Source organism: Nicotiana tomentosiformis, chromosome 9, assembly GCF_000390325.3.
Source record: "Nicotiana tomentosiformis chromosome 9, ASM39032v3, whole genome shotgun sequence".
In the NCBI taxonomy this organism is placed as follows: domain Eukaryota; kingdom Viridiplantae; phylum Streptophyta; class Magnoliopsida; order Solanales; family Solanaceae; genus Nicotiana; species Nicotiana tomentosiformis.
In genome coordinates, this window is record NC_090820.1 from 3,749,826 (window position 1) to 4,038,183 (window position 288,358).

At 38.9% G+C, this 288,358-nt stretch overlaps 3 protein-coding genes, 3 long non-coding RNA genes and 2 pseudogenes across 17 annotated transcripts; 4 read left to right on the plus strand and 4 right to left on the minus strand.

Annotated features, from left to right (window-relative positions):
- Positions 1-10,760: 10,760 nt before the first annotated feature.
- Positions 10,761-210,901, plus strand: LOC104085624 (probable pre-mRNA-splicing factor ATP-dependent RNA helicase DEAH9). Of its 6 annotated transcripts, none has more exons than XM_070186211.1 (24): positions 10,761-10,821; positions 182,053-182,265; positions 187,849-187,993; positions 189,127-189,201; positions 189,756-189,845; positions 190,326-190,405; positions 200,291-200,360; positions 200,475-200,560; positions 201,185-201,245; positions 201,465-201,560; positions 201,897-201,996; positions 202,148-202,194; positions 202,277-202,360; positions 202,461-202,514; positions 203,080-203,180; positions 203,539-203,629; positions 204,792-204,956; positions 207,331-207,420; positions 207,510-207,581; positions 208,369-208,467; positions 208,640-208,726; positions 209,292-209,345; positions 209,484-209,563; positions 210,536-210,901. In XM_070186211.1, the coding sequence occupies exons 2-24, from the start codon at positions 182,165-182,167 to the stop codon at positions 210,681-210,683; spliced, it is 2,076 nt and encodes a 691-aa protein (XP_070042312.1). In that variant the 5' UTR covers positions 10,761-10,821; positions 182,053-182,164; the 3' UTR covers positions 210,684-210,901. The 6 variants fall into 6 exon arrangements, with proteins under 6 accessions (XP_070042312.1, XP_070042313.1, XP_070042311.1 ...); XM_070186212.1 differs by lacking the exon at positions 10,761-10,821 and adding an exon at positions 181,599-181,813 and having other exon boundaries at positions 182,111-182,265; XM_070186210.1 differs by lacking the exon at positions 10,761-10,821 and adding an exon at positions 181,600-181,817.
- On the minus strand, positions 28,579-30,461 carry LOC104086663 (uncharacterized; annotated as a pseudogene).
- On the plus strand, positions 82,615-83,631 carry LOC104086667 (uncharacterized). Its single transcript, XM_018767542.2, has one exon. The coding sequence runs from the start codon at positions 82,615-82,617 to the stop codon at positions 83,629-83,631; it is 1,017 nt and encodes a 338-aa protein (XP_018623058.2).
- LOC104085626 (uncharacterized) lies at positions 172,999-174,332 on the minus strand (annotated as a pseudogene).
- LOC104085625 (pentatricopeptide repeat-containing protein At5g18390, mitochondrial) lies at positions 176,371-180,664 on the plus strand. 7 transcript variants are annotated; one of them, XM_009589716.4, is made up of 5 exons: positions 176,372-176,567; positions 177,239-177,365; positions 177,785-177,849; positions 178,263-179,874; positions 180,207-180,664. In XM_009589716.4, the coding sequence occupies exon 4, from the start codon at positions 178,380-178,382 to the stop codon at positions 179,796-179,798; it is 1,419 nt and encodes a 472-aa protein (XP_009588011.1). In that variant the 5' UTR covers positions 176,372-176,567; positions 177,239-177,365; positions 177,785-177,849; positions 178,263-178,379; the 3' UTR covers positions 179,799-179,874; positions 180,207-180,664. The 7 variants fall into 7 exon arrangements, with proteins under 7 accessions (XP_033509149.1, XP_009588008.1, XP_009588011.1 ...); XM_033653259.2 differs by having other exon boundaries at positions 176,375-176,567; positions 178,400-179,874; XM_033653258.2 differs by lacking the exon at positions 177,785-177,849 and having other exon boundaries at positions 176,371-176,567; positions 178,378-179,874.
- A 1,273-nt stretch (positions 210,902-212,174) lies between the features above and the next one.
- On the minus strand, positions 212,175-213,546 carry LOC138899601 (uncharacterized). Its single transcript, XR_011411335.1, has 2 exons — positions 212,896-213,546; positions 212,175-212,229 (listed from the first exon to the last, which is right to left on the minus strand). It is a non-coding gene; the product is annotated as an uncharacterized lncRNA (long non-coding RNA).
- Positions 213,547-239,410: 25,864 nt separating this feature from the next.
- LOC138899602 (uncharacterized) lies at positions 239,411-241,149 on the plus strand. The gene is made up of 3 exons (XR_011411336.1): positions 239,411-239,561; positions 239,700-239,779; positions 240,787-241,149. It is a non-coding gene; the product is annotated as an uncharacterized lncRNA (long non-coding RNA).
- A 13,688-nt stretch (positions 241,150-254,837) lies between these two features.
- LOC104116686 (uncharacterized) lies at positions 254,838-259,266 on the minus strand. Its single transcript, XR_690899.3, has 2 exons — positions 259,082-259,266; positions 254,838-258,826 (listed from the first exon to the last, which is right to left on the minus strand). It is a non-coding gene; the product is annotated as an uncharacterized lncRNA (long non-coding RNA).
- Positions 259,267-288,358: the final 29,092 nt, after the last annotated feature.

Sequence of the window (288,358 nt, forward strand, 5' to 3'; positions counted from 1 at the left end):
GTAGAACTTCACCGATATCGTTTGGTCACTTGTTATATTTTCTTTACCTCTTTTCATCTACATTCTTCTTTATGATGCAGCTTTCCCCTGGTTTCCTGGTGCGTTCCCGGACCTTGCAGGTTGGGTTCGGCAACTGGTTTTGACCTCTTCGTATACTGAGCGATCATGGCGTGATTTGGCCAAGGGTCGATGGGAGGCCAAAAATCATGGTAAGTTCCCTTGTCCGAGTTTGATGCTTTCCTGTGAAATACTTTCTTTTAACTTGATTTCTTCTCATACAGGTCTTATTGATAGTGTCGTTATGAGGCCGCCTCCCCTTGGGGAAGATGAGGTCCCGAAGCCGACCAAAGATAAGAAAAGGAGAAGGGCCTCGCCGCCAGATACCTCAAGGCATAAGAAAAGCAGGGCTCGAAAGTTGAAGACTGATCTCGCCGTTCTGCCTGCCGATGTAGTCCAAAAGCTATGAGATGAAGATGAGGAGGGAGAAGATATCGACTGCCTGCTGGTGGCTCGGAAGAGGGGAGTCATTGAAGCTTCAAAATCTGCTTAGCCAGTGACGGTCGAGGAGGTTCAGCCGCAGACCGAGGTGATCTTAAAGGAAGGTCCGAGCAGAGTACCCGAGTCATCGGGTGTTGAGGATGCCTTCTGCTGTGATGAGCAACCGGTCGGTGTGCTCGAAGGGTCTAGTTCCGAGGCCCTTCAAAAAGAAGAGAATGCCCCAAGTGACTTGCTTGGGGCAATTAACATTGATGATTCGCCGCCCGGCCCCACGTTATCTGAGGGGCAGTTTCGGGATGCCCGGTTTATGGGGACCCCCGATATGGGGACGGCCCCCGAAGGGGATGACATATTTCGTGGCTGTTTCGCGGGGGTCGATGATGTTTCCGACCTTGACGCATCACTCATTTTTGATGAGGCTCAGCGTCTTCTGAACCAAGTGAGTTTTAGCCCATGCTACCATGCTTGCGTTTGTTCTTATTTCTCTAAGTCTGATTTCTTTTCTTTCTATACAGGCTACGACGCTCCACCGAGAAGCGTCCTCCAAATACCGAGTTGAGCTGGACCGATGTGAGGTTGATCTCAAAAAGCGTACGGAGAAGAGAGACGCCCTCAAATTCCTCTATGTGCAAAAGGAAGAGGAGATCATGAGCATTCGAGCCGAGCTGACAAGAGCTCATCAAGATCAAACCGAGCTCATCGAATGGGTAATGTAAATTTTTGGGAGCTTGTTATGTATCAATTTGGTATTGGCGATTAACGCTTTGATCCTGCAGGTTCAGGAGAAGGCCGAATTGGTCGAGCAGCCTCGTGAGGAGGCCAAGATGAAAGAGGCAGAAACTTTGGGATTGAAGCATAGCATGGACCGTCTCGCCTCAGAGAAAGATGCGGTTTGGGCCCAACTGTCTTCTGTTGAGTGTCAACTCCAAAGTGTGAAGGGGGAGAGTTTGGCCCGAGCCTAGAAGGTTGAAGAGATCGAGACTCGGTTGACCGCTGAGCTTGCAAGGGCTACATCCGAGGCAGAGGCGCTCGTGGCCTCCTACCAAGTCGACGCTGAAGCCGCTAACACTCGGGCAAAGGAAATTTTTGATGCTGCTGAGGTCAGATTGTCCCGTGTTGCCGAGCATACTAGGCTTCAGTCTCGAAGAGAGACTCTTGAGGAGGTACATGCTCATGGATTCGACCTCAAGGCTGATATCGAGAGTGCAAAAATTTTGGAGGATGAGGCTGGAGCTTTACTTTCCAATGATGAAGACTCTAAGAGTAAATCCGAGAGCGGAGGAGATGAAGATGATGCCCCCGAAGATGCGGCTCCCGAGGCGAACTAGGAACTTAGGATTTTTTCTTCTTTTGTTTTTTGTGTAAGACCCTGTGTGGTCTTTGTAAATATTTTGCATATATGAAAGATTCATTTTCTTTCCATTCCAATTTTATGATAAATTATGTTTTGCCTTTGCCTTGTGAAGACTTTGTTGCAATTGGGTTGTTTTAGCCTCTATAATCGAGTGAGCGATAACTCGAACTCAGAGTAGAACAAACCCTTGTTTTTTTTAGTTAAGCGAGGGCGAGTCCCCGAGCTCAACAATATGTTCGGGGTTTTGATTTCAGACGGCTTGATCAGAGCTGTAATTGTTCTGTTTAAAAAGGCCGAGTTCGAGTAAGTTTCGAACTCATAGTAACAGTCCCCGTAAGGTTTTATATCAAATAATGATGAATTCTCGAGCTATATTGAAGTCAATTTTATTTGAGCTCGGAATAGTGGAACCCTTAGGTCCGAATTGAGTGAGAACAAAATCTCGAACTCTAAGTGTATTGGCCCTTAGACTCTTTAGATTGGGCCGATGTGGCCTCTAAAAGATGGCTATGTTTTTCTATTTTTGGCTTAGAAGACTTAGTAAAAAAATTCTTTATGCCTTAACATGTATTATTCACCCATTGGGTTTTTTGAGGGTTCGATGTCGATTGAAACCCCTTTGCTTTTTGTGCCTTAGCTCGTTTGTGTTAAGATAATTTGATATATCTTAAAGTTTTTTGAGAGCTGATTTTATCGAAACCTTTTTGATTACTTGCCGAGGGTAGCCCTTTTTTAACCGGTTTTTCAAAGAATTTGAAGGCCTATTTTTATTGCGGGATTCGGACGTCTCCGAGCCGCCTTAATTTGTCCGTAGCCTTTGGGTATGCCTCTTGGGCTTATTCCCAGTAACTCTTCGAACTTGTTTGAAGTGTTAGTCCCCGAGAATGATGGCCTTGGCCTATAGATCGAGGGGTGCCTCTTTGAGGTCTTATGAATTCGAGTTTAAATTACTTGAATTTGTTGATCGTCTATGGAAGACCCCGAGTGTACGAGGTATATTTGCACTTGGCCCTTGAGCCATTTCTCACAAAATTATAAGTATGGAGCTTGTATAGTAGAAAATTTTCTTCGAGACACAAGTTGTTTAAATTAAAAAGAATGCTTCTTTGTATAATTTATACATGCGTACATGTTTCGCCATCGGGGCTCGACTAATCTATATGGACACGGTTCATTTGACCGTTTGGCCCATTACAAAGTTTCTCTATCGAGACCCTTTGACACGAAGTGTTTTCCTCGAAAGTGTAACATCCTAGGGTGATGCCTCCCAGTATTCGAGGTTGATTGTAAAGAAGCCTTGGATACTGTTGAATTGTCCTCAGGTAGCACATAATTGTTGCCTCGTTAAAAAGCTCGCAGGAAAAACCCATTTGGGACAAAAACCAATCTAAGGGAAAAAGAGTGCAACACGTGCTTTAGAGGTCTCGATATCTTTGATCGATCATCTGCAGTGAGTTAGTGTCGAATATATAAATGAAAGAAAAGGAATAAAGTCATACCTTAGCAATAATACCGTTTGAGAAGCGATATGTTCCAATTATTTGACAGTTGTTCGTCGTCCATCATGCCGAGCTTATAAGATCCATTCCCGACGATGCCGAGGACTTGGTAGGGTCCTTCCCAATTTGGGCCGAGCTTCCCTTCATTAGGATCTCGAATGTTGATGGTGACTTTCCTTAGGAATAAGTCCCCGACTATGAAATGGTGAAGGTTGGTTCTCCTATTATAATATCTTTTGATTCGTTGCTTTTGTGCAGCCATTCGAACGAGTGTGGCTTCTCATTTTTCATCTAATAATTCGAGACTAGTATTCATAGCCTCGTGATTTGACTCTTCTGTTGTATGTCGAAACTTGGCGCTGGGTTCCCCGACTTCGACCGGAATCAATGCTTCGGAGCCATATACTAAGGATAACGGGGTTTCCCCCGTACTGGACTTTGATGTTGTTCGATATGCCCAGAGAACTTCGGGTAGAATTTCTCTCCATTTTCCCTTAGCGTCGTTCAACCTTTTCTTTAGGTTTTGAATGATAGTCTTGTTCGTCGATTCGGCTTATCCGTTCCCACTAGGGTGATATGGTGTTGATAACATCCTTTTTATTTTGTGGTCTTCGAGGAATTTCGTCACTTTGTTGCCGATAAATTATTTTCCATTGTCACACACTATTTCGGCGGGTATCCCAAATTGACGTATGATATGATCCAAGATGAAGTCTATGACCTCTTTCTCTCTCACTTTCTGGAACGCATGTACTTCAACCTATTTAGAGAAATAGTCAGTCATAAATAAAAAGAACTTCGCTTTACCTGGGGCGGATGGCAGAGGGCCGGCGATATCCATTTCTCATTTCATGAACGGCCATGGGGATAGGACTGAGTGAAGTTGTTCTCCGGGCTGATGGATCATCGGTGCAAACCTTTGACATTTATCACATTTTCGAACAAACTCCTTAGTGTCTTTTTCCATGCTATCCCAGTAGTATCCTGCTCTAATGATTTTGTGAATCAGTGATTCAGCGTCGGAGTGGTTCCCACAAGTGCCTTCATGGACTTCTCGTAGAACATAATCGGTGTCCCATGGTCCTAAGCACACTGCCAATGGTCCATCAAATGTCATTCTGTATAATGTTCCATCTTCAGCCAATGTGAATCGAGCAGCTTTGGTTCGTAGGGCCCTCGACTCTTTAGGGTCGATGGGAGCTTTCCGTTCTTCAAGTATTCAATATATTTATTCCTCTAATCCCAAGTTAAGCTTGTAGAGTTTATCTCGGCATGACCTTCCTCGATCACGGATCTTGAGAGTTGAACGACGGTCCCCGAGCTAATCTCATCTTCCTCGACCGATGACCCTAGATTTGCAAGTGCATCGGCCTCACTGTTTTGTTCTCGAGGTACATGCTGTAAAGTCCATTCATTGAAACAGTGCAAGGTTACCTGCAACTTTTTCAAATACCTTTGCATTCTATCCTCTCGAACTTCAAAGGTTTTGTTTACTTGGTTCACTACTAGTAAAGAGTCACACTTGGCTTCAATGACTTCTGCTCCCAAGCTTTTAGCTAGCTCAAAACCTGCAATTATGTCCTCGTACTCGGCCTCATTGTTAGTAAACTTAGAAATTTTGATAGATTTCCTAATAGTGCTACCTGTGGGCGGCTTCAAAACGATGCATAGCCCGGACCCCTTCATATTCGAAGCACCGTTTGTGAAAAGGGTCCATACCCCCGATGATGTACCCAATTTTAACAAGAGTTCCTTTTCGACTTCGGGTACGAGGGTTGGCGTGAAGTTGGCCACGAAGTTCGCTAAAATTTGAGACTTGATGGTCGTCCGGGGTTGATATTCGATATCGTACCCACTGAGTTCGACGGTCCATTTGGCCAATCGGCCCGATAGTTTGGGCTTGTACAAAATATTACGAAGTGGGTAAGTGGTTAATACGCATATGGGGTGACATTGAAAGTATGGTCTTAACTTTCTAGAGGCACTTATCAGTGCAAATGCCAATTTCTCTAAGTGTGGATATCTAGTTTATGCTTCTCCTAAGGTTCGACTTATATAATAAACGGGAAATTGCGTACCTTGCTCTTCTCGAACTAGGACACCACTTAACGCGATTTTCGATACTACTAAGTACAAGTAAAATTTCTCATCTGCCTTTGGAGGGTGAAGCAGTGGTGGGCTCGATAGGTATCGCTTTAATTCCTCTAATGCCTGTTGACATCCCGGGGCCCATGCGAAATCGTTCTTCTTTTTGAGCAGAGAGAAAAATCTATGGCTTCGATCCGACGACCTCGAAATGAATCGGCCTAAGGCAGCTATTCGTCTAGTTAGCCTCTGCATAACTTTTACACTGTCCACGATGGTGATGTTTTCGATGGCCTTGATTTTATCGGGGTTGATCTCGATCTCCCGATTCGATACCATGAAACCAAGAAACTTGCCCGAACTAACCCCGAAGGCACATTTCTCGGGGTTGAGCTTCATGTTGTATTTCCTTAAAATCTCCAGCGTTTCCTGCAAATGAGCCAAATGGTCCTCTGCGCGCAGGGACTTAACTAACATGTCATCAATATAAACTTCCATTGATTTACCTATTTGTTCTTCCAACATCTTATTTACTAGGCGTTGGTAAGTAGCTCCTGCATTTTTTTAGCCCAAAGGGCATTACATTATAACAATATGTTCCATACTTGGTGATAAATAAAGTTTTTCCTCGGTCCTCCGGGTTCATTTGGATTTGATTGTACCCGAAATAGGCATCGAGAAAAGTAAGGATCTCGTGGCCGGCTGTGGCGTCAATCATGCGATTGATGTTAGGCAGTGGAAAAGAATCTTTGGGGCACGCCTTGTTTAAATCCTTATAATCTACACACATTCTAAGTTTGTTCCCCTTTTTAGGGACTACAACTATATTGGCTAACCATTCAGGATATTTCACTTCCCGAATGGACCCTATTTTGAGAAGTTTGGTTACCTCGTCCTTTATGAATGTGTGCTTTATCTCAGACTGGGGTTTTCTCTTTTGCTTCACCGGTTTGAACCTAGGGTCCAGACTTAGCCGATGCTTCGTTATCTCTGGTGGGATCCCTGTCATGTCTAAATGGGACCAAGCAAAACAATATATATTATCAATAAGAAATTGAATAAGCTTTTTCCTGAGTTCGGGGGTTAACCCTGTTCACAGGTATACCTTTCGCTCGGGCAGGTACTCGATCAATATAACCCGTTCCAGCTCTTCGACCGTTGATTTGGTGGCGTCAGAATCTTCGGGAACAATAAAAGTTCGAGGGGTCAGAAAATCCTCCTCTTCTTCTTCTATCTCCTACTTCCCTGATTCGGTCGAGGCTGGTGGCTGTGATTGCTATTTGACTTCCTGTTTACCTTTGATGCTCGACTTTTTCGAGGTTAATAGTGTCGATATCGGCGTAACCTCATCGACCGCAAACATTTCCTTTGCAGCATGCTGCTCCCCGTATACTATTTTTACACCGGCCGACGTCGGGAATTTCATTATTTGGTGAAGAGTCGAAGGGACTGCCCTCATATTGTGGATCCAAGGCCTTCCGAGTAGGGCATTGTATCTCATGCCTCCCTCAATTACGTGGAACTTGGTATCTTGAATGGTTCCAGCCACGTTTACCGGTAGAATAATCTTCCCTTTAGTTGTTTCACTGACCATATTGAAGTCGTTTAAGACCCGAGCTGCGAGCACAATTTGATTTAGTAGTCCTAGCTACTCCACAACGCTCGATCGGATGATATTCGCCGAGCTACCTGAATCCAGTAAAACATGCTTAACTTGAACTTTATTTAATAAGATAGAAATTAGCAGAGCGTCGTTGTGGGGCTGAGAAATGCCTTCTGCTTCTTCGTCGTTGAATGATAAAGTGCCTTCGGGCACATAATCTCCGGTTTGTTTTTCCCTAGTGATTGATACCTTAGTGCGTTTGAATATGGGCCCCTGTGGATGTCGACCCCACCGATAATCATATGAATGACATGTTGGGGTTCTTTCTGTTTATTTTTCCTATTGGTGTCCCTTTCTCTAAAATGATTCTTGGCTCGATCGCTGAGGAATTCTCAAAGGTGGCCCTCATTGAATAGACGGGCTACCTCCTCCCTTAATTGCCTGCAATCCTCAGTGTTGTGACCATGCGTGCCATGATACTTGCACACAAAATTTGGGTTTCTTTGGGAAGGATCAGTTTGTATGGGTCTGGGCCACCTAGTATCTTTGATCCTTCCGATTGCCGATACAATGCCCGATGGATCAATGCTAAAGTTATATTCCGATAACCGAGGTGCCTCTGTGGGATCGGCATACTTGTCAAAAACACTCTTGCTCATAAGTCCGCGAGAATTCTGTCTTAGATCACTTTTTCGATCGTTCCGGGCGGAATTGCATCCTGAACCATTGTTCCTTTGATCTGCGGTATATGGTTGATATCGGTTTCTGTTCGATCTTGGCTCCATGTCAACGTCCCTTTGGTTTTTAACTGTGGACCTGTTTGGATGTACTAAACCGGAAGGGGCTTCTAATTGGTCGTCCTCGACCCTGATCTTCGATTGATATCGATTGTGCACATTTGCCCAAGTTACAGATGGATACTCGATCAAATTTTGTTTCAAATGACGTGATGCTATCGAACTCCGCTCGTTCAAACCTTGGGTGAAAGCTTGAACGGCCCAATCATCTGTGACCGATGGCAACTCCATGCGTTCCATTTGAAATCGGGACACGAACTCCCTCAGCATTTCATTATCCCTTTGTCTTATCTTGAAAAGGTTCGATTTCCTTGTTGCGACCTTTATGGCTTCGGCGTGTGCCTTTATAAAGAAATTTGCTAACATGGGAAATGAGTCAATAAAATTTGGTGGCAGGTTGTGATACCAAATCATTACTCCATTCGGAAGGGTTTTTCCGAATTTTTTCAACATCACAGATTCGATTTCATCATCTTCTAAATCTTTAGCCTTGATGGCGCATGCATATGAAGTAATATGCTCGTTGGGATCGGTGGTCCCATTATATTTGGGTATGTCTGGCATACGAAACTTCTTTAGAATAGGCTTCGGAGCCACACTTAGAGGGAACGGCTTTTGTACAAACTTCTTCGAATCCATCCCTTTCAAGATTGGCGGTGCCCCCGGTATCTGATCAACTCGAGAGTTGTATGTCTCCATTTTTTTATCGTTGGCTTCGATTCTCTTTTCCCGTGATTCAACTCTTTTGATGAGCTCCTCAAACATTTTCATTACCGCAGGACCAGTCCCCGTTTCGTTACCATTCGACTTTTTCGGTACTGGCTCGGTACGGCGAGTAATTTCTGGCTCGACCCTATTTGGAGCCCTATGTTAATTTTGTAACTGAGCAATAGCGGCTTGCTGAGCCTGAAGCATCTCGAATATCACTTGGAGACTGACTCCTTCGTCTACTCTTCCCTGTATTCCTTGGTCACTAGTTTAGCCTTCTCTGCGTACGCTTCCATCGAGACCTGCGCCTAAGTCCGCGTTTAGCACAACGTGCGCATTGACATCGACTGGGTTGGCAGCCGGTGCTTTCCCAAGATTAACCTGTGGCACCTCGACTCCTGGAGCAATCATATTTTCGTTTTCACCATAGAATCCGAGGCCATTGTCACCGTGTGTGGATGCGTTTTGTGAGTTTGATATGTTTTAATCTGAAAGCGAAGATACTTGACAAGAACAAGCATAAAATAATGTGTTTTACCAGAACTAGTACTGAACAATCACTATTATCCTTAGCCCCACAGTGGGCGCCAAACTATTTACCCTAAAAATTTAGTAACAATTAAACTTGTATCGTGATTTTAAGGATATGTGATTTAGACCAGCACCAATTGATAAACAATGAATTAAATAGATAACTTGGACAATAAAATAAAACAAACCAGTTTGCAAACGATGCCTCGACCTTGATTCGAGATAGTCTCGAGGTTAGTTATTACGAACAATATAAGATAGAACAAGCAGTGATGAACAGTAAGTAAGACAAAGAAAATAACGTATATGTGTATTCTTCTCAGTGAATAATAATGCCTTACAAATGATTGGAACTCTTCTTTATATAGTAGAGGAAACCTAATTATGGTACAACTCTAATAACAGAAATAGACCCCACGATTGGCATTAATAACCGCTTTAATTTGATCTGTTCCGGGATTTTCGCCTTGACTTTCGACCGGTCACTGATATCTCGCCATTCCGTTATTACGCCTCACTCGAAGTCAATCATGCTCGATCTCGATTACTGCTGGCCTCGATCTCAATGGACACTTCGATCTCCAGGCGTGATGCTCTATCTTCGAGCTCGAGCCCGATCTATTATAAGGTTACCCTCGAGGCAGCTCCCCTGTCAACGAAATCGGGTATACCCGATTTTGACCATATACAATTTTATATTATGAGGTCTTATTTATTCCTTTTGGTAGGTAATTTGTCTTATTTTAATTATTATAAATCCCACATTTTAAGAAGACTTATTTGTATATATCTTTTAGGTAACCTAATAGTATAAAAATTATTTATAATAACAGTGTATATTACTTAAACTTTATATTAAGTTTTAAGCATTTAAAATCATGCTAAATGTGTCAATGTTAATAAATGAGGTAGACTTTGAGCAAAATTTTCATCAATTAGGAAGGCTAAGGCAAATTTAGAATTTGAAATTTACGAATTCTAACAATCTTTTGCCTGTTATAAAATCAATAACCTAATTATGTTATTGGTAAAAGCTATCGAGTTTTGTTGACCCCGTAATATTTATTGTGCCTCCGCCACTTAGGCTAGAAATTTTTGGGAACTTCATTTGACATGAATTTTCACGATTTATAAAGGCAGCAAACCTCCAACTCTTATGTCTCTAAAATATTTCTTTGTTAGGTTTTCTTTTAAGTATTTGATACTAACTTGTATATTCTGTTCTACAGTTAAGAAATTAGAGTAATACTATTATATTTGCCTAGATAGTAATGAACTAGTTTCTACCTTTATGGCTTTTCAATATAATATCTTTAATCTTCAAAAAACGTTTATCGATCTACTTTAAAGTAAAGTTAAGAGTGTGAAAAATAATAGTAAAAAATAAATGCAAGTAAAACAAACTCGGTGAATGCGATCTATACAATATAAACCACTTAATGCAATTTATAAAACCCATTACTGAAATTCGATTTATAGAATGATTGTCGAAACACGATTTATACAACGCGTTAACCCAATGCGATTTGTGTTGAACTAGAGACACAAATCGCAAATACAAACACAATTTCCCCTTTGTTTCGGCTAACAGTTTCCCCCTCCACGATGAGAATACAAACTCCGCCATTTTTTACGGCGAATGGAGATTGGAGATTACTCAGCTCAAAGATAACCTACGTTCAACCTCCAATTCCTTCACAGTTTCAAAGCCCCAGTCCCATTCCCCTCAAAATCTTCTGATTTTAAGTAATTTTATAAACAATCCACTGATACTATGTCGTTATGAGCACGAACGTTTCCATTCTTTTAAAATATATATTTCTATTATAAAATAAAAAATAAAATAAAAACTAAGTTCATGAAAATAATACTACTGCATTAAATGAAAAACCACACTCAATAAAACTCTTCCAACAACAGTAATAAAGTTAATCCTATCATGTGTTAGTATCATTATTTATAGTTGGTATTTTTCTAGCTTTTTATCTTCCTTTCTACACAAATGGTAGTAAAATCTTTGTTTAAAATAAAGACTTCAAATAACTATTTGTTTATCCAAAAAACGGATAACAATTGAATTTATATGCGACTCTAAGGATACGTGATATAACTTGGCACAAATTGAAGAAATATATTTATTAATATTGAAATCAACTGTAAAAGAAATAAATGCAAACCAAGTGAATTAATTAGCCTTGGCCCTCAGGTTCGATCACCCTCGAACCAAGTGAAGATTCCGCTAGTATATGAACAGACTAACAAAATATTGAAAGCCGAATGAAGATAGTATATAGCTTTGTATTGCGTGGATGTTCCCCCTCTACAAATGTTAAGACCCCCTTTATATAGTAGGAAAGTCCTACTCTCAATATAATTCTAAATACAATAAGGAATTCCATGATAGATTAATTAATTGGCATCTCCTTGATATGCGCCGAGATTTTCGCCGAGATTCTCGCCCAATTGCGGATATTTCGACTTTCTATTTTTTGGCTCGATAAGCTTTCCTCGATTTTGACCGATCTCGATCTTGATCAATCTTTATTTTGCTCGATCTCGATCTTGGCCGATCTCGATCGGTCTCTGGGTCACGAGCCGGACAATCTAACTTCGCATCATGGCTCGATATCACACGAGGTTGAACCTTGGTCTATCATGTTTCAGTCTCGATTAGTCATACGAAGGGCAAGCTCGGTTTTGACCGTATACAGATAGTCCCCTCGTTTCTCGGAAAGAAAATGGCGAGAAACGATATGAATTTCTGAACTCCGACTCGATGGGGAATGGCGTCAGCGACGAGCCCGATTATGACGTATGCGACGAAACGTCCCATCGGTCCAGTTACCAAGGGATTAAATGCATATCAGTTTCTGGTCGGCCATTATCGATTCCGAACCGTCACCAGCAACCTATAAGAATCCTAGATTTCTTCATTCAAACTTTACACTCACAGCTCTTTCTACTCTTGCTTCTTTTTCAGAAAATCCCTTTGTTTCATAATTTTCACGCCCAAATTTCTAGAACTCTAATCAAATCGTATACCATCCTAATTCTCTTTTCCCTTGTTCATTAATGGCGAAAACCTCCAAAATCGTGCCGCAAAAAGAGGCCACTTCTTCATCACGACCAGCCGGTGGTGAGGCTGCGGCGGAACCCCACCCTAAGAAATTCGTTCCGGTAGGGTGCCCAACTGTTATTGACTTTAAGGTAGAGAAGGCCTCCTCGGTATCGGGCCGATGTGAGCCGGTCTCGAGGTACATATGCTCAATCACCGAGAAAATCCTCGACAAAGTGAAAGAGGAATGCAACTGAGGAAAAAAGCATGTGGTAGTCCCATCGCTTGAGGAATCGATTACTACCCACATGGAGGGGTTCCTAAGTGTTTATACTTACCCTTTCACGTTGGGCCCCTTAGACCATGTCATCGTCGCCTTCTATAAAAGATACGACGTAACTCTCGGCCATATCCATCATTCCCTTTGGAGAATAGTGATTCTCCTCCGATTCTTCACAAGCAAAATCGAGGGGTGTCTTTTCACCCTCGATCACCTTATGTGCCTTTACAGGCCCGATTCTATCGAGGAGGGCTAATCAAGCTTGCTCGCCGAGCCAACAAAGCCCTGTTCTCGAGCATAGATGAAACTCGTGACCGAGGTTGGATGGGCCGATTTGTCCGAATAAGGACTTCGAACCTGATCCCAGCTGAAGACATGCCGTTTCCTGAGAAATGGAACATGAATCGTGAGTGGTATTTCCCTTTGAACGTTCAATTTTGTTGTTTTACTTCATATCTTCTCTCCTCATCTATATGTTTGGGGTTGCAGCTGTGGCCTGATGTCGGAACCGATTTCGAAACTCAAGCAATGGGTTGAGGGCCTGGTGTCGCAAAAAACATACTCCGAGCGTGCTTGGGCCGAGTTATCGAAGAGTCGATGGGAGGCCCTCAATCATGGTGAGTTCCTCTCTTGGAACAGTTATCGTTCGAGCTTCGTCTCTTGCTTACTTTCTTTTTTTCCTTTGTAGGCCTCGGGAAGGATGTTGCGATGAGGCCCCCATCTGCTGATGAAGAAGTCATTCCATCTGCTCCAAAGCAGGCCAAATAAAAGAAGAGAAAAAGGGGCTCCTTGTTCCCCGGTCTCTAGAAAGAAAAAATCGACGAGGAAGTCTCGCAAGCCCAAGGGGGACACTGGTGCTATGCCTTTGGACTTAATCCGTTGATTAATGGATGAGTACGAAGATGAAGATATTTCCAAACTAGTGGCCCGTGTGCGGGTTGGTGTTTCGATACAAAAGTTTTCCGAATCGGCGGAGGTTGGTGAGGGAGCTTTGGCCATAGTTCCTGAACTAGTAAGAGTTGAAGCCACTCCATCCCAAGCTAAGATGGTTGAGAGAGAGACCAGGCTCGAGGTTTCCCGGGCAGCGAAAGAAATCCCGAGGGACGAGCTCGGACTGATCGATATTTTTGAATCCCCTCAGATTTCGGACACTATGATCCGCGAGGCCAATACGTTGGAAGGTCGCTCTTACGAAGGTATTCAAGGGGCGACCGATATCCATGGCTTCTTGGATGGATTTGAGTTCGCTGCTTCGGAGGATGCCACCGGTTTTGGTGGTTTACCGGTACCGAAAAGAGTACCGTCATCGGGCGCTACCGGTTCTTCATCGAGCCCAAAATTGGTGGACCGATGCCCGACCCAAGTGTTAACCCCGACCGCAGGCGGAATATAGTGCTTTCTATCCCGGAGGATGCCCGGATTTTCTCTCCCCCTGTGTGGATTGCTAGCTACCTCAGATCCTTGGTGACCGAGGAAGATCAAGCCATGATGAACGGGGTGGGGGCCGCTTGACTTTTTAGTGAGGCCAACATGCTATGAATTGGGTATCTTCGAGGGTCTCTCCATTATTCATTTTAAACTCGGAGTTGTAGATAATTCTCACATCTTCTTCCTTATTTGCAGGCTTCGGTGTTGCATCATGAGGCTTTCCTCTGAATTCGGGAGGAGCACAAGGCTGAGGTTCGGGACCTCACTGAGAAAAATAATACTTACAAGCTTCTTAGTGAGAAGCTTGAGGCTGATTTAGTGACGGCTCAGGATGAACATGCCGAGATGGCGAGCATGTATTCTGAGTTCTTCATGATAGTGAATATGAATTGGATATAACTACTAATGATCCGATTCTGTAGGTTCGATAGAGGCTCGAACAAATCGGACGGCTCCAGACGCAGGTAGATGTGATATAGGCCGAGGCAGAATAATTCAAAAAGAACATGGACATCCTAGCCTCGAAAAAGGAAACCATCCAAGCGCAATTAGAGTTGGCCGAGACCCAGCTTCAAGTTGCAAAGGAAAAAGCCTCGGTGCATGTCACGACCCAAGCCGATGGGCCGCGACGGGCACCCGGTATCTTACTCAACTGAGTACCAACATAACGTATCTTTCTTATTACATCATCATATATACGTGACATACGGGCCTAATAGGCCAACATCATTATTTATAAACTCAAAATATAGGCCGACAAGGCCGTACAATATTTTACGTACACGACATATGTCTACAAGCCTCTAAGAGTACATAAATATCATAAAGGTCGGGACAGGGCCCCGCCATACTAATCAGATCACAAAGAAACTAGTATTTTACCCATAATCAATAGCACAATGTAACCTCAACCTTGAATAAATATTCAAAAGTTACCAAATTCTAGTGAAACCAGATATAAGTCACCCAACATTTCAAATAGCCCGCTAAGCATGGATAGTAGAATTTAAGGCTACAAAATAGACAAGAATAGAATTTCACTCGCATGCTATGACTCGACAACAACACATAGATGCTCGTCACCTCACCTATACATCATATTTAACAACCAAACACGTAACAAATAAACACATAATACCTATTCCCTCAAGCCAAAGTTAGACACGACACTTACCTCGATTCGCAGGCCACTCACTGCTCAAGTACCGCTTTTCCTTTAGAATTCACCTCCAATTCACTCGTATCTAGTCACAAATAGCTTAATACTATCAATTATCGCTAAAGGAATCAACTTTAATGAATAATTACAGATTTCCCAAATTTTCCCAAAAAGTCAAAACCCGACCCCGGGCCCGCTTGGTCCAAACTCGAGGTTCGGACCAAAATTCGTTTACCCATTCACCCCGAGCGCGAGTATGTAATTAGTTCCGGAATCCGACCTCAAATCGAGGTCTAAATCCCCAAATTTGTAAAATTTCCAATTCTCCCAAAATCCCTAATTTCTACCCTTGAAGAACAAGATTAAAGACTAGGAATTCAATAAATGATGATGGAAATTGAAGAAAGAAAGTTAGAAAGTGCAAACCTATGATTGGGTGTCGAAATCCTTCTTCAAAAATCGCCCTAGGTCGAGTTCTATGGAAGAAAATATGAAATTTTGAACAAATCCCGTTTTGAAGTCTGCTTTAAAACAATGGACAGGCCTTCATCGCGTTCGTGAGACGCCTGTCGCGGTCGCGATGCACACCGTCCTAAGGCCTTAGTGTTCGCGAGTCTTTCTACGCCTTCACGTAAGGCAACTCCCCCCAAGCCTTCGCGTTCGCGACCCAGTGGACGCGTTCGCATAGAAGAACATGACCCCCTCCCCCAAGTCCCTTAAACTATCGCGTTCGCGGGAGACTGATCGCATTCGCGAAGGGTACCACCCCCAATGCTTCACGTTCGCGAAGAAGAAAATTCCCCTGCCCCCATTTTACCTTTCGCGTTCGCGACACTACCTACGCGAACGCAAAGAAGGGCACACCAGAACAGCTGTTGCAGCAAAAATCTCAGATTTTCTAAGTGCAAATTACCCCGCAGCCTATCCGAAACTCACCCGAGTCCTCGGGGCTCCAAACAAAACATGCGCACAAGTCTAACAACATCATACGGACTTGCTCGTGCGATCAAATTACCAAAATAACACCTAAAACTACGGATTTAGCATCAAAATCAATGAAATTCTCAAGAACACTTAAAGTTACTATTTTCTCAACCGAAGGTCCGAATCACGTCATTTAAACTCTGTTTCTCACCAAATTTCACAGACATAGTTCAGGTATTATAAAAGACTTGTACCGGGCTCCGGAACCAAAATACGGGCCCGATCAAAATCAAGCATTAAGCATATACTTTAAAACTATTAATTTTCTGAAATTCAATTTTAGTCAAAAATTTATTTCTCGGGCTATGGACTTACGCCCAAGTCCCATAATTCGATACGGATCCACAGGGACCGTCAAAATACGGATCCGGACCCGTTTACCAAAAATATTGATCGAAGCCAAATAAAATTAATTTTTTAAGGCATAAATTCTTGTTTTCATCAATTTTCAATATCAAGCTTTCCGGAAACATGCCCGGACTGTGCACGCAAATCGAGAAGGATAAATATAAGATTTTTAAGGCTTAAGAGGGCATATTCGAGGTCTAAAATATAAGATGACCTCTTGGGCCATCACAAGAGTGCACCATCGAGGTGTCTCACAAGGAGATGCATTACCATGTTTGCTCTATCCTTCGGAAACGTTAACTAACTCTACCAATCCATCCACTATTTTGGGTTACTCTATCCCCAGCCGGATCCTGATAAATCGTCCTTCTCTTAAACTATGTCTGCTAGCTCCCATAGGGCATAACTAAGATCGATGTGGCCGATTGTACATACATCTGTCACTGTTGAAGGTAACTCAAAATGCTTATATCTCCTTTCCTGAATGGTAAATAATTATAATCTTTATTACCTGGATACTCGTACCCTTTTTCATCTTGCTTCGTTTACTTTTTGAAACTTGTATTTATCTTCTGAATCTCTCATTGTCTTTCACCATAAAGGTGGATAAATATTCTTGCCTTAAGGTTCCTTATCAAGAGGCTTACACGTCTTAGTGTACACATGATCTGCTGAATACCTCATATTTATACATCATAAGCATGATGCAAAAATTGCGTTCCTCTGACTCAACTCTTCCACAGCTATATCTCTTACCAACCGTCTTTCTAGATGTAGGCATTATTGTATTACGAATAAAATAGAGTTTAGAAAATTGAGTTCTTACAACTGAGCTCTACCACACGATCTAGAGTAAGAAAAAATAATGACAATCCTAAATGCCCTGTAGCCTCCTGCTTATAAGTGTGGAGCACGACACACCCATAAACAAGACTCTACTAGACACGACTTGTAGACTTCCTAGGACAGAACTGCTCTGATACCACTTTTGTCATGACCCAAGCCGATGGGCCGCGATGGGCACCTGGTACCTTACTCAACCAAGTACCAACGTAACATATCTTTCTTATTACATCATCATATACACGTGACATACGGGCCTAATAGGCCAACATCATCATTTATAAACTCAAAACATAGGCCGACAAGGCCGTACAATCTTTCACGTACTCGACATATGTCTACAAGCCTCTAAGAGTACATAAATATCATAAAGGTCGGGACAGGGCCCTGCCATACTAATCAGTACATGTCCTAATTATACTGACCATATAAGAAACTCCGGAACAAATGGAGTGCACTAATATCTTCCGCTGAGCTGATCACCTACTTGGAGGACTCTCGACTTGTCTATCGAGACCTGCGGGCATGAAACGCAGTATCTCAGGCAAAAGGGACGTTGGTAAAAATAATGTACCGAGTATGTAAGGAATGAAAACCAGTAAATAATAGACATGAGAGAAACATGGAGTAAAAGACTCGACATGTACGTCTGCATAGCTCTATGAATTATTTTATTTTTATAATGTCATGCATATGCGTATAAATGCCATACCATGCATTGGTATATGCGTTCATAACATCATCAAGCCTCTGAGGGCATCCCACCATATCATTTCGGCCACTGTGGGAAAATTATCAACGTATACCAGCTGATCAGGTGGTGGTGCGTATATAACACCATAACATTTTTCCATATTCCATATACATATAATATATGCATATATAACGCCATCTGGTCATAGGTCAATGTACATGTATAAATGCATGAAATACATAAGAATTACGTTCATAAGTTTTCTTAGATTGTCATAAAATCAATATATCTTTCGGATAAATTTTATCAAATATGTATTTTTCTGAGACCCATGAACAGAAGATATAATAATAATTCACATGAGGAATCAATAACATAGACATCCCTAATACTTTTATGAATAGAGTCATTTATAAAAATTGTGCGTTTACTCTTTTCGTTTGTATCATATGGATCATGCCAAAAAGAAAGAAGGGATAACCTTAACATACCTAGAGTAGGAAAAAATTCGTATGATGTTCTTGGAAAAGGTTGCACCGTACTCCTTCAGAACCCCAAAATTTTTGCGTTGCTAATTGTGCTAAGAAACTTCGTTGGATTTTGGTTGAATAAATCAAGTTGTCAATGTAATGTTTAGAATCTGATTGAAGTGGTTTGAGAATGAAATTTGTTGAAATCTTATAAGAATTGCTAATTTCTCAATTTTGATTGTTGTGTGGATAAGGAATTGTAGGAATTTTGGTTGAATATTTATTAAAGTAAAGATTTGCTGCCTCCCAAACATATGCACTTCCATTTCCATTTTATGATTGAAGGGAGGTTATTGCTTTGTCAAATATAGTTGGCCCCACTTTGATGACTAATGTCACATAATCTTACTAAATATTTGCCACCTTTCAAGTATTATAAAAGAGTCACAATGTTTAGATTAACGGGCTGCCACATTTTTGTAGTCCAAACTTTATCCAAAATCACTATTAATTAACTACTAATCTTATGATTAATTTAATAATCTCTCACTATCCAATAATTAACCAATTACCCACATAATTAAGAATTACCTCAAATTACTTAAAATACTATTCACTTTTAACATACCTTATACATCTTACTATCATGGTCATGTAGTACCTTGTATGTCACTAATCCATAAATATCGGGTATTATAGCTCGGACTATATTTTTTTTTCTAAATCGACATTCTTCAATGAAACTCATTATCTTTGATTCGTTCACCCTTTAACCTTCACGACACTTTACTTATTGCGAGTTATAAGTAGCATAAATGCTTATAACCTCAAAAATAATCTCATCCCCGAGTCTACGTCGATTAAATTACGACGAAGCTTTTACGTACGAAAATGCGAGATGTAATATCTCATTTTCGAGCTTTCATCAATTTACTTATGACATATTTTTACGTACGAAAATATGGGGTGTAACAGTGTAGGTCGAGAAGATCAAAGAGCTTCAGTCTCGGTTGGATTTGGCCGTTTCTGATAAGGCAAGTTTGCCCAACGAACTTGAAGTGGCCAGGTCTGAGGTGGCCATGGCCAAATCTGAGGTGACCGTGGCCAACACAAAAGCTGATGCCAAAGTGGCCCAGTTTAGGGTCGATGTCGAGGCCATCCATGCCAAGGACAAGGGCATGGTAGATCATGCAAAATGGCAAGCTCGAAGGGAAACCCTCGAGGGAGTTCATGCCCAGGGTTTCGATAATACGACTGAGATCGAAAATGCCAAATCAGAGGAAGCCAGGGCCCGGAGGCTAGCCTTCCCTGAGGAAGACTCTGAGAGCTCAAGTGAATTCGAAGATGGTGAAAATCCCGAGGATGGAGATGCAACCTCCGATGAAGACTAAGCCACTTAGGATTTTTTGTTTATCTTTTGAATTTTTTCTGAGGCCGTTTTTGGCCATTGTAAATTTTTGTATTAGGCCAATTTGGCCTTTGTAAAAAACTATTGTATATAAATTTAAGGCTTTTCTTTCCCTTTCGGCTCTCATATTTTTCCTTTGCTTTGTCATTTATATTTACAAAGGTTGAAAATGCCTTAGCATGAAATAAGGTTGTGTTCGAGGGTTCGAACAAACCTTGCCTTTACTGCCTTTCTGGGTTAAAGTGTTATTGGGGTTCGATGTTACCAAAGTATTTTTCCCGAAAACATCTTAAGTTTGAGATTTTGCCAAGGGTAGCCTTTAGAACCGGTTTGGGAAAGATTTCTCTTTTTTGAAGGCCTATTTTTGTTACGGATTTCGGACGTCTTCGAGCCATGTTAAATTGGCCGTAGCCTTTTAGTTTGGGAGCTATCAATTAGGTTTGTTTTCCCGTTTTATCTGGGCTTGCCTGAGATAATAGTTCCCGAGTAGGGTGGCCGTGCCCTTTAGAAATCGGGGTGTTGCCTATTAGGTCTTTTGCTCCTGAGGCCCGATGACTTGGGCTGTTTGAGTCGGATGGCAGTCCCCGAGTGAGGGAGAGATCGTTCGTATTCTGGTTAAGTATTGCCCTTGGGCTTGTTATTTTCGGAAGTACGGAGCTCTTTAAGAGATGTAAAGAGAGAAGATAAAATATTTTTAGATCGTTCGTATTCCGTTTAGGAATTTCCCTTGGGCTCGTTATTTTTGGAAATACGAAGCTCTTTAAGAGATATAAAGAGAGAAGATAAAAAATTTTTAAAGCATAAGATGTTTTTAAGGAAGATACTTCTCTTTATTCTCGATCGAAACAGAGCTTGATCAATCTACGTGGGCACAGTTCGTTTTGACTGTTTGACCCTTATAATAAATCCTATCTATCGAGACCCTCCCTTTATAAAGTAGTTTCCTCGCTAGAGTTGATATTCGAAGATAACCCATATTCGAGGGTAGCCCCTAGTATTCGAGGTTGATTGCAAAGGAGCCTCGGATATTGTTGAATGGATCTTCGATGTCGATTCGTAATCGGGCTTGATTCTAAGTTAGCACGATTCATTGTTGCCTCATCAAAAACCTCGTCGAAAAAACCCATTTGTGACAAAATCGGTCTGAGGGAAAAAGAGTTCAACACGTACTTTCAGACCTAAAGACTTCATGCCGTTTGCTGAAAAATCCATCGTCATTTCTTGTCGACCACCTCCAAGTGTTAATCTGAAATAGAAAAGGAATGGGAAAGGGGCGTACCTTAGCAGTAGTACCGTTTTAGGTGAGATATGTTCCAATTGCTCGGTAGTTGTTCCCCATTCATCGTTTTGAGCTTGTAGGACCCTTTTTCGGTGACCTCGAGAATTTGGTATGGTCTTTCCCAATTCGAACTCAATTTTCCTTCATTGGGATTTTGGGTGTTGAGGGTGACATTTCTTAGCACTAAGTCCCCGGCGTTAAAATATCGAAGATTGGCTCTTCGATTGTAGTATCTCTCGATCCGTTGCTTTTGGGCGGCCAGTCGAATGAGGGCTGTTTCATGCCTTTCATCCAATAGTTCTAGGCTCGTATTCATGGCCTCGTCATTTGACTCCTTTGTTGCATATCGATACCGGATACTCGGCTCTCTGACCTCGACCTGTATTAGAGCTTTGGCGCCATAAACAAATGAGAATTGGGTAGCCCCGGTACTAGACTCCGAGGTTGTGCGGTATGCCTAGAGAACTTCGGGTAGAATTTCCTTCCACTTTCCTTTGGCGTCGGTTAGCCTCTTCTTAAGATTTTGGATGATGGTTTTGTTGGTCGATTCGTCTTGCCCGTTCCTGCTGGGATGATAAGGTATTGATAGTATTCTTTTGATCTTGTGATCCTCGAGAAATTTGGTTACTATGCTGCCGATGAAATATTTTCCATTATCAAACACAATTTCGAATGGCATCCCGAATCGACATATGATGTAATCCCAAATGAAGTCGATGACTTCCTTCTCCCTAACTTTTTCGAAGGCTTGTGCTTCAACCCACTTAGAAAAATAATTAGTCATAAATAAAATAAATTGAGCTTTACCTGGTGCCCATGGAATAGGGCCAACGACGTCCATTTCCCACTTCATGAATGGCCATGGTGACAAAACTGAATGGAGCAGTTCCCTAGGTTGGTGAATCATTGGTGCATGCCTTTGACATTTGTCACATTTTCGAACAAACGCTTTTGCGTCTTTTTCCATGCCGATCCAGTAATAACCAGCTCTAATTACCTTTTAAATCAATGATTCGTCACCGGAGTGATTTTCGCAAGTGCCCTCGTGAACTTCCCTCAGAACATACTCGGTGTATTCTAGTCCCAGACATATTGCTAATGGACCATCGAACATTCTTCTAAACAAGGTTCCATCTTCTGACAAGGTGAATCGTGCTGCCTTTGTGCGCAAGGCCCTCGATTCTTTCGGATATGAGGGAAGCTTTCTAGTTTTCAAATACTCTATGTATTTATTTCTCCAATCCCAGGTCAAGCTTGTGGAATTTATCTCGGCGTGGCCTTCTTCGACTACTGACCTCATGAGTTGCACGACGGCCCCCGAATCGAGCTCGTTGTCCTCGACCGATGATCCTAAGTTTGCGAGGGCATCGACCTCACTATTTTGATCTCGAGGCATATGTTGCAAAGTCCATTCCTTAAATCGGTGCAAAGTTACTTGTAACTTATCTAGGTATCTTTGCATTCGTTCTTTCCTAACTTCGAAGGTTCCGTTAACCTGATTCACCACGAGGAGGGAGTCGCATTTGGCTTCGATCACCTCCGCTCCCAAGCCTTTCGCTAGTTCGAGACCTGCAATTATAGCCTCATATTCGACCTCGTTGTTAGTCAATTTCACAGTTCTAATAGATTGTCTAACCACGTTGCCTGTGGGTGGTTTTAGTACGATGCCGAGTCCGGATCTTTTCGCGTTCGAGGCACCGTCCATGAAGAGGGTCCAGATTCCCGAGGACGTATCCGAGTTTATCAGTAGTTCCTTTTAGACCTCGGGTACTAGGGCCGGTGTGAAGTCAGTAATGAAGTCTGCCAAAATTTGTGACATAATTGCTGTTCGGGGTCGATATTCAATATCATACCCGCTGATTTCTACGGCCCATTTGGCCAACCGTCCCGAAAGCTCGGATTTATGCAAAATATTTCAAAGTGGATAAGTTGTTACAACACATATGGGGTAACATTGAAAGTATGGTTTTAGTTTCCTAGTGGCGTTTATCAAAGCGAGCGCCAATTGTTTTTGGTGGGGATATCGAGTTTCGGCCTCACCTAAGGTCCGGCTAACATAATAAATAGGAAATTACGTACTTCGTTCTTCTCGGACTAGGACTCCACTCACCGCTACCTTCGATACCGCCAAATACAAGTAAAGCTGTTTGTTTGTCCTTGGCGTGTAAAGCAGCGGTGGGCTCGATAAGTATCGCTTAAGCTCTTCCAAGGCCTGCTGGCATTCCGGGGTCCATGTGAAGTTATTTTTCTTTCTTAGCAACGAGAAAAATTGGTGGCCCTTATCGGAGGACCTCGAGATGAATCGCCCCAGGGTGGCCATGCGCCCGGTTAACCTCTGCACGGCCTTTATGCTATCAACTACTGTGATGTCATCGATAGCTTCGATCTTGTCGGGATTAATCTCGATTCCTCGGTTGGATACCATAAATCCGAGAAACTTGCCCGACCCGACCCCGAATGCGCATTTTTTCGGGTTCAGCTTCATGTTGTACTTTCTCAATATACTGAGAGTTTCCTGCAAGTGCTTCAAATGGTCCTCTGCTCGCAGAGACTTAACTAGCATGTTATCAATGTAAACTTCCATAGATTTCCCTATTTTTTCTTCGAACATCCGATTTACTAGGAGTTGATAAGTGGCACCGGCATTTTTTAAATCCAAATGGCATTACATTATAGCAATAGGTACCATACTTAGTGATAAACGAGGTCTTTTCCTGATCATCCTTGTTCATTTGTATTTGGTTATACCCAGAATAGGCATCGAGAAAACTGAGGATCTCGTGGCCGGCTGTGGCATCGATCATGCAATCGATATTAGTCAAAGGAAAAGAATCCTTGGGGCATGCTTTATTTAGATCTTTGTAATCTACACACATTCTAAGTTTGTTTCCTTTTTTAGGGACTACCACTACATTTGCTAACCATTCAGGGTATTTTACTTCACGGATGGACCTTATTTTAAGAAGCTTGGTTACCTCGTCTTTGATGAAAGCATGTTTGACCTCGGACTGGGGTATTCTTTTTTGCTTCACCGGATGAAACTTCGGGTCCAAGCTTAGTTTATGGGTGGTGATTTCTGGTGGGATCCCTGTCATGTCGAGATGGGATCAAGCGAAATAATCCATGTTAGCTATAAGAAATTGAATAAGCCTTTTTCTGAGCTCGGGATTTAACCCTATGCCCAGGTATACCTTTCGTTCGGGTAGATGTTCGATTAGTATTACTTGCTCCAGCTCTTCGACCGTTGATTTGGTAGCGTCGGAGTCATCGGGGACTATGAAGGATCGAGGGAATCTATAATCCTCATCTTCGTCAGTCCCCTGTTTCTCTAGTTGGGTCGAGGCCGACGTTTGTGATTGCTATTTGGCCTCCTATTTTCCCTTCGAATTTGACCCCTTCGTCGATGAGAGTGTAGATATCAGAATTATTTCGTCAATAATAAACATTTTCTTTGCGGCGGGTTGCTCCCCGTAGACTGTTTCGATTCCCTCTAGTGTTGGGAATTTTAGAACCCGGTGAAGGGTCGATGGCACTTCTCTCATGTTGTGGATCCATGGTCTCCCGAACATGGCGTTATACCTCATGTCGCCCTCGATCACATGGAACTTCGTCTCTTGGATGGTCCCGAACACGTTTACCGGCAAAGTTATCTCGCCCTTAGTGGTTTCACATGCCATGTTGAATCCGTTTAGTAATCGGGCCGCGGGCACGACTTGGTCTTGTAGATCGAGTTGTTCTATGACCCTCGATCGAATGATGTTGGCCGAACTACCTGGATCAATTAACACACGTTTAACTTGAGTCCTATTCATGAGTACAAATATTACCAGTGCATCGTTATGGGGTTGTATGATTCCTTCTGCGTCTTCGTCGTTGAACGACAGGTTCCTTTTGGTATGTAATCCTGAGCCCGAGATCGCTTTTCCCTTGTGATTGACACCTTAGTGCATTTTAACACTGGCCCTTGGGGAACATCGATCCCTCCAACAATCATGTGAATAACGTGTTGCGGTCCTTTTTGCTCATTTTGTCTGTTAAACTCTCTGTTTTTGAAATGATTCTTGGCCCGATCGCTTAGAAACTCCCAAAGGTGCCCTTCATTGAATAACCGGGCTACTTCTTCTCTCAATTGTTTGCAATCTTCCATTCAGTGTCCATGGGTGCCATGATACTTACATACTTGATTGGGATTCCTCTGGGCTGGATCGGTCTGCAGAGGTCGGGGCCATTTAGTATCCTTGATGCGTTCGATAGCCGATACAATGGCAGATGCATCAATATTGAAGTTATAATTCTGATAATTGCGGTGCTTCCTTAGGTCCGGTATGCCTGTCGAAACCATCTTTGCTCATGAGCCCTCGAGAGCTCTGACCCCGATCATTTCTCCTTACACCTCGTACGGAGTTGTGCCCTGGTCTGTTGCCCCTACGATCTCTAGTATATGGCTAATATCGATTCCTGTTCGACCTTGGTTCTCGATCAACATCCCTTTTGGTAACAAACCCGGAAGGAGCCCCCAGCTGGTCGTCTTCGACTCTAATCTTCTATTGATATCGATTATGTACATCGACCCAGGTAACAGCCGGGTACTCAATCAAGTTCTACTTTTAACTGTTGTGAAGCCACTGAGCTTCGTTCATTTAGTCCTTGAGTGAAAGCTTGAACGGCCTAATCATCGGCGACCGGTGGTAGATCCATTCGTTCCATTTAGAACCGAGACACAAACTCTCTAAGCATCTCGTTATCTTTCTTCTTTACCTTGAAAAGGTCTGACTTCCTAGTCTCGACCTTTATGGCTCCGACGTGTGCTTTTACAAAAGAATCTGCAAGCATGGCAAAAGAATCGATAGAGTTAGGTGATAAATTATGGTACCATATCATTGCTTCCTTTGACAGGGTTTTTTCGAATTTCTTTAGTAACACAGATTCGATCTCGTCGTCCTCTAGGTCATTCCTTTAAATCGGACACGTGTAAAAGGTGACATTCTCATTGGGGTCGGTCGTTCTATTATACTTACAAATCTCGGGCATGCGGAACTTCTTGGGGATCAGTTTGGGAGCCACGCTCGGGGGGAAAGGTTTTTGTACGAACTTTTTGGAATCCAAACCCTTCAATATTGGTGGTGCCCCCGGGATCTGTTCAACCCTGGAGTTATAAGTTTCCACCTTCTTGTTGTTTGCTTCGATCTTCTTTTCTCCTGACTCTATCCGCTTTGTCAGCTCCTCGAGCATTTTTATAATTTCGGAATTAGTCCTTGATTCTTGTTCATTTGACCTTACCGTGGCAGGCCCCATTCTGTGGGTGACTTCTTGGGGTGGACCGGGCTCAGCCCTACTCCGGTGCCTGGGTTTGGCTTTGCAACTGAGCTATTACCACCTGTTGAGCTTACAACATTTCGAAGATCATGCGTAGGCTGATCCCGTCTTCTCCGATATTTTGAGTATTTCAAGTTGCAGTTCGGGTTCCACCATGGACGCTATTTTTTAGACCAGTATGCTGATTTGCGTCGATGGCCACATGTGAATTAACGTCAAGCGGATCCACGGCCCGAGTCCCAACGGGGTCAGCAGGTGGCCTTACATCACTGGGCGTCACGTTGTTATTCTCACCTTGATGGCCAGATCCATTATCGATATGCATGGGCAGTAATTGAGAGTTCGTCATCTTTAGCCTGAAATCAAAGGCACTTCAAAGAGCAAGTGTAAAATTGTGTGTTTTATAGAGATTTATATCAAATAACCACTATTATCCTTAGCTCCACGGTGGGCGCCAAACTATTTACCCGAAAAATGGATAACAATTGAATTTATACGCGGCTCTAAGGATACGTGATATAACTTGACACAAATTAAAAAAATATATTTATTAATATTGAAATCAACTGTAAAAGAAATAAATGCAAACCAAGTGAATCAATTAGCCTTGGCCCTCAGGTTCGATCACCCTCGAACCAAGTAAAGATTCTGCTAGTATATGAATAGAGTAACAAAATATTGAAAGCCGAAAGAAGATAGTATATAACTTTGTATTGCGTGGATGTTCCCCCTCTACAAATGATAAGACCCCCTTTGTATAGTAGGGACGTCCTACTCTCAATATAATTCTAAATACAATAAGGAATTTCATGATAGATTAATTAATTGGCCTCTCCTTGATATGCGCCGAGATTTCCGCCAAGATTCTCGCCCAATTGCGGATATTCCGGCTTTCTGTTTTTTGGCTCGATAAACTTTCCTCGATCTTGGCGGATCTCGATCTTGATCTGTCTTTATTTTGCTCGATCTCGATCTTGGCCGATCTCGATCTTGATCGATCTCTGGATCACGAGCCCGACAATCTAACTTCACATCATGGCTCGATATCACACGAGGTTGAACCTTGGTCTATCATGTTCCAATCTCGATTAGTCATACGAAGGGCAAGCTCGGTTTTGACCATATGCACTACTATTTCTAAACCTAATAACAAACACTATTTGTAGAAAACAAAATAATAGAAATACTTGCTTAATCAAAATTAAGAATAGCCAAATAATATAAATTATCAATCAAATTTCTAAAGAAACAATTACCAAATTATACGCCCATAGCTATGCTCTATAGTCATAATCTTGTTATTCAGTTGGATAATTTGAATTCTTTCATTGTATCTAAAGTTTGAAGATCCTATTTCTTAAAGCCATAATCATCCCCTTTTTTAACCATGGCCAAAGCTGGAGAGGATTTCCTCAGCTCAAATCTCATTGTCGAAGTGAATTAAATTTAAGAATGAGTAATTGTTAATCTTTTATTGCAAAATACCCAGAAGGAATTTAAAGGACACAATATTAACTTTAAGAATGAGTAATTGTTAATGTTTTGCCGCAAACACCCACAATTAAAACAATTATTTTTAAAGGGAACAATATTAGAAGTATTATGATCAGAATAATAAATTAATAAGTTAATCTTCATAGATACTCTAAAGGAAATTTAAAACAATTATTAAAAGGTACACGATATATATAAGGACTTGGAAGAAGAAGATATTGTGAATCACAATTCACAAACTTTTAGGAATCCATTCCAATGTAATAGCTTTCCTAAAAATTTTATATCCCCGAATTGTGACTCTCAATTAATTCTACATATAATCACAAATAAGTTAAGTAAATAAAAAGATGCTTGTATATATTAGTAATGGCATTAAACCAATGATTACTATTGAAGCAGACATGCATCCCCAACGGAAAATCAACAAACATATTAAAGAAAGTTCACAAGAAAACCAATACACCCGCAGAAAAAGTTAACCTTATAAGTTCGGGATTATAATCCTTTTATGTTATTTGAGTTTTAAATTAATAATTTGTGCATATTTATTAGATTTTTTAATATATATACAGGATTTGAACAAAAGCTACTGGATTCCATCAACCAACTCTGTGACTCCAAATATTTTTTACGTAATTAACTTCACTATTTCCATGGAAAAACTCAGAAGTCATACATGAAATTAATCGCGAAAGAAACTATTATACGAACAAATTAACACTGCTAAATCGCATTATATAAATTGTGAAAAACGAATGGAAAAACCATTCCGATGTTTCCTTTATTTAAACTCGTAGTTTACATTATATTTAATATACTAAGGAGGAATATGATCCTTCAGTTTATCAGGAATACAACAATTGCACTCTATGCAATAAGAAGCAGATATTCTACTATCGGTAACACGACATACAACCATTGGGGCTTAATTGGTTCATTCAACGGTCCACTTGTACTCTGAGCTTCATTTGCTGCACCCAAATTCAAGTATTAATAGTGTTCTCTAAGATAATATAATGGAGATTAATTAAAATGAAAAATGCATGTTCCATAAATAAAAATAGCAAATAGAGAGCTTTTTCTTCTTCTCTTTATGTCACGACCCAATTTAGGATCATGACCGGCGCTTAGGGGCAAGTGCCTCTAAGTAAGCGCCATCGATATTTTTACAGAAAATTCGACAGAGTTTTTCCTAATTTAGGACTATCCACAGATTTTTCGTTGTTTCATTTATTACTGGGGTCGGGGGGAAGCGGTTTAGATTTACTTTTTTACTATATGAAATATCTTAATTTTATTTCTTATTTTTTAAACATTTTGAGGTTATTCATATCTTTTTCATTAGCAAAATTATCTCATGAACAAACACTAAATCGCATTATTATATCTTATATTATTGTTTAGAAATTGTTTTAGGAAGTACAAAGGCATGTATGAACTTGCCTCCTCGTACAATACATTATATGTAGACAAAAGAGTTGAGTAAACCCTGCAACTTTTGCTACTATTATTTTCTTAATTATTATTTTAACAACTAGTACTATCTATATATTATGAGAAGAGTGGAAAGTGATGGTCCATTATCTAATCTCATGTTATATAATATATTAGTATACTAAGGAGGAATATGATCTCGTTCAGTTCGAAGGCAAACAACAATAGCACTCTGCGCAAGCAGATGAAATATATATATATATATATATATATATATATATATATATATAAAATATTGTATATAATTATATATAATATTGTATGTAATCTATGTTTACTGACTAGAAAAAATAAATAATAAATTTACCTGGCTATTTGGGTAAAGATCCTACTGAAAGATGCATGCAAATAGAAGGCCTTTTTTCTTTTGTTTCGTTTTTTTTAGCGGGAAAAAGGTCCAAATTTACTCATTTACATATTATGGGAATGTCTTAACTTTATCATATGTAATACTTTGAGGTCATTTATATCTTGTCGTTAGTAAATTATCTCATATTTGCTATTCACTTCAGGAGGCTCTAGTATTGACCTTGTGGATTTCACATGTCAATTTACTTTAGGAAAAGATTGAACCATACCCGTTTTTTATTTATTTATTATGATTCAAAATTATCATTTGGAGCTAGGTGATTTGCTTATAGCAAGGGTATGAATGACCTCATAGTATAACACATGATAAAGATATTTCATACAGTACGTAACAACTACTACTTTTTACCCTTATCGCCCTAAAAAAGTTGAAGAATTAAACCAAATAGCCGCTCACCCAATCGCTTAAGCCAAAACTAGTCGGCGGAGGTATAATCTATGCATAATTTATGTATTACATATGTATAATTATATATAATTAATGTATAAACTATGTATATGACTAGAAAAAGTAAACAATAATTATGACCGGCTATTTGTGTAAAGATCCCAAAAAAATTACCAAGATGGAAAACTTACATTTGAGTAATGGGTGTGAAGGCAGAGCAGGCATATCCCTAGCAGAAACCTCTGAGAAAATCATCAGAAGCAAAAGCAAAGAAAGTTTGATAAACAAAAGATTTGTCTTGAAAACCATTTTTGATGAATTAATGAACTCTAAAATGTGTGTTGATATTGATGTCGATAATTGTGGATGATTAAAATTCCTGCATTCTTTCTCTTATTTATAGAAACTTTAGAACGAAAGATTTGGTGACCAGACCTATATCACCTATGTGCTCGTTTAGGCAACTTTAAGATAACCTTTTTCGGGAAAAATAAATATAATGGGATGCTTGTTATTTTTAAGAAGTTCAGTCGATATACTCAAATTTCTCTATAATATCCTCGTTTATCGCAATCTTTTTTCGATGCTATAATAAAGTGTTGTTCTAGAAAATATATATTGTACAATAACATAATAAATTGGTTTCAACGAAAACTTAGTTATTATATGTAACGACCCGACTTGTCGTTTTAAAAATTAACGCCCCGTTTTGTGACTTAAGGTCTCGAGCAGCTTCGTAATATGTATTATGACCCGCGGGTGTGGTCGAGTTTGATTTTCGGAAGATTCGAAAATAAATTGAAAGAACAATTTTTATCTAGAAGCTTAAATGGAAAGAGTTGACCAGAGAGTTGACTTTTGAGTAAACGACCCTGGAATGGAATTTTGATGATATCAATAACTTCGTATGGTGATTTCGGACTGAGGCGTATGTCCGGATTTGGATTTGAAAGTCCATAGGACAATTCGACGCATTTTGGCGAAAGTTGGAAAATAGACGATTTTCGAAAAATTCGATCGAAGGTTAAATTTTTGATAACGAGGTCGGAATCTGATTCTGGAAATTGGAATAGGTCCGTTATATCATTTATGATTTGTGTGAAAAATTTGAGGTCAATCGGACTTGATTCGATAGGTTTCGGCATCGAATGTAGAAGTTGGAAATTTCATAATAGACTAAAGTTTCAAGTGAGTTTGCACAAAACTTAACTTCAAATGAGCATAACTCTCATGATATGAAGTGTTATATGGTGTATTATCTATCAAATAAAAGATCATTGAGTCTAATTTCTAACGCTTCAAACCGTTCATCATTTGGACATTCCTACAAGAATTTATGATCAAATTACCAAAGGCTGGAAAAAAACGATTATGCGACCAACTCTGCGATCGCAGAATAGTTATGCGATCGTGAAACTGCTTCTGTGACCGCAAACTGGTCACAGAATGGACGAGAACAGCCCAGTTCTGGGCATCAAATTTTGCGACCATTTTGCGGCCCGCATACCCATTCTGCAATCCATTATGCAACCGCAAACCTGCTTTCGGAGGGTTGATTTTTCTATTTTCATAACGTGACCCCATTTTAATAAATAGCTTTTGGGGCTTATTTTGGGGTATTTTTTTGAGGGGTTTAGAGAGAGGTAAGAGCATTTTAGAGAGAGAAGGAGGGAATCTAACATTCTAATCATCCAATCTTCAAGAATCAAGGAAGCTAATCACAAGATCTTCATCTAAGAGGTAAGATTCAACCCCTTGTCTTCAAATTTTGAGTTTGGGGTAAAAGATTGGTGATTGGGAGTATGATTCTTGGGTGTAAGAGTATTATGTATATATGCTTGTACCAATAAGGTTTGTGGAAAGATTGTTGATATCAAATAAGTAAAGATTGAGTTGTGAAATGAAGGAAATCTTGTAGAAGAACCTTGTAACCAAATTTGCACACCTAGTGTTTGATAAAATGCTCAAATGAGCTGAAACCATGAAAATCTTCTTAATTATGGTTCACTTTTGTTATGTTTCTAAATAGATTGAAGTTGCTAGGATTTTCGGAACCTCATAGTAATGTAAGAAAAGCTCAAGAAAGATTGGAGCCGTCCGGAGGTCAATTCACGTGAGGAAGCTATTTTGGAATATCGACCTAAGTTTAAAAAGGTAAGTATCTTGCCTAACCTTGAGTGGAGGAATTACCCCTTAGGCATCGAGTCTTATGTGCCATTTATGAAATGTGAAAAGCCGTGTATGCGAGGTGACGAGTACGTATTCGGGTTTATATGTGAAAAATTTACTGAGTTAAAGTCTTGGTCATATTGTGTAGTAAATTGAATAATTGTTGGCATTTATTTAATCATCTATTTGCCATACCTCAATTCGCATTTATTGAATTTGTTTTCATATGACGATTTGATGTGAATGTTACTTGTATATTTATGTGAATTCCGTGAGTTTGAAGGTTTGATATTTCTTGGAATTTAATTTCATTATGGATTTTTCCTCTGCAAATAATAAATTAAATGAGCTTAAGAAGAGGTGTTTATATAATTATTGAGAATTTGGATTAATGAAGGCGTTGCCCTATATTGAGTAATTTCTATCTCCGTTGATTGTTTTTGAGGTCTTATACACATTGTGTGGAGCCTTCGACTATTTGTTGTGAAATTAATTATTTTGTTATATCTTTGGAATTGGTTGTGGCCATTGGGCAAATTGTGTTATGAATTAATTTTTGTTTTGTTGCCGTGACAATATTCTGTGTAAATTGTTGAGTTATTATTTTGAGGATATAAGGGTGACATTTCACTGTTGATATCATGTGGGTATAAGGGTGGCATTTCACTGTTGTTATGTGTGTTGGAATATTGTATGGGCAGAGAGATAAGGGTAAAGGAGATATAAGGGTGGCTATAGGAGCGATAAGGGTGGCTATTGATATTGTCAAGGCGGAGGGATAAGGGAGGCTATTAGAGGAGTGATAAGGGTGGCTATAGGAGAGATAAGGGTGGCTATTATAAGGGATGATATATGATGATGTGGAGTGGTTGCATTGGTGATTTTATGTGATGTTGTGATTTTTCTTGTGTTTATTTTTATATCTTGTACAATTTTTCTTGTTGTTGGTAAATTAATAATAGTCTGATTTATGTTGAAATTGGGAGTCTGTGCTATTGGCAGGCGGATTATGAAAAGAAATGTGGGCACGAGGTGCTGTGAGTAAATAATAATGATATTGACACGTGAATTATCCGTGCACTTGAGATATAAAACGTGGCACGAAGTGCCGTGGGAAAATATGATGGTTTTATTATTGGCACGTGAACTGTCCGTACAGATGTGATATGAAAAATGGGCACGGGGTGTCAGAAAAATATGATGATTTAATTATGGGCACGAAGTGCCGTGAAAATATGAAAAGGGTCGAGACCCGTATTTTTATAATTATGAAATGAGGTGTCACATGGTGACTTTTAATTGAAAGAATTATATTCAAAATATTTATTTGAAAGGATTTTTATTCAAAAAGTAGTATTTGAAGGAATTGTATGTGAAAGATATTTATTTGAGGAAATTATATTTGAAAGAGAGTTATTTTGAAGATTATATGTGAAAGATATTTATTTGAAGAACTTGATTTAATTGGGTGTACTTGTATTTATTATTTATTGAGCAATATTAATAGTGTTCTTGTTGCCATGCCGGGCATATCACTGGTTGATTTGTGTTGCCCTTATTGTTATTTATTTCCTATTATTTTGTATACTATATTGCACAGGTTATTAGACTAGTGAGTGTCTTGACTGTACCTCGTCTCTACTCCACTGAGGTTAGTCTTGATACTTACTGGGTACCGACTGTGCTATACTCATACTACACTTCTTCACATTTTTGTGCAGAGCCAGGTATTGGAGATATCAGACTTGAACAGAGTTAGAGTGGGATCGCAAGGATTCAAGGTAGAGCTGCCTGGTCGTCGCAGTTCCTTGGAGTCTTTCCATTTTATTGTAATGTTATTTATTATTCAAACAGTATTGAGTATTCGATCCTTGAGATCATTTCATGTATTCAGTTAGAGTTCGTAACTCAGTATTACTAATCTTGGAAGGTTGTTATATTTGTAATTATTTCCGTTGTTGGTAAAAAAAGGATTGAATTGTTATAAAATCGGCTTATCTAGTCTTAGAGACTAAGTGCCATCATGACGCTTGTGGCGGGATTTTTGGTCGTGACAAGTTGGTATCAGAACTCTAGGTTCATAGGTTCTATGAGTCACGAACGAGTCTAATAGAGTCTTGCGGATCGGTACAGAGACGTCTGTACTTATCTTCGAGAGGCTACAGAACTGTTACGAAATTTCCACTTCTTTCATTCCTGTTGTGCGGAATTTGTTAAATTTGGAATTTGAGCCTTTGTATATCTATTATCTTGCATATGGTGAGGACACGTGCTACCGAGTTAGCTGAGCAGGCATCCACACATACTGCTAGGGCTGCAAGAGGCCGTGGCCAAGGTAGAGGCCGAGGTAGAGGTCGAGGAAGGGCACGTGCCTCGACTGGAGAACCTGTCAGAGCAACTGTTGAGGAGCCGCCAGTAGCTCCAGCTGGGGGACAGGTACCCGAAGCACCTGTTGTTATCCCCGGGCTTCAGGATACTTTAGCACAGTTCCTGAGTATGTTTGGTACATTAACTCAGGCGGGATTGATCTCTGTTGCACCAAATATTTCGCAGATTGGGGGAGTAGCTCAAACTCCTACCACAACTCCTGAGCAGCAGTTCACGTTGGTCAGGTTCCAGGTGTAGTACCGGTACAACCTGTTATTTTGCTTCGGCCTGAGGTCAGGCCAGAGGCATCGGAAGAAGAACAAAAGAGACTTGAGAGGTTTAAGAGGTATAGTCCACCTACTTTCAGTGGCACAACTACAGAGGATGCCCAAGAATTTCTAGAAAATTGACACCGTATTCTCCGCACCATGGGTTTTGTGGAAGTGAGCAGAGTTTCCTTTACTACATTTCAATTGTCAGGCGCAGCATATCAGTGGTGGCAAATCTATGAAGAAGGTAGACCAGCCGATGCAACACCACCAAGTTGGGCTCAATTTTCGGAAATGTTCTTGAAAGAGTTTGTTCCCCAGACTCTCCGAGATGCGTGGTGCACATAGTTTGAACGGTTGCGTCAGGTGATCGGGTCCAAACCTACACCACTATTGAGTAGCGAGGATGGTCGATGCAGTTTTACCCAACAAGGTCGGGATCGATTTCCACAGGGAGTTAATTGATTTGGAATTAGGTTTATATCTAAGTCTAGATGCGTTTGTTGTTCCTAATTGCACTTCCAAACATGATGGTGTTGATTCTACTTCTATTTCTATTTCTATTGTATGCTAAAATTAAAGCTAAGTACAATATTTTTGATGTTGGTTTTCAAGTGTTTAAACGGACTAGGGTAGTGACTTTCGCCTAGGTGGACATCTAACGGGTAGTAGGAATCTAGGGCAAGCTTGATTAATTTGGGATCATAATATAGCCATCACACCCAAGTACTCACTCTATATCTCTTGATAGTTTGAGTGATTTTGTCCAATTTGGCTTTCTCAAGTACAACTGGGTATTCATGCAAGTCATGTGATATTAGCTCAAGTCGGGTATTACTATTTCTAGGTTTAACCCTTTAATTGGGGCTATCAATTTCTTGAGTTCATCCCAATTCCTTGTTAGCCTAGTTTTTCCAGACTTAATCCCTCTTTCTCAAGAAGAGACCAAATCATAAAGGTATGAATCAGTGTTTGCAACCACTAATTCTATAATTCTAGCAAGAACTAGGCTAAATATCACTAACCCATAAACATTCAAGCCCTAAAATTCAAGACCCATTAAATGCCCATACTAGGGTTGAGTCACAACCCTAGCTATGAGTCTAGCTACTCATAATAATAGTAGAAATCAAAGATAAGGAGAAGATATAATCCATAATACTAAATTAAAAGATGAAAATCTAATGTTATATAGTAAATCTTGTACAAAATTGCCCAAAAAGGAAAACCTAGCTGTCTCACGTACTCATCAAAAACATAACATAACCTAAAATTGACAAAAAGATCTATTTATACTAAGCTAAAATTTCCGGACAAAATCACCCATGCGGAAGTTTTCACAACCCCGTAATTCTGACCGCGGCCGCATAATTCTAACCGCGGCCACACACTTGCTTTCCCGGCCGCGTAATTCTGATCGTTGTCTGCGTTTCTTCACATCTGGACCTGGGTTGAACCTTGTTTCGCGGACCACGTAATTTCCACCGGATCCGCGTGAGAGACTTCCACGGCCGCATAACTTCGATGCGGACCGCCCCTTTTCATTTTTGCTTGAATTAAGCACTCTCTGAACCTTAGTAACCGCGGTCCGCGGAATTCCCATCGCGGCCGTGCTGGTACTTTCGCGGCCGCATCTTCTTGTCGCGGTCCGTGTTTATGTTTCATCTCTCTGATTCTTCATATCGTGGACCTCAAAATAATGGGTGCGTCCATGTTAATACTTTCGCGGCCGCACTTATTTGTCGCGGTCCGCGTTCCACACCTCTTGGCCTGGTTTTTGTTTTTGTTCAAGCTTTGACTCATTTATGAGTTGATTATGGCTCCTTTGTCTCATTTTGAACAATCCCTGCAAGCAAGCATATTAAGTTAGTTTCTGGGAATACCTTCACGCATTTTTGGCCCAAAACACAAGTAAAAGAGAGCAATTAATAGGCTAAAATCCCTACTTATCAACTCCCCCAAACTTAAACTTTTGCTTGTCCTCAAGCAAATAAGATAATTCCCACCTCCACAAGAAAACGAAAAGGATATTTCAGCTGGCCTAAGGTGACTTCATCAAGCATCAATTGGGACTAACAATTACCCTCAACACAAATGAATTATCAACAACATCATGTTATGACCTTTTGAGTTACATAGTTCTAATGTGACACTAGAGTGTCAAGAGTTGACTCAATTCATCAAGGAATCTTGCTCTCTCACATAGGTCATTGTGGATCCCAAACTCCTCCTCCTCTACTCTCCATGAGCAAATCTCGCTTTTTAAAATGTAACACTCAAAACAAGGATTGTGAAGAAGTGCGCTCATCACTTTCAAAAGAATGCCACAAGTCAGGCTCTAAGTACCATAAGCTTGCCCCTTATGTAAATCACCACTAATGTAATCTCACTCAACTTGAAATCATATAGGGCTTTAGCAGGGATGTAATGAAGGCTTTTGGATCAAGGTAGGACATAACAAACAATGATGGTTTCATCTTTCCTTAAGCACTCCATTTTCTCATTTCGGCTCATACTTTCTTGACTCTTTGAGTCATTTTTCTTCTTCCTTAGGGGAACTAGAGATACAAACCGTCACTCTTTCTTACTCATGACAATCATTTTTTCTCCTTTTCTCATCATTCCTTGCCTTTCATTATTATGTTCTTTGAATCCCTTCAACCATCTCTTTCTTTTTGACGTATTTCTTTTTGGTTTTTCTTCCTTTTATTTGCCTTTCCTTTTCAACAATTCTTTTTCTTCTTTGAACCTTTTATCACTTTCAAATTACTCTTCTCTCCCGCAAACTTATGCTTCTACCAATTGTTCATCATGAATGCCAAGGAAAGATTGAGTGCCAAGAGAGGGTCATTATAGAACGGATAACGGCTTGTAATGTGGCTATTGAATGAAAAAGGCTTAGGCTCAAAGGAGTTGACTAGGGATATCATATTGGTAGGCTACTGAAGCTTTCAAAGTTCAACTTGGACCAAGGAGAGCCTACAATCATTTCTCAAGTCGAGCTACACTTAGAATTTTGCCTAGACAAACATCCACGGCAAGTTCTAGACTTATTGGCACGAGACTTGGACTTGAAATTCAATACCTCACCTCTCAAGCCGCTGGATTGTTAAAGAGAACAGAGTCGAGGGCCCACAACAACCCTAGCTAAGATTGAAAATCACAAATGGCTCAAGGAAACCACTCGATGATTGTTTTAGGCAACGCAAGAGTCTAAAGGTCACAACTAGAGCTAATCTTTGCCAATCAACTTGTATCTAACCATGAGGTCGAAGGTAAATGTGTTAGTACCAAGTGAAGCCTACTTGAGACACTTTTATTCATTGCTACTACTATATACACCAAAACAAAAAGAAAACGGACTCGAACCCTTAAGAAGGTTGTCACGCCATCCATCGTTGGGAAGAGCCACCCGGTTCACACAACATCTACCTTTGGAAAGAACCGTGGCATTAAGAAAACCAAAGGCTTATTGATCATGCAGAATGTAAAAATAAGCTAAAAACTCGCAGAATGTAAAAAGAAGCTAAAAACTCAAAAATAAGCTACTAAAGGAAATAAGAAGCTAAGCTATTAAGGAAAAATACGAAAGAAGTTATGAAGTAAACTACGGAAAGTAAAATGAATATGTACAATAATAGAGTGAAACAGATATATAAAAAATGGAAATGAATATATACATCGAATGGTAAAGTTATATACATACCAAAAGTGAAAAATAACGAAAGTGAAAATAACGATAAATAAAGGTAAAGAAAAATAGTATCATAGTTATTACATACCAATGTCACAAAATCAAAATGGACCACCCCCAAATAAAAGATAACATTGTCCTCAATGCTAATATCAAAATAAGATCAGTGAAGGGTTAGAGAGTAAAGAAAACTCCCTATGTGGTCTCTGTCTGCATGGGGTCAGGCACATGAGTAGGGTCCTCGGACTGCATAGGATCATCAGCTCCCTCCGGGTCCTCTAACTGGATCTTCAAATCCTCTGACTGGGGGACCACAAATCCTCTAACTGGAGCTCTGTCTGCCTCATGCTCTGCTACCTGTGTTGTTGGGGCAGTCTCCTCTATAAGCAAGTCAAGTGGGATATCTCCAGCAGAAGTGAACTTCTCTACCTCCTTCTTCAGCTTCTCCACTGACTCTTTTGAGGCCTGAGTCTTTCTCATCTTTTTTACCTGCTTGCCCAAATCCTTGATCACCTTGCCATGAGTATCTAAAGTCTCCAGGATCTTCTTTTGGTTGTCCAGAAGCTTCTTCTGGTTATCCAGAAGCTCCTTCAATGAATCCTCCATTGATGGAGGTACCTGAAGCTGTGCTGGGGCTGACTGTGCTGCTAATGCACTGGATAAAATAGACAACCTTGATGTAGCTGCCTGCATCCAGTTGTTGATGCTGGATAAGGTCTGAGAAACCCGCAGTGCAGTCTGGGGGTAAGTCGAAGATGAGGACACATATAGTGGCACAGTGATGGATGGCCCGAATAAAGGAGGAGGCATGGCAGCTAAAGTTCCCGCTACTGTGGAAGACTCTGACCCGGTGGCCACTACCCTTGGCTCTTCAGATTGGCTAGTGGAGGTAGTGGCTTTACCCTTTGCTTTAGGGTTGTCCGGTGCTTGGAGGCTATACCAGGAGAAAGGTTTCTTCGGCTTCACCTTCGTGTCATAGTGCCTCCCCTCTACCCTTTGGTCCTCGAGATACATAGTGATGAAGTTGGTGTAGGGGTTGGAACTTTCTCCTTTTCCGGTTGCTTTGGAGATGTGGCGTGACATGAGGTTCCTCACATTGATTGGATACCCCTCTATGATGGAAGCTATTAGGATCGCCCGGGAGAGTGGGATGACACTATCATGGTGGCTAGGATCTAGCCGATTGCATACAAATGTGCACCACCCTTTGGCTTTAAAGCTGAGGATGTTTCTGGCGATTGGGACTCCAGCTACGAGCCAAGTCGGTGTTGTTCCTGCGATGGCTATTACTTCCGCTAGCCAAGGCCGGGCTGCTTCATCTAGGGCCATCTTCTCCAAATACTGTACAACTTCCACATCCTCAAAACTGGCATATTTGTTCAAGGTGTCGTCATCAAACCGTATCTTCAAGTTCCGTACCTTTGTCACAGTGGTGCCCTTTTTGATGTGGGCAACATTTGCGTAGAACTCCTTGACAAGGTACATATTGGCATCCGGAACCTTGCTGGTGAAGTACTTCCACCCTTTTCGCTACTCAAACTGTCTCTTGACATTTGGATTGTAAGGAAGGAGATATTTTTCTATAAACTGTCGCTCAAGGGTGAGCGACCTTTGGGGTCACCATTCTCGGAATTTGAGGTATGCTTTCTCGCTCACGAATTTATCCTCCCACACCTCGGGCTTCCTTGATCTAGCAAGACCACCCACATTGGTATTACCCCCTCTCCCATCACGGGACCTCGTCATCCTCATCTACATTGATAGGAGCAGTTGTTGAGGCCGGAGTTGCAGCAGGTGGGGGAGATGGCTCCGATGCCTCACTACCTCCCTCTGAGCCATTAGACGACCAATAAGAGGAGGTAGCTTCATCTATTAGGTGAAAGGGTTATGATTGGGCCTCTGGTCGAGGTTGTGTAGATTCCCCCTCAGAAATCTCCCGGGATGGGAGATATTCACTTGTATCTGATGAATCGGCATGAGGTATAGTGAGGGTTTTCTTTTTGCTTATGATTCTTTGAGCTGCTAAGGGCAAAGCCTGCTTTCCTTTGCCCCAGCCCCGGGAGGATTCTACCCTCCCTTTTGATTTGTCTGCTCCTCTACGAGATCGCACCATTTTCTGCAACACACAATTAGTGAAAGATAATTAGAATTGGGGTTCAATCATGCCTTAAAGCAGTACAGATGAAATGAACAATAGGGCTTCTCAAAACAGGGAATCGTGGACCGCGAAAACATGGACGCGGACCGCGAAAACGTGGACGCGGCCGCAGAATGCCCATTGCACACCGCTAAAAAGTTAACGCGGCTGCGAAGAGGTCAGGTTCACACTACTGGCTCTCTAATCTTGGACACATGCGAACCGCAAAAATTTAAACGCGTCCGCGAAAGCAATTAACAGACTTTTTGAAGTTCACAAGCGCGGACCGCGAAAACTTGAACGCAGCCACGGAGGACCAGTCGCGGACCGCATAAAGGTGACCGCGGCTGCAAACCACGTAAAAGTGACCGCGGCCGCGAACTCTTACAAATCCCTCAGTAACTAAAAGTTGGGGTAGCGCGGACTGCAAAAAAATAAAAGCGGACGCCTACCCTATCGCGGACCGTGTGAAATGGATCGCGGCCGCGAAATTCAAATTGGATCGGCATTAAGAATACTGATAACTAGGGTTTTCACTAAGTGTGCAATAATTAGTTCAATTAACCATGCAAAGTTACTAACCCCAGCCCCCATTAGGCATATAAACACTACCCATATGCATTTAAGTATCAATTAAGAATTAATTTGAGATCATGGCATGCATCTAACCCTAACTAAAAGGAAAAAAAATTAAAACAAAGAGAAAAGAAAAGAAAAAGATAAAATCACATTATGGAATTGAACATACCAGTTGTAAAATTGTAGTAGGAAATGAACTCTTAATGTGTATAAGATGAAAATTGAGAGCAGGATGAGTTGAACAGTGCTTTTTGTGCAGTGAAACGTTAGGGTTCGAAAAGTGTAAAATGTTTAAGAAACCCTTATTTATACTAATCAACTATGGAACCCACCGCCTTACCTGAGCGCGGCCGCGTAATTCTATCATGGTCCGCACTATGTTACCTTATGTAGACGAGCTTCAAGAACATGGGCGCGGTCCGCGGAATATTGGCCGCACACGGGAAATTCAACGCGGTCCGCGAATATTGGAACGCGGCCGCGATCTCTGAAGGATTTTTGACAGTTCAACTTCAGAGAGTTGGCATTTTGCTTTTTTCAAGTATGCGTCCGCGGGCAAAAATGTGCTGCCGTGAAATGCTCACGCATACCACGAAATTTTGGGCGTGGTCCGCGAACTTCTAACACTTAGCCAAATTTTTCCCTATCAAAATCCCGCACTGCACAACCAGTTCCTACATACACTTTACAACCAGTTAATCCAAAACAATGCCTAATCTAAGAAGAAAATCAAAAGAAAGAAAAACACATGGGTTGCCTCCCAAGAAGTGCCTGATTTAACATCACGGAACGACGCATGTTACCCTCATCATTTGAAATGGATCAATGCCACAATGTGGCTATCATCAATCTTGCCAAGGTAGTGCTTCACTCGGTGCCCATTAACTCTAAATATCTCACCATTCTTGTTTTTCAAATCTAGAGCACCAAACGGAGTTACATGCACCACTTCAAAAGGGTCACTCCACTTTGACTTGAGCTTTCCCGGAAACATCCGTAACCGAGAGTTGAATAGAAGAACCAAGTCACCCTCCTTGAATTCTTTGTTCCGGATATATTTGTCATGGAAGTACTTCATCTTGTCCTTATATAAGGACGAGCTGGAATAAGCATGGAACCGGAACTCATCAAGTTTATTTAGTTGCTCTACCTGGAGATTTGCAGCTACATCCCATTCAAGGTTCAACTTCTTCAGCGCCCACATGGCCTTGTGCTCTAATTCAATTGAAAGATGGCATGCTTTTCCAAATACCAACCGGTACGGTGACATACCAATTAGAGTCTTGGAAGTTGTACGATAGGCCCATAAAGCATCTTCAAGTTTCCTTGACCAATCAGTCCGGTTTGCATTGATAGTCTTAGATATTATGCTCTTGATCTCCCTGTTGGAGACCTCAACTTGTCCACTAGCCTGTGGGTGATAAGGGGTTGACACCTTATGATTGACACCATACTTAGATAGTAATGTGTTTCAGGCTTTGTTGCAAAAATGAGAACCCCCATCACTAATGATAGCCCTTGGGGTGCCGAACCTTGTGAAGATATTTTTCTTTAAGAAAGCCACCACACTCCGTGCCTCATTGTTGGGCACAACTACAGCTTCAACCCATTTGGAAACATAATCAACATCAACCAGAATAGAAGTGTTCCCACATGAGCTCACAAATGGCCCCATAAAGTCGATGCCCCACACGTCAAAAATATCAATCTCAAGGATGGTGGTGAGAGGCATTTTATTCTTCTTGGAAATTCCACCGGCTCTTTGGCATTCATCACAACGCCTAACGAGCTCGCTAGCATCTTTGTACAAGGTAGGCCAGTAGAATCCACATCTTAGGACTTTTGTAGCAGTTCTCGCCCCACCATGGTGACCACCATAGGGCGAGGAATGGCAAGCTTCAAGAATACTCAATTTCTCTTCTTTCGAAACACATCTCCGGATAACACCATCGTTGCAAATTTTGAAAAGATATGACTCGTCCCAGTAATAATCCAAGCAGTCCCGTTTGAGCTTCTTCCTTTGGTTTGAAGAGAGCTCATTAGGGACAATGCGGTCACAAGAAAGTTAGCCACATCGGCGAACCAAGGTGTCCCAGTCACAGACACGGAGATGAGTTGTTCATCCGGAAATGAATCATTAATCTCGAGGCCATCATGGGTCCTTTCCTCCTCTTCCAAGCGGGACAAGTGGTCCGCCACTTGATTCTCACTCCCTTTTCGGTCTATTATTTCAAGGTCAAATTCTTGTAGAAGAAGAACACATCTCATCAACCTAGCCTTAGAGTCCTTTTTACTCATCAAATAACGAAGTGCCGCATGATCGGTGCGCATAATCACTTTGGCACCCATGAGGTACGGCCTGAACTTTTCCATGGAGAAGACAATGGCTAATAACTCTTTCTCAGTCACCGTATAGTTTACTTGGGCATCGTTCATTATTTTGCTTGCATAATAAACTGGATGAAATATCTTGTTGATCCTTTGCCCCAAAACCGCTCCTACTGCAACGTCGCTAGCATCGCACACGAGCTCAAATGGTAAGCTCCAATTGGGTGCGGTAATGATAGGAGTGGTAGTCAATCTATACTTGAGAATCTCAAAAGCTTTCATGCAATCATCATTGAACACAAACTTTGCATCTTTTTCCAACAACTTGCACACGGGGTTCACCACTTTTGAGAAATCCTTGATGAATCTTCGGTAAAACCCTGCGTGACCAAGAAAGCTCCTCACTCCCTTGACGGAAGTAGGAGGCGAGAGTTTTGAAATTACTTCAATTTTTGCTTTGTCCACTTCAATACCGTTCTTTGAGATCTTATGGCCGAGGACAATGCCCTCCTCGACCATAAAGTGGCACTTTTCCCAATTAAGCACTAAGTTGGTCTCTTCACATCCGGCCAACACTTTGTCAAGATTATCCAAGCATTCTTCAAATGAATCCCCCACAACACTAAAATCATCCATGAATACTTCGAGGAAGTCCTCCACCATATCCGTAAATATTACCATCATACACCGCTGAAAGGTAGCCAGTGCATTACACAAACCAAACGACATCCGTGAGAATGCAAATGTGCCATACGAATAGGTGAATGTGGTTTTCTCTTGGTCTTCAGGTGCAATGAGAATATGGTTGTATCTGGAGTACCCATCCAAAAAGCAATAATAAGCACGCCCGACAAGTCTATCCAACATTTGGTCAAGAAATGGTAATGGAAAATGGTCTTTGCGGGTCACTTTGTTCAGCTTTATATAATCCATGCGTACCCTCTAACCAGTAATAGTTCTAGTGGGGATCAACTCATTTTTCTCATTTGTGATCACAGTCATACACCCCTTTTTTGGGACACATTGTACCGGCGAAGTCCATGAACTATCCGAAATGGGGTACATAACCCCTGCATGTATCCATTTGATTATCTCTTTCTTGACGAGGTCTTGCATGGCCTCATTCAACCTCCGTTGATGTTCCACGGATGGTTTGGCATCTTCCTCGAGTATGATTTTGTGCATGCAAAAGGCGGGGCTTATACCCCGAATGTCAGCCAAAGTCCATCCTATTGCCTTCTTCCTTCTTTGAAGCACCGCAATAGTGGAATCTACCTGCACGTTAGTTAAGCACGAAGAAAGAATAACAGGTAATGTGGAACAAGGGCCTAAGAATTCATACCTGAGGTGTGAAGGTAAGGGTTTCAACTCCATTGTTGGTGGCTCCTCGATTGAGGGCTTTGTTGGCGGAGACTTCCGGTTTCCAAGGTCCAAGGAAATTTTACAGGGTCCATATGTGTAGGATCCCATTCCTTGCAAAGCATTTGCACATTCTGTCAAGCCTGCCTTCGCATCATCCTTATGATTCAACAATAAAGCTTCTAGAGGGTCTTCCATATTTATCATAGCACTCGTGTCATCAACAATCACCTCCGTCACAAGATCCACAAAAGAGCATACTTCGTTGCTATTAGGCTGCCTCATTGACTTGCATACGTGGAACACAACTTTTTCATCGTCCACTCGGAAGGTGAGCTCCCCAACTTTCACATCAACCAATGCCTTCCCTGTTTCTAAGAAAGGTCTCCCCAATATGATTGGCACCTCATAGTCAACTTCGCAGTCGAGAATCACAAAATCTGCGGGAAGAATGAACGTGTCGACCCGAACTAGAACATCATCAATAATCCCCAGCGGCTTCTTCATTGTCCGGTCTGCCATTTGCAACCTCATGGAAGTAGGTCTTGGTTTCCCAATACTCAATGTCTTGAACACAGAATATGGCATTAAATTAATACTCGCTCCCAAATCACATAAGGCTTTGGCGAAATCGGCACTACCAATAGTGCATGGAATTGTAAAGGTACCGGGAACTTCTAGCTTTGGAGCCATGGAATGCACAATGGCACTCACTTGATGTGTCATTTTGATCATCTCACAATTCATTGACCTCTTCTTTGTTACCAAGTCCTTCATGAACTTGGCATATCCCGGCATTTGTTCTAGAGCTTTAACCAAAGGCACATTGATGGACAAACTCTTCATCATATCAATGAATTTCTTGAATTGGTTTTCATTGTTTTTCTTTGCAAGCCTTTGAGGATATGGTGGAGGAGGCCTTGGCAAAGGAGCCTTGGCTTTGGGCACTACCATTTTCGGTATGTCTATCACGTGTTCCCTAGACGGGTTGACATCATTTTGTGTCTCTTCCACATTATCATCAATGTCTATCCTCACTTCATCATTCACATTCTCATCATTGGCTTGGATCTCATCATTTTCTTGCACAACCAAATCATCATTCACAATCTTTCTTGGATTGGAGGTACTTGCATCTCCACCTCTACCGCTTCTTGTGGTCACCGCCATAGCATGGCCTGTATTGTTCCCACCCTTCGGGTTTACTACCGTATCACTTGGCAGTGCCCCCTTAGGGCGAGTATTCAAGGCTTGAGAAATTTGACCCATTTGGACTTCCAAGTTGCCGATAGAAGTGTTGAGGCTATTTGGGCATCAGAGTCGGAGTTTCTTTCCATAATTTGCTTGAACATACTTTCTATCTGTACCATCTCATTGTTGGAATAACTTTTCCCTTGTGACGGATATGGAGGCGGGTTGTTGGGTTGTTGATACATTGGGGTACTTTGAGGGCCCGACCCCGGTTCCCTTGATTACTGTTATTCCAACCCCCTTAGTTTCCATTGCCTCCCCAATTGTTATTATTGTTGCCACTCCAATTACTATTATTGTTTCCTCCCCAATTGCCTTGTTGATTACCCCAATTTTGGTTGTTGTTCCCCCAATTGTTCAGATTGTTGTTGTTGCCACTATTCCAATTCCCTTGGCCTTGGTTGCCCCAATTTTGATTGTTTCCTTGTGATATCCATTGTTGATTTGGAGCATTGCTCTGTTGGCCTTGGTAATTATTGGCATATAAAACTTCCTCACTTTGATCATCATAAGAATAGTCTTGATTGTAGCCACTACCACTCTGCTCAAATTGCTCTTGATTGCTTTGCACTTGTTGACCACGATGTCTTCTCTTGTTGACTATTACATTCACTCCTTCCATGGCATTTACTTGCTTTGGCCCCTGAACCTGCTGAAGCTGAGCCTTTGCTAACTAATTCATAGTAGTTATCAATTCTGTTATGGCTTGTCAGTGATCATGAAGTTCCTTGTGAAGTTGGATGACATTAGGGTTACTCTGAGGAACATTTGCCCGACTTTGCCAAGCTGAGGAGGTGTCTGCCATCTCATCTAGAATTTCACATGCTTCTGAATATGGCATGTTCATGAAGTTACCCCCTGCCAACTGATTCACCACACACTGGTTGGTTGTGTTGATACCCCTATAAAACGTTTGCTGGATCATTGCTTCAGTCATATCATTGTTGGGGCATTCTTTTACCATTGTCCGGTACCGCTCCCAGATTTCATGTAAAGGTTCATTTGGCTCTTGTTTAAAGGCTAAGATCTCATCCCTCAATGTTGCCATATGACTCGGAGAGAAATACTTTGCTATGAACTTCAAAACTTTGCTATGAACTTCTCAGCCAACTCATCCCACGTGGTGATGGAATGGTTGGGAAGCCTCTCAAGCCAATCCAAAGCCTTCCCTCTAAGTGAGAAAGGGAAAAACGTCAACCTTAAAGAGTCTTCAGATACATTCGTCTGCTTTCTCCCCCAACATGTGTCTACAAAACCTTTGAGATGCTTATATGCGTTTTGATGTGGAGCTCCGGTGAAGAAACCCCTTTGTTCCAATAGAGTAAGCATGACATTGGTTATTTGAAAATTGCTCGCCCGAATCCGAGGCGGGACAATTGCACTTGTGTAGCCTTCATTGGGCAACACCCGGTGTGCTGCCCTTGGAGGAGGTGGGGGAGGGTTTGGAACATTTTCATGAGGCTGGCGGCCTCTTATTTGTACTTGAGGTTCAAGATAAACCTCATCCACTTCATTTTTATCTACCTCCTCCCCCCTGAGGAATATGTCCGAGGACCTCGTTAAGAGCCATTTGGTACTTAAAAGCAATTGACACACAAAAATTAGAAAAACGGAAGGAAAGAAAAATAAAACACACAAATAGTTAGATATATATAGCTAAGACCGTCTAACTCCCCAGCAATGGCACCAAAAATTGATCGGGTCTAAACCTACACCACTATTGAGTAGCGAGGATGGTCGATGCAGTTTTACCCAACAAGGTTGGGATCGATTTCCACAAGGAGTTAATTGATTTGGAATTAGGTTTATATCTAAGTCTAGATGCGTGTGTTGTTCCTAATTGCACTTCCAAACATGATGGTGTTGATTCCACTTTTGTTTCTATTTCTATTGTATGCTAAGATTAAAGCTAAGTACAATATTTTTGATGTTGGTTTTTAAGTGTTTAAACGGACTAGGGTAGTGACTTTCACCTAGGTGGACATCTAACAGGTAGTAAGAATCTAGGGCAAGCTTGATTAATTTGGGATCGTAATATAGCCATCACACCCAAGTACTCACTCTATATCTCTCGATAGTTTGAGTGATTTTGCCCAATTTGGCTTTCTCAAGTCCAACTAGGTATTCTTGCAAGTCATGTGATATTATCTCAAGTCAGGTATTACTATCTCTAGGTTTAACCCTTTAATTGGGGCTATCAATTTCTTGAGTTCACCCCAATTCCTTATTAGCCTAGTTTTCCCAGACTTAATCCCTCTTTCTCAAGAAGAGACCAAATCATAAAGGCATGAATCAGTGTTTGCAACCACTAATTCTATAATTCTTGCAAGAACTAGGTTAAATATCACTAACCCATAAACATTCAAGCCCTAAAATTCAAGACCCATTAAATACCCACATTAGGGTTAAGTCACAACCCTAGCTATGAGTCTAGATACTCATAATAATAGCAGACATCAAAGATAAGGAGAAGATATAATCCATAATACTAAATTAAAAGATGAAAATCTAATGTTATAAAGTAAATCTTATACAAAATTGCCCAAAAAGGAAAACCTAACCGTCTCACTTACTCAGCAAAAACATAACATAACCTAAAATTGACAAAAAGATCTATTTATACTAAGCTAAAATTTATGGACAAAAATACCCCTGCGGAAGTTTTCGCGGCCGCACACTTCCTTTCGTGGCCGCGTAATTCTGATCGCGGCCCGCATTTCTTCATATCTGGACCTGGGTTGAATCTTGTTTCGCGGACCGTGTAATTTTCACCACATCCATGTGAGAGACTTCCACGGCCGAGTAACTTTGACGCGGACCGTCCCTTTTCATTTTTGCTTGAATTAAGCACTCTCTGAATCTTAGCAACCGCGGTTCGCAGAATTCCCATCGTGGCCGTGCTGGTACTTTCGCGGCCGCATCTTCTTGTCGCGCTCCGCGTTCATGTATCATCTCTCTCATTCTTCATATCGCGGACCTCAAAATAATGGCTGCGTCCGTGTTGATACTTTTGCGGCCGCACTTATTTGTCGCGGTCCGCGTTCCACACCTCTTGGCCCAATTTTTGTTTTTGTTCAAGTTTTGACTCCTTTATGAGTTGATTATGGCTCCTTTGTCTCATTTTGAACAATCCCTGCAAGCAAGCATATTAAGTTAGTTTTCGGGAATACCTTCACGCAGTTTTGTCCCAAAACACAAGTAAAAGAGAGCAATTAATAGGCTAAAATCCCTACTTATTATCAGGGCACTATGACAGTGTCAGAATATGCTATCAGGTTTAGTAAGTTAGCCCGTCATGCACCTATCTTGGTTCCTACAGTCAGAGAGCGGGTCTGCAGATTCATTGAGAGGCTCGATTATGATATTAAAATATGCATGGCTCGAGAGTTGCACACTGATAATCCATTTCAATAAGTAGTGGAGATTGCGAGGAAGATTGAGGGTGTTCTAGGTGAGGAAAGGGAGTCTAAGGAGGCCAAAAGGTCTCGAAGCTCTGGAGCGTTCAATGGATTTTACTCTTCAGCTAGGACCTATTATAGCGGTGGCTCGAGTAGTCGTCCAGCTCAGTCCATACATCAGATTACTCGGAGTGCTGCAATAAGTTTTTACAATGCACCACCGTCACGAGATTCCTATAATGGTTATTCCAGTTATCCGGTACAGACTCAGTATGAGCAACCTCGACCTCAAAGGGGATGTTATGAGTGTGGTGATACTAGGCACATTATTAAAGATTGTCCGAGACTTGGGAGGGGTGGATTTTATCAGAACACTCAGACTATGGGCCCCAGTGCAGCTACTACCCCACGTGCACATCCAGTTAGGGGTGGAGGACAGACGGGTAGAGGGCACCTAAGAGGTGGAGGCCCGACCCGTTGATATAATCGCTATGATTTGGCTGAGCCCGATACACCAGATGGTGTCGTTATAGGTACAATCCCGATTTGTTATAAAAGAATATTTTCCCTTAATTTGATTCGGATTTGAATATTGAGGTGAGTCCTACTATTATGCTCCGCTTATGGGTGAGCTTCGTAATTTTGTGATTCACTTATATGTTTATCCCTGTTGGGAGATCTGAAGATGTGAGCCCGTGTCTGTCATTTCTATTTTTGGGCACCATTGAGGGCTATAAGTCCAAAAGTAATTTTTATTATTCATTACAATGGGTTGATGTGTTTCGGAATAATTGATTCCAATTATGATAATTTAGTGTTTGTAATGCTGAGATTAGTGTTATTGATATATACATTGTGGTGCTTTGTGGGGTTGTGGATGTGTTGTTAGGAGTTGTTTTGGTATTACTCTAGCAAGTGGATGGGCCCAATTATAGGGAAGACTCTACCAAAATTTCTGATAAGTTGATGTGTGCGTAGGCACGAGTTGCTATAGCTAGTTGAGACTAATACTGTGCGTTGATGTGAAAATCGGATTTTTTGAAAATATTTGGAGTGTAAGAAAATTGGTTTTAAAGTTTATAAGTATGGATAAAAGAAATAATCTCAACTGAGATGGTGTTGTCGGACCCATGTTAAATTGCGGAACGTAGAATCACCCACGAGTATGTGTGTAAGAATACACTCAGTAATTTAATGTCTTCAGAAGGATTCTTGGCACGTTCGAGGACGAACGTATGTTTAAGAGGTGGAGAATGTAACGATCCGACTTGTCGTTTTAAGAATTAACAAACCATTCTGTGACTTAAGATCTCGAGCAACTTCGTAATATGTATTATGACCTACGGGTGTGGTCGAGTTTGATTTTCGGAAGATTCAGAAATAAATTGAAAGAACAATTCTTATCTAGAAGCTTAAATAGAAAGAGTTGATCGAAGAGTTGACTTTTGAGCAAATGATCCCGGAATGGAATTTTGATGAAGTCAATAACTTCGTATGGTGATTTCGGACTAAGGAGTATGTCCGAATTTAGATTTAGAAGTTCGTAAGACAATTCGACGCATTTTGGCAAAAGTTGGAAAATAGACGATTTTCGGAAAATTCGATCGAAGGTGAATTTTTGATAACGAGGTCGGAATCTGATTCTGGAAATTGTAATATGTGCGTTATGTCATTTATGACTTGTGTGCAAAATTTGAGGTCAATCGGATATGATTCGATAGGTTTCGGCATCGAATGTAGAAGTTGAAAATTTCATAATAGACTAAAGTTTCAAGTGAGTTCGCACAAGACCTAACTTCAAATGATCATAACTCTCATGATACGAAATGTTATATGGTGTATTACCTATTAAATGCAATATCTTTGAGTCTAGTTTCTAACTCTTTAAACCGTTCATAATTTGGACATTCCTACAAGAAGTTATGACCAAATTACCAAAGGCTGGAAACATGCGATTCTGCGATCGCAGAATCGTTATGCAATTGCGAAACTGCTTCTGCGACCGCAAACTGGTCGCAGAATGGACCAGAACAGCTCAGTTTTGGGCACCAAATTTTGCGACCATTGTGCGGCCCGCATACCCATTCCGCGGTCCATTATGCGACTGCGGACCTGCTTTTGGAGGGTTAATTTTTCTATTTTCATAACCCGACCCCATTTTAATAAATAGCCTTTGAGGCATATTTTTGGGTGTTTTTCTGAGGATTTTTGTAACGACTCAACCGGTCGTTTTGATTTTAGAACCCCATTCCCCTAAATAAAACTTATCGTATGTGCTTTAATGATTTATGACTTACGGGGTTGGTTGGTTCGGGATTTAGAAGTGTTTGGGTTGAAATCGGAACACTTGGTTCCTTAAGTTGGCTTTAAAAGGCCAAGTTTGACTTTGGTCAACATTTTGAACAAACAGACTCGGATCGGTGTTTTGACAGTTTCGGTAGGTCTGTATTGTGATTTGGGACTTGGGCGTATGCCCGGAATCAAATTCCGAGGTCCCTTACCCGAGATATGGAATTTTGATGAAAAATTAAAAATTTAAGTTCAAATAGTGACCGAATGTCGAATTATGTGCAAACGACCCCAGAATAGAATTCTAATGATTCCAACAGCTCCGTATGATAATTTTGGACTTAGGAGCGTGTTCGTAATTTTATTTGGAAGTCCGTAGTTAAATTAGGCTTGAAATGACTAAAAATAAGAATTTAAGTTTGGAAGTTTGATCGGGAGTTGGCTTTTTGATACCGGAGTCGGAATTCAATTCTGAAAATTTTTACAGCTCCGTTATGTCATTTATGATTGTGTGCAAAATTTGAGGTCAATCGGACTTGATTTGATAGGTTTCGACATCGAATGTAGAAGTTGGAAATTCTTGAGTTTCATTAAGCTTGAATTGGGGTGTGATTTGTGATTTTAGTGTTGTTTGACTTGATTTGAGGTTTCAAATAATTTATATGATATTTTAGGACTTGTTGGTGTATTGGGATGAGGTCTCGAGGGCCTCGGGTGAGTTTCGGATGGTTAACAAATCAAAAGTGGGACTTAGTTGCTGCAATATTTTTGCTGGAAATGCTGTCAAAATCGGGCTGCCTTTCAAAATCGGGCTCCCTGTCAAAAATCGGGCTGCCTGTCAAAAATCGGGCTCCCTGACAAATCGAGCTCCCTGACAAATCAGGCTCCCTAACAAATAGAGCTCCCTGACAAATCGGGCTCCCTAACAAATCGAGCTCCCTGAAAAATCGGGCTCCTTGACAATCGAGCTCCGTGACAAATCGGGCTCCCTAGCAAATCGGGTTCCCTAACAGATCTGTAAGTTATAAAAATAGGGCTTCGTCCCATTTGTCATTTTTAACGAATTGGAGCTTGAGGAGAAGCGATTTTGATATATTTTCAAGGAAAAATATTGGGTAAGTGATTCTAACTCGGATTTTGTCAATATCACAAATATATAATTATTTTCACCATTTAATTAGTGTTTTGAGATTTAAATTTAGGAAAATTTTAGAAATCTCATAGAGATGAATTTTTGAGATTTCGGTGTCGATCCGGAGTCGGATTTGAGTGAAACTTGTATGGTTGGACTCGTAATTGAATGAGTTTTCGAATTTCATAACTTTCTTCAAATTCCGAGATGTGGGCCCCACAGACGAAATTTTAATTAATTTCGGGATTTGAATGAAAATGTAGTATTTTCTTAGAGAAGTGATTCCTATAAATTTTAGTGATTGTATCGAATTATTGTTGGTGAGATTCGAGCCAATCAAAGTTGGATAATCGAGGAAAGGGCCTTCTAGTGGATTAAATTGGAGAAAATTGAGGTAAGTCACTTGTGCAATCTTGTGAGGGGGAAATTTACCCCATATGTGATTAAATTAAATAATTATTGCTAATTGCGGGGGTTACGTACGCACGAGGTGACGAGAGTCCGTGCGTAGCTACTGTTAATGCTAAAGTCTGGGTAGTTTAGGACTCAAAGCATGAATTACTTGTGTAAATTGTATTCTTTATTAATTAAAATATTTGATGTATATATTGTGAATTGTTATGAAAGGTAGCAAAAGATGAAATTTTCATATGCTTAATTTTTGTTTAGATTAATTAATTGTTGAAATAAATTGTTATCCTCTCTAATAGATTTTACAATAAATACTCTCATTCCGGAGGTACATAAGAAAATGTCCTCCTTTCTTGTGGAGCACGCCGAATGCCTCGGCAGGATAGTTGCATCTATGGATCGTGCCACACGTCCCTCGGCAGTGTACACGTGTCACGACCCAAAACTAACCCATGTCGTGATGGCGCCTAACGTGGAACTAGGCAAGCTGACTCATTTTCAAAACAAACCGATATTTTCATTTTAAAGATAATTTCAAGGTTATTTAACATAAAACCTCCATTTTAAGAGTTCAAATCAAAGAAAAATAGAAGTGCGGAAAAATAAAGCCCGACATCGGGGTGTCACTAGTCATGAGCATCTGCTACAATCTGTCTAACAATATCAAGGCTAACTCAACCTAAAAAATAGCTAAATACAACTAGAGGAAGATAAGAGGGAGAAGAGCATGGGCTGCGATTGCCAAACAGCTACCTTGCTATCTCCAAGAAAATCTACAACCAGAACACTCAATAACCGCTACCATATCTAGATACACCTGAATCTGCACACAAGGTGCAAGGAGTAACGTGAGTATGCCAACTCAGTAAGTAACAACAATAAATAAAGACTAAGCAGTAGTAACGAGCAATAAAGCATATAACGATCATATCAGAAAATCTCAGTAAAATACCACATGCTTATAAAAATCAGGATTTGAATCAAATTATCTAGTTTAAACCCAGTTCCAGTAAAAATCATTTAAAGACATTTTTTTTCCAACAGTTTTTCAAACAAAGTCTCAATGTAAAGATGAGCAAAAATGATGAAATCATAAACAGCCCCTCGGGCAAAACATCACTCATATACAGCCCCTCGGGCAAACCTCACAGTTACTCGTGCCACTCGGGCATACCTCACAATCACTCTTGCCACTCGGGCATACCTCACAATCACTCATGCCTCCTATTCACTCAGCACTTGGCACTCGCACTCAGTAGGTACCTGCGCTCACTAGGGGTGTGTACAGACTCCGGAGGGGCTCCTTCAGCCCAAGTGCTATAATCTGCACGGACAACTCACGTGCCAAAATAATAAAGTATGCTGCAGGCGGGTAGCCTCGATCCACACTCATCCTTACAAATCAGGCCCTCAGCCTGACTCAGTCATAAACCTCTCAAGCCACTCGGGTATTTCAGTAAAACAGGGCATTCGGCCCAAAACATTTATATGCATCAAAATAGAGTCATACAACTGAGTTATGTGGTAAACAAGTATAAACATGACTGAGTATAGATTTTCAATCAAAAACAGTGAGAGGATGGTAAGAAACAGCCCCTAAGGGTCCAAACAACTTTGGCGCAAGGCCCAAACATGGCATTCAACCCAATTTACAGAAATGTTTTCTAAAACATATAACTATCATATGGTTTCAACAAAGTATGCAACTTTACAGTTGCTACGGGGCGGACCAAGTCACAAAACCCCAATAGTGCACGCCCACACGCCCGTCACCTAGCATGTGTGTCACTTTAAAAATACTAGAATGATACGAAATCTGGGGTTTCATACCCTCAGGACTAGATTTACAATCGTTACTTACCTCAAACCGGTCAAATCTCTATCCTGCAATGATCTTGCTTCTGGACTCGGCCTCCAAATGCTCCGAATCTATTCACAATTAGTACAATACCATCAATACGCGCTAATGGAATGAATTCCACAAGAAAAAAAAATACAAAATTAGACCAAAACCCGAAATTGGCTCAAAAATCTCCTGTGGGGCCCACTTCTCGGAACTCGACAAAAGTTACAAAATTTAAAATCCCATTCAACCACGAGTCTACACATACCAATTTTACCAAAATCCGACCTCAACTCCACTCTCAAATCTACAAATCTTATTTCCAAATTTCTAAGTTCCAATCTCCGATTTACACCTCAAAATCATGTAATCTAGTTGGATTATTCGATGATAATTCAATATTATGGAGTAGAAATGATCACAAGGGACTTACCTCAAGTTTTCCTTGAAAATATATCAAAAATCGCCTCTCCTCAAGCTCCAATTTGTCAAAAATGGCAAATGGGACGAAGTCCCTGTTTTTATAATTCTGCCCAGACAACCTTGGTTCTGCCTCGATCTTGGCCTTCGATCGAGTTCCTCGATCCTGGGCCTTCGATCATGGTTCTCCATCCTAGGCCTTCGATCGTGGCCCTGGACTCTGGGCTCGATCATGGCCCTCGACCCTGGGCTTGATCATGGCTTTGATCGTGGCCCTCGACCCTGGGCTCGATCATGGCTTTGATCGTGGCCCTCGACCCTGGGCTCGATCTGGGCTCAATTCTGAGAGATTTCTGGGCTCGAATCTGGCAGAAGAAATTTCCAACAGAAGGAAATTGCAGCAGCTATTGTAGTTCAATTTGTGATCCGTTAACCATCTGAAACTCATTCAAGGCCCTCAGGACCTCAACCAAATATACCAACAAGTCCTAAAACATCATACGGACTTAGTGGAATCCTCAAATCACCTCAAACAACACTAAAACCATGAATTACACCCCAATTCAAGCTTAATGAACTTTGAAATTTCTAATTTCTACAAACAACTCCGGAACCTATCAAATCACGTCCGATTGACCTCAAATTTTACACATAAGTCCTAAATGACATAACAGAGATATTCCAATTTTCAGAATCGGATTCCGACCCCCATATCAAAAAGTTAACCCCCCGGTCAAACTTCTCAAAAATAAAACTTTCGGCATTTCAAGCCTAATTCCTCTACGGACTTCCAAATAATATTCTGGACATGCTCCTAAGCCCAAAATCACCATACGGAGCTATTGGAATCATCAAAATTCAAATCCGAGGTCGTTTACACATAGGTCCATATCCGGTCCACTTTTCTAACTTAAAATTTTTAATTATGAGACTAAATGTCTCATTTCACTCCGAGTTCTTTCTGGACTCGAACCAACCAACCCGATATAACATAATATACCTGAATAACACAAAAAGAAGTAGGAATGGGGAAAACGGGGTTATAACTCTCGAAACGACCGACCGAGTCGTTACAACACGAAACTCTGGATCGAGCCGTACGACCTCGGCAGGAATCGTGCTTAATAATAATAATAATTACACGATACTTGGACAGTTTATTACAGCTTGTAAAGCTATTTGACAAATTAAAAATTTATTGAAATTGAATTGCAGCTTGTAAAGCTATTTGATAAATTGGAATTTTTATTGAAATTGAAGGATTTAATTAATAGATTAAAAATTATTTGAATTAAAGGAATTTAATTAATATATTGAGAATTATTGGAATTGAAGGAATTTAATTACATCTGCTGGTTCAATAAAATTATTGTTAACTCTGTGAATCACGTTGATAAAAGTATTTCTATTTTCATGATTATTTAATATTATTGACCCATAGTGAGTGTCATAGTCGGCCATCTCGTCTCTACCTATTCGAGATTAGGCTTGATACTTACTGGGTACACGTTATTTTCGTACTCATGCTGCACTTGCAGCATATTTTATTGTGTAGGTACATATATGTCTAGCGGCCTTGTAGGCGCAGAGGTGTGGTTAATAGTTGTGGGGATATAGGTGAGCTGCATTCTGTATTACGATCCGCAGCCAACAGAGTCTCCTTCAGAGATATTATAATTTCCTGTCTAATTTATATTCTGGACAGATGCTATATTTTAAATTTTAATTCCCTAGTAAATGCTCATGCACTTGTGACATCGGGTTTTGGGATGATTATAGGTTGCACTATATTGGAAATTTTTAAAGATATTATTACGTATTTTGTAAACTTTATCTTCTGCTATTTAATTGAGGGGAACAACTATGACTTCAAAAATATTAAAATGAGAATTTATTTATTATTTATTGTTCGCTTGTCTGACAGTGGTGCCCGGCGCCATCACGACCTTTATGGATTTTGGGTCGTGACAGTTTTAGAGAGAGGTAAGGGCATTTTAGAGAGATAAGGAGGGAACCTAACATTCTAATCATCCAATCTTCAGGAATCAAGGAAGATAATCACAAGATCTTCATCTAAGAGGTAAGATTCAACCCCTAGTCTTCAAATTTCGAGTTTGGGGCAAAAGATTGGTGATTGGGAGTATGATTCTTGGGTGTAAGAGTATTATGTATATATGATTGTACCAATAAGGTTTGTGAAAATATTGTTGAGATCAAATAAGTAAAGATTGGGTTGTGAAATGAAGGAAATCTTGTAACCAAATTTGCACACCTAGTGTTTGATAAAATGCTCAAATGAGCTGAAACCATGAAAATCTTCCTAATTATTGTTCACTTTTGTTATGTTTCTAAATAGATTGAAGTTGCTAGGATTTCCGGAACCTCGTAGTAATGTAAGGAAGACTCAAGAAAGATTGGAGCCATCCGAAGGTCAATTCACATGAGAAAGCTATTTTGGAATATCGACCTAAGTACAAAAAGGTAAGTATCTTACCTAACCTTGAGTCTGGGAATTACCCCTTAGGCATCGAGTCTTATGTGCCATTTTTGAAGTGTGAAAAGCCGTGTACGCAAGGTGACGAGTATATACTCAGGCTTATATGTGAAAGATTTACTGAGTTAAAGTCTTGGGAATATTGTGTAGTAAATTGGATAATTGTTGGCATTTATTTAATCATCTATTTACCATACCTCAATTTATTTTTATTTGATGATTTGATGTGAATGTTACTTGTATATTTATATGAATTCCGTGAGTTTGATGGTTTGATATTTCTTGGAATTTAATTGCATTATGGATTTTTCCTTTGCAAATAATAAATTAAATGAGCTTAAGAAGATGTGTTTATATAATTATTGAGAATTTGGATTAATGAAGGCGTTGACCTATGCTGAGTAATTTCTATCTCTGTTGATTGTTTTTGAGGTCTTATACACATTGTGTGGAGCCTTCGGCTATTTGTTGTGAAATTAATTAATTTGTTATATCTTTGGAATTGGTTGTGGCCATTAGGCAAATTGTGTTTTGAATTGATTTTTGTTATGTTGTCGTGATAATATTCTGTGTAAATTGTTGAGTTATTATTTTGAGGATATAAGGGTGGCATTTTACTGTTGATATTATGTGGGTATAAGGGTGACATTTCACTGTTGTTATGTGTGTTAGGATATTGTCTGGGCGGAGCGATAAGGGTGGCTATAGGAGAGATAAGGGTGTCTATAGGAGAGATAAGGGTGGCTATAGGAGAGATAAGTGTGTCTATAGGAGTGATAAGGGTGGCTATTGATATTGTCAGGGCGGAGGGATAAGGAAAGCTATTTAGGAGTGATAAGGGTGGCTATAGGAGATATAAGGGTAGCTATTGTCAGGGATGATATGTGATGATGTGGAGTGGTTGCATTGGTGATTTTATGTGATGTTGTGATTTCCCTTGTGTTTACTTTTATACCTTGTGCAATTTGTCTTGTTGTTGGTAAATTGATAATAGTTTGATTTATGTTGAAATTTGGGAGCCTGTGGCTATTACCAGGCGGATTACGAAAAGAAATGTGGGCACGAGGTGCCGTGAGTAAATAATGATGATATTGGCACGTGAATTATCCGTGCAGTTGAGAAATGAAACGTGGGCACGAAGTATCAGGGTAAAATATGATGGTTTTATTATTGGCACGTGAACTGTCCGTGCAGAGGTGATATGGAAAATGGGCACGAGGTGCCGGGAAAATATGATGATATAATTATGGGCACGAAGTGCCGTGAAAATATAAAAAGGGCCGAGACCCGTATTTTTATGATTATGAAATGAGGTGTTACATGGTGACTTTTAATTGAAAGATTTATATTCAAAATATTTATTTGAAAGGATTTTTATTCAAAAAGTAGTATTTGAAGGAATTGTATGTGAAAGATATTTATTTGAGGAAATTATATATGAAAAAGAGTTATTGAAATAATTATATTTGAAAGATATTTATTTGAGGATATTATATTTGAAAGAGAGTTATTTGGAATAATTATATGTGAAAGATATTTATTTGAAGAACTTGATTTAATTGGGTGTACTTGTATTTATTATTTGTTGAGCAATATTAATAGTGTTCTTGTTGCCATGCCGAACATATCACTGGTTAATTTGTATTGCCCTTATTATTATTTGTTTCCTATTATTTTGTATACTATATTGCACAGGTTATTAGACTAGTGAGTGTTTTGAATGTACCTCGTCTCTACTCCATTGAGGTTAGTCTTGATACTTACTGGGTACCGATTGTGGTGTACTCATACTACACTTCTGCACATTTTTGTGAAGAGCCAGGTATTGGAGATATCGGACTTGAACAAAGTTAGAGTGGGATCGCAAGGATTCAAGGTAGAGCTGCTTGATCATCGCAGTTCCTTGGAGTCTTTCCATTTTATTGTACTGTTATTTATTATTTAAATAGTATTGAGTATTCGATCCTTGAGATCATTTCATGTATTCAGTTAGAATTCGTGACTCAGTATTACCAATCTTGGGAGGTTGTTATATTTGTAATTATTTTCGATGTTGGTAAAAAAAATGGCTTGAATTGTTATAAAATCGGCTTACCTAGACTTAGAGACTAAGTGCTATCACGACGCCTGTGGCGGGATTTTGGGTTGTGACAAGTTGGTATCAGAGCTCTAGGTTCATAGGTTCTACGAGTCACGAACGAGTCTAGTAGAGTCTTGCGGATCAGTACGGAGACGTCTGTACTTATCTTCGAGAGGCTACAGAACTGTTAGGAAATTTCCACTTCTTTCATTCCTGTCGTGCGAAATTTGTTGAGTTTGGAATTTGAGTTTTTGTATCTCTATTCTCTCACAGATGGTGAGCACACATGCTACCGAGTTTGCTGAGCAGGCATCCACACATATTGCTAGGGCTGCAAGAGGTCGTGGCCGAGGTAGAGATCGAGGAAGGGCATGTGCCGCGACTGGAGCACCTGTCAGAGCAGCAGTTGAGGAGCCGCCTGTAGCTCCAGCTGGGGGACAGGTACCCGAAGTACCTGTTGTTACCCCCGGGCTTCAGGAGACTTTAGCACAGTTCCTCAGTATGTTTGGTACATTAACTCAGGCGGGATCTTTGTTGCACCTAATATTTCGCAGATTGGAGACTTTAGCACAGTTCCTGGTTTAACGATTGAGTTTAGGAATAAGCCAATCATACCTTTGTATATAAGAGCCCATTTGGATTGAAAAGTATTTTTTAAGTGTTGAAACTAATTTTTTAATTAAGCATTTACGTGTTTGGATAGAGGTGCTGAAACTGATAATAAGCAGTTGATGTGTTTGGTAGAAAAGTTCTGAAAAGCTGTTCTTTTATTAAAATGACTAAAAACCCTTAAATTGTTTATAAAAGATTATAAATGAAAAAAATTTGTTTGTAAATAAAAGTATGAACAACGAATATGGAATGAAGAGAAAGTTAGAAAAATTATTTTGGGGGTGACCAACTTATGACTTATGACTCATTTTAGCTTATAAGCACTTGACTTATAATCAATTTGGGTGTTTACCAAAAGTTTAGATAAGTCAAAAGGTGCTTATATGCCAGTTTGATCAGCTTATAAGTTTAGCCAAACACCCTCTAAATTATTTCATTATATATAGGGGTAGGGGAAAGGAAAATGAGGGAGAGAATACAAGGTGGGGAATCAAACTCTCAGTAAATGAAAGTTCATGTAGCCAATTTATTTTTATATTGGCCTTAATTAAATTGGATAAATAATTCAAGTAAAATTGCTAGTAACTGTTAAATTCTAGTGATTAGCCAAAGGATCAAATATTACTCCGAATAGCTAAATACGAAGTGAGAAGAATAAGAAAGTGTTTCTTTTTTTTTTTGAGAAGAGAATAGAGAAATTAAATACCCTAAAAGCCCTTAATCCCAAGAATCCTAGCCTTTCCAGTCATTAGCGCGGCGCAATAGTTAAGTTTCTTTATTTCAATAGCTTAGAATTAGTTCATACTTCATAGTAATACATAACTAATATAGTTTGACTTACAAAAGTTAACAATAGTTATATTTAGCTTCACTCCTCAATTTGGAGAGCCACATATAAATCTTATCAAAAAAGAAAAGAAGAAAGCAGCAACAGATAAATTCTTTAGAAAAGCAAATAATAATAATGATAATAATTGTAATGACCCAACCGGTCATTTGACTTTTAGAATCCCGTTCCCCTAAATAAAACTCTCCGTATGTACTTTTATTAATTAATGACTTGCGGGGATGGTTGGTTCAGAATTTGGAAGTGATCGGGTTGAAATCGGAACAATTGGTTCCTTAGTTTGGCTTTAAAAGGCCAAGTTTGACTTCGGTAAACATTTTGAGAAAACGACCCCAGAATCGGAATTTGACGGTTCCAATAGGTTCGTATGATGATTTTGAACTTGGGCGTATGTTCGAACCGGATTTTGGATAACCCGTGAGCGTTTTAGCGCTTAATAGTGAAAATCAACTATTGGAAGGTTTAAAGTTCTTTAAATTTGTTTTGGAGTAGGTTTTGGAGTAATCGAGGTCCGTTTGAAATTCCGAGTTTGGGAATAGTTCTGTATGGTGATTTAAGATTTGCACATAAAATTTAGTGTCATTCCGAGTAATATAAGTATGTTTCGGCGCGTTTGGAGTAAGTTTGAAGAATTTAAAATTTCTAAGTTGAATCAATTTGGTTTGAGGTATGATTCTTAGTTTTGATGTTGTTATACACGTTTTGAGTGTTCGAGCAAGTCCGTTTTATGATTTCAAACTTGTTGGTATGTTCGGGCGGCCCCCCGGGGGCCCCGAGGGTTAACCGGACGAGGCTCAGACCAATTTTGGAAATTTGGAGGAAGAACTGAAGCTTTCTGCTTCTGGTACGATCGTGCCTGCGCTTGGACAGCCGCAGGTGCGACCCTCGCAGATGTGAGTTTTGTTCGCAAAAGCGAAAAAAGGAAGGGGAGGCCATTGCCGAAGATGCGAAATTTTGGCGCACCTGCGAACGCGCAGGTGCAAAGCAGTGAGCACAAATGCGACCTTGGTCCAGGCGAGTGAAACTCGCACCTGCGAGGAATTTTTGCAGGTGCGGTCAATCCCTTCGCAGGTGCGAAAAACCTGCTTGGACAGAACCTTAAAAACTGACGAGGCTCAGTTCATTTTAGTCCGTTTTTCTTCTATGTTTAGGATATTTCAGAGCTTTTTGAGAGGGGATTTCAACTAGCAATTGGAAGGTAAGTTAATTCTACACACCTTGAGTTAAATACATAGATTATGGGTATATTAGAACAGGTAAATCTTAAAAATAAAGGGTTTAGATGAAAAACCTAGATTTGTATTAAAAAAAAAAGAAAAAGAGATTTTAACCACGAAAATGGCTATGGAATTGGATAGAAATTATATATTTGAGTTCTTGAGATTATGGGTAACATTTTCCTCCGAAATATTCCGGAATCCGGGCACGTGGGCCTGGAGTGAATTTTAGAAATTTTACCATTTTGGATAGGGTAATTTATTTAATAGATGAATTTCGAATTATTGAACATGTATTAATTATTTTATATAACTTTTGGTTAGTTTCGGATTTTTCGGCATCGAATTGAGGTTTTACGCGACATTTGATTGGAAAAGTGGACTTTGAGACAAGGTAAGTCTCTTGTCTAACCTTGTAAGGGGAAAATTACTCCATAGGTAATTTAAATTAATAATTGTTACTAAATGTGGGGGCTACGTGCGTACGAGGTGACGAGAGTCCGTACGTAGCTACTGTTTATGCTAAAGTCCGGTTAGTTTAGAACTCAAAATTATGAATTACGTGTGTAAATTATATTCTTTATTTAATTAAATTATTTATAATATATTATGAATTGTTAGGGAAAGATAGTAAAAGATGGAAACCTCATATACTTAATTTTCTGTTTAAATTAATTAATTATTAAAAGAAATTGTTCATCCTCTCGAATTAATCTTATAATAAATACACTCTCATTCCGGAGGTACATAAGAAAATGTCCTCCTTTCTTGTGGAGCGGGCCGAATGCCTCGGCAGTATAGATGCATCGGCAGTGTACACGACACTCTGGATCGGATCGTATGACCTCGACAAAAATCGTGCCTAATAATAATAATTACACGCTACTTTGATATTTTATTGTAGCTTGTGAAGCTAATTGATAAATTAAAAATTATTGGAATTGAAAGAATTAATTATCTCTGCTTGTTAATGAAATTATTGTCATTCCTATAAATCATGTCGATTAAAAATATTCTATTATAATATTATTGACCCTAAGTGTGTGTCAAAGTCGATCTCTTGTCACTACTTCTTCGAGATTAGACTTGATACTTACTGGATACACGTTATTTTTGTACTCATGCTACACTTGCTGCACATTTTTATTCTGCAGGTATAGATATGTCTAGCGACCTTGTGGGCGCACAGGTGTGGTTAAAACACGAGGAATTAGGTGAGCTGCATTCTAAATTACGATCTGCAGCCAACAGAGTCTCCTTCCGAGTTATTTATATTTTTTCTGTCTAATTTGTATTTTGGACAGATGCTGTATTTTATTTTAACTCCCTAGTAAATGCTCATTCACTTGTGACACCGAGTTTTGGGAGTGGTTATGGGTTGTTTAGAAATTTAGTTGCTAAAATATTTATCACTTACTCTATGGGTTCCATCTTTACTATTTAATTGAAGAAATTTTGATTTTAAAAATAACTAAAATGGGTAATTAAGTTAATTAATTGTGGTTGGGTTGCCTGACAGCGGTGTTAGGTACAATCATGACATATAATGGATTTTGGGTCGTGACAACATGGTATCAGAGCACTAGGTTCACTTACGTCTCATGAGTCATGAGCGAGTCTAGTAGAGTCTTGCGGATCGGTACGGAGACGTCTGTGCTTATCTTCGAGAGGCTACATTATTGTTAGGAGCATTTCCCTTCTTGATTCCTCATCGTGCGATTCGATTCCTTTGAGGCTTATGCCTTCATTTCCTTTCTATTCAATCTTATGCGACGTGAAGCGCTTGTTATAAATTGGGGATCGAGGAAATTTTTAATAGTACTATGGATGTGGTGCAGGATGTTTCTCCTTGCGTAATTGATTGGGCCATTGTCGTCGCCTTGCGGAAGGTCGTTCTGTCATTTCAGCTCAGTATCAGTATTACCTAAGGTTTTGAGATTTGGCATTGATTGTTATGACGATTCATGCGTTGCCATCGCATAGTGTTCGTGTAATGATAGGATTCTTGTCTATGCGTCGAGGCAGTGAATGACTTGGAAGTAGGTTTTACTCAGTGCATGATTCAAAGATTTAGTATTTTATTTCCAGCGGAGGAAAGACAATCGGACTAAGAATGTTCAGGTTTGGGTTGATGGAGTAATGAGGCTTGATATTTTCGAGCGTGGTAGAGTTCTCAATTGTGATGTGGTATCATCGCCTTGTTAAATACATTAAGGTTCACCGGTGTTATAGTTTTCTTCAACTCTCCTTTACGGCGGGGTGTTAGGAATTGGTGTCGGGGAAGCAGTTGTCAGAAATCACGGTGTGCAGTGGTTCAGGATCGAATCGGTGTTCCTAATGTGACAACTCGAGTAAGATGACCTTCCGGGAGGCTTAATGCTGGTAGCAATATATTGGTCCAGGTGCTACAGAGGTAGATTTTGATTTGATGCAATGTTTAGGCAGCGAAGTATGAGGGAGAACATGGCGGGAAGTGTTTCGTGGTAATTGAAGTACTAGCGGGTCAAGTATAAAAAGCAGAGATTGAGTAGTTGCTTAAAGGAGGGTTTGACCAAAGTGGGAGAGTGGCATACGGGTTCTGTGGTAGGATAGCCACACGCCTTGGGGGAAATTAGAGTGATTTGGGATTCATGGTGAACATTGACTAGGTCTACGGGCTTAATTTGGAATATTGACTGCTATATTGAGGAAGATTGGGTATGACAGGAGGAAGTTGCATAAAATGAAGCAGGATACAACATCACTTTGGATTGGAATGTATTGTCGCACCTTTAGTTGATGTCCATGAGGAGTGAACGGACTTGTACAACTGGTGGACGAGCATAGGCTCAGGAGGTTTACTGAATGCGTGGTAGTTGTACCCAGTGCAACGTCGTTGGAAGATGTCGGCATGGAAGTTTACAGGTGGGTTACCTCCTGTGAGCAGGATAACGGTAGCGTGATGAAGATGAAGCTTCTATGAAGAATTTTACCTGCTACCCGGTAAGAGGCCGAATAGGTGATTGTGGCTGATGGTTCAGAATGTTCGAGGAAAGATTAACAAAATAAAATAAAATTAATTGGCGGTTAATGGTAAATGAGGAGGAGCAATAGTTGTGGGCTCTATATTGTGTGATGCTATCCTAAAGCTAAGTGGAAGAGCCCCACCGTCTACGATTGGATCGTGTGGTCGTCGGTAGGTTATCGGCACATTGGTGAATTATTTGTGACTAATTCGAGCAGAGAAATTGATAAATGTGTGCTATATTTTGTCTTATCGATTCAGGTGCAGGTTTTGGGAAGACTTATAATTATACTTCTTGTGGAGGTAATGTGCAAGGACTTAGCCGGTTGCTTCTTTGTGAGAGTATTCATGTACTAGTAGGGCAATGGAGTCTGGTTATATTCGAGACCAGGTCAGAGTGGGTGACTCTTAGCAACGGTTCAGTGAGTTCAAGAATTTAAGTCCAATACTTAAAGATTTTGGGTCCGTTGTATGGTTAAGGATCGAGTTCTGCAGTGGATTGCGAACGAGACTTAGAGTGTTCTATGTTATTATCGGGTTAGCGGTGCAGTGTTGGAGGAAAGGAAGAAATGGCTTCGGATTTGTAGGATGTTCTGCATAATGTGTATACCAGTTGGAGATGCTGTCGTGCGTTAGAGAAAGGTATAAGGTGATTCATGGGTATTGAGATGATGTAGTCTAGCGATTCGGGTCACTCGGGATGAGTGCGGATTGAGTTTGATATGTTGTAAATGGAGCTAAAGTTATTTCTAAGGCAAGTAGAGAATAAATTGGAAGAAGCGGGGTCAGTTAGTAATGGTTGAAGCAGCATGGTTGTGGCAGTGATCGGTTTCTTTATCGTGAAGTTATACATGTAGTTTGTGGTTATACACTTGGGCTTGAGCGCCACCACCACTTGATTGATTTGGGAGGTATCTGATTCGAGTGGCTTTATTGTGTAAATGGATCCCGGAAGAGTTATGGCGGCTTAGATCATGACTTGAAGTTTGTATTTTCTACGGTTTGAGAATTCAGTTATGTGTTGCAATAGTTCTACCGAAACGAGTAAAGTGAAAGATTTATATATGATAAAGTTGTGTATCCTATTAGTGGTTCAGGAGTTATGATAAAATTCTTGGGTTTTCGCGTGTAGGTAAGGTGGGTGCGGTGAGCGGCACAAAATTTGAAAATTTAGGATCAAGGTTGCAGTTCGGTGTTGACATAGATGTCATGAGCTCGGACGAGCAGGGAAGGATTCAAATGTTTAGAGTAAGCTGGTATTGTTTTTAGTGTCACCTGAGATCGGTGTCCTGTGTGAGAGGCTTTGTGTATTGATTTGCGGATTTTTGATTTTGCTCTATAGCATTTGTGTGGTCGGCAGTATGGATGTGCAGACTTGTTGCCTGGTATAGAAGGTCGTGGGAGCACATTCCATGGGGAAATTTGTATGAGTGTGATATGTTGGTCACTTGAGTACTAAAGATTTAAAAACCAAGTATGGAGATTTTTGGGTACAATCGTTGATGTGAGAGTTTGTTCCGGATTGGGACAACTGCTCGTGTGTGTCGTAAATAGGGCCATTGTGAATCCTTGAAAGGTTATTAGCCCAGTATGGTATTATCATAATCGGTTTGAGGTCCGTTGGTGGGACTAATGTGAATGTGTGCTTTGCGTAAGTTCGGATATATTCATTCGTCATAATATTCCTTACTAAGGAGTCGCCGGGCATTGGATGTTATTTTTGCCGTCAGTTATTCCGTGTAGTCTCTATTCTGCCTTGCGGGTTGTGAGGCGGTTTGATTATTCGCACTCGTATTGAGATCTCGTATAGTTTACGGTGTTATATGAGCAGGATGGCTCTCGAGATGTAGGTCATTTATTGCACCTTAGTCGTGCTTGAGTTTTGTAGCGTATGGCGCTATCTGATGGCATTGTGCACTTGGTGCACTTGCGGTTGACATTCGAGTATTTCGTAGGTATAAGTGTTTTTGGCATGATGGGTACTTCCCTATTTATTGTCATGTGTGGATCGGGTGGCACGCCGTCATGGGTATGTTATTTGGATCGGGTTGCACGCCGCAACAGTATCATGAGTGGATTGGGGTGCATGCCAAAATAGTATGATGTTGAGTAGGTTCCCTATATCTATTCTTGCGTGTCTTGTTTCTCATTTTCTGAGGAAGGTTCATAACATCTTTTCGGTTATTTAAATAGTTACGTGGGTTGAGTAGTTCTTTCCAGAGTTTGTTCCCTTATGTATCACATTCGAGTTTGTAGCTTGTTGGCATATTGTGGCATTATATGAGACTTTTGGCAGTGTCTGAGGTGGCTTATTGCCTGAGCAGCTTGTACTGGGTGAGACGCGATTATTGGACCTGAGATTACTACGATCGGACTTATGTGAGGCATATTTGAGAGAAAATATCGTTATTTGGTTCATAATGAGGTAATGGTTCTTGTCAGAAGGAGAAACTCACTGATTTATTGACTCGGCAGTTGGTTATGAATTTCTACACATTTCTTCCATCGTGGAAGTATTGCAAGAGTTGGAACAGGACTTATATCTGTCATGAGGTGTGTTGTGGGCATCAGATTCATGGAATTTAGGCTATTGTTATCGGAGGATGTTATTATGGTCATGTGAATTATGCGGTGCATGGCCTAAATTAAACAAAGGTATGCAGTCCTGTTTTGGTGCATCGTGTAGTGATTGATACGGTGTTCGTATGTTTGAAACAGGCCTGGTGGAGAATTCTGGATGTTAGAATTGGGTTCTAAGGCCTATTTGCCTAAATAAAGGGGAGTATCTTTAGATTGGCTCGAGCTAATGTACTCAACTGAGTAGTGGTAGCACGGGCAGGTGCATGAGGTGTTAAACAGTGATTTCAGACAACTCCAGGTACAATTCTAAACCCGTTTGAGGACGAACGTTTGTTTAAGGGGTGGAGAATGTAATGACCCAACCGGTCATTTTAACTTTTAGAACCCCGTTCCCCTAAATAAAACTCCCCGTATGTGCTTTTATTAATTTATGACTTGCGAGGATGGTTGGTTTAGAATTTGAAAGTGATCGGGTTGAAATCGAAACAATTGGTTCCTTAGTTTGGCTTTAAAAGACCAAGTTTGACTTCGTTCAACATTTTAAGAAAACTTCCCCGGAATCGGGATTTGACGATTCTAATAGGTTCGTATGATGATTTCGGACTTGGGCATATGTTCGAACCGAGTTTTGGATAATCCGAGAGCGTTTTAGCGCTTAATAGTGAAAATCAACTATTGGAAGGTTTAAAGTTCTTTAAATTTTTTGGAGTAGCTTTTGGAGTAATCGAGGTTCGTTTGAAATTTCGAGTTTGGGAATAGTTCTGTATGGTGATTTAAGACTTGCATGCAAAATTTAATGTCATTCCGAGTAGTATAAGTATGTTTCGGCGCGTTCGGAGTAAGTTTGAAGAATTTGAAATTTCTAAGCTGAATCAATTTGGTTTGAGGTATGATTCTTAGTTTTGATGTTGTTTATATATTCTGAGTGTTCGAGCAAGTTCGTTTTATGATTTCAAACTTGTTGGTATGTTCGGGCAGGGCCCCGGGGGCCCCGAGTGTTAACCGGATGAGGCTCAGACCAATTTTGGAAATTTGGAGGAAGAACTGAAGCTTTCTGCTTCTGGTACGATCGCACCTGCGCTTGGACAGCTGCATGTGCGACCCTCGCAGATGCGAGTTTTGTTCGCAGAAGCGGAAAAAGGAAGGGGAGGCCATTGCCGCAGATGCGGAATTTTGGCGCACCTGCGAACGCGCAGGTGCGAAGCAGTGTGCGCAGAAGCGACCTTGGTCCAGGCGAGTGAAACTCGCACCTGCGAGGAATTTTCGCAGGTGCAAAGCCGCATGTGCGTCAATCCCTTCGCAAGTGCGAAAAACCTGCTTGGACAGAACCTTAAAAACGGATGAGGCTCAGTTCATTTTAGTCCGTTTTTCTTCCATGTTTGGGCGATTTCAAAGCTTTTTGAGAGGGGATTTCAACTAGCAATTGGAAGATAAGTTAATTCTACACACGTTGAGTTAAATACATAGATTATGGGTAGATTATAACCGATAAATCTTAGAAATCAAGGGTTTAGATAAAAAAACCTATATTTGTATAAAATTTGAGATTTTAACCACTAAAATGATTATGGAATTGGATAGAAATTATATATTTGAGTTCTTGAGATTATGGGTAACGTTTTCCTCCGAAAATTTCCGGAATCCGGGCACGTGGGCCCGGAATGATTTTAGAAATTTTACCATTTTGGATAGGGTAATTTATTTAATAGATGAATTTTGAATTATTGAACATGTATTAATTATTTTATATAACTTTTGTATAGTTTAGGATTGTTCGGCATCGAATTGAGGTTTTACGCGACATTTGATCGGAAAAGTGGACTTTGAGACAAGGTAATTCTCTTGTCTAACCTTGTAAGGGGAAATTACCCCATAGGTGATTTAAATTAATAATTGTTGCTAAATGTGGGGGCTACGTACGCACGAGCTAACGAAAGTCCGTACGTAACTACTATTTATGCTAAAGTCCGGGTAGTTTAGGACTCAAAATTATGAATTACATGTGTTAATTATATTCTTTATTTAATTAAATTATTTGTAATATATTGTGAATTGTTAGAAAAAGATAGTAAAAGATGAAAACCTCATATACTTAATTTTCTGTTTAAATTAATTAATTATTAAAAAAAAATTATTCATCCTCTCGAATTAATCTTATAATAAATACACTCTCATTCCGGAGGTACATAAGAAAATATCCTCCTTTCTTGTGGAGCGGGCTGAACGCCTCGGCAGTATAGATGCATCTATGGATCGTGCTGCACGCCCCTCAGTAGTGTAAACGACACTCTGGATCGGGCCGTACGACCTCGGCAGATATCGTGCCTAATAATAATAATAATTACACGATACTTTGATATTTTATTGTAGCTTGTGAAACTAATTGATAAATTAAAAATTATTAAAATTGAAAGAATTAATTATCTCTGCTTGTTAAGAAAATTATTGTCATTCCTATAAATCACGTCGATTAAAAATATTCTATTATAATATTATTGACCCCCAGTGAGTGTCAGAATCGACCTCTCGTCACTACTTCTTCAAGATTAGGCTTGATACTTACTAGGTATACGTTTTTGTACTCAAGCTACACTTGCTGCACATTTTTATTGTGGAGGTATAGATATGTCTAACGGCCTTGTGGGCGCACAGGTATGGTTAAAATGCGGGGACTTAAGTGAGCTGCATTCTAAATTACGATCCACAGCCAACAGAGTCTCCTTCCGAGTTATTTACATTTTTCCTGTCTAATTTGTATTCTGGACAGATGTTGTATTTTATTTTAACTCCCTAATAAATGCTCAAGCACTTGTGACACCGGATTTTGGGAGTGGTTATGGATTGTTTAGAAATTTAGTTGCTAAAATCTTTATCACTTACTCTATGAGTTCTATCTTTACTATTTAATTGAAGAAATTTTAATTTTAAAAATAGTAAAATGGGTAATTATGTTAATTAATTATGGTTGGCTTGCCTGACAGCGATGTTAGGCGCCGTCATGATATGTAATGGATTTTGGGTCGTGACAATAATAATAATTTATCACCGTTGTGTAAGAATTTTTAAATGTGTTTATTATGTTCTTGTTACTCCGCCATTAAAATAAAGGTTTAGGTTGAACGCATGAAGGCATAACAGCATGGCTGATTTACTTTAATTTAAAATTGTGTGAGGGTAAAAGTTGGGCAGCATTTATGCGGTTAGGTCTTAGCACAAAATTGATAAAACAACTATAGTTCTCTTTTGAAATAAAAACAATGTGGTTTTGTCGAATGTATTTAAGCTATATACATTATTCGTATAAAGAATTTTATACTGTCATGTTATATTTATTTTTTGTGATAGGTAATTTGTTTGGCGCAACTTCAACTCAGTGAGGACATGAACCTTAATAGGAGGGTGTGGAGGTCGGTGTTGAGGGTAGAATGCTAGTAGGTAGTGAGAGAAAGGACTAGTAACACGCTTGTACTTTCCTATTTCTCAGATTTATATTGCATCATATTGTTTAGTTTGTTTCAGCTATCGATTTCTCTATTGTTACTATTTTGGTGCTACTTATTTTCCCCTCTCTCCCTCCCTCTCTTTCTTTATTTCTTTGTTTCTTCTTCTTCTTCTCCCTACCTTTATGAGATGTGGGTCTATTGGAAACAGTATCTCTACCTTCACTAAGTAGGGGTAAGGTTTGCGTACTGCCCAAACCCCACATTTGAGAATATACGGGGTATGTTGTTGTTGTTGTTCTTGTTATCGTTGTTCTGATAGATAATTTATTTTAATTTTTTTATTACAAATTTCACATTTTAAAAATGTTTGCTTGTATATAGCCTTTGGGTGACTTGATAGTGATTTATTTATAATAGCAGTGTATATTACTTAAACTCGGCTCTATATGTTAAGTTTTAAACGTTTAAAATCATGCTAGATGTCGTCAATGTCAATGAATTACAGAGATGCTTACCATGTTGCTACGCACCGTGAGAAAAAAGATAATCTCACTAAAACAAGTATATCTCCGTTTAACGTAGAGTTGAGCTTAGAATTTTCATCAATTCGAAAAGTTAAGGCGGGTTTAAAATTTAAAATTTATGAGTTCTAGTGATCTCTTGCTCGTTACGGAATCAATAACTTATTTATGTTATTGACAAAAGATACTGGCGAATTCTGTCGAACACATAACATGTACTGTGCCTCCGTAACTTAGGACAGAAATTTTTGGGACCTTCATTCGAAACACTTGTTGACTTGAACTTACACAAGCTTTTGATAATTTGATAAAGGAACACATACATGAACCAGGTTCATAGATGCAGTACGCAAGACACAATTGGAAATAAGCAAAAGGCATACACGTAAAAGGGATGAGTATAAATGGTCATTTATGATAAACCTAGAACGAGAAGATTGCATATGTGATAAGGAACATGACTCCTTACTTGAAGAGAACTTAATCCAAGATAAGGAAAGAGTTAGAGGTTGAAGCTAAGTTAACTAGAACTCTACCACCAAGAAAGAGTAAAACACTAGATTTCTAGTTACTCTTTGTCTACTAACTCCATAAATATCCGTGTTGTTCTCTTTTATAGGTGACATATGCATACTAAAGCAAAACAAGAATTGAGAGCAAAATAGCAAGGCATTTTGTGATCAATTCCTATGAGATTCAAGAGTTCGAACCTCAAGCTACACAAACCAGATTGAAGAACAAGTTCCATGAAGAGTTTTATGTGTCTATCTTTATTTCTAATTTAAGTGTAGGAGGACCGCTTATGAATTGTACCTTTCGGCTTTCTTTAGAAGCAATTTTAATATGTACTTGAGTTGTTATATTCAAATTATAGTTAACTTGAGGTAGTCGCATGTGATGACCCGAAATGTCATCTTTAAATTTAATATTCATTTCTATATTCTGAGACCTCAAATAGTACTATTTAGAATTCTTCGACTTGCGTGTACAGTCCGTATATATTTCCGAAAAATTTTTATGTGAAAAATTAATAAGAATGAGAAATAATGCTTTAAAACTCAATTGAGTTGATTTCGGTCAATATTTTTAGCAAACGAATCCGGATCGATATTTTGACGGTTTCGGTGGCTCGGTATTGTGATTTGGGACTTGGGTGTATTCCCGGAATCAAATTCGGAAGTCTCTAGCTTGAATTATCGCCATTTGACGAAAACTAGAAGTTTAAAGGCTTAAAAATTTCAAACTTTGACCACAAACTGACTTTTATTGATATCGAGCTCGGACTTCAATTTCGAAAGTTGAAATAGCTCCGTTATATCGTTTGGGAGTTACATGCAATAATTTAGGCCATTCCGGACTGTTTTGACGTGTTCCGGCGCGAGTTTTAGAATTTATATTTCGTAAATTCATTAAGTTCGAATCGAGGTGCGAATTGTAGTTTTGATGTTGCTCGACGTGATTTAAGACCCCGAGTAGGTCCGTATAATATTTTAAGACTTGTTGGTTTATTTGGTAGAGGTCCCGAGGGCCTCGGGTGGATTCCGAATGGTTAACTGATCAAAATTTGGACTTAAGAAAAATCTGAAATTTTGGCCTTCTGTGTGCAATCGCACTTGCGGATATTTGACCACAAGTGCGAGCTCGCAGAAGCGAGCCTGGCATCGTAGGTGCGGGTGGTCCGCAGAAGCGGATGAAACATCGCAGAAGCGTGACCGCAGAAGCGACAAAATGGTCGCAGATGCGTCCTGGGCTAAGGGGGCATTAGATCGCAGAAGCGGACGCTTCTTCGCAGAAGCGAGTCCGCAAATGCGGACTATTATCTGCATAAGCAGAATTGGCGCAGAAGCGGATGGATGACCGCATGAGTGGGTGCGCAGAAGCGAGTAAGTGTCCGTAGGTGCGAAACCTCTGGACAGATTACAAAACAGATGAGTTCTGATATTTTTGTCATTTTGGACATTTTCAACACGGGTTGAGGCGATCTTTGAGCGAGAATTCATGGGAATACTTGAGGTAAGTCAGTTGCTATCATTGTTAGTCAATAATATTAAACTAACATTGATTATTCTGACTAGATTACGTATTTTTTAGGTGAAATTCAAGGATTTGGGCCTAGGGATTTGAAAATAAGATTTGGGGATTTGAAGGTTGAGTTGATGTCGGAATTTGATAAAATTTATATGGTTGGACTCATGGTTGAATGAGCGTTCAAATTTTATAACCTTTGTCGGATTTCGAGACGTGAGCCCTACTTTTGATTTTTTAAATTGAATTTCAGATTTTAATTGAAAATTTTAGTATTTTCATAGAGAATTGGTTTCTACAATTCGTGTTGAGTATATTGACTAGATTCGAGGCATTCAGACACCGATTAGCGAGGCAAAGGTTATAGAATCTTGAGTTGGTTGCAAAGCGAGGTAAGTGTCGTGGTTAACCTTGACTTGAGGGATTAGGACTTGTTTGTCTATTTGCTACTTGATTTAATGTGCGGGTACAACGTATATGTGAGGTGATCAGTACTTATGCGTTGTGGTTGAGTCAAAGCATGCGGGTGAAATTTGTTCATTGTGAATAATTGCCTATTTAATTAAGATATTCATGTTCAAGTTTATTATTATTTATTTGATCAATTTTCATGAAATTATTGCTAATTTAATTATTGTTGAATATTTTGAAAGGTGAGGTCGGTATTGTGGTATTGAATTGATTGATAAGTATAGATACCCGCATTTAAAATACTTATCCGACTTTATATTATTATTTTTCATGGTAAGGAAGAGTGTAAAGGAACAAAGGGTGATGTCATGCCATTTTTATATTATTAATTATTGATTTATAAAATGAGAAAGCGCGTAAAAGCACGAAGGGTGATGCCGTGCCATTTAAATCTTTTATTCATCATACTGTGGCAAGAAAGAGAGTTAAAGCACGAAGGGTGATGACATGTCATTCGTATTATTTATTCATTATTTTATGGTAAGAATGAGAGTAAAAGCACGAAGGGTGGTGCCGTGCCATTTTCATATTATCAGCTACTTATTTTATTGTTAATGAATTAATTGGCTGCTGCATGACACTTCTCTAGCTGAAATTTTTATATCATTCCCCTTCGCAAGTTCCCTCCCAAACTTGTAAATTGTTAATTGTTGTGTTCATTGTTGCTTCGTACTTATATATACTTGTACAGATTGTTTACGTATGTATCTTGTCATAGTCTCGTCAATACTTCGTCGAGATTAGCCTCGACACTTACGGAGTACATGGGGTCGGTTGTACTCATACTACACTCTGCACTTCTTGTGCAGATTTTTGAATTGGTCCCAACGGCGTACCATAGACTTGCTCGGATTCAGCTACCCATAGGAGACTTGAGGTATAATTGCACAGCGTCCGCAGTCCTTAAGTCCTCTTCTACTTTATCTTAGATGTGTATTATCTTTCAAACAGTTTGAATTTTATTCAGACCTTTATTTATATTATTTTAGTAGCTCGTGCACTTGTGACACCAGATTCGGGGATGTAGTTAGATGATTCAGATGTTATGGTCTTCCGTACTTTATTTCAGTAATTGACTTCCGTTTAATTTGATTTGTTTAAAAATATTTAAGATTAATATAATGTTGGCTTGCCTAGCAAGTGAAATGTTAGGCGTCATCACAGTCCCGAAGGTGAGAATTTTAGATCGTGACATCGCAATAGCCTGCAGTGTGTTGCTATATGGATTATAGTTTAATCCTTAGGTTTACAAGAGATTTGTAAACTTTATTTTGGCTAAGAGTTTTAGTGAAGTGTCTGGAAAGAACCCTACTGGATAGTAGGTCGTAGATTTTACACCTCTTTTTGAGCTGATTGTTTTTCACGTAAAAATTCGTATGTTCTTTACTTTCTATATTTTTTAATCCGCAACTATAATATAAGAAACGCATCGAAGAACTAAATCATTCTATAATCAATACACATAAAAATTGGATATCACACAAATCAATTTCTCTCATATGATATTGAAGTATAAAACAACTAACACTGTTTTACATCTAAATTCATGGAAGGGGTATTGAACAAATAAAACTTATTCTACATGAAGAAAAAACTGAAAACGACAACGTAAATGTAATTGTCGACTTTATTTATTAAGAAAAAATGAAATTGTCGACTTAGGAAAGTTGATATGTTGATGTCGCATTTGGCAGGGGCACGCATGTGGTGTTTGGAATTTGTTTTAGTTTAGCTTTTGTAAAACTAGGTTTAGAACAATGCTTTAAAGATATTTTGGAGAGAGAATTACCGAAGTTATATGTGGTTATCTTTACTTTGGAAAATAAACCTTTTGGCAAACATGTAATTTAGTGTAATTTATCCCGAAGCTTTCTTGAATTTTATAACTCACACGCACATTCGTGAGTAGGGCAGTGACCCGTCAAGTTTCACACTCTTATGGGATCGGGTGATTCGCCTTAGCGGAGCACATATTCTTATGGGATCGAGATATTCGCCTCGACGGTATTATGCAATACACTCTTGTGGGATCGGGTCGGTCGCCTCGGCGGTATTATGTAATATACTCTTATGAGATCGGGTTGTTCTCCTCAGCGCTATCATGTAACACACTCATATGGGATCGGTTTGTTCGCCTCGGCAGAGCACATATTCTTATGTGATTGGGTCATTCGCCTCGGCAGTATCATGTAACACACTCCTATAGGATCGGGCCTGTCACGACCCCAAATTCCCTCCGTAGAATGTCGTGATGGCACCTAGTCTCTAAGATTAGGTTACCCTATTAATGTGAAATAACTGAATATAAAATAAAATTTAATCCTTAACAATTGATTAAATAAGAACTTCAAATTTAACAATTTCAACTCCCAATACCCGGTAGGAATAAGTCACAAGCTTCTAAGAATTTATCCTCAATGTCTCTATACATGAGAGTCTAAAGAAAATAAGGAAAATAATATAATAAGGATAGAAGGGGACTCCGGAGTCTGCAGACGCTGGCAGATATACCTCGAAGTCTCCGCGTGCAGCTAATTCACTGATGCCTGGTCTGATAGGAAGTACTTGGATCTACACAAAAAGATGTGCTGAAGCGTAGTATGAGTATACCACAGTGGTACCCAGTAAGTGCCAAGCCTAATCTCGGTAGAGTAGTGACGAGGTCAAGTCAGGCCCTACTGGAATAATAAAAGACAGGGTGAAAAGTTTAACAATATAATAATAACAAAATGACAATGGGAATGAGTCAAGTAAGTAGTATGTCACTATTTAACTTTATAGAATAAGGACAAATAATACTTCGCGGAAAGAAAACAGAAATTTACAATTTTAAAGAAATCATCAAAATAACCAAAGTCAAATGTAGCCATAAAGAAATATCAACAAGGGCACTCCCGAGGTACCACTTCGTAAACCCAAATGATCAATAAATTCACAATATCTTATTTTCTTATATCATCGCGAGAGCCTTCACATTTAATTTAAAAAAAATTATTTTTTCCGAAATAGCATCCCGCGTTTTAGCCATCCTTATCACACCGCATGACTTCTAGTAGTTCCCCTACTAGCCACGCGTATCAAGACACCCTTATCTCACCGTATGCGTTTCAACACCCAGACCTTATACCTCAACGACAATATTTTCCACAGTAAGGAGCTCACGGCTAAATCACAATGTGTGATGACCCGATATGTCATTTTTAATTTTAACCTTCATTTATGTATTCCGAAACCTCAAATAGCTCCATTCATCCTTCTTTGATTTACATGCACAATCCGTATCTTTTTGCGAAAACTTTTATGTGAAAAACCAAAGAAAATGTGAAATTTTGCCTTTAAAACTCATTTGAGTTGACTTCGACTAATGTTTTGAGCAAACGGATCCGGATCAATATTTTAACAATTTCGGTGGGTCCGTATCGTGATTTGGGACTTGGGTGTATGCCCGAAATAAAATTTGGAAGTCCCTAACTTGAATTATCGCCATTTGACGGAAACTAGAAATTTAAAGGTTTAAAGAATTCTTAAATTTGGCCATAATTGGATTTTTGTTGATACCGGATCCCGATTTGGATTCCGATAGTTCGATCAGTTTCGTAACAATATTTATGACTTATGTACAAAATTTAAAGTTATTCCGAGGTACGTAGGCACGTTTTCCGTTAATTTTTGAAAATAAAATAAAATAAAATAAAAAGTTTGATTTTATAAAGCTTGAATTTCTAAAGTTTGACCGAATTTTGACTTTTGAGCAAACAACTTTGGAATGAAATTTTGATAATGTCAATAGGTTCGTATGGTGATTTTGGACTTAGGAGTGTGTCCGGATATTTATTTGGAAGTCCGTAATTGATTTGGCTTGAAATGCCGAAAGTTGGAAAATAAAAGATTTTAGAAAGTTTGACCGGGAGTTGACTTTATTGATATCGGGGTCAAAATTCAATTCTGAAAATTTAAAAAGCTCCATTATGTCATTTATGACTTGCATGCAAAATTTGAAGTCATTCCGGATTGATTTGATACGTTTCGGCACAAAATATAGAATTTAAAAAATTTCATAAACTCATATGTTCGATTCGAGGTGCAATTCGTTGTTTCAGTATTGTTTGATGTTATTGGAAGCCTCTACTAAGTCCATAATATGTTTTGAGACTTGTTGGTATGTTTGGACGGGGTCCCGAGTGTCTCAGGTGAGTTTCAGAGTGGTTTCGGACCATTTCTAGGCCTTTTTAACTACTGGTTTTTTGCTACAGCAGTGTGCATCGCAGAAATTTCTGAGGGCTGACTTTGGAAGCTTATATCTTGTAATCTATAAGGAAATAGAGATGATCCAAAAATAAAAGTTGTAGACCTTTATATGTTGTTTTCATAAATTTAAACCGTTTCGCAGTTGGAGTTGGGTACAAAAGGTTATGCGTGATACACTACAGGCTATCTGGGAAGAGTTTTTGGAAGAGTTTGGTGTTTTGAGCATAAGCATGTAATGATCCAAAGATCCATTTTTCATTATAGAGATCGAAATTCGATTTTGAGACTTTCGAGAGTTTGATAATGAATTATAGGAATGATCTTGAATATTTGATCTAATTTCATCAAGTCGCGATTGGGTTTTTAGCGCGAAATATGAGTTAATTGTTTAACGAGCGAAATTGGTATCGCATTGAGCAAATGAGCTCCGAATTGAGTTTTTATTGAACGATTGGGTTCATATTATTATTTGTGACTCATAGGAACAAGAATCGTTGAATTCCGAGTTCGTATGATGGAGTTAGAGCCTTTTAGTACAATAATAAATTGCTGGTGCAAGCAGGTTCTGGTGCAGGCCTTTATTAACGGAAAATGGACTTTTAGTAACAAAAATAAACTTTTATGACGAAAAATGAGTTTTTATTGAGCAGTTTTATTTTTAGCCCATTTCAACATTTTTGGAGCTAGGGAACTCGGATTTGGGCGATGTTTGAGAGGATTTTCACCAAATGGATTGGGGTAAGTGTTTCCTACTCGGTTTTCATTATATTTCATGATTCCATGATTATTTTCATCTTTTATTAGTGAATCAATTGGAATAAAATGAGATTTTTGAAAAATCTTTCAAAAACAAAAAGTTAAGATTTGGAGGTTGATTTGTTATCGAAATTTGGTAAATTTGGTATAGTTGAATTCGTATCGGAATGGGTGTTCGAATTTCGTAAAAATTCTGTCGGGTTCCGAGAGGCGGGCCCCGTATTGACTTTTTAATGCGAAATTTTAAGTTGACATTTTATTATACGGAATTGTTTCCGATGAATTTTAGTGAAGTTATACATTCAATTTGGATAGATTTGAGTTGTCCGGAGGTCAATTCAAGCAAGAAGGATATTTTGGAATATCAGCATAACTTCAAAAAGGTAAATATCTTGCCTAACCTTGAGTGGGGGAAATTACCCCTTAGACATTGAGTCTTATGTGGAAATTGTGTAATTGAAAACCATGTACACGAGGTGATGAGTACGTACTTGGTTTATATGTGCAAATTATATCGGTTAAAATTCGTAGATACCTTTATGAATTAAATTAAAAATTATTGGCACTTACTAAATCTTTTATTTGTCATCCCTCATTTCTTGTTTGCCGATGTTGTTTTTATATGATAATTTGGTGTGATTGTCACTTTGAGTTTTATGTGAAATACCGTGATTAGTTGGGTTGATATTTCTTGAAATTAATTTCATTATAGATTTTTCATCTGCAAATAATTAATTAAATAAGCTTAAAAAGAGGCGTTAATATATTTATCAAAAATTTGAATTAAGGAAGAATAGGTAAAGACCCCCCTAAACTTGATACTTTTTAATGAGCGTACACCTTAACTATACGTGATTTTAATTAACCCCCTACGCTTACTTTTTCGGATGTTATTATCCCCCTAACCTAGTAAACCTTTCTATCGTAAATACACGCACTGTATACATATAAATGCTTGATGATGTGGCTGTACACGTTGGAATAATTCGGGTATCCAATTAGAATACCCGACCCGCTTTTAAAATTAATCCCTCAAATTTAACCCATTCTTTTTACCATCAGTTCATTTGGTCGATAACATAGAAAAACTAGGGTTTCTCACCACTTCACTCCCATCAATGACAGAGACGATTGTGAGTGCTTGAGCTTGATTTTGTGAGTCGATACGGTTCTTCGTTGAGGTGCTGCTAAAAACTACTGTGGAGGAGCTAAAAGCTACTGGGTTTCTTTGATTCACGCCAAACTTTCTACTGTTTTCACTCCGCATTTGAAGTTATGTGTGCCTCTTTCTGTTAGGGTTAAATCAGGGCTTTTATGTTGATTGTGATTTTTGCATGCATGCCGATTAGGGTTAAATTAGGTCTTTTATGTTGCTTGTTAATTTTTTACTGTTTATTTGTAATCTTCTGTATATGTATGTCTTGAGAGTTATTTTTTACTTTTTTTTATTACTGTGTAGGGTCCCATGGATACTAAGTATTTGAATTTAAGATGGAAAATTGGTGGGATATTGGTGAGTGAGGTAGGACCTCTATATGTTGGGGGTAGGGTTGAACATGTGACTAATGTCGACTCTGACCACTTGTCAATACCAGAGTTATCTGATTATGCTAAGGATTTTTGGATTACAAAGTTAGAAAAAACTTATATTATGAGTGCTAAGGGTGACGATTTGGTTGAATTAACAAAAGATAGGGATTTAATGGACCTTGCTATGTTATTAAACAATGGGGACACAATAAGCATTTTTGTCTCTTCTGACTCACAATTTGAGGAAGTGGGTGCTATAGAGGGTAGCCAAATAAGCCACGCGGTTGAGCCTTTTAATGTATCTTCCAGCACACAACAAGACAATAGGGAATCTTTTGTTCCCTATGGTCCTCCTTTAAATACTACTGCAAAAAATCCATATCTAGGGTTACCTACACCTTTGAATACCACTCAAGAAGAGGATTAACCCATAGATTGGACTTCCTCTTCAGAGGAAGAAGAATTTGTTGTTGCTGATGATGTAGAGGACACTGCTACTGATTCTCAACAGGTAGAACCTGCTGGAGAAGAAGAAGAAATAGCATCTGGTGATGAATCTGAGAGGTCATTTGATTATGGAAGTGATGTCCATGAAGAGATGAGGGTTGTTAAAGAAGATCTAAAGAAATATAGACAAGACAATAGGGAATCTTTTGTTCCCTGTGGTCCTTCTTTAAATACTATGGCTGCAAATCCAGATCTAGGGTTACCTACTCCTTTGAATTCCACTCAAGAAGAGGATTCACCCATATATTGAACTTCCTCTTCAGAGGAAGAAGAATCTACTGTTGTTGATGATGTAGAGGACACTGCTGCTGATTCTCAATACGTAGAACTTGCTGGAGAAGAAGAAGAAATAGCATATGTTGATGAATCTGAGAGGTCATTTGATTATGGAAGTGATGTCCATGAAGAACTGAGGGTTGTTAAAGAAGATCTGAAGAAATATAGACAAAAGAATAGGAGAAAACTTAGGAAGGAAAAACCTGATGGACTTTTAGGTGAAGTTGGAGTTGATGAAGGTTATGAGAACATAGATCAACCCAAAAATATATGAGAGACAAATTAGGAGGTGATGATGAGCCTTACTATGATAGTTCAGATCCAGATAGCTTTGAATCTGAATCAGATCTGGAAGGGGAGGGTGATCCTGTATCTGATGATGATGTAGATGGGGAAGATAATATGGGACAGTTAAGGGGAAGGAAAAAAACAAATAGAGTGGTGTATGATCCTTCTACCAAAATTGTTACTTGGCAACTGGGGATGGTATTTGAGAATGTGAAGGAATTTAGAGAAGCAGTTACCAAGTATGCTATAAAGAAAGGTATCCAGCTAGTTAAGGATCCCAATGAGCCATATAGGGTCAGAGTTAAATTCAAAACTGGTTGTCCTTGGTTGTTGTTTGCTAGCAAGGAAGGTAGGAGTACAAACTTCACAATCAAGACTTATAATCCAAGACACAAATGTCATAAAACCACTTACAACTATCTGTGTAATTCAAAATATGTGGCAAAGCAGTTCAAAGATAGAATTACCTCACAACCTAGAATTAAAGGTTGGAAAATTCAGGATATGGTGAGAAAAAAGCTTGGTTTATATGTTGGTAAGACTGTTTGTTTGAAGGCCAAAAAACTTGTGTTGAAAGAAATTATGGGGGATCATGTTGCTGAGTTTGGTAGGATTCTAGACTATAGGGATATGCTACTCAAAACAAATCATGGTAGCACATGTGCAGTAAAATTGACAGACACAGATGATGGGCAGAAGCAGCTTTCCAGTTTCTACATTTGTTTTGCAGCTATGAAGCAGGGGTTTATGGAGGGTTGTAGGAGATGTATAGGGTTAGATGGATATTTTTTAAAGGGCATTTGTAAAGGGCAACTGTTGGCAGTAGTAGCAAAGGATGAGAATAACCAAATGTTCCCAATAGCTTGGGCTGTTGTAGGCACTGAAAAAAAGCAAACATGGAGTTGGTTCCTCAGGTTATTGCAAACTGATTTGAACTTGGGAGATGGCAGGGAACTCACCATGATAAGTGACATGAAAAAGGTATATACTGTTGTTTAAATACTACTGTTTTTCTGGTTTAAAATACTACTGTTTCTTTGTTTGTATGCAAGGTCTATGTTCAGCTGTTGAAGAGATTTTACCTGAGCGTGAGCACAGAATGTGTTCTAGACACATTCTGGCAAACTGGGCAATAAAATGGAGAGGGATTGAAAGAAGAAAAAGATTCTGGAGTGTTGTTAGATCAATATTTGAGTCTGAAATGAAAATAAAGCTAGATGATCTTGATAAATTGGGTCATAACATTTATGAAGACCTAGTTAAATACAACAAAGAAAGATGGTGCAAAGCATTCTTCCAAACATTCTCCAAATGTGACAGTGTTGACAATAACATATGTGAAAGCTTCAATGCTTGGATATTGGGCCCTAGACACAAGACAATCATATCAATGCTAGAGGAAATAAGGGTCAAAGTTATGAGTAGGATAGCAAAGATGAGAGATTTTGCCGAAACTTGGCAGGATGGTGTATCTCCAATGACCATGATGGTGTTTAATACTAATGTTGAGAGGTCAATGAGGGTTGACTTCATGTTTAATGGAGATACAGGCTTTGAACTCAAAGATGGTCCATGCAAGTTCATTATAGATTTAAGAACAGGCTACTGCAGTTGCATGTCTTGGGAAATGAAAGGCACTCTATGTCCACATGCTATAACAACAATGCACTTCAAGAGACTTGATCCTTCAGAGAATATTATACATTGGTACATGAAAGAGACCTACATGAAGGCATATTCACACTTCATACAACCAGTTCCCAACATGAAAATGTCTCCAGAAAGTAGTAACCCCAAGGTATTACCTCCTCCAGTTCAAAATATGCCTAGAAGGCCAAGAAAAAATAGAAGAAAGGAAGTTGGAGAAATAAAAAGGGCTGAAAAATTATCAAAGAAGGGAATAACTATGACATGCTCCATTTTGCGAAGCAAGTACTCATAATATGAGGAGTTGTCCAACAAGACCAATAACTAATCAAGAGGTACCTTCCTACCTTCTTCCTTTATTACTATCTTCTTAGTTATGTAAGAACTAATTCCTCATTTTCTCATATAATAGACTACTAATTACTCACAATAATCAATAACAAAAACTTCACAAAAGAGAGGCAGAAAGGAATCTGACAATGCATCTAAAAGTAAGGCATCTACAAGTACTGGAGGAAAATTTGGGGGGGGGGGGGGGAGCAAGAAGCCACTACAAGAGGCCTAGGCTTCAAGGACATGGTGTATTTGTTGCACAGTCTGGTTTTACAAGTATTAATGTAAGTGTATTTATTTTTTTGGTCCTTAGATTTTATTGTCTAACATACTATATGATGTTGTTGTCTAACTTTGAAATGTATCTTTTGGTTTGAATGTTATCAGCATAGTTTGCCTACAGCCAGAAAGGTTTATACTGGCCCTTTAATTGATTCTACCCATGTTACTGGTGATATTGGATATAAGCCTTCTAAAGGTTTGAAATGGAAAGGGAAGGAAGCTGTGACTCAAAGACAACTTCAAGTCTAAGCTACAATGGCTAGAATCAAGACAAGGTCCCAATCCGCTGGAATATAAACAAGATCTAAGGTTATGGGGAAATCTCCCTCCAAGAAGACCACATGAATTTTTTTACTATTTGGATGTAGTATTTGATATACTAGACTTCTTTTTTGTTGAATTCGTGGGGTGACTGTTTTAGTTGAATTCATGGGGTGTCTATTTTTTGTGGATACGGATGGTGGTACGCAACTTTATTTTGTGCACTTATTTGTCATGTGTATGTCTAGCTATATATGGATAGCATAATTTAACTCTATTTTTTGATGTTAAATTCTGACTTTCTTTGTCAAATTACCAGCTATGTTGACAAAATGTTGTGATTGTGATTGGTTATTTTTGTGGATACTGATGGTTGTTTTTATATAAATTGTGATTGGCATCAATTCCATATGTTGACAAAATGTTGACATAGTAGTGTCGAACAATATATCATATTGCTTCACTTCTATTACATACTACCAGATAACCATTATATGTACATGAGCAAAATCAGATTCTAAAGTAAACTGAAAAATAATAGACTCTTTAGCATTCTTTCCCTCTTCTATAGTTTGATAGTCTTCTTCAACAACCCAGAAATAACAATGTTTGCTTGCTCCGAAAATGGAGGTTCATACCACTGAAAAAATAGACAAGAATTTGTCTTCGAATAAAGACTACATCCAAAGAATTATCGTCCAGGATTTGCAGTAGTCCATGAAAATTTTAAAGGAGCTGGCTTGCCATATCTACAAAAATCATTCATCTTCTTTCTTCCAAGTAAAAAAATGGTTGTTATTTGGGCAAAAAATAAGAGCCAAAATCTGGAGGGGGGGGGAATGGAATTTGGATGGACAAAGAATGTGAGAACAAAAAAAATGCTGAAGAATTAGAAAGAAGATAATAAATAAGGGAGAGAATGGGGTTGTTACCGTTGGGATCTTCATTTTTGGGGGAAAATACACTTATTACCATTAGGGATGGTTCTAGGATTGGGAAAGGGAAATATTCAACTAATGTGGCAAAACATATACTCCCCCAAGCGCTCTAAGCCATTTGAACCAATTTTTTACTGCCATGTGGTAGGTTAGGTGGGGGTAATAACATCCGAAAAAGTAAGCATGGGGGGGATTAAAATCATGTATAGTTAAGGTGTACGCTCATTAAAAAGTGTCAAGTTCAGGGGGGTCTTTACCTATTCTGCCTTGAATTAAAGAAGGTGTTGTCCTATGCTGAGTTACTTTTCTATCTCTGTTGTTGTTTTTAAGGTTTTATATACGTTGTGTGGAGCCTTGGGCTATTTGCTTTGAAATTAATTGATTTTTGTTGTATCTTTGGAGTTGTTTGTGGCAGGTGGGCAAATTGTGATATGAATTGTTGTATTGTGTTGTCGTTTAAACACTTTTCTTGATATTATTTATGCTTCCTACCTTGCTTGTTAATAATATACACGTGCTTGGTAAGGAAGAGTGTAAATCATGAAGGGTGATGACGTGCCATTTGAGAGTGTAAAGCACGAAGGGTAATGATGTTCCATTTGAGAGTGTAAAGCACGAAGGGTGATGCCGTGCCATTTCAGTTATATTATCATGTGAGGAAAAGTATAAAGCCCGAAGGGCGATGTCGTTCCATTCTTAATATGCACGATATATAATGCTGTGCCATTTCATTTATATTATCATGTGAGGATGATAGTAAAAGCACGAAGGGTGATGCCGTGCCATTATTTTTACATTATCATATGTTCATGGCACGAAGGGTGTTTCTATAACGACCCGATCGGTCGTTTTGAGCATTTGCACTTTGCTTGGTAGTTTAAAGGCATGAGTAGCTCCGTATGATGTATTTTGACTTGTGTGAATCGTTGATTTTGATTTTTAGGTTATTCGGGACTGGTTTGGAAGAATGATTCTCAACTAGGGAGCTTTAAATTTGAAAGAGTTGACCAAGTTTGACTTTTTAGCATTTGACCTTGGATTGGAATTTTGATAGTTCCGTTAGCTTTGTTTGGTGATTTTGGACTTAGGAGCGCGTCTGGATTGCGATTTGGAGGTCCGTGGTTGATTTTGGCTTGAAATGGCAAAAGTTGGAATTTTGGAAAGTTTGATCGAGATTGGATTTTTTGATATCGGGGTCGTATTCCGATTCTGAAAGTTGGAGCAGGTCCGTAATGTCGAATGTGACTTGTGTGCAAATTTTGAGGTCAATCGGACGTAATTTGATAGGTTTCGGCATCGGTTGTGGAAGTTAAAGTTTCAAAGTTCATTGAATTCGAATTGAGTTGTGATTCATCGTTCTGATGTTGTTATGTATGTTTTGAGACTTCAAGTAGGTTCATGTTATATTACGGGACTTGTTGGTATATTTGGACAAGGTCCCGAGGGGCTCGGGCGTGTTTCAGATTGATTTCGGATCATTTTTCTTCATTTTGGTACTGCTGTGTTCTGTTGTTTTTCTGGTGTCTTAGTTCTCCATCGCATTCGTATGGCAAGTGTCACGAACACGTAGTGTATTTTGATGGCAGCAGCAAATTGTTCTTTACGATCACGAAGTATGTTCCGCATTCACGTAGAGTTGGGGAAAGTCCTCTTCGCGTTTGCATATGGAGGATCGCGTTCGCGAAGTGTTGAGGTTGGTATCCGGGAATTTGAGCATTCTTCTCTGCGATCGCGTAAGGTTAGTCGCGTTCACGAAGCTTTGGCATCAGTATTCATCACGTTCGCATGGGGTGAATCGCGAACGCGTAGAGTCTTTTGTGGCTGTGAGAGTTTTATTCATCGCGAACGCGATGGTTTTCCTGCGTTCGCGAAAGAGGACGTCTGGGTAGTGTATATAGTACTCTATTTCGAAGGTTTCAGACATTTTTACATTTTGGGAGCTATGAAGCTCGGTTAAGGTGATTCTTGAAGCAATTTTCATCATATGAATTGGGGTAAGTGTTCTCTACTCGGTTTTGGTAATATTTCATGAATCTATCTTCGTTTTTGGTAATGGGATTGTGAATTTTAAAGAGGAAATTGGGGGTTTTGGCCTAAAGTTTTATAATATGAATTTTTGAGTTTTGAATATCAAATTGGGGTCAGATTTGAGTGAAAATTGTATGGTTGGACTCGTAATTGAATGGGTTGTTGAATTTTGTAAATTTTATCAAGTTCCGACGTGCGGGCCCGGGTTGGGATTTTGGCCGATTTTGGGCTTTTGATTCAAGATTTGATCTTTTTCGATCGGGATTGGTTCCTTTAGCATTGTTTGATGTATTTGAGTTATTTTTGGTTAGTTTCGAGCTGTTTGGAGGTCAGAACGCGCGTGATGGCATCTTTGGAGCATCGCTTGGCTTGCTCGGCATTGGTATTGGCTTGTTCAAGATAAGTAACTCTTGTAATATTAGTGCTGAGGGTATGAAACCCCAAAACACGTGTTATGTGATCGGTATTGAGGTGACGCCCATGCTACGTGACTGGCGTGTGGGCGTGCACCATGTGAATTGAGACTCTGTTATTTCTATGTCACTGTATAGTGGCCCTACTTTATTTATATCCGTGTTTTCACCATGTGATAAAGTAGTTAAGCTGTCAATCATGCTAGATATCCTGTTTGGGCATTATGCCGATATTGTTTGGACCCATAGTGGTCGTTTCTTACTATCATCTCACTGATTTCACTGATATTTCGTACTCAGTCATATTCATGCATTCATATCATATCTTAGTCTCAGTTATTTATTGATACACCATATCATTATTGTCGGGCTAGTTTCATGACATTGTGAGCCCGTGAGAGAGACTGGAGAGATTGATGACTGTTGAGGCCAAGGGCCTGAGTGAGAGTGATATTTTGGGATCGGGCTGCACGCCATAACATGTTATATTTATTACTTTTTATGGGATCGGGCTGCAGGCCGCAATGATATATTGATTACTTTCTGTGGATCAGATTGCACGCCACAATGAGCTTTATGGCTACTTATATGATTGGGTCATGCTGTACGCTGCAGCGATATAGCGCTTGGGCTGAAAGGAGCCATTCCGGAGTCTGCACACCCCCAGTGAGCGTAGTCGACTATAAACAAGGATCGGGCTGTACGCCGCAGTAGGTATTGTACATTGCTAAGTGATTGAGTGTGCTGCGCATAGTGAGAGAGAATGCGAGGCAGTGAGATTGAGCACTCTGAGAGCGTGAGTACATGAGATCATCATCTGGATGCATTGCATTTGACATGTGTACTTGAGATACATGCATAGAGGTGAATTTCCTTCTGCCACCCAGTTTGGGGACATTTATGATTTTACTTGTATCTTGACATGTAGGCATAGAGAAGTACCTTCCTCATGCTATCTGAAAATGAAATATCTTACTATTTGTTGAAAGGAGTTTTTGGGAAAAATCACAGTTTTCAAACTTACTCGTATATTGGCTTTTCGGTAAAAGATTTGGATTTTCACTGAGATACTTGAAAAGAAATGCCTTTTTTTTTCTGGAACTGTGAATGAACTCAGCCTTTTATTTCTGAGATTCTTCTTTGTTATCATACTATGCTGTTATGAACTGTTGTGGAATATTGGTGTTGGACCCGACCTTTCTGTTAGCTCATCACTACTTTCAACCTAAGGTTAGGTTTGTTACTTATTGAGTACATGGGGTCGGTTGTACTCATACTACACTTCTGCACCTTGCGTGCAGATGTTGGCTGCTGATGTTGCTGTGTTCGATAGGAGCTGGATTGAAGATGTACATGCGTCCCGGCTGTAGCTGCCTCTTATTCGTGGTAACTTTAGATCTGTAAAACTCTATTTATGTACTATTCAAACAGACTATGTATTTATTTTATTTTTGCATTGTAAACTCTATTCTTATATGCTCATGATTTGTACTACCAGTTCTTGGGGAATGTATAAGATTCAAATAATTTCTTTACTTAAATTTCTTTAATAATTGTTATTGGAATTAGATATCTGATAATTGTCTAACTTAGCGGGTTGGGTTAGGTGCCATCACGACTAGTCGAATTTTGGGTTGTGACAGGTGGTATCAGAGCTGTAGGTTCATAGGTTCTACAAGTCATGAGCACGTGTCTAGTAGAGTCTTGCGGATCAGTATGATGAAGTCCATACCTATTTTCGAGTGGCTACAAGACATTTAGGATATACTTCCCATCTTTCTTTCCTTATCGCGTGGCATTGATTCAGCTTGTAGCGTAACTCTTTGAATTACTTCCACATGAGCGCTCAGTATCAGTTGTGCATCGCCGGCTTATAATTCTATGAACGAGGTTCGAGATGTGTATTATGTGTTTTGGTGATAGGCCAGTTTGGAGGACTTGAGGCCATGGTTAGACCGCAGCTTGAGCTCGGTAGCTTCAGTGGTAACTTGTACATTTGGACTCATATGTCTGGTAATGTCCCTACGAGAGGAATTTATGGCTCGATGAGCGGTGAAATAACTATGTGGTGACTATGATGTGACTGCGAGATGTGTTCGGATCGTTCGAATGTGACGAGAAGAGTTTACTTGAGAGGTAGCAAGGACTATGGGGTATTTGATTTCTGTCTTGATTTGGCATATGGTTTCGAGTTATGGTTATGTTGAGGGATCTCTCATGTTGTTTAGTTGTGGAATGAATTGATTCTCCTGTCTTGTTGATGAGTTCAGAATCAAGAAGATTAAGTGATTTCGTAGTAGTCGTGACTGTGGAAGGGTATAGAGAGATGCCAGTTTAAGGCAGAGCAGGTAGGTTATCTCCTACGAAGTGTCCTGAGGTTGTGTGGTTCTTATGATGTTTGGTAGAGAGTTCTCTTTTACCAGTGAATGATATATGTTGTAATTTAAGTTTGGATCTCCTGTGGAAGTTGGCTTAACCATCACGAGGATGAACGCGAGATATGCAGATGATTTGAAGTATTAGATGGTTTGTGTTGCAGGAACGGATGAAGGATTTAATGGAATATCACTGTGGTATCATGGTAGTAATGGGGTATGGTTATTGTAAGTATTCAGATGTTTTATTCCATAGCTTTGAGCCAAGTGGTGGAGTCTGCTATCGACAAGTTGATTGCACGATTATATGTTGTATTATTTTTGGTTTGAGGTATACTGGTGAATCAGTTATGACTTGCAGAAGTCGAGGTCGAGGATGACTCGGGTAAGGGAATTTTTGGATAAGGGTTGTATTACACTCTATGGGTATATGGGCATTATGGAATAATTGAGTGGTTATTCGCAAAGGATGTAGTGTACATAGAGTAGGAATTTGGTTGGTTGCTTAGGAGTGTGGGTTACTCTTTACTCCCTTGGGTGTTGGTGTGCTAATGGGGCACAGGTCGTTCGGTCTGTTTGGTCGGTTTAATTGAGATTTGAGTAGAGTGGATGACTCTCGAGAATGGTTCTAATGGATTCAAGATTTATAAGTAGCAATTTAGAATTCTCAAGATGTGTATATGGCTAGAAACTGAGAGTTACATTGGATGGTGTCGAGACTTGCGGTAATTCTATATGACTATGGATTCTACATTTTAATATAAGAAAAAGGGAAAAGGAACAATTTAAAATTCACATAAGGTCTTTCGGAGTGGATGTCTCGGTTATGGTGCTTTAGAGTGCTTAAGAGAGAAGTCAACAGCTTATGGGCCTTAGGGCATTGTGGTTCTATACTAGGGTCTCTTGTGTGGTGAATTTTGTTTAAGGGTCGTGGTGTTCCAGCAAGGAGAAATATCAGTTTGAAGGTAATTTGGAAAGGACTGGGAGAAATAGGATAGCGTGGTAGTAGTTTGGATCAGCACAGTAACAGATATAATAGGGTCTTTGGGTACTTATGATGTGGCTAGTCTCCATAAGTGTTTCGTGGCATGCTCTTGGGTTTTGACGACCTGCGTGGCTGGGTTGAGTTAGAGAGATTCGGTTCTGATAGCGTGGTTGTGTGCAAATGGGTTTCGAAGAGTTCTCAATGGTTTTTACCATGGCTCGAGGGGTATATTCCTTACCGGTATGAGGAATATGTGCGTATTGGAATTTTCTCTGGGATGAGATCAAATGTAAGGTTTCCGACTGACCGGGTATGTATTCTACTTGTGACTCAGAGTTAATTATGAGATTCTTGTACTCTTCACAAGATGGAATGGTATACACGGTGTGTTGTGTGGGATTGAGATTTGCATGTGCAAGGTCATAGTTCAGTTTTGAAGGGAAGGACATAAATTCATAGGCAACATGGACGGTTTCAGATGACTGGGTAAATGATATTACTAATCGGTATGGCCTGATGAGAGTATACATTTCAGAAGTGGCAATGTGTTTTGATTTATGGAAACTTCATTGGTATTGCGGCACTCTCCTAATTGATCGACTGCTGATATTCAAATTTTGCTAGGTGGCACGGAAGAATTTTAGAAGTATTCCTTGTGGGATGATCGTGTATGAGAGATGTGTTAGACATTCTGGTGGTGGAGTTGGGATCAGACATGGTGATTCGTGTGTTCTATGGATTTGTAGACTAAGAGTTCTCAAGAGCAGGTTGTTTCATGGTTGTGGACTGTGAAGTCATGGCCGAAGCTAGCTAGACGATAGTATGTGTTACGATTCAGTCATTGTGGGCTTTCGGAGGGTTATTTATCTACGTGTGGGTGTCCGGAGTTGATTTGGGGGTCCATTGGTAGGCCCAATTAGGGTGTGTATTCTACACTGAGCCGGATTGGTTGGCTCCATACTGCTATTGTTGAGGGATATGCCATTCGGTTGTTTTTGAGCTTATTCGTGTTCTGGAATTTTCTGTGAGTTACTCTTCTATGCTACGAGGAGTTGTGATTCATTGGTTTAAGGCACACATGGTGCGGTTCTGTTGTGGTCTTATAGCATAATTTGAGCGAGATGAGTAGTTGGGTATTGCATGATTGATTGCGCATTGGTTATGTTCCTTCGGGTTTGTATGGCATTATGTCATTTTCTTCTACATGGTTATGGTAATGCACTCTTGGTACTCAATTTCGGATTGCGCGTGGTTATTGATTTTGAGCATGGTGGCCGAGGTATTTCATATGGCTCAGTGTTTGGATGGGGTCGCGCATGGAGGCAGAGTTATGTTGAGATATGATCCTTTGTGTTAGATTGGTGTGCTATGGTTCTATAGTATGATGGGTTCTTAGCATTGCGTTGGGGTGGCACCCGTCAAACTTGCGGGACGGTTCTCTTGTTTGAGTCATGTTCGTGATTGAGTACATTTGGAATGTTGCTATTTGGTGCATGGATTCCACAGGTTGTGGCTGTAGATTGTATTGATGTGTCATGTCACTAGAGTGGTTGTGTTGGATGAGATGAGGTCATTGGACCTAGGTGGATACTATCGGATTTGATTACAATATATTTTGAAGGATAATATCGAAAGTCGGCTTAGAATTGGCTATAGTTCTTGTCGAATGAGAGAGAGTTCCATGACTGGTTGATCTGATGAATGGTTATGAGTTCTGCATGTTTCTTTCATCATCGGCAGTGTATGAAGGTTTTAGAGTGAGGCTTTGTTTGATATGAGGTCTATTACCGGTATTGGGTTGTTTTGAGCAGCTACTGTGATTTGAAATTTTTGCTTTGAGTATTTGAGTTATGTGGTACATCATGTGATTACATCTTGGGTTATAGATTTGGCTTGATACAGCTTGTTCAAACTTATACAGTGTGTAGATGCGAGATTCTGATCTTATAGAAATTGTGGATATTGGAAATTGGATTCTAAGGTTTATGGGCTGGGTGGAATTAAGAACTACAGTTATGTTGTGCTATCGGGCCTATATGGGATAGGGTGACATCAGATCACCCCCGGGTATGTGCATGGTAAGGTTATACGGCGGTTTGATGGCTTTGAGAACAATTCTAGACACGTTCGAGGACGAACGTATGTTTAAGTGGGGGAGGATGTAATGACCCGACCGGTCATTTTGAGCATTTGCACTTCGCTCGGTATTTTATGGACGTGAGTAGCTCCGTATGATTCATTTTGACTTGTGTGAATCGTCGGTTTTGGTTTTCAGATTATTCGGCACTGATTTGGAAGAATGATTCTCAACTTGGGAGCTTTAAATTCGAAAGAGTTGACCAAGTTTGACCATTTAGCATTTGACCTCGGATTGGAATTTTGATGGTTCCGTTAGCTCCGTTGGGTGATTTTGGACTTAGAAGCGCATCCGGATTGCGATTTGGAGGTCAGTGGTTGATTTTGGCTTGAAATGGCGAAAGTTGGAATTTTGAAAAGTTTGACCGAGATTGAACTTTTTGATATCGGGGTCGGATTCCGATTCTGAAAGTTGGAGCATGTCCGTAATGTCGAATGTGACTTATGTGCAAAATTTGAGATCAATCGGACGTAATTGATAGGTTTCGGCATCGATTGTGGAAGTTAAAGTTTCAAAGTTCATTGAATTCGAATTGAGGTGTGATTCGTCGTTCCAATATTGTTATGTGTGTTTTGAGGCCTCGAGTAGATCCGTGTTATGTTATGGGACTTGTTGGTATGTTTGGACGGGGTCCTGAGGGGCTCGGGCGTGTTTCGGATTGATTTTGGATCATTTTTCTTCATTTTGTTACTGTTGTGTTCTGTTGTTTTTCTGGTGTCTCAGTTCTTCATCGCGTTCGCGTGGCAAGTGTCGCGAACGCGTATTGTATTTTGATGGCAGCAGCAAATTGTTCTTTGCGATCGCAAAGTATGTTCCGCGTTCGCGTAGAGTTGGGGAAAGTCCTCTTCGCGTTTGCGTATGGAGGATCGCGTTCGCGAAGAGTTGAGGTTAGCATCCGGGAATTTGAGTGTTCTTCTCTGCGTTCGCGTAAGGTTAGTCGCATTCGTGAAGCTTTGGCAGCAGTGTTCATTGCGTTCGTGTGGGGTGAATCGCGAACGCATAGAGTCTTTTGTGGCTGTGTGAGTTTTATTCATCACGAACACGATGGTTTTCCCGTGTTCGCGAAAGAGAACGTCTGGGCAGCATATATAGTACTCTATTTCGAAGGTTTTAGACATATTTACATTTTGGGAGCTATGGAGCTCGGATTGAGGAGATTCTTGAAGTAATTTTCACCATATGAATTAGGGTAAGTGTTCTGTACTCGATTTTGGTTATATTTCATGAATCTATCTTCGATTTTGGTAATGGGATTGTGAATTTTAAGAGGAAATTGGGGGTTTTGGCCTAAAGTTTCATAATATGAATATTTGGGTTTTGAACATCGAATTGGGGTCGGATTTGAGTGAAACTCATATGGTTGGACTCATAATTGAATGAGTTGTTGAATTTTGTAAATTTTATTGGGTTCTGAGGTACGGGTCTGGGTTGGGCTTATGGCCGATTTTGGACTTTTGATTCAAGATTTTATCTTTTTCGATCGGGATTGGTTTCTTTAGCATTGTTTGATATATTTAAGTTGTGTTTGGTTAGTTTCGAGCCGTTTAGAGGTCGGAACGCGCGTGATGGAATCTTTAGAGCATCGCTTGGCTTGCTTGGCATTGGTATTGGCTTGTTCGAGGTCAGTAACTCTTCTAATTTTAGTGCTAAGGGTATGAAATCCTGAATTACGTGTTATGTGATCGATATTGAGGTGATGCCCATGCTAGGTGACAGGCGTATGGGCGTGCACCATGTGAATTGGGACTCTGTTGTTTCCATGTCACTGTATAGTGGCCCTACTTTGTTGATATCCGTGTTTTCACCATGTGATAAAGTAGTTAAGTTGTCAATCATGCTAGATATCATATTTGGGCATTATGTCGATATTGTTTGGACCCATAGTGATCGTTTTTACTGTCATCTCACTGATTTCACTGATATTTCGTACTCAGTCATATTCATGCATTCATATCATATCTCAGTCTTAGTTATTTATTGATACATCATATCATTATTGTTGGGCTAGTTTCATGACATTGTGAGCCTGTGAGAGAGACTGGAGAGATTGATGACTGAGTGAGGTCGAGGGCCTGAGTGAGAGTGATATTTTGGGATCGGGCTGCACGCTGCAATATGTTATATTGATTACATTTTATGGGATCGGGCTGCATGCCGTAGTGATATATTGATTATATTCTGTGGATCGGGTTGCACGCCGCAACGAGCTTTATGGCTACTTATATGATTGGGTCGGGCTGCACGCCGCAGCGATATAGCGCTTGGGCTGAAAGGAGCCCCTCCGGAGTCTGCACACCCCTAGTGAGTGCAGTCGACTATAAACAGGGATCGGACTGCACGCCGCAGTGGGTATTGTACAACGCTGAGTGATTGAGTTTACCGAGCATAGTGAGAGAGAATGCGAGGTAGTGAGATCGATCACTCTGAGAGGGTGAGTACATGAGCTCATCATCGGGATGCATTGCATTTGACATGCGTACTTGAGATACATGCATAGAAGTGTATTTCTTTTTGCTACCCAGTTTGGGGACATTTATGATTTTACCTGTATCTTGACTTGTAGGCATAGAGAAGTACTTTCCTCATGCTATCTGAAAATGAAACATCTTACTATTTGTTGAAAGGAGTTTTTGGGAAAAAATCACAATTTTTAAACTTACTCGTATATTGGCTTTTCGGTAAAAGATTTGAATTTTCACTGAGATACTTGACAAGAAATGCCTATTTTTTTTCTGGAACTGTGAACGAACTGAGCCTTTTATTTCTGAGATTCTTCTTTGTTATCGTACTATGTTGTTATGAACTGTTGTGGAATATTGGTGTTGGACCCGACCTTTCTGTTAGCTCGTCACTACTTTCCACCTAAGGTTAGGTTTGTTACTTATTGAGTACATGGGGTCGGTTGTACTCATACTACACTTCTGCACCTTGCGTGCAGATGTTGGCTGCTGATGTTGCTGTGTTCGATGGGAGCTGGATTGAAGATGTACATGTGTCCCGGCTGTAGCTGCCTCTTGTTCGTGGTAGCTTTAGATCTGTAAAACTCTGTTTATGTACAATTCAAACAGACTACGTATTTATTTCATTTACGCATTGTAAACTCTATTCTTAGAAGCTCATGATTTGTACTACTAGTTCTAGGGGAATGTATAAGATTCAGATAATTTCTTTACTTAAATTACTTTAATAATTGTTATTGGATATTTGATAATTGACTTACCTAGCGGGTTGAGTTAGGTGCCATCACGACTAGTCGAATTTTGGGTCGTAACAGTTTCCGTGCAGGCGAGGACAAGAGACATACATTATATTGTGATATCGTTTCGTTGTGTATACATTCATGCCTTTATCTTGAGCTGTTATTGTGCACCTATGTTGTCTATGTGTCTTGTAGTCGTTGTTGATTCCTGTGTGCCTCCCACTATATTTCTTTTATTGTTATTGGCATTTCTCCCACCTAGTTGGTACTGTTATATATATACACGGTGAGAAAGAGATAAATGCACGAAGGGTGTTGCCGTGCCAATTGATTTGATCTATATATATATATATATATATATATATATATCAGGTGAGAATGAGACAAGTGCATGAAGGTACTACCGTGCCATTTGATGTGATATGTTTAATATATTTCTCACACTAGGAAAGTTAAATGAGGTGTCACATGGTGACTTTTACTTGAAAGAATTATATTCGAAAGGTATTTACTTGAAAGAATTATATTCGAAAAATATTTACTTGAAAGAATTATATTTGAAAGATATTTATTTAAAGAATTATATTGGTAAGTTATTTATTTGAAGGAAGTATATCCGGGATATACTTAATTGTATGGATTACATTCTAAATATTTTTATTTGAAAAACTTATAGATAAAAGATGTATATTTTGAAGGACTTGATTAATTGGATGTACTTGTGTTTATTATTCGTTTGAGCAATATTTATGGTGTTCATGTTGCCTTTTTGTTTATGTCACAAGTTGATTATTGTTGTCATCACTGCTATTTGTTTTCTATTATTTTTGCATGCTATATTGTACAAGTTATTTGACTAGTGAGTGTCTTGACTGTACCTCATCACTACTCCACCGAGGTTAGTCTTGATACTTACTGGGTACCGACTGTGGTGTACTCATACTATACTTCTGCACATTTTTGTACAGAGCCAAGTATTGGAGATATCGGATTCGTAAAGAGATTAGAGTGTGATCGCAAGGATTCAAGGTAGGACTGCTTGGTCGTCGCAGTCCCTTGGAGTCTTTCCATTATATTGTACTGTCAACTATTATTCGAACAATATTGTATATTCGATCCTTGAGATCATTGCATGTATTCAGTTAGAGTTCGTGACTCTATATTACTAGTCTTGGGATGTTGTTATAATTATATGTTTTAAAAAAAATGGATCGAAATGAAATTGTAATCGGCTTACCTAGTCTTAGAGACTAAGTGCCATCACGACGCCTATGGTGGGATTTTGGATCGTGACACATTGGTATCAGAGCTCTAGGTTCATAGGTTCTACGAGTCACGAACGAGTCTAGTAGTGTCTTGCGGATCGGTATGGAGACGTCTGTACTTATCTTCGAGAGGCTACAGAACTATTAGGAAATTTCCACTTCTTTCATTCATGTCGTGTGGAATTTGTTGATTTTGGAGTTTGAGGCTTTGTATCTCTATTCTCTCATGGATGGTGAGTAGACGCACTACCGGGTCGGCTGAACAGATACCCACACATTCTGCTATGGCCGCAAGAGGGGGGGGCGAAGTAAAGGCCGAGGTAGAGGCCGAGGAAGGGCACGTGCCGCAGTTAGAGAACTTACCAGAGTAGCAGTTGAGGAGCCGCCAGTGGCTCCGGTTGGGGGACAAGTACCTGAGACACTTCTTGTTACCCCCGGGATGCCGGCCATGCCCTGAAAGAGGCACCTGATGTAATAGATATTTCAGGGTCGCCTTCTTATACCGAGTCCATGCTCGAAAGTCTCGAACGGTGAAGGAGCGATCCAACGAAAGGGCTCATGGTGCGGACGATCCCCTTAATTTTTTCGAGGGTATAGACTTGACTGCTTTGGAAGATTTCACCGGGTTGGGCGACTTGGAGGTGCCAAGGAAGCAGCCGTCTTCAGAAACTGGCGGGCTGAATTCGAGCCCAAAGTTGATCAACCAGTTCCCTGCCCTGAGCATGGATCCGGGCTTTAAGATGTCAATAATCATCACCATCCTGGAGGATGCTCGGGTTCTTTCTGCCCCCGTTGGAGTGGAAATATACCTCTGGTGCCTGGTAACCGAAGAAGTCCAGGCGAAAATGAGTGAGGTGGATGTGATGTGCTTGTTCAACGAAGCGCAGCAGGCGCTGAATCGGGTAAGGTATCGTCACGTTCTTCCATCTTCTGACTTAGTTTTTGATATTTCTCATGTCTTCTCTCTTTTATCTTTTTGCATGCGTCGGTACTCCATCATGAAAGTTTCCTCCGGTACCGGTCTGAGGTTAACCAGCTCGAGGCTGAGGCCAGGGAGCTTGCCGAGAAGAGTGACACGTATAAGCTTCTCAGCGAGCAACACGAGGGTGTCGTCAAGCATTTTCGGGCTGAGTTGGATGTGGCTCAGAAGGAGCATGCGGACTTGGTGGAACATGTAAAGATTTTTGAAGTTAGCAACAACGACTTAGCCATGGCGACTAATGACCAAACCTCACAGGTCCATCAGAAGATTGATCGGATCGATTAGCTCCGGGCTCAAATAAACGATATTCAGGCCTTAGCCGATGTATGGAAGGGGAAAATGGACCGACTGTCTTCGAAGAAGGAGACCTCCCGGGAGAATCCGGCATCAGTAGAGGTCTACTCCGAGTGGCAAAAGAGAAGGTCGATACACGGTCTTGGCAAATCGAGGACCTCCAAGCTCAACTGGGCTCGACCATTGCTGAACGGGATGCTCTTGGCAAGGAGCTAGAAATAACGAGGTCCGAGTCAAAAATATATAGGGTTGATGCTGAAGAGATGGTGGCCCAGTACAGGGCTAATGTTGAGGCGGCCGAGGCCCGCCTGAAAGTTACCGTCGAGTACGTGAAGCGGATGTCTTGAAGAGAGTCCCTCGAGGAGATTCATGCCCGAGGTTTCGACCTGTCGGCCGAGATCGAAGAGGCTCGAGGCTCGAGGTAGAGTCAAAGAAGCTGGCTGAGCCTGAGGGTGAAGAAGGCTCCGAGGCTCCGGTGAACCCGAAGATGGAGAATACCCCGACGGTTCTGATGACAAGGCAGGTTCCGGTGCTATCAGGCATAGGTGCCTTAGGAATCTTTGCCTTTGTTTTGCATTTTGTATTTTTATTTTGTTGAGGCCATTTTCGTTAGCCTTTGTAAAGACATTTTAGAACGTGTATATAAAATGTTCTTTTTCCTCTTGGCAATTTTCAAGTCTATTATCTTCAACATTCTTTTTACAATTGCAAAGATTTCAAATGCCTTACATGGGATAAAATGCAGTAATAAGTTGTTGTTCGGAGGTCCGAACAAGACTTGTTTTTAGACTATAATTTCGCTGTTGGTAACCTTTGAATCAATTTGGAATTTTGAAGGCCTTATGTTTTGATTACGGGCTTTGGACGTCTCCGAGCCATTTCTAGAGTGGTTGTAGCCTTTTAAGTTTAGGTACTACCTAATAGGCTTTGTAACTCCAGGCTTCTATAACCCGAGCCATCCGAGCTTGCCTCGGACGACAGTTCCCGAGTGGGGGTGGTCGTAGCCTTTTAAGTTTAGGCACTGCCTAATAGGCTTTTGTGCCTCCGGGCTTTGATAGCCCGAACCTTCCAAGATTGCCTTGGACGGCAGTCCCCAAGTGGGGGTGATGTATTGGACCTGGATAGAGGCTGCCCTTGGGCTCGATATCCTTAAGGAACAAAATATAATAGTCTTAAGGGACAAAATATGTATCTGCAAGGTAGAAACTTTCTTTCATTCATGTGCATAATATACAAGATTGTAAGTGTGTACAAGCTTCGTGTTATGGCTTAGGTGATCTACGCGGGCATGGTTGATTTAACCGTTTGGACCTTACAATAAATCCTACTCACCGAGCCCAGACTGTTCAAGTACAAAGTTTCCTTCCTTGCTAAAAACCATTACCCGATGGTGTGGCCCCCCCAGTATTCAAGGTCGATCGTTGAGAGAGCGGCTCGAATACTATGATGTGACCATCAATTACGGTTCATAACCGGCCTTTCATTCTGGGTTAGCACTACCAACTGTTGCCTCGTTAAAAACCTTGACGGAAAACCCATTTGTGACTGGTTCAAGGAAAAAAGAGTGCAACACGTGCTTTCAGGCCTAACAACTACACCTTCATTTGGCTGTTGCCTGCAAGTGTTAGTCCAATTCGCAATTTATGTAATAATAAAAACAAAGAATGAATGGGGTCGTACCTTAGTAGTAGTGCCATTTTAGGTGGGTTATGTTCCAGTTGTTCGGTAGCTGCTCATCGTTCCCCACTTAGAGTTTGTATAAACCTTTACCGGTAATCTCGATAATTCGAATGGACCTTCCCAATTCGGTCCCAGTTTCTCTTCATTCGGGTTCCGGGTGTTCAGTGTCACCTTTCTTAACACCAAGTCCACGATATTGAAGTGTCGGATATTGGCTCTGCGGTTGTAATACCTTTTGATCCGTTGTTTCTGGGCGGCCAACCAGACGAGGGCGACCTCGCGATTTTCATCCAATAGTTCCAGGCTCATGCTCATGGCCTCACTGTTTGACTCTTCAATCGCATATCGGAACCTGTAACTCAGTTCTCCTACGTTATTAGCGCTTCGGCACCGTAGACCAGCAAAAACGGGGTGGCCTCGGTATTAGACTTTGAAGTCGTACGGTATGCCCATAGGACTTAGGGCAAAATTTCCTTCCATTTTCCTTTGGCGTCGGTCAATCTCTTCTTAAGGTTTTGGAGTATAGTATTGTTTGTAGACTCCGCATGCCCGTTCCCACTAGGGTGATAGGGTGTTGAGAATATCCTTTTCATCTTATGGCCCTCAAAAAATTTGCTTACCCTACTACCGATGAACTACTTCCCGTTGTCACATACGATCTCAGCCGGTATTCCGAACTGACATATTATGTGGTCCAAAATAAAATCAATGACTTCTTTTTCTCTGACTTTCTTGAATGCCTGAGCTTCAACCCATTTAGAAAAATAGTCAGTCATAAATAATATAAATTGAGCCTTACCGGGTGCCCATGGCAGGGGACCAATGATGTCCATTCCCCATTTCATGAATGGCCAGGGTGACAAGACCGAATGCAGTAGCTCCCCGATCTGATGGGTCATCGGTGCGTGCCTCTGACATCCGTCGCATTTCTGTATGAACTCCTTCACATCTTTCTCCATGTTGATCCAGTAATAGCCGGCTCTGATTATCTTACGAACCAACGATTCGGCGCCCGAGTAGTTCCCGCGGGTGCCTTCGTGAACTTCCCTCAAAACGTATTTGGTGTCTCCCGATCCCAGACATATGGCGAGTGGGCCATCTAACGTTCTTCTGAACAAGGTGTTATCCTTGGACAGGTTGAACCTCAAATTATCGGTCTTCAGGTAATCTATATACTTGATTCTCCAGTCCCAAATTTAGCTTGTGGAGTTTATCTTAGCGTGGCCTTCTTTCACTACCGATTTCAAGAGTTGTACGACCGTTCCCGAGCTGAATTCATCGTCATCAACCGATGACGCCAAGTTAGCTAAAGCATCGGCTTCGTTGTTTTGATATCGGGGTATATGTTGCAGGGTCCACTCCTTGAATCGATGTAGTGTTACCTATATCTTATCCGTGTATCTTCGCATTTGTTCCTCTTTCACTTTGAATGTCCCATTGACTTAATTCACCATAAGGAGGGAATCTCATTTGGATTCGATCACCTCGGCCCCTAGGATTTTAGCCAGTTCGAGACCTGCAATCATGACCTCATACCCGTGGGCGGCTTCAACACGATGCCAAGTATGGACTCTTTTGCATTCAAAGCACCATCCGTAAAGAGGGTTCAGATCCCCGAGGAGGTCCTCGATGTTAACAACAATTCCTTTTCGACTTCGGTATTAAGGTCGGCGTGAAATCGGCCATGAAGTCTGCCAAAATATGAGATTTGATTGCAGTTCAGGGTCGGTATTCAATATCGTACCCACTAATTTCCATGGCCCATTTGGCCAATCGTCTCGAGAGATCAGGTTTGTGCATTATGTTTCTTAATGGGTAAGTAGTCACGGCACATATTGTAATGACCCAACCGATAATTTTAACTTTTAGAACCCCGTTCCCTAAAATAAAACTTCCTGTAGGTGCTTGTAATGATTTATGACTTGCGGGGATGGTTGGTTCGGGATTTGGAAGTGTTTGGGGTGAAACCGGAACATTTGGTTTCTTAAGTTGGCCTTAAAGTGCTAAGTTTGACTTCGGTCAACATTTTTAGAAAACGACCCCGGAATAGAATTTTGATGATTCCAACAGCTCCGTATGGTGATTTTGGACTTAGGAGCGTGATCGGAATTTTATTTGGAAGTCCGTAGTCAAATTAGGCTTGAAATGACTAAAATAGGAATTTAAAGTTTGGAAGTTTGACCGATGAGCAGACTTTTTGATACCGGAGTCGGAATCCAGTTCCGAAACTTTTCATAGCTCCGTTATGTAATTTATGACTTGTTTGTAAAATTTGAGGTCAATCGGAGTTGATTTGATAGGTTCCGACATTGAATGTAGAAATTGAAAACTCTTAGTTTCATTAAGCTTGAATTGGGGTATAATTCATGGTTGTAGCGTTGTTTGATGTGATTTAGAGGTTCGACTAAGTTCGTATGATGTTTTAGGACTTGTTGGTATATTTGGTTGAGGTCCCGAGGGCCTCGGGTGAGTTTCGGATGGTTAACGGGTCAAAAATTTGAGTTAAAAAGCTGCTGCAATTTTTCCTCTTCTGTTAGATAGTCTGGGCTGTGATCGAGCCCAGATATCGAGCTAGATATCGAGCCCAAATATCGAGCCAGATATCGAGCCCAGGTATTGAGCCCATGGTTGACGAGGTACGGGCTCGAGCTAGTGTATCGAAGCCATGATCGAAGGTCCAACTCGAGGGCCATGATCTAAGGTCCAGCTCGAGGGCCATGATCGAAGGCAAGGATCGAGGGCCAGGATCGAGACCCAAGATCGAGGGTCACAATCGAAGGCTCAAGCTCGATGCCATGATTGAGGCTATGATCGAAGGCCCAACCTCGATGCCCTGATCGAGGCCATGACCGAGGTCCAGGCTCGAGCCTGTGTTCGAAGTCTCGATCGAGGCCCTGTTCGAGGACCAGTTCCGAAGGCTGCTAGGCAGTTTTATAAAAAGAGGGCATTCATCCCATTTGCCATTTTTGACGAACTTAAGCTTGAGCAGAGACGACTTTTGGCAGATTTTCAAGGGAAAAACATTGGGGTAAGTGATGCTAACTCGGATTTGGTCTACATATACAAGTATATCATTGTTTTCACCATAAATTAGTGTTTTGAGATTTAAATTTAGAAAAATCTAGAAATCTGATAAAAACGAAATTTTGAGATTTCGGTATCGATTCGGAGTCGGATTTGAGTGAAACTGGTATGGTTGGACTCGTAATTGAATGGGTTGTCAGATTTTATAACTTTTGCCGGATTCTGAGATGTGGGCCCCGCAGGCGAAATTTTAATTAATTTCGGGATTTTATTTAAAATGTAGTATTTCCTTATAGAATTTATTTCCTATAATTTTTAGTGATTGTATCGAATTATTTTGGCTAGATTCGAGCCAGACAGAGTTGGATAATCGTGGAAAAGACATAATTGTGGATTAAATTGGAGCAAGACGAGGTAAGTCACTTGTCTAATCTTGTGAGGGGGAAATTACCTCATAGGTGATTAAGTTTAAATAATTGTTGCTAATTGTGGGGGCTACGTACGCACGAGGTGACGAGAGTCCGTGCGTAGCTACTATTAATGCTAAAGTTCGGGTAGTTTAGGACTCAAAACATGTATTACTTGTGTAAATTGTATTCTTTGATTAATTAATATTAATTGATATATATGAATATATTGTGAATTGTTTGATAAAGATATTAAAGGATGGAAATCTCATAGGCTTGATTTTCTATTTAAATCAATTAATTGTCAAAAGAAATTGTTCTCCTCCCAAATTTATCTTATAATAAACATACTGTCCTTCCGGAGGCACATAAGAAAATGTCCTCCTTTCTTGTGGAGCGGGCCGAATGCCTCGGCAGGATAGATGCATCTATGGATCGCGCCGCACGTCCCTCGGCAGTGTACACGATACTCTGGATCGGGCCGTACGTCCTCGGCAGAAATCGTGCTTAATAATAATAATAATTACACGATACTTTAATAATTTATTTCAGCTTGTGAAGCTAATTGGTAAATTGGTAAATCTTTGGAATTTAATGAATTATTATTTTTGCTTGTTAAGGAATTAATTGTTACTCCTGTAAATGAGATTTAATTGATAAATTGGAATTTATTTGAATTGAAGGAATTTAATTAATATATTGAGAATTGATACATTTGAAGGAATTTGATTATTTCCGCTGATTAAATAAATTATTGTAAATTCTGTAAATCATGCTGAGTTAAATATCCTAGTTTTATTTTAATTATTATTGACCTATAGTGAGTATCAAGATCGGCCATCTCGTCTCTACCACTTCGAGATTAGGCTTGATACTTACTGGGTACACATTGTTTACGTACTCATACTACACTTGCTGCACTTTTTATGCAGGATCTGAGATAGGTACTGGTGGAGAACCTATCATCACATACCCACGTCATCCCGAGGCATAGTGGTGAGCTGCCTTTCTGCGCCGTTCTGCAGCTACTAGTGTCTCTTCTGATATTTATATTCTGTCTATTTCATTTCAGATAGTATTTGGAGTTTTGTATAATCTACTAGATGCTCATGCACTTATGACACTGGGTCTTGGCACACACATTGGTAGAAATTGGTATTTTATTATCTTCTTGGAATAAAAGTTTAACCAATGTATGTTTGACTTATTAGTTGGCTTGCCTAGCTGTAGTGTTGGGCGCCATCACGACCTATAGGTGAAATTGGGTCGTGACAACATGGTATCAGAGCACTTGGTTCACGTAGGTCTCACAAGTTATGAGCAGACCTAAAAGAGTCTTGCGGATCGGTACGGAGACGTCTGTACTTATCTTTGAGAGGCTATATGGTGTTAGGAAACTTCCTTTCTTCATATTCCATCGTGCAATTGATGTAGTACTAAATATCCTTCTCTCATTCTCTCACAGATGGTGAGAACACGCTCTAATGAGATTCCAAACCAGGGAAGAGCTACTTCCCCAGTTGCTAGAGCCGAGGCAAAGGCCGAGGGAGGGCTCCAGCCCGTGATAGAGGGCGAGGACGTCCCAGGACTATTCTGGTTATGCTGCTAGTGGATCCAGCAGAGAATCCCATTATTGAGGAGCAGGGTGAGGTGCCTGTGGCAGAGCCAGCTCCGATGGACTTCACATCTGCACCGGGATTTCAGGATGTTATGGGTCGTATGCTGCGATTCATGGATAATATGACTCAGGCCGGTTTATTTCCGGCAGACCCAACCATATCTCAGGCAGGCGGGGGAGCACAGACCCCTACCGCGCAGGCTCATGGACAAGCAGCTGCTGTATATCAGACCCAGGGTGCACTACCCGTGGGTGGAGTCCAGCCAGTGGCAGCAGCTACACCTGAGCCCAGGCCAGTTGTAGCTGCCAATCCTCAGAAACTATTGGACAGATGGACTAGACTACATCCTCCTGTCTTCGGGGGTAAGCTACATGAGGATCCACAGGATTTCATTGATCGTTGCAAGGATAGACTGTACAACATGAGGATATTGGAATCCCATGGGGTTGATTTCGCTACTTTTTAGCTAGAGGGTAGAGCCCGTAGATGGTGGCAGTCTTATGCTCTTGGCAGACCAGCAGATTCTCCTCCCATGACTTGGGACAGGTTCACCCATATCTTCTTGGACAGGTATATTCCACCCTCCCAGAGGGAAGAGTTGCGGTTTCAGTTTGAGCAGCTCCAGCAGGGTCAGATTTCAGTGACTGATTATGAGGTGAGGTTTATGAATTATCTCGCCATGCACTAATGATACTCCCTAATGAGGCGGAGAGAGTGCGAAGGTTTGTAGTCGGTTTACATACTGGTATTCAGGCCACTATGGCTCGAGAGGTTGAGATGGGTACTTCTTATGAGCGAGTTGTGGAGATAGCCCGGAGGATTGAGGGTGTACGTCAGCGGAGCCAAGAGCAGATTATGAGAGATAAGTGGTTCAGGTACTCTGGAGAGTTCAGAGGTGATTCGTCCGGGGGCAGAGGTCAGTTTGTGAGGGGACAGTCCAGCAGACCCCCATATCCAGAACCACCACCTCCTCGAGGTGCTCCAGTGCGACCTTATCTCAATGCTATCCTAGAGAGTTCTTACCGCCCACCAGCTATTCAGGGTCCTCCCAGTGGGTATTCAGGTCCCCAGGGCCAGACACTTAGTCAGCAGCCCATTGCACCGAAGAGTTATTACGAGTGCGGGGATTCCAGTCACATGCGGAGGTTTTGCCCCAGGCTTCGAGGTAGACCAGTACAGCAGGGTCAGCAGCCTTTGCTTACCGGACCAGTTGCTCCACCAGTAGTCCGACCACCTAGAGGCGGAGGACAGGTGGGTAGGGGCCGTCCTAGAGGTGGAGGTCAGCCAGGCAGAGGCCAGACAGTTGGCGCTCCAGCTCGGTTCTATGCTTTTTCGGCTAGACCAGATGCAGAGGCCTCAGATGCCGTGATTACAGGTATTATTTCTGATTGTGGCAAAGATGCCTCAGTACTATTTGATCTAGGATCTACGTATTCATATGTGTCATCTCTATTTGCTCCATTCCTGGGTGTTTCTCGTGAGTCCTTGAGTACTCCTATTTATGTGTCCACTCCTGTGGGCGATTCTGTTGTCGTGAACCGGATCTACCGGTCCTGTATTATTACATTCTATGGTTATGAAACTAGAGCAGATCTCCTATTGCTTGAGATGACTGATTTTGAAATTATTCTGGGTATGGACTGGTTATCTCCATATCATGCTATTCTAGATTGTCATGCCAAGACTGTTACCTTGGCTATTTTAGCATTGCCTAAGCTGGAGTGGAAGGGTTCGCCTGTTAGTTCACTTAATCGAGTTATTTCTTTTATAAAGGCTCAACACATGGTTGAGAAGGGTTGTTTAGCTTATCTAGCCTATGTTTGGGATACTACTGCAGAGACTCCTGCTATTGATTCAGTGCTTGTAGTTCGGGAGTTTCCCGATGTATTTCCGTCAGATCTTCCAGGTATGCCACCTGATCGTGATATTGATTTCTGTATTGACTTGGCTTCAGATACCCATCCTATATCTATCCCACCGTATCGCATGGCTCCGAAAGAATAGAAAGAATTGAAAGAATAGCTTGAAGAGTTACTAGCCAAAGGGTTTGTCAGACCGAGTGTATCGCCTTGGGGTGCACCAGTATTATTTGTGAAAAAGAAGGATGGAACAATGCGGATGTGTATTGATTATCGCCAATTGAACAAAGTCACTATTAAGAACAAGTACCCGTTGCCGCGTATTGATGATCTATTTGACCAGTTGCAGGGTGCTAGGGTATTCTCTACGATCAACTTAAGGTCGGGGTACCATCAGTTGAAGATTCGGGATTCGGATGTTCCGAAGACTGCTTTCCGTACTAGATATGGTCATTATGAGTTTCTGGTAATGTCTTTTGGTTTAACTAATACCCCGGCAGCATTTATGGATCTGATGAACAGGGTATTCAGGCCATATATTGACTCATTTGTCATTGTCTTCATTGATGACATTTTGATCTACTCACGTAGTAAGGAGGAGCATGCGCAGCATATGAGAGTAGTGCTTCAGACATTGCGGGAACAAAAGCTATATGCTAAGTTCTCTAAATGTGAGTTTTGGCTAGAGTCTGTAGCATTTTTGGGACATATCGTATCAGGCAAAGTTATTAAAGTTGATCCCAAAAAGATTGAGGCAGTTCAGAATTGGGATCGTCCCACTTCGGCGACGGAGATCAGGAGTTTTCTGGGTTTGGCTGGTTATTATCGTCGGTTCGTGGAAGGTTTTTCATCTATTGCAGCACTTTTGACCAAATTAACCCAGAAGGGTGCTCCATTCCGATGGTCCGATGATTGTGAGGTGAGCTTTCAGAAGCTCAAGACATCATTGACTACAGCACCAGTGTTAGTGTTGCCTTCCGGTTTGGGGATGTATACAGTGTATTGTGACGCTTCGCGCGTTGGCTTGGGTTGTGTATTGATGCGGGAAGGGCAAGTTATTGCATATGCTTCACGTCAGCTGAAGCCCCATGAAAAGAATTATCCGGTACATGATTTGGAGTTAGCTGCGATTGTTCACGCTCTTAAGATTTGGAGGCATTATCTTTATGGGGTGTCTTGTGAAGTTTACACTGATCATCGCAGTTTGCAGCATTTGTTCAAGTAGAGGGATCTAAATTTGAGACAGCGCAGATGGCTGGAGTTACTAAAAGATTATGATATTACTATTCTGTATCATCCGGGCAAAGCAAATGTGGTTGCAGATGCCTTGAGCAGAAAGGCGGAGAGTATGGGTAGTTTGGCTTTCATTTCAGCAAAAGAAAGAACATTAGCCTCAGATATTCAGTTTTTGGCTAACAGACTTGTGAGGCTGGATATTTCAGAGCCCAGCTGAGTATTTGCATGTGTTGTGGCCCGGTCTTCACTATTTGAACAGATCAAGGCTCGCCAGTATGATGACCCACACCTGGTGGTTCTTCGTGAAACGGTACTACGAGGTGGTGCCAAGGAAGTCACTATTGGTGTAGATGGTGTTCTACGACTCCAGGATCGTCTGTGTGTTCCTAATGTGGATGAACTGAGGAAAAAGATCCTGGAGGAGGCACACAGTTCTCGATATTCTATTCATCCAGGTGCTACGAAGATGTATCGTGACTTGAGGCAGCATTATTGGTGGAGACGAATGAAAAAGGACATAGTTGAGTATGTAGCTCGGTGTCTAAATTGCCAGCAAGTTAAATATGAGCACCAGAGGCCAGGTGGCCTACTTCAGCAGATGACCATACCAGAGTGGAAATGGGAACGAATTACTATGGATTTTGTAGTTGGGTTGCCGCGGACCTTGAGGAAATTTGATGCAGTTTGGGTGATTGTTGATAGGTTGACTAAGTCGGCACATTTTATTCCTGTTGTGACTACGTATACTTCAGAGAGGTTGGCTCAGATTTATATTCAGGAGATAGCTCGGTTGCACGGTGTGCCAATTTACATCATATCAGATAGAGGTCCTCAGTTTACTTCACATTTCTGGAGAGCAGTACAGAGTGAGTTGGGGACCCGTGTAGAGCTCAGCACAACCTTACATCCGCAGACCGATGGACAGTCAGAGAGGACAATTCATATTTTGAAGGATATTCTCAGGCATGTGTGATTGACTTTGGAGGTCAGTGGGATCGTTTCCTGCCTTTGGCCGAGTTTGCTTATAATAACAGTTACCAATCCAGCATTGAGATGGCTCCATTTGAGGCTTTTATATGGTCGGCGATGTCGTTCACCTATCGGGTGGTTTTAGCCAGGTGAGGCTAAGTTATATGGTACTGATTTGGTAAGGGATGCCTTGGAAAAGGTAAAGTTGATTCAGGAGCGACTTCGTACAGCACAGTCCAGACAAAAGAGTTACGCAGATCAGAAAGCGCGTGATATATCATTTATGGTAGGTGAAAAAGTTCTCTTGAAGGTTTCGCCGATGAAGGGAATTTTGAGATTCGGGAAGAAGGGCAAGTTGAGCCCAAGGTTTATAGGCCCATTTGAGGTGTTGAAACGAGTTGGGGAGGTTTCTTATAAGCTTGCATTGCCTCCCAGCCTATCGGGAGTTCATCCGATTTTTCATGTATCTATGCTCCGGAAGTATCATGCCGAACTATCACATGTGTTAGACTTCAGCACAGTTCAGCTAGATAATAGCTTGGTTATGAAGAGGAGCCAATTACCGTTGTTGATAAACAGGTTTGCCAGTTGAGGTCCAAGAGGATTTCTGTAGTAAAAGTCCAGTGGAGGGGCCAACCAGTCGAGGAAGCGACTTGGGAGACCGAGAAAGACATGCGGAGCAGATATCCACACTTATTCAGCACTCCAGGTATAATTCTAAACCCGTTCGAGGACAAACGTTTGTTTAAGAGGTGGAGAATGTAATGACCCAACCGATCATTTTAACTTTTAGAACCCCATTCCCTAAAATAAAACTTCCTGTAGGTGCTTATAATGATTTATGACTTGCGGGGATGGTTGGTTCGGGATTTGGAAGTGTTTGGGGAGAAACTGGAACATTTGGTTTCTTAAGTTGGCCTTAAAGTGCTAAGTTTGACTTCGGTCAACATTTTTAGAAAATGACCCCAGAATAGAATTTTGATGATTCCAACAGCTCCGTATGGTGATTTTGGACTTAGGAGCGTGATCGGAATTTTATTTGGAAGTCCGTAGTGAAATTAGGCTTGAAATGACTAAAATAGGAATTTAAAGTTTGGAAGTTTGACCGATGAGCAGACTTTTTGATACCGGAGTCGGAATCCAGTTCCGAAAATTTTCATAGCTCCGTTATGTAATTTATGACTTGTGCGTAAAAATTGAGGTCAATCGGAGTTGATTTGATAGGTTCCGATATTGAATGTAGAAGTTGAAAACTCTTAGTTTCATTAAACTTGAATTGGGGTATAATTCATGGTTTTAGCGTTCTTTGATGTGATTTAGAGGTTCGACTAAGTTCGTATGATGTTTTAGGACTTGTTGGTATATTTGGTTGAGGTCCCGAGGGCCTCGGGTGAGTTTCGGATGGTTAACGGATCAAAAATTTGAGTTAAAAAGCTGCTGCAATTTTTCCTCTTCTGTTGGTTAGTCTGGGCTGTGATCGAGCCCAGATATCGAGCCCAGATATCGAGTCAGATATCGAGCCCAGGTATCGAGCCCATGGTTGACGAGGTACGGGCTCGAGCTAGTGTATCGAAGCCATGATCGAAGGTCCAACTCGAGGGCCATGATCGAAGGTCCAGCTCGAGGGCCAGGATCGAGACCCAAGATCGAGGGTCACAATCGAAGGCTCAAGCTCGATGCCATGATTGAGGCTATGATCGAATGCCCAACCTCGATGCCCTGATCGAGGCCATGACCGAGGTCCAGGCTCGAGCCTGTGATCGAAGCCCCGATCGAGGCCCAGTTCGAGGACCAGTTCCGAAGGCTGCTGGGCAGTTTTATAAAAAGAGGGCATTCGTCCCATTTGCCATTTTTGACGAACTTAAGCTTGAGCAGAGACGACTTTTGGCAGATTTTCAAGGGAAAAAAATTGGGGGTAAGTGATCCTAACTCGGATTTGGTCTACATATACAAGTATATCATTGTTTTCACCATAAATTAGTGTTTTGAGATTGAAATTTGGAAAATTCTAGAAATCTCATAGAAACGAAATTTTGAGATTTCGGTATCGATTCGGAGTCGGATTTGAGTGAAACTGGTATGGTTGGACTCGTAATTGAATGGGTTGTCAGATTTCATAACTTTTGTCGGATTCCGAGATGTGGGCCCCGCAGGCGAAATTTTAATTAATTTCGGGATTTTTATTAAAAATGTAGTATTTCCTTATAGAATTTATTTCCTATAATTTTTAGTGATTGTATCGAATTATTTTGGCTAGATTCGAGCCAGACAGAGTTGGATATTCGTGGAAAAGGCATAATTGTGGATTAAATTGGAGCAAGATGAGGTAAGTCTCTTGTCTAATCTTGTGAGGGGGAAATTACCTCATAGGTGATTAAGTTTAAATAATTGTTGCTAATTGTGGGGGCTACGTACGCACGAGGTGACGAGAGTCCGTGCGTAGCTACTATTAATGTTAAAGTTCGGGTAGTTTAGGACTCAAAACATGTATTACTTGTGTAAATTGTATTCTTTGATTAATTAATATTAATTGATATATATGAATATATTGTGAATTGTTTGATAAAGATATTAAAGGATGGAAATCTCATAGGCTTGATTTTCTATTTAAATCAATTAATTGTCAAAAGAAATTATTCTCCTCCCAAATTTATCTTATAATAAACATACTGTCCTTCCGGAGGCACATAAGAAAATGTCCTCCTTTCTTGTGGAGCGGGCCAAATGCCTCGGCAGGATAGATGCATCTATGGATCGCGCCGCACGTCCCTCGGCAGTGTACACGACACTCTGGATCGGGCCGTTCGTCCTCGGCAGAAATCGTGCTTAATAATAATAATAATTACACGATGCTTTAATAATTTATTTCAGCTTGTGAAGCTAATTAGTAAATTGGAAAAATTTTGGAATTTAATGAATTATTTTTCTTGCCTGTTAAGGAATTAATTGTTACTCCTGTAAATGAGTTTTAATTGATAAATTAGAATTTATTTGAATTGAAGGAATTTAATTAATATATTGAGAATTGATACATTTGAAGGAATTTGATTATTTCCGCTGATTAAATAAATTATTGTAAATTCTGTAAATCATGCTGATTTAAATATTCTAGTTTTATTTTAATTATTATTGACCTATAGTGAGTGTCAAGGTCGGCCATCTCGTCTCTACCACTTCGAGATTAGGCTTGATACTTACTGGGTACACGTTGTTTACGTACTCGTACTACACTTGCTGCACTTTTTGTGCAAGATCTGAGACGGGTACTGGTGGAGGACCTATCATCACATACCCACATCATCCCAAGGCATAGTGGTGAGCTGCCTTTCTGCACCGTTCTGCAGCTACCAGTGTCTCTTCTGATATTTATATTCTGTCTATTTCATTTCAGACAGTATTTGGAGTTTTGTATAATCTACTAGATGCTCATGCACTTGTGACATCGGGTCTTGGCACACACATTGGTAGAAATTGATATTTTATTATCTTCTTGGAATAAAAGTTTAACCAATGTATGTTTGACTTATTAGTTGGCTTGCCTAGCTGTAGTGTTGGGCGTCATCACGACCTATAGGTGAAATTGGGTCGTGACACATATGGGATGGCATTGAAAATATAGATTTAACTTCCTGGAGTTGCTTAGCAAAGCGAGCGCCAATTTCTCGAGGTGAGGATACCTCGTTTGGGCCTCACCTAGAGTCCTGCTAACATAATATATAGGAAATTGCGTACCTTCTTCTTCCCGGACTAAGACTATACTCACCGCTATTTCAGATATCGCTAAGTATAGGTACAACTACTCGTTTGCCTTCGGAGTATGAAGTAAAGGCAGACTTGAAAGGTACCATTTGAGTTCTTCCAAAGCTTGCTGGCACTCCGGAGTCCACGAGAAGTTATTCTTCTTCTTCTTCAATAACGAGAAGAACCGATGGCTTTTATCGGAGGACCTTGCAATGAATCGACCAAAGGCAGCTATGCGCCCGGTTAATCTTTGAACGGCCTTGACATTATCCACCACAGTGATGTATTCCATGGCCTTGATTTTGTCGGGATTGATCTCGATTCCCCGGTAGACACCATGAATCCGAGGAACTTCCCGGACCCAACTCTGAATGCGCATTTCTTCGGAATCAGCTTTATATTTCTTCAGTATGTTGAAGTTTTCCTGCAAATGTTTCAAATGGTCCTATGATCGCAGGAACTTAACTAACATGTCGTCAATGTAAACCTCCATTGATTTTCCTATTTGCTCTTCAAACATCCGATTTACTATGTGTTGGTAAGTGGCACCATCGTTTTTAGTCTGAATGGCATTACATTGTAAAAATAGGTACCGTATTTAGTAATGAAGGAAATCTTTTCCTGGTCGCCCGGATCCATCTGGATCTGGTTTTACTCGGAATAGGCGTCGAGAAAGCTGAGTATCTCATGGCCGGCCGTCGCATCGATCATGCAATCGATATTAGGAAAAGGAAAAGAGTCCTTTGGTCATTCCTTGTTCAAGTCTTTGTAGTCAACACATATTCTTAATTTATTTTTCTTTTTAGGCACTACCACTACGTTTGCTAACGAGTCCGGGTACTTAACTTCCCGAATGGAACCTCGTCTTTGATAAATGCGTGCTTGACTTCAGACTGGAGCCTCCTCTTTTGTTTAACCGGGTGAAACCTCGGATCTAAGCTCAACTTGTGAGTAGTTCTTTTCGGTGGGATCTCTGCTATGTTAAGATGGGACCAAGCGAAACAATCCACGTTAGCTGTAAGAAATTCAATGAGTTTTTTTCTGAGATCGGGAGTAATCCCCGTGCCCAGGTATACCTTCCAATCGGACAGGTGCTTGATCAATATGAGTTGCTCCCGCTCCTCAACTGTCGACTTGGTGGCATCGGAATCGTCAGGGGCTATGAAAGACCTGGGGACTCCGTAATCATCCTCCTCGCCCGTCCCCTGCTTTTCTGGTTCGATCGAGGCCGGTATCGGTGATTGCTATTTGATTTCATTCTTGGCGACCGAGCTCGGGTTCTTCGATGTTGAGAGTGTAGATATCGGGACTACCTCATCGACCGCGAACATCTCTTTTGCAGCCAGTTGCTCTCCGTAAACCGTTTTGATCCCTCCCAGTGTGGGGAATTTCAACACCTGATGTAGTGTCGAGGGTAATGCCCTCATGTTGTGAATCCAAGGCCTCCTGAATAGTGCATTGTATCTCATATCTCATTCGATCACGTAGAACTTTATTTTCTGGACGGTTCCTGCAGTGTTTACCGGCAGGGTTATCTCCCATTCAGAGGCTAACGATTAACAACGATTATTCACATTTAATTAAGAGATTTATTAATTTGGTTTAACGATTGAGTTTAGCAATAAAGACAATCATACCTTTTTATATAAATTATTTTTGTTATATATCAGGATTAAGGGGCAGGGGAAGGGGAAGGAGAAGGAAAAATGAGGGAGGGAATTACAAGATGAGGAATTAAATCCTCACGAGTCACAAAATGAAAGTTCACGTAGCCAATTAATTTGATATTGGCTTTTATTAGATTGAAAAACATAACTAAAATAGAACTGCTAGTAATTTTTAAATTCTAGCGATTAGCCAAAGGACCCAATATTACTCCGAAGAGCAAAATGCGAGGTGCGATTGAATAAGAACGTGTTAATTTGTCATTAGGAGAATAAGAAAAATCAATACCCTAGGCCTTAAAAATCTTCTCAAAAAAGTAAAGAAGAACAGAGCAACAGATAAAAAAGCAACAACAAAAAAGAAATTAATTAATCACCGTTTGTGTAAGAATTTCTTAATGAGTTTATAATGTTCTCGTTACTCCGCAATTAATTTAAAGGTTTAGGATGAAGGCATATATAGCAGCATGGTTGATTTACTTTAACTTAAAGTTATGTGAGGGTAAAAGTTGGGCAGCATTTATGTGGTTAGGTCTAAGCACAAAATTGATAAAACAACTATGGTTCTCTTTTGAAATAAAACCAAGGTGGTTTTTTCGAATGAGCTTAACTTATATATATCGTTAGCGTTAGTGGCGAAGCCAGAAATTTCTTCAAGGATGTTCAAATTTAAAATAAGTGAAAAAACTTTCTCCGACAAATAATATTAAATATATGTTATATACCTCGAAAACCTAATATTTTACTTATGTATACAGTATAATTTTTCAACGTTGGGTGGTCAATTGATCACCCTTATAACTATATAGCTTCGCCCCTGGTCAGTGTAAAGAATTCTATATTCTCAGGTCCTATTTATTTGTTGTAATAGGTAATTTGTCTTATTTTTAACATTACAAATTTTAAGAAGGCTTGCTTGTATATATGTTTTGAATGACTTGACAGTGTAAAATTTATTTACAATGACGATGTATATTACTTAAATTGACTTGATAGACATATATAACCTCCAACTCTTATGTCTAAAATATTTTACTTCATCTTAAAAAAAATATAAATTCGGTGCCCGTACATGAATGATTTTTTATAACATAAGTTGGCATTACACCTTGCATTACCTGTTGTGTAGGCTCCAAACTATATTTCGTTGTTAGGTTTTCCTTTAAGTATTTGATACTAACTTGCATATTTTGTTCTACAATTAAGAATTTAGAGTAATATTACATATGCCTAGATAGTAATGAAATTTTCTACCTTTATGGCTTTTAAACATTGTATAGTTTTCAATATAATATCTTTAATCTTCACAAAAGTTTATCTACTTTCAATTTATTTTATTTTAATTGAAAATATTAAATAAAAATTTATTTAATACGTAGTTTTACATCTAAATTCGTAGAAGGGATATCGAACAAATAAAATTTATTCAACATGAAGAAATTAAATCTCTGAAAGATCTCTACAATTCTTTATTTCCTCCACTCTTTTTTCACACATAAAATAAGCTACTAATATCCTTATTTATAATAGTATGAAACCTATTTTACCTAGAAACAGAAAAACCTATTCCTATATTAATTTTGTGTACAAATCCTATTTAGACATGAATTAAATAAACTAAATTCTAAACAATTAATGTTTCCTACTATAACTTTGAATTAGTTTCCAATATTCTCCCGTAATTCAAAGTTGTATACGTCTGACTTTTCGTAGTGTGTTGGAGCACTTCGCTCCAACTTCTACTTTTGTTGAAGCACATGTTTCTAGCCCTCGTTGATGTTCTACCAACAACTAATTTTGTTGTAGCACTTGTCTTCAACTCCCGTTGATGCACTTTGTCACCAATAACTAATTTTGTTGAATCACGTGTAATCAACTTCCAACTTCTTTTTTTAACCTCTCCAACTTTTAGAGAAGAGTTTCTTCCTCTTGTGTAAAATTGCTTGCACCCCTTTAAACTTGCAATATTGTAATTTTATTTTTAATCCACATCTCTCAAACTTTTAGAGAAGACCTTTGTTCCTCTTGTGCCATATTTGCTAGCGTCTCCTTGAACAATTTTATTTTTCTCATGCATATATCATTGGCATGACGCTTTTCAATATATTCAATAGCCAGACGGGCGGCACACATTGGCTAGCGCCGCCCGACGGCAGCGGAAGTTACTTGATTCTCTCCCAAGATAGTAGAAGCTTTGATACCAATATGAAGGAAAATATTTTATTATTAATCTCTGAAAGATCTCTACAATTCTTTATTTCCTCCACTCTACATAAAATAAGCTGCTAATATCCCTAATTATAATAGTAAGTGTTGGCCCAAGTAAAGTTTGTTTTGATGATTGACAAATAAACTCAAGCATGAACCAGATCTATACACAGTGTACACAGACACGAGCAGAATTCGGGCACAAGGCATGCACGTGAAGGAGATAATCTTAAGTGGTTATCTCTTGAATGAAAATATTGCATAATTGATAAGGAGAAGGACTCCTTACTCGAGAGAACTCTATCCTAGATAAGGGAGGAGTTAGAAGTTGAAGATAACTAGAACTCTTCCACCAAGGAAGAGTATATCATTAGAACTCCAGTTATTTCCTATTTCACTAACTCTATAAATTGCAGGATGTTCTCATTTTACAGGTACGCACAAACACTGAAGTTAAATGTGAGTTGAGAGCAAATAGCAAGGCATTTTGCAAGTAATTCTTGTGTGATTCAAGTGTGAGAACCTGAAACTACATTAACCAAATAGAAGAACCAGTTCCAAGTGTCTGTCTTTTACTCTAGCTTCATTGTAGTAGGTGTTTCAAATTGTACTTTTCAGCTTTATCTAGAAGCAATTGTACTAGGTACTCTGAGTGTTGTATTCAAGTTAGAGTTAATTTGAAGTTGTCGCAACAGCTAGAGGCTAGTTGCCACAAAGGATTAGAGGTAATCCGTAGGTTTACAAAGAGTTTTGTAAATCCTATTTTTGGCTTAGTGATTTAGTGAAGTGTTGGAAAAAATCCTAATGGGTAGTAGGTCGTGGTGTTTTTACCTTTTGAGCCAGGTATTTTTTACGTAAAATACTTGTGTTCTTTACTTTCGTATTTATTATTCCGCAACAGTAATATAAGGAACACATAGAAGAACCAGGTCCTTCTATAATCTGTGCACGCGAAATATTGGACACCACACAAATCATTCCCCCTCTTGTGTGGAATTGAAGTATAAAATATCAATTGGTATCAGAGCGGGTTATCCTTGAAGAGGCTTACACTTTAGGAGAAGATCAATATGAGTGCACTACCTGAAAATTGGGAAGGGCAATCCACTGCTAGGCCACCACACTTTAATGGCCAGTACTACTTGTGTTAGAAAAACATGATGAGAGATCACATTATAGGAGTGGACTATGAGCTCTGAGACATTGTCACCGATGGTCCACTGCCTACCTTGATGAAAAATGCTGAAGGAGTAGATGTGCCAAAGGCAAGAACGGATTGCACTGCTGAGGACTTGAAGAAGTGGGAGAAGAATGCTAAAGCCAAGAAATGACTTGTTTGAGGATTTGGTCCAGATGAGTACAGCAGAATCCAAAGTTGTGCCACTGCTAAGCGAATTTGGGACACACTGCAAGTGGCTCACGAAGGAACACCTCAGGTGAATTGATCCAGAGGAACTCTACTGTACTCTCAGTATGAGAACTTTTCTATGAAGGAAGGATAAACCATTCAAGAAATGTACACAAGTTTCACTAACGTGACAAATGAGCTAAAATATCTTGGAATGATTATTCTTGAAGAAGATAGAGTCAAGAAGATACTAACTAGGGTTTTGCTTATCACTTGGGAGAGCAAAATCACTGCCATCCAGGAATCAAAGAATATTTCCACTCTCCCATTGGATGAATTAATTGTAAATCTTTCTGCCCATGAACTTAGGAGACAAACCATAAAGATGGATGTACCTAAGAAGGAAAAGAGTTTGGCACTCAGAATCATTGAAGGTTCTGATCTGGAAGATGATGAAATGTCTATGATCACCATTGACTCGAAGAAGTACTTGAGGAGAGTGAAAATATTGTGTTGAAGAACCAGGTTCATGTACTTGACTCAACTGTCCTAAAGCTTAGATCGGAAAATCTAAAATTGAAACTAGGAACAAGCAAAAATACAGCTGATCACACACAACTCACTTTAGAAATAAATGTAGGAAAAATGAAGGATGATTTGTACGAGAGAGATGAACATGTAAGAATTCTAAAGGAGGATCTAAGGAAGGTCAAGCATGAGCTAGACAGAACCTGTAAATGGAACAGGTCCTCCGATTCACTTTCATGGCTACAAAAACACCATAGTAGCAACAGAAGAGGACTTGGCTTTGGGAACCCGGCACCTAAGTGGGATCCCAAAAGCAAGTACCTCAAACTTTCTGAGAACAAGATTTGCACACACTGTGGTAAAATAGGTCACTATAAAAGTGAATGCACTGCAAAAGAAAAGGCAAGTCCAAAGAATAAAGAATTTGTTCAAGGGAAGAATAGGCTACCAAGTTGGGCTAAAAAGAATCTGATTCATCCTTTTGCCTATAGAAAGGGACCCAAACTAGTTTGGGTTCCTAAGACTAACCCTTAATTTGTTTTGTAGGTCTAAGTGAAGGGGAGCATCCAAATATGGTACATGGATAGTGGTTTCTCAAAGCACATGACAGGAAGCAAGAACCGATTTCTTTCACTTGAGGACCTTAAAAGAGGTAATGTCTCCTTTGAAAATGGAAAGAAAGGTGAGATCATTGGGGTTGGAAATGTAGGGTAAGACTGATTCTCACTCTATTGAGAATGTCTACTTGATAGATAGACTGAAGTACAGTCTAATAAGTGCATATCACAATTGTGTGATAGAGGTAACATGGTAGCATTTACCTCTACAAAATGCTTTGTGATTAATCTTTCCACTGACAAAATAGTTTTACAGGAAAAACAAGTGCACAACATATATGTTGTGGATCTGTCCACATTTTCAGATAATGAACTCACTTGCTTAAGTGTGTTGGATAATGATCCCCTCCTTTGGCACAAAAGACTTGGACATGCCAGTCTAAGTCAACTCAACAAACTAGTCTCCAAGGACTTGGTGATAGGGCTGCCTAACATTAAGTTCAAGGAAGATAAAGTTTGTGAGGCTTGTGCAAGGGGGAAGCAGGTAAGATCCTCTTTCAAAAGCAAGAAAGTGGTAAGCACCACCAGGACGATGGAACTGATCCATATGGATCTTTGTGGACTAATGAGAATATTGAGCAGATGTGGTAAGAGATATATTATGGTGCTTGTTGATGATTACTCTAGATTTACTTGGATATTGTTTTTAACATCTAAAGATGAAGAATTTGACATGTTCACTTCTTTTGTTAGAAAAACTCAGAAACAACTAGGTAATCAACTTGCATCAATTAGGTCTGATCATGGTACTGAATTTGAGAATGCTAAATTTGCTGAATTTTGTGATGAGCATGGCATAAATCATAATTTTTCTACTCCTAGGACTCCACAACAAAATGGAGTAGTTGAAAGAAAGAATAGCACATTGGAAGAAATGGATAGGACTATGCTTCTTTCTAGTAAACTGCCTAAAGTTTCTGGGCAGAAGCTGTGAACATTGCATGCTACCTCATAAATAGGTGCATGACTAGACCTCTTATTGAGAAAACTCCCTATGAGTTAATTAAAAGGAGAAAGCCAAATATATCCCATCATAGGGGATTTAGATGCAAGTGCTTTGTGCACAATAATGGTAAAGACTCCCTAGGTAAGTTTGATCCCAGAAGTGATGAAGAAGTTTTCTTGGGATATTCTTCACATAGTAAAGTTTATAAGATTTAAAACAAAAGAACTATGTGTGTAGAAGAAAATGTACATGTGGTTTTGACGAAACTAACATTCTTTCTGAGAGGCAGGAACATGTTGATGAAGCAATTAGGCTGGTAAGAAACTCAAATGAAACCACAACCCAGACTGAAGCTGCACCAGAGGAAGGAACAAGTGATGGAACAAGTCCTTTCACCCAGGGCAACTTGATAGGGGGAACTGAACAAAGAGGAACTGGTCCTCAAACCTCGAGGGAACCTGTCCATGAACCTATTCCTCAGCAACAAAACATTGAAGGAACATCTAAGGGAAACCAGCTGGTTGTGAAACCTTACAAGTATCAAAGTTCTCATCCCATTGAGAACATAATTATTGATCCAACCTCTGGAATCAAAACCAGATCTTCCTTGAAGAATCTTTATGCTTTTGATACTTTTTTATCTCTTATTGAACCTAAAAATGTTGATGAGGCTTTATAGGATGCAGACTGGGTGAATGCAATGCAAGATGAACTCAACCAATTTAAAAGAAGTCAAGTTTGGAATCTGATACCAAGACCCAAGGACATATTAGTAATTGGCACAAAATGGGTCTTCAAAAACAAACTTGACAAAGATGGAACAATTACAGGAAAGGCAAGATTGGTGATTTAAGGATATAGTCAAGAGGAGGGCATAGACTATGATGAGACTTTTACTCCAGTTGCAAAATTGGAAGCAATTAGACTCCTTATAGACTTTGCTACTTACATGGAATTCACTCTCCATCAGATGGATGTCAAGAGTGCCTTCCTCAATGGCTATCTAAAAGAGGAAGTGTTTGTCAAGCAACCTCCGGGATTTGAAAGCAAGGAATGTCCTGATCATGTGTACAAGCTTGACAAGGCACTTTATGGGCTCAACCAGGCTCCAAGAGCATGGTGTGAAAGATTATCAAAATTCTTGCTTGAGCATGGCTACAAGAGAGTTAAAATTGACAATACTTTATTCTTGAAAGAAAAAGATAAATATCTCTTGGTAGTTCAGATATATGTTGATGATATAATCTTTGGAGCAACTACTGATAAGTTAAGTAAAGAATTTGCTAAACAAATGGGGAGTGAATTTGAAATGAGTATGATGTGTGAGCTTAATTTCTTTTTAGGCTTACAAATTAAACAAAATTAAAATGGAACTATGATCCATCAGCAGAAGTATGTAAAAGAGTTTCTTAAAAGGTTTTAAATGGAAGATTTCAAAGAAATTGACACTCTTATAGCAACAACCACAAAATTAGATGTAGATGAACCAGGTTCATCTGTTGATTAGAAGTTGTATAGGGGAATGATTGGCTCGTTGTTATATCTCACTGCTAGGAGACCTGGCATTGTTTACAGTGTAGGCCTTTGTGCTAGATTTCAGGCAAATCCAAAGGAAACGCACTTGACTGTTGTCAAGAGGATCTTGAGATACCTAAAAGGCACCACTGACCTTTGTTTATGGTATCCAAAAGCTAGTAATTTCAACTTAGTGGGATATGTTGATGGTGATTATGCAGGGTTTCTTGTGGATAGAAAGAGCACCTCAGGTATGGCATACTTTCTTGGCTCATATCTTGTGTCTTGGGCCACCAAAAAGCAAAATTATGTGGCCTCATCTACTGCTGAAGCTGAGTATGTTATTGATGCCTCATGTTGTTCTCAATTGTTGTGGATCAAACAGTAATTAATGGACTTTCGAATTGATGTAGGTTGTGTCCCTATCTTTTGTAATAACACTAGTGTAATTAGTATGACCAAGAACCCGGTTCATCACAAAAGAACTAAGCACATAGATGTTAGGCATCACTTTTTGAGGGACAACTATGAAAATGGTTTGATCACTGTGGAATTTTGTGCTACTGACAAGCAAATAGCTGACATCTTCACAAAAGCTCTAAGTATAAATCACCTTGAAAGGAACATGTTAGAATTAGGGATGATTAAGATCACCTAAAAGGAACCAGTTCTAACTCAAAAGTTGGTTAAGAAATCTGTAAATTTTGTACATAATTAGATTAGATTTTGCTCAGTCTCATACTCTCATCAGCATACTCTTGTTCCATGTGCTAAAATGTCTCATTAATCTCTAATGATGTTATCTTTATTTTCTTAGAAAATTCAGACTTACACAAGAGATTTCATAGTGAAGAACTTGGTTTATCAAGATTACATGATACGTACTCTCCACTATGCATATTTTGAAATAATTATATTTAGATCATGATCAAAAGGAGAGTCCCATTTAATCCTAACCTCCTTGAGCTTATCCGTTATGAAATGAACCAGTTTCACCCAAAGAGAGTCCCAAAACGCAATAAGTGCCTAGATTCTAGGGAGAGTCCTCAACGTCTTTTCAAACTGACTCCCAGTTTGATTAGACTCTTGAGTTTCTGAAAAAGTTGTCGTTACCCAATCAAATTATCCCTCTTTAAATTGATTTGGCCTTAGTCATTTCTTCACTTCTAATTTATAACCGCCAAACAATTCTCTCTATCTTCTCTCATCTTCTAAACACACATAATCATATTCTCTCATCTTCTGACCATCAAAGGCTAACACCTCTGAAAATCCCTCATCACTACCCAAAGAATCCACACCCACTCATTCAAACACACCCTCAACCACACCTATCTCTAAGAAAGGAAGATTCAAGATGCTTGCTCGCAAAGTAGTCTCTGGAGGGGAACAAATCAAGAAAATCAATGAGCAACTGAAGGCAAGTCAGGCAGCTAATCCCCAAAATTCTGAAGATTCTTTCAAGTCTACAACTGAGGGAGAAGAAACTGTTTCATCTGAAACGGAGCAGGTAACATCTGGTCCAAAAGTTACATCTGAGACTATCTCTGAGGTTGCTGAAAATCTGGAAAATAGGTTTGTTTTGGTAGGAACTATGGCTGGGGTTGAAACAGCTGAGTCTAGAAAATTGGGTGGTAAAAATAAAAAGAAAAAAGAAAAAATAAAAAGAGAGTGAGGGTGCTCAAGGCGATGTGAGGGGAATGAAAAAAGGAGTGGCTGAATCTTCACCCACTCTTATTGGTTTGACTGAAGAAACATGAGCTATGGTAGTATGGAGTGAGGAATTTGCTGGAGAAGAAGAAAGTTTGTGTTACGTCTCACGTTTTCATACGTTAAAGTTTCGTCTTAAGTTAATCGACGTAAGTTCGGGAATGAGGTTATTTTGGGATTATAAGTATTATGTTATTTCAAACACGTGATGAGTAAATTCGTGAATGAGAGAGGATAAGCAAATAGAAGGAAATGAGTTTCGTGGAAGTTTGGCAATTTAGGATAAAATACGGTCTAAGCTATAATATCCTGTATTTATAGACTAGTATCATACAAGGTACCATATGACCATGATAGTATGATGTATAAAGTATATTAAAAATGAGTAGTATTTTAAGTAATTTGAGATAATTATTAGTTATGTAGGTAATTGGTTAATTATTGGTTTAATGGGAGATTAACCATGTAATTAAGGATTTGTGGATAATTGTAGGTAGGGACAAAGCCCCCCTTCACGTGGCAGCAAGTGGAGAAATATTGGATAAGTGACTCTTGACTTTAGACCATTGAATTAAGAGGACACATGGATAATATCCTAATCCACTCCTTGCAAGCACGTAGAAAGAGAAGTCACAATACTCATCCCTACACTTATCTTGAATTAATACCAAACTTCATTTGGTAAGGAAGTTATACATAATGCAAAGCCAAGAACAATACTCATCCCTACACTTATCTTGAATTAATACCAAACTTCATTTGGTAAGGGAGTTATACAGAATGCAAAGCCAAGAACGAATCATCCCTACACTTATCTTGAATTAATATCAAACTCCATTTGGTAAGGGAGTTATACAGAAAGGCAAAGCGAAGAACAAAGGTGAGGGGATTTGTAAATTCATACGAGACTCCATATTATAATAGCAACGGGATTTTTCGATTCTAAGGGAGTGCGGTGTAATCCTTCTCAAGAATATCATACGGATTTTTTCCTACTCCAGGTATGTTAAGGCTAAGCCCTTCCTTCATTTTGGCATGATCTCGTAATTACATGTGTTTGATAATGAGGCATAAAGAGAAGTTCATACTCCCGAATTTATATACATTATCCTAGTCTCATAAATTACAGTATTTTCCTTATCGGGACTTCATATTTAATTGAGTATTGTCTTCTTCCAGTCAAGAGAGTAGAGAACCTATATATATAGTATTACAGTATTTTTATTACCATCGAGTTATAATCGATGGCCACGCCCCTATTGGGCAACCTCTGATTAGATGGTAAGTTATATACCGAGCCTACTTTTGCCTAGCGCCTATGAGAGAGCCTAGAATGGCCGAGATACAGAGCCTAGTATGGCCGAGCGCCTATGAGCGAGCCTACTACGGCGGAGCAATTACACGTTCCGAGCCTTATAGGGTCGGACACTTATTTTACTTACTATATTGAGAGAGTTGAGTCAGTATTATCAGGTAAGTATATCTCTAGATCATCTTTGACTCCCAGTTACTTTCAGTTATTATATTATCAGTTCAGTTTCAGTTTTCAGTTATTTTATTGCCTTGCATACTCGGTACATTATTTAATACTGACATCCCTTTTTCTGGGGATGTTGCATTTCATGCGTGCAAGTTCAGACAGACAGGCGGGTAGACCTCCTCAGTAGGTGTTGCCTGAGTTCAGCTTTATCGGTAAGCTCCACGTCCTTCAGAGTTGCCGGTTTTAGAAGTTTTATGTACATTTTGTGTATATATCTATATAGGTTATGGGTAGGTCGGGACCCTATTCCGATCACGGTACATCCATCAGTAGAGGCTTGTAGACATAACCTGTTAGTTAGTGCAGTATGTTGGGCTTGTAGGCCTTGTATGTATATTTTGTTGGTTTGTCAGCTGTAGTAGTTATGACAGTCTTGCCGGCCTAGCTTTATATTGTTGTTTAGTCAGCGTTGGTTTCCATTCAGTTTTATATTTTACTTCGCAAATTGTCTTGCAATGTGGCCCTTGGCCAAAGTATGACATTATATGTTCAGAGCCCCTTAGTCGCAAGTGGGAACGCAAGGATAGATGAGGCACTGAGTGCCGTTCTCCCCCCCCCCAAAAAACCCCCCAGGCTCGGGGCATGAAAAAAGTGGTATCAGAGCAGTTCTGTCCTAGGGAGTCTACAAGCAGTGTCTAGTAGGGTCTTGTTTATAGATGTGTGGTGCATCACATTATATAAGCATGGGACTACACGACATTTAGGAGTTGGTTACCCTTCTTTCAAATCTAAATCGTGCTATAGAACTGAGTTATAGGAAATTTGAGTTAAACTTATGTGTTACATTTGCATGCACAGATGACGGTGACTAGGAAGACTACGGCTAGTCAGAGGAGAGATACAGCAGTAGGTGAGGGGACCAGTAGGGTACCCCCAGTAGATGGGGCTTAATCGGAGGCCCGGGGAGAGACCCGTACCCAGCCATTACCGGCTCCTCCACCACCTGAGGATATTCCTAGGGAGACCGCACATCCAATTCCCCCTCCGCTTCCATCGGATCAGGACTTGAGGAGTGCGGTGCATTTGTTGACACAATTGGTAGCTACCCAGCAACAGGCTAGGGCATTCGCTAGTGCAGGATCTTCTAAGGGGTCTGGGAGTTCAAAGGTCCGAGAGTTTATTACTTTGAGTCCCCCAGAGTTCACGGGGACAGATCAGAGGGAGGACCTGCAGTATTTCATAGATTAGCTTCACAGGATCTTTTGGGTTATGCATTCCACGGAGAAAGAGGCAGTTGAGCTAGTAGCTTTTCGACTCCGAGATATAGCCATCTTTTGGTACGAGGGATGGAAGAGGTCCAGGGGACGTGATGCACCTCCAGCTATTTGGGAGAATTTTTCAGACACCTTCCTTGACCAGTACTTACCGCGGGAGATCCGACAGGCTTGAATCAATCAGTTTCTAGCCCTCAAGCAGGGCAATTTGACTGTTCGAGAGTATAGTCTCTGTTTTGACTCATTGGCCAGATATACACCATCCATAGTTGCTACTATGCTGGACAGGATCCACACGTTTATAGTAGGATTGGCCCCAGAGTTGACCGAGGCATGTGCCACCGCTGCATTGCAGGATAGTATGGATATCTCCCAAATTCAGGCATTCGCCCAAAATATAGAAAGGGGTACAGAGAGGACTGAGTCAGGGCAACGTAAGAGGATAAGATTTCCCAGGTCTTAGGAGCAGTCTCAGGGCAGTTATAGGCCCCAATACTTCGAACGGCCACCTACGCCTGCGCCACCTTAGTTACAGGGTTATAGGTATGATCGTTATACTCAGTCAGGAGTAGGTGAGAGCTCACGCGCGTCGAGTTTGTAGCGACAGCAAGGTTCAGGGTAGACATGGTCATTTCTGCCGCTGTGTGACATCCGTGGTAGAGGATATTTGAGCCAATGCTGAGCCGGTTCTGATGCTTGTTATACATGTGGATGTCCGGGGCATATGATGTGAGATTGCCCAAATAGAGATTCTGGGGGTATAGCACAACCAGCTAATTCAGCAACAGGATCATCTATGTTTGTGCATCCTTCAGGGTGCGAGTCTCAGTCTTCGGCTGGTAGAGGTCGAGGCAGAGGTAGAGGTTCCAGTTCAGGTGGTAACCAGAATCGTAGTTATCCTTTAGCGGGTCGACAGGACCATGAGTCTTCACCAGACGTTGTGACAGGTATGTTGACCATTTGCTCTCACGATGCTTATGCCTTGATAGACCCAGGATCTACTTTATCGTGTATTACCCCATTTGTCGTGGGGAAGTTTAGTATAGTGCTTGAAATACTAAGCAATCCTTTTGCGGTATCTACACCGGTTGGAGAATCGATTATTGCTAGACGGGTTTACCGAGGTTGTACGGTGTCAGTTTGTGGTCTTCAGACCTCAGCCGACCTAGTTGAGCTAGAGATGTTGGATTTTGATGCTATCATGGGCATGGACTGGTTGGCAGCTTGCTATGCCACAGTTGATTGTCGAGCAAAGACAGCTAGAATTCATTTTCCGGGTGAGCCAATCCTTGAATAAGCAGGTAATATAGCGACACCCAGAGGTAGGTTTATTTCCTATCTGAAGGCGAGGAAAATGATCGCCAAAGGGTGCATTTATCATATTGTGCGAGTTAGAGATGAAGATGTTGAGATACCTACATTTTCGTCTATTCTAGTAGTCAAAGAATACGCAGATGTATTTCTATATGAACTTCCAGGTATTCCTCCAGAGTGAGAGATTGGTTTTGGCATCGATTTGCTTCCGGGAACTCAACCAATATCCACCCCTCCGTATAGAATGGCACCTGCCGAATTGAAGGAGTTGAAGGAGCAGTTAAAAGATTGGCTGGAGAAAGGTTTCATCAAGCCCAGTACCTCACCTTGGGGTGCACCGGTACTGTTTGTATGGAAGAAAGACGGCTCGCTGAGGATATGTATCGATTATAGGCAGCTGAACAAGGTAACTAATAAGAATAAGTAATCCCCTTCCAAGGATAGATGACTTGTTTGATTAGTTGCAGGGAGCTAGATGCTTTTCAAAGATAGATTTGAGGTCGGGGTACCACCAGGTCAGAGTTCGGGAGAAAGATATTCCCAAGACAGCCTTCAGGACCCAATATGGCCACTTCGAGTTCCTTGTCATGTCCTTCGGGTTGACGAATGCACCTGCCATATTCATGGACTTGATGAATAGCCTATTCCAGCCATTTTTAGATCTATTCGTGATAGTATTTATTGATGATATTTTGGTTTATTCACGTTCAGAGGATGAGCATGCGGACCACCTGCAAGCGGTACTCCAAACCCTCCGTGATAGTAAATTATATGATAAGTTCTCTAAATGTGAGTTTTGGTTGAAGTCTGTAGCATTCTTGGGGCACATTGTATCTGATGGAGGTATAAAGGTAGACACTCAAAAGATTGAGGCTGTGAAATCTTGGCCTAGACCTACCATACCGACACAGGTTCGTATCTTACTAGGCTTAGCAGGATACTATCGGAGGTTCGTAGAGGGTTTTTCTTCCCTTTCGGCACTATTGACGAAGCTGACGCAGAAAGAAACTAAGTTTCAATGGGTAGAGGCTTGCGAGTAGAGTTTCCAAGAACTTAAGAACAAGTTGGCCTCAGCGCCAGTTTTAACACTTCCAGAGGGTCCAGATGGTTATGCCATGTATTGTGATGCCTCAGGTGTCGGGGTAGGATGTGTCCTGATGCAACATGTGAAGGTAATTGTGTATGTTTCAAGGCAGTTAAGGAAGCACGAACGGAATCATCCAACCCACGACCTCGAGTTAGCTGCGGTTGTCCATGCACTTAAGATATTGCTGCATTATTTATATGGTGTTCATGTTGATGTATTCACAGATCATAAAAGCCTGCATTATATCTTCAAGCAAAAAGAGTTGGATTTACGATAGAGGCGATAGCTTGAGTTATTGAAAGATTATGATGTTAACATTCTCTACCATCCAGGGAAAGCTAATATTGTAGCAGATGCCTTAAGTCGTCGATCTATGGGTAGCTTAGCACATGTAGAGGCCGAGAAAAGACAATTAACTAGAGAGATTCATCAATTGGCTTGTTTGGGGGTTCGGTTAGTAGACTCTGGTGATGGTGGAGTTATATACCAAAATACTGCAAAATCATCTCTGATAGCTGAAGTAAAGGAGAGGCAGTACGAGGACCCAGAGTTTCTCAAGTTGAGAGAGCGAGTTCCGCAGCAGAAGAAACCATTATTAGAGATCAAGGGAGATGGTGTTCTCAGATATAGGGATCGTTTGTGTGTTCCAGATGTAGCAGGGCTACGAGACAGGATTATGTCAGAGGCACATTATTCGTGGTACTCCATTTATCCTGGGTTGACGAAGATGTATCATAACATTAAGGATGTGTATTGGTGGAACGATATGAAGAAGAACATTGTTGAGTTTGTCGCTCAGTGTCCTAGTTGCCAGCAGGTGAAGGTAGAGCACCAGAAGCCCGGAGGGCTAATGCAGACTATAGAGATCCCGACGTGGAAATGGGAGGCGATAAACATAGACTTTATCATGGGTTTACCTCGTTCTCATCGTAAGTTTGATTCCATATGGGTGATAATCGATAGGCTCACAAAATAAGCTAATTTCCTACCGGTCAGATCTACATATATAGTAGAAGACTATGCAAAGTTATATATTAAGGAGATAGTGTGGCTACACGGAGTACCAGTATCTATTATATCTGACCGTGGGGCATAGTTTACAGCACATTTTTGGAGATCATTTCAAAAAGGTCTAAGGAGTCAGGTGAATCTCAGCATAGCTTTTCATCCACAGACTGATGGACAAGCCGAGTGCACAATTCAGACGCTTGAGGATATGTTACGAGCATGTGTGTTATATTTAAAAGAAGTTGGGATAAACATTTACCTCTTATCGAGTTTGCATATAATAACAGTAACCACTCCAGTATCCAGATGGCTCCGTATGAGGCTTTGTATGGGCATAAGTGCAGATCTCTTATAGGGTGGTTTGATGTTGGAGAATCAGGGTTACATGGGCCAGACCTGGTTCAGCAAGCCATAGAGAAAGTAAATCTTACTCGGGAGCGATAGTTGACAGCCTAGAGTCGTCAGAAGTCATATTCTGATGTGTGGCAACGAGACTTAGAGTTCGGGGTTAATGACTGGGTATTCTTAAAGGTGTCACCTATGAAGGGTGTGATGAGGTTTGGCAAGAAAGGCAAGCTTAGCCCACGGTATATTAGGACTAATAGGATCACTCGGAGAGTGGGCCAAGTAGCTTATGAGTTAGAATTTCCCTCAAAATTGGAGTCTATCCATCCGATTTTTTACGTATCGATGTTACGGAAGTGCATTGGCGATCCTACCCGAGTGGTGCCCACAGATGATGTACAGATTATGGAGGACTTGTCATAAGAGGAAATTCTGGTTGCCATCCTAGATCGACAAATCCGCAAGCTACAGAATAAGGAGGTAGCCTCCGTGAAAGTCTTATGGAGAAGCAAGAATGTGGAAGAGGTGATGTGGGAAGCGAAGGAAGAAATGAAGTCTAAATACCCCTACCTATTTCAAACTGATGATATGGCTCGAGGTGGGATACCTCAGTGCAGCTCTATTTAGGCTAGTAGGTCATTAGGTAAGCTCTTATTTTTGACTTTCAGAATTTATAATGGACAGTTGTGTGAGACCAAGTGTTGCTATTTGTATACATTGGCCAAATGTGGCATGTATAGTATGTTTTCTAGCTACGTACATGTTGGTTTTAATCTAGTGTATGGAGGAGACTCTGGCAAAACTTTCCCATAATCTCTAAGAATAAACATTCGAGGACGAATATTTCTAAGGGGGGAAGGATGTTACGTCTCGCATTTTTATACGTTAAAGTTTCGTCGTAAATTAATCGACGTAAGTTCGGGAATGATGTTATTTTGAGATTATAAGCATTATGCTATTTCAAACACGTGATGAATAACTTCGTGAAGGAGAGAGGGTAAGCAAATAGAAGGAAATGAGTTTCATCGAAGTTGGCAATTTGAGATAAAATACGGTCCAAGCTATAATACCCCGTTTTTATGGACTAGTGTCATACAAGGTACCATATGACCATGATAGTATGATGTATAAAGTGTATTAAAAATGAGTTGTATTTTAAGTAATTTGAGATAATTCTTAATTATATCGGTAATTGGTTAATTATTAATTTAATGGGATATTAACCATGTAATTAAGGATTTGTGGATAATTGTAGGTAGGGACAAAGCCCCCCCTCACGTGGCAGCAAGTGGAGGAATATTGGATAAGTGACTCTTGACTTTAGACCATTGAATTAAGAGGACACATGGATAATATCCTAATCCACTCCTTGCAAACGCGTAGAAAGAAAAGTCACAATACTCATCCCTACACTTATCTTGAATTAATACCAAACTTCATTTGGTAAGGAAGTTATACAGAATGCAAAGCCAAGAATAATACTCATCCCTACACTTATCTTGAATTAATACCAAACTTCATTTGGTAAGGGATTTATACAGAATTCAAAGCCAAGAACGATAATCATCCCTACACTTATCTTGAATTAATACCAAACTCCATTTGGTAAGGGAGTTACAGAGAAAGGCAAAGCAAAGAACGAAGGTGATGGAATTTGGAAATTCATATGAGACTCCATATTATAACAGCAATGGTATTTTTCGATTCTAAGGGAGTATGGTGTAATCCTTCTCAAGAATATCATATGGATATTTTCCTACTCCAGGTATGTTAAGGCTAAACCCTTCCTTCATTTTGGCATGATCTCGTAATTACATGTATTTGATAACGAGGCAAAAGAGAAGTTCATACTCCCGAATTTATATACATTATCCTAGTCTCATAAATTATAGTATTCTCCTTATCGGGACTTCATATTTAACTGATTATTGTCTTCTTCCAGTCAAGAGAGCAGAGAGCCTATATATATAGTATTAGAGTATTTGCATTACCATAGAGCTATAATCGATGGGCAGGCCCCTATTGGGCAACCTCTAATCAGATGGTAAGTTATATACCGAGCCTACTGTGGTCGAGCGCCTATGAGCGAGCCCAGAATGGCCGAGATACAAAGCCTAGTATGGCCGAGTGCCTATGAGCGAGCCTACTACGACAGAGCAGTTACACGTTCCGAGCCTTATAGGACTGGCCACTTATTTTACTTACTATATTGAGAGAGTTGAGTCAGTATCAGCGGGTAAGTATATCTCCATATCATCTTTGACTCACAGTTACTTTCAGTTATTATATTATCAGTTCAGTTTCAGCTTTTAGTTATTTTATTGCCTTGCATACTCGGTACATTATTTTGTACTGACGTCCCTTTTTCTGGGGACGTTGCATTTCATGCGTGCAGGTTCAGACAGACGGGCGGGTAGACCTCCTCAGTAGGTGTTGCTCGAGTTCATCTTTATCGGTAAGCTCCGCGTCCTTCGTAGTTGCCGGTTCTAGAAGTTATATGTACATCTTGTGTATATATGTATATAGGGTATGGGTAGGTCGGGGCCCTGTTCCGATCATGGTACATCCATCAGTAGAGGATTGTAGACATAACATGTCAGTTAGTGCAGTATGTTGGGCTTGTAGGCTTTGTATGTATATTTTGTTGGTTTGTCAGCTGTAGTAGTTGTGATGGTCTTGCCGGCCCAGCTTTATATTGATGTTTAGTCAGCATTGGTTTCCATTCAGTTTTATATTTTGCTTTGCAAATTGTCTTGCAGTGTGGCCCATGGCCAAAGTATGACATTATATGTTCATAGCCCCTTAGTCGCAAGTTGGTACGCAAGGATAGATGAGGCACTGGGTGCCGGTCTCGCCCCTCCCCCCAGGCTCGGGGAATGAAAGTTTGAGAGAAAAAGGGGAAGTGGGTCTAGAGAATCTACTGAGGGGTTGGTTATATTGGGGAAGAATGTTCAAGAACTTCTTCCATCAGTACAGGAACCCCTCGAAGATAAGCTTAAACGTGTGTCTCACAGTTATAATAAAAAAGGTAAGAAGAGTTCAGGAGTTAAAATCCCTGGAATTACTAGGGCAAACAAGAAGAGAAAGGTTGCCTCTTCTATCCATATAGAGATTCCTCCTACAAGAGGAAGAGCTACAAGGAGTCAAAAGAAGCAGAGTGAGGCAGAACTGGAAAAAGCCCTAGAAGAGAGTAAAAGAAAAGCTGCTGCAAAGGGAAAGAAGAAAGTGGTTGAGCTTGTTGAGGCAGTTGAAATTGAGTAGATGGAATTGGTTCTTCATGATGAAGACAAGGCAGAGGAGGAAGAGGTTGAAAATCCAAAGACAAGGAAAAGAAATACTTCCAAAAAGAAGTCCCCTTTGAAGAAAAAGTCTGCAGAACCTTCTACCTTATCGAAAAGAGCCAGGTCTGCCATGAAATCTAGAAAAGTGAAAGTAATGGAGGAATAAGAGAGTGAAGAAGAAGAAGAAACCGCTGAAGAACAGGACAAGAAGGAGAAATTTGGAAAAAGAACCATCTTGAGGGGTAGACTCCCCAGGGACTTGGAGGAGGAAGGCATGGTCATGCTGCTACAAAAACTCCAACTGTAGGGTTGGAAGGACGTGGTACTTCAGATTGATGGAAGGCTTACCAGGGCTGAGATTGTAAAGTTCATGGCAAATTGTGAGATAAAAAATGGCAGAGTCACCAGTGTGGTGAAGGGAGCGACTGTGATCTTCAATGACATAGAACTGGGAGAGATTCTCGGTATACCTGCTGAAGGGTACAATGATTACAAAAAGCTCAAATGGCCAAGCCTAAAAAACCTCCCTACCTCCCTTGCCATTACAAGGAAGTTTGCTGACAATGAGCTAGAGCTAGAGGCCAAGGATGTATACAAAAGTGAGATGAAGCCACCCCAAAAAGTGTTGTTTGAATTTGTTAACAAGGATGTGCAGCCCAGGCAGGAAAGAAGGCCTATTGCCATATTCATGGACCTGTCCTTATGGAATGTCTAGACAGTGGGAGGCAAATCTCATGTCATACCATATGGTTTTATTCTCACGGCTGTACTAGCTCACTTTAAGGTACCCCTCAAGAAATGGGAAGTTGGTAATAGCAAGGATCACTTTGGGGGAAACACTTTGATGGCATGTGACTATGAATTCCACACTACTCCCAAAGAACCTAGTTCATCCAAGAAAGTACCTATGAACAGCAAAGTGCGAGCTTTGGTGCAGGAGAGTGGGGCTAAGGATGCTGAGATTGGGAGGCTAAAGAAGAGGCTGACTGAAGTAGAAACTGAGAGGGATGCTTTAAGGGTTGAGCTTGCAAAGGAGAAGGAGAAGAATGAAGGCATTCTTCATGATATGTTAAAGCTACTTCAGGCCAGAAACCAAGAACCTGGTCCTTCCCAGCCTTGAAACCTTCCTAGGCTAGTTAGACAAACTAAAGACCCGGATGGGATTTCTTTTTGTTTCTTTTTGCTCATGATCTAGTATCTTTATTTTTCTTTATGATTTGTGGATGACTAGTATCAATGTTGATCAACTGTTTTTGTACTCTAACTGTTTGTTAATGCTTCCTAGATAGATAATATCATTAAATTGATATATGATGCTTGACTCCATAATTGCATTTGAAGTAGCCCCAGTGGCCATGAGTAATATCAATTAAAGTCTGGTTATCTAGCATAATTATGCAACTTTTCGATTGTCACGACCCGAAATTTCCACCTTAGGGACCGTGATGCGCCTAATATTTCACTTGCTAGGCAAGCCAATGTTAGAATAATCTTAGCCATTTCTAAACAAATTAAATTAAACAGAAGTCCATTACTGAAATAAAGTGCGGAAGACCATAACAAACGAATTATCCAAATACATCCTCGAATCTGGTGTCACAAGTGCACGAGCTACTAGAATAATACAAATAAAGGTCTGAATAAAAATGAAGTTGTCTAAGAGAAATATACAACTATGATAAAGTGGAAGGGGACTTCAGAACTATGAACGCCATGCAGTTATACCTCAAGTCTCCTATGAATAGCTGAATCCGAGCAAATCTACTGTACGCCGCTGGGACCAACTCCGGTATCTGCATAAGAAGTGTAGAGTGTAGTACGAGTACAACCGACCCCATGTACCCAGTAAGTGCCGAGCCTAACCTCGACGAAGTAGTGACGAGGCTAAGGCAGGTCGCTTACATTAACCTGTACGCAATAATAATAATAATAATAATAATAATAATAATAATAATAATAATAATAATAATAATAATAATAATAATAATAATAATAATAATAATAATAATAATAATAATAATAATAATAATAATAATAATAATAATAATAACAGGAATAGAAGTAAGACCAGTAAATAATATCAATAATTGAATTCAATTCAGCAGTCATAATTCCTCAATTTATTTCTGTTGCGGCTTGCAACCCGCTCCAACAATATAAACTTAGAATAAAATCCGTTGCGACGTGCAACCCGATCCAACAATATAACCTTTCAGTTCAATTCCTTTGTCGCGTGCAACCCACTCCAACAATATAAACTTTAAATAAATCTGTTGCGACGTGCAACCCAATCCCCCAATAATTTCATTTTTATTTTCGTTGCGGCATGCAACCCGTTCCATCTATATAATTTAACAACTCTTAATTGTAAAAAAAATACACCAATAAATACCACGTTCAATGAGAAATTATTAAGCAACAAGGCATACAATAATTATAATTTATTTATGAAACAAATAATGACAAGTAGCAATTAATTATGAAAATCGGGGAGAAAATAGGCAATTTAATATTTAATATGCTAAATATCAAGTAGCAATTGAGACACGTAAGTAAAATAAGTATGTAGAAATTATATCATGAATTCAAGACATAAAATTGGACAAGGAATATGAGAGAAATAATTAATATAATAATTAATTCATGATTTAAATTAATTTATGATTTTTCTGATAAATAGGCAAATAATTAATTTGACAACGTATAGGCACTCGTCACCTCGCCTATACGTCGTTACACATGAAATTCACGTATCAAATAATTCAAGGGTTCTATTCCCTCAAGTCAAGGTTAACCACGACACTTACCTTACTTTGCAACCAAATTCAAGATTTCAATAAACCTTTGCCTCATGAATTCGTGTCCGAAATCTTCAAATCTAGTTACAAACAATTCAATATACTTAACACGAATCGTAGGAATTAATTTCATATGAAATTACTAATTTTCTGAATTAAAAATCCAAAATTCATTTTTAAAAATCGATAGTGGGACCCACATCTCGAATACCAAAAACCTTACAAAATCTGAACACCCGTTTCGATACGAGTTCAACCATACAAAAATTATCGAATTCCGATGTCAAATGGACCTTCAAATCTTAGATTTCGTTTTTTTTGGGAGATTTTATAAAAATTCTGATATTTCTTCCATAAATTCACGGATTCATGATGTAAATAAGTGTGAAATCATGAATTATAATCAATATAGGATAAGGAACACTTACCCCCAATGTTTTCCTTAAAAATCTTCGGAAAATCGCCTCACCTGAGCTCTTAAAATCCAAAAATGGGTAAAAATTGTCAACCCCCGAATTTATATGTTATGTCCAGGCCACAACCCATGTCCGGTCGCTTCTGCGACCTCGGACCATCTGCTCGCTTCTTCTACCTCGGCCTCAACTCATGCTTGGTCGCGACTTCGTCCTCAACTACTCGCTTCTTTGACCTCGGCCTCAACTACTCGCTTCTTCGACCTCGGCCTCAACTGCTCACTTCTGCAACCTTGGCCTCAACCCATGTCTGGTCGCTTCTACGACCTCGGCCTCAACTGATCGCTTCTTCAACCTCGGCCTCAACTGCTCACTTCTTCGACCACGGCATCAACTGCTTGCTTCTTTGACCTCGGCATCAACTGCTCGCGTCTTCGACCTCGGCCTCAACTGCTCGCTTCTTCGACCTAGGCCTCAACTCATGCCTGCGAGCTAAATTTTGCAGGTGCAATTGCACTAGAAGGCTAAAATTTCCAGCAGCTGTTTAAGTCCAAATTTCGATCCGTTAGCATTCTGAAACTCACCTGAGGCCCCCGGGACCTCAACCAAATACACCAACCAGTTCTAAAACATCATACGAACTTAGTCAAAACATCAACTCGCATCAAACAACACTAAAACCGCGAATCATAACCCAATTCAAGCCTAATGAAACTAAGAACTTTCAATTTCTACATTTTAACGCCGAAACTTATCATATCAAGTCTGATTGACCTCAAACTTTGCACACAAGTCATAAATGATATAACAGACCTATTCAAATTTTCAAAAACAAATTTCGACCACGATATCAATAAAGTCAACTTTGTGGTCAAACTTTGGAATTTCTTTTATCCTTTAGATTTCTAGTTTTCGTTAAATGGTGATAATTTGAGCTAGGGACCTCCGAATTCAATTCCGGGCATACGACCAAGTCCCAAATCATGATACGGACCTATCGGAGCTGTCAAAACACTGATCCAAGTCCGTTTGCAAAAAAATACATTGACCAAAGTCAACTCATTTGAGTTTTAACGTTATATTTCACATTTTAATCCATTTTCACATAAAAACTTTTTGGAAAATTATACGGACTGCGCACGCAAGTAGAGGAATGATAAATAGTACTTTTTGGGGTATTAGAACACAAAAATGTATGTTTAAATTAAATATGACATTTTGGATCATCACATTCTCCACCTCTAAAACAAACGTTCGTCCTCGGAATTAGAAAATTACCTGAGCTGGTGAAAAGGTGTGGATATCTACTACGCATGTCCGACTCGGACTCCCGGGTAGTTGCTTCTACTGGCTAACCTCTCCATTGAACCCGAACTGAAGGATAACTGTTAGACCTCAACTGTCAGACCTGCCGAGCTAGAATAGCTATCGGTTCCTCCTCATAAGTCAAATCTTTGTCCAATTGGACTGAGCTAAAATCTAATACATGGGACGGATCACCATGATATTTTCGGAGCATAGACACATGGAACATCGGATAAACTGCTGATAAACTAGGTGGTAGTGCAAGCCTGTAGGCTACTTCACCCACCCTTTCAAGAATTTCAAAGGGTCCGATATACCTAGGGCTCAACTTGCCCTTCTTTCCGAATCTCATTACACCTTTCATAGGTGGAACCCAGAGCAATACTCTTTCTCCTGCCATGAATGCAGCGTCACGAACTTTACTGTCGGTATAACTCTTTTGCCTAGATGAGCTGTGTAAAGTCGATCCTGAATAATCTTGACCTTATGCAAGTCATCCTGTACCAAATCGGTACCCAACAACCGAGCCTCTCTTGGTTCAAACCAGCCAATTGGTGAACGACATCGCCTCCCGTATAATGCTTTATATGGAGCCATATAAATGCTCGACTGGTAGTTGTTATTATAGGCAAACTCCATAAGTGGCAAGAACTGATCCCAAGAACCTCCTAAGTCTTAACACAACCGAGAAGCATATCTTTCAATATCTGAATAGTGCCATCTGACTATCCGTCTGTTTGTGGATGAAATGTTGTACTCAACTCAACCCGCGTGCCTAACTCACATAGAATTAAGAGGAATAACCAAATATGGAGCAAAGTAGGAGGACTCATAGGAATAATTAGATCTTGGATCAAATAAAACTGAAGCATCTCTATGACAAACTGGAACAATACCTGTGATCATGGCATCGGATGACTCGGCCTCAAGCCTAGCTGGAAAAGCATAAAATTGGGGCTGGGCCATACCACTCGGAGCTACATCTCTGGGATGGCCTCTAACTGGCTGGCCTCCACCTCTAACAACCTAACCTCCACTTGTAGCTGCCTGACTCCTGCCCCTAGCTGGACGGACGGGCGGTGGAGCAACCGGTGCCGGTATGATGGCACGAGAATCATGCTGAGATCTATTGCTCGACAACCTAGGGCAATACCTCCTGATGTGACCATTGTTCCCACATTCATAACACTTATTTTGTTATTGTGGCTGCTGAAGTTGAAGTTGACCCGAACGGGCTGGATAACCGATGTAGTGACTCTGGAGTGGTGATGCACTGATAGGAGCTGGATGTGCACTAAATGTCGGTTGCCCAGAGTAAGGCATAATAGGACCATAACTCCCTGAAGCACCATGAGATGCCTGAAGTGCTGAATAAAATAGCCTGGGAGGATGACCCCTACCATAAGTACCCCTACCTCCAGATGAGGCACCTCTAAAATTATCGGAATGATGAGGCCTCTTATTAGACCCATGCCTCCTCTCCTGTGCAAGAACCGTCTCGATCCTCCTAGCAACATTAGCAGTCGCCTGAAAGGAAATCTCACTTCCGGTCTCCTTGGCCATCTGAAGCCTGATAGGGTGAGTGAGTCCATCAATAAACCTCCTCACTCTCTCTCCCTCAGTAGGAAGTAAAATGAGAGCATGACGGGCTAGGTCCACAAAACGAGTTTCGTACTGAGTAATAGTCATACTTCCCTACTGGAGACGCTCAAATGGTCTACGGTAATCCTCTCTCAATGTGATAGGGAGGAACTTCACTAGAAATAGCCGTGAGAACTGCTCCCAAGTCAATGCAGGCGACCAAGCTGGTCTGGTTAACATATAATCTCTCCACCACCTCTTAGTGGAACCCGTCATCTGAAATACTGTAAAATCGACCCCATTGGTCTCAACTATACCCATATTCCGCAACACCTCATAGAAGCGGTCAAGATAATCATGTGGGTCCTCAGAAGGTGTACCACTGAAGTGAACTGAGAAGAGCTCAGTAAATTTGTCCAACCTCAGTAAAGCCTCAGAAGATATGGCATGCCTATTACCGGCCTGTGCCGCAACAACTGGCAGGGCTGCTGGAGCCTGATACTGGGTTGCCATCTACTCCAGAGTGGGAGTAGTGGGAGTCTGTGCTCCTCCCCTAGCCTATGAGACGGTTGGTGCGACAGAAAATGTACCATTCTGAGCCACGCCCTCCATAAGACTCACCAAATAGACTAGAGCGTCTTGAAGCACTGGAGTAACTATGAATCCATCCGGAACCAGAACTGGTCCAACCAGTACAGTCTGAACTGAAACCTCCTCCTGAAAATCCATCTAAGGTTCCACAATAGGTGATGTTGCTCGAGCTCTAGACTGACTCTACCTCTACCTCTGCCTCTAGCACGACCTCGGCCTCCGCCTCTACCCCTGGTCATAGTTGCCACCGGGGGCTCTGGCCCTTGTCCGTCTGTAGATGTATTACGCGTTCTCGCCATCTACGAGAGAACAAGAATAGAATGGTTCAATCACCGATGACAGAATAAAATTGCACGACAGAATAAAAAGAAGTGATATTGTTCCTAAACTTCATAGCCTCCGAGAGATAAGTATAGACGTCTCCGTACCGATCCTTTAGACTCTACTAAGCTTGATCGTGACTCTTGAGACCTATGTTACCTAGTGATCTGATACCAACTTGTCACGACCGAAAACTCCAACCTTCGGGACCACGATGGCGCCTAACATTTCACTTGCTAGGCAAGCCAACATTAGAATAATCTTAGCCATTTCTAAACAAATTAAATTAAATAGAAGTCCATTACTGAAATAAAGTGCGGAAGACCATAACAAACGAATTATCCAAATACATCCCCGAATCTGGTGTCACAAGTGCACGAGCTACTAGAATAATACAAATAAAGGTCTGAATAAAAATGAAGTTGTCTGAGAGAAATATATAGCTACGATAAAGTGGAAGGGGACTTCAGAACTACGAACGCCATGCAGTTATACCTCAAGTCTCCTGCGAATAGATAAATCCGAGCAAATCTACTGTCCGCCGCTAGGACCAACTCTGATATCTGCATAAGAAATGCAGAGTGTAGTATGAGTACAACCGACCCCATGTACCCAGTAAGTGCCAAGCCTAACCTCGACGAAGTAGTGACGAGGCTAAGGCAGGTCGCTTACATTAACTTGTACGTAATAATATTAATAATAATAACAGGAATAGAAGTAAGACCGGTAAATAATATCAATAATTGAAGTCAATTCAGCAATCATAATCTCTCAATTTATTTTCGTTGCGTCGTGCAACCCGCTCCAACAATATAAACTTAGAATAAAATCCGTTGCGGCGTGCAACTCGATCCAACAATATAACCTTTCAATTAAATTCCGTTGCAGCGTGCAACCCGCTCCAACAATATAAACTTTAAATAAATCTGTAGCGGCGTGCAATCCGATCCCCCAATATATTCATTTTTATTTTCGTTGCGGCATGCAACCCATTCCAGCAATATAATTTAACAACTCTTAAATGTAATTAAAATACTCCAATAAATACCACGTTCAATGAGAAATTATTAATCAACAAGGCATACAAATATTATAATTTATTTATGAAACAAATAATGACAAGTAGTAATTAATTGTGGAAATTAGGGAGAAAATAGGTAATTTAATATTTAATATGCTAAATGTCAAGTTGCAATTGAGACACATAAGTCAAATAAGTATGTAGAAATTATAGCATGAATTCAAGACAAAACATTGGACAAGGAATGTGAGAGAAATAATTAATATAATAATTAATTCATGATATAAATTAATTTATGATTTTTCTGATAAATAGGCAAATAATCAATTTGACAACATATAGGCACTCGTCACCTCGCCTATACGTCGTTATACATGAAATTCGCGTAACAAATAATTCAAGGGTTCTATTCCCTCAAGTCAAGGTTAACCACGACACTTACATCCCTTTACAACCAAATTCAAGATTCCTATAAACCTTTGCCTCGCAAATTCATGTCCGAAATCTTCAAATCTAGTCACAAACAATTCAATATACTCAACACAAATCGTAGGAATTAATTCCATATGAAATTAATAATTTTCAGGATTAAAAATTCAAAATTCATGTTTAAAAATTGACACTGGGACCCACGTCTCAAATCCCAAAAAACTCACGAAATCCGAACACCCTTTCCAATACGAGTTCAACCATACAACAATTATCGAATTCCAATGTCAAATGGACCTTCAAATCTTAGATTTTGCTTTTTGGAAGATTTTATAAAAAGTCTGATTTTTCTTCCTTAAATTCACAGATTCATGATGTAAATGAGTATGAAATAATGAATTATGATCAATATAGGATAAGGAACACTTATCCCAATGTTTTCCTTGAAAAATCTCCTGAAAATCGCCTCACCCGAGCTCTTAAAATTTAAAAATGGATAAAATGGTCAACCCCCGAATTTATATGTTTTGTCCAGGCCTCAACCCATGTCTGGTGGCTTCTGCGACCTCAGCCTCAACTCATTCCTAGTGGCGACCTCGGACCATCTGCTCGCTTATTCGACCTCTGCCTCAACTCATGCCTGGTCGCGACCTCGGCCTCAACTGCTAGCATCTTCAACCTCAGCCTCAACTGCTCGCTTCTACAACATCGGCCTTAGCCCATGTCTGGTCACTTCTTTGACCTCGTCCTCAAATGCTCGCTTCTTCGACCTCGGCCTCAACTCATGCCTGCGAGCTAAATTCTGCAGGTGCGATTGCACCAGAAGGCTAAAATTTCCAGCAGCTGTTTAAGTCCAAATTTCGATCCGTTAGCCTTCTGAAACTCACCCAAGGCTCCAGGACCTCAACCAAATACACTAACCAGTCCTAAAACATCATACGAACTTAGTCAAAACCTCAAATCACATCAAACAATGCTAAAACCATGAATCATACCCCAATTCAAGCCTAATGAAACTAAGAACCTTCAACGTCTACTTTCAACGCCGAAACCTATCAAATTAAGTCCGATTGACCTCAAATTTTGCACACAAGTCATAAATGACAAAACAGACCTATTCAAATTTACAGAATCGGATTACGACCACAATATCAATAAAGTCAACTCCGTGGTCAAACTTTCGAATTTGTTTTAGCCTTTAGATTTTTAGTTTTTGTTAAATGGTGATAATTTGAGCTAGAGACCTCCGAATTCAATTTCGGGCATATGACCAAGTCCCAAATCACGATATGGACCTACCGGAGCTTTCAAAATACTGATCCGAGTCCGTTTACTAAAAATGTTGACCAAAGTCAACTCAGTTGAGTTTTAAAGCTCTATTTCACATTTTAATCTATTTTCACATAAAAACTTTTCGAAAAATTATATGGACTGCGCACGCAAGTAGAGAAATGATAAATAGTACTTTTCGAGGTCTTAGAATACATAAATTAATATTTAGATTAAATATGACATTTTGGGTCATCACATTCTCCACCTCAAAAACAAACGTTCGTCCTCAAACGGAATTAGAAAATTACCTGAGATGGTGAATGCTTCTACCAGCTGACCTCTCTATTGAACCCGAACTGAAGGATAACTCTTAGACCTCAATTATCGGACCTGCTGAGCTAGAATAGTTATAGGCTCCTCCTCATAAATCAAATCTTTGTCCAATTGGACTGAGCTAAAATCTAATACATGGGACGGATCACCATGATACTTCCGGAGCATAGACACATGGAACTTCGGATGAATTTCTGATAAACTAGGTGGTGGTGCAAGCCTGTAGGCTACTTCACCCACCCTTTCAAGAATTTCAAAGAGTCTGATATACCTAGGGCTCAACTTGCCTTTCTTTTCGAATATCATTACACCTTTCATAGGTGAAACCCAGAGCAATACTCTTTCTTCTGCCATGAATGCAACGTCACGAACTTTACGGTCGGTATAACTCTTTTACCTAGACTGAGTTGTGTGAAGTCGATCCTGAATAATCGTGACCTTATCCAAGGCATCCTGTTCTAAATCGGTACCCAACAACTGAGCCTCTCCTGGTTCAAACCAGCCAACTGGTTGTCACGACCCAAAATTCCAACATATCGTGATGGCGCCTATCTCAATACTAGGCAAGCCGACAACCTCGATAAACCACAATTTCTTTTAAGTTTGAAAATATAATATTTAAACACAATCCAAAAATCTCGCAATTACCGATACAAACACTCCCAAAACCTGGTGTCACTGAGTACATGAGCATTTATACATTACAAGTCTGGAAAACATAGTCTATAATAATCTAAGACTAAATACAATAAACAAAAGGATATGGAAGAAGAGACAAGGTCTGCGAAACATGGCAGCTACCTCTGAATCTCCGAAAAATTGACTGTGTGAAAGAATCAACACCCAATGTATCCAGGATCACCTGGATCTGCACATGAAGTGCAGGGTGTATTATGAGTACAACCAACTCAGTAAGTAACAATAATAAATAAATAACTGAAAGTAGTAACGAGCTTCTCAGCTAAGTCCAAATACAGTACTTTCCAATATAAAAGAGTAGGCATGCTCTCAAGTTCAACATTTAATATTTCACTGAAATTTCATATCAAGTTTGACCGAAACAGAAAATAATGTTTTTTCCGAAATTTCAAAAAAACTAGTGATATATGACAGCTGACATGCAGGAAATAATGATATCAATGCATCCTCTCAGAGTAACAGTCACTCAGTCCTCCCATTTACTCCAACCTCACAGTCACTCTTTCCTCACAGACACTCTTTCCTCACAGTTGCTCATCACTCGGCACTCGGCACTCGCACTCAGTAGGTACCTGCACTCACTGGGGGTGTGTACAGACTCCGGAAGGGCTCCTTCAGCCCAAGCGCTATATCAAGCCCATCAAGGCATATAACAATGAAACTTGTTGCGGCGCGCAGCTCGATCCCATAAATATCCTCACAATTAGGCCCTCGGCCTCACTCGGTCATCAACCTCTCCAGTCTCTCGGGCTCAAGAAGTCATGAAAATCAGCCCAAAAATGATAATATAATGTATCAATAAATAGCAACAGAGACTGAGATATGATATGAAATGAATGAACATGACTGAGTGTGAAATTACAATTTGAGCATATAATTCAACCACATAAATGACCCCAGTGGGTACCAATAATAACATCATATGTCTAAGCATGATTTTTATTACGAGTCTCAGCTCAATTTTCTCTAACACGTAGAGAATGTACGGATATCAACAGATAATTCAACTACACAGTTCCATGGAATTTGACCGAGTCACAATTCCTATGGTACATGCTCACACGCCCGTCACCTAGCATGTGCGTCACCTCAAAACCAATCACATAACACATAATCCGGGATTTCATACTCTCAGGACCAAATTTAGAACTGTTACTTACCTCAAACCGTGTAATTCTTTATTCTGCTATGCCCTTGCCACGAGAATTGGTCTCTGAAAGCCTCGTATCTAGCCACAATTAATTCGATTCAATCAATACCAATTAATGTAATTAATTCCATAAGGAAATACTAATTTTTCAATAAAAATCCAAAATTAACTCAAACATCGCCTGTGGGGCTCACGTCTCAAAACCCGACAAAAGTTACAAAAATATGAATGCCCATCCAACCACGAGTCCAACCATACAAATTTCACAAAATTCTGACATCAACTCGACCATCAAATCTTCAATTAAAGTCTATGAAGATTTCTACCACTTTCAACTCAATCTTTACCCATTTGAACTCAACAATCTTTCCACAAACCTTATCGGTATGTGTATGTATAAATAATACTCTTACACCCAAGAATCATAATCTTAATCACCCATCTTTAACCAAACTCGAAATTGAAGACTTTGGGTTAGTACCTTACCTCTTGGGTGAAGATCTTATGATATTTCCTTGTTGGATTTCAAAGCTTGAACAAGATCTTGATGAACAAAACACTTGAGCTTCTTCCTCTCTCTAGAACACTCTCCCTTCTCTCTAAAAATGTCAGATTTTGGCTCAAAAATAGCCCTTTGCGTGTATTTAACGAAGTAGGGTCGGATTGTAAAAACCCAAAAATGAAGCTCCGGAACAGGATATGCGGTCGCATATGCGACCGTAGAATGGATATGCGGTCCGCATATCGGCCGCACAATTGACCTCCAGAACTGGAAAGAACCTGCCTGGGTTTGCGGTCACTATGCAGCCCGCGAACCTGTTCTGCGGTTGCATAATGAACTGTAGAATAGTTCTGTGGTCGCATAATCGACCGCAGAATGACATCCAAAACGTCCCCTTACCTGCTTCACTCTGTGGCCATTATGCGGTCCACGGAGTGATTCTGAGGTCGCATAATGGACCGTAGAAACGCATTTCTCAGCCACAAAGTTTCCTTTACTCCCCAGTGCATTGTTCAGCCCAAAAAGTCTGAGTCGCGGCTCTATAACCTTTGTACTAATTAATCTACCTCGGCACCACAAAATCTTAATTTCCTTAGCAAAAATTCTCCGGGGTCGTTACACATAAGTCAACATCCAGTCAACCTTTTCAACTTAAATTCTAAACCTTGGAACTAAGTGTTCCAAATCATTCTAAAACCTCACCGGACCAGAACCAATTACCCCCGGCAAGTCACATAACAAATGTAAGGCATAAATTGAGCGGTAAAATGACCGGCCGAGTTGTTACTTTCTCCCCCTCTTAATCAAATGTTCGTCCTCGAACGGGTTTAGAATTATACCTGGAGTCTCAAATAGGTGTGGATATTTGCTCTGTATCTCCCGCTCAGTCTCCCAAGTAGCTTCTCCGACTGGCTGGCCTCTCCACTGCACTTTCACTGAAGCTATGTTCTTTGATCTCAACTTTCAAACCTGCTGATCTAAAATAGCCACCGGCACCACATCATAAGTCAAATTACCATCCAATTGCACTGTACTGAAATCAAAAATATGAGACGGATCTCCGACATACTTTCGGAGCATGGATACATAGAACACTGGATGAACATCTGATAGACAGGGTGGCAAAGTAAGCTCATAAGTCACTTCTCCAATTTTCTTAAGTATCTCAAAAGGCCCAATATATCGAGGGCACAACTTGCCCTTCTTCCCAAACCTCAACACACCTTTCATGGGTGAAATCTTGAGCAGAACCTTCTCCCTAACCATGTAAGCAACATCACGGACCTTTCGGTCAGCATAACTCTTCTGTCTAGACTGCGTCATGCGAAGCCGCTCCTGAATCAATTTAACTTTCTCCAAAGCATCCTGAACCAAATCAACACCAAATAGTCTAGTCTCACCCAGCTCAAACCAACCCACCGGAGACCGACACCGTCTCCCATATAAAGCCTCATACGGAGCCATCTGAATGCTCGATTGGTAGCTGTTATTGTAAGCAAACTTTGCCAGTGGCAGAAATTAATCCCAAGAACCTCCAAAATCAATGACACAAGCACGTAGCATATCTTCCAATATCTGAATAGTGCGCTCGGACTGTCCGTCCATCTGAGGGTGAAATGTTGTACTCAATTGAACATGTGTGCCCAATTCTCGCTGCACTGCTCTCTAAAACTGTGATGTAAACTGCGAGCCTCAATCTGAAATGATGGACACTGACACACCGTGTAGGCGAACAATCTCGTAGATATAAATTTCAGCCAACCGTTCTGAAGAATAAGTAGTACCAACTGGAATAAAATGCGTGGACTTGGTCAACTAATCCACAATCACCCAAATAGCATCAAACTTCCTCAAAGTCCGTGGAATCCCAACTACGAAATCCATAGTAATACGCTCCCATTTCCACTTCAGAATTTCAAGTCTCTGAAGCAATGTACCCGGTCTCTGATGCTCATACTTTACCAGTTGACAGTTTAAACGCCGAGGTACAAACCCAACTATATCTTTCATCATTCGCCTCCACCAATAGGCTGCCTCAAATCCTGATACATCTTTGCGGCACCTGGATGAATGGAGTACCGTGAACTGTGAGCTTCCTGGAGAATCAACTCACGCAAACCATCTACCTTAGGCATACATAGCCTACCCTACATCCGTAATACACCGTCATCTCCCATAGTGACTTCCTTGGCATCACTGTGCTGAACCGTGTCCTTAAGGACAAGCATATGGGGATCATCATACTGGCGGTCTCTGATGCGATAATATAAAGAAGACCGAGAAACCACACCAGCCAAAACTCGACTCGGCTCGGAAATATCCAATCTAACAAACTGGTTGGCCAAGGCCTGAGCATCCAAGGCTAAAGGCCTTTCTGCTACTGGTAAGTATGCTAAGCTGCCCAAACTGTCCGCCCTACGACTCAAGGCAACGGCCACCACATTGGCCTTTCCGGGATGTTAGAGAACTGTGATATCATAATCTTTAAGTAACTCCAACCACCTTCGCTTCCGCAAATTAAGATCCTTCTGTTTAAACAAATGTTGTAGACTCTGATGATAGGTATATACCTCACAATGGACACCGTATAAGTAATGCCGCCAAATTTTCAAGGCATGAACAATAGCTGCTAACTCAAGGTCGTGGATCAGATAATTCTTCTCATATACCTTTAACTGTCTAGATGCATAGGCAATTACCCTACCGTCTTGCATAACCACTGCGCCGAGACCAATATACAATGCGTCACAATACACAGTATAAGACCCTAAACCTGTAGGCAACACCAATATTGGAGCTATAGTCAAAGCTGTCTTGAGCTTCTAAAAGCTCTCTTCACACTCATCTTACCACCTGAACAGGGCACCTTTTGGGTCAATTTAGTCATACGCGCCGCAATAGATGAGAAACCCTCCACGAAGCGACGATAATAACCAGCCAAGCCGAGAAAACTCCGAATCTCAGTAACTGAAGATGGCCTAGGCTAACTCTGAATTGCCTCTATTTCGGATCCACCTTAATCCCTTCACTGGACACTATGTGTCCCAAGAATGCCACTGAACTAAGCCAGAATTTACATTTAGAGAATTTGGCATATAGTTTCTCCTCTCTCAGCCTCTGCAATACAATACCCAAGTGTTGTGCATGCTCCTCCTGGCTACGTGAGTACACCAAGATATCATCAATAAATACCATGACAAATGATTCAAGATACGATTGATCTACCTCGGCACCACAAAATCTTAATTTCCTTAGCAAAATTTCTCCGAGGTCGTTACACACAAGTCAACATCCGGTCAACCTTTTCAACTTAAATTCTAAACCTTAGAACTAAGTGTTCTAAATCATTCCAAAACCTTACCGGACTCAAACTAATTACCCCTGGCAAGTCACATAACAAATATAAGGCATAAATTAAGCAGTAAATGGGGGAACAGGATTGTAATACTCAAAACGACCGGTCGGGTTGTTACACTAGCGAACGACATCGCCTCTCGTATAATGCTTCATATGGAGCCATCTGAATGCTCGACTGGTAGTTGTTATTATAGGCAAACTCGGCAAGTGGCAAGAACTGATCCCAACAAACTCCAAAGTCTATAACACAAGCGCGAAGCATATCTTTCAATATCTGAATAGTACCCTCTAACTGTCCGTCTGTCTGTGGATGAAATGTTGAACTCAACTCAACCCGTGTGCCTAACTCACACTATACAGCCCTCCAGAAGTGTGAGGTGAACTGCGTACCTCGATCGGATATGATAGACACGGGCACACCGTGAAGGCGTATAATCTCACAGATGTAAATATCCTCTAACCGCTCTAAAGTATAGGTAACGGCTACTGGAATGAAATGTGCTGACTTGGTCAACCTATCAACAATGACCCAAACTGCGTCGAACTTTCTCTAAGTCTGTGGAAGCCCAATAACAAAATCCATAGTGATACGCTCCCACTTCCACTCAGGAATTTCTAACTTCTGAAGCAAACCACCAGGTCTCTGATGCTCGTACTTGACTTGCTGACAATTTAGACACTGAGTTACATATTCAACTATATCCTTCTTGATTCTCCTCCACCAATAATGTTGACGTAAATCTTGATACATTTTGGCGGCACTTGGATGAATAGAATACCTGGAACTATGTACCTCCTCAAGAATTAATTCACAAAGCCCATCCACATTAGGCACACAAATACGACCCTGTATTCGCAGAACTCCATCTTCCCTCACAGCAACCTGTTTGGCATCAATGTGTCACACCATGTCCTTAAGGACAAGCAAATGGGGATCATCATATTGCCGCTTCCTGATACGCTCATATAATGAAGACTGAGCGATTGTGCAAGCTAGAATCTGATTAGACTCTGAAACATCTAACCTCACAAACTGATTGACCAAAGTCTGAACATCTGTAGCTAACGGCCTCTCACCAACCGAAATATACGCAAGGTTGCCCATACTCACAGCCTTTCTACTTAAAGCATCAGCCACCACATTAGCCTTTCCAGGGTAATACAAAATGGTGATATCATAGTCTTTCAACAACTTCAACCATCTTCTCTGCCTCAAATTGAGATCTTTTTGTTTGAACAGATATTGTAAGCTACGATGATCAGTAAATACCTCACATGAGACACCGTAACGATAATGCCTCCAAATCTTCAATGCATGAACAATGGCTGCCAATTCTAAATCATGAACAGGATAATTCTTCTCGTGAACTTTCAACTGTCGCGACGCATATGCAATTACCCTGCCATTTTGCATCAATACTGCATCAAGCCTAATGCGAGATGCATCACAATATACCATATAAGATCCTAAACCTGTGGGTAATACCAACACTAGCGTTGTAGTCAAAGCGGTCTTGAGCTTCTGAAAATTCAACTCACACTCGTTTGACCATCTAAATGGGGCACCCTTCTGGGTCAATTTGGTCAATGGAGATGCTATAGAAGAAAACTCCTCCACAAACCGGTTATAATAACCTGTCAAACCCAGGAAACTCCAGATCTCTATAGCTGAAATAGGTCTAGGCCAATTCTGAAAATCTTCTTAGGATCCACTTTTATGCCTTCTACAGATACAATATGCCCCAAAAAGGCAACTGAGTCTAACCAAAATTCACATTTTGAAAATTTGGCATATAACTGATTATTTTTCAAAGTCTGAAGCACACTCTGAAGATGCTTCTCATGCTCCTCTCTACTGCTGGAGTAAATCAAGATATCATCAATGAATACAACAACAAAAGAATCCAAATAGGGCTTGAATACCCGGTTCATCAAATCTATAAATGTTGTTGGGGCTTTTGTCAGCCCAAATGACATCACTAGGAATTCGTAATGCCCATACCGAGTCCGAAAAGTTATCTTAGGGACATCGAATGCCCTAATCTTCAACTGATGGTAACCAAACCTCAAATCAATCTTTGAAAACACCTTGGCACCCTGAAGCTGATCGAATAAGTCATCAATTCTTGGCAATGTATACTTGTTCTTGATAGTAGCCTTGTTCAACTGCTGATAATCTATACACATCCGCATTGAACCATCTTTCTTCTTTACAAATAACACTGATGCACCCCAGAACGAGACACTGGGTCTAATGAATCCCTGATCAAGAAAGTCTTGTAATTGCTCCTTCAATTCCTTTAGCTCCGGCAGGGCCATACGGTATGGTGGAATTGAAATGGACTGGGTGCCCGAAGCCAAATCAATACAGAAGTTAATATCTCTGCCGGGTAGCATCCCCGACAAATCTGCAAAAAATACTTTTGGAAATTCATGAATAACTGGTATTGAGTCCATATAAGGAACATCCGCATTGGGATCGCGAATATAAGCCAAATATGCTAGGCACCCCTTCTCGACCATACGCTGAGCCTTCATAAAGAAATAATCATGCTGGTAGAATGACCAAGAGTTCCTTTCCACTCTAATCGAGGTAACCCCGGCATGACTAAGGTCATTATTTTGGCGTGACAATCCAATATAGCATGATAAGGTGACAACCAATCCATACCCAAGATGACATCAAAATCTACCATATCAAGTAGAAGATCCAAGCTAGTCTCAAGACTCCCAATAGTAATCATACATGAACGATAGACATGATCTACAACGATAGAATCCCCCACCGGTATGGACACATGCACAGAAGCACTCAAATAATCAAGAGGCACAACCAAATATGAAGCAAAGTAGGAGGACACATAGGAATAAGTAGATCCTGGATCAAATAAAACTGAAGCATCTCTATGACAAACTGGAACAATACCTGTGATCATGGCATCGGATGACTCGACCTCAGGCCTATCTGGAAAAGCATAAAATCGGGGTTGGGCCCCACCACTCGGAGCTACATCTCTGGAACGGCCTCTAACTGGCTGGCCTTTACCTCTAACAACCTGACCTTCACCTCTAGCTATCTGACCCCTGCCCCTAGCTGGTCAGGCGGGCGGTGGACCAACCAATGCTGATATGATGGCACGAGAATCCTGCTAAGATCTGTTGCTCGACAACCTAGGGCAATACCTCCTGATGTGACCAATGTTCCCACAGTCATAACACCCATCTTGTTATTGTGGTTGTTGAAGCAGAAGCTGACCCGAACGGGCTGGATAACCATTGTAGTGACTCTGGAGCGGCGGTGCACTAAATGTCAGCTGCCCAGAGTAAGGCATAATAGGACTATGACTCCCTGAAGCACCGTGAGATGCCTGAAGTGCTGAATAAAATGGCCTGGAAGGATGACCCCTACCATAAGTACCCTTGGCTCCAGATGAGGCGCACTGAAATTACGGGAATAATGAGGCCTCTTATCAGACCCCTGCCTCCTCTCCTGTGCAAGAACCATCTCGATCCTCCTAGCAACATTAGCAGCCGACTGAAAGGAAATCTCATTTTCGGTCTCCTTGGCCATCTGAAGCCTGGTAAGGTGAGTGAGTCCATCAATAAGCCTCCTCACTCTCTCTCCCTTAGTAGGAAATCAAAGGAGAGCATGACGGGCTAGGTCCACAAAGCGGGTCTCGTACTGAGTAACAGTCATACTACCCTGCTGGAGACGCTCAAATTGTCTCCAGTAATCCTATCTCAATGTGATAGGGAGGAACTTCTCTAGAAATAGCCGTGAGAATTGCTCCCAAGTCAATGCATGCGACCCAGCTGGTCTGGTTAACATATAATCTCTCCATCACTTCTTGGCGGAACCCGTCATCTGAAATACTACAAAATCGACCACATTGGTCTCAACTATACCCATGTTCCGCAACACCTCATGGCAGCGGTCAAGATAATCCTGTGGGTCCTTAGAAAGTGGACCACTGAAGTGAACTGGTAAGAGCTTAGCAAATTTGTCCAACCTCAGTAAAGCCTCAGAGGACATGGCAGGCCTATTACCAGCCTGTGCCGCAACAACTGGCTGAACTACCCTAACTGGCAGGGCAGTTGGAGCCTGATACTGGGGAGCCATATGCTCATGAGCGGGAGTAGTGGGAGTCTGTGCTCCTCCCCCAGCCTGTGAGATGGCTGGTGCCACTAGAAATGTACCATTTTGAGTCACGCCCTCCATAAGACTCACCAAACAGACTAGCATCCCGAAGCACTGGAGTAGCTATGAATCCATTCAGAACCTGAACTGGTCCAACCGGTAAAGTCTGAACCGGAACCTCCTCCTGAAGATCCACCTGAGGTTCTACAAGAGGTGCTGCTGCTCGAGCTCTAAACTGAGCTCTACCTCTGCCTCTGCCTCTGCCTCTAGCACGACCTCGGCCTCGGCATCTACCCCTGGTCATAGTTGCCACCGAGGGCTCTGGACCTTGTTCGTCGATAGATGTATTATATGTTCTCTCCATCTGTGAGAGAATAAGAATAGAATGGTTCAATCACTGATGACAGAATAAAATCGCACGACAGAATAAGAAAGAAGTGATATTGTTCCTAAACTTCATAGCCTCTGAGAGATAAGTACATACGTCTCCGTACCGATCCTTCAGAATCTACTAAGCTTGCTCGTGACTCGTGAGACCTATGTAACCTAGTGCTCTGATACCAACTTGTCACGACCCGAAATTTCTACCTTCGGGATCGTGATGGCACCTAACATTTCACTTGCTAGGCAAGTGTCATGACCCAATATTCGACTAGTTGTGATGGCACCTAACCTAACCCGCTAGGTAAGCCAATTAACAACTAAAAAATTCCAATAATATTTAATAAGACAATTAAGTAAAAGAAATTATCTAAATCCTATACATTTCCCAATGACTGGTAGTACAAATCATGAGCTTCTAAGATTTGAATTTACAAAGTTGGTATGAAATAAAAACAGCATCTGTTTGAAATGTACATAAACATATTTTTATAAATCTAAGGCTACCATGAACAAGAGGCAGCAATGACTGGAATGCAGGTACGTCTTCAAATCCAGCTTCCGCTATGTGTAGTAGCATCAACATCCAAAATCTGTACGCAAGGTGCAAAAGTGTAGTATGAGTACAACCGACCCCATGTACTCAATAAGTAACAAACCTAACCTTAGGTGACGAGCTGCAACAAAGGTCAGGGTCCACACCAATATCCAGTAACATCTCATAACAATAAAATTAAGGCAACATAAAGAATAACCCAATAATAAAATGCTCAGCTCGTTCACAGTTTTCGGAAAAATAAATATTTTCTTTTCAAGTATAATAGTAAAACTCAATTCTTTTTCACTGAAATCACTAAAATATATTTTTCCCAAAAACTTTCTTCCACAATAGGAAATTCCATTTTCAAATGGCATGATGAAAGTACATCTCTATGCCTACATGTCAATGTGCATGCCAATGCAATGTAACATAATGATAAAACTATATGCATACTCTCAGAGTATCAATTCACTCAGTCCTACCAGTCACTCAATCCTCTCAGTCACTCAGTTCTCCCAATCACTCAATCCTCACAGTCACGCATGCCTCACAGTCACTCAATTCTCCCAAATCACTCGGCACTCACACTCAGTAGGTACCTGCGCTCACTAGGGGTGTGTACAGACTCCGAAGGGGCTCCCTCAGCTCAAGCACTATAACAAGCCAATCATGGCATAAATCAATGAAACATGCTGCGGCGCGAGGCCCGATCCCATAAATATCCTCACCATCAGGCCCTCGGCCTCACTCAGTCATCAATCTCTCCAGTCTCTCGGGCTCACAATGTCATGCAAAATCAGCCCAAAATTATTGTATGATGAATCAATAAATAGCAACAGAGACTGAGAGATGATATGAAATGAATGAACATGACTGAGTTTCAAATTTCAATTTAAACAAATTCAACAACAATATGACCTCTATGGGTCTCAATAATACTGGCATATAGCCTCAACATGATTTTAACATGATTTTCAGCTCAATAGCTCTAGTACGTAGAGATTTTCATGATTTCAGATAAGTTTAGGTAAATACACAGTACCACAAGAATAACGGAATCACAGTTCAGACGGTGCATGCCCACACGCCTGTCACTTAGCATGTGTATCACCTCAACACCAAACACATAACACGTATAATTCAGGGTTCATACCCTCAGCTCCAAGATTAGAAGAGTTACTTATCTTGAACAAACCAAATCCAATACCGAGCAAGCTGTACAATACTCCGTAAATTCCATTTCGCGCGTATCAACCTCCGAACGGCTCAAATCCCGATGATTTCCTTGAAAATCCCCCGATAATAAGATCGCCACAAATCGAGCTTTCTTAATTCAACTCTTTAGTGATATTAAAAACTCCCACTACTCTTACAACTTCAATCTACATCAACATAATTCAATTGGACCAATATTAGTAAACAAATTTCCAGATTTGGTCATTTAGGCATTTTATCAAACACCTAGTAGGCATACATTTATACATTTCTTAACCATAAAATTAGTTCTTCCAACTACCATCATTTACCAACAATTTATCCCACCATCATTCTTTACCAACTTATAATCCTAACATCACATGTGTGACCAACCATTCTCACCCAACCAACAAATTTTCATCAAATAATCAGCTTTCAATTTCTACAATGGGTATTCATTTAAATTGAGAATTTATGGCTTCCAATCACTATACCATGAGTCCCAATACTTGATTCATACTAATATTTCCATAATAAATCTATACATGTATACATAATACTTTCACACCCAAGAATCATACTTCTTATGACCTACTTTTAATCTAAACCCCGAAATTGAAAACTAGGGTATGGAACCTTACCTCTTTGATGAATATCTTGTGATTAGCTTCCTTGATTCTTGGAGATTGGTGCAAGATTGAATGATTAGAATGTTAGGTTTACTCCTTCTCTCTCTAAAATGCTCTTACATCTCTCTAAAATATCAGGTTTTAGCTCAAAAATGACTTAACCCCTCTCCCTACCCGGCCTTGGAGGTATTAAATAAGCTCCTACATGCGCGGCCGCGCATCCGGCCACGCACCTGAGGCAGAAAGTCTCAAATATGCGCGGCCACACATCTGGGCGTGTGTATGACATAGGTCCAGTAAAATGGCCATAATTTTCTGTATACATATCCAAATGACAAATGGTTTAATACTTTGGAAACCACACTCAAAGAGCTTTAATTTAATAGGTTATACACCATATAACGCTTCCTATCTTGAGAGTTATGCTCCTTTGAAGTTAGATCTTGTGCAAACTCACTTGAAACTTTATCCCATCATATAATTTTCAACTTGACAGCCTTAGGGCTCTTCTTAGACCATAAACCATTACTAATGCACCTCATGCATATATTATCATGATCAATTGATATCATTCAAATTATCAGTCTTGTTCATACCCGAATTGATATAATTAGCACCCGTCAATCTTCTTAATGGTCTTAAAACACTTAGAATTTTTTCGGGGTGTTACATTCTCCCCCACATAACAACATTCGTCCTCAAATGTTTTACAAGTCATTATTAGGCACTGTATTATCCTATTTTCACCTTAACCATAATCTTTAATCATTCATGGCTTCATATAGATCTTAGATATTCTTCCACCATTTCAACTATCTTAAGGTCCCAAAATTTGGCTAACTCCCAAATGTTTCAGAAATTTCGGCAGAGTGTCCTCTGCAATTCCTCTGCAATTGGGCGTAACCACCTGCCAGAGAATCACCAAAACCAGTCCTAACAACATATACATGAACCAACGATGCAACATAACATTAAAACAATGTCAATCGTGGCCTCACGAGCAATATACTACCAAAAAGGAACACCTTTAACATCAGCTATACAGTTGAAACATAATTCATAGAAGGTAACTCTTAGCATTTTCGTAGAACACAACTTTATAAATACATGACTATTCAAACAAATGAGGGTACTTCTTCTTGATTTCTTCCTCGGCTTCCCAAGTGGCCTCTTCAACCTGCTGGTTTCACCATAACACTTTCACGAAAGCAATTTCTTTATTTCTGAACTTTCGGACTTGCCGATCAATATTAAAAACTGGAATCTCTTCATAAGTCAATTTATCATTAACCTCAATAGTCTCAACCGGAACAATGAGTGTCGGGTCTCCAACTATTTTCTTCAACATAGACACATGAAACACCGAATACATGGAGGACAATAATAGGGAAACATCCTACTAAGGCCTAATGTGACTACACATACTTTACCTTTCTTAACAATTCACCTAATATATTCATAGAGAAAATCTTGAGAATAACCCGTTCATTTTATTCAACTCTAAATCTCTATGCCGAACACCGGAACTAAACCTTTGGCGACCTCCAATAATTACTCTAAGATGTTCTAGTATGAAAATGACTATAAACTTTTCTATCCAATATATATTTGATCATGGGGTGATGCTTCTTCTTTGACATGTTTGAACCTTCAAATCACTACTTCACCTTATCACGCATGCATACCCGAGGTGATCCCACATCACCTTATCCCATATAGGCCTTACCACACCACATAATTAAAAATTACTAGTTTAGCCTTAGCCCATAAACCTTGGAATCCAATTTCCACCATCCAAAACTTTTTTTCAAGACCCGAATCTCACATTTACACACTGTATAAGTCTGAACAAGTTGTATCAAGCCATAACCATAACTCCAGATATAATCACATAACATAATACACAACTCGCATACTCGCAGCACCATTTTCGATCACAGTTACAACTCAAAACCAACCCGGTACTAGTATTAAACCTCATATCAAATAAAACCTCATTCCCAAAATCTTCGTACACTGCCGATGTTATTCTCCCAAATATACCGTAATCAAATTCGATAGTACTCATTCTAGGTCTAATGACCATATATTATTAAACACAACTATCCCACTAACATGCCACACCAATACAACTCAAGCCACAACTGCGCAACCTTGTACCCAAAATGGAAGATGTCTCAAAGTAGAGAACCGTATTGCAAGTTCAACAAGCACCACCACAACTGCAATGCTATAAGATCATTATATATAGTAGAACCAAGACACACGAATTTAATAACAGTAACCAGCTCTTCTAGAGCTCACATTAACATCACTCGCACGAACAACTCACGTGCTATAGTATCAATATCTGGACCCGTACGGACAACTCATGTGCCAATAATATCAGTATATGGATCCGCACGCACAACTCACGTGCCAATAATATAATCTGCTTGGCATGGTCATAGGCCTCCAGTCCAAGCATTTCATACAGGAGCATTTAAATAGGTATACAGGTATATGATGATTAGGATAAGATTCTCACATTCCCGGACTAGTATAAATGTCATGCTAAAGTGTAGGCATGTACAAAGTGTGCTATTGTAGCTCAAATAAAAAAAAATCTTTCATCACTAAGGCATTTATCAAGTTCATTCAGGGATTTTAACTCCTATGTAGCCTCAATCACGGCTCAAATAGCTCATGCAGTGTTACAGATATGAGAAACATCACAGCTTAAAGCTCAACAGTCGATTCCAGGCTTATTAAAGCCCAAACACAATCTGAGCATGGATAAATAGCCCTCTAAAAAATCCTCAATGACTTAACCATAACCCGTACTATTATCTAGTTAACTTGGCCACACCTTCATAGTCCGCGGCCCCAAATAATTTGCTTCTCAGAACTCCCAGTCCCCAAATCCATATAACACATGAACCGATATAGCCGATCCCAACTCCAACACTTGAATGACTAACACACCCTTCATGCTCGATCATTCCACTAGGAATACTTCCATAATTCTTTCGCGCCACATAACAATAATTTGAATATCAACAGTCTATCAACCAGGTGAGTATTGCAATACCAATGAACATCCGTAAGTCAAAACACAATGTGCCTTCTAAAATGCGCACCATTCTTGGGATTTACCGAGAAGTTATAACATTCATCTAAGTGTCTAAAACTGACCATGTTGTTCAAAATTCATGACCTTCCATTCAAGACTGAACTACCACCTTGCAAATGTAAGTCTTAATCCCGCACAACACACCACATCTATCATGCCATCATGTGAAAGGCACGAGAATCTCATTACCAACTCTGAGTCACCAGCAAATTACACACCCGGTTAGTTAGAAACCTTCCATTTGCTCCCTTCCAGGAGGAAATCACAATACACAACATGTTCCTTACAACAATCAAGAATACTTTGAAATCCATTCGCACATAACCAAGCTATCAGAATTGAATCTTTCTAACTCGACCAAGCCATGCGTGTCGTCAAATCCTAGAGTATTGCCACGAAACACTCATAAGGCCTCGTTATAAGACATCCTAACTTAGAACCACACCGCACTAAGGCCCATAAGTCGTTGTATTCCTTCTTAAGCACCTTATAAGTACCACCACCGAGACACCCACTCTGAAGAGGCCTTATGTGAACTTAAAATTGTTCTTTTACCTTATTTATATTGGAATGTAGAATCCATAGTCATACAGAATTACCGCAAGTCCCGACACCATCAAATGAAAATCTCAGATTCTATCCATACATAAATCCGGAATTTTGTTTTTAATTATTATATATAAATCTTGGACCCATTAGAACCTTCTCAAGAGTCACCCACTCGGCTCAAAATTGAATTGTACCGCCCAAACATGCCAAAAGGCACATACCCCATTAGCACAACAACACTCAAAGAAATAACCCTGCCTTAACACCACTGGCCAAATTCATATTCCATGCACACTACATTCTTCGCAATTTACAACTTAATCATTCCATGATATTTCATATTTTCATAAGTGATTATATCCCGTATTCAGGAAATTTCCTTACTCGATCTCAGCCTCTGCAGTCATAACTGCTCCACAAGTATGTCTCGGACCAAAACTTAATTTAACCTATAACCGTGAAATCGAATTATCAATAGTAGTCTCCCCCACTTGGTTCAAAGCCATAGATCAAAATATTCAATAATTCACAATACCCATATTCAATTACTGCCATAACACCATAGTGAGATTTAACTAAATTCTTCCCAAGCTCATGCATCACAACCTATATGGTACCTCAAATCATCTACTAAGCTCGCCTTCATTCTCGTGACGGCCAGGTCAACTTTCTTCACCAATTCAAATTCAAATCTCAACACATATAACTCGTTGGTAGAAAAGAAACCCTACAATCAACATTATAAGGAACACACCTACGTAGATTACTCTACAGGAGATAACCCACCTCCTTAGCCTCTAATTGGCATCTTGTTATACCCTTTCGCATCTATAATTACTACGCAATCACTTAATCTTCCTGAGTCCAAACTCATTAACAAGACATGAAAATCTAATTCTCTCCACAATAAAACTGTATGACAGATCCTTCAACACACTCACAATTCAAGACTATATGTCACATCAAACGAAAATCAAGCACCAAATAGCCCTCTTTACATTCCAAGGAAATACTTCTCGTCACATTCAATCCATCTTAACACGTCACGCAATCGCATCATCCTCATCATATAGCCATTCGACCGCTCATCGAGCCATAAATTTTTCCACTCATAGGGATACTACCAGACATATGAGTTCAAATGTACAAGTTACAACTGAAGCTACCGAGCCTAAGCTACGGTCCAAACCTGGCCTCAAGTCCTCCAGACTGGCCTATCACCAAAACACAAAATACGCATTTCGAACCTCGTTCATAGAATCACAAGTCGGTGATGTACAATTGATACCGAGCGCTCATATGCGCACACGAATGCGTGGAAGGAATTCAAAGAGTTATGTCTCAAGCTGAATCAATTTCGCACGATAAGGAAAGAAAGATGGGAAATTATCCTAAATGCCTTGTAGCCTCTCGAAGATAAGTATGGGCGTCATCATACCGATCCGCAAGACTCTACTAGATACTTGCTCAAGACTTGTAGAACCTATGAACCTAGAGCTCTGATACCAACTTGTCACGACCCAAAATTCGACTAGTCGTGATGGCACCTAATCCAACCCGCTAGGTAAACCAATTAGCAACTAATCAATTCCAATAATATTTAATAAGACAATTAAGTAAAATAAATTATCTGAATCCTATACATTTTCCAAGGACTAGTAGTATAAATTATGAGCTTCTAAGATTTGAATTTACAAAGCTGGTATGAAATAAATACAGTATCTATTCGAAATGTACATAAATAGATTTTTATAAATCTAAGGCTACCATGAATAAGAGAAAGCAATGACTGGAATGTAGGTGCAGAAGTGTAGTATGAGTACAACCGACCCCATGTACTCAATAAGTAACAAACCTAACCTTAGGTTGAAAGTAGTGACGAGCTGGAACAAAGGTCAGGGTCCACACCAATATCCAGTAATATCTCATAACCATAAAATTAAGGCAACACAAAGAATAACCCAATAATAAAATGCTCAGCTCGTTCACAGTTTTCGAAAAAATTTTCTTTTCAAGTATAATAGTAAAGCTCAATTCTTTTTCACTGAAATCACCAAAATATGAGTAAGTCTGAAAACTGTAATTTTTCCCAATAACTTTCTTCCACAATAGGAAATTTCATTTTCAAATGGCATGATGAAAGTACATCTCTATGCCTACATATCAATGTGCATGCCAATGCAATGCAACATAGTGATAAAACCATATGCATACTCTCAGAGTATTAATTCACTCAGTCCTCCCAGTCACTCAATCCTCTCAGTCACTCAGTTCTCCCAATCACTCAATCCTCACAGTCACTCATGCCTCACAGTCACTCAATCCTCCTAAATCACTCGGCACTCGCACTCGGCACTCGCACTCAGTAGGTACCTGCGCTCACTGGGGATGTGTACAGACTCCGGAGGGGTTCCTTCAGCCCAAGCACTATAACAAGCCAATCATGGCATAAATCAATGAAACATGCTGCAACGCGCAGCCTGATCCCATAAATATCCTCACCAACGGGCCCTCGGCCTCACTCAGTCATCAATATCTCCAGTCTCTCGGGCTCACAATGTCATAAACAAATAGCCCAAAATGATTATATGATGAATCAATAAATAGAAACAGAGACTGAGAGATGATATGAAATGAATGAACATGACTGAGTTTCAAATTTCAATTTAAACAAATTCAACAACAATATGACCTTTGTGGGTCTCAATAATACTGGCATATAGCCTCAGCATGATTTTAACATGATTCTTAGCTCAATAGCTCTAGTACGTAGAGATTTTCATGATTTTAGATAAGTTCAGGTAACTACACAATACCACAGGAATAACGAAGTCACAGTTCACACAGTGCACGCCCGTCACTTAGCATGTGCGTCACCTCAACACCAAACACATAACACGTATAATTCAGGTTTCATACCCTCAGCTCCAAGATTAGAAGAGTTACTTGCCTCAAACAAGCCAAATCCAATACCGAGCAAGCTGTACAATACTCCAAAAATTCCATTCCGCACGTATCAACCTCCGAACGGCTCAAATCTCGATGATTTCCTTGAAAATCCCTCGATAATAAGATCGCCACAAATTGAGCTTTCTTAATTCAACTCTTTAGTGATATTAAAAACTCCCACTACTCTTACAACTTCAATCTACATCAACATAATTCAATTGGACCAATATTAGTAAACAAATTTCCAGATTTGGTCATTTAGGCATTTTATCAATCACCAAGTAGGCATACATTTATACATTTCTTAACCATAAAATTAGTTCTTCCAACTACCATCATTTACCAACAATTTATCCCACTATCATTCTTTACCAACTTATAATCCTAACATCACATGTGTGACCAACCATTCTCACCCAACCAACAAAATTTCATCAAATAATCACCTTTCAATTTCTACAATGGGTATTCATTTAAATTGAGAATTTATGGCTTCCAATTACTATACCATGAGTCCCAATACTTGATTCATACTAATATTTCCATAATAAATCTATACATGTATATATAATACTCTCACACCCAAGAATCATACTTCTTATGACCTACTTTTAATCCAAACCACGAAATTGAAAACTAGGGTATGGAACCTTACCTCTTTGATGAATATCTTGTGATTAGCTTCCTTGATTCTTTGAGATTGGTGCAAGATTGAATGATTAGAATGTTAGGTTTACTCCTTCTCTCTCTAAAATGCTCTTACATCTCTCTAAAATATCAGGTTTTATCTCAAAAATGACTTAACCCCTCTCCCTACCCGGCCTTGGAGGTATTAAATAAGCTCCTACGTGCGCGGCCACGCATCCGGCCACGCACCTGAGGCAGAAAGTCTCAAATATGCGCGGCCACACATCTGGGCATGTATATGACACAGGTCCAGTAAAATGGCCATAACTTTCTGTATACATATCCAATTGACAAACGGTTTGATGCTTTGGAAACCACACTCAAAGAGCTTTAATTTAATAGGTTATACACTATATAACTATTCATATCTTGAGAGTTATTCTCGTTTGAAGTTAGATTTTGTGTAAACTCACTTGAAACTTTATCTCATCATATGATTTTCAACTTGACTTAGCCTTAGGACTCTTCTTTGACCATAAACTATTTTTAATGCACCTCATACATATATTATCATGATCAATTGATATCATTTAAATTATCAGTCTTGTTCATACCCGAATTGATATAATTAGCACCCGTCAATCTTCTTATTGGTCTTAAAACACTTAGAAATTTTCCTGGGTATTACAGTAAGCCAACGTTAGAATAATCTTAGCCATTTCTAAAAAAAATTAAATTAAAGAGAAGTCCATTACTGAAATAAAGTGCGGAAGACCATAACAAATGAATTATCCAAATACATCCCTGAATCTGATGTCACAAGTGCACGAACTACTACAATAATACAAATAAAGGCCTGGATAAAAATGAAGTTGTATGAGAAAAATATACAACTACGATAAAGTGGAACGGGACTTCAGAACTACGAACTCCGTGCAGTTATACCTCAAGTCTCCTACGAATAGCTGAATCCGAGCAAATCTATTGTACGTCACTGGGACCAACTCTAGTATCTGCACAAGAAGTGCAGAGTGTAGTATGAGTACAACCGACCCCATGTACCCAATAAGTGTCGAGCCTAACCTTGACGAAGTAGTGACGAGGCTAAGGCAAGTCGCTTACATTAACTTGTACGCAATAATAATCATAATAATAATAACAGGAATAGAAGTAAGACCGGTAAATAATATCAATAATTGAAGTCAATTCAGCAGTCATAATCCCTCAATTTATTTCCATTGCGGCGTTCAACCCGCTCCAATAATATAAACTTAGAATAAAATCCGTTGCGGCATGCAACCCGATCCAACAATATAATCTTTTAATTAAATTCTGTTACGGCGTGCAACCCGCTCCAACAATATAAACTTTAAATAAAATTATTGCGGCGTGCAACCCGATCCCCCAATATATTCATTTTTATTTTTGTTGCGGCGTGCAACCCGTTCCAGTAATACAATTAAACAACTCTTAAATGTAATAAAAATACTCCAATAAAATACCACGTTCAATGAGAAATAATTAGGCATCAAGGCATACAATAATTATAATTTATTTATGAAACAAATAATGACAAGTAGCAATTAATTGTGGAAATCAGGGAGAAAATAGGCAATTTAATATTTAATATGCTAAATATCAAGTAGAAATTGAGACACATAAGTCAAATAAGTATGTAAAAATTATAGCATGAATTCAAGACAAAACATTGGACAAGGAATATGAGAGAAATAATTAATATAATAATTAATTCATGATTTAAATTAATTTATGATTTTTCTGATAAATAGGCAAATAATCAATTTGACAACGTATAGGCACTCGTCAACTCGCTTATACGTCATTAAACATGAAATTCACGTAACAAATAATTCAAGTGTTCTATTCCCTCAAGTCAAGGTTAACCACGACACTTACCTCGCTTTGCAACCAAATTCAAGATTTCAATAAACCTTTGCCTTGCGAATTCTTGTCCGAAATCTTTAAATCTAGTCATAAAAAATTCAATATACTCAACACGAATCGTAGAAATTAATTCCATATGAAATTACTAATTTTCCAGATTAAAAATCCAAAATTTATTTTAAAAAATTAACAATGGGGCCCACATCTTGAATCCTAAAAAAGCTCACAAAATCTGAACACCCGTTCTGATATGAGTTCAACCATACAAAAATTATCAAATTCCGATGTCAAATGGACCTTCAAATCTTAGATTTCGTTTTTTGGAAGATTTTATAAAAGCAATCTGATTTTTCTTCCATAAATTCACGGATTCATGATGTAAATGAGTATAGAATCATGAATTATAATCAATATAGGATAAGAAACACTTACCCCAATATTTTCCTTGAAACATCTCCTGAAAATCGCCTCACCCGAGCTCTTAAAATCCAAAAATGGGTAAAAATGGTCAACCCCCGAATTTATATGTTCTGTCCAGGCCTCAACCCATGTCGGGTCGCTTCTGCGACCTCGGTCTCAACTGCCCACTTCTGCGACATCGGCCTCAACCCATGTCTGGTCGCTTCTGCGACCTCGGCCTCAACTCATGCCTGCGAGCTAAATTCTGCAGGTGTGATTGCACCAGAAGGCTAAACTTTCCAGCAGCTGTTTAAGTCCCAATTTCGATCTGTTAGCCTTCTGAAACTCACCCGAGGCCCCCGGGACCTCAACCAAATACACCAACCAGTCCTAAAACATCATATGAACTTAGTCAAAATCTCAAATTACATCAAAAAATGCTAAAACCACGAATCATTCTCCAAATCAAGCCTAACGAAACTAAGAACTTTCAACTTCTACATTCAACGCCGAAACCTATCAAATCAAATCTGATTGACCTCAAATTTTGTACACAAGTCATAAATACATAACATGCCTATTTAAATTTTCAGAATCGGATTCCGGCCCCAATATCAATAAAGTTAACTCTGCGGTCAAACTTTGAAAATTGTTTTAGCCTTTAGATTTCTAGTTTTCGTTAAATGGTAATAATTTGAGCTAGGGACCTCCGAATTCAATTCCAGACATACGACCAAGTCCCAAATCACGATACAGACCTACCGGAGCTGTCAAAATACTGATCCGAGTCTGTTTGCTAAAACTATTGACCAAAGTCAACTCAGTTGAGTTTTAAAGTTCTATTTCACATTTTAATCCATTTTTCACATAAAAACTTTCCGGAAAATTATACGGACTGCGCACGCAAGTAGAGAAATGATAAATAGTACTTTTCAAGGTCTTAGAATACAAAAATAAATGTTTAAATTAAATATGACATTTTGGGTCATCACATCGATGATGCCAAAAGGGGGAAGAAAGGTTGTACTTCTTACTTTGGACTGTGATGTTTATAACCTAATGAACCTGGTCCTTGATGATTTGTGAATTTAAAGAGGAAAGTGTTCTAACATTGTATTGGTATTGAGCTGAGTTGAAACAAGGCTTATGCTTATGAAAAGCACAGAATTTGTCATCATCAAAAATGGGTAATTTGTTGGCCCAAGTAAAGTTTGTTTTGATGATTGGCAAAGAAACTCAAGTATGAACCAGGTCCATACATAGTGTACACAAATACGGACAGAATTCGGGCACAAGACATGCACGTGAAGGAGATAATCTTAAGTGGTTATATCCGATATCTCCTGAACAAAAATGTTACATAATTGATAAGAAAAATGACTCCTTACTCGAGAGAACTCTATCCTAGATAAGGGAGGAGTTAGAAGTTGAAGATAACTAGAACTCTTCCACCAAGGAAGAGTATAGAATTAGAACTCTAGTTATTTCCTGTTCTACTAACTCTATAAATTGCAGGATGTTCTCATTTTACAGGTACGCAAAAACACTGAAGTTAAACGTGAGTTGAGAGCAAAATAGCAGGGCATTTTGCAAGCAATTCTTGTGTGATTCAAGTATGCGAACTTGAAGCTACATGAACCAGATAGAAGAACAAGTTCCAAGTGTCTGTCTTTTACTCTAGTTTCATTGTAGTAGGTGTTTCAAATTGTACCTTTCAGCTTTATCTAGAAGCAATTGTACTAGGTACTCTGAGTATTGTATTCAAGTTAGAGTTAGCTTGAAGTTATCGCAACAGCTAGAGGCTGGTTGCCACAAAGGATTAGAGATAATCCGTAGGTTTACAAAGAGTTTTGTAAATATTTTTTTTGGCTCAGTGATTTAGTGAAGTGTTGGAAAAAATCCTACTTGGTAGTAGGTCGTGGTTTTTTCATATTTTGAGCCAGGTGTTTTCCGCGTAAAATACTCGTATTCGTTACTTTCCACATTTATTATTCCACAACAGTAGTATAAGGAACACATAGAAGAACCAGGTCCTTTTATAATCTGTGCACGGAAAATATTGGACACCACACAAATTACCCCCCTCTTGTGTGGTATTTAAGTATAAAATATCAGTATGAAACATATTTTAGCTAGAAATAGAAAAACCTATTCCTATATTAATTCGGTCTACAAATCCTATTTAGACATGAATTAAATAAACTGTAATGACCCAACCAGTCATTTTGACTTTTAGAACTCCGTTCCCTAAAATAAAACTTCTCGTATGTGCTTTTAATAATTTATGACTTGAGGGGATGGTTGGTTCGGGATTTGGAAGTGTTTGGGTTGAAATCGGAACACTTGGTTCCTTAAGTTGGCTTTAAAAGGCCAAGTTTGACTTCGGTCAACATTTTGAGAAAACGACATTGGAATAGAATTTTGACGATTCCAACAACTCCGTATGGTGATTTTGGACTTAGGAGTGTGTTCGAAATTTTATTTGAAAGTCTATAGTTAAATTAGGCTTGAGATGGCTAAAATAGGAATTTAAGTTTGGAAGTTTGACTGGGGAGTTGACTTTTTGATATCGGATTCGGAATCCAGTTCTAAAAACTTTCATAGCTCCGTTATATCATTTATGACTTGTGTGCAAAATTTGAGGTCAATCGGACTTGATTTGATAGGTTTCGATACCTAATGTAGAAGTTGGAAATCTTAAGTTTCATTAAGCTTGAATTGGAGGATGATTCATAGTTTATCCGTTGTTTTATATGACTTGAGGTTTCAAATAAGTTCGTATGATGTTTTAGGACTTGTTGGTATATTTGGTTGAGGTCCCGAGGGCCTCGGGTGAGTTTCGGATGGTTAACGGATCAAAAATTAGACTTAAAAAGTTGTTGCAATTTTTCTCTTCTGCTGGATATTCTGGACTGTGATCGAGCCCAAGATCGAGCCCAGGGTCGAAGCCAGAGACGAGGCTCAGTCTCGATGCCATGATAGAGGCCCTGATCGAAGGCCCAGGCTCGATGCCATGATCGAGGCCATGATCGAAGTCCCAGCCTCGATGCCATGATCGAGGCCATGATCGAAGGCCCAGGCTTGATGCCAGGATAGAGGTCTAGGCTCGAGCCTGTGATCGAAGCCACGATCGAGGCCTAGTCTCGAGGGCCATGATCGAAGCCATGATCGAGGCCCAGTTCCGAAGGCTGCCTAGGTAGATTTATAAAAGAGGGCATTCGTCCCATTCGGCATTTTAAACAAATTGGAGCTTGAGCAGAGGCGATTTTGGATAGATTTTCAAGGAAAGACATTGAGGTAAGTGAATCTAACTCGGATTTAGTCTATATACACAAATATATCATTGTTTTCACCATTTAATTAGTGTTTTGACATTGAAATTTGGAAAATTTTAGAAATCTCATATAAACGAATTTTTGAGATTTCGGTATTGATTCGGAGTCGAATTTTAGCGAAACTGGTATGGTTGGACTCGTAATTGAATGGGTTGTCGGATTTCATAATTTTTGCCGGATTCCGAAATGTGGGCCCCATAGACGATTTTTTTATTACTTTTGGGATTTTTATTGAAAATGTAGTATTTTCTTATAGAATTGATTCCTATAAATTTTAGTGATTGTATCAAATTATTTTTGGTTAGATTCGAGTCAATCAAAGTTGAATAATCGAGAAAAAGGCCTACTAGTAGATTAAATCGGAGCAAGATGAGGTAAGTCTCTTGTCTAATCTTGTGAGGGAAAAATTACGCCATGGGTAATTAAAGTAATAATTGTTGCTAATTGTGGGTGCTACGCACGCACTAGGTGACGATAGTCCGCGCGCAGCTACTATTAATGCTAAAGTCCGGGTAGTTTAGGACTCAAAGCATAAATTACTTGTGTAAATTATATTCTTTGTTTAATTAATATTATTTGATATATATATATATATATATATATATATATATATATATATATATATATATATATATATATATATAGTGAATTGTTAGATAAAAATATTAAAGGATGGAAATCTCACATTCCTGATTTTCTGTTTAAATTAATTAATTGTTAAGAGAAATTGTTCTTCCTCCTAAATTTATCTTATAATAAATATACTCTCTTTTCGGAGGTACATAAGAAAATGTTCTCCTTTCTTGTGGAGCGGGCTGAACGCCTCGGCAGGATAGATGCATCTATGGATCATGCCGCACGTCCCTCGGCAGTGTACACGACACTCTGGATCGAGCCGTACGACCTTGACAGTAATCGTGCCTAATAATAATAATTACACGATTCTTTGATGGTTTATTGCAGGTTGTGAAGCTAATTGATAAATTAAAAATCTTTGAAATTTAAAGAATTATTATCCCTGCTTGTTAAGGAATTATTGTTATTTCTGTAAATGAGACTAATTGATAAATTAAAAATTTATTGGAATTGAAGGAATTTAATTAATATATTGAGAATTGTTGCATTTGAAGGAATTTAATTATTTCGGCCGGTTAAATAAATTATTGTTAATTCTGTGAATCATGCTGATTTAGATATTCTAGTTTTATTTCAAATATCATTATTGACCCATAGTGAGTGTCAAAGTCGGTCATCTCGTCTCTACCACTTCGAGATTAGGCTTGATACTTACTGGGTACACGTTATTTACATACTCATACTACACTTGTTGTACTTTTTGTGCAGGACCTGAGGCAAGTACTAGTGGAGGATCTATCATCTTACACCCACGCTATCCAGGAGCGTAGTGGTGAGCTGCCTTTCTAAGCCGTTCTCTAGCTACCAGTGTCTCTTCTTGTATTTACATTATGTCTATTTTATTTCAGATAATATTTAGAGTTTTGTATAATCTAATATATGCCCATACACTTGTGACACCAGGTATTGGCACACACTTTGGTAGAATTTAGAATTTATATTATTTTCTTGGATTTAAGTTAATCGGTATCTTTTCTAATTTCTTTAATATTGCTAGTAAAATAATAAAATTTCTCAGAAAATTATTTTGAAGATAATTGATATATGTTTAATTAATTTGTTGGCTTGCCTGGCTGTAGTGTTGGGCGTCATCACGACCTATAGGTTAAACTGAGTCATGACATAAACTAAATTCTAAACAATTAAGGTTTCCTACTATAACTTTGAACTAGTGTATGGAATATGTTTTAGTTTAGCTTTTGTAAAACTAGGTTTAGAACAATGCTTTAAAGATATTTTGGGGAGAGAAATTGTATGTGGTTATCTTTAATTTGAAAAATATACCTTTTGGCAAACATGTAACTTAGTGTAGTTTTTTTTTTTTGATTGTTTTGGTTATCAAAAGATATATATTTTGATATGTTTACACAAAACAAACTGCGTTCTAAAACTACACATTTTTGTTTTTCAGATTTGAATCTTAGATTTTCGATATGATTATGTAATCCCCACGAAGATTTGAAAGTAAACATTCAAAGGGAATTTGAACCAAATTAAAATAACATATATTGAACTAATATTTCTCTAGAATCTATATGTTTCTAGTTTCTAATTGCATTCTCAAAATGCTCTAATTAATGGGAAGAAAGTGCCAAAACCAATCTTAATTAAACGCCAGCCGATTAGGTTAGTGCGCTCTCTCTCTCTCTCTCTCAACCTTATAATATAATGCTTGATTTTTATAAGTTAGTCTAAATCTGTGTTAGCTTTCATTCATTTAATAAGTGTTATTTTTGCCTTGCCGATTTATTTATCGGTAGTTATACTTGCGGTCAACTGACCGTCCTTCGCCGAAAAATTATACTATGTATAAAGTTAAATATTACTTGTTATTGATTAAAAATAGACTTTGAACACCCTTGCATAGTCCACTGGCAAAGGGTGTTCAAATTTGAACACCCTTATTGAATAATTTTGAACATCCTTATTGAATTTCTTGGTTTCGCCACTGCTTGCTGTTCGGATATATTTGTGTTTGAGTTTGTTTCTCTTCTCTTGGTTCAGATAGATTAGGGAAGTTTGACTTGATTATTATTTCACTGCTATCTTATCGTGTATATTATTTGTGCGTATTTTTTCCCAACAGAATGAGGCTCGAAAGCCTTTCATTTATTCAAATTCATAGCTTACATTATATATAACAAGTAAAAAAAGCCCATGATCTTGCCTCCTACGTACAATACTACACACATAAGAATTGAATAAACACTGCAACTCGTATTATTTCTTTTTTATTTTAACAACTCGTGTACTACTACAAACAAAGTGGAAAGTAACATAACGATCATCTAAAGTTTTCCTTTATTCAATCAATCTCATATTATTACACAAACGATATAATATTGGATAATAGATCGAAAGAAGATGATCGTTCGATATTATTTACCCTTTTATTACTAACAACAAATGGCTTGACAGATATTACTACTATCGTTATTGTTATTGTTATCGTCATTATTGTTGCCGTCATTACCATTTTTACTTGGGCAAGGGCAAGCTACACACATGAAATCGAAAAACATTCCAACTTTTCCGCCTATCTTTTGGAGTGTTGGCTCATTCATCCCATTTGTTTTTTTTTATCGTCATTTGCTGCACCAAAAATCATGTATAGTACTCTATTAGATAATGGAAAATAAAATATGTACAAAAATTAAATTTAGAAAATACAAAATACAAGCGGCCTTTTTCTTCTCTATTTAAACAAGAGGAAAGTTAGAATAAAAATTGGCCATCTACGATAGAGAATATCTTAGTTTTACCCTTCGTTATATTTTGAGGTTATTCATACCCTTGTCGCTAGTAAATTATCTCATATTTGCTCTTCACTTTTAAAGAGATCTAGTATAGACTATGTGAGTTCCACATGTCAAGATACTTCAAGAAAAAAGGTCTATATTTACCCATATACTATTTACGGTAGTTTAAAATTACCATATATTAGTACTTCAGGTTAAAGCTCTGTTAGAATCAAGGGTAACTACGAGACAATTTACTAACGTCCAAAGAAGGATATTGTCTTTTCGGCTACGAGTTCAACTGAACCCATAACTTTCGACATAGAGTAGGAATCTATATATAAAAGCCTACTAAAATCTTAACAAGTACTAGATTTGAACCCATAATTTTAACAGTCCAATGAGTTCAATGCCAACAATTAAAAGTTAAAACCATTAAATTTAAATCATGAATCCGCCTATACTAACGACAAGGATATAATAAAATGATCCTGAAGTATAATGGAGGGTAAAATTATGAAATTTCGTATGGTAAATAACTTTTTTCATCCTTTTCGCTAAATAATAGACAATTTAATTTGTCATCTCAAAGTTGTAATTAGTAGTTAATAAAACTACAGTTAAAAAAAGTAATAAGAAAACTTACGTTCAAGCAATGGCATTGAAGAATCAACCATATCCTTAGCAATAACTTCTGATGATATTATCAGAAGAACCAGAGAAAGAATAAGAACATTTGCCTTAAGTGCCATTTGGACGAATTAACTTATAAAATTTTGTTAATATTTAATTTGTGAATGATCAAACAATATGTATTTCTCTCCTATTTATAGATACTTTAAAAAGATTTGGCTTACCAAACTTTAAAAAAAAAGAGTGAAACTCCACACGATAAATTTCCCCAAACTTAGCTGCCAACTCTTTAAATTTGTTAATCTTTGTTTCTGCACTTTGAATAATACTATATCATCTCTGGTACTTTGTATACTGTGCTATTTTCTATGTGTAAATTACTTAATTTACATTAAATGGCTAAAACTTGTATTTGTAGACACAAATTCTATCGGATTAAGTCCAGATAATATTTGAGCAATATTGAATAATTATTACCCCCGCACATCTCCAAATGAGAGCAATCGTCTTTACCTCTAGAAAAGATGCGATGTAATTTCCTGGTTCGATTATATTGCTCGATGTAATTGAGTCTTAAAGGGTAATTGCATAAGTAATCTCTTTTCTTATGAGAACTACGAATCATCCTCACGAATAAGCTCTACTCTACCTTAAGGAGATGTGGAGGCAATAAATTCCGTGCAGCTTTAACTAACTCTACTCCTTCATACGCCTATCCTTTAGTTTAATGTGTCAGGTCCTTCGGCATTCCATTAGCTTTCGCTTTAGTTTGCATTCAAAGTCTTGGAATGCGAGCTTATGTGCTTTCAGGTATAGGCACCATTCGTCTAACTTTCTTGACGTCCTAGGATTCTCCCCTAGTATTCCACTCTCTCCCCCTCTCGGCCTAGCTTTCATTCCTGTCTCATTTGATATAGCTCCTAAGGCAGGGAATCTTTTCGAAGTCGTCTAAGTCTTGTAAGGCTCCTATATCTATATATAGCGAGGTCATGGTATGGAGGGAGGATTTCTATGTGCATACATCGTGGTTGGGGCATTCCTCCTCCTTTTAAAAGAAGACTAGAAGACGGAAGAAGAAGGATTTTCCAAAGAAGATGGGATCAGAACTTAATAAATTTAAAAGTTTCTATTCTATATCCGTTGCAACTAGTATTTGGGTCTTAAGTCGAAAATTGTGGTCAAATGAATATTATGGATCAATATAATTAGGTGTTAATTCTTTAAATCTAGTTACTCCAATTTATAGTAAATTCAACTATATTTTGACTAGACCATCAATAGTAGGCCAATGTTTCTATTGTCAAAATATGAAAGCTCGTCGAAGATAACTCTAATGATAATATTATATTTCCATAAGGTATTTTGATGGTTTTCAATTGATTCCCAACACATATCGAGAGTTGATATTTGATTTGTGTTGGTGAGAGATAACAAGTATTTTATAAAATTAATCGAGGTGCACACAATCTGGCAGTAACACCACTAATCAAAGATCGCGAACAACAATCGAGTTCATCCAATCTTTAATTAGTTTTAACCGGCTCGATCCGACTCCCAACTCCTCAAGACCTCAACAAAAGTCTGGATCGACGACATCAAAAAATTGCAAAAATATAATATTTTTGAGGTGGTCTTTAACTTTTGGTCCCTGCTTATCTGTGCAGAACTTCAAGATCAAAAGTTAAAAGTATTGATTCGGGAGAAAAGTGAGAGAATCAACACTTGCTAATCTTAAAACTTTACCATGGGGAAAACGGAGATACAAATTCAAGACTACCTATTTTGAAGGTTATTTGTGTACTTCACCTGCGAAACTCGATTCAAACTTCAAATGAATAGTAGGTCAGTCTTGGTCTAGATGGACACTTGTTTAATCTAATCAAAATATAGAAAAATTTGCATCGTATAACCTTTTCTGATATCACTCTTTACAAATTACCCTCAATCTTATACCTTTATAGATTGTGGGTAATTGTTTTAGAAGATATTGTGTTGCCTTTTAGGGTTATCAATAATTTGTAAAAGTTTGCTAATTTTAAGAATAAATTTGACCGAACGAGTATAAATAAATTTTGCGGGATAATATAAAGGACGTTAAGTAGGGAGTAAATTTAACCTTTTTCCATTGAATAAATATTTAAATGCGGCCAACTTTAGACGAACTAACGGAGACAAAATTTAAATTATGGCCTCATAAAAGGCCATTTGTGCAAATGCTCCATTTTCACGCTCACACACAAAAACATAACTTTTCTACAATTCTCAAAGTTTTCTCTATTTTATGTACTTCTATTTGCTGAAGGTTTGTAAATTTGGGAATTTGACTCAAAAGTTTCGGACTTATTGCATAAGAAGCATAATTGGCACAGAATTAATCAACGGCTGGAGGGAGGAGGTAGCATCTCTACACTTAATCCTTTTGTTACTCTTAATTTCCTCTACTTATTGTGCTAAATAGAGCTGTATTAGTTTTGGTGGTTGAGTTTATGTTTTTTGAAATGGTCAGTTGACTTGGATTAAAGATTTCGGCCTTTTTTCTTTTGGGTAATTTCGTCGTGATTTTTGGCGTTTAATGTTTAGTTTATCTGAAATGGTCACTTGAGTTGGATATAAAGTTTTCAACTTTATTTGTTTTTCTTTTGTAATTTCTTGGTCATTTTTGGTGTTTAATGTTAAGTTTGTCTGAAATGGTCACTTGAGTTGGATAAAAGTTTTCATCTTTATTTGTTTTTTTTTTCTTGGTGATTTATTGGTGCTTAATGTTAAGTTTATCTGAAATGGTCACTTGATTTGAATGAAAGTTTTCAACTTTATTTGTTTTTTTTGTAATTTTTGGCATCTTGGCAAGGATTTTTTGTCTATATTTTGAGATTGTGGTTTGAAGTAGTGTCTCCTTAGGATATTTGAATTGAATGAGCTAATATGCTTATAAAACCAAAGCATGATTTTAGGAAAGAAACCTGTATAAAATTGGACTAAAGTCATGAGTGTCAATTGTGAAGAGTAACAGGGTCGAGATTAGAGAATGCTTATCGTTGATGGTATTCTGTGTATCTCTTTTCTTAGGAATGGCGAATGCTTGGAAACACGTAAGCTAACAGCTCTCCATATAAGTTGGATCATTCTCCATGTTAATGCACCGACTGGTTATTTTAATTAATATCAGATTGGCAAGTGTTGTCGGTCCTCTAAGGTACTATTCGATTTATCTTGATATGACTTGATCAAAAAGCTTTCGTCAACTATTCGTTGATTCAGACAATGTAATTTGGTGAACAGAATGAAAGTTACATTGCTTAACTAAATGGTTAGTTTCGGTGTAAAAAGATATGGCTTTCAAAGAATTTTGTTCAGATTATTAACTGTAAGTTCTGCCTACTCTCTAGTATGTAAATCTTCAAGTGCCCAAGTAACATAACACTTGAAACACAGAATAGGGAATTTTTATGGTGTAAAATGCCATGCAGTCGTAATAAGATCCTAAGCAATTTGTGAGGTGACAATGTTTGTAATTTTATTATTAAGTGTGAGAATTATGACAGGCTCAAAAAAACATGTTTCCTCATTTTCTGGAAAAAGGATAACGCTAAACCTCATTACTTGCCTTCTTAGGTGCAGAAAAGACGAATGAGAGACACAACTGAGGCAAATGCCTATTTTTGAAGCGTAGAGCTGGTGTATGCACTCTTCACTTGCCTCATTGTATAACTATTGCATCATTCTTGTATGAGTAGCTAACGAAACAGGGTTGAAGATGTGGAGCTTAATAATAAAATATTTTTCATGATTGTTTTATGATGCTTGTTTAGCAAAAATACGCTTGTTTGTGTCTTGTACATCAATTTCAGATCATTTGGTCTAATTTTCAACCATGTGATTACAATTTCTAACCATTTGAACCAAGTCCGTTCTAACTGGCCCTTAAGGCAATTCACTGTGCCTGAGAACTTGGTTATTATATCTCTGAGATAATCAGAAATACCTCTGGTAACTGAATTTTTTTGCCTCCGGAGATAACCATTTAGCATTAAAAAGTAGGAGTGAAAATTTTGCTGAATTTCCATGGACACTCATTTTTCAAACATTGTAGGACTCGACCCTCGATATGGCTGCATTCTATACTCTTTTCCCTAGTTAATGCAGCTGGAATTCCAAATAATTGAGTTAGTTTACCTCAAGCGGATTTGAACCAATTTGCTACTCAGGAATGCTTTCAATGTTTGCCAGAATCTTTCTTCAAAGGACTTCATATTCAGCTATATTAACCAACAGCACCAGCACTTTTAGGTGTCTTAAAACTATAACACCTTCCGTCGACCCGGATAGCAATCCTTTCGGGGGCAAAGGTAGTTGCAGCAGAAGTGTACCTAATGATGACTACTTTGCGACAATTCATCATATATCTAACATTGTTCGGCGAGATATTTACATGGAGCGGACCCTCAACAAGATGCATATTTCTAGTATTGTTAACTCAGAACTGGTTTACCGTATCCTTCGAAGTTGTTGCCAACATGGTATTGAATCATTTCGCTTCTTTAATTGGGCTCGGACTCAACACCCTCAGTATGACCCAACGACCGTCGAGTTTGAAGAGCTTCTTAAAACCCTTGCCCGAACTGCCCACTGGGAGACAATGTGGAAAGTAGTCCAGCAGATGAAAGCCCAGAATATCCCTATCTCACCCTCCATCGTTTCATTTATTATTGAACACTATGGTAAGCGTGGTCTCATTGATCAGGCTGTCGAGCTCTTCAACCGGCTCAAGAACTTCAATTGTCCTCATACCACCGAAGTATACAATGCTTTGCTTTTTGCTCTTTGCGAGGTCAAGAATTTCCAAGGGGCCTATGCATTGATTCGGAGGATGATACGAAAAGATACTGTTCCGGATAAGAAGACATATTCCATTCTTGTAAATGGCTGGTGTTCGGCAGGGAAGATGAGAGAGGCACAAGAGTTTTTGGAGGAAATGAGTCGAAAGGGATTCAATCCTCCGGTACGCGGGAGGGACCTTCTAATTGATGGGTTGCTTAATGCTGGCTATCTTGAATCAGCTAAAGGGCTGGTGAGGAAAATGACAAAGGAGGGGTTCGTTCCAGATGTTGGAACTTTCAATTCGTTGGCAGAAGCTATATGTAAAACCGGGGAGATTGATTTTTGCATTGACCTTTTCAATGATGTTTGTAGATTGGGGATTTGTCCTGATATTGAGACTTATAAGATTGTGATAACTGCAGCATCAAAAGTAGGGAGGATAGATGAGGCATTTCAGATTCTTCATCGGTCAATTGAAGATGGACAACGGCCATTTCCTAGTTTATATGCTCCAATTCTAAAAGCTTTCTTCCGCAGAGGACAGTTTGATGATGCATTTAGCTTTTTCAGTGAGATGAAGCTGAAGGGGCATCCACCGAATCGCCCACTTTATACTATGTTGATAAAGATGTGCACTCGTGGAGGTAGATTTGTAGAGGCTGCTAACTATTTAGTAGAAATGACCGAGTTAAATCTGTTGCCTATGTCACGAAGCTTTGACATGGTCACAGATGGATTGAAGAATTGTGGGAAGCATGATCTAGCCAAAAGGATCGAGCAGTTGGAGATATCCATTAAAGGCATCTGAATCAATGTGTGGCTCTAGCTAAAGTGTTCTCTGTATCACTGCACTTGAGGAAGATTACATTCTTAAAGTTGAAAAGGTTCTATTTCTGTAGATCTATTTTTTCTTTACTTGCTTTCTCTAAATCAGGACATTCATAACTTATAATATCTGGAAACTTTGTTTGCATACATAGACAACCTTTTCACTTGTTTAAAGTTGTTTTATCTTCATTAGCATGCACATTCTTGTCATTCATTTGTATATGCCAACACTCGAAACTGATATTTCCGTGCAAGTTTCTCCCTTTCTCTTTCTCGCCTGGATTGAACTTGTTATTAGGGATTCCAAATTATCTTTGTCGACATTAGAATTGCATAGATATTATTGCAGAAAATGGATCTAACGGTTTGCTTTCTCTCTTGTATTCAGGTGTACAGTTGAGGTGCCACATTGTTCAACCAACCTCAGCTCATTTGTGGCGTTTTGCCTTGTAGAGCACCTATTTGAACGTCTCTAGCCACGATTTTGAGTAATTTGGAACGAAATCACGAAAGAGCCTTTAACGGTGTGAAGATCATTACAAAGGCAATAGTTTGTTTTCTGTTGGTTCCAACTTATAAAAGGCAATTGTAAACTACTGGTGAAAAATCACCAGAAATGCTTTTGTTGATAGTCCTTAAATTATTCAAGCTACATTAAGCTTGTGAGGGGTTGTCTTTAGATGCTGAGTTTTCTGTGGGAATAACTTGATTCTTTCTCTGAGTGAGTTGTTCTTGTATCCTTTTAGCAACACTAGCTTCTAATGTATCATTCAGAAGCGGATCCAGGATTTGAATTTTATAGGTTCAGACTCAGAATTTCTACCACATTGCATCTAATTTACTGGATTCGAAACCTTTTATTTGTACTTATTTAGTGATTTTTTAAACACATATACATGGTATAAGTCTGTGTTCAGAAGAACCCATAGCCGCGATAGATCACACGGGCCTTTTGTTATCGGAAGTTTCCATCGATTTTCTACAGCTGTGGCAGTAAAAATATGCCATTTTTTGGTAGTGAATGATGAACAAAAAAACTGTGACTAGGTAAAATTACCAGTTCACTTCACATATCTGTTTATGATATCTTTCAAACGTATTAGTTGATTTTTCTAAGATTTGTTTTCGTAGTTTATCAATCAAAATTAAGATTTACATGTAAGTTATTGTGTCTCACTGTTGTCTCTACTTAATTTATCGTCTTTTCTCTTTTCTCTTAATTTATCTGTGAAATTACCCCGTTATTTAAATAATTATTTGTGGAATTTCAAGATTTTGGTATGGGAGTTTAGAGAAGCAAAGGCAGAGGCAACCTGTGTGCAAGTACGGAACTGATATTCTTCACTAAGTGGAGACTCATGCCACCATTATTTTTAGGAATTTGTTATAAAATTCACCTCTATCTTATTAGCTATTTTTCGTACTATATAAAATATGTTTATAAAGTTTTCACTGTTACTTGTGTAAGTAATATTTAATTGTTATTAATAAAATTAATTTTTTGTTTTGTTCATTTATTCCAATAAAAAATAATACTATTTATTTTTTCACTAGGTAAGTTTGTTACATAAATTTAAAAAGATTACATATAAGATGATTTTAAAGAAGTAAAAGAAAGATAAAGGTTGATAATGTAAGGTACTTGACATATTAGGGGGAGAACGTCTATTATTTAAAGTTGAGAGGGGAGTTTGCTTTTTAAAGTAAACTTATGAGTGTAAAACATAATAATAGTCAAAAACAAATGCAAGCAAACAAACTCGGTTAATGGGATCTATAAAATGCACTCTACGATTGCGATTTGTAGTTTCGATTTGTAACACAAGTTCCCCTTTGTTTCGGCTAACAGTTTCCTCCTCGACGATCCGAGTACAAACTCCACCATTTTTGACGGCGAATGAAGTAATGTCAGCTCAAATATAACCCATGTTCAACCTCCAATTACTTCACAGCTTCAAAGCCCTAGTCGCCATTCCCCTCTAAATCTTTCTGATTGTAGGTAATTCTATAAACAATCCACTGATACTATGTCGTTATGAGCACGAACATTTCCATCCTTTTAAAAAATATATATATATATATTGCTCAATTTCAGTTGAAAGTTTCCATTTTTTAAATTCTTTTCAAAATCCCAGCTCCCTTATGTTGATTATGATTTTTTGGTGTTAACAGTTGTTTTGAGTTTGCATTTTGGTTCTTATTTTGTAGTTTTGAATTTTTACTTTGAATTTCAGTTGGAAGAAGTGATGGTTTCCCATTTCACGTCTCGTCTTCTTTCTTGTTCCTCTTTAGTTTGAAATTTCCAGGGAAGAAAAGAACCTCAAAAAGTCTCTCCAGCTTACAAAAATGTCTCAATTTTGGAAACCGGGAACTGAACGTCCCCGCCTTGTAGATGATGAAGAGGGTGGTGTTCTTCTCTATCCTACTTCTTCCTCTTCTTCCTCTGGGTAACTTTTACTGCTTTCTTTGTTATGCCTATGCATTTATTAGAGGTGTCAAATGGGCGGGTTGGGCCGATTTTGGGCGGGTCAAAACGGGTTGAGTCACTAATTGGGCGGATCCAATGACCCACCCAAAAGTTACTCGGTGTAAGATAGGTTGGGTCAAGATGGGCTAAAATTTGGATCATAGCCCAACCTGCCCAACTGTTATCGAGCTTTACTTAATGAGGAATTTTCAGAAACCACTATTATTTAGTGGCTATTAACTTTATATAGCTACCATATACATAATTAATTCCTATAACTACTATTCAGTTGTTACGGTAGTGTATTCACATGTATTTGCGCTGCTTTATTCATGAATACAGCAGCAAAAAGCGCCTAAAATCAGGGCAATCCAGCTGTACGCACATGTATTCAGATGTATTCGCGCCATGTATTCTTGAATACAATAGTAAAAAGCGCCTAAAATCAGAGCAGTCCAGCTGTACGCGCATGTATTCACATGTATTCGCGCTACTGTATTCACCAGCAGTAAAATGCGCCCAAAATCATGGCAGTCCAGCTGTACGCGCATGTATTCACATGTATTCGCGCTATGTATTCATGAATACAGCAGCAAAAAATACCTAAAATCAGGGCAGTCCAGCTGTACGCGCATGTATTCACATGTATTCGCGCCATGTATTCATGAATACATTAACGACAATTCCTTAAAAATAGGTATGTCCAGCCGTCTAAGAGAGAGGAAAAACATAAATAGCGTATTTCATGACTCAATGGTAGTATATACTATAAAATACTTATTTTGCTATAAAATATAAAAGGTAACTATAGAAAATAATATTTTAAAATAATTTTGGTTTATAATAAATAGGGTGTATACCTTTGCTACAAGAGGTAAAATTTCCTTACTTAATATGTGTTATTTTTTTTTATGAATTGTATAATTACTAAATAAGATTTTTTTTTCTTTTGTTATGGTCATATATAACATATCAAACAAAAAAAAATTATTTCTAAGATATTTTGGTAAAGTACTCATGGATCAATTTGGGCTAAAAATCAGCCCAACTTTAAATGGGTTGAGATGGGTTGGGTCAAGATGAGCTGAGATCAATAAATGGGTGGGTCCATGACCAGCCCAACCTTGGACGGGTTGGGCGGGTCATTTGGGCTGGGGCCAAGATTGACAGCCCTAGTATTTATGTTAACACCTCAATTTCTATGTTGTGTTATTTATATATGTTAGTTTATAGATATGTATAGTGTAGTCTTGTCCCACATTGGAAGAGGAGTAATATCTCCTTGTAGTGTATAGCTATAAATAGGGACCTCTTGTATTGTATTTATCATCTAATATCAATAATATATTTTCTCCCGTGCTTTCTCACATGGTATCAGAGCATTAGTGAGAAAAGATCGCTGTGCGTCATTCCAGCGTTAACCGGGAAGAAAGAACTTAGTCATCGTGTAATTTTTCCGGTGACCTAAGGCTTGTCTAAGTGAAAGTCACTTTCTGTCGGTGTTGTGCTAAAACCAACACCACCATCAGGTAGATCACCCTCCGACTACCAACCCCTTGAAATTTTATCCGACAGAAAAGCCGCCACGCTCCTCGACGCGCCGGAAATAACTTTTCCGGCAAGGGTTCCGGCCACTTTCCGGCCATTTTTTCGCGAAGCTTCTTCAGGACAGTGTGTTCTCCTCAAAATTCCGAGCCTACCCATCTAATTCAAATCAAATTCCGGCCATTTTTATATTTTTCCGGCGTGAACAGTGACTTTTCTGGCCATTTTTTTGAAAATATTTCTTCAGGACAGCTTGCTCACAAAGGAATTCCGAGTCTATCCATCCTGGTTACAACAAATTCCGACAACTTTGGAATTTTCCGGCGAGCTACAGTGTTTCCGGCGTGAACAGTGTTCCGGCGCAGAACAGTGTTCTGTTTTCCTGCTGTAAACAGTGTTTTTCAAGCTATTTCTTCAGCTACTACTACAAATTGTAGCGACATGGGGACCGATGCTTTGAATAGTCGGATGGTTTCTTTAGCAGAGTATATTGAGTTCCTTCAGTATAAAGCATGTAAGCAGACATCGTTTGAGATAGCTTCTGTTGTTCAAACAGGTAATAGCGTGACTTGTTTCTCCCAATCTTCATCCTCTGAGTTTTGGGTCATTGATTCAGGTGCATCAGATCATATTTCTGGTAACAAATCTCTTTTCACTACTATTTCGTATTCTCAATCTATTCCAAAAGTCACAATGGCCAATGGGTCTCAAACCATGGCAACTGTAATAGGTCAAGCAAGCCCACTTCCTTCCTTACCTTTAGATTCAGTCCTTTATGTTTCCAATAGTCCTTTTAATCTCATAGCTGTTAGTCGCTTAGCCAAATCACTTAAATGCGCTGTTTTATTTCTTGATAACCATGTTTTTATACAGGAACGCAGTACGGGGCGGATCATTGATACCGGGCGTGAATCAAACAGACTTTATTACCTTATCCTTGCTAAATCACATGGACTCACATCTTGTCTTCCTTCTACAACTTGTCCTGTTACTGATTCACCAGATTTATTACATAAACGGTTGGGACATCCCAGTTTGTCAAAACTTCAGAAAATGGTATCTGGTTTATCTCACTTGTCAGCTCTAGAGTGTGAGTCATGTCAGCTTGGTAAGCATACCCGCTCCCATTTTCCTCGACGTCTTGATAATAGAGCAGAGTCACCTTTTACTTTAGTCCATTCAGATATTTGGGGTCCTAGTCGGGTCAGTTCCACCTTAGGATTCCGCTACTTTGTTAGTTTCATTGATGATTATTCCAGGTGCACTTGGATATTTTTGATAAAAAATCGATCTGAGCTGTTTTCTATTTTCCAGACCTTCCACGCTGAAATTCAAAATCAATTTGGGGTTTCTATTCGCACATTTCGTAGTGATAATGCCCGAGAGTATTTGTCTTCCCCATTTCAGCAGTTTATGAAATCTCATGGGATTATTCATCAAACATCTTGTCCGTACACATCTCAACAAAATGGGGTAGCTGAAAGAAAAAATAGACATCTTATTGAAACTGCTCGTACCCTACTCACACAATCTCATGCTCCGTTGCGTTTTTGGGGGATGCCGTTCTTACATCTTGCTATCTTATTAATCGTATGCCATCTTCAGCTATCCAGAACCAAGTTCCATTCTCTGTCTTGTTTTCCCACTTACCTTTGTTCTCTCTTCCACCCCGTATCTTTGGAAGCACTTGTTTTGTCCATAACCTTACTCCAGGAACAGATAAGTTAGCTCCTCGTGCTCTTAAGTGCGTATTTCTAGGTTTCTCGAGAACACAAAAGGGGTATCGATGCTACTCTCCTGACCTCCAGCGGTACCTTATGTCCGCTGATGTTACCTTCTTTGAAACCCAATCATACTTCACAGGTTCAGGTCATCACTTAGATATTTCTGAGGTACTACCAGTTTCATCTTTTGGAGATTCAGTCACTCCAGCTCCACCACCTATAGCTCCAGTTGTAGCTCTACCACCTATAGCTCCAGTTCCACCACCTACAATTCCGGTTGTAGCTCCACCACCTATAGTTCCAGTTCCTCCACATTATCCAGTTCAATCTTCTGCAGCTCCACCATTCTTTACTTATCATCGTCGTCCACATCCAGCATCAGGCCCAGGTGATTCACGCCCCGCATCAGATTCTGCACCTACTGCGGACTTGTCTCCTCTTAGTCAACCAATTGCACTCCGCAAAGGTGTACGATCCACACTTAATCCTAATCCCCACTATGTCGGTTTAAGTTATCATCGTCTGTCGTCACCACATTATGCTTTTATATCTTCTTTGTCCACTGTTTCTATCCCTAAGTCTACAGGTGAGGCACTATCTCATCCAGGATGGCGACATGCTATGATTGACGAGATGTCTGCTTTACATGCGAGTGACACTTGGGAGCTTGTTACTCTTCCTGCAGGTAAGTCTACTGTTGGTTGTCGTTGGGTTTATGCAGTCAAAGTCGGCCTGGATGGCCAGATTGATCGGCTTAAGGCTCGTCTTGTTGCAAAAGGATATACTCAGATTTTTGGGCTTGATTATAGTGATACTTTCTCTCCCGTGGCTAAAGTAGCATCTATTCGTCTCTTTTTGTCCATGGCTGCTGTACGTCATTGGCCTCTTTATCAGTTAGACATTAAGAATGCTTTTCTCCACGGTGATCTTGAGGAAGAAGTTTATATGGAGCAACCACCTGGTTTTGTTGCTCAGGGGAGTTTAATGGTTGTGTGTGCAGATTGCGCAGGTCACTATATGGTTTGAAACAGTCCCCTCGAGCTTGGTTTGGTAAGTTCAGCACAATTATTCAGGAGTTCGGCATGACTCGTAGTGAGGCTGATCACTCTGTGTTTTATCGGCATTCTGCTCCTAATCTGTGTATTTATCTAGTGGTTTATGTTGATGATATTGTTATTACTGGTAATGATCAGGATGGTATTACTAATCTGAAGGAACATCTCTTTCAGCACTTCCAGACTAAGGATCTGGGCAGATTGAAGTATTTTCTAGGTATTGAGGTCGCTCAGTCTAGCTCAGGTATTGTTATTTCACAGCGGAAGTATGCCTTAGACATTCTTGAGGAGACTGGAATGATGGGTTGCAGACCTATTGACTCTCCTATGGATCCGAATGCTAAGCTTCTGCCTGGACATGGGGAGCCTCTTAGAGACCCTACGAGATATAGGAGGTTGGTTGGCAAATTGAATTACCTCACAGTGACTAGACCTGACATTTCTTTTCCGGTGAGTGTTGTAAGTCAGTTTATGGATTCTCCATGTGATAGTCACTGGGATGCAGTTGTTCGCATTCTTCGGTATATAAAGTCAGCTCCAGGCAAAGGATTACTATTCGAGGATCGAGGCCACGAGCAGATTGTTGGGTACACAGATGCTGATTGGGCAGGATCACCTTTTGATAGACGTTCTACGTCTGGATATTGTGTTCTAGTAGGAGGTAATTTGGTCTCGTGGAAGAGCAAGAAACAGAATGTAGTTGCTCGATCTAGCGCCGAAGCCGAATATCGGGCCATGGCTATGGCGACGTGTGAGTTAGTTTGGGTCAAGCAGTTGCTCAAGGAGTTAAAGTTCGGAGAAATCAGCAAGATGGAACTAGTGTGTGATAACCAAGCTGCTCTTCATATTGCGTCAAATCCGGTGTTCCATGAGAGGACTAAACACATTGAGATCGACTGTCACTTTGTCAGAGAAAAAATACTTTCAGGAGATATTGTTACAAAGTTTGTAAAGTCGAATGATCAACTAGCAGATATTTTCACTAAGTCTCTTACTGGTTCTCGTATTAGTTACATGTGTAACAAGCTCGGTACATATGATGTGTATGCACCGGCTTGAGGGGGAGTGTTAGTTTATAGATATGTATAGTGTAGTCTTGTCCCACATTGGAAGAGGAGTAACATCTCCTTGTAGTGTATAGCTATAAATAGGGACCTCTTGTATTGTATTTATCATCTAATATCAATAATATATTTTCTCCCGTGCTTTCTCACAATATAATATTTGTGGAATTTCAAGATTTGGGTATGGGAGTTTAGAGAAGCAAAGGCAGAGGCTACCTGTGTACAAGTACAGAACTGATATCCTTTACTTAGTGGAGACTCATGCCACCACCATTATTGTTGGAGAAACTGGCAGTGGCAAAACCACTCAAATTCCTCAGGTTGTTTTTCTTTGTTTTCTATACATTTGATATTTTTAAATTTGGTATGATGTAAAAGGTTCTCTTTAGAAAAATATTCAATTAATCAATTGTGTCTCAACCCTGAATCTTGTTGGAGTCGAATCCTCATACCTCAGTATCCGTTATGCAGTATTCATATAATTCATCATAGTTAGACTATTTTGCATTTGACCATCAACCCTTCTCCATTATCCGGGACTGTGGTAGAGCCATGAAGTCTAATAAGGGGATTCAAAAAATGCCATCTTCGTCACTACACTAAAAGCTACACTTGTATCAAGGGGATTCAAAAACTTATATACATACAATTTTTTATTACCGTATATATATATGGTAGTTTTGGAGCAATGGCAAAGTTGTTTTCGTGTGACCTATAGGTCATGGGTTCGAGTTGTGAAAGCAGCCACTAATGCTTACATTAGAAAAGGCTGACTACGTCATACCATTTGGGGCGCGGCCCTTCCCCGGACCCTGCGTGAATGTGGGATGCTTTGTGCAACGGGCTACCCTTTTTAATTTTCTGACAAACTTCCTTGTATGTGGCTCCTCCATTGATCCAGGTGTGGAGCCCTTTTCACGTAGGCGAATTTATCCATAAAAAATAGTATATATTAGAAATTTGTATCTAAGGAGATCATTTCCTATGTCATTTCCGATGGTTGGTTAAAAATAAATTCGAAAAAAAAGAAAATTAATTTGGTGGAACATGATAGTGGTTGGGGGGAGGGGGAATTATGCAGCATGTGAGGTGGTACTTACTAATAATTTTAAGTTGCAAAGAGTGGAAGTGATGTATATATGTTGGTAGGAGCAAGAGATATGTAATGGGAGCGAAGCGGAAAATGACACAACCTCGTAATGGCAGCAAATTGTTTTCCTCTTATTTGGTGTAAAATTCTTCAGTAGTTTCGGCAAGTGATCATAAATAATTTTACCAAAGAACAGTTTTTCTATTAAACATATCACTGTCAAGTGGCACCATGGTTGTAGTATCTTTATTCTTTGTCTAGGACATGTGAATGTACATTTCATTTTAGTTTGTTTAGAGAAATGAACCTTTTTCTTGAAACTTGAAAAGCTTAATGGTATTTGATACATTTTAATGTGTGCAGTACCTCAAAGAAGCTGGTTGGGCTGAGGGAGGGCGCATGATAGCATGCACCCAGCCAAGGAGACTGGCAGTCCAGGTATGATATTCTGTGACTAAGCTCTATATGCTTTTTAAAGAGTGAATTTTTATGTCTTCTTATATGTATGTCTGATATCATTTTGTGAGGGAGAGATATATTTGAACTTGTAACTTTGTTTTTGAGAGTCGTCCGGATACTTGGCTATTTACAGTTAACGTTATCTGTTGTGTAATAACTTTAGTTTCTTGGTTAAGAAAGTGAAAAGTGTTGACATGGTGCCCTAATTTTGGTTAGTCTTCTTGCGCTTAAAAGAGTGTGGAATGGATTTTACTTAGTCAACAGGATACTAACTACTTCCCATAACATTTAACTTGTTTTGTGAAACTGTGAAGAATGAAGATGACTATGCTTGTTTCTGTTGGATTCAGTCTTAAGTGTCGCAGTTCAGCTTAGTGGTGTGAACTTCTGGTAAATATAACACCACTTGTTGGCCCAAACATATGGTATTGAAAATCAACGCAGACATCCTGCTCATAATCTTTTGGACCATAATGTCTATGGTTCAATTAATTTGAAAAACTTCTTTCAAGTCTCAATCTTTTAAAGTGCAGGCAGTTGCTTCAAGAGTTGCCGAAGAAATGGATGTTAAACTTGGTGAAGAAGTTGGTTATACTATTCGATTTGAAGATATCACAAATGAGGTGGGAGCTCTTTCTTTATACTTACCGTTTTACTGGGATAAAGGAATGATCTTTTGCTTTATCATGGGTATTTTTAGAGTTCCTAAGTTCCAAAAAGAACAGATATATCTTGACAGCTGTTGGGATTGCATATTTCAAGGTGTTAGGTCTTATAATGTTTTTTCAAGGAAATGAAAGGGCAGCCCGGTGCACTAAAGCTCCCGCTATGTGCGGGGTCGGGGGAAGGGCCGGACCACAAGGGTCTATTGTACGCAGCCTTACCCTGCATTCCTGCAAGAGGCTGTTTTCACGGCTTGAACCCGTGACCTCCTGGTCATATGGCAGCAACTTTACCAGTTACGCCAAGGCTCCCCTTCTTTTCAAGGAAATGACTTAAGTTTATTTTGGTATTGCTTTGTGATTATGTTGACCTTGAATAGTTTTTTTGAGGATAAAATATGTTGACATGGAATAGTAATGGGAGGTGTTCTTGTACAACAGGAATTAACTAGGGTCAAATTTCTTACCGATGGAGTTTTGCTGAGGGAAATGATGGATGATCCTCTATTGAGCAAGTATAGGTACTGTTTATGCTTTTTATGCATTGTGTCTCCTTTGGTTGGTTACTATATGTGTGATTTAAAGACAATGTGCAGAAGTTGGGAGCTTTCATTTGCTTTTGGCTTGTTGAGAGCTTCAGAATTGTGCACCCACTTTTCTCTTTTTAGCCGGTCAACTTATTACATTCTTGCACCTTTATTAGTTGACTTATATATTGATATATCTTTTTATAATGCATGTGTTGTCGGGCTCTTGGACTTGATCAGTATAAGATTGTAAAAGTTGAGACTTGACGTGCAATGATATAAGTGTTTTGTTGTTTAGACTATTGGTTGTTCTTCTAACGATAAGGAGCTACAAATGATGTAGCCAAGTTAAGGTTCCATAAATGCAATTGGATGCTATTAAGATTGATATAAGTTGCTCCGACATGGCAGTTTAGGTGACGCACTCTTGTCGACACGACACTAGTATGGGTGTGAGTATGGGATCCGTATCGGATATGGTCAAACAATTTTGGGTACTTTAACCACAACAGACGAAAAGATTCGAGACGAGATACAATTTGATTCCCGAAATCAGAACCAAAAATAGGGTAAATTTGAAGAAAATAACATATATTATCTTTAGAGATGTATTTTTTTGTTAGCTTTTTGGTGCAATCTGGTAATTGAACATGATGTAGATGGAGTGCTAGACACAATAGAGGGTTTGCACAACCTGTAATTATGTCATAAATTTATAATATCTTTAATTGCTTATCAAAAAAAAAAAATCTTATCTAGGAAATCAATACTTTGCTTATTTACAACTTGAGATTAAAAAAAATCCACACTTTACAAGCTATACGTAAGTATTCCATAAACTTTCTCATAATTTAGTGATATTTTTATATTTTTGAATTATTTTTAGCCGGATCCCCCCACCTGTATCCGTACTAGGATCCATATCCCCGAATCTTAGAATTTACATCTCGAAGGATTCGACCTCTAGATTCGTACCCGTGTAACACCCGCACCTAGGGCTGTGCATCGGTTGGATCGGATCAGATTTAGTACATTTCGGATTGTAAATTCGGATTTCGGATTTTATAAAATGCAATCCGAATCCAATCCAAATTAAATTGGATCAGATCGGATTTTAAAGTTTGGATCGGGTAAATATTTCGGATTTTCAGATTGGATTGTATGCCTTATTTTTTTTATTTTTTTTTGAGAAGGTAACAAATTTTGTATATATAATTGCTGCACCTTTCAAATTTACAGTAGATGGTATAGGAAGTTCTTAAATCCCTACTGCACTACGGACTACAGAGAGCCTAGGACATCAATAATGGATTCTGTATCTTCCATATACTCCTGTTTACACCAAAAGTGGAAAAGAACTAAACATTTCATTTTCAATTTCCGTAAGGTGCTACTTCTGTCTTCAAAGCATCTCTGATTTCTCTCTGACCAAACTGTCCACCAAATGCAAGCTGGAACAATTTTCCATCTTTCTTTGTTATTGGTTGAGGTGCCGTAATTACTCCAGCATCTTACGACGTCCGTTATATCCCTAGGCATTACTCACATGATCCCCTTCAGATTAATGAAAATCCTCCATATTAATCCTGCAATGCAAAAAAAGATGGCTGATTGTCTCAGCCTCTTCACCACATAGATAGCATTTGGAGCATAATTGGAAGCCCCTTCTGATGAGGATGTCCTGAGTCAGAACTGCTTTTCTGGCCCCAGTTGTCTTTCCAGAAAGAAGTTTTTAAACCATTACCTATTCTGAATTGGGCCTTGCTTCTGAATTTTGGCCATAAGTTTCTAATGGATTTCCACAGGCTTACTCCATAAGGACTAATAATATGTTTGGTTGCCCAGTTTCCTTCTACTCCATATTTCCCTTTGATTACTTCCTTCCAAAGTGAACTTTCATTGGAAGCATATCTCCAGAACCACTTCATCATCAAGCTGTGATTCTGTACTCTCAAATTCCTGATTCCTAGTCCTCCTTTCTTCTTGCTGACTGATAGAGCATCCCATTTGACCAGATGGATTTTGTTGTTGTCGCTGTTGCCTTGCCACAGAAATTTCCTTCTCATTGCATCTATTCTTTTCACCACATTGACAGGAATAGGGAATAGAGACATCATGTAAGTAGGTAAGGCATCCAGCACACTATTAATCAAGATTAGTCTTCCTCCCAAGGATAAGTATTGACTTTTCCAGTTAACCAGCTTCTTTTCACACTTCTCCAATACATCGTTCCAAATCCCTTTGGACTTGCTCTTAGTTCCTAGAGGCATACCCAAATATATAGTCGGTAGTTCCCCTATCTTTCCTCCAAGAATGTTAGCCGGATCTTGGAGTCCATTCACCTCATTAACTGGATATAAGTGGCTTTTGTTCCAGTTAATGTGCAACCCAGAAATAGCTTCGAATAGAATGAATATCACCCTCAGCATCTTCAGTTGTTCTCCGTCAGCATCACAGAACACCAGTGTGTCATCTGCATATTGGAGGTGTGTGATTTCCAGGTTGGTGGTTGCCCTGTGAGAAACGTTGAAGCCCTTGACCCAGTTGTTGATTTGAGCAGTTTTCAACATGTCATTAAGTCCTTCCATGGCTATGATGAAAAGGAAGGGGGAGAGAGGATCTCCCTGCCTCAGCCCTCTTTGTGATGGAAAGAAGCCAGCTGGTGAGCCATTTACCAGGATTGAAAATCGTACTGTACTTATGCAGAACTTGATCCAGTTGACCCATCTGTCTCCAAAGCCCATCTTCACTAAGAGACCAAGTAAGAAGTTCCAATTCAGATGATCAAAAGCCTTCTGAATGTCAAGTTTGCATAATATCCCTGGTTTCTTACTTCGTATCCTTGCATCTATACACTCATTGGCAATGAGAATGGCGTCCATTATCTGTCTCCCTTTGATGAATGCCATTTGTTTAGTGTCTACCAATTTGTGTACAACTTTCTTGAGTCTCTCAGTAAGTAGTTTTGAAATTATTTTATAGATGCTACTTATAAGTGAAATAAGTCTGTAATCTTTCAGTTCTTTGGCGCCCTTCTTCTTTGGGATCAAAGCTACATATGTTGCATTGAAGCTTTTTTCAAAGATTCCTCTATCATAGAAGTTCTGTACATCAGCTATTACATCTGTGCTGACCACCTCCCAGCAATGGGTGAAGAAAGCCATGGAGTAGCCATCAGGTCCAGGGGCTTTGTCCCCAGCACATGCTTGGACACTATTCCATATCTCTTGAGCTTCAAATGGTCTCTTCAACATTTGGTTTTCTTCGGCTGTAATTGTGGGACACACTCTGAGGTTGCCTTGCGGCCTCCATTCTTCTGTTTCTGCATACAAGCTTTGATAGTATGTGACAATCTCTCTTTTGATGTCAGTTGGGTTCCTCATAGGTTGGCCTTCTATTTCTAGAAGATTAATGTTGTTTTGTCTTCTGTGTGCATTGGCTGTTCGATGAAAGAACTTTGTGTTCCTATCCCCTTGTTTCAACCATGTTGCCCTGGACCTCTGTCTCCATGCCACCTCTTCGTGTCTAGCAATTTCCTCAAAATCCATAGACAAGGTAGCTTTGGTAAGTATTTCATCCTCATTTAGGTCTCTTTGATCTTGAATCTCATCTAGCTCAGACAATTGAGTGAGTATGTTGAGTTTCTGCATCTCCAGGTTCCCTTGGATTGTTTTGCTCCAATTTCTAAGTTTATCTTTCAAGGCTTTCAACTTGAAAGCCAAGATGTAGTCTGGCCTTCCTTCACAAGTAAATGAGTGCCACCAATTTTTTACCATGTCTTTGAATCCAACTGTCTTCAACCACCAATTTTCAAATTTGAAGTAGGATTTCGTTGATTCCCAGTTTCCACATTGAAGCAATAATGGGGTGTGATCTGAAGTCACTCTATGAAGAGTTGACTGTTTTATGTTTCTAAAACCCACATCCCAGTCTTTAGAGATCAGAAATCTGTCAAGTCTGGCTGCTGAGTTGTGTCTATCTCCTTTTCTCCAAGTAAATCTACCTCCTAACAGTTGTAAGTCCACTAAACCCATGTCTTCAATGAATTCTGAGAAATCAGTCATTGCTCTAGTGAATCTATTGCATTTGTTTTTTTCGGAAGGAAATCTAACTGTGTTAAAGTCCCCACATACAATCCACGGGCCATTGAATAATCCCCTAGCTGCGCTAACTTCCCACCAAACCTCTTCTCTTTCTTCTCTATCATTTGGAGCATAAACACTAGTCAAATGCCAGGTGAAATCCCGGGTTTTTCCAGTGAATTTACATGAAATAGAGTAAGATCCCAAGCTACTTATTTCACCATCCCAAATCCTACTGTCCCACATAAGCAGAATGCCTCCCCTGGTTCTGCTGGCTTCCAACTGTGCAAATTTCCCCCATCTGTTTGCCCATCGATCTTTAACAATTCTTGTGATATCACCTTCCAATTTGGATTCTTGAAAGCAGTATACATCAGCTTTCCAGGTCTTGATACAACTCTTGATCGTTTCCCTCTTCCTTGGGCTGTTTAGCCCTCTTATGTTGCATGATATGACGTTGACTTTCATTGATCTTTGATGATTAGGTAACCTCCCCTGCTTCTGGTGCCATTGCTTTGAAAATTGCTCCCTATATCCAAACTTTTAAGCTCTTTGAAACCCTTAGTCTTTGGAGTTGTTGCCACCACCAATTCTGCTTCTCCCTTGTTTGCTTGCCTCTTGTGATCTATCTTCATGAATAGCTGCAGAGCCTCCTTCTCACAGCCTTGAAAATCTAATCCAAACTCTTTGTTTAGCTTGATAATGTTTTGGTGAACCCAGAGTGGAGTGTCGAAACCTGGGTCCTTCTCTTCTTTGCATATTCAGTGGTTCTGCCTCTTCGATTGTCCAATTTGCGTCTTCACTTGCTTCAATAATCTGCGTGTTGTTGGTTGCTTGCATTTCTGTTGAGGAATTTTCTATCTCCTTGGTGACAGCCATGGTATCTTCTGCGTTGCTTGGATTAAGTTGGGTTACTGTGCTTCTCTCTTCTTCTGATGTTGAGTCCTCCAGGTTTGGATGTATTTCGTGGGTTGTCACATGTAGGACGATTGAAGAAGATGGAGAGATTGCGTCTATTTCTGCAGATAGTGGATCGGGTCTGAGATCTGTATAGAAACCCTTTAACAGCTTGGCCTCCAAAAGATCTGGGCCCAAAGGTTTTTTAAATGCTTCCTTAGGGCTTGGATTTAAAGGGTCACTTAAGAGTCTTGCCTTCTCACGTGACAGCACACGTGAGTCTTTTATAAATATAGATGTAGGTTGTACATCCCTAGAACAGCCCACATACCCTGTCCCTTCACTGAGATCTTGAGCCCCTCCCCCTGCTTTATTGTCTGCTGGTTAAAGACCTTGTTTCCACTGCCGGAGCTGAACCTTACCGGAGCTTCACACCATATTTGAATCGTAAAGATGATCCCTTCGCTCTCCACATCAACCACCTTTGGGTTTGCACCCAACCTCCACAATAATTGTCAACTTCTTTGAATACTTTTTGGGACCATAGGTGTAGAGGGAGTCCAACTAGTCTGATCCAAACCTGATCAAGGTCCTGGGTTTTTGAGATAGAGCTCGCTGTCGGTGACCACCATTGAAGAGAAAATTTGTGACGTTTCCACTGCCAGACCCCTTTGAGAATGTGTTCTGCAGTTATCTTCGACAAGAATTCGAAGAGGAAACGATTTTGACCCATTTCATAGATGTTGACTCCGTGTGTCTGCTTCCATGTGCTACTAGCCCATCGACGAATATCTGAGAGAGTGGGAATGTCAGAGATCTCCGCTGGAAGGCAACCTATCACACTCCTGGAGTGAAGTTCGTTTTGGGAAGAGTTGGGTTCACCTGAGATGCTGATGATACCATCTTTTTCCTGAACAAAGGCTTCATTCATTTCTCTAGTAGTCCATTTATTTCTCCTGATTGTTTCTGAATAGGGAAGATCTTCTTCTGTATTTCTGGGTGTAACTGTAACTGCCTTCTGGGTCTTGCATTTAATGAAATTTGAGATCTTAACTGCAATGTTTGTCCAACCCGTATTAAATGCCATTTCTGGGATAATAATGGTTGATCTTCTCTTGTTTCTAGCCTTGCCTTGCAAGCTAATGATACTAATATATCGTCCATGCTTGTTGTAGTTCCTCGAGCAAAAGAATTCTGTAAAGTGGTCTTGTAACTTCCATCTTCTAACTGAGTTTCCCTTTACTTTTGATGCTTCACTAATGGCATAGCATAGCCATTCCATCATGTTTTGACTGAAAAACGTTCTTCTGATCAAGTTGTGCCCTCGCGCTGTCCAGTTATACCAAGTCTCTGCTCTTGATTCATCTCTTGTAATGTCATACGATTTAAAACCCACCCTAAAATAGATTGTGTTATCATCCATCATAACTGATTGTACGCCTTATTAAGGCTACTAACAATCTATTTAAGGCTACCATTCACCATTCTATTAAATTGAAAGGCAACAAATGTCTTTCATAGCAGTAGACAACAAAGTTTCATAGCAAAATAAAATAAACTGAAATTCCAAACAAATGTCTAATAAGGGAGAGACATCGTTGTCCGTCCATAGGAAGGAGAGAATGAGAATGAGAAACATAGAGGTAAGACTTGAGAGACGCGGACAAAGCAATCTGAAGAGAGGTTAGAGAGAGACTTCGATATAAACTAAAAAAAGAAGAATCCGAAGAGAGGCAGATGAAATTAGAAGACTTAACCCTAAAATGTAAGTCTAATATTTATACATGTCCGTATAATTCGGATTTCGGGTCGGATTGGATTAAAATTATACCAATCCGAATCCGATTCGGATATCCGAACTTTTAAAAAACCTAACCCATATTCGATCCGAAAATCCGAATAGAGTGGATCGGTTCAAATTATCGGATATTCGATCCAAATGCACAGCCCTACCCGCACTCGTGTCCGAGTAACTTAGAGATTGATCATCTAAATCATAGATCATATAACAAACACATAGGTGGGGGGGAATCGCCAATGAAATAAAATAGATAATGAAGCAATTGTAAAGCTAAAAGTCTAGCGCTATAGATAAAGTGCAAAGTTTCATTACTCTGAATCGAGCATTATCCACATGAATGAAAAGAGGGATGATCTTCAAATGTTGGCCGATCTCATCCTAGGCTTTATGGAACTGGTTGACAATGTTCCATCCCATAGTCAATAGATAAAGATAGCTCCTATCCTGACAACTATTCACCAACATGTAAGACCTCCTCAATGCGTCTTCAAGTTGTTCTAATGGCTCTCAAGTTCGGGATACTTCTTAAGTTCTACAATTTGTAGCTGCTCCATTAAATTGCCGATTAACTTGAGATGCTGCGCGAGGTGCCTGCAATTCTTTTTCTGCATCCGAGCTGTATTTGCAGCTTTTACAATTATCCCAATTAGTTTCACTTGATGTTTTCCCACGAACCCATCCTCAATCCTGTATTACTTTCAAGTCGATTATAACTACATCCTTGTATCAATGTAATGACCACAATACGATCAACGACTCGTTCAAAACTTTAATATAATAAACTAACCACCGAGTTTTTCTAGGTTGATCTTTTCCTTCTATTGGACAAGTTAATCTCTACATTATCCCGTGCTTGCACAAGTTAGCGTGTAGTCAGTTTATTCAGACACCGTATTAAAATGTGGATGAGAAATAGCTACTCAGCCCGCATGTCCGCTCAAGAGCATGTAAGCTTAAAAATCGGTCAACGAGATCTCAAAGATAGTCAACAACCCATTGGACTTGTCACTTTCGTTTTTGACAAAGAAACAATTTTCAAGTTTCAACATAAAATTCAATTACTCATCAACCCCAGTTTATGTGGCCACTGGCATGTAGCTTAAGAAGAAACATGATATTATTTTTTAGACAGATTAAAAAAGAAAATATACAACATAAATTGGGACAACGGGATCAACTTGAAAACTGTTTCTTTGTCAAAAACGAAAGTGAGAGGTCCATTGGGGTGTTGACTATCTTTGAGATCTCGTTGACCGATTTTTAAGCTTACATGCTCTTGAGCGGACATGCAGGTTGAGTAGCTATTTCTTGTCTACTTTTTAATACGGTGTCTGAATCAGCTGACTGTATGTTGACTTGTGCAAGCACATGATAATTTAAAGGTCAACTTGTCCAAGAGAAGGAAAAGATCAACCTAGAGAAACTTATTGGTTAGTTTATTATATTAAAGTTTCGGGCGAGCCGTTGATCATATTGTGGTCATTACATTGATACGGGGATATAGTTGCAACTTGAAAGTAAATGGGTACAGACGTAGAGGGAATAATATAAGATTGAGGATGGGTTTGTGGGAGATCATAAGGGAGCTTTTTGGCCTTAATCCATTAAGACGATTGTAAAAGCTGCAAACACAGCTTGGATGCATAAAAAGAATTGCAGGCAACTCGCGCAACATCTCAAGTTAATCGGTAATTTATTGGAGCAACTACAAATTGCAGAACTTAACAAGTATTCCGAAACTCAAGAGCCATTAGAACAACTTGAAGACGCATTGAGGAGGTCTTACATGTTAGTAAACATTTGTCAGGATAGGAAGCTATCTTTATCTGTTGGCTATGGGATGGAACATTATCAACCAGTTCCATAAAGCTCAGGATGAGATCGGCCAATATTTGAAGATCATCCATCTTTTCACTTCGATGGATAATGCTCGATTCAGAGTAATGAAATTTTGCTCTCTTTATCTATAGCACTAGGCTTTTAACTTTACAATTGCTTCATTATCTATTTTATTTCGTTGGTGGTTCCCCCCACACCTATGTGAATTTTGGGTATTTTATAGTTATGTCTAGCTTTAGACCTATAATTTGCAAAATGAATTGATACCACAAGTAGGAATAATGTTATTAGAGGTCTACCTGAAGCATGGTTAACACCTGAAGTTAGGTGCAGTGCTGGTTGGGTGTTCGTCTCGCTTATTTAACACATTATTTCAGAAACGAAGGCTCTAAAATTTCTGCTTGAGTGCTCGCAGGTGCTATGTTGAAAAGGGAAATACTTAACCAGTAATATAGCTGACATATATTAATTGTGGAGGAAGCATAATGGATGACAACGTTAGTGATTAGAAATTTAATATAAGAAAATTGGTCATTATTTTGTAACAACTTAAAATCGCATTCTTACTACGAAATCATAAATTCCAAATGATTTTTTTAAAAACTGAGAAATCCCCGAGGGCCAGTTGCGCACGGTTCGAAACTTGGTGGATAATGGGTTCACCCCCTTACCCTTCACCACTTAAATACTAGGGGTTTTATCTGTGGCAGGGTTCGAAATCTTGGCGTTCGCTTTACCACACATCATGTGTTGCGCTCTTATCACTATCCCAAAGTCTCGGGGGCAAAATGTCAGACAACATGTCTCACCCGATTGCAAAAATTTCAATTTCTTAGTCCATATGATTCTTGTTTGTTTTTTAATTATTTTTTTTGCATTACATGTTTTTTTTGTGTATATATATATTTTTTTTCCTGCGTCTTTTTTGCAATGCTTATATTTTAATGGGCTGCGCTTAAAGTTCCAGTAGACACTTTGCGCTTTATTATTCCCATTTCCTTTGACAACATTGAACTCTGAGCTAGCATTTCTTCAAAACTTGAGCTGGTAAAATTGGTTGAAGAATATAAATTGACAAAGAAATATAAAGAAAAATTTGCTCATCTGCTTTTGAAGGCTCCCTTAATTCTGAAGTACCCTGATTTTTCCCAGACTTAGGAGGCTTATGAAATTAATCCACTTTCTATTTCAAATAGATATTGAAAATGCCTACTGGAAGGAGGAAATCGTATACCCTGATTTGTCTGTTTAATCATACAGTGTGATAATGGTGGATGAAGCCCACGAAAGGTCTCTCTCGACGGATATCTTATTGGGACTACTGAAAAAGGTTGATCACCAAGTACTCTAGACTGGTTATCGTATTATCTTATCGTTTGAGTGCACTTAGTTTATTTCTTCTCTCTTAAAATGTTTTGTTTCCTGTGGCTTCCACAAAATTTAGATTCAAAGGCGTCGTCCTGAGCTACATATTATAATATCATCGGCTACGATTGAAGCAAAATCAATGGCTGCTTTCTTTAATACCAGGTTTGTTATTCTTGTGATGAGTGTTTACTGAAGCTTTATAATTCTATACTCAAAAGTCAAAAGTCCAAATCTCCTGCCTGCTATCTGTTGATGCAATTTCAGTTGAGAAGACAATCCCTACAGCTGATTTCTCTTTGCTATCTTTCTTTCATATATCTCCACTTTAAGATATATGAAACTTCATAGTGCTAGTTAGTTGGTAAATTAGTGAATGATGTTTCCTGCCTCTGTCTGTGTGCTTACGTAGGATCTTATCCATGCTATTGAGAACGAAGACAGGAACTCTATGATAAAGATAGAATTGACTTTTGAAGAAGCATGTGGTAGATTAGTTGAACTGCTTAAAGGAATGTTAATTTCATAATTCTTAGTTTGATACATTTGACACTTCAATATCATGAAGTAAGAAACCTATTATTCCTACGCTCTTCTGAGTAACACTTGTTAATTTATGCTTCAACTTTCTAGCAGCATTTGATCCTTTTCTATACATCATAATTTCCTTCAGCATCATATTCTTTCGTTCCAAAAATCAGTAATTGTGTTTTCATAAACAGCCACCTATCTTCTTTTAGTATCTAGGTTTAGTGTGCACTAAAACTTTTATATGTGACAAAATATTAGCAAAAGACGACGAGATCAGGAGCAAGGACCAATAAGAGAACCTGCTATTCTGTCAGTTGAGGTATATGGATTTGCCATACAATTACTCTTTGCAATCTGCTTTCTCTGCACAGCCAAAAATCAATAAAGTTGATTGACTAGACCTCTTAATTGAGTTACAACATGACTATAGAATCTTTACGTATTCTGTGAAACATCTAGGCAGCGGATTTCGTCTGGGATTTTCTTTGGTTGATTTGCAACATTACTGAAGTATCATCTTTACACTGTGATCTTCCAGGGTAGGGGATTTAATGTGGAGATATTCTATGTTGATGATCCTGTTTCTGATTACGTTCGGGCCGTTGTTTCAACAGTGTTGTCGATCCATGACCAGGTACACACTAGAGCATGACTTCTTTGATTAGTTTGGCCACATCATGCTCAAATGTAAATTTGAGACAAATTTGCAAGCGCATGGTAAATAAATTTCCAACAACCCATTTAAGTTGAGGGGGTTGGCCTAAGACAATTTTTGGGGCAGAAACACAGTTGAGTATTATGCTTCATGATCCTGTTTCATTAGTCCACAATGTGTTCCATGTGGCTTCCTGGAGTAGATGTCTTTGAATGAGACAATGATTGAAATTCGTGATGTCTCAAAATTTCTGCTGTCTTTTCTTTGATTTCATCAGGATTACTTTCCTAGATTTGTCTCTTCTTTGACTTGTAGGAGCGGACGGGAGATATCTTGGTGTTTCTCACTGGTCAAGATGATATTGATGCTGCAATACAGTTGCTCACCGAAGAAGCCCAAAGTAGTGGGAAGCAAGGTACTGAATAATTCCCTTAGCTATTGCTGAGTGTTAATAGTATTGCTAACAAATTATAGAAAAGTGGTTGTAGAGAAATACAGTGCCTTTCCTCAAAGCAAAGGAAAAAAAAAGGATACATAGCAATTTTCTTGATTCACTTTTCTTGCAGGACTGGTTGCTGTGCCACTATACTCGGGACTTCCTCGAGCAGATCAGGTGGGGTAATGCATCATGCAGTTTTTAGGTTAAGATTTGTTGAACTTTTAACCAAATAGTTCTGTTTTTTCTTGATTTACAGGATCTTGTGTTTTCCCCTACTCCTAGAGGAAAGAGAAAAGTGATATTTTCAACGAATATTGCTGAGACGTCATTGACTTTAGAGGTATAAATCTGAAACCTCGGCGTCAAATCTGTGAGGCATACATGTTGATAGGTTTGTTTTCGTCACATTCCTGAGCTGGAATTTTTCTTTCTGCCTTCAGGGTATTGTCTATGTTGTTGATAGCGGGTTCTCAAAACAACGCTTCTACAACCCGGTACTTTGTTTCTCTCTGTTTGACTCAACTCTTTTTCCATGCTTTCTGATCAGCCTTTTGTGGTTGATGACATTGCTGCTATTTTGGTTAATTTCTGCACACACGTCGGTTTTGGGCCTCATTTAGTAGCAATTTTCCAAGTCTTTATCTGGCTTTGTGCGCCAAGAATCAGTATTGTCATATTTTACATGCATTACCTGTTTCCACATCATTACTCCTGAAGTTTGTTTTGTGTAAGCTTGAATTTTCCCTAAGCCCCCTCATTCTTCCTGTTGATCACTTTGCTCCTAACTGGATTGATTCTCTAAACATGCTTTTATGAGCAAACATGGAAGATAATTTAATCTGTCACTATAAAGCATCATTTTTTTTATATGTTGGACTCTTAACTTCTTCCGAGGAAAACTATATCTATTTTTTTGTATTGAGCTTTCCTCAATTCTGGTGCTTCAGTTTCTGGTAATTAGTGCATAAAGAATTCAAATTAACACAAACCAAAAGATAATGCAATATATGCATGTCTTGCCTGATATCGCGTTTTCATTTTGGATATGCTTTACATCAGATTTCAGATATTGAGAATTTGGTAGTGGCACCCATATCAAAGGCATCTGCTCGGCAAAGGGCTGGTAGAGCTGGAAGAGTTCGACCGGGGAAGTGTTTTAGGTAGGTGCCTTACCACATATAATAATATGAAACTTACTCGTAGAATCACCATGGAAGGATACATATCATTTCCTTATATTGTTAATTCAAACCATGAAGTTTCGATTTGATACAGAGCAAGTACTAATTTATAGCACATTTTATATGAATTAATGAATTGGCACCTTACTTTTTTTTTTCTATCATACATCTTAGTTGGTGAATGAAATCACCTTATTCATGTCATTAATTATGTTTTTAAATGACTATGTTTAACAAGGAAGTAGAGGATTCTTAATTTGTCTCTAGTCCTGGGATACTTATAATTACCTTTCCATTTAAGAAATATAATTGCTGACTCTTCTATTTTTCTGTTCAGGCTCTACACAGAAGATTATTTTGCCAGTGAGATGCCTGTTGTGGGAATACCCGAGATACAGAGATCAAACCTTGTTTCCTGTGTCATCCAGGTATGCCTTTCTTGAACCATGAAGATGCTAATGCCGTGCTTTTTCATTATGACTTTTTTCCCCGAGGCATGGAGCTGTAAATATGACCTTATTAGGGAGGCCGGGTAGATCGTCTGTCCGGGAAAAATTTCATGCCTGGTTTTTTTTTTTTTTGATAACCGAGAAATCCCCGAGGAACGGTGCTCGATTTGAAACTCGATGGATAATGGACCCGCCTTTTTACCCTCCTCCACTTAAATACCAGGATTTTGTCTGCGACAGTTTGAACCCCTGAGGCCTGAAGTGCACCTAACCTACACATCATGTTCTCTTACTACTAAACCAAAGTCCTAGGGAAAATTACATGTGTTATGTGTCTTTTCTTTTTTATGCTTGATGTGTTATTATTTAGGAACTAAGCATTATTTCCCTCATTCTTCTCAATCTTCCCACAAAAATGAAAGATTGGGAGGAAATGAGACCACTACACGTAGATTTTCCCAATGTGCAAAAGCTTTTACGCTCAACGATATCAAGTATTTTCTATTCTTTCTTCCTTTTCTTTGTTGTGACCTCCTTGTTTATAATCGTCTTTGTCCGTAATTTGATCTAACTCAACATTTGACTTCTAGGAAGCAAATAAAATAGTTGGTTTATGAATGCCGAAATTTCCTTTTATGATTTATTTTCTGTAAGACCACCAAAGTTTGCATTCATGAAGCTTCTATTATTCAATTGGGGGTAATATTCAGTCAAGAGAAAATCTTTTCGTTATGTAAGGGTAAGTTCTACTGTTGATGTAAACTTTAGATGCATCCAGGCAAAACTAATAGCTTGAAAAGAGATGCTGGATTTAGTGACACATTAAATGGTTTATTTTAGAGGGTGTCATATTTGTAATCTCTGCTATGAAAATTGAAATATGGAAAAGATTCCTCTGGTTGATCAATCCTACCCCTAACCGTTGCATCTTTAAATTCTAGTAAATCTTTTCCATCAACTACTCAACTTTCTCTTTTCTAAGTAGATATGTCGAGAGGAATTATTATGTTGCCTTTGCTATGATTTTTATCTTTTCTTTTCCTTTGTGGAGTCAAATCTAATCCGAGTCTCATCGTATTATTTCAGCCTGTCAAGAAATGTGTTGGATATTAGTTAATACTGTTTCTTTTCAATGTCCCAGTTGAAGGCCTTAGGCATCGATAATATCTTGGGTTTTGATTGGCCAGCATCTCCATCTCCTGAAGCGATGATAAGAGCACTTGAAATACTGTATTCACTTGGAGTATTAGATGACGATGCCAAACTTACTTCACCTACTGGATTCCAGGTTGCAGAGTTTCCACTGGTATGTTTCTAATCGGCCATCTCATATGCACCATTAAATTTCGTAACATGTTTCTTATTTGCTGTTCAGTGGAAACCTTTTTTCAGCTCTAGTAATATGACTTGCAAGTTGGATTCTTCCCGTCAAATTAACAATTCTATTAGCTTTTTATGACACTTCTCCCCAAACACTACCCCATCTTCCCCCCATTCTCCAATAAAAGGATTAAAAAAAAAAAATCATACAAGAATAATGAGCAAGGAATATTTATGCATTGTTAAAAGTAACTTGTGATGTGGCCTAGCAAGTCAATAAAATGAGATGAAGCCATAGGAGACCTGGGTTCAAATCCCAACAAAGGCAAAAGAATGCTAGTTGACTTTTTCCTATTTGCCTAAAGTCTTAAGTGTGCAAAGTTATCCCTATAAGGGGTTGTTTGGTAGGGTGCATAAAAATAATGCTGAATAGGGTGTATTAGTAATGTTGGCATTAGTTATGCTGACATATTTCTTATCCATTGTTTGGTTTGATGTATTAAAGCATGCACAATTTCTAAAAGAATTGTTTGTTTACAAAAATACCCTCATAACCAGTCCATGTCTTTTTAAAAGAAACATATGTTGAGCAATGTTTTTATATGAAAAGGTTTAAAACAAATTATTTGATTTGTCTACCTATATTGTAGTATAGAACTGAATATTTATCTATAAAAAATGAAATATACTAAGTATTTATTTAGACAAGAGGAGGTTGCTCTAGTGATGAGCAACCTTCACTTCCAACCAAGAGGTTGTGAGTTCGAGTCACCCCAAGAGCAAGGTGGGGAGTTCTTGGAGGGAGGGAGCTGAGGGTCTATCAGAAACAACCTCTCTACTCCAGGGTAGGGGTAAGGTCTGCGTACACATTACCCTCCCCATACCTCACTAGTGGGATTATACTGGGTTGTTGTTGTTGTATTTATTTATCTACTAGGGATATAATTTTATTCCCCACTTTCTTGGATTATTAGGCATAGAAAGTTTGAATTAAAAAAATAATAGGGAAATGAGTTGATTACAAGTGCATTTCAGTACGTAGTAGTAGAGTACATATTTATAAATTTACAATGAAGAAATTGGCAGAGTATAGATATAAATAGCGTGAGCAATTTAAGTATCAAACTTGCATTAATATAATAGCATATTTTAGTCAAGCATAAATTTTGAAGGGCAATTTTGTCTTTAATTAAGCTAATGCATGCATTAAAACCCATTGCATTGTTAATACCATGGTTTCCTATGCATTAGTTATACATTAGGATAATACCAAATATGGTGTATAACTAATGCTTGCATAATTAATGCATAAGGTCAAAAAGTGTACCAAACAATGTATTATTAATACACAAAGCTAATGCATGCATTATTTTATCTAATGCATCCTATGAAACGACCTCTAACTGTGTTGGTGGAAGGTAGCAGGTACCTAGAGTAAATTAGACACCACCATTATATAACAAAATAGCAAGGGACAAGGTAAAATATGGAGGGCGAGTTGCATAGGTCTCATCTCATCTGTCAATATGAGTGAACCCAAGCCATGCCCCGTAATTAAGAGTAAACTTAGATGTTAGTGCAACTTCTTGTTGCCTTTTCTCTATTCCATTAATTTCACTATAATCGTTGAAAATACCCACCAAATCAATTTACTATGCTTCAAGCCCTTACTTGTTGAGGTCGTCTATATAAATTATTTATAGTCACTCCACTCTTATTGAGGTTGACTTCATTCCGATACTAAAAATTCAGGGTTCTCTAAAACTAGAGTTATCTGAATTTCACACATATTCCTATGTGGACATACATATCTCTAACAATAATAAATAGACTCGTGATAAACACTTAGAGAGTGAGAGAATTCTTTAGCTCCTGTTGGATAGCCAATCGAGATTCAATTTTGTAAAAGGCTTTGGGGCAGGTAGTTAGATATTTAGAGTATGAATATTTGTTTCCAGCTGCTGTGGTTGAGGGCTTGAGGCGCCTTCCTTAAACTGCAACGCTGAACTCTTTTTCCCTTTTTTTGTAGTCTATCGTTCTCAATAGCAACTGGAAGATAAAGTCTGGGCATTGTTCCTTTTCTTCTGTAATGACTAAATCTTAACTAATAAATACCAGTTTCTACCAAGAGAACTTATGCTGTCTACGATACAAAGCTCTTATACTGATGCATTCTGGGTTGTTGAGTGCCATAGGTGTGAGATCAATTGGAAGTTGATTAACTAGATGCTTGATGCTTTACTGAAAGTCTCTTTGCATTACAACTATGCAATGTGACTCTTCAATTCATGTCTAAATCAATTCATGGATTTAGGAATAATCGTATTCACTCAGTTTCTAAAACCTGTATTTTTGTATAGGACCCATTAATATCTAAAATGATCTTGGCTTCTTGTGAGTTAGGATGTACTGAGGAAATAATTACCATTGCTGCTACGCTCTCCATACAGGTGAATCCTCTCATTTCCGACCCTAATTGATTTAGCAATAATTATCTTTTGTTAGACCAACATATTATTTCAACATATTATTTCTGCAGTCTATTTGGATTCCTGTTAGAGGAGTACAGAAGGAGTTGGATGAAGCAAAGTTGAGATTTGCAGCTGCCGAGGTTTTGGTTTTTTCTTTTTGCTTACTAGGTTCACCTCAATAACAATTTATTTGCATTATATTGGAAGTACATGATGAAGTGCACCTTCGGCAACTTGCATTTGAGTGACATTGTTTGTCTTTATATTTAGTTGCGATTTGAACAGTTAAGAAGTTGAAAGGGAAGTTTAATATAATTCAATTGAAAACCCATTGACAAGATTTCGTATATTTACTTGATCATGCCAGATCATTTAGACATCATTGGCTTAATTAAACTTTAGAATTTAGTTTGCAGAAGAGGCTAATTTTTTTATTTTCTGCTTTTATCCTGCTTAGCTATCGCCTTTAGTTTTTTATTTTCCTCTTGTTGCAATAATAATAAAAGTTCGTCCTTCCTGGGATTTTCGCCAAGTAAAAACACAATTTTTGTATTTTGCATCCATTCTCTTTTGATTCATCCCAACTGACTATCTCATCCTCAAGTGGAGTTAGGATAACTGGCTATTTGTCTCTAGTTATTTACTCCGTTTGTTTCAATCAGTTTGTCGTAGTTTGACTCAGCACACAATTTAAGAAAGAACGGGAGTATTCTGAAATACGTGGTCTTAAATATGTGATAACAGTTGTGTGAGTATAAAATTTTTGAAACTTGTGGCCTTAAACATGTCATAACTTTTGTGTGACTATAATAACAATTTTATTAAGGAAATATATAAATGTGCCATTCTTTTTGGAATTCACATGTATAAGACTAAACAAGTACTCAAGTACTCTCCACTCGGTTCACTTTTGCTGTACTTTTGCAGGGAGACCATGTCACATTCTTAAATGTGTATAAAGGATTCATTCAATCTAATAAATCTTCGAAGTGGTGTCACAAGAATTTTGTAAACTATCATGCCATGGTAAGTCCGAATCCAGCTTTCAACGCAGGTTTTTGATGCATTTGAATGTTCTCTCCCTTTTTTTTTAAAATAAATATTTGTTAATAGTGTTTTGTGACCTATCTATTATTTGGATTTTGAGGTGCCCCTCATAATATCGTTGATTTTTTCCCTACTACATCTATATATGCAGAGAAAAGTAATTGAAGTTAGAGAACAACTGAAAAGGATTACACAACGGTTGGGCATAGGATTGAAATCTTGCGAAGGGGATATGCAGGTAACTTAATTTGCTGACTCAGTTGTTAATGTCAATAGCATTCAACAGACCATGGTGCAGTTGCCCATGTGTTAAAATTGATTGCTCGCTTAACATTTTTTGAAGTGTGTGGCCATCTTGTCTAAAAGTTTAAACTTTTAGAAAGAGCATACTTTTATTTTCTTAATTATGTTTTCAACGTGCCCCTAATTGGGGCCAAGCATGTGGAATTTGTTTTTATAATGGGTGGCAGTGATGCTCGAACCCAGGACCTGTGCATGCTCTAATATAAATGTTGAAGTATGCGACCTTCTAATATTATGTCTTCAAGACCATTGAATGAATATTGTTGCCTGAAGCATTCTTTTCCACCACCAAAAGGCCATCAAAGAAGAGCTACACACTCCGCTAAGGGCTCTAATTAAAGATTTATTCTTCGGCTTAGCTATTGCAGCTTGGCCTCTTTCCTGATGGTAGCATAATTTTATTTTTTTAAAGATTTGGTTTAAAAAATTGTGGAGCAATTCTTTCCGTCATTGAAGAGCTTATGATGTAATAGGCATAGCTAAAATTAGTCATTTTGCAGGCAGTAAGGAAGGCAATTACGGCAGGTTTTTTTGCCAATGCTTCCCGTTTAGAAGTGAGTATGAGATTTGATACATGTCTCGTAGTTATATTTTTGTCTTAAAGGGCAGTCTTTCCATTTTTATTGTCGTTCTGCCTCATATTTTCTGATCTGAGCCTATTTGATAACATCTGCTGCTCGTCTTTGAAACAGCCATTCAGTCACAATGGGATGTACAAGACTGTCAGAACTTCTCAAGAAGTTTATATTCATCCTTCATCTGTGCTGTTCAGGTATTTATTTATATATGACTGGTTTCTATAGTCCAAGGAACTATGTGATTACTTCAAACAACAACAACAACAACAACCCAGTATAATCCCACTAGTGGGGTCTGGGGAGGTTAGTGTGTACGCAGACCTGGAGTAGAGAGGTTGTTTCCAATAGACCCTCGGCTTCCTCCTTTCAAGAACTCCCCACCTTGCTCTTGGGGTGACTCGAACTCGCAACCTCTTGGTTGGAAGTGGAGGGTGCTCACCACTAGAGCAACCCACTCTTGTCTAAAGAAAGGTGCTACATTTCTTTTATTTTATGTGGATTGTTTAGGGCTTCCCGTGTGGGCTTCAAACTCCGGGGAGTTTGGGCTCGCCCCTATACCTCTCTCCCAACTTAACTACCAGACTTTGTTTGTGGTAGTTTTCGAACCCATGAGACATACGCCGTGCTCACACATGTGCTTTGTCCTTACCACTGAACCAAAACCCCGAGAGCTAAGAAGAGGCTATACTTGTTGAGTCAAATGGATAGTTAACACACATTGAATGTTCCAAATTGTTGCATCCTATTATAGCATGGTTTGGTCAGGAATTGGTTCTTTATTGTCGCCATCCTTCCTTCGTATATGTGCCTGCGTGCATCGACGCTGAACATCTTTTTTTTTGCTTTGATCAGCGAAAGCATGGCTGAACTCATTTCGTAACTGCATGTTCATGTCCCGGATCTTGTACTAACATTTGCATATTGTCCCTTATTACTTTAGGATAAAAAGGAAGAAACAATACTAGATAAGTTGAACTATTATTATGTTCTGTTACATGTTAAGTTAATAATGTACAACAACAACAACCCAGTAGGATCCCACAAGTGGGGTCTGGGGAGGGTAGAGTGTATGCATACCTTATCCCTACCCCGGAGGGATAGAGAGGTTGTTTCCGGGAGACCCTCGGCTCACTTAAGTTTATAATGTGTTTTCTCAAATTTGATAGGGTCAACCCGAAGTGGATCGTATACTATTCTCTTGTTTCAACGGATCGTCAGTACATGCGAAATGTCATTACTGTTGATCCTTCTTGGCTGACGGAAGCTGCACCACATTTTTATCAGAAGCAGATGCATAGTTCTATTCCTCAATGATACACTTTTCTTGGATCTTTGGCAGCCTTATTCTGGTTTGGAAAATTGTAGCCATTTGAAAACCTTTTTAAATACACTAATAACTCCTTGTAAATTGGTTGTACTCAAGAAAGGCCAGTTGAACACCTTTCACTTAAACATTATACTGTGTAAATAGGTCAAATATTATATTAGGATCTAAGCCTACTCCGTAATGAAAGTCTCATTTTTATTTAGGATTCTTTTTCTTGTTTTCTCCTTCTCTCCTTCCTGGAACTATCGTCTGTCAAATATAGTTTCTAAAACAATATGATTTGCTTTAAAAGGTTATATACGACTGATCTTTGTTATAAAATGAAGATTTCCTTTTTTGAAATGAATAGTTATATAACTAAATTCTTGATAAACGAAATAGTATCAGCTCTTCAGATGATATAGGCTAATATATGATTACGGAATAGTCTTCTAATTAAACTTTAAACTGTTCTAGGCAAAACTAATGATTAGCTCATGTTAGAGTGCATATATATATGTAATCTCCGCTGTAAATATTGAATATGGCATTAATCCATTAGCAAAAGTGATTAGCAATTCATACTTTCCTTCAGTTTCTCACTCTACCGGGCTAATTGCTCTTCCAGATTAAACTCCTATAATGTCTTCCGGTATCAAGTACAGTAATTATTATTTAATCGCTTATACATAAGATTACCATGTTCAAGATCCTGGTATATATATTATGGATAAATGTTATTTCTATACTCAATTTAATTAAAAATCTTAGGTTCGAACTCTATCTAAAGAAAAAATGACACTTTATAGGTGCTGTAAAAATAATAATCGAAAAATGTATAGAACTTGTATATTATTTGTATATATATACATTATGTATGTTATGTACAAATATTATACAAATTTTATACACTTTTGACTACCAGATATAAATAGTTTCTGGCGCGGGCTAAAAGTGATAATACCCCAACTCTAAAAATGATAAACTTTTTCATAGAAACCGTTTTCTTGTACAGTCAAACCTCTTTATAACATCCTCGTTTGCTCCGATATTTTTTGACTACTATAGTGAAGTGTTGTTATAGAAAACATATATTATAACATAATATAAAAATGGGTTCGAAGAAAAACTTGGCTTTTACATTGAATGACTATTATATAAAGATGTTATAAAGAGGTCTAACTGTAGTAGAACCTATGCAACGCGAATTAGATTTAATTGGATTTGGTTTCAGATAACAAGTGGCTAAAGAAAAATACAATACAATACGGTATAATATCATACGGTCGAAAGACTACAAGACAAGAGGTACATGTTGACCCAAGACTTGTTGCAAGTTGCAACAATAGGAACTACTAACAAAACAAAACACAAACTAAGAGAAATTAACTAGAGGAAAGTGAATAGAATTATATTAGGTTATTCATAACTTTCCCTTTATTCTCAAAACTAAACTCACACCGGCGATATTGCCTCCTGGTTTTGGACGTTTTGGTATCTTACGGATGATTCCGGCACCCGTCTTCTGATCAGTAATGTTGTTTGAATTCATTTCTGCATCAAATTAGGTTATGTAGAGTAATGTATTAGTTATAGGTTAACCAATAAAGGAGGAAATTAATTTATGACCATATTAATTCTCAGTGCTGCAAACATAAATAAATTAGGATGAACGTAGGTTCCTCCTCTAATAACTTAAGTTTTAAATAAAATGATCACACATTTGGCAGGACAGGTCGCTACTTCAAATGAAGTGTCCTTGCTCTAGCAATAGAATTTAAACTATTATAAAAAGTAATCACCAAATTCAATAAAGATAAAAAGAAAAACTTTTGCGGTGTTGCGATATCCTTAGATTACTAAATATTATACAGGTAGAAGGTCTCAGAAAGTTTCAAAACGACATTAAACTTTCAGCAAAATGTTAAATAATACTTATGTAAACATTTACTCCCTTCGTTTCAATCATGTGTTTTACTTTCCTTTTAAATCACTCCAGCAAAGAATGCTACCAACGTTTAATAATTATTTAATTCCGAAATTCCAATTTTTTCATTAATGAGATTTCTTTATAAGATATTATGATATATTTAATATCACAAAATTCTAAGCCAAATGTTACATGAATATTTAAACATTTATAACATCCGTTCGCAGACTCAAAATGTTAAAAATGAAAATAACTACTGGAGTAGTAATAGATAGAAGAAGTAAATAAACCTTGGGAAATTGGAGCAGCTGCCTTAGACGTCTCCCTTGCATCAGCTTGTGAGGATATTACAATTAGCAAAATAGCCAAAGAAAGGCAAAGAAAAAGGTTAGTTTTGGAAAACATTTTGATGAGCTATTTGGAGTTTCAGTTTTTTACTGTAAAAAGGAAAACAATGTTTCTCCCCTATTTATAGAACTTAATAATGTCTCGTGCAACTGTCAGAACAACTTGTTCTAAACAAGGGAGAAAAATGACAAAAAGAAAGCCTTCACAAAGACTTACTGTGAAGTTACGCCCGCCTCCGGGTTGATTGAGTTAGTTGGGTGAGTGATTTCTCACATGGGAGATCTGAGATCGATTCTCCTCACCAGTAGTCTCCTCAGTCAGAGCTAGTCGTACCGGGCGTGCCTAATGCGATTTATATCTTCTATATGATTTGCGAGCAATTGCACAGTGAATTAGTTATCAAATGCACACCCGAATAGAAGCGGCTACGGTTTCCTAGAAATTTTCCAAAAAAAACAAAAACAAGGTCAGTGACTCCAACTCTTGCCCAAGACCATATAACAACCCATCCCTCAACAAATGTGGAACACCTTAACATCAGATACGGAGTTAGGATTTAAAGTTTATAGATTCTCAATATATCACGAACTCATAGTTTATCTTAGTTATTAGGTTCATAATTAAATATTTATAGATATTTTATGTATTTACTAATATAAATACAAAATTTAAGTTGAGTTCGTTCGAACCCGCGATTAATGCTCTTCCTCAGCCCCTGCTTAACACCCCGCATGCTCGAACGAAGAAATGAATTTTAAATATAATGCATCTCTAAAAAATAGCTAGTCTTGAAATATGAATTATCTCGAGAGTCTGTGACTATATAAGGAGACAAACAACCCTAATAATTCCGCCAATATGAGAATAATGCTATTGCTAACTTCTATCGATGAAAGGATAAGATAGATCGTGAAAGAAACGCGTTTCCCATAATGTGTCTTGAGTCAAGTTTAATTTTTTCAACTTTATTTATTTATTGCATATCATTACTTCCTTAATTATTTTTGGTGAAGTCCATAAGAAGGTACACATACAATGTAATGATCTCGTATCACATATTGTATTTAGGAATAATATAGTATCTTTTATAGTATAAGTGTTTGCATGAAGATAAGTATGAAATTTACTTATGAAAATGGATGATAAAACGTAAGCAGAAATGAATACATAGTTGAACATATATTTAATTAAAACTTGAAAAAAGAGTTTTTTAAGTTACGTTGAAAAATAATATTTGAAAGTTAAAATTGTGGTTGGACATGCATGTTATTTGAAAAAAATATATTAAAGTTTTGTGAGTGAGAAAATATTTCACCCAAAAACTGTCATAAATCAACTTTTGGGAAGTTGAAAAAAAACTTTTTAACTTGAAAAATAGTAGCCAAAAAGGAGTCAAGAAAAATACTGCTTAAGATATATATAGTTGTAAACCACACAGAGAAGCGTAATAGATTTGAAGAAATTGGCGAGATTGTCTCTTTAAAACTGTTAAAAGGCCACTAAAAGGTACCAGGACACAAATTATATCAATTATTTTCAGATGAGAAAAATAATCTTATTATCTCAAATTATCATTTGTTTTGAGCATGTACTCATACTTTCTCAAAAATTAAAATTCAATGTAAAATTTATCCCAATCATTCCTATTGTTTTTTAAAAATTAGAGCATTCTAATGCAGGATATAAAGGAAAACTTATTACTTATTACATGTAATTCACACTATAACTACAAGCCTGCAACATACTAAAAGAGTAACTATATATATGTGTGTGTGTGTGTGTGTGGCAAAAACACCAACAATGAGAAGAAAAAGTGAAAAAAAAAAAATTCTATACAAAGGATTTCTAGTGAAACAGAGAAGAATGGTCAATGAAGAAGAAGACACAAAAGTGTCGAAAAAGAGAAGATGTGCTTTAGTATTTATAGTATCCAAAATACAAGTAGTAACTTACATTGAGTAATAGGAAAAGAAAGTGTAACGTATATTAAGTAATTGTAATAGAATAAGTATTAAGTGTATTAGTAATTATTAATAAATGTGTTTATTACTAATGGTGAGAATGGTTAAATCAAGTAAATTCTTAGGAATTCTTTGAGATCTTATATGAACCAGTAATGGAAGTCTTTATGGACGAAGGGAAGTTATATGTGTAAATAGTAACGGCTAGGTGAGAGAACTGAGAAATTTGGCCGTTAATATTTTCTTTTGTAACTGAAATAAATATAATGAGAGGTAATAAATAGGATAGAGAATAGTCATACAGTACCACAATGTACATACAGTACAAAACAAGACGTCGACCTAGACTTTATTGCAAGTTGCAACAGCAAGGACAAAACAAAACAAGACACAAACTAAAAATGTAACTAGTGAAAAATGAATAGAGGCTAGTTTCTTTTTATAAAAGGGTTTTCACTCGATATTTAGTATTTGTATTGAAATTTGATTAAATTCGAAATAGGACTGTCATATACTCTTCCGTTTCAATTTACATAAATATATTTCCTTTTTAAACCGTACCAAAAAAGAATGATTCGTTTTCGTATTTAGAAACAATTTATATTTATACAATAATTTATCGTCAAACAAAATATATGTGCCTCATTTTACAACAAATTCAAAAGTTTTTTTTTAAACATCATGTCCAATTAAATAGGTTCACATAAATTTAAACGGAAGAGTAACAGGTTGAATAATAGTTACCATATATCTTTCCCAAGTCCGATGATTCTACCAAAATTTTGCAGTAAATGGTGGTCATGTAACATGACTCCCTTGGCCTCAGTAATGTTGCTTCAATTCATTGCTGCATCAAACGTTTATGCAGAGCATCGCGTTAGTCAGTGGTGGAAGCAAGATTTTTACTAAGGAGATTCAAAAATTTTAAAAAAAGTAAAAATCTAAAAACATTAAGGAGATTCAATACCTTATAATATATATTGAATTTTTTTTAATCTTATACGGTGTAATTTTCGGTGAAGGGGGTTTCGCTTGTCATGACACAAAATTTATTAAAGGTCGTGATAGCGTCGTACACCGTTGTCAGGTAAGCCAAAAATAAATACTTTACTTGGTTCTCATTTTAATATTTTTGAAATCATATTTCCTTCAATTAAATGGTAAAGGATGAAATTTACAAAATAAATAATAATATTTTTAACAATTCCTATACAGTGCAACCCATAATCGCCCCAAAATCCGGTATCACAAGTGCATGAACCTCAACTAAGAATGTAAAATAAAATACAACATCTGTCCGGAATACAAATTGGACAGAAAAATATAAATACTCTGAGGGAGATTCTGCTGGCTGCAGACTCGTAATGTTGAATGCAGCTCACCTAAGTCCCTGCAATAACCGCGGCTCGGCACTCACAAGGCCACTAGACATATATGCACCTGTACAAAAATGTGCAGCAAGTGTAGTATGAGTACGTAAATAAACGCGTGCCCAGTAAGTATCATGCCTAACCTCAAAGAAGTAGTGAGGAGGGGTCGACTTCGACACTTACTATGCGCTATAAATAAATAAAATAATACAATTAAATTAGGCATGGATTAAATAATACGGTTGCGAGCCCAATATTTTGAAGTAAGTAAGCAGTTCTTTTATAATTAAGAACTCTCCAAATTTCTTTTTCATTATTTAACAATTTATCTCAGGCAAGGAGGCAATATTATTTATTGTAAATTCCAAAGCAATCAATTATATCATGCGCAAATCATGTCGAGGTCGTACGGTCCGCTCCAACATAAATATTTAAATTGTGCACTGCCCGGACATGAGCATAATAGTAACTATGCACGGACTCTCGTCACCTCGTGCGTACGTAGCCCCCACAAATAGAAGCACATATTAAATTAATCCAATTCCCTCTTACAAGGTTAGAAACGAGACTTACCTCGCTCCGAGATTCCATAATCGGCACAAAAACCCTTCCAACGACTCACACCGATGCCCATCGCTCCAAAACTAGTCAATTAACTTGCAAATCCATAAATATACACTCTAATACTTATTACAATCCAATTTATAACAAATTCCTAACTCCGCTTGAAAAGTCGATAAAAATCACCCTCGGGCCAACGTGATCGGATTTCGAAAATTTTTGAAGATTTTCCATTCCATGCCCAAATTCGTGGTCAAAATCCAAAATACCAAATTCTAGGTTTTCTACCTAACCCCCACAATTTTTACTAATTTTCATGCTTAAATCCTCATAGAATCCATGTATTTAACTTATAAATAGTGAAAATTACTTAACTTGCGATGCTTGATGAAAATCTCCCCTTGGAGCTCTCCAAAATCGCCCCAGCCAAATGAAAAATGAGAGAAAATGGGCTAAATCCCGATTTTAAAAGAACCCTTCTGCCTAGAAGACTTTCGCATTTGCGATCCACTGGCCGCTTTTACGGCTCCGCACCTGCGGACATTCCCCATCGCAGGTGTATCTTTCCATCATGCCCAGCCAAGTCCGCTTCTGCGAACAAAAACCCGCTCCTGCGGTCACGCTTCTGCGGAGCCTTGACCGCTCCTGCGGATGCGCATCAGCGCCCCCAACTCCGCATCTGCGGCCCTTTTTCCCAGGTGATCCATGACCGCTTCTGCGACCATAATGCCGCACCTGCGGGCTCGCACCTGCGGCCCTTTCTCGCAGGTGCGATTGTACCAGACACCAGCTGCTTCAACTCCAAATTCGATCCGTTAACCACCCGGAATCCACCCGAGACCCCCGGAACCTTAACCAAATATACCAACATGTCCCAAAATATATCACGAACTTAGTCGAGCCTTCAAATCACATCAAGCAATGCTTGAATCACACCCCAATTCCAGATTAATGATCTTTCGAACTTCCAATTTCTACATTCGATGCCGAGACCTATCAAATCACGTCCGATTGACCTCAAATTTTGCACACAAGTCACATTCGACATTATGGACCTACTTCAACTTCCGGAATAGAAATCTGACCCCGATACCAAAAAGTCCACTTCCGGTCAAACTTCTCAAAAACTTTCAAATTTTTAACTTTCGCCAAATGACCTACGGACCTCCAAATCCACATCCGTACGCGCTCCCAATAGCAAAATCACCATACAGTGCTATTTCCAGACTCAGAAATCCCAAACGGACATCGATAACATTGAAATGCACACCAACCCAAATTTATGAAATCCTTCCAAAATGCCAACTTCCACAATAGGCGCTGAAACATTCCCGGGGTCATCTAAAATCCGATCCGGACATAGTCCAAAATCATCATACAAACTTTTTGGAACCTTCAAATCCCGATTCCGAGGTCGTTTACTCAAAAATCACCCTTTAGTCAATTTCTCCAACTTAAAGCTTTCGAAATTAGAATTTTCTTTCCAAATCAACTCCGAACTTTTCGAAATTAAATTTTTACCACACGTACAAGTCATAATACTTGAAGTGAAGCTGCTCAGGGTCTCAAACCATTGAATGACATGCTAGAGCTAAAAATGACCGGTCGGGTTATTACATTCTCTCCCACTTAAATATACGTTCGTCCGCGAACGTGCTAAGAACTGCTTTGGAATTGTCTGAAATCACTGTTTAAAAGCTCGTGCACCTACCCGTGCTACCACCACTCAGTTGAGTACATTTGCTTGACCAAATCTGAAGATTCCCCTTTTGTTTAGTTGAATTTGCCTTAGAGCCAAATTCCAACATCCGAAATTTTCTGCCAGGCCTGCTCCCATCATCTGAACACCGTATCAATCATTACACGATGCACCAATACATGCCTGCATACCTTTGCCGAATCCTAGCCATGCACCGCATAATTCACATGACCATAATAACAACCTCTGATAACAATAGCCAAAATTGCATGAATCCTATGCTCACAACACACCTCTTGACACATATAAGTCTCGTTCCAACTCTTGGAATACTGCCACGACGGAAGAGATATGTAGAAACTCATAACCAACTGACGAGTCAACAAATCATTGAGTCTATTCTCCTGACAAGAACAATGACCTCATTCTGAACCACGTAACGATAATTTCTCTTTAATATACTTCATATAAATCTGATCACACCGATCCCAGGTCCAAAAATCTCGTCTTACCCGGTACAAGTCATTCCGGTAATAAGCCACCATAAACACCACCAAAGGTCTCATATGATGCCACCATGTGCCAATAATCCACGAACTCGTATGTAATACATAAGGAGAACGGACTCTGGAAAGAAGTTCTCAACCCACGTAACTAATTAAACAACTGAAAAGGTACTATGAACCTTCCCCAGAAATGAGAAGCAAAACACACAATAATAGATATGGGAAACCGTACTCAACATCACACTGTTGCGGCGTGCAACCCGATTCACACATGATACCGTTGCGACGTGCTACCCAATCCAAACAACATACCCGTGGCGGCATGCCACCCGATCCACACATAATAATCTATAAGGAAATACTTACCGACCTAAAATGCTCATACATGCGAAATACCCGTATATCAACCACAAGCACGCTAAGTGCACAATACAAATCCTGAGGAGACGGGTAGCGTCACGCGCTACAAAACTCAAGCACCACTAAGGTGCGATATATGACCCGTATCTTGAGAGCCATCCTGCTCAAATAATACCACAAACCATACGGGATCTCAATACGAGTGCGAATAATCAAACCACCTCACAACCCACTTGGTATAATATAGATTACACGGAATAGCTGACGACAGAAATAACATCCAAGGCTCGAAGACCCTTCCGAAAACAATGTTATCCTGAAATAAACACATCCGGCTTGATATAGAGCCCTTATTCACATTTAGATCCATCCACGGACCTCAAGCCGATTCAAATCGTACCGCATTGGGCTAATACCCTTTCAAGGATCTACAATGACCATTTTCCCATGACACGCAAGAACAACCATCGAATTCGGAACAAACTTCCACAACTCACAATCAAATGAACCAAGCGCCTTTCAGGCATAAATTCTCATACTAGCGATAGTACCACAATCTTCATAATCAATCAGGTAACTACATGTCACACTTACACAATCTTTCCATGGGACGCACTCCCACGACCTTTCGCACCAGGTAACGGGTCTGCACCTCTATACTACCGGCCACTTTAATGCTGTAAAGCAAATCGAGAATCCGCAACTCAGTACACAGAGCCTCTTACACAGGACACTAATCTCAGGTGACGCTAAAGACAATACCAGCTTACTCTAAATGTCACGCCCCGAACCTGGGGGGTGAGATCGTCACCCGGTGCCTCACCTAACATTGCGTACCAACTTGCGACTAAGGAACTTTGAACTTGTGATGTCATACTTTGGCCATGGACTGCATTGCAAGACAACTGCGAATGCTGACTAAATATCAATATAAAGATGGGCCGAAAAGGCCGTCATAACTACTACAGTTGGCAAACTAAAAAAATATACATAAAAGGCCTACCAACCCAACATACTGCACTAACTGACATGATATGTCTACAAACCTCTACTGGTGGGTATACTGTGATGACCTACTCATAACATATATAAATATATACAAAAGATGTACATAAAGCTCTAGACCCGACAACTCTGAAAGGCATGGAGCTTACCGATCAAGCTGAACTCGGGCAACACTTAATGAGGAGGTCTACCCGTCTGTCTGTCTCTACCTGCACGCATGAAATGCAGCGCCCCAAGAAAAGGGACGTTAGTACAAAATAATGTACCAAGTATGTAAGGCAATATACTGAAAGCTGAAACTAAACTGATAATATAATAATTGAAAGCAACTGGAAGTAAATGATAATCTGAAGATATACTTACCTGCTGATACTGGCTCAACTCTCTCAATATAGTAAGTAAATAGTTGTCCGGCCTTATAAGGCACGGTATAAATATATAACTGCTTTGCCGTATTAGGCTCGCTCATAGGTGCTCAGCCATACTAGGCTCTGTATCTCGACCAAATGGGCTCGCTCATATGTACTCGGCCACAGTAGGCTTGGTATATAACTTATCATCTGATCAGAGGTTGCCCAATAGGGGCCTGCCCATCGATTATAACTCGATGGTAATGAAAATACTGTAATACTGTATATATAGACTCTCTGCTCTCTTTAATCAATGAAATTCACACATATAAATCAAGTACGTACTCGTCACCTCGCGTACATGGTTTTCAATTATACAATTTGCACATAAGACTCAATGCCTAAGGAAAAATTCCCCCACTCAAGTTTAAGCAAGACACTTACCTTTTTGAAGTTAGGCCGATATTCCAAAATTGCCTTCTTGCTTGAATTGACCTCCGGACGGCTCCAATCTTTCTTGAGCCTTCCTTGCATTACTACAAGGTTCCAAAAATTCTAGAAACTTCAATCTATTTAGAATCATAACAAAAGTGAACCATAATTAGGAAGATTTTCATGGTTTCAGCTCATTTGAGCATTTTATCAAACACTAGGTGTACAAATTTGGTTACAAGGTTCTTCTACAAGATTTCCTTCATTCCACAACCCAATCTTTACTTATTTGATCTCAAAAATCTTCCTACAAACCTTATTGGTACAATCATATATACATAATACTCTTACACCCAAGAATCATACTCCCAATCACCAATCTTTTACCCTAAACTCGAAATTGAAGACTAGGGGTTGAATCTTACCTCTTTGATAAAGATCTTGTGATTAGCTTCCTTGATTCTTGAAGATTGGATGATTAGAATATTAGGTTCCCTCCTTCTCTCTCTAAAATGCTCTAACTTCTCTCTAAAACCCTCAGAAAAACACCCCAAAAAAGCCCCAAATCCTATTTATCAAAATGGGGTCGGGTAATGAAAATAAAAAAATTAACCCCCCGAAAGCAGGTCTGCGGTCGCATAATGGACCGCAGAATGGGTATCCGGGCCGTAAAACTGATCGCAAAATCACTGCCCAGAACTGGGCTCTTCTGGTCCATTATGTGACCAGTTTGCGGTCGCAGAAGCAGTTTTGCGATCGCATAATTGGTCGCAAAATTGTATTTTTCCAGTCTTTGGTAATTTGGTCATAACTTCGTATAGGAGTGTCCAAATGATGAACGGTTTAAAGCTTTGGAAACTAGACACATAGAAATTTCTTTTGATAGGTAACACACTATATAACTCTTCATATCAACAGAGGTATGCTCGTTTGAAGTTAGGTCTTGTGCGAACTCACTTGAAACTTTAGTCTATTATGAAATTTCCAACTTCAACATTCGATGCCGAAACCTATCGAATCAAGTCCGATTGACCTCAAATTTTGTACACAAGTCATAAGTGACATAACAGACCTATTCCAAATTTTCAGAATCGGATTCCGACCTCATTATCAAAAATTCAACCTTCGATCAAACTTTCCGAAAATCGTCTATTTTCCAACTTTCGCCAAAATGTGTTGAATTATCCTACGGACTTTCAAATCCAAATCCGAACACGCGCCTAAGTCCAAAATCACCATACGAAACTATTGACATCATCAAAATTCTATTCCGAGGTCGTTTGCTCAAAAGTCAACTCTTTGGTCAACTCTTTCCATTTAAGCTTCAAAATGATAATTTCTCTTTCAATTAAATTTTAAATCTTCCGAAAATCAAACTCGACAACACCCGTGGGTCATAATACATATTATGAAGTTTCCCGGGACCTTAAATCGTTGAACGGGACGTAAATTTTTAAAACGACAAGTCAGGTCGTTACATGAAGTTATGTTGAAAAATAATATTTGAAAGTTGAAATTGTGTTTGGACATGCATTTTATTTGAAAAAAATATTTAAGTTTTGTGAGTGAAAGAAAATTTCACCCAAAAACTGTCATAAATCAATTTTTGGGAATTTGAAGAAAAAAAATCAACTTGAAAAGTAGTAGCCAAAATCAATGGCCAAACGGGAGGAGCATGAATAACTAAAAGGATTATGTATAATCGCTGATACATAAGATGCAACCCACTCTTGTCTAAAGAAAGGTGCTACATTTCTTTTATTTTATGTGGATTGTTTAGGGCTTCCCATGTGGGCTTCAAACTCCGGGGAGTTTGGGCTCGCCCCTATAACTCTCTCCCAACTTAACTACCAGACTTTGTTTGTGGTAGTTTTCGAACCCATGATACATACGCCGTGCTCACACATGTGCTTTGTCCTTACCACTGAACCAAAACCCCGAGAGCTAAGAAGAGGCTATACTTGTTGAGTCGAATGGATAGTTAACACACATTGAATGTTCAAAATTGTTGCATCCTATTATAGCATGGTTTGGTCAGGAATTGGTTCTTTATTGTCGCCATCCTTCCTTCGTATATGTGCGTGCGTGCATCGTCGCTGAACATCTTCTTTTTTTTTTGCTTTGATCAGCGAAAGCATGGCTGAACTCATTTCGTAACTGCATGTTCATGTCCCGCACGAACACAGCTTCTACTCGAAACGGATCTTGTACTAACATTTGCATATTGTCCCTTACTACTTTAGGATAAAAAGGAAGAAACAATACTAGATAAGTTGAACTATTATTATGTTCTGTTACATGTTAAGTTAATAATGTACAACAACAACAACAACAACCCAGTAGGATCCCACAAGTGGGGTCTGGGGAGGGTAGAGTGTATGCATACCTTATCCCTACCCCGGAGGGATAGAGAGGTTGTTTCCGGGAGACCCTCGGCTCACTTAAGTTTATAATGTGTTTTCTCAAATTTCTAAATTAGCCTATCTTAATTATCTAAACAAGAATTAAATCTAAAAATATTTTATTCTAACTAATTAAATAAAAAAATATAAATAATAAACTTTGAACAGAGAAAGAGCAGATTTTAATGATATCAATGTAATGAAAACGATCTAGGGTTATGGTCTATCTAACAATCCTATTGTATTCTTCAATTGAATTGACCGACTAATTTATCTAGCTTATTGGTTGACAGGGTTAATATTGCTCATAAGAATCTGTCGAGTTCTTACTCGCCTATTCAAGCTAACCTAACGCCTATATGTCTATGGAGTTAGAATCAACAAGAACGCATTTATAATTCCTGTAAATCAACCAAGCAAGGCAATTAGGTATATGTCTATCCTAACCACGAATCCGTTCCCCGATGCCCGAGTTCAAGAACTTGCCCTACTCAATCCTATATGCAATATAGAATTCCCACTTTCGAGTTCAATTCTAGATTCGTAGATAATATTCAATTGGTGATCAAGCAATTAAATAATTAAGCGCAAGATTGAATAAATAAACTAATATGATAAATCAAGAAGTCAAAATCAATATCCGAATAACAATAGTCATGAAAGAACCACAACCCTAGAACGTGAAGTTTAGCTCCACATAGACATGGTAGCCAAACAACAAATCATACAAAGAAACATAAAAATTACTAAGTTTGGTGGGAGAAAGATGAAACTTGATGAATTCCGGCCTTCACAGCTTTTTCCTGGTTTTTTTTCTCTTCCCAATATGTTAGATAACCTAAAAGAGGCGTTTTTAGCTTATATATTGCGTACAAAAGTCGTGGGCCAAAGCTCTCCCATTCCTAGTCCAATTCGGCTTCAGGGATTGATGCTAAGGTGGATGCGACGCATCCACCTTGTCCTCCATTTCAATTTTTGCCTGCGAAGGCGGATGCGACGCATCCACCTTGTCCTCTATTTCTCAGCTTCGCATGCGATGGTGGACGCGACGCATCCAGCTTCACTTCTACTTCCCAGTTTCGCACGCGATGGCGGACGCGATGGCACAACTTCACTGCTAAGGTTGCATGCAGGATGATGTTTTCCTAGGTTGGATGCGACGCATCCAACCCTTCTTCCTCTAGCTAAACCACCTTTTCTTCATATTTTGCACTCCGAACACCTTAAATCGTCACATATAACTTAATTAGTCATCAAACCAATAATTACACCATGTTGGGTGTTTTAAAGATTAAATAACATCAAAAAGTGGTTAAAGCATGGGTAAAGTAACATTAACACATATCGAAATATGCCAAACATCACTACCCCACACTTAAACCTTTGTTCGTCCTCGAACAAACCATCATATAGTAGACGAAACAAAATTAAACTCTTATCGTTCAAAGCACACTGCACCTATGACCGTGGTTATTTGCTACAATTAGGCTCTAGACTATGCATCAACACACTTCCCTTTTCTTATGCCCTTCTTTAAACATATTCGAACAAAGACAACATGCTCACAACAATCCTAACCTCAAAAACCGACTCAATGTCACAATGCACTCATGGCTTGAACAACCAACATCATAGAGAAGTCTAATAACGTTACCTATCCCTCGTGAAACCATGTGCCCTCACAACAAAAGCAAAGAGAGTAGAATCAATCCACACATTCGAATCTCATGCTCACAAAGAAAATCGCTCACTCTCACAAAAGAAGTCGCATGCATGCAGTTGGTACCATAGGCTTGCCCTTAATGTAAATCTCTACTAATGTAAGCTCGCTCGATCTAAAATCAATTAGGACTTTTTTCATGGTTGTAATGTGGGCTAAGGGACGGGTAGGATATATTTTAGGAATAGTGACTCAACTTCCTAAGCACTTTAACACATCATCAAATAACTTAAGCGCAAATTCTTCAACACCACTTCAATTTCACAAATAATATCACCCCAACAATATTTCCTCTTTCTTTAAGCACTACTTTAATTCATACCCACTAGCAAGAATAAGACAACAAAATAAGTGCACCCTTCTTTCTTTCATTGGTTCCACTCAAAAGTCACCCCACACTTAGTCCCTTCTTACTTCTTTTAGCGCTCATCTAACAATTAAAGTGCTTTAAGAGGTAAAAGGATCAAAACAATGTCAATTAAGAATAAAAAGGGTATAGGCTTGTAATGTGGGTACCAAATAAAAGGTCTACAGGCTCAAAAGGGTTAACTAGGGATAGATTTTATTTGTGATAAGCAATAAGCTCAAAAAGATCAAAGAAAGCCTAAAATCATTTTTCAAACCGAGCATCACCTAAAATTTCGCTTCAACTCACATACCGGGCAAGTTCTAGACACAAGTACATTACATGGACTACACAAAAACCTCACCACACATGGCACATGACTCGCTAAGGACGGTCACATTCCGACTCTCAAACAATGCAAGTATTCACGGAGCAACGAGATATTAAGCATTAAACGCAAAGTGAACACAAGTCAAGAAAAATGAGAAATAGGCTGCAACAAAACATGCTATCCGTTTTAACAAGGCATCATCAATAATTTCAGAGTGAGAAGGGAAGATATTACATATGTAAAAGCTTAAATATGCCAGTATCAACCAAGTCAAGGTCACCTAGGTTCATCATTCTTCCTCCTTTTATTCCCTACATTCCTACTCTACTCTAAAAAGAAAACAAAATTACCCGGTTCAAACTACATCCCATGGAAAAGAACCGAGGCACAAAGAAAAACCACAGGGGATTATTACTATCTACAAAGATACTTTTTTTTTTTTTTTTTTTTATAAATAAACTAATAGATAAACTGATAGTTACTCCATATAGATGAATTTACTGCTATTTTATGCCATTAATCCAGTGAATATATTAGTACATTCATCCATACATCAAACATAAATCACCCCCACCCCACACTTAGGATTGTGCGTTGTCCCCAACGCACACAAACAAGGTAAAGTAGGGTGAGAAGGACTCCCTGAAGTCAAGGTGGAGGAGCATCTGCATCCATAGCATTCCTATCATCAACAACTGGTGCTGATTCTGTATCAGGTGTTACAGCGACCTCAATAGGCCTGTTGAGTGGAGCCTCGGTGACTATGGGAGGAACAGGAGTGGATGGTCCGGCAGTGGATGATGCAATCAGCTGGGAGATGTCTGTACCTGCACATTGAACCAGAGCTCTGAGGAGTAATGATATCTCCTTCATCATCGTGGCCTGCTCGGTCTGAACTCGGCTTAGATCCGCACGAGTCTGTCTCAACTCATCCCTGGTGGCACTCAACTCGACACGAGTCGCTATCAGCTCAGCCCTGTTCTCTTGCATATCTGCTTGCATATGCTCAAATAATTGTTGGACGGTGAGCTTAGAAGACCTTCCCTTGTTCGGCTCTAGAACATGAGTGACATCATATGGTCCTGGAGCTTTAGCCTCAATGTCATCATTCTCCTTGTCCCATAGTACTCCCCTCTCTGTTAAAAAGCCGTTAGGGTATTAGCAAAGAACAGCCTCCACTTGTAATTCATCCTGGTTCGCTGCATTTGATCATGCATGATGGCTCCGAAGTTGAGTGGTATCCCCTCTAATAAAGCATATAATACGAGTGCGCGGTAACGAGGGACATCAGTTTTATGTTGGCATGGCAGCAGTCGGTTACAAATGAAATTTAGAGCCACACGTGCTAACGCACTCATGAATTCCTTTGCTATAGAGTGGTACTCCATACTCCCATGCTTCCATTCTGCATCCTTCCTGGTAGGGCATAGGACAGACTTAATGTGTGCATAATCTGGTGTTTTGCATATGGCGTCAAACCTGTCAGTGAGTGTGTGTGGCACCCTTAAAGAAGTTATTCAGAGCTTCAGCTGACACATTAATATCTATCCCTCTTACTCGCACAATGTTTCCCCGTGCGTGACGCCAATTGGCGTAGAGCTCTCTAACAATGGTGAGGTTGGCTTTGCCATGACCTTTCAGAATGGGTCCCCATTTTTGCACCTCTCGAATTGACTGGAGAAACTCTGAGTACTTTGTCTTAAGTGGTCCGATGTTTATCGGCTTTTCCGGAATGTACTTCTTTGAAACCAATATCTTCTTATAGGCTCGGAATGCCTTCTCATTAACAAAGTATTTCTCCCAATCAACTCGGTCTATGGGTTCACCTTCGTCTTCATCACTCATGTTGATCTGTAGGTGGTCATTGTCCGAATCGGAATCGGATTCAGATTCTGTAGTAATCTTCTCCTTCCCTTTATCAGTTGGAGCACTCATTCTCGAAGCTTTTCTTTGGTATGTCACAGGCTCTCGTATCTCTATTCCTTTGCTTGGTGTAATACCCTTCTTCACTGTCCTCCGGACCAATGTTTCCTCCTCCTCTTGCTCTGAATCATCACTTAACTGCCTAGGCAGCAGTTCCATTTCCTTCTCCGTCCGCTTCCTCTTTTTCTGTGGATTTGGACCGCCCGCTGCCCTTCCGGTAGGCTTTTTGGGCGGTTGTTTGTTACCATCTTTGTCTTGTTGCTTGGATGGTTTACTCGCTGCTGTCATTTTACGAATCTAAGTACCTGCAATGCAAAGAATTCAACAATTAGCAGATGAAACAGCGAAGTTCAGCCTGAAAGCAATTGCGACAGCTTGCAGACTTCAATTTATTTGTAAAGTCATGCCATTCACTCTTCATGGAATTGTAGCTCATGACTTTCAGCAAGTATGTGATAACTTTCTTCAAAAACTCAATTTCACATAGCCCCTCACTCGACCCCACACTTATTCTCAAGCATACACCAATGTTGCTCGGTTACTCAGACTTCACCGACGCCTAAATTTTTCTCAGGGACAATTCGTCGAACATGTGGTATGCAACAAGTGTGCCTAGTTCATTCTATCAGTTGAGCAGTGCAACTACCCTCCCAAAGTTGGACGAGATGAAGGGAATTATAGTTTATCATCTCTCAACCATTACAACTACCAAGAACGACAGCCCTAAAAATCTTGAAATTGCAAAACCTACTTGTTGCTACCATTGAAGGAGGGAGGAGAGACGAATTTGGAGAGAAGCCAACGGAAGAACGAAGAGGATGATGCGTACCTGTCGCGTTTGATCTTATTGCGATACAATTTCGATGAGAGAATTCTGTTCTGCGTTCGTAGGCGTCGCCAAAACGAGACGAGTGGATGCGTCGCAAGAAACGTTTTTGTTCGAATAGGTTATCTTAAGATGTGTTAAAATATATATTACTTACCTGTGCGTGCGAGCTTTGACGCGACGCATCCCCTTGTCTTCCTTCAAAAATTTTCGGACGCGATACGGGCGCGATAGGCAGACTTCACTGCCTTGAGCAATTGGCCCGTCAATTTTTTTTTTTTGCTGAGGGGGACGCGACGCATCCGCCTCGTTTTCTTGAATAAAATCTATGAAAAAAAAAAAAAAAACTAACTAACTTGGGTGGCCTCCCAAGAAGCGCCTGATTTAACGTCGCGGCACGACGCAACATGTTCTTCATGCCTCCACTAAGTCCATTGTGGTCTTGTGACGTGCAATGTCACCACCCCAATAGTGTTTTACTCTTTGGCCATTTACCAAGAATGTCGTATTGGACCCCTTTTCACACAATTCTATCGCACCATGAGGTTTCACACTAACCACTTCAAACGGACCCGACCATCGAGATTTAAGCTTTCCTGGAAAAAGCTTTAGCCTTGAATTAAACAGTAGAATTTGTTGACCTGGTTCAAACTCACGATGTTGGATATGCTTATCATGCCATCTTTTTGTCTTCTCTTTATACAATTTGGCATTTTCATACGCATGCAATCGAAACTCATCAAGCTCGTCGAGTTGTAGCAATCTCTTTTCACCGGCCAAGTCCATCTCCATATTTAGCTTTTTAATCGCCCAATAAGCTTTGTGTTCAAGCTCGACGGGCAGATGGCAGGCCTTCCCATAAACCAACCTGTACGGAGAAGTGCCTATTGGGGTCTTGTACGCAGTGCGATATGCCCATAATGCGTCATCCAGCTTCCCGGCCCAGTCCTTTCTATTCATACTTACTGTCTTTTCCAAAATCTGCTTGACCTCTCTGTTGGAAACTTCTACTTGACCACTCGTTTGGGGATGATAGGCAGTAGAAACTTTGTGCTTGACTCCGTATTTTGCAAGAATATTATTCAGCAGTTTGTTACAAAAGTGAGTTCCCCCGTCGCTTATCAACACTCTTGGGGTCCCAAAACGTGTGAAGATGTGCTTCTTTACAAAGCCTACCACAACTTTTGCGTCGTTAGTAGGAAGAGCTATGGCCTCTACCCACTTAGAAACATAGTCGACCGCCACCAAGATGTATCTGTGTCCGTTAGAATATGGGAATGGTCCCATAAAATCAATCCCCCAAACATCAAAAAGTTCTACCGCCAGTATATTTTGCAAGGGCATCTCGTGCTTCCTCGTGATAGTTCCAGTTCTTTGGCATCTATCACAATTTTTAACGAAGGCATGTGCATCCTTAAACAATTTTGGCCAATAAAAACCTGATTGTAGCACTTTTTGGGCGGTTCTATCCCCGCCGTGATGACCTCCATATGGTGACGCATGGCAGTCATGTAGTATAGCCTTCATCTCTTCCTCAGGAACACACCTTCTCACCAACTGATCTGCACACTGCCTATATAGGAATGGCTCATCCCACACGTAGAACCTTACATCATGTAGGAATCTTCTTCTATTGTCAGCTGTCCACTCTAGTGGCGTTACCCCACTTGCGATAAAATTCACATAATCTGCATACCATGGGGCTTCACCTGAGGTGATTGCCAATATTTGCTCATCCGGAAATGTTTCTTTAATTGACCCTCCTTCAGCTACATGGTTCCGGCTCTCTAATCTGGATAAATGATCGGCCACTTGATTTTCTGTCCCTTTTCGATCTCGGATCTCTAAGTCAAATTCTTGCAAGAGGAGGACCCAACGAATCAGCCTCGGCTTGGCGTCTTTCTTTTCAAATAGGTATCTGATAGCTGAATGATCTGTGTAGACGATGACTTTGGTTCCCACTAGATAGGATCTGAACTTGTCAAACGCCCACACCACTGCAAGCAACTCCTTTTCAGTCACTGTATAATTCATCTGAGCTGGATTCATAGTTTTGCTTGCATAATAAATGGAGTGAAAGATTTTATCCCTCCTTTGCCCCAACACCGCTCCAATTGCTATGTCACTTGCATCGCACATCAACTCAAATGGTTGTGCCCAATCGGGGCCAATGATAATTGGTGCAGTCACCAATCTTCCCTTCAGCTCCTCAAATGCTTTCAGACATGCATTATCAAACTTGAAGGTAACGTCTTTCTCTAGAAGCCTGCACAAAGGGGAAGAAATTTTCGAAAAATCTTTAATGAAACGACGATAAAAACCTGCATGACCCAAGAAACTGCGAATGCCTTTTATGGATGTCGGCGGGGGCAATTTTTCGATCGTCTCCACCTTTGCTTTATCCACCTGTAGACCATCTTTTGAAACCTTGTGCCCCAAAACTATACCTTCACGTACCATGAAATGGCACTTTTCCCAGTTTAGCACCAAGTTCGTCTCTTCACACCTAGCTAGCACTTTATCAAGGTTCATCAAACAACTATCAAAAGAACATCCAAACACAGAAAAATCGTCCATGAATACTTCTACATATCTTTCAACCATGTCAGTGAAAATAGCCATCATACACCTTTGAAAAGTCGCAGGTGCATTACAAAGACCGAAGGGCATTCTCTTGAACGCATACGTGCCATAAGGACATGTAAATGTAGTTTTCTCTTGGTCTTCTGGGGCTATAGCAATCTGATTATACCCCGAATAACCGTCCAGGAAACAGTAGTATTCCTGGCCAGCTAATCTATCAAGCATTTGGTCAATAAAAGGCAGGGGAAAGTGGTCTTTCCGGGTGGCATTGTTTAGTTTTCTGTAATCTATGCAAATTCTCCATCCAGTTACAGTTCTTGTCGGAATTAAGTCATTATTTTCATTAACTACTACGGTTATCCCCCCTTTCTTCGGCACACATTGAACGGGGCTTACCCATTTACTATCAGAGATTGGAAATACAATACCTGCATCAAGCCACTTAATCACTTCTTTCCTTACCACTTCTTTCATGATTGGATTTAGTCGGCGTTGGTGTTCTACACTCGGCTTGTGTCCGTCCTCCATGAGGATTTTGTGCATGCAGAAAGCTGGACTAATGCCTTTAATGTCAGACATTGTCCACCCAATTGCTCGCTTGTGCTCACGTAGCACCCTTAATAGCTTTTCTTCCTGTAATTTAGACAAGTGAGCAGAAATAATAACAGGTAAAGTGTCAGAACTTCCCAAATAAGCATATTGAAGGTGAGGGGGTAGGGGTTTAAGTTCCAAATTTGGAGCTTTTTCAATTGACGGCTTTGGTGGGGGGCCACTTGGCCTATTCAGGGGCTCAAACGGGATTATTCCTTGCATGTAACCACATGATGTATCTAGGATTCCCTTTATCTCCTCAACCTCATCATCCATCTCCAAGCTATCAAATAGCATGATTGCTTTTTCTAAACAGTCGCCTAGATATACACTCGTGTTAAGAAGTTTCTCATCCACCTCCACCACAGATATCATAGAGAGCTCCTCATAGTGGCGGGGGAGTTGGATTGCTTTGTAGACATTGAAGACTGCCTCCTCGTTGTCCACTCTCATAATCATTTTCCCTTCTCTCACTTTAATTATTGCATCGCCAGTAGCCAAGAGAGGTCGTCCCAATATGATTGGAACTTGTTCATCAGCCTCGAAGTCTAGAATAATGAAGTCAGCTGGGAAGATGAATTTTCCAATTTGCAGCAGCACATCTTCAATCACTCCTTCAGGGTAGGCTATGGACCTATCAGCTAATTGCAACATCACGGTGGTTGGTCTCGGAGCTCCCAGACCTAATTGCTTAAACAAGGATAACGGCATCAGATTTATGCTTGCACCCAAATCACACAGAGCACGTCCCACGTTAATATTACCGATTTGTACTGGAATAGTGAAGCTGCCAGGGTCCTTAAGCTTTTGGGGAAGCTTGTTTTGGACCCTTGATGTGCACTCCTCAGTAAGTGCAACCGTCTCGAACTCAGTCAATTTCCTCTTATGAGCCACTATGTCTTTTATGTACTTAGCGTACTTTGGAATTTCACGAAGTACATCCACTAATGGAATATTTAATTGAACCTGACTCAACATGGAGAGAAATTTGTTGAACATGCGATCGTCATTCCTTTTCTGCAATCTTTGGGGGAAAGGTGGTGGTGGCCTTGTAACCTCCATTCGCTCTGAACTTGCATCATCTTCCTTTGACTCTTGTGTTGCCTTAGGTATCAACTCCCCCCAGGTATAGGTTTTTCTTTTATCTTCCTTGGCGCTTCCTCTAGTTCCCTCCCGTTTCTAAGTGTAACTGCATTAATTTGAGGGTTCTTCTCTGTATCACTGGGAAGTGAGCCTGTAGGTCTAGTATTTTGGTTTGCTGCTAACTGCCCCATTTGCCTCTCAAGATTTCTGAAATCGGTCCTGAGCTGTTGATTGTCTAGTAACAACTTTTTCAGCAAGTCATTCGTACTTTCTTCCATTTGTTGGGGTGGCTTCTGAGGTTGAGTAAAATTCCCTTGAGGCCTATACTGATTCTGTTGACTCCCGCCCCATGAGAAGTTAGGATGATTCCTCCAGTTTGGGTTGTAAGTGTTCCCATATTGCGCATGTTGATTCATAGGACCTCTGTTTTGTTGTCCCACATAGTATATAGATTCAGGATTCGTGGGGCACATGTCAATCATATGACTGTCTCCGCATAGTTCGCAACAAATAGACATCTGCTGTACATGTTGCATTTGTTGTGTTGTCATTCTATTCATCTGATTTGCCAATTTTGCTATATCGGCTCTCATGGCGGAAAAGTCATCAAGCTCAATCAAACCGGCGGCCTTCTGTTTAATTACCCTTCGTGAATCCCCCTCTCCTTGCCAATTATGGTCATTAGCAGTGAAATTATTTAGCAGGAGTTGTATTTCACTATACGGTCTTGCCATGCAACTACCCCCACAAGCTGAGTCAAGATTCATCTTTGATGCTTCATCTAACCCATCAACAAAAGTGTGACCCAATACCTCATCAGTTTGACAATGATGCGGGCAGTCTCTGAGTAGTTTCTTGTATCTTTCCCAAGCTTGACGAAGTGTCTCGCCATCCCGTTGTTGGAACCCAAGAATTTGGCTCCTCAACGACTTTGTCTTCTTAGTTGGGAAAAACTTGATCAGGAATTTCCTTGCTAGATCATCCCAAGTGTGGATAGAGTTCGCGGGCTCCTTTTGCAACCATTCTTTAGCTTCCCCCAACAGTGAAAAAGGGAATAGTGTCAGCCTGACATAGTCCTTGGAGACGTTCGGATAATTGTAAGTGTCCGTGATTTCCAAGAAGTTCTGAATATGCCTCTGCGGGTCCTCATGAGATAGACCCACATATTGTCCTGTGGACTGAATCAGCTGTACCATGTACTGTTTGAGTTCAAAATGCCCAGTGATATCAGGCTTCACAATAGCCTGAGTCATATTCGCAAGATTGGGCCTTGCGGCTTCGATTACCGGACGCTCTTCATTGCCTGCCATATCTATTGGCTGTGGTTGGATTGCGATGTCCAAATCTCTTTCTATTCTCGTTCTAGCTTCGTGTTCCCTTCTCACTCTATGTAATGTTCGTTCGATTTCTGGATCAAGAGGAATGAGGTTGTTTGCACTTCTACTCCTCTGCATTCGAGAGTAAACCCTGCGTTGACACAAACCAGGCAAACTGAAAATTAAAACTTGAAAACAAATATCTAATAAAAGCTTAACTTAGTCACGTAGCTAATTTCTAAGTCCCCGGCAACGGCGCCAAAAACTTGTTGCGACCAAACACACTCACGCAAGTATACGCGGTCGTCAAGTAATAAAGTGACTAAAAGTCGGATGTCGAACCCACGAGGACTTATGATTAGCTATTAACTAAATTAGCCTATCTTAATTATCTAAACAAGAATTAAATCTAAAAATATTTTATTCTAACTAATTAAATAAGAAAAATATAAATAATAAACTTTGAACAGAGAAAGAGCAGATTTTAATGATATCAATGTAATGAAAACGATCTAGGGTTATGGTCTATCTAACAATCCTATTGTATTCTTCAATTGAATTGACCGACTAATTTATCTAGCTTATTGGTTGACAGGGTTAATATTGCTCATAAGAATCTGTCGAGTTCTTACTCGCCTATTCAAGCTAACCTAACGCCTATATGTCTATGGAGTTAGAATCAACAAGAACGCATTTATAATTCCTGTAAATCAACCAAGCAAGGCAATTAGGTATATGTCTATCCTAACCACGAATCCGTTCCCCGATGCCCGAGTTCAAGAACTTGCCCTACTCAATCCTATATGCAATATAGAATTCCCACTTTCGAGTTCAATTCTAGATTCGTAGATAATATTCAATTGGTGATCAAGCAATTAAATAATTAAGCGCAAGATTGAATAAATAAACTAATATGATAAATCAAGAAGTCAAAATCAATATCCGAATAACAATAGTCATGAAAGAACCACAACCCTAGAACGTGAAGTTTAGCTCCACATAGACATGATAGCCAAACAACAAATCATACAAAGAAACATAAAAATTACTAAGTTTGGTGGGAGAAAGATGAAACTTGATGAATTCCGGCCTTCACAGCTTTTTCCTGGTTTTTTTTCTCTTCCCAATATGTTAGATAACCTAAAAGAGGCGTTTTTAGCTTATATATTGCGTACAAAAGTCGTGGGCCAAAGCTCTCCCATTCCTAGTCCAATTCGGCTTCAGGGATTGATGCTAAGGTGGATGCGACGCATCCACCTTGTCCTCTATTTCTCAGCTTCGCATGCGATGGTGGACGCGACGCATCCAGCTTCACTTCTACTTCCCAGTTTCGCACGCGATGGCGGACGCGATGGCACAACTTCACTGCTAAGGTTGCATGCAGGATGATGTTTTCCTAGGTTGGATGCGACGCATCCAACCCTTCTTCCTCTAGCTAAACCACCTTTTCTTCATATTTTGCACTCCGAACACCTTAAATCGTCACACATAACTTAATTAGTCATCAAACCAATAATTACACCATGTTGGGTGTTTTAAAGATTAAATAACATCAAAAAGTGGTTAAAGCATGAGTAAAGTAACATTAACACATATCGAAATATGCCAAACATCAATAGGGTCAACCCGAAGTGGATCGTATACTATTCTCTTGTTTCAACGGATCGTCAGTACATGCGAAATGTCATTACTGTTGATCCTTCTTGGCTGACGGAAGCTGCACCACATTTTTATCAGAAGCAGATGCATAGTTCTATTCCTCAATGATACACTTTTCTTGGATCTTTGGCAGCCTTATTCTGGTTTGGAAAATTGTAGCCATTTGAAAACCTTTTTAAATACACTAATAACTCCTTGTAAATTGGTTGTACTTTTTCCCAATGGTAGAGCTATATAGGTCTCAAGAAAGGCCAGTTAAACACCTTTCACTTAATGTATTATGCTGTGTATATAGGTCAAATATTATATATATTAGAATCTAAGCCTACTCCGTAATGAAAGTCTCATTTTTATATTAGGATTCTTTTTCTTGTTTTCTCCTTCTCTCCTTCCTGGAACTATCGTCTGTCAAATATAGTTTCCAAAACAATATGATTTGCTTTAAAAGGTTATATACGACTAATCTTTGTTATAAAATGAAGATTTCCTTTTTTGAAATGAATAGTTATATAACTAAATTCTTGATAAACGAAATAGTATCAGCTCTTCAGATGATATAGGCTAATATATGATTACGGAATAGTCTTCTTACTAAACTTTAAACTGTTCTAGGCAAAACTAATAATTAGCTCATGTTAGAGTGCATATATATGTAATCTCTGCTGTAAATATTGAATATGGCATTAATCCATTAGCAAAAGTGATTAACAATTCATACTTTCCTTCAGTTTCTCACTCTACCGGGCTAATTGCTCTTCCAGATTAAACTCCTATAATGTCTTCGGTATCAAGTACAGTAATTATTATATAATCGCTTATGCATAAGATTACCATGTTCAAGATCCTGGTATATATATTATGGATAAATGTTATTTCTATACTCAATTTAATTAAAAATCTTAGGTTTGAACTCTATCTAAAGAAAAAATGACACTGTATAACTGCTGTAAAAATAATAGCCGGAAAATGTATAGAATTTGTATATTATTTTGGACCCTTCCCCTACCGGCCCATACACTCCCCCAAATCCCCACTCCATTCCACTCACTCTATCTTTGACGAGAGCTGCCAAAGAGAAAGCTCCCTTCCTAATCTCTTTTACCTCCAAACTTCTATCATCCCACATAAGTAGAATACCCCCGGCACTTCCCGCTGCAGGGACCCAGTCATATTTCACCCAACTACCTCCCCAGAGACTTCTCACGATCGCATCCGACAAAACTTCCATTTTGGTCTCCTGAAAATAAACTAGGTTGGCACCCCACTCCCTAACTCCCACTTTGATGATGGCCCTTTTGTTCGGGTCATTCATCCCCCTGACATTCCATGAGAGGATCTTAACTTCCATAAGCAACAATAGCCCCCATTTCCCCACCCCCCCTAGACGAGGTCCCTTTCTCCGTGTCACACACTCGACCCCTTCTCTGATACACCACTACATCCCCTGTTTTATTTTGATTAACACATTTACCCAACTCCCTCCCCGCGCCTTCGTAACAGGGTTGTTGCTCAATCTCCCTCAACAGTTCCAGCACCCTATCTTCCTTCCCTTCAAAAGAAACACCTAAGAACTTCCCAAAGTTTAATAGTTTATCCTCCATCCATAAGGACATGTCCACTTCTCCGATCCGTGACGAAATTGTACATGCGTCTTCTGTAATTACCTTTTCCTTGCCCCTACCGGAGGAATGCAAGACCATAGCATTGCTAGTAGTAGGAACTCTGGGTGCCGGGTGGATCACGTCGTTTCGTTGAGAGGCACCAACCTCAAGAATTAATGCCTCTCTTGGAGGAGATTGTATTGTAGCCTCAGCACATCTAAGCACAGTGGGAGATGAAGGGGCGATGGAGCTGGGTCCATCACAGGCGGGGGGCCGTGGAATAACACCGCCAGCTTTTGCCGGTGCTGCCCCTGGAACAGTGGCTGAAGAGGAGCACAAGCCCCTAGTGTTTGGTACAGCACTGTTTGAGGCATCATTGGCAGAAGGAGGAGGAGTGACTGCTCCCATATGATTAGGAGCCTTATCGGACGCCGCTTGATATAATTTGGGCCCCTTTGGATCGATTCTAATAGAATTGGGAAAGGTTGCTGGGCCCATGTGTAGAGGCCCAGACATATGCTCGCTAAAATCTTGCCCGACCCTATGATAGTTAAAAGAGGACCGACTCATTCTACCTTTCCAGCCCGCATCACTAACCCATTCACGTTTTGTCCTCCTGTTAGAATTTTGTCTTCTTCTCCCAAGTTCAAACCTCCCGTCACTTCTCGATCTACCGTCTGATTCCAGCTTAGTCCACTGGTCCGGTGAGCCCTCCCCTCCTCTCAGAAACTGGTTTCCCCTTCCCTCCCTTCTATTTGACCTTTCCTTTTCTTCCGCCAAAATCGCAAGCATAAAGACAGGGCAAAATTCAGGGCTCAACCAAACCCTGTAGCTCAAGTAGCCATCTTCCACAACAGTGGAGACAGGGATTCGGCCCCCTTTCCTCACCACAATCCTTACTCGCGAGAGATCGTGCAAGCTGCAAGTGACATCAATGAAACCCCCACAGATTTCCCCAACCTTCTTGAATAGGTCAAGACACCAGAGATGCACCGGGAGACCCACCATGTTGACCACCAATGTTTCGACAGGGAAACGAGGGTCGAGACACCCATCGTGCTCCACCCATCTGTCTAACTTTAAGAAATTCCCATCAAACCACCTGTTTTCTCTTACGAGAATTTCTGAAGCTTGAGACTCGGTGACAAATCGAAAGAGATATTGCGTGTCACCCAGTTTCGATATTTTCAGCCCGTCCTTGACGTTCCATGCCTCTGCTGCCCAGTTCCTAACAGCTTCTGGGGAACCAACCCATTTGGAGAAAGAGCCAATCAAACAAGAGTCCAAGAAACCTTTACGCCTGAAAGTGTGCTCCTCGGACAGCGAGAAGTGTGGCTCCTGCCCTACGTCAAGCTTTCGCTGGCATCTTCCCCCAAGTTCGAGGGCTGGCCAAGATGCAGCTTTGCTAAAAGACATGCTTTCTAATTTTCTAGATTCTAGGGAGAAGTAGGAGCTTCTCTCTGTAGAGTCCGTCATAGCTAAACCAAGAGCCTCGCAAGGTGACTGACTGAAGAAGGGAAAGTGAGAGGGAGTGAAATCTGGCCGGAAAAAGACACCTCTGTCGCCGGAAAATAGCAAAAGTGGTCGGAAGTTGGAGGTTGATGGATGGGTGAGGTCGGAATAGCCTCTCGAAGAGGCTGTCCGAAGGAAAAAAGTTGGGATTATGTCTTCAAGACCATTGAATGAATATTGTTGCCTGAAGCATTCTTTTCCACCACCAAAAGGCCATCAAAGAAGAGCTACTCACTCCGCTAAGGGCTCTAATTAAAGATTTATTCTTCTGCTTAGCTATTGCAGCTTGGCCTCTTTCCTGATGGTAGCATAATTTTATTTTTTTAAAGATTTGGTTTAAAAAATTGTGGAGCAATTCTTTCCGTCATTGAAGAGCTTATGATGTAATAGGCATAGCTAAAATTAGTCATTTTGCAGGCAGTAAGGAAGGCAATTACGGCAGGTTTTTTTGCCAATGCTTCCCGTTTAGAAGTGAGTATGAGATTTGATACATGTCTCGTAGTTATATTTTTGTCTTAAAGGGCAGTCTTTCCATTTTTATTGTGTTTCTGCCTCATATTTTCTGATCTGAGCCTATTTGATAACATCTGCTGCTCGTCTTTGAAACAGCCATTCAGTCACAATGGGATGTACAAGACTGTCAGAACTTCTCAAGAAGTTTATATTCATCCTTCATCTGTGCTGTTCAGGTATTTATTTATATATGACTGGTTTCGATAGTCCAAGGAACTATGTGATTACTTCAAACAACAACAACAACAACCCAGTATAATCTCACTAGTGGGGTCTGGGGAGGTTAGTGTGTACGCAGATCTTACCCCTACTCTGGGGTAGAGAGGCTATTTCCGATAGACCCTCGGCTTCCTCCTTCCAAGAACTCCCTACCTTGCTCTTGGGGTGACTCGAACTCGCAACCTCTTGGTTGGAAGTGGAGGGTGCTCACCACTAGAGCAACCCACTCTTGTCTAAAGAAAGGTGCTACATTTCTTTTATTTTATGTGGATTGTTTAGGGCTTCCCATGTGGGCTTCAAACTCCGGGGAGTTTGGGCTCGCCCCTATAACTCTCTCCCAACTTAACTACCAGACTTTGTTTGTGGTAGTTTTCGAACCCATGAGACATACGCCGTGCTCACACATGTGCTTTGTCCTTACCACTGAACCAAAACCCCGAGAGCTAAGAAGAGGCTATACTTGTTGAGTCGAATGGATAGTTAACACACATTGAATGTTCCAAATTGTTGCATCCTATTATAGCATGGTTTGGTCAGGAATTGGTTCTTTATTGTCGCCATCCTTCCTTCGTATATGTGCCTGCGTGCATCGACGCTAAACATCTTTTTTTTTGCTTTGATCAGCGAAAGCATGGCTGAACTCATTTCGTAACTGCATGTTCATGTCCCGCACGAACACAACTTCTACTCAAAACGGATCTTGTACTAACATTTGCATATTGTCCCTTATTACTTTAGGATAAAAAGGAAGAAACAATACTAGATAAGTTGAACTATTATTATGTTCTGTTACATGTTAAGTTAATAATGTACAACAACAACAACCCAGTAGGATCCCACAAGTGGGGTTTGGGGAGGGTAGAGTGTATGCATACCTTATCCCTATCCCGGAGGGATAGAGAGGTTGTTTCCGGAAGACCCTCGGCTCACTTAAGTTTATAATGTGTTTTCTCAAATTTGATAGGGTCAACCCGAAGTGGATCGTATACTATTCTCTTGTTTCAACGGATCGTCAGTACATGCGAAATGTCATTACTGTTGATCCTTCTTGGCTGACGGAAGCTGCACCACATTTTTATCAGAAGCAGATGCATAGTTCTATTCCTCAATGATACACTTTTCTTGGATCTTTGGCAGCCTTATTCTGGTTTGGAAAATTGTAGCCATTTGAAAACCTTTTTAAATACACTAATAACTCCTTGTAAATTGGTTGTACTCAAGAAAGGCCAGTTGAACACCTTTCACTTAAACATTATACTGTGTAAATAGGTCAAATATTATATTAGTATCTAAGCCTACTCCGTAATGAAAGTCTCATTTTTATTTAGGATTCTTTTTCTTGTTTTCTCCTTCTCTCCTTCCTGGAACTATCGTCTGTCAAATATAGTTTCTAAAACAATATGATTTGCTTTAAAAGGTTATATACGACTGATCTTTGTTATAAAATGAAGATTTCCTTTTTTGAAATGAATAGTTATATAACTAAATTCTTGATAAACGAAATAGTATCAGCTCTTCAGATGATATAGGCTAATATATGATTACGGAATAGTCTTCTAATTAAACTTTAAACTGTTCTAGGCAAAACTAATGATTAGCTCATGTTAGAGTGCATATATATATGTAATCTCCGCTGTAAATATTGAATATGGCATTAATCCATTAGCAAAAGTGATTAACAATTCATACTTTCCTTCAGTTTCTCACTCTACCGGGCTAATTGCTCTTCCAGATTAAACTCCTATAATGTCTTCCGGTATCAAGTACAGTAATTATTATATAATCGCTTATACATAAGATTACCATGTTCAAGATCCTGGTATATATATTATGGATAAATGTTATTTCTATACTCAATTTAATTAAAAATCTTAGGTTCGAACTCTATCTAAAGAAAAAATAACACTTTATAGGTGCTGTAAAAATAATAATCGAAAAATGTATAGAACTTGTATATTATTTGTATATATATACATTATGTATGTTATGTACAAATATTATACAAATTTTATACACTTTTGACTACCAGATATAAATAGTTTCTGGCGCGGGCTAAAAGTGATAATACCCCAATTCTAAAAATGATAAACTTTTTCATAGAAACCGTTTTCTTGTACAGTCAAACCTCTTTATAACATCCTCGTTTGCTCCGATATTTTTTGACTACTATAGTGAAGTGTTGTTATAGAAAACATATATTATAACATAACATCAAAATCGGTTCCAAGAAAAACTTGGCTTTTACAGTGAATGACTATTATATAATGATGATGTTATAAAGAGGTCTAACTGTAGTAGAACCTTTGCAACGCGAATTAGATTTAATCGAATTTGGTTTCAGATAACAAGTGGCTAAAGAAAAATATAGTACAGGCCCTCGGGCTTACCTCACAATCACTCGTAAATAGCCCCTCGGGCATACCTCACAATCACCCATGCCTCCCAGTCACTCAGCACTCGCACTCAGTAGGTACATGCGCTCACTCGGGGTGTGTATAAAATCCGGAGGGGCTCTTACAGCCCAAGCGCTATAATCTGCACGGACAACTCACGTGCTATAATATCATATGAGAATCAGCACGGACAACTCACGTGCCATAATAAGCCAATAAGTCCTGCTGCAGGCGGGCATCCCCGATCCATATAATAGTAATAACATATATAAAGCCAACATAGCCTACTGCGGCGTGCAGCCCGATCCCAAAAAGATCCTCACAATCAGGCCCTCGGCCTCCCTCAGTCATCAATCTCTCCAGTCTCTCTCTCATGGGCTCACAATGTCACGAGAATAGCCCAAAAATAATGATATGATGTATCAATGAATAACAACAGAGACTAAGATATGATATGTATTGAAATGAATATGACTGAGTATGAATTTTCAATTTAAAATAAATAATTCACAACAATATGACTTCTGCGGGTCCCAAAATACTGGTACATAGCCTCAACATGACTTTTAATATGCTTTTCAGCTCAATTTCTTTGACACATAAAACTACATGGAGAATGCTAAGATTATTTAACTATAAAATTTCCACAGAAATAATTATGTCATAATTTTTATAATACACGCCCACACGCACGTCACCTAACATGTGCGTCACCTCCCAACAATTTACATAATATATATATTCAGGGTTCATACCCTCAGCTCCAATGCCGAGCAAGCTAAACAATGCTCCAGAAATCCCGTTATGTGCGTATCAACTTCTGAACGACTCGAATCTAGTCACAATTAATTTGATTCAGCCCACAAAAATTATAGGAATTAATTCCATATCAAAATACTAATATTTTCCATAAAAATCCGAAATTACGCCCCAAAAATCGCCCGTGGGTCCCACATCTCGAAATCCGACGAAACTCACAATATACGACAACCCATCTAATTACAAGTTCAGCCATACTAATTTCACTCAATTCCGACTCCAAATCGATGTTCAAAACTCAAAAATTCGTATTATGAACTTGAGGCCAATACCCCCAATTTTCTCTTTATATTCATCAACCAATTGCTAAAAATGAAGATAGATTCATGGAATATTATCACAACGGAGTCAAGAACACTGACCCCAAGTTGTGTGGAAAAGTTCCTCTCCAAAGTTGCCCAAACCGAGCTCCAAAATGAGAAAAATTCTCGGAACCCTCATTTTTAACACTGCCCGGGCATTTCCGCACCTGCGGTGCCTGGGCTCGCACCTGCACATCCGCTTTTGCTGACGAAAATGCACGCCTGCGGAAACAGCCGGCCCTCTAAAATCTCGCATCTGCGGGAACGCAGATGCGCATTGCCCTTCGCACATGCGACTTCGCAGATGAGGGCAAATTCTCGCACCTGCGAGCACTGCCCAGTTCTTCTCTTGGTCGCTTCTGCGACTAATTTCGCGCACGTGCGGCTTCGCACCTTCGATCAAAAGCTTCACAGGTGCGACCACACCAGTCGGCAACAGTTCCAACATTTTCTTAAGTCCAAATTTGATTCGTTAACCATCCGAAAGTCATACGAGCCCCTCGGGACCCCGTCCAAATAAAATTAAGAAGATGAAGAAAAAGAAGGAAAGCTAATAGATAAAGAGAAAAGAAATGCATGATTTTTGTACAAAGAATTATTGACTTTCCATTCAAATTGCTTATGTTTAGGGATTAATAATTAATATTCCTATTTAATAGAACTGTGTGTTATAAATATAAATATTTTCCTGCTACAACTGTAATATTGAATTTTATGCTAAGAATTTGTTATATTTCTTTTAAATCGTGACAGTTATGTAAAATTCCCAAAGTAAAAACACAATCGTTGTAGTTTTCATCCATTCTCTTTTGATTCATCCCAACTGACTATCTCATCCTCAATTGGAGTTAGGATAACTGGCTATTTGTCTGTAGTTATTTACGCCATTTGTTTCAATCTGTTTGTCATAGTTTGACTCAACACAAAATTTAGAAAGAACGGGAAACTTCTGAAATGTGTAGTCTTAAATATGTCATAATATTTGTGTGAGTATAATGTTTTTGAAACTCATGGCCTTAATTAAATATGTCATAACATTTGTGTAGCTATAAAATATTTCTATTATGGGAATATATAAATGTAAAATTCTGTTTGGAATTGACATGAATTTACTAGAAGAAAACTAAACAAGTACTCCCTCGGTTCACTTTGCTGTACTTTTGCCCGAAGATTTGTTTAAAAGATTTTGTGGAGCAATTCTTTCGGTCATTGAAGAGCTTATGATGTAATAGTTATAGCTAAAATTAGTCATTTTGCAGGCAGTGAGGAAGGCACTTACGGTTTGCCAATGCTTCCTGTTTAGAAGTGAGTATGAGATTTGATACATGTCACATAGTTATATTTGTCTTTCCATTTTTATTGTCTTTCTGCCTCATATTTTCTGATCTGAGCCAATTTGATAACATCTGTTGCTCGTCTTTGAAACAGCCATTCAGTCACAATGGGATGTACATGACTGTCAGCTATTTTTATATCATAGGTTTCAATGTATTATTAATAGTTTCTCGTGCAAACTGTCAGAACAACTTGTTCTAAACAAGGGAGAAAAATGACAAAAAGAAAGCCTTCACAAAGACTTACTGTGAAGTCACGCCCGCCAGTTTGATTGAGTTAGTTGGATGAGTGATTTTCCATCTGGGAGACCTGAGATCGATTCCCTCACCAGCAATCTCCTCGGTCAGAGCTCGTCGCACCGAGCGTGCCTAATACGGTTTATATCTCCTATGTGATTTGCGAATTATTACACGGTGAGCTAGTTATTCAGTGCGTACCCGAAGAATAACGGTCGCGGGTTTTCTACGGCTGCGGGATTCCTAGGTCATATAGCCAGCCACATGACAAATAGTATCAACTTGGATTATTAATGAGAACAGTAACTAGATCAACTTGGGGCGAATTGTTGTAACGGGAAACAATGGGCCAAATGTAGAATAATTGGTGGCCGAGTGACTCCAACTCTTGCCCAAGAACATATAATAACCCATCACTCAACAAATGTGAGACACCTTAACACCAGAGACGGAGCTACGATTTGAAGTTTATAGATTCTCAATTTATCACGAACCCATAGTTTATCTTAGTTATTAGGTTCGTAATTAAATATTTATACATATTTTATATATTTTCTAATACAAATACAAGGTTTGACATTTCAACTAATAGGCTTGCTCTTATTGGACACTTTAATATTACTTAATTTGTGCTTATTAAACACAATACTAACTTGGTAAATAAACACTATTCTTTTAACGACTTAAAAGTACATACAGTACCACAATGTTAATAGACTACAAGACAAGACATTTCGACCTAGACTTTATTGCAAGTTGCAACAGCAAGGACAAAACAAAACAAAACACAAACTAAAAGCGTAACTAGTGGAAAATGAATAGAGGCTAGTCATTTTTTTTATAATGTTTTTTCACTAGATATTTAGTATTATTATTCTTATTCAAATTTGACTAAATCCGGGAATACACTCCTCAATACGGGGTTCCACCGGCCGGCTGAGAAGATGAAGCAGCTTCTTTTTGTGGTACTGTTTTTGAGCTTTTGCTATTTTTCGTATGAGTTTGAAGAAAGAAGGAAGTAGTAGGACTTGGTGTTTTGAGAAGGGGTTAACAACAAAACCCGAGGATTTCGTAAAATGGAGAAACTTGAGAGAGGTAAAGGCTTTGGAGAAGAAAGTGAAAGTAAAATTTGAATCAATGGAGAGAGGGCCTATTTATGGGATTTACAGCGACAATTCAATGTATTATTACTTCACTTCTGCTATACTCTCTAAAGAAAGGTGCTACATTTCTTTATTTTTATGCGAAATTTTGAGGGCTTCCCACGTGGGCTTCAAACTCCGGGGAGTTTAGGCTCGCCCCACTACCTCTCTCCCAACTAAAATACCAGATTTTGTTTGTGGTAGTTTTTGAACCGTGAGACATGTGCCTTGCTTACACGTCACGTGCTTTGTCCTTACCACTGAACCATAACCCCGAGAGCTAAGAAGAGGCTATACTTGTTGAGTTGAATAAATAGTTGTCACGACCCAAGCTAACCCCTGTCGTGATGGCACCTATCGCGGACCTAGGCAAGCCGACTCATTTCTAAAACAAACCGATATTTTTATTTCAAAGATAATTTTAATGTTATTTAACATAAAAACCTTCTTAAAAGAGTTCCAATCAAAATAAAAATGCGGAAAGAAAAGCCCGACATCGGGGTGTTGTCACACCTCCTTTTTCCCGAGGGGGATAGGTAGTTTTTTCAATTTAAGTCACATTATTCGAAATGAGATTATTTATTCAATCATAGTCACTACTTGGAATAATTTATGGTGTTCCAAGTCACCGATTTATTTTAAATCCCAAATCGAGAAAATTTGATTCTTATTTATGGTCCGCGAACACAGAAGACCGGGTAAGGAATTCTGTTAACCCGGGAGAAGGTGTGAGACACTCCCGAGTTCCGTGGTTTTAGCACGGCCGCTTCAACTATTATTAATTTGCCTAATTATCTGATTTGTTATATATTTAAAACCTATTTTGCATTTTTACTTTTAACCGCTTTTAATTATTTATGAAATTATTTCTGGAACAAGTCACGATGCCGTACACTTGTCGTTTTGGCACACGTCGCAAATCGCGCCACATGAAATGCACCCGCGATTTACGACATGCTTATTTTTATTATTGTTAGAAGTTATGGTCGGGTCACATGAAATGCATACCCGAATGGAATTTACGTATCGTGACCATGCCACGGGAACCATACCTATGGCCACGATGATTTATTAATCGCGCTTAAAGCAAACTACGACGTTCATGATTATCGTCCTAAACTAATTTTGAGATTGCTGTAAGGCCGGGATTTATGGAATTATGGAATTTAAACTTGGATGGAATTTGATGTATTAAGACTAATTTGATAGATTCCAACATACTGCATTATTTGCGAAGGAAAGGTCTCCTAAAGAATCTAAGTCAATTACTTCCTAAAGCTCTTTCTTTACTAAAGCTTAACTCCAATCACTAAAATTAATAAAACTCATGAGTTAAAAGAATGGGTTCGAAGAAAATTTGGTGACTATTATATAAAGATGTTATAAAGAGGTCTAACTGTAGTAGAACCTATGCAACGCGAATTAGATTTAATTGGATTTGGTTTCAGATAACAAGTGGCTAAAGAAAAATACAATACAATACGGTACAATATCATACAGTCGAAAGACTACAAGACAAGAGGTACATGTTGACCCCAAGACTTGTTGCAAGTTGCAACAATAGGAACTACTAACAAAACAAAACACAAACTAAGAGAAATTAACTAGAGGAAAGTGAATAGAATTATATTAGGCTATTCATAACTTTCCTTTTATTCTCAAAACTAAACTCACACCAGCACAAGTACATAGTCTCTGAGGCCTAATTTTGGTTATGACATTTAGGACATTTACTGCAAATCTGAGTCTTACATGAGCAAATTTTACAAAATTTGCCGGCGATATTTTGGTCATCACATTTAGGACATTTGCTGCAAATCTGGTATTTACATGGGCAAATTTTACAAGCTTTGCCGAAGATATTGCCTCCTGGTTTTGGACGTTTTGGTATCTTCTGATCAGTAGTGTTGTTTGAATTCATTTCTGCATCAAATTAGGTTATGTAGAGTAATGTATTAGTTATAGGTTAACCAATAAAGGAGGAAATTAATTTGTGACCATATTAATTCTCAGTGCCGCAAACATAAATAAATTAGGATGAACGTAGGTTCCTCCTCTAATAACTTAAGTTTTAAATAAAATGATCACACATTTGGCAGGACAGGTCGCTACTTCAAATGAAGTGTCCTTGCTCTAACAATAGAATTTAAACTATTATAAAAAGTAATCACCAAATTCAATAAAGATAAAAAGAAGAAACTTTTGCGGTGTTGGGATATCCTTAGATTACTAAATATTATAGATGTAGAATGTCTCAGAAAGTTTCAAAACGACATTAAACTTTCAGCAAAATGTTAAATAATACTTATATAAACATTTACTCCCTTCGTTTCAATCATGTGTTTTACTTTCCTTTTAAATCACTCCAGCAAAGAATGCTACCAACGTTTAATAATTATTTAATTCCGAAATTCCAATTTTTTCATTAATGAGATTTCTTTATAAGATATTATGACATATTTAATATCAAAAAATTCTAAGCCAAATGTTACATGAATATTTAAACATTTATAACATCCGTTCGCAGACTCAAAATGTTAAAAATGAAAATAACTACGGGAGTAGTAATAGATTGAAGAAGTAAATAAACCTTGGGTAATTGGAGCAGCTGCCTTAGACGTCTCCCTTGCATCAGCTTGTGAGGATATTACAATTAGCAAAATAGCCAAAGAAAGGCAAAGAAAAAGGTTAGTTTTGGAAAACATTTTGATGAGCTATTTGGAGTTTCAATTTTTTGCTGTAAAAAGGAAAACAATGTTTCTCCCCTATTTATAGAACTTAATAGTTTCTCGTGCAACTGTCAGAACAACTTGTTCTAAACAAGGGAGAAAAATGACAAAAAGAAAGCCTTCACAAAGACTTACTGTGAAGTCACGCCCGCCGCCGGGGTTGATTGAGTTATTTGGGTGAGTGGTTTCTCACATGGGAGATCTGAGATCGATTCTCCTCACCAGTAGTCTTCCCGGTCAGAGCTAGTCGTACCGGGCGTGCCTAATGCAATTTATATCTTCTGTGTGATTTGCGAGTTATTACACGGTGAGCTAGTTATTCAGTGCGTACCCGAAGAATAGCAGCTACGGTTTCCTAGAAATTTTCCAAAAAAAAACAAAAACAATGTCGTATAGCCAGCCACATGACAAATAGTATCAACTTGGATTATAAATGAGAACAGTAACTAGATCAACTTGGGGCGAATTGTTTTAATGGGAAACAATGGGCCAAATGAAGATAATTGGTGGCCGAGTGACTCCAACTCTTGCCCAAGACCATATAACAACCCATCCCTCAACAAATGTGGGACACCTTAACACAGAGACGGAGCTATGATTTGGTGTTTATAGATTTTCAATTTATCAGGAACTCATAGTTTATCTTAGTTATTATGTTCGTAATTAGATATTTATACATATTTTATGTATTTTCTAATACAAATATAAGATTTAAGCAGAGTTCGTTCGAACCCGCGACTAATACTCTTCCTCAGCCCCTGCTTAACACCCCCGCATGCTCGAACGGAGAAATAAATTTTAAACTTATTTCAGCTCTAAAAAATAGCTAGTCTTGAAATATGAATTATCTCGAGAGTCTATGACCATATAAGGAGACAAACAACCATAATTCCGCTAATATGAGAATAATGCTATTGCTAACTTCTATCAATGAAAGGATAAGATGTATCGTGAAAGAAACGTGTTCCCCATAATGTGTCTTGAGTCAAGTATAATATTTTTAACTTTATTTATTTATTTATTTATTTATTGCATATCATTACTTCCTTAATTATTTTTGGTGAAGTCCAAAATTTACCAATAATAAGGTACACTTACAATGTAAACATCTCGTATAAACATGTTGTATTTAGGAATAATATATCTTTTATAGTATAAGTGTTTGCATGAAGATGAGTATGAAACTCACTTATGAAAATGCATGATAAAACATAAGCACAAATGAATACATAGTTAAACATATATTTAATTAACACTTGGAAAAAGAGTTTTTGAAGTTACGTTGGAAAATAATATTTAAAAATTAAAATTGTGTTTGTACATGTATTTTATTTGAAAAAAAAAGTTAAAGTTTTGTGAGTAAATGGAAAAATATCACTCAAAAACTGTCATAAATCTTGAAACTTGAAAAAAAAATTTAAACTTAAAAAATAGTAACCAAAATCTGGCCAAACGGAAGCATAAATAACTCCCTAAATTTAATACCAACTTTTGACATTTCAACTAATAGGCTTGCACTTATTGGACACTTTAATATTACTTAATTTGTGCTTATTAAACAAATAAAAGTGCATACAGTACCACAAGATTAATAGACTACAAGGCAAGATATGTCGACCTAGACTTTATTGCAAGTTGCAACAGCAAGGACAAAAACAAAACAAAACACAAGCTAAAATTGTAACTAGTGGAAAATGAATAGAGGCTAGTCTTTTTTATTTAAAAAGGATTTTCGCTCGATATATAGTATCGGTATTGAAATTTGACTAAATTCGAAATTGGACTGTCATATACTCGTCCACACGTAAATCTATTTTCTTTCTAATCCGTACCAAATATATAATGTATATATATACAAAATATATATAGATTTTCTGTCACGACCCGGAATTTCCACCTTCGGGACTGTGGTGGCGCATAACATTTCACTCGCTAGGCAAGCCAACGTTAGAGTAAATTCTATGCCATTTTAAACAATTCAAGTAATTAAAACTCATTTAAACTCAAATAAAACTAGAATGATATGTGAAAAGGTAAAATAACCAAAAATATCTAAGTACAATCCTAGAACTAGAGTCACAAGTCTAGAAGTTCTACAAATAGAGTTTGAAATAAATACAACTATTTCGAGTGAAATGAACAGTAAATGGGGAAAGAGGAAGGGGATTTTAAGGTCTGCGAACGCCATCAGATCTATCTCGAGTCTCCAAATGTGATAATCCGAGCTGATACGTCTCACGTATAGCTGGGACCAGTATCAATATCTGCACAAGAAGTGCAGAGTATAGTATGAGTACAACCGACCCAATGTACTCCGTAAGTGCCGAGCCTAACCCCGACGAGGTAGTGACGAGGCTATGACAGGACACTCACGTAATTTAACCTGCACAAACGTAGATATATGTGCAACATAGTAACAAATAAAGATTTAATATGTAGGATTGAGAGGGGACATGCGAGAGGGGGAACAAGATACGATAACTACAACCTGAATGACTACATAAGACATGCAAATACATCGTCAACCAATGAAAACGGATAAACATAATGAATAAATATGACAAGGCATCACCTTTCGTTCTTTTACTCTCTTCCTCACTGTGTATTAATCAATAAATGAAGCAATAAATGATAAATTTGAACATGTTTTAATTTAGCAATAAAACATGACTTCTATCTTTTGTTAGACCAACATATTGTTATTTATGCAGTCTATTTGGATTCCTGTTAGAGGAGTACAGAAGGAGTTGGATGATGCAAAGTTGAGATTTGCAGCTGCCGATGTTTTTGGTTTTTTCTTTTTGCTTACTAGGTTCACCTCAGTAACAGTTTATTTGGATGAAGTGCACCTTCGGCAACTTGCATTTGAGTGACATTGTTTGTTCTTTATATTTAATTGCGATTTGAACAGTTAAGAAGTTGAAAGGGAAGTTTAACATAATTCAATTGGTATTCATCGCAAACCGCGCCACTTGAAATGCACCCGCAATTTATAGCATGTTAAATTTTATTATTATTTGAAGTTATGGTCGAGTCGCGTGAAACGCGCACTCGAATTGGGGATTACGTATCATGACTATGCCATAGGAACCATACCCATAGTCACGATGCTCTATTATTAATCGCGCCTAAAGCAAGCTACGATGTTCAAAATTGCTTAATCTTAGAGTCTGGGATTATAAGGAATTTTTACTTTTGGTAGGCAAGAGCATGTAAAGTTCAAGTTAAAATTGCTGGCTCATACAGACGAGTCCATAAAAATTCACAGACAGCATCTCTTCATTTGTTTCACAATTTGACATTAGCTACAGTTTCCATCCAGAAAAGGATCAAATGCCTTTTTTACTAATTAAAGATGACTATTGCACATTTGTTGGAGTAATTTCTCAATCAACATCAGCTAACACAAGAGAAAACCTCTAAAACGGAATATAAACATACACCATCTTAATTAATAACCCAAGTCTAACAATACGAAATCAGGCTACCGGAATCAAACTCATAAAACACTTGAGTTACCGGTTCATACTATAAGAAATCAATCCAATTGGTGTCCAGATCAATTCTCCACCTGTTTTCGCCCAATTCTCATCTTCTGAAACCACATTACTCAATGGAAAAACAAACAGATTTTAAAATCATTTTTTCTGACATAACAAGTGTAGTAAACTTGAATTGCAATTCAACTATGTTTCAATAGAGTAACCAAACAAGAGGTATCATGGTGAATATTAACCAATTTGGCAGATTTGAAACAACACAAAGTATGAACAGGTTTGCATTATTCTCATTCAAATAAATCAAAGGTTTATATCATTCGGTTAAAAGCGATACTTGGCCACACAAACAAATGAGAGAAATGAATCTCTAACTTTGAAGGAGAAGCAGTAACTAGAATTAGGAGCTCAGCTCTTAGCCAAACAAAGCAAAAGGAACAATTTCCAGTACGGAATTACAACAAACAACCAATTATTCGAGATTCAACAGCCTTTTATAGATCCAGGGAAGAGTTCAAAAATTCAGCAATCAATTACTCCCCAAATCCTCTCCGAAATCTCAGTTTTCTTTTGGTTTTCGAGCCTTTGTGATTTTCAGGACTTCATTTGGATTTTTCAGTTAAATAAACAACATAAACATGTCGATAAGAGAAGACAAAATCTACGGCATGACTGTTGAAAATAAACTCATCCATTCAAAATTCAAAATAAAATATTTAAAACATCGTCATATACGCCAAGATATAGAAATAAGAGAAATTAAGCAAATAATACCAATATTCATGACACAGAATCTGTAGAACGGAAGAAGAATAGAGTTTAAAAATATGACCTCTTAAATGAACAGCAACTTCAATAGATTATCGTGGTAAGCAGAATTACAATGAAGAAAATGACGTCCAAACAAGAACTTCAGCAAAATCTTCTCGAGCAGCAGCGAACTCAACCACTTTCCAATCGAACTCCAGTTTTCAACTCAAAATCCAGATTGGAAAAGAAGGGACGGAATATGTTTTTTTTTTCGAATTTTCAGACAGTAATTAAAATAAAATGGAACAGACGAACACTGAACATGCTTCTTTCTTTTTTTTTTTTGTATTTTTTTTGTTCTGAAACTAAACCAGAAAATCAAAAAAAATGGAGATGAACCACTGAAAAGAAAAAGAATGTTTTTTAGAACCCTAGCTTTCCTTTGCGATTTTTTTTCTCTGAAATTTTTGTTCCAAAAAAATGACCTCTCTCAGAAATCTCTTAACCTCCCTATATATACCCGAAATTTTCATACCTTTTTTCTTTCTTCAAGTCATGCCCAAAATTCCTCTTTCCGTCCGAAAAATCCGCAAGAATTCGATTCTCTTTCTTGTGAACCAAATCGGACAAATGGAGGTCTAGGATCTTGAATCTCTCAGATCCTACGACCACCATTTATCCGAGATTGTTCTCAATACCAAAAGCGCGTGAATCCTAAGGGAGAGAAGAATCTTTCTGTCAGAGGTCGTTACGGGACGGGTGACATGGCGGAGGGAGGGTGAAGGAATCACGTGCGTGAGTTGGAGGGAGAGTGAACTCCCTTGAGTTCAAGCGAGTTCGGTCGACGGAGGGAGAGAAAAGGGGGTGGGCGCCGCTTGGTTAGGAATTAGGTTTAGGGTTGTGGGGGAGGGGAAACGCATAATAGGCTTTTTATATGGGGGGTGAGAGTGGACTGTGTCCGTTGGATGGCGATGGATTGAATGATCGAGATCGATCCATCCAAAACGACGTCGTTCGCACTTAGTTGTGAGACAGGACCGGGTGAGGGGTTGGGCTTGGCGGAATTCAGGTGAGTGTTTGGGCCAAATTGTTTTGGCCCAGATTTAAACCCAAACAGAATTTCCTTCTCTTTTTCTTTTTCCTTGATTTTAAATAAAATTAATTAATCAAAAACCTAAATTAAGTATTAAATCAATCTAATTTGTAGGAATAAACCTAGTTATCTATTTTACCATTAATTAATTTAGACTAATGAAGGAAGAATTACTTAATTTGCGATTAAATGCTAAAAATACAAAAATGACCCATATTTTGTGATTTTCTATTTAATAATGCAATTAACTTATGTAATTAAATCCTAAATGCAACTAGACCTAAAATGTTATGCACGAAATACTTTAGACATTTTGGTGTTTTTCTTATGATTTTAGCATGTTAAATATGCAACTAAATGCAAGCAGCTTTTAACCAAAATTCCTACAAATTCTATAAAACTAAAAACAATTAAGAAAAATCTATATGTGAATTTCTATAGGAATATTTTAGTCGGGCAAAAATCACGTGCTCACAGCTGCCCCTCTTTGCTTGGAAACACGGAGAGTTTTCGGGCAAAGATACATTGAGCAAATACGAGCGATTTTTGACCGTTTGTATACTCCATGGAAGCGTTTTGAAATCGTTTGACCGAACCTTGCTTCCGAGGTTGCCTACATATCCTCGGCTATGGAGGAATCAGGTCAGTGTAGTTCTGGAAGTTTTGGTAGCTGGAACTACCGAGAAGCTGTGATTTCACTGTTGTTGCTGCTGCTGCTCTTTCTTGCTGAGCTCCCTATTACACCAAAGTCAAAATGAAAAAGAAACTAACTAAGCCTATCAGCTACGAGTTACAAGATTCCTATCTATGAGTCTTCTGAAGCTTGATCTTGAGTCTTGAATGGTTCTTCATGCGGACTTTTGACTTGAACCTTGATGCTTGCTAACTGCAGGTGCTAGTTCTTTCTCCTTCTTTTTTTCTTTTTTTTTCTTCTTTTTTTTTTCTTTTATTCTGGATTGAGACTTCTTCCTTTGCTCATCTCAGACTGTCAGCTTGCATTCTTGAGGCGAGCTTCTGCTACTTCTAACTTGAATTAAATCCTTAAACGACTTCCCTCGTTCTCCAGGTAGGCGCCTGATGACTTAAAACTCAAAATAAATTCCCTCATTCTCCAGGTGGGCGCCTGCTGACTTAAAAACTTGAAATAAATTCCCTCATTTTCCAGGTGGGTGCCTGCTGACTTAAAACTTGAAATTAATTCCCTCGTTATCTAGGTGGGCGCCTGTGTTGACATAAAACTTGAAATGAATTCCCTCGTTTTCCAGGTGGGCGCCTGATGACTTAAAACTGAAATGAATTCCCTCGTTTTCCAGGTGGGTGCTTGATGTTGACTTAAACTTGAAATGAATTCCCTCATTTTCTAGGTGGGCGCCTGATTACTTAAAACTGAAATGAATTTCCTCATTTTCCAGGTGGGTGCCTGATGACTTAAAACTTTAAATAAATTTCCTCGTTCTCCAGGTGGGCGCCTGATGTTTTAAAACTTTAAATAAATTCCCTCGTTCTCCAGGTGGGCGCCTGATGTTGACTTAAAACTTGAAATGATTCCCTCGTTTTCCAGGTGGGCGCCTGATTACTTAAAACTGAAATGAATTTTCTCGTTTTCCAGGTGGGTGCCTGATGACTTAAAACTTTAAATAAATTCCCTCGTTCTCCAGGTGGGCGCCTGATGTTTTAAAACTTTAAATAAATTCCCTCGTTCTCCAGGTGGGCGCCTGATGTTGGCTTAAAACTTGAAATGAATTCCCTCGTTTTTCAGGTGGGCGCCTGATTACTTAAAACTGAAATGAATTCCCTCGTTTTCCAGGTGGGCGCCTGATTACTTAAAACTGAAATGAATTCCCTCATTCTCCAGGTGGGCGCCTGATGACTTAGAACTTTAAATAAATTCCCTCGTTCTCCAGGTGGGCGCCTGCAATCATGACAACACAGACAAAACAGAGAAACTTTTCTGCCCCAGTTTGTACCAGGAACATTCATTGATTGTTAGTTGCATCCCATTATCCAGGAGGGTCCTGAAACATAAAATTAGATCCCATTATCCAGGAGGGCCTTGAAAACTTAAGACTGAACTTATCTGGAGCATACCTTCCTCATGGGGGATTCCTAGCAAAGCAAACAAGATTTCTTTTCCCTGCTTAAAACAAAGAAAATTTTGTCAGTTTGAAACTGTGGCGGTTAGTTTGTGGCATCCCTGCTGAAGGTGTCTGCTTCTGCCACTATCCTGCTTCATTCTGATTAGCTGCTTCGGGCTACGAAGAATTGCTTGACCTTTCAATCGGACCTCGAACACAAAACCTCTGAATAACTTGAATCACTTACACTCAACTCGTCGTATGACACTTTCATTCTGACAACTGTGGAACCTTTGCATTTCCTACAAATTCACGAATCACTTGACCACCTGAACTTCACTTACCATCGCATTGCTCATTTTAAACCATGTCACTTGGAATGTGCCTGGCCAAATTTCGCTTGGTGCAAATAAAAAGCCGGTAATGAGCTTTGGAGTCCTTTCTTGCTTGCTTCATAAAAAACTAATTTGACAGAGACTTAGAAAAATAGACTCAAAAGAAACGAAGCGAAGTGACTTCGAGAATTAGGAATAAAAAATAAAAAAAGAAAAACTGAGATGACTATTTGAAGAAAATTTGAAAAGAGACTTATCTGAATGAATCAGCTGGCTATAATGATCATGACACGCATTTCGGATTGATCAGCCTAATCCATCCAACTAATCACATTTCTGTTCTGTAAATTGGGCTGAATGCCATGTTTGGGCCTTGCGCCAGTGCTGTTTGGACCCTTAGGGGCTTTTCTTACTATCCTCTCATTGTTTTCGATTGAAAACCTATACTCAGTCATGTTTATACTTGTTTACCGCATAACTCAATTTTATGACTCTGTTTTGATGCATATACATATTTTGGGCCGAATGCCCTGTTTGACTTAAATGCCCGAGTGGCTTGAGAGGTTTATAACTGAGTGCGGCTGAGGGCCTGATTGTGAGGATGAGTGTGGATCGGGGCTACCCGCCTGCATCATACTTTATTATTATAGCATGTGAGTTGTCGATGCAACACGTGAGTTGTCCGTGCAAATTATAGCGCTTGGGCTGAAGGAGCCCCTGCGGAGTCTGTACACACCTCCAGTGAGCGCAGGTACCTACTGAGTGCGAGTGTCGGGTGCTGAGTGATTGGGAGGCATGAGTGATTGTGAGGTATACCCGAGTGGCAAGAGTGATTGTGAGGTATGCCCGAGTGGCACGAGTGACTGTGAGGTTTGCCCGAGGGGCTGTATATGAGTGATGTTTTGCCTGAGGGGCTGTTTATGATTTCATCATTTTTGCTCACCTTTGCATTGAGCCTTTGTTTGAAAAACTGTTGGAAAAATATCTTTAAATGATTTTTACTGGAACCGGGTTTAAACGAGATGATTTGATTCAAACACTGATTTTTAACTCATGTTGTACTTTACTGAAATTTCATGATATGAATGCTATATACTTTAGTGCTCGTCACTACTGCTCAGTCTTTATTTATTGTTGTTACTTACTGAGTTGGCGTACTCACGTTACTCCCTGCACCTTGTGTGCAGATTCGGGTGTAGCTGGGCACGGTAGCGGTTATTGAGTGTTATGGTTGCAAATTTTCTTGGATATAGCAAGGTAGCTGTTTGGCAATCGCAGCCCCTGCTCTTCTCCCTCTTATCTTCCTCTAGTTGCATTTAGTTATTTGTCAGGCTGAGTTAGCCTTAATATTGTTAGACAGTTTGTAGTAGATGCTCATGACTAGTGACACCCCGATGTCGGATTTTTTTTTCCGCACTTTTACTTTGATTGGTACTCCTTTACGAAGGTTTTTATGTTAAATAATATTGAAATTATCTTTGAAATGAAAATATCGGTTTATTTTGGAAATGAGTCGGCTTGCATAGTTCCACGATAGGCGCCATCACGACAGGGGTTAGTTTGGGTTGTGACATTACAGGTACAATAGTTAGCACAATATTGGGATATTATAACTTTTAACTATTTACCTAGTATTGTTTCTTCCTTTTTATCCTAAAGTAATAAGGGACAATATGCAAATGTTAGTACAAGATCCATTTCGAGTAGAAACTGTGTTCGTGCGGGACATGAACATGCAGTTACGAAATAAGTTCAGCCATGCTTTCGCTGATCAAAGCAAAAAAAAAAAAAAGATGTTCAGCGTCGATGCACGCAGGTACATATACGAAGGAAAGATGGCGACAATAAAGAACCAATTCCTAACCAAACCATGCAATAATAGGATGCAACAATTTGGAACATTCACTATTTGTTAACTATTTATTCAACTCAACAAGTATAGCCTCTTCTTAGCTCTCGGGTTTTGGTTCAGTGGTAAGGACAAAACACGTGACGTGTAAGCAAGGCACATGTCTCACGGTTCAAAAACTACCGCAAACAAAACCTGGTATTTTAGTTGGGAGAGAGGCAGTGGGGCGAGCCTAAACTCCCCGGAGTTTGAAGCCCACATGGAAAGCCCTCAAAAATTCGCATAAAAATAAAGAAATGTAGCACCTTTCTTTAGAGAGTATAGCAAAGGTGAAGTAATAATACATTGAAACCTATGATATAAAAATACCTGAACAGCACAGATGAAGGATGAATATGAACTTCTTGAGACGTTCTGACAGTCATGTACATCCCATTGTGACTGAATGGCTGTTTCAAAGACGAATAGCAGATGTTATCAAATAGGCTCAGATCAGAAAATATGAGGCAGAAACACAATAAAAATGGAAAGACAAATAGATGTAGTGGGAAAACAATCAACGATATTATGAGGGGCACCTCAAAATCCAAATAAATAGATAGGTCACAAAACACTATTAACAAATATTTATAAAAAAAGAAAGAAAAGGGAGAGAACATTCAAATGCATCAAAATCCTGGGTTGAAAGCTGGACTCGGACTTACCAATACCATGGCATGATAATTTAAAAAATTCTTGTGACACCACTGCGAAGATTTATTAGACTAAATGAATCCTTTATACACATTTAAGAACGTGACATGGTCTCCCTGCAAAAGTACAGCAAAGTGAACCGAGGGAGTACTTGTTTAGTCTTCTTCTACTAAATTCATGTGAATTCCAAACAGAATTTTACATTTATATATTCCCGTAATAGAAATGTTTTATAGCCATACATGACATATTTAATTAAGGCCATGAGTTTCAAAAGCATTATACTCACACAAATATTATGGCATATTTAAGACTACACATTTCAGAAGTCTCACGTTCTTTCTAAATTTTGTGTTGAGTCAAACTATGACCGTAACGACTCGACCGGTCATTTTGAGCCCCGGCGCGTCATTCGGCGGTTCGAAGCCTTGCGTAGCTTCACTTCAGATATTATGACTTGTATGCGTGGTCGGAATTGAATTTCGGAAAGTTTGGAGTTGATTTGGAAAGAAAATTCTAAATTTTTAAGCTTTAAGTTAGAAGAGTTTGACCAAACTTTGACTTTTGAGTGAACGATCTCGGAATCGGGATTTGAAGGTTCTAACAGGTTCGTATGATAATTTTGGACTTGGGTGTATTTTCGGATCGAGTTTTGGATGACTCGAGAGCGTTTCGGCGCCCATTGTGGAAGTTGGCATTTTGGAAAAATTTCATAAATCTGGGTTGAGGTGCAATTCAATGTTATTGATGTCCGTTTGGGATTCTGAGTCTGAGAATAGCTCCGTATGATGATTCTGATATTGGGAGCGCGTCCGAAAGTGAATTTGGTGGTCCGTAGGTCATTTTGGGGTCATTTTGCGGAAGTTAGAAATTTGGATAATTTTTGAGAAGTTTGACCTGGGAGTGAATTTTTTGATATCAGGGTCGGATTCTGATTCCGAAAGTTGGACTAGGTCTGTAATGTCGAACGTGACTTGTGTGCAAAATTTGAGGACAATCGGACGTGATTTGATAGGTTTCTGCATCGATTGTAGAAGTTTGAAGTTTCAAAGTTTATTAAGTTTGAATTGGGGTACGATTCATGATTTCGATGTCATTTGATGGGATTTAAGGTCTCGAGCAAGTTTGTATTATGTTATGGGACTGGCTGGTATGATTGGATGGGGTCTCGGGTGTGTTTCGGGGTGATTTCGGACCAAATTGGGTTGTTTTGGAACTGCTGATATCTGGCATCTGGTTTCCTTCCACGCGAACGCGAAGAGAGTCCCCCGTTCGCGAAGAGGAGTATTGAGGCCGCTGGGCTTTGGTCTTCGCGAACGCGAGGTGTAGGTCGCGAACGTGGAGGGATAGATTGAGGAACTACGCGAACGCATAGGGGCAATCGCGAACGCGTAGAAGAAAGGAGGAGACGGGCCTAAGGCCATTTGGCCTACGCGAACGTGATGGCTTGAACGCGAACGCGATGCCTTGTATGGACACTCTTTCGCGAACGTGACACTGGTCACGTGAACGCGAAGAAGAAATTTTGGGCAGTGGCTTTTTGGCCTTCGCGAACGCGAGACCTTGGTTGCGAACGCGAAAGAGGAGTGACGGTACTGGGCAGAACGTTTTAAAACAGAGGTTGAGTTTATTTCACCCATTTTTCACGGTTTGGGCGATTTCATCATCCAGTATGAGGTAAGTTATTCCTACTAGTTGTGAGTTACATACAAGGTTTATACATGAATTTAGGCATGAAAATTTGTAGAAATTTGGGATTTTGAAGAAAAATATAGAAATTGGTATTTTTGGAATTTAACCACGAATTTGGGTAAGAAATTGAGAACAAATTATATATTTGAGTTCGTAATATTATGGGTAATGTTTATCTTTAAAAATTTTAGGAATCCGGGCACGTGGGCCCGAGGGTGATTTTACCGATTTTTCGAGTGGAGTTAGAAATTATAGCGAATTGAATTATAACGAGTATTAGAGTAAATATTTATGGATTTGCATATTTATTGACTAGTTTTGGAGCGTTGGGCATCGGTTTGAGTTATTGAAAAAGCTTTGGAGCCGGTTATGGAACTTCGGAGCAATGTAAGTCTCCTTTCTAACCTTGTAAGAGGGAAATTACCCCATAGGTGAAATAAATTAAGGTGTGATCCTATTTGTGGGGGCTACGTACACACGAGGTGACGATAGTCCGTGCGTAGCTACTAATATGCTTACGTTCGGGTAGTCTAGGACCCAAAAGCATACCTTACTTGTAATATTTGCAATTTTGTTGTAAATTTGAAGTTCTTAAATCATATCAAACCTTGTAAATAAATTTCTAAAAGGCTAGACATCGTTCTCTTGACTTTTAAAAGAGAGATTTGCCTTTTCTTGGATAATTGCCCTTGATGTATTCTTGATCGATTGTTTGAATGTGTTATGTTTTGTGGAACGGGCCGAACGCCTCGGCAGATTAAAAAATTGAATCTATGGTTCGCGTCATTCGACCATCTGGCAGTGCACAGTTTAAATATTATATTGGATCGAGCCGTACGACCTCGACATGATTTGCGCATGACTTAAATGATTGTTTTGAAATCATTGATAAATGATATGGCCTCATTGGCCGGAGATATAATTGTTAAAAGATGAAAATAAATTGGAAAATCCCCTATTAATAAAAAAATTATTTATGTGCCTCATGTTGTTGAGTTTACGGTTGCCATATAAAATCCATAATTTACCATATTGTCGGTATATTATTATTGGACCACTAGTAAGTGTCAGAGTCGACCTCTCGTCACTATTTCTTCGAGGTTAGATTGGATACTTACTGGGTATACGTTGATTTACGTACTAATACTATACTTGCTGCACATTTTGTTGTGCAGGCACATATATATTATTCGCCTTGTGGGCGCAGCGGCGTGGTTCATACGGGGACTTAGGTGAGCTGCATTTTTGTGAGACGATTCGCAGCCAGCAGAGTTTCTTTCAGAGTATTTGTATTTTTTTTCTGTCCAAATTTGTATTCCGGACAGTTATTGTATTTTATTTTATCTCCTAATAAATGCTCATGCACTTGTGACACCGGTCTTTGGGATTGATTATGAGCGTTTAATATTGAAATTGATAAAAATATTATTATTTATTCTGAAAAATTTCATCCTTTACTATTTAATTTAAAGGAAAATATGATTTCAAAAATATTAAAGATGAGGACCAAATTTAGTATTTATTGTTGACTTGCCTGACAGTGGTGTCCGACGCCATCACGACCTTTAACGGATTTCTGGTCGTGACAATGACAAACAGATTGAAACAAACGGAGTAAATAACTACAGACAAATAGCCAGTTATCCTAACTCCAATTGAGGATGAGATAGTCAGTTGGGATGAATCAAAAGAGAATGGATGCAAAATACAAAAAATGTGTTTTTACTTGGCGAAAATCCCAGGAAGGACGAACTTTTATTATTATTGCAACAATAGGAAAATAAAAAAGGAAAGGCGATAGCTAAGCAGGAATAAAGCAGAAAATAAAAAAATTAGCCTCTTCTGCAAACTAAATTCTAAAGTTTAATTAAGCCAATGATGTCTAAATGATCTTGCATGAATAAGTAAATATACGAAATCTTGTCAATGGGTTTTCAATTGAATTATATTAAACTTCCCTTTCAACTTCTTAACTGTTCAAATCGCAACTAAATATAAAGACAAACAATGTCACTCAAATGCAAGTTGCCGAAGGTGCACTTCATCATGTACTTTCAGTATAATGCAAATAAATTGTTACTGAGGTGAACCTAGTAAGCAAAAAGAAAAAAACAAAAACCTCGGCAGCTGCAAATCTCAACTTTGCTTCATCCAACTCCTTCTGTACTCCTCTAACAGGAATCCAAATAGACTGCATAAATAACAATATGTTGGTCTAACAAAAGATCGAAGTCATGTTTTATTGCTAAATTAAAACATGTTCAAATTTATCGTTTATTGCTTCATTTATTGATTAATACACAGTGAGGAAGAGAGTAAAAGAACGAAGGGTCATGCCTTGCCATATTTATCGTTTCATGATGAGGTTGAGTGTAGAAGCACGAAGGGTGACGCCGTGCCATTATTATTATTATTTCATGGTGAGTTTGAGAGTAAAAGCACGATAGGTGATGCCGTGCCATCTTTATTCATAATGTTTATCCTTTTTCATTGGTTGATGATTTATTTACATGTCTTTTGTTGTCATTCCTGTTGTAGTTGTTGTATCTTGTTCCCCCTTTCGCATGTCCCCTCCCAATCGTACATATTAAATCTTTATTTGTTACTATGTTGCACATATATCTACGTTTGTACAGGTTAAATTACGTGAGTGTCCTGTCACAGCCTCGTCACTATCTCGTCGGGGTTAGGCTCGGCACTTACGGAGTACATTGGGTCGGTTGTACTCATACTATACTCTGTACTTCTTGTACAGATTTTGGTACTGGTCCCAGCTGTACGTGAGGCGCATCAGCTCGAATTATCACATTTGAAGACTCGAGATAGATCTACTGGTGTCCGCAGACCTTAAAGTCCCCTTCCTCTTTTCCCATTTACTGTTCATTTTATTCGAAACAGTTGTATTTATTTCAGACTCTGTTTGTAGAACTTCTAGTAGCTCGTACACTTGTGACTCTAGTTCTAGGATTATACTTACATATTTTTGGTTATTTTACCTTTTCACAGATCATTCTAGTTTTATTTGAGTTTAAATGAGTTTTAATTACTTGAATTATTTAAAATGTCATACAATTTACTCTAACGTTTGCTTGCCTAGTGAGTGAAATATTATACGCCACCACAGTCCCGAAGGTGGGAATTTCGGGTCGTGACAGAAAATCTATATATGTTTTGTATATATATACATTATATATATTATATACAAAAATTATACAAATTTTATACACTTTTTCGGCTACCAAATGTAAATAGTTAAAAGTTATAATATCCCTATATTGTGCTAACTATTGTACCTGTAATTTTGGCCTTTATGGTTACTGTTGTGTCTAAGTTGGGCCTTTAGATTATACTCCTTCCGCTTCAATTTATATGAACTTATTTGATTGGGCATGATGTTTAAGGGGAAAAAAAATTAAATTTGTGGTGTAAAATGAGGCATATATATTTTGTCTCACTATAAATTATTATATATAAAGGTAAATTATTTTCCAAATATGAAAACATATCATTCTTTTTGGTACAGATTAGAAAGGAAATAGATTTACGTATGGAGGAGTATATGACAGTCCAATTTCGAATTTAGTCAAATTTCAATACCCGATACTAAATATCGAGCGAAAACCCTTTTTAAATAAAAAAGACTAGCCTCTATTCATTTTCCACTAGTTACATTTTTAGCTTGTGTTTTGTTTTGTTTTTGTCCTTGCTGTTGCAACTTGCAATAAAGTCTAGGTCGACATATCTTGTTTTGTAGTCTATTAATCTTGTGGTACTGTATGCACTTTTATTTGTTTAATAAGCACAAATTAAGTAATATTAAAGTGTCCAATAAGTGCAAGCCTATTAGTTGAAATGTCAAAAGTTGGTATCAAATTTAGGGAGTTATTTATGCTCCCGTTTGGCCAGATTTCGGTTACTGTTTTTTAAGTTTAATTTGTTTTTTCAAGTTTCAAGATTTATGACAGTTTTTGAGTGATATTTTTCCATTTACTCACAAAACTTTAACTTTTTTTTTTTCAAATAAAATACATGTACAAATACAATTTTAATTTTCAAATATTATTTTCCAACATAACTTCAAAAACTCTTTTTTCAAGTGTTAATTAAATATATGTTTAACTATGTATTCATTTGTGCTTATGTTTTATCATGCATTTTCATAAGTGAATTTCATACTCATCTTCATGCAAACACTTATACTATAAAAGATATATTATTCCTATATACAACATGTTTATACGAGATCATTACATTGTAAGTGTACCTTATTATTGGTAAATTTTGGACTTCACCAAAAATAATTAAGGAAGTAATGATATGCAATAAATAAATAAATAAATAAATAAATAAAGTTAAAAATATTATACTTGACTCAAGACACATTATGGGGAACACGTTTCCTTCACGATCCATCTTATCCTTTCATCGATAGAAGTTAGCAATAGCATTATTCTCATATTAGTGGAATTATGGTTGTTTGTCTCTTTATATGGTCATAGACTCTCTAGATAATTCATATTTCAAGACTAGCTATTTTTTAGAGCTGAATTAAGTTTAAAATTCATTTCTTCGTTCGAGCGTGCAGGGGTGTTAAGCAGGGGCTGAGGAAGAGCATTAGTCGCGGGTTCGAACGAACTCAGCTTAATTCTTATATTTGTATTAGAAAATACATAAAATATGTATAAATATCTAATTACGAACATAATAACTAAGATAAACTATGAGTTCCTGATAAATTGAAAATCTATAAACACCAAATCCTAGCTAGTCTCTGGTGTTAAGGTGTCCCACATTTGTTGAGGGATGGGTTGTTATATGGTCTTGGGCAAGAGTTGGAGTCACTCGGCCACCAATTATCTATATTTGGCCCATTGTTTCCCATTAAAACAATTCCTCCCAAGTTGATCTAGTTACTGTTCTCATTTATAATCCAAGTTGATACTATTTGTCATGTGGCTGGCTATACGACATTGTTTTTGTTTTTTTTTGGAAAATTTCTAGGAAACCGTAGCCGCTTCCATTCGGGTGTGCATTTGATAACTAACTCACTGTGCAATTGCTCGCAAATCACACAGAAGATATAAATCGCATTAGGCACGCCCGGTACGACTAGGGGGAGACTACTGGTGAGGAGAATCGATCTCAGATCTCCCATATGATAAACCACTCACCCAACTAACTCAATCAACCCCGGCGGCGGGCGTGACTTCACAGTAAGTCTTTGTGAAGGCTTTCTTTTTGTCATTTTCTCCCTTGTTTAGAACAAGTTGTTCTGACAGTTGTTTAGAACAAGTAAGTCTTCTATCTATTACTACTCCAGAAGTTATTTTCATTTTTAACATTTTGAGTCTGCGAACGGATGTTATAAATGTTTAAATATTCATGTAACATTTGGCTTAGAATTTTGTGATATTAAATATGTCATAATATCTTATAAAGAAATCTCATTAATGAAAAAATTGGAATTTCGGAATTAAATAATTATTAAACGTTGGTAGCATTCTTTGCTGGAGTGATTTAAAAGGAAAGTAAAACACATGATTGAAACGAAGTGAGTAGATGTTTACATAAGTATTATTTAACATTTTGCTGAAAGTTTAATGTCGTTTTGAAACTTTCTGAGACCTTCTACCTGTATAATATTTAGTAATCTAAGGATATCGCAACACCGCAAAAGTTTTTCTTTTTATCTTTATTGAATTTGGTGATTACTTTTTATAATAGTTTAAATTCTATTGCTAGAGCAAGGACACTTCATTTGAAGTAGCGACCTGTCCTGCCAAATGTGTGATCATTTTATTTAAAACTTAAGTTATTAGAGGAGGAACCTACGTTCATCCTAATTTATTTATGTTTGCAGCACTGAGAATTAATATGGTCACAAATTAATTTCCTCCTTTATTGGTTAACCTATAACTAATACATTACTCTACATAACCTAATTTGATGCAGAAATGAATTCAAACAACATTACTGATCAGAAGACGGGTGCCGGAATCATCCGCAAAATCGCCGGCAAAGCTTGTAAAATTTGCTCATGTAAATATCAGATTTGCAGCAAATGTCCTAAATGTCATGCCCAAATAATCGTCGGCAAATTTTGTAAAATTTGCTCATGTAAGAATCAGATTTGCAGTAAATGTCCTAAATGTCATGACCAAAATTAGGCCTCAGAGACTATGTACTTGTGCTGGTGTGAGTTTAGTTTTGAGAATAAAGGGAAAGTTATGAATAGCCTAATATAATTCTATTCACTTTCCTCTAGTTAATTTCTCTTAGTTTGTGTTTTGTTTTGTTAGTAGTTCCTATTGTTGCAACTTGCAATAAGTCTTGGGTCAACATGTACCTCTTGTCTCGTAGTTTTTCGACCGTATAATATTGTACCGTATTGTATTGTATTTTTCTTTAGCCACTTGTTATCTGAAACCAAATCCAATTAAATCTAATTCGCGTTGCATAGGTTCTACTACAGTTAGACCTCTTTATAACATCTTTATATAATAGTCATTCAATGTAAAAGCTAAGTTTTTCTTCGAACCCATTCTTTTAACTCCTGAGTTTTATTAATTTTAGTGATTGGAGTTAAGCTTTAGTAAAGAAAGAGCTTTAGGAAGTAATTGACTTAGATTCTTTAGGAGACCTTTCCTTCGAAAATACTGCAGTATGTTGGAATCTATCAAATTAGTCTTAATACATCAAATTCCATCCAAGTTTAAATTCCATAATTCCATAAATCCCGGCCTTACAGCAATCTCAAAATTAGTTTAGGACGATAATCATGAACGTCGTAGTTTGCTTTAAGCGCGATTAATAAATCATCGTGGCCATAGGTATGGTTCCCGTGGCATGGTCACGATACGTACATTCCATTCGGGTATGCATTTCATGTGACCCGACCATAACTTCTAACAATAATAAAAATAAGCATGTCGTAAATCGCGGGTACATTTCATGTGGCGCGGTTTGCGACGTGTGCCAAAACGACAAGTGTACGGCATCGTGACTTGTTCCAGAAATATTTTCATAAATAATTAAAAGCGGTTAAAAGTAAAAATGCAAAAGAGGTTTTAAATATATAACAAATCAGATAATTAGGCAAATTAATAATAGTTAAAGCAGCCGTGCTAAAATCACGGAACTCGGGAGTGCCTCACACCTTCTCCCGGGTTAACAGAATTCCTTACCCGGTCTTCTGTGTTCGCGGACCATAAATAAGAATCAAATTTTCTCGATTTGGGATTTAAAATAAACCGGTGACTTGGAACACCATAAATTATTCCAAGTGGTGACTATGATTGAATAAATAATCTCATTTCGAATAATGTCACTTAAATTAAAAAAACTACCTATCCCCCTCGGGAAAAAGGAGGTGTGACAACACCCCGATGTCGGGTTTTTCTTTCCGCACTTTTATTTTGATTGGAACTCTTTTAAGAAGGTTTTTATGTTAAATAACATTGAAATTATCTTTGAAATGAAAATATCGGTTTGTTTTGGAAATGAGTCGGCTTGCCTAGGTCCACGATAGGTGCCATCACGACAGGGGTTAGCTTGGGTCGTGACAACTATTTATTCAACTCAACAAGTATAGCCTCTTCTTAGCTCTCGGGGTTATGGTTCAGTGGTAAGGACAAAGCACGTGACGAGGCTGTGACAGGACACTCACGTAATTTAACCTGTACAAACGTAGATATATGTGTAACATAGTAACAAATAAAGATTTAATATGTACGATTGGGAGGGGACATGCGAAAGGGGGAACAAGATACAACAACTACAACAGGAATGACAACAAAAGACATGTAAATAAATCATCAACCAATGAAAAAGGATAAACATTATGAATAAAGATGGCACGGCATTACCTATCGTGCTTTTACTCTCAAACTCACCATGAAATAATAATAATAATGGCACGGCGTCACCCTTCGTGCTTCTACACTCAACCTCATCATGAAACGATAAATATGGCAAGGCATGACCCTTCGTTCTTTTACTCTCTTCCTCACTGTGTATTAATCAATAAATGAAGCAATAAACGATAAATTTGAACATGTTTTAATTTAGCAATAAAACATGACTTCGATCTTTTGTTAGACCAACATATTGTTATTTATGCAGTCTATTTGGATTCCTGTTAGAGGAGTACAGAAGGAGTTGGATGAAGCAAAGTTGAGATTTGCAGCTGCCGAGGTTTTTGTTTTTTTCTTTTTGCTTACTAGGTTCACCTCAGTAACAATTTATTTGCATTATACTGAAAGTACATGATGAAGTGCACCTTCGGCAACTTGCATTTGAGTGACATTGTTTGTCTTTATATTTAGTTGCGATTTGAACAGTTAAGAAGTTGAAAGGGAAGTTTAATATAATTCAATTGAAAACCCATTGACAAGATTTCGTATATTTACTTATTCATGCAAGATCATTTAGACATCATTGGCTTAATTAAACTTTAGAATTTAGTTTGCAGAAGAGGCTAATTTTTTTATTTTCTGCTTTATTCCTGCTTAGCTATCGCCTTTCCTTTTTTATTTTCCTATTGTTGCAATAATAATAAAAGTTCGTCCTTCCTGGGATTTTCGCCAAGTAAAAACACATTTTTTGTATTTTGCATCCATTCTCTTTTGATTCATCCCAACCGACTATCTCATCCTCAATTGGAGTTAGGATAACCGGCTATTTGTCTGTAGTTATTTACTCCGTTTGTTTCAATCTGTTTGTCATTGTCACGATCCAAAATCCGTTAAAGGTCGTGATGGCGCCGGATACCACTGTCAGGCAAGCCAACAATAAATACTAAATTTTGTCCTCATCATTAATATTTTTGAAATCATATTTTCCTTTAAATTAAATAGTAAAGATTGAAATTAATTAACTTTCGCAAGGTTTTGTAATTGATATGTCCTAAACGAATATGCCATAAATCATTTGACTCCAATAAATAAGAAGAAGCTACAATTTTATTCATACTGTCAACAACCATTACATTTAGTTTGAAGAGGCCCTCTGTGAGGTAGCCCTTTCCAACATATATTTCTTTCTTACTTACAACAACTTTATCAGAAACAAATACACATTTGAATCCATTCTTAACAAGCAAAGAAGTAGAAACTAAATTCTTCCTAATAGTAGAAACATGAAGAACATTGTTGAGCGTTAACACCTTTGCCGGAAGTCATCTTCAGGAATATCTTTCCATAACCTTCAATCTTGGCTGTTGCAGTATTTTCCATGGAAAGCTTTTCTTCGGGACCAGCAGTAGAGTAAGTCGCAAATGCTTCCTTGACAATAAGGTCATGAAAAATAAGTTGAAGCTCCTGAACTTGGGTTCCAACAGTTTTACTGTCTATCATTTTATAGTCTAGAAACTTGGCAACCACGAACTTTATTCATGACCATACCTTTAGCAATAAGGTCATGAAAAATAAGTTGAAGCTCCTGAACTTGGGTTCCAACAGTTTTACTGTCTATCATTTTATAGTCTAGAAACTTGGCAACCACGAACTTCTTCAAGCATGCATCTTCAGTCTTGTACTTCTTCTCAAGTGCGTCCCATAATTCTTTCGAAGTATTCATCGCACTGTACACACTGTACAAGTCATCCTCTAAAGCGCTTAAGATATAGCCTTTGCAAAGAAAATCTGCCTGCTTCCACGCCTCATCAATCATGAATTTTTCGTTGTTCGGCATGTCCGCAGCATGCACTAGAGGTTCTTCACTAGTGAATTTCTGCATACCAAGTGTGGTAAGCCAGAAGAACACCCTTTGCTGCCATCCTTTGAAGTTGGCTACGGAAATTTTCCCCGATTTCTCTGCCGGTGGAACAGCAGTCCGGCTTGACGAGGCTATCGTCGTTGCCGCAATAGTCGCAGAAGAATTTCCGTTATCAATTGCCATTTCTCACTATAAACAACAGAAGAGTTCAATTAATGGCAAAATCAGAACAGTAAATAATACTGTTATTAACAAAAACAATATGTATAATAAATAAAACCGAAGTTTTTATATACTGTTTCACAGAAAAACGATGAAGTTTTTATGTTCTTCAAATCGTTTTATGAATTTCAATACTCTGATGAAGGTTTTTATATCTTCAAATCAGAATAGTAAAATTCAGAAGGAGTAGAAAATCATACAGGTTTTAATCTTCACAAACAAAATACAGAATATAATAAATCAATTTCCTTAAGAATGTTATAATTATGTAGTGTTGTAATAAACAATTAAACTTTCTGAAAAAAATAAAACAGAAAGTTAGTAATACTTGTTTAACGAAATAGATTCTGAAAAAAAAACAGTATGGGAATAAATCGAGCCCACTGAATACACAGTGTGTCATTAAGAAAATTATTCCCCTAAAGTACCCGAGGTGCTGGAATATATCCTCCCATGATAGAACGATTTAACTCACCGGAGTGTTGGTACCAAAACGTCGGTGAACAGCGAGCCACTCGAAGGCTGTAAAACACACTGGAATATTTTGTGCAGAAGAAGGAGAAGAAGAAGAAGCTCATAAATTTTCGTAAGGAAAGATTCTGGGATTCAAACTCTATTTATAAAGTTGCTGGCATTGTTTCTGGAAAGGTTTGCAACCTTTCAGAAACAGCCATGGCTGTTGGAACAGGGTCGTTTGAAATATTGCGGGAAAATGTATTTAAAATAATCCGGGAAAGAAACGGGCCTGACCGAACCGGGTCGCGGGTCATGGGTTATTCCGGATTGAATTGTTCGTTAATTATTTAATTAACTAATTAAATAATTGAAAGGAATTTTGTCCAAAATGATTAATCAATCAATCGTTGACCGAATCCGAAGCCGAAGCCGAGCGAGGGACGACGACGACGATGGCGCGAGGCTTGCCTTCTTCTTAACTCTTTAAGAGCTAGAAGAAGAGCAATTATATATATACTCATCAAAAGCCTTTTCTTCCTCCGATATGGGACAATGTCCCTTTGCCAAGGGAAATTCAAATATTTTATTTTCCCTCCATTTCTCATTCAACCTCTTTAAGCTACACAAGCTTAAAATTCCAACATATATGTGCCTCATTTTACACTACAAATTTAATTTTTTTTCTTAAACATCATGACCAGTCAAATAAGTTCATATAAATTGAAGCGGAAGGAGTATAATTTAAAGGCCCAACTTTAGACACAACAATACCCATAAAGGCCAAAATTACAGGTACAATAGTTAGCACAATATAGGGATATTATAACTTTTAACTATTTACATTTGATAACCGAAAAAGTATATAAAATTTGTATAATTTTTGTATATAACATATATAATGTATATATATATAAAAACATATATAGATTTTCTGTCACGACCCGGAATTTCTACCTTCGGGACTGTGGTGGCGCATAACATTTCACTTGCTAGGCAAGCCAGCGTTAGAGTAAATTGTATGCCATTTTTAAAAATTCAAGTAATTAAAACTCATTTAAACTCAAATAAAACTAGAATGATCTGTGAAAAGGTAAAATAACCAAAAATATCTAAGTACAATCCTAGAACTAGAGTCACAAGTCTAGAAGTTCTACAAACAGAGTTTGAAATAAATACAACTATTTCGAGTGAAATGAACAGTAAATGGGGAAAGAGGAAGGGGACTTTAAGGTCTGCGAACGCCAGCAAATCTACCTCGAGTCTCCAAATGTGATAATCCGAGCTGATATGTCTCACGTATAGCTGGGACCAGTCAAAATCTGCACAAGAAGTGCAGAGTATAGTATGAGTACAACCGACCCAATGTACTCCGTAAGTGCCGAGCCTAACCCCGACGAAGTAGTGACGAGGCTATGACAGGACACTCACGTAATTTAACCTGTACAAATGTAGATATATGTGCAATATAGTAACAAATAAAGATTTAATATGTAGGATTGGGAGGGGACATGCGAGAGGGGGAACAAGATACGATAACTACAACCTGAATGACTACATAAGACATGCAAATACATCGTCAACCAATGAAAACGGATAAACATAATGAATAAATACGACAAGGCATCACCTTTCGTTCTTTTACTCTCTTCTTCACTGTGTATTAATCAATAAATGAAGCAATAAATGATAAATTTGAACATGTTTTAATTTAGCAATAAAACATGACTTCTATCTTTTGTTAGACCAACATATTGTTATTTATGCAGTCTATTTGGATTCCTGTTAGAGGAGTACAGAAGGAGTTGGATGATGCAAAGTTGAGATTTGCAGCTGCCGATGTTTTTGGTTTTTTCTTTTTGCTTACTAGGTTCACCTCAGTAACAGTTTATTTGGATGAAGTGCACCTTCGGCAACTTGCATTTGAGTGACATTGTTTGTTCTTTATATTTAATTGCGATTTGAACAGTTAAGAAGTTGAAAGGGAAGTTTAACATAATTCAATTGAAAACCCATTGACAAGATTTCATACGTTTACTAGTTCATGCCAGACCATTTAGACATCATCGGCTTAATTAAACTTTATAATTTAAATAAATCACACATTGTATAGAAGAGGCTAATATTTTTATTTTGCGCTTTATCCTGCTTAACTAGCACCTTTAATTTTTTATTTTCCTCCTGTTGCAATAATAATAAAAGTTCGTCCTTCCTGGTCTGGCATGAACTAGTAAACGTATGAAAGTAAAAACACAATTTTTGTATTTTGCATCCATTCTATTTTGATTACTATCTCATCCTCAATTGTAATTAGGATATTTTTTTGTCGTAGTTTGACTCAGCACAAAATTTAAAAAAAAACGGGAGTCTTCTGAAATGCGTGCTTTTAAATATGTTATAACAATTGTGTGAGTATAAAACTTTTAAAACTTGTGACCTTAAACATATCATAACATTTGTATGACTATAAAAATAATTTTACTAAGCAAATATATAAATGTGTCATTCTTTTTGGAATTCACATTAATATACTGGAAGAAGACTAAACAAGTACTCTAATGGGTTCACTTTGCTGTACTTTTGCAGGGAGACCATGTCACGTTCTTAAATTATCATGCCATGGTAAGTCCTAATTCAGCTTCCCAAGGCAGGTTTTAGATGATAATTGTTAATAGTGTTTTGTGACCTATCTATTATTTGGATTTTGAGGTTCCCCTCATAATATCGTTGATATTTTTCCCACTACATCTATATATGCAGAGAAAAGTATTTGAAGTTAGAGAAAAACTGAAAAGGATTACACAACGGTTGGGAATAGGATTGAAATCTTGCGAAGGGGATATGTGTCAACACCTCCTTTTTCCCAAAGGCAGGTATTAGGGGATAAGAGAGTTTTTCCAATTAAAGTGACAATATTCGAAATGGGATTATTTATTAAATCAGAGTCGCCACTTGGGATAATTTATGGTGTCCCAAGTCACCGGTTTATTTTAAATCCCAAATCGAGGAAATTTGACTCTATTTATGGTCCGCGAACACAGAAGACCGGATAAGGAATTTTGTTAACCCGGAAGAAGGTGTGAGGCACTCCCGAATTCCGTGATTTTAGCACGGTCGCTCAACTATGAATAATCGGCCTAATTATCTGATTTAATACATGTTTAAAGCCTATTGTGCATTTTTACTTTTTAACCGCTTTTAATTATTTATGGAATTATTTTTGGAACAAGTCACGATGTCGTACACTTGTCATTTTGGTACACATCGCAAACCGCGCCACTTGAAATGCACCCGCGATTTACAGCATGTTAAATTTTATTATTATTTGAAGTTATGGTCGAGTCGCGTGAAACGCGCACTCGAATTGGGGATTACGTATCATGACTATGCCATGGGAACCATACCCATAGTCACGATGCTCTATTATTAATCGCGCCTAAAACAAGCTACGATGTTCAAAATTGCTTAATCTTAGAGTCTGGGATTACAAGGAATTTTTACTTTTGATAGGCAAGAGCATGTAAAGTTCAAGTTAAAATTGCTGGCTCATACAGACGAGTCCATAAAAATTCACAGACAGCATCTCTTCATTTGTTTCACAATTTGACATTAGCTACAGTTTCCATCCAGAAAAGGATCAAATGCCTTTTTTACTAATTAAAGATGACTATTGCACATTTGTTGGAGTAATTTCTCAATCAACATCAGCTAACACAAGAGAAAACCTCTAAAACGGAATATAAACATACACCATCTTAATTAATAACCCAAGTCTAACAACACGAAATCAGGCTACCGGAATCAAACTCATAAAACACTTGAGTTACCGGTTCATACTATAAGAAATCAATCCAATTGGTGTCCAGATCAATTCTCCACCTGTTTTCGCCCAATTCTCATCTTCTGAAACCACATTACTCAATGGAAAAACAAACAGATTTTAAAATCATTTTTTCTGACATAACAAGTGTAGTAAACTTGAATTGCAATTCAACTATGTTTCAATACAGTAACCAAACAAGAGGTAGCATGGTGAATATTAACCAATTTGGTAGATTTGAAACAACACAAAGTATGAACAGGTTTGCATTATTCTCATTCAAATAAATCAAAGGTTTATATCATTCGGTTAAAAGCGATACTTGGCCACACAAACAAATGAGAGAAATGAATCTCTAACTTTGAAGGAGAAGCAGTAACTAGAATTAGGAGCTCAGCTCTTAGCCAAACAAAGCAAAAGGAACAATTTCCAGTACGGAATTACAACAAACAGCCAATTATTCGAGATTCAACAGCCTTTTATAGATCCAGGGAAGAGTTCAAAAATTCAGCAATCAATTACTCCCCAAATCCTCTCCGAAATCTCAGTTTTCTTTTGGTTTTCGAGCCTTTGTGATTTTCAGGACTTCATTTGGATTTTTCCAGTTAAATAAACAACATAAACATGTCGATAAGAGAAGACAAAATCTACGGCATGACTGTTGAAAATAAACTCATCCATTCAAAATTCAAAATAAAATATTTAAAACATCGTCATATACGCCAAGATATAGAAATAAGAGAAATTAAGCAAATAATACCAATATTCATGACACAGAATCCGTAGAACGGAAGAAGAATAGAGTTTAAAAATGTGACCTCTTAAATGAACAGCAACTTCAATAGATTATCGTGGTAAGCAGAATTACAATGAAGAAAATGACGTCCAAACAAGAACTTCAGCAAAACCTTCTCGAGCAGCAGCGAACTCAACCACTTTCCAATCGAACTCCAGTTTTCAACTCAAAATCCAGATTGGAAAAGAAGGGACGGAATATGTTTTTTTTTCGAATTTTCAGACAGTAATTAAAATAAAATGGAACAGACGAACACTGAACATGCTTCTTTCTTTTTTTTTTTGTATTTTTTTTGTTCTGAAACTAAACCAGAAAATCAAAAAAAATGGAGATGAACCACTGAAAAGAAAAAGAATGTTTTTTAGAACCCTAGCTTTCCTTTCCGATTTTTTTTCTCTGAAATTTTTGTTCCAAAAAAATGACCTCTCTCAGAAATCTCTTAACCTCCCTATATATACCCGAAATTTTCATACCTTTTTTCTTTCTTCAAGTCATGCCCAAAATTCCTCTTTCCGTCCGAAAAATCCGCGAGAATCCGATTCTCTTTCTTGTGAACCAAATCGGACAAATGGAGGTCTAGGATCTTGAATCTCTCAGATCCTACGACCACCATTCATCCGAGATTGTTCTCAATACCAAAAGCGCGTGAAGCCTAAGGGAGAGAAGAATCTTTCTGTCAGAGGTCATTACGGGACGGGTGACGTGGAGGAGGGAGGGTGAAGGAACCACGTGCGTGAGTTGGAGGGAGAGTGAACTCGCTTGAGTTCAAGCGAGTTCGGTCGACGGAGGGAGAGAAAAGGGGTGGGCGCCGCTTGGTTAGGAATTAGGTTTAGGGTTCTGGGGGAGGGGAAACGCATAATAGGCTTTTTATATGGGGGTGAGAGTGGACTGTGTCCGTTGGATGGCGATGGATTGAATGGTCGAGATCGATCCGTCCAAAACGACGTCGTTCGCACTTAGTTGTGAGACTGGACCGGGTGAGGGGTTGGGCTTGGCAGAATTCAGGTGAGTGTTTGGGCCAAATTGTTTTGGCCCAGATTTAAACCCAAACCGAATTTCCTTCTCTTTTTCTTTTTCCTTGATTTTAAATAAAATTAATTAATCAAAAACCTAAATTAAGTGTTAAATCAATCTAATTTGTAGGAATAAACCTAGTTATCTATTTTACCATTAATTAATTTAGACTAATGAAGGAAGAATTACTTAATTTGCGATTAAAAGCTAAAAATACAAAAATGACCCATATTTTGTGATTTTCTGTTTAATAATGCAATTAACTTATGTAATTAAATCCTAAATGCAACTAGACCTAAAATGTTATGCACGAAATACTTTAGACATTTTGGTGTTTTTCTTATGATTTTAGCATGTTAAATATGCAACTAAATGCAAGCAACTTTTAACCAAAATTCCTACAAATTCTATAAAACTAAAAACAATTAAGAAAAATCTATATGTGAATTTCTATAGGAATATTTTAGTCGGGCAAAAATCACGTGCTCACAATATGCAGGTAACTTAATTTGCTGACTCAGTTGTTAATGTCAATAGCATTCAACAGACCATGGTGCAGTTGCCCATGTGTTAAAAATTGATTGCTCGCTTAACATTTTTTGAAGTGTGTGGCCATCTTGTCAAAAGTTTAAACTTTTAGAAAAAGCATACTTTTATTTTCTTAATTATGTTTTCAACATGCCTCTAATTGGGGCTAAACATGTGGAATTATTTTTTATAATGGGTGACGGTGAGACTCGAACCCAGGACCTGTGCATGCTCTAATATAAATGTTGAAGTATGCGACCATCTAATATTATGTCTTCAAGACCATTGAATGAATATTGTTGGCCGAAGCATTCTTTTCCACCACCAAAAGGCCATCAAAGAAGAGCTACACAGTGTTGCGAAAGCCGAATATATAGAGAGTAATTCAATCACAACTACTATATCTAAAGGTAGCTAATAAATAGTAAATGAGACAAACACCAGAAATTAACGAGGTTCGGCAAAATTTGATTTTTGCCTAGTCCTCGGACACAATCAACTCAAACTTTATTTCACGCCAAAAAGTACAAGTGAAATACTACAAGAGAGAAAAAAGATTCAAATGCCTTAGGAGATAAGAAGACAAGTAAGAGATGTTTTCAAATGAACAAAACCCTTGCTATTTATAGAAGGAAAACAACCTTAATAATGTCATGCATGACATCATATTAAGTGTGATCATGCAATGTAAATGCATGAAAAATGCATCTACCAATTTCTTCCAAAAAGAGGCTTCAAATGTTCACACTAGTTCACATTAATCTTGTCAAATTCAACAAATCTCCACCTTGGCAAGAGTCCACTTTTTCAATTTTCTCTCATTGAATAATTTTGATTGTATCTTCAACTTAAATCTTCAAAGTTCAACAATATTGAAACTTGATCGCAGTCACTACTTTTGTTAGCATATCGGCAGGGTTGTCTGTAGTCCTAATTTTCTGCACCATGACTTCACCTTTGTCACGACCCAAAATCCCATCACAGACGTCGTGATGACACCTAGTCTCTAAGACTTGGTAAGCCGATTTAGATTACCTTTTGAAGTCATTTTTTTTAAAATAAAAACTAACAACGGAAATAATTATAATACACAACTTCCCAAGACTGGTAGTACTAAGTCACGAACTCTAACTGAATACATGGAATGATCACGAGGACTGAATATACAATACTATTTGATTACAAATTAACAGTATAATGAAATGAAAAGACTCCAAGGGACTACGATGGCCAAGCAGCTCTACCTTGAATCCTTACGATCACGCTTTAACTCTGCTCAAGTCCGATATCTCCAATACCTGATTCTGCACAAAAATATGCAGAAGTATAGTATGAGTACACCACGATCGGTACCCAGCAAGTATCAAGACTAACCTCAATGGAGTAGAGACGAGGTAAAGTCAAGACACTCACTAGTCTAATAACTTGTGCAATATAATATACAAAATAATAAGAAATAAATAATAATAAGGACATGATAAAATAATCAGTGATATGCACAACAAACAACAAGAATACCATTAATATCACTCAACAATTAATAAACACAATTACACCCAATTAAATCAAATCCTTCAAATAAATGTCTTTCACATATAATTCTTCCAGATAACTCTCTTTCAAATATAATTTTCTCAAATAATTATTTTTCAAATATAATTCTTTCAATAAATCTTTTCAAATATAATTTCCTCAAATAAATATCTTTGAAATACAATTTTTTCATATAATACTTTCTAAGTAAAAATCGTTCCAAATAAATATTTTGAATATAATTCTTTCAATTAAAAAGTCACCATATGACACCTCATTTTATAATCATAAAAATACGGGTCTCAGCCCATTTTCATATTTTTCATAAACACGGGTCTCAGCCCACTTTCATATTTTCACGACACATCGTGCCCATAATAAATCAGCATATTTCCCCGGCACATCGTGCTCTCATTTCATATCACAACTGCACGGATAATTCACGTGCCAATTATCATTTCATCACAGCACTTCGTGCCCACATTTCATTTATAATCCGCCTGGCAATAGCCACAGACTCTCAATTTCAACATAAATCAGATTGTTATCAATTTACCAACAACAAGATAAATTGCACAAGGTATAAAAATAAACACAAGAAAATCACAACATCACATGAAAATTATCAACACCACAATCCCATATCATCACATATCGTCCCTGACAATAGCCACCCTTATCGCTCCTATTGCCACCCTTATCACTCATATAGCCATCCTTATCGCTCCGCCCAGACAATACCAATAGCCACCCATATCGCTCTTAAAACCACCCTTATCGCTCTGCCCAAACAATATTCCAACAAACACAACAACAGTGAAATGTCATCCTTATACCCACATAATATCAACGGTGAAATACCACCCTTATCTTTCCAAAATATTAACTCACACAACACAACAATATACACAGGAATCTAACACGACAACATAATAAAAATCAATTCATATCACAATTTGCCCAATGGCCACAACCAAATTCCAAAGATACAACCAAATCAATAAATTTCACAACAAATAGCCGAAGGCTCCACACAACGTGTATAACACCACAAAAGCAATCAACATAGATAGAATTTATTCAGCATAATTCAAAGCCTTCATTAATATACATCTAGAAAATTATATTAACGCTTCTTCTTAAACTTGCTTAATTAATTATTTGCATAAGGAAAATTCAAAATGAAATTAAATTCCCACAATTATCAAACCAACAAACTCACGAAATTACATAAATATTCAAATAACAATAACATCAAATTGTTATACAAAAACAAGTTCAACCAACAAGAATTTAGGCATGGCAAATAGATGATTAAATAAATGCCAATAATTATCCAATTTACTACACAATATGCCTAACACTTAAACCCAATATATTTTGCACATACAAGTCCGAGTACGTACTCGTCACCTCGCGTACACGGCTTTTCACATTTGACAAACGGCACATAAGACTCGATGCCTAAGGGGTAATTCCCCTACTCGAGGTTAGGCAAGACACTTACCTCTTTGAAGTTAGGCCGATATTCTAAAATAACCTTCTTGCTTGAATTGACCTCCGGAAAGCTCAAATCTATCCAAATTAATTGTACAACTTCATTAAAATTTATCGGAAATAATTCCGGATAATAATACGTCGACTTAAAATTTTGTTCCAAAAAGTCAACAAAAGTCAACACGGGACTCGCCTCTCGGAACCCGACATAATTTTCATGAAATCCGAACACCCATTCTGATGCGAGTTCAACCATACCAATCTTATCGAATTCCAATAACAAATCGACCTCCAAATCTTAAATTTAAACCAAGAGGATTTTCTAAATTTTTTCAAGCCAATTCACTAATTTAGTGATAAAAACAACAATAGATTCATGTCATTTAACCAAAATCAAGTTAGAAATTCTTACCCCAATATTTTTCTTGAAAGGCTCTCGAACAATCGCCTCACCTGAGCTTCCTTGGTCCAAAAATGGAAGAATGACACGAATTTGGACTTTATTCTGCTGCCCAGTGGCTTTTTCTTCGCGTTCGCGATGAACAAATTCTTCAAAAGTCTTTTTCAAGCTCTTCTCGGACAGCCTCTAGTATAATGGTCATAACTCTTTGTACAGAAATCCAAATGATAAATGGTTTGTCTTTTTGAAAACTAGACTCCAAGGACTATAACTTTTATTTGTTTTTCATCTCCCAATTACGAGAAATAAGCTTCCAAAGTCAGCCCTGTGCAACAGAGATTTCCAAACTCTTCTCGGATAGCCTATAGTTTATCAACCATAACCTTTTGTGCACGATTCCAAATGACAAATGGTTTATCTTTCTGAAAACTAGACACAAAGGGCTACGACTTTCATTTTTGGATAATCTCCAAATTCCTTTTAGATTGCGACATGAGCTTCGCAAATGCGAAGAAACACTCGCAATTGCGATGCCCTTCACAATCCTGCTGCTTTCGCAAATGCGAAGATTATGTCGCATTTGCGACAATTAGCCCTTCGCAATTGCGAAGATAAACTCGCAATTGCGAGAACTGCTGGCCTTGGCTTTCTTCTCAATTGCGATAACAATCTCGCAATTGCCATACCTTCTTGGTTCGTATTTGCGATGCCTGATCTCGCAATTGCGAGATCAGAGGCCAGCAACAGGTTCAGTTATACCAGCAAAATTTCCTAAGCTCAAAACATCCCGTGGCCTATCCGAAACTCACCCGAGCCCCTCAGGACCTTATCCAAATATCCCAACAAGTCCCGTAATATCATACAGACTTACTCGAGGTCTCAAATCACATCAATAACATCAAAATTTCAATCCTCGATTCAGACTTTGAGTTTTTAAACTTTTCAATTTGCAAAGCCTCGTGCCAAAACATATTAAATGAATCCGGAATGACTTCAAATTTGGCACACAAGTCATAAATGACATAAAGGAGCTGTTCAAATTTCTAGAATCAGATTCCGGCTCCGATATCAAAAAGTCAACCCTGTGGTCAAACTTGGAATCTTTAGCCTTCAAATTGCTCGTTCCGTTAAATGGTCAAAATTTGAGCTAGGGACCTCCAAAATAAATTCTGGGCATACGCCTAAGTCCCAAATCACGATACGGAGCTACCAGAACTATCAAAATACTGATCCGGGTTCGTTTGCTAAAAATATTGACCAAAGTCAACTCAATTGAGTTTTAAAGCTCTATTTCACATTTTAATCCATTTTCACATGAAAACTTTCCGAAAAATTGTACGGGTTGCACACGCAAGTCGAGGAATGATAAATGGTATTTTTCGAGGTCTTAGAACGCATAATTACTCATTAAATTTAAAGATGATATTTTGGGTCATCATATGATGCCTGCTCAACTAACCCGGTAGCACGTGTCCTCACCATTTGTGAGAGAATAGAGATACAAAGGCTCAAATTCCAAATTCAACAAATTCTGCACGATAGAAATGAAAGAAATGGAAATCTCATAACAGTTCTGTAGCCTCTTGAAGATAAGTACAAACGTCTCCGTACCGATCTGCAAGACTCTACTAGACTCGTTCGTGACTCGTAGAACCTATGAACCTAGAGCTCTGATACCAACTTGTCACGACCCAAAATCCCACCACAGGCATCGTGATGGCACCTAGTCTTTAAGACTAGGTAAGCCGATTTCAATTACATTTTAAAGCTATTTTTTGTTGTTGAAAATAATATCGGAAATAATTACAATATACAACCTCCCAAGACTGGTAGTACTGAGTCACGAACTCTACTGAATACATGGAATGATCACGAGGACCGAATATGCAATACTGTTTATTACAAATTAACAGTACAGTGAAATAAAAAGACTCCAAGGGACTGCGATGACCAAGCAGCTCTACCTTGAATCCTTACAATCCCGCTTTAACTCAACTCAAGTCCGTTATCTTCAATACCTGGCTCTGCACAAAAATATGCAGAAGTGTAGAGTGAGCATACTACAGCGGTGCCCAGTAAGTATCAAGATTAACCTCAATGGAGTAGTGATGAGGTACAGTCAAGACACTCACTAGTCTAATAGCATGTGCAATATAATATACAAAATAATAGGAAATAATAATAAGGGCAGGATAAAACAACTAGTGATATGCAAAACAGACAACAATAATACCATTAATATCACTCAACAATTAATAAACACTATTACACCCAATTAAATCAAGCCCTTCAAATAAATGTATTTCACATAGTTCTTCCAGATAACTCTCTTTCAAACATAATTTTCTCAAATAATTATTTTTCAAATATAAATCTTTCCAAATACAATTTTCTCAAATAAATATCTTTCAAAATACAATTCTTTTATATAATACTTTCTAAGTAAAAATGCTTCCAAATAAATGTTTTGAATATAATTCTTTCAATTAAAAGGTCACCATGTGACACCTTATTTCAAAACCATCAAAATACGGGTCTCACCCCATTTTTATATTTTTCGTAAATACGAGTCTCAGCCCATTTTCATATTTTCACGGCACCTCGTGCCCATAATTAATTCATCATAATTGCCCGGCACCTCGTGCCCTCATTTGATATCACAATTGCACGGACAATTCACATGCCAAATATCATTATCATTTCATCACAGCACCTCGTGCCCATATTTTAAATCACAACTGCACGGACAATTAACGTGCTAATATCCCCATTTCATATCACAATTCACGGCACTTCGTGCCCACATTTTATTTTATAAACTGCCTGGCAATAGCCACAGGCTCCCAATTTCCACATAAATAAGATTATTATCAATTTACTAATAACAAGACAAGTTGCACAAGGTATAAAAATAAATACAATAAAACCACAACATCACATGAAAATTGTCAACACCACAACCCCACATCATCACATATCGTCCCTGACAATAGTCACCCTTATCGCTCCTATTGCCACCCTTATCGCTCCTATAGCCACCCTTATCGCTCCGCCCAGACAATATCAATAGCCACCCTTATTGCTCCTATTTCCACCCTTATCGCTCCTATAGCCACCCTTATCGCTCCGCCCAGACAATATTCCAACAAACACAACAGTGAAATGCCACCCTTATAACCACATAATATCAATGGTGAAATGCCACTCTTATAACCACATAATATCAACGGTGAAATGCCACCCTTATCTTCCCAAAATAACAACTCACACAACACAACAATTTACACGGAAAATTATCACAACAACATAATAAAATCAATTCATATCACAATTTGCCCAATGGCCACAACCAAATTCCAAAGATATGACAAAATCAATTAATTTCACAACAAATAGCTCAAGGCTCCACACAATGTATATAACACCCAAAAACAATCAATAGAGATAGAAATTACTCAACATAAAGCAAAGTCTTCATTAAATTTAAATTTTTCAATAATTATATAAACACCTCTTCTTAAGCTCATTTAATTGATTATTTGCAGAGAAAAATTCATATTGGAATTAATTTCCAAGAAATATTAAACCAACAATACTCACGAAATATCATAAATATTTCAAGTAACAATCACATCAAATTATCATATAAAAACAAATTCAACAATAAGAATTTAGGCATGGCAAACAAATGATTTAATAATTTTCCATAATTTCCCAATTTACTACACAAAAATGCCTAAGACTTTAATTCAATGAATTTTTGCATGTATAATCCCGAGTACGTACTCGTCACCTCGTGTACACGACTTTTCACATTTCACAAATGCCATATAAGACTCAATGCCTAAGGGGTAATTCCCCCACTCGAGGTTAAGTAAGACACTTACCTTTTTGAAGTTAGGCCGATATTCCAAAAATCGCCTTCTTGCTTAAATTGACCTCTGTGTCGCTCAAATCTAACCAAATTAATTGTATAACTTCATTAAAATGCATTGGAAACAATTCCGGATAATAATATGTCGACTTAAAAATTTATTCCAAAAAAGTCAACAAAAGTCAATGCGAGGCCCGCCCCTCGGAACCCGACAAAATTTTCATGAAATCCGAATACCCATTCCGATACGAGTTCAACCATACTAATTTTATCGAATTCCAATAACAACTCGACCTCCATATCTTAATTTTTCATTTTCAAATCCCTAAGTACAAACCCCCGATTTACACCTCAAAAACATGTAATCTAATCGGATTATTCGATGATAATTCAATATTATGGAGTAGAAATGATCACAAGGGACTTACCTCAAGTTTTCCCGTGAAAACCTTGCTAAAAAATCGCCCAACCCGAGCTTGAAATGCCCAAAAATGACAAAAGCTCGGAACCCCTCTCTCTTTTGTATTGCCTAGGGATTTTCGTATCCGCGGTGATTTCTTCGCACCTGCGCTTAATTTTTCACACCCGCGGAAAATTTTCGCACCCGCGGTGCCTGGCCAGCCCATGAATTTTCCGCTTCCGCGACTCATTTCTCGCATCAGCGAGCTCGCACTTGCGGCCCTTTTTCGCGCAGGTGCGATCATACCAGATGTCCAGCTGCTTCAACTCCTTCTCCAAATCCAAATTCGATCCGTTAGGCATCCAAACTCACCCGAGGCTGCCCGGGACCCCAACCAAACATACCATCAAGTCCTAAAATATCATACGAACTTAGTCAAATTCTTAAATCACATCAGACAACATGAAAACGACGAATCACACCTCAAATCAAAATCTATAAAATTTGAACTTTCAAATTCTTTATCTTGTGCCGAAACACATCAAATCTATTCGGAATGACTTCAAATTTTGCACACAAGTCATAAATGACATAACGGACCTATTCAAATTTCCAGAATCGAATTTCGACCTCGATATCAAAAATTCAACCACCCGATCAAACTTTTCAAAAATTTAACTTTCGGCATTTCAAGCTTAATTCCACTACAGACCTCCAAATAATTTTTCTGACACGCTCCTAAGTCTAAAATCACCATACGGAGATATTGACATCGTCAAAATTCCATTCCGGAGTCATTTTCTCAAAAGTCAACTCTCCGATCAACTCTTTCCATTTAAGCTTCAAATGAAGGATCGTTCGTTTAATTTAATTCTGAATCTTTAGTAAATCAAACACGACCACACCCACGGGTCATAATACATATTGCGAAGCTGCTCGAGACCTTAAGTCATTGAACGGGGCGTAAATTTTTAAAACGACAAGTCGGATCGTTACAAATAGCGATCGCGGATTTCTTAGGAATTTTCCGAAAAAACAAAAACAAGGTCATATAGCCAGCATCATGACAAATAGTATCAACTTGGATTATTAATGAGAACAGTAACTAGTACAACTTGGGGCGAATTGTTTTAACGGGAAACAATGGGCCATATGTAGATAATAGGTGGCCGAGTGCCGCCAACTCTTGCCCAAGACCATATAACAACCCATCCCTCAACAAATGTGGGACACCTTAACGCCAGTGATAGAGTTATGATTTGAAATTTATAGATTCTCAATTTATGACAAACTCAAAGTTTATCTTAATTATTAGGTTCGTAATTTTACCTATAAACTGTCATAAATTAACTTTTGGAAAGTTGAAAAAAAAAATTAACTTGGAAAATAGTAGCCAAAATCTATGACCCACGAATAACTAATAGGCTTGCTAACTAAATTTGATACCAACTTTTGACATTTCAACTAATAGGCTTGATCTTATTGAACACTTTAATATTACTTAATTTGTTCTTATTAAACACAATACGCTGGCAAAACATGACAGTCAACTTGGTACCACAATGTTAATAGACTACAAGACAAGACATGTCGGCCTAGACTTTATTGCAAGTTGCAACAGCAAGGACAAAACAAAACAAAACACAAACAAAAAATGCAACAAGTGGAAAATGAATAGAGGCTAGTTTTTTTATTAAAAAAAAGGTTTTTCACTCGATATTTAATATTTATATTGAAATTTGACTAAATTCGGAATAGGACTGTCATATACTCCTCCGTTTCAATTTACGTAAATCTATTTTTTTTTAATCCGTACAAAAAAGAATGATCCGTTTTCGTATTTAGAAACAATTTACTTTTATATAATGATTTGTAATCAGACAAAATATATGTGCCTCATTTTACACCAAATTCAAATTTTTTTTTTTTAAACATCATGCCCAATTAATAGGTTTACATAAATTGAAACGGAAGAGTATAATCTAAAGACCAAGCTTTAGACACAAAGGCCAATGTGATGACCCAAAATATCATCTTTAAATTTAATAAGTAGTTATATGCTCTAAGACTTTGGAAAGCATTATTTATCATTTCTCGACTTGCGTGCGCAGTCTGTAAAATTTTTTGGAAAGTTTTCATGAGAAAAATGAATTAAAATGTGAAATATAGCTTTAAAACTCAATTGAGTTGACTTTGGTCAACATTTTGAGCAAACAGACCCGTATCAGTGTTTTGACAATTTTGGTAGGTCCGTATCCTGATTTGGGACTTGGGTGTATGCCCGTAATCAAATTCCGAGGTCCCTATTCCGAGATATGGAATTTTGATAAAAAATTAAAAGTTTGAAAGCTTAATGATTTCTAAGAAATTACTGATGTTGGAATTATTGACCTTGGGTCCGTATTTTAGTTTCGGAGCCCGGTATGAGTCCCCTATAATATTTATGACGTGTCTGCCAAATTTGGTGAGAATCGAAGTTGATTTGACGTGATTCGGACGTCCAGTTGTAAAAATATAAGTTTTAAAGTTTTCTTGAAAATTTATTTTGATTTGGTGTCTGATTCGTAGTTCTAGGTATTATTTTGGCGATTTGATCGCGCGAGCAAGTTCGTATGATGTTTTAGGACTTGTGTGCATGATTGGTTTGGAGCCCCGAGGGCTCGGGTGAGTTTCAGATAGTCTACGGGATGTTTTCGGACTTACAAAATATGGTTTTCTGCAGACTTCAGGCTTCTGCTGTGTTCTTGTTCGCGTTAGCGACGGTACTCTCGCGAACGCAAAGAGCAAATTGGGGCTGGCACGTTTTGTGCTTCGCGTTCGCGAAATAGCGACCGCGTTCGCGAAGGCTTGAGGTTCAAAGCTTCGCCTTCGCGATAGAATCCTCGCGTTCGCGAAGGGAAAGAGACTAGTGAGGAAATATTAGCCTTCGCGTTCGCGAAGGCCAAGCCATGCATGCATCGCGTTCGCGAGGTAGCCCTCGCATTTGCGAAGAGTAAAAAATTGGACAGCACAAATTGTGCTTCGCGTTCACGAGAGTACCTTCGCAAACGCGAAGGGTAAAAATCCCAGAAACTAAGCTTAAGTTCTGGAAATGGGGTTTCGACCCATTTTCAATTCTTTCCCATTTTTAGCTCGGGTAAGGCGATTTTTGGGCGATTTCACGGAAAAATATTGGGGTAAGTGTTCCTTATCCTATATTGATTATATTTCACGATTTCATACTCATTTATATCATGAATCCGTGAATTTATGGAAGAAAAATAAGATTTTTATAAAATCTTCCAAAAACAAAAATTTAAGATTTGAAGGTCCATTTGATATCGGAATTGGACAAATTTGGTATGG

Coding starts and splice junctions, on each gene's coding strand:
- LOC104086667 (XM_018767542.2), top strand. CDS start 82,615: ATGAGAGACAAATTAGGAGGTGATGATGAGCCTTACTATGATAGTTCA.
- LOC104085625 (XM_009589713.4), top strand. CDS start 177,301: ATGTTAATGCACCGACTGGTTATTTTAATTAATATCAGATTGGCAAGT. Junction 177,366..178,399: donor AGTGTTGTCGGTCCTCTAAG/GTACTATTCGAT, acceptor AATGTTTGCCAG/AATCTTTCTTCAAAGGACTT.
- LOC104085624 (XM_070186211.1), top strand. CDS start 182,165: ATGTCTCAATTTTGGAAACCGGGAACTGAACGTCCCCGCCTTGTAGAT. Junction 200,361..200,474: donor TATTGGGACTACTGAAAAAG/GTTGATCACCAA, acceptor CACAAAATTTAG/ATTCAAAGGCGTCGTCCTGA. Junction 208,468..208,639: donor TTGTAAACTATCATGCCATG/GTAAGTCCGAAT, acceptor CTATATATGCAG/AGAAAAGTAATTGAAGTTAG.